The sequence below is a fragment of the Mercenaria mercenaria genome, chromosome 16 (genome assembly GCF_021730395.1).
Source record: "Mercenaria mercenaria strain notata chromosome 16, MADL_Memer_1, whole genome shotgun sequence".
Lineage (NCBI taxonomy): Eukaryota > Metazoa > Mollusca > Bivalvia > Venerida > Veneridae > Mercenaria > Mercenaria mercenaria.
The window spans coordinates 19298244-19586601 of NC_069376.1; the positions used below are offsets into that span (position 1 = coordinate 19298244).

The 288358-nt window shown below is 35.0% G+C and overlaps 11 protein-coding genes and 1 long non-coding RNA gene across 20 annotated transcripts; 6 read left to right on the forward strand and 6 right to left on the reverse strand.

Moving 5' to 3' along the window:
• Positions 1-12284: 12284 nt before the first annotated feature.
• LOC128549514 (uncharacterized) lies at positions 12285-115761 on the reverse strand. The gene is made up of 5 exons (XM_053526287.1): positions 115642-115761; positions 114081-114294; positions 113246-113375; positions 112811-112913; positions 12285-13147 (listed from the first exon to the last, which is right to left on the reverse strand). Exons 1-5 carry the CDS (start codon positions 115745-115747, stop codon positions 12750-12752), a joined length of 951 nt encoding a protein of 316 aa, XP_053382262.1. The 5' UTR covers positions 115748-115761; the 3' UTR covers positions 12285-12749.
• Positions 50407-53757, reverse strand: LOC123531806 (uncharacterized). The gene is made up of 4 exons (XR_008367769.1): positions 53444-53757; positions 53116-53191; positions 51720-51794; positions 50407-51308 (listed from the first exon to the last, which is right to left on the reverse strand). It is a non-coding gene; the product is annotated as an uncharacterized LOC123531806 (long non-coding RNA).
• LOC128549517 (uncharacterized) lies at positions 62683-67896 on the reverse strand. Its single transcript, XM_053526290.1, has 3 exons — positions 65105-67896; positions 64440-64569; positions 62683-64157 (listed from the first exon to the last, which is right to left on the reverse strand). The coding sequence occupies exons 1-3, from the start codon at positions 65107-65109 to the stop codon at positions 63909-63911; spliced, it is 384 nt and encodes a 127-aa protein (XP_053382265.1). The 5' UTR covers positions 65110-67896; the 3' UTR covers positions 62683-63908.
• On the forward strand, positions 76677-104416 carry LOC128549516 (F-box only protein 44-like). The gene is made up of 6 exons (XM_053526289.1): positions 76677-76834; positions 87733-88122; positions 88551-88658; positions 89819-89942; positions 95223-95355; positions 99255-104416. The coding sequence occupies exons 2-6, from the start codon at positions 87753-87755 to the stop codon at positions 99435-99437; spliced, it is 918 nt and encodes a 305-aa protein (XP_053382264.1). The 5' UTR covers positions 76677-76834; positions 87733-87752; the 3' UTR covers positions 99438-104416.
• Positions 115762-130667: 14906 nt separating the features above from the next.
• LOC128549259 (uncharacterized) lies at positions 130668-133298 on the forward strand. Its single transcript, XM_053525794.1, has 5 exons — positions 130668-130698; positions 131067-131167; positions 131928-132002; positions 132389-132470; positions 133018-133298. Exons 1-5 carry the CDS (start codon positions 130668-130670, stop codon positions 133296-133298), a joined length of 570 nt encoding a protein of 189 aa, XP_053381769.1.
• Positions 133299-133403: 105 nt separating this feature from the next.
• Positions 133404-150122, forward strand: LOC123541581 (neurogenic locus notch homolog protein 1-like). Its single transcript, XM_053525795.1, has 12 exons — positions 133404-133463; positions 134510-134615; positions 137824-138067; positions 138505-138700; positions 139123-139303; positions 144673-144945; positions 145421-145627; positions 146649-146777; positions 147413-147550; positions 148280-148350; positions 149608-149737; positions 149952-150122. Exons 1-12 carry the CDS (start codon positions 133404-133406, stop codon positions 150098-150100), a joined length of 1884 nt encoding a protein of 627 aa, XP_053381770.1. The 3' UTR covers positions 150101-150122.
• A 2192-nt stretch (positions 150123-152314) lies between these two features.
• LOC123540949 (phospholipase A and acyltransferase 2-like) lies at positions 152315-157263 on the reverse strand. Its single transcript, XM_045326283.2, has 5 exons — positions 157119-157263; positions 156760-156882; positions 154494-154713; positions 153818-153947; positions 152315-153535 (listed from the first exon to the last, which is right to left on the reverse strand). The coding sequence occupies exons 2-5, from the start codon at positions 156863-156865 to the stop codon at positions 153287-153289; spliced, it is 705 nt and encodes a 234-aa protein (XP_045182218.2). The 5' UTR covers positions 156866-156882; positions 157119-157263; the 3' UTR covers positions 152315-153286.
• A 2984-nt stretch (positions 157264-160247) lies between these two features.
• On the reverse strand, positions 160248-243983 carry LOC123540106 (DENN domain-containing protein 3-like). 7 transcript variants are annotated; one of them, XM_053526292.1, is made up of 31 exons: positions 243848-243983; positions 236772-236998; positions 235242-235379; positions 231157-231245; positions 230476-230490; positions 223458-223627; positions 219459-219583; positions 207758-207903; positions 205826-205934; positions 202988-203185; positions 198879-199019; positions 197624-197820; positions 196064-196174; positions 194562-194655; positions 191959-192095; positions 190851-190992; positions 188257-188393; positions 187447-187613; positions 186755-186865; positions 185812-185986; positions 185310-185440; positions 184102-184270; positions 180223-180419; positions 178673-178788; positions 177511-177656; positions 176849-176988; positions 175460-175578; positions 173358-173483; positions 170443-170561; positions 169614-169640; positions 160248-166173 (listed from the first exon to the last, which is right to left on the reverse strand). In XM_053526292.1, the coding sequence occupies exons 2-31, from the start codon at positions 236859-236861 to the stop codon at positions 166017-166019; spliced, it is 3939 nt and encodes a 1312-aa protein (XP_053382267.1). In that variant the 5' UTR covers positions 236862-236998; positions 243848-243983; the 3' UTR covers positions 160248-166016. The 7 variants fall into 7 exon arrangements, with proteins under 7 accessions (XP_053382267.1, XP_053382268.1, XP_053382269.1 ...); XM_053526293.1 differs by having other exon boundaries at positions 243908-243926; XM_053526294.1 differs by lacking the exons at positions 219459-219583; positions 243848-243983 and adding exons at positions 216036-216157; positions 243686-243827.
• On the reverse strand, positions 237115-243360 carry LOC123548432 (uncharacterized). The gene is made up of 5 exons (XM_045335697.2): positions 240572-243360; positions 240047-240105; positions 239224-239515; positions 238788-238935; positions 237115-237530 (listed from the first exon to the last, which is right to left on the reverse strand). The coding sequence occupies exons 1-5, from the start codon at positions 242609-242611 to the stop codon at positions 237499-237501; spliced, it is 2571 nt and encodes an 856-aa protein (XP_045191632.2). The 5' UTR covers positions 242612-243360; the 3' UTR covers positions 237115-237498.
• On the forward strand, positions 237495-238786 carry LOC123548434 (uncharacterized). The gene is made up of 3 exons (XM_045335699.2): positions 237495-237848; positions 238066-238279; positions 238470-238786. The coding sequence occupies exons 1-3, from the start codon at positions 237651-237653 to the stop codon at positions 238769-238771; spliced, it is 714 nt and encodes a 237-aa protein (XP_045191634.2). The 5' UTR covers positions 237495-237650; the 3' UTR covers positions 238772-238786.
• A 165-nt stretch (positions 243984-244148) lies between the features above and the next one.
• LOC123540917 (bystin-like) lies at positions 244149-273699 on the forward strand. Of its 2 annotated transcripts, none has more exons than XM_053526301.1 (10): positions 244149-244313; positions 255674-255759; positions 258997-259135; positions 259753-259885; positions 261505-261647; positions 262316-262413; positions 263607-263685; positions 265998-266063; positions 266481-266689; positions 273382-273699. In XM_053526301.1, the coding sequence occupies exons 1-10, from the start codon at positions 244182-244184 to the stop codon at positions 273614-273616; spliced, it is 1320 nt and encodes a 439-aa protein (XP_053382276.1). In that variant the 5' UTR covers positions 244149-244181; the 3' UTR covers positions 273617-273699. The 2 variants fall into 2 exon arrangements, with proteins under 2 accessions (XP_053382276.1, XP_053382277.1); XM_053526302.1 differs by having other exon boundaries at positions 259015-259135.
• A 3749-nt stretch (positions 273700-277448) lies between these two features.
• Positions 277449-283400, forward strand: LOC123541262 (uncharacterized). Of its 2 annotated transcripts, none has more exons than XM_053526299.1 (4): positions 277449-277572; positions 278695-279275; positions 279711-279832; positions 280370-283400. In XM_053526299.1, the coding sequence occupies exons 2-4, from the start codon at positions 278708-278710 to the stop codon at positions 281312-281314; spliced, it is 1635 nt and encodes a 544-aa protein (XP_053382274.1). In that variant the 5' UTR covers positions 277449-277572; positions 278695-278707; the 3' UTR covers positions 281315-283400. The 2 variants fall into 2 exon arrangements, with proteins under 2 accessions (XP_053382274.1, XP_053382275.1); XM_053526300.1 differs by having other exon boundaries at positions 277450-277572; positions 278698-279275.
• Positions 283401-288358: the final 4958 nt, after the last annotated feature.

Consider the following 288358-nt stretch of genomic DNA (forward strand, 5'->3'; position numbering starts at 1 on the left):
GAAAAAAAAAAAAAAAAAAAAAAACACTCAACCGCTTGAAAAGAGCAAGACTTTTTGACTTTCCGAAAGTATACGTATAATGTCTATTGTTTAATTTTGAAATCATTAATGCATTAAACGGAACGATTATTTAAAGTTTAATATCACGATATCCGGTTTACAACCAACTCGTTGTGACATCATCAATGGCGGTAAATATTCGTTCTCCGGGCACTTAACCCGCGGTCTAAAATAACAGACATATGAAATCCTTACTTTCTCCGATCTCAAAGCGCATAGGGGATGATTTTACGACAAAGACAGAAATGCCAACGTAACACGTTCTAAAGAATTGATTGATACAATTTCTGAAGTTTAATACGAACAAACATGCTATTTTTGGCATTCGAAATTTTATGCTATTTGTCGAAACAATCGTAAGGTGGGGGTATTTGGTTAACATCTAAAAGTCAGTTAAATACTCGCAAGCATAGACTGTTTCGATCTTCAAAAAAATGATAGACGACAAAGAATATACTAAATGTTATTTTGAAGAGAATTATTCACTGCTTTGATCTTCATATCCGTAAATTTTTTGTCAGTTTGTGACTTTCATTTTTGTAGTAAGTGTACAGTAATAGGAAAAGGTATTTTTGTCAAGTATAAGTTACAAATAATGAAACTTTCGTGAAATACTTAAGATTAAAATTTAAACCTAAAAAGCTGTTTCAGAGCTAAGAAAGTGTTGCGTATGTTTGGATACTTTACTAGCGAGATATTTGAAATACTAAAAGGTGTAGCTAGACTGTCCGTACCTATAGTCCAGTAATAAGTTATGATTCTGCGTTGATTTTTTTTCTTTTAGCTGTGAGAAAGAAAAGCAATTTCTTAGCTAGGAAAAGATAGGACTATAATATAAAAACTTTTAACAAAACATTTGATTTTGGTGCCAATTTTCTACTGACAGCATATTTCATTTTTACCGTAATTTAAGAATTATACCATAATGGCACTATTCCAAGAAAATTATTCATTTATGACTGGATCCAATTTAAAAGAAAGTCACAAAAAATATTCATAAAACTTTATTTTTTTCGTAACAGCGATGAGTTTTTTTAAAAAAAGATGGAGAATATTGAATTTTAACCGGGTCTGGCAAAAACGAATGACAATATGACAATAGCATCTTTAGGTATTACACTGACACTAATGTTAATTTGTTTTAATATTTTCATTTATCAATTCTTTTTCTAAATATTGATTTTCATTATCATGACATGCTTATATATAATCAGTTTGGACATTTACAACATGTATATGGCTAGCATTGAAATACATATTAGAAAATATAGAAAATTAATTTATATTTTTAAGTGCAAATGAATTTTACTTACACATCTTTGTTCCTCTTGAAAGGTAAGCAATGTGCTAGCCTCAGATCTAAGCTGCTGATGGCTTATGGAATGCGGGATCGTTGTTTTATAGTGTACTAAGATCCTGTCCGTTGGCGACATATTTCCTTGTATAGCAGCTGGTGCCTGTTCGTTTTTGTTGGTATACGCAACATTGTTTACAATCATTGCAACAAACGCAAATTTTAGGTTGCGAAAGGTGATTACTCATAAATGATGCGTGTCAGTGTATTTCAGACGACGGTACATTTTTTCAGATGTTCGGGTTTCTAAATGTATTTGATATTGAGTTGTAGATATATGTTCCAGTTTCATAAGAATCAAAATTCATTTAAAGTTCAGGACCTTTATTCATCAACGTTTAAACTATGAAACTGGGATTTACATTCAATAATGAAAAATTTGAATTTGCATTTTGTTTCCACCAAATCAGTGCTGATGAAATTTTGAAGAGCTGTTTGTCTGTCAGGATGCAAAGCAATGCAAATCAATGTACAGTCTCGGTACAGTTTGTGCTAATTCAACAATGATAGAGCTAAATGAAGTTTGAAGACTACGGGTCCTGTGAGAAGTCACGTCATGTGGCTCGCGTAAATATTAACCATTGGTATAATTCAAATTAAAGTAGGATACCATTTTTACAATTTCGCGAATATTCAATCTTGCGAACACACTAAAAATTTCAAAGTCGCGAAATTTTGACTCAGCGAAACTATATACTTTTACAGTATATTGAATCATTGAACTAATTATATATTTCACAGAATAAACTCAAGGTCATTATGTCTGCTAAATGATATTTCGTGAAAACCAATTTTGGATACATGAATTTAGCTAATCCTATTAAATTTTTGACTTTGTCTTTTGTCAATGCAAACATTTTATGACAGCTGATAGCTTATTTTTCAATTCTGACATATAAAACTTTATGTACGGGCCGATCACACGTGCTTAGAAGGAAATGAAAATTTCAAACGACCGAAAATGGACAAAACACATGGATGGTGTGACATCTGTAAAAAATATTTAGAGATTAAGTGATGTAAGGCGACACTGTACCAATATGCATTTCGTAATCTACATGCACACGCCATAATTTTAGTAGCACTTATGGTTTTAAAGATAAGAACTTTGTTTAGGATGTTTGTTTTATCTAAATGCACATGCAAGCATGTCAGTTTTCCACGTTGCAAATAGCTGAAAATATATTTTTAAACGTAATGGCTCTTACATCGGCTCGATCCTACAGCTGTATAAAAGGTTGCTTTAAACCCGGATGTGTCAACATTAACATCCCGGATGTGTCAACATTACTTTATGTTATTAGGACGTAGCGTCTGTATTTTCTCGCTTTTCCATATTTATGTGAACCCGGATCAATGCAAATACCATTCAAAAAATAAGTATTCACGTTAACATAATCATGCATATTTGTTGGCTGGGCTATCAAACTGTTTGATTTTAAAACCGTCTCTCTCTCTCTCTCTCTCTCATAGAAAATTTTTGTTGTCAGTTACATTTCTACTTTATCGTGCATTTGCCTCCCTCGCATGTATGAGCCTCTAAATTTGTTAAGTACTTGTCTAATGTTTTAAATATCTTGCCCTGATTCGACTACACTTATCTTGTCCTGATTCGACTGCACTTATCTTGCCCTGATTTGACTGCACTTATCTTGGCCTGATTCGACTGCATTGGCAAGTTACTTTATCATAAATGTCGAAAGAAGGCTCCGTGGCCGAGTTATTAAGGTCGCTGACTTAGAATCATTTGCCCCTCACAGATATGGGTTCGGGCCTCACTCAGGGCGTTGAATTCTTCATGTGATGAAGCCATCCAGCTGGCTTACGGAAGATCGGTGGTTCTACCGAGGTGTCCGCTCGAGATGAAATAATGCGCGGAGGGGCACCTGGGGTCTTCCTCCACCACCAAAGCTGGAAAGTCGCCATATGACCTATACTTGTGTCGGCGCGACATTAAACCCAACAAAAACACACAAAAAATGTAGAAAATGTGATCAATATCCATAACTTTCGAACGATTGTTTGTTGGACTGGTTGGGTTTAACAATCTCTGAATGTCAGTTAACCTATGTTCTGGATTCTGAAACATTCATGAGTTATTCTCCGAAAGTGACCGTCAAATGTTCCAATGACACAAAGGTTGAGACGGGTCCAATGATGGCATATTTCTGCATACGATAATCATAATGTTTTCATGAAAATTGTATGAACCTTCGCGAAAAAAACAACAATACTTTTCGCTAAGAATTGAATAAACTTTCGTGAATTTAGGAGAACGTTTTCATGAAAATATTATCTGGTTACGGAAGCCTCAAAGGGACTCCAGTTTTGAGAAAATGTTTACACATGTCGACAAAGTTAAAGCGATATAGCTAAATCTTTTTGGTATTCTCTCCTTAAATGTTAGAATTAATGTAAAAATACCCAAAGCATTTTGCCCTCAATTTTCCTGCAAAGACAGAAACATTGTACATTTCGAATACTTCTTTGTCGAAAACATTTTGTAAACTGTTTCTTGAAAAAAACCTTTTTGCGCAGTGCTTAAAAAGTACAGCAATTCACGTCTAAATATACTCGAAATCATGTTATTTTTTAAACTTCGTAACTTACGCATTTCGTATATTTTTAGCCAACATATCAATTCTCGAAATAATAAATGCAAGAAATTGTTACGCACGCACGCCTGTTGAAGAAATTATAGAGGGACAACGCAGTATAACGTCTGATTTGCAGAATGGGTAAAGTTAGTATTACATTGGTAAGAAAATCATTATTAATCTTCGACGTAAAGTATTAATTGTTTACTGAAAATAATATCATACTATGTAGTTGGTTGTCAGGTTAAACTAAGTATCTTTTTTAGACATCGATGAGGATACACTCCCTTACCGGAATTCGGATTCAGACTAAAAACGTTCGAGTAAATTCCACCACACTCCCTCAAGATTTTTTCCGGTATAGCATCATAGTCTTACTGTTAGTTTTGACTATTCTTTTTAAATTGAAGTGTTAGTCTAAACTAATTTTATCCTAGAATCATAACTAATATCATGTTTTTCAAGGTTGAGTTGTGGGGGGGGGGGGGGGGGGGGGGGGGGGTAGCAGGGTGGAGTGTGGTGGACTTCTCTAGTATCTGGTACCTTAAATAAAATATTCAATTTGCTGGTTTATCTTGATTATTTTAGTTTTTGTTTTAGTTTCAGCTACTTTTAGTGGCAGTTACTTTCAAGTGCTCCTTCTGTATGCTGCCAAATAAGGAGAGGTCGTTAGACGTTGTTGTCCAACACTATTTTAATCTTGGATACCAGAAATGGATGGACTGTTATTGTTCGTACAATATATAATAATTGATAAAACGAATAATGGAACGCTTAATCTGCGTAGACGAGATGAAAGCAGACTAGGAGATATTACTCGTGAGATTTTGCAGCTACATCGAAAAAAAAAAATATTCAGAAAACAGAGCTAATTAGCGAATGCTATTTTTAAAGTACGGAGTCAGGGTTCATCAAAGGACAATAAGGATTGCTCTTAGAGCCTTAGATCCTAGTAGGGTTAATAACAGAATAGCAAGACGATTAGGACGTAGAGTTTATGTAAACAACGGGCCAAACTTTATATTTCACGTTGACGGATATGATCAGTTAAAGCCATTTGGAATATCTATATAAGGAGCTACTGGCGGCTTTTCCAAAAACATTCTTTGGTTAAAGGCTGTATCATCAAACAAATCCTCACGTTTCGTGGCATTCTATTTACTGCAATATATTAGGAAACTTGGACGTGTACAAAGAATGGCCAGGGTTGATGCAGGAACTGAAAACTATACTTGAGAGAACCTTCAAATCACATTTAGGATGTTCCATACTGACAGCATTTAAGATATAACAGTGTTTCTGTAGTGAGATCGACGGAAAACCAAAGAATTGAAATTTTATGGAGTTTCTTTAAGAGAAATTTCACTTCTTACTGGAGAAACTTCTTTAAATAAATGATTGATTAAAACATATTCAATAACACTGACCAGCTGCATATTGAGTGTTTAGGACTTTGTTTTATGCCTCTCATTCAAAACCATCTTGACAGTTTCATGAAGTCCTAGAATATACACACAATTCGGTCGCAAAAGAGTACTGAATGTGTAACGGCAAACCCAACATATTTTATTACCAGCCTATGATGTTTGGTGGTACTGATTGTTCTTTTGAAATCAACTGTTCTGATGAAGATCTAGAATATCTCATGCAGGTGTACATAGAAAACCTTCCTAACATGGTTGCTCCGACGAAATGGTGCAGTTAAGTGAAATGTTAACGGGATTAACTGTGAACTTCTCTCAAGAACTGAGAACAGCAGAACAAGCAAGATTTGTCTATCAGAAAATTCTGTTACAGTTAGATATTTATAACCTTCTACGACACAATGACAATTTTGCTTAATCATTGAATATACTAATAATATTGTACATATCGCTTCACATCTTTCTTAATTTGACATTATATATATTGTTTCAGTTTAATTTTCATATAATGTGTTAACCTATATGCCTATGATATACATAAATGATAAATGTTAGACAATCATTTTGTGGTTTATTACTCGTATAAGCATTATAAGCATGCATAAATATTTATTCGAAGAAACAATATGGATTGTTGAAATAGATCAATAAATGAAAATTTTTACGGAAAAATGACATAGAATTTACGTAACACATCCCCGACCCCATTTCGCCCTTTACTATTTCCTTCCACTCCATCAATATTTAGCATGAATTACTATGTACTTGTTGGATGTTTGAAGCAATCCGTTTGAAATATTTTTCCATTACAGCTTCTTTTTGTTGTTAACAAATGCGTGGCTCTGGGGCTGTGTTTTTGATGCTCTGTGCTTCCGAGAAATCTACCCTTACCTATTATATTTTGTTATTTAGAATAGTGTGAAGACCGAACATTATCTTTCCCTTTTGTTTTTCATACTGACATGCTAACAACTAGAACCTAATACAAGAATATACTAAAACTGTATTGGTTCATTGTATACTCGTACATACAGTTGACCAGATAATTCGTTCTGAAAAAAAAAATGTTTTAAAATTGTAGTCAAAATGTAAGAATTGTACGGCAAAGGTTCATTGCAAGGCATATGCGCATGGAAGGGGTTATCCGCCAGTACATGCACCCTGCTATGTGGGAATTGCATCTTTGCTTATTTCATTTTTATTAATGAAACAGTGCTAACTTACAGGTGTAATTGTTTCTTTCAAGTATGCTACTTGTAAATAAGTACACTTATTACAATGGCACTGCATTACAGCTTATTCCATCTTTTATCAACGCTGCCGGTGAATCTGTTTATTGCTACTGCTGTTTTGCATTTGTAATAAAATGATGTCTTAAGGTATTAATGTTTTTGCATTTGTCATTGTTACTTTTAATAGTACATGATAGTTGAACTGTCGTTCAATTTTAATCATTTTACGTGCCGTTTTGTTGTAATTTCTATTGTAATTATGATTCTCAACTCAAGGTATGATGCAATCTTTGTCGATCCACTATTTAACCATATTAAGTCAGAGATTCTTACACATTACCTTTTTGTAATTTCTAATTGTAACACTGACAAATCAACAACAAAGGGTCATGACGGCACTTTGTCGCTCACCTGAATACCATACTTAAGGTCAAGGTGATCTTGATCATGACCTTTGACATCAGGGTCATCTACTGGTCAAAACCAACTTTCCTACAAAGTTTGAGAGTTGTAGGCCCAAGAGTTGCCAGTTACGGTTTTATGGTAATTAAGGTCACGGTGATATGATTTCATACTGTCTATTTACAGCTTTTTAATAAAATAAAGACTTTTTTTCGACTAAGCTTAACAAGATTTCATGCTGTCTATTTGCAGCTTTTAATGAAGTAAAGACATTTTTTTGAATAAGCTTAACAAGATTTCAATACTGTCTACTTACAGCTTTTTAATGAAGTAAAGACATTTTTTCCGACTGAGCCTAACAAGATTTCATACTATTTACAGCTTTTTAATGAAGTAAAGACATTTTTTCGACTAAGCTACATGTTAGCGTGATTTCATGCTGTCTACTTACAGATTTTTAATGACGTAAAGACATTTAATCGACTAAGCATAACAAGATTTCATGCTGCCTATTTTCAGATTTTTAATGAAGTAAAGACATGTCGGGTTATCTCCGTCTAACAACTTATTTTTTCACAATTAATATCCTCAAGAAGAAGCTCAAGTTAGTGTTAAAACATTGAGGCAATCATATAATGTGAAATATCTGATCATATTTGACTCTTTCACAGTGTCATGCTTGGTATTTCACTCAGCCATTAAAACATATGCAGATGTATTGTTTAAACAGGTCATTGAAGTTTGGAAGTCTTACATTTAAGCAGTGGGAGTCACGTGATATTTCTGTTACATCGACATAATCAACAACATTGTATAATATTGTCTAGCGTTAGGAATCCCCATGGGGATTCTAAATTACAGATACATATAATTATATGAAATATATATTTAAGCAACTTAGTCAGGCCTTCCATAGGCATTCGGCATATATTTTTTTCGGTCAATAAATGTGCTTTAAATGATTAAAAGCGTCCAAATTTGACGATTTCATCTGTCAGAAACGATCGTGATGTTGCGAATGCCAGACTAAACAGCCATTCAAAAGGTTCTACAAATAAAATACAACCACTTGCGTGTAAGTGGTAAAAGTACTTGTAATGTATTAAGACAATGCTTGCCTTGCACGTATTTAACGAATGTAATTTTAACTTGTTTCCAATCACGTTCACTTTCGTTTTTGCCGATCGCCGTTTCACTAGAGTAAATAGCTTTATGTGTTTGAACTAAAACAACAAAACATTCCGATTGTTAAAAAATAAAGCAAAATGAACAATATTAATGAACAATATTTAAAACAAAGCCAATTTACGTTCGCAAGGCACGTGTAAATCTTTTGTACATGTTAGATATTTGTCATATTATACACGGAACGATCGTTTCTGACTTTAACAATTGTCAAATTTTGTCAAATCCACTCTCAGAAATGAACGATGACATGTAAATGATGTACCCGGGAACTGAAGGGTATATTCAATGAGTGTTCATTTTGGCCATATTTTTTCTTGGTTGAATAATGACAGGGCCTGAAACGAATGGCGTTATGAAATGCAGCACCGCAAAATTGAATACCTTCATTTAACTAATACATGTATATAGTAAATGGGTGCTGGATTTATTTTTAAGTCCTGGAATGTCTATGGACGCTTTTTTATCAAATACAGCATCATTATTGACCAAAAATGTGCCGAATGCCTATGATGCCACCTAGTAAAAATCACCAAAAGGGCTCCACCTTCTATACATAAGCACGAACAAAGCGGCTCCCGCTTTCAATGCCGCAAAACCATCGCAAAATATCAACTTGTATGAATAGGAACAACAGTACTAAATAGTTAATCAAGTTGTACTTCCGAGCAAGTCAGATAATAGCGGAAAGAAAAAATTCTCATTTTTTTCCGCAGTTAAAGTAGCATTTTTATGTTTTTATTTCATTGTGGACCAATACTTGACATTTGTGTAGCATTTTTAATGAGATTTTTGTGCAATTCTAGATATGTAAACAAACCTTAATAATCATGTGTTCATATTCACATTTAAGCTGTTAGCCTAGAACATATTCCATGGTGTTGACCTGTCAGACAAGAAATCTCTCTTAGAAGATACATGACCCCTAAGAACATAAGGCTAGTAATTCTTTTTTTTAAAATGGGTCTGGCTATCTGTTACAGCTCTCAGAAGAGTGTTAATTTTATATAGAACATATAGCAAATTTATTTACAACAGTTACTAGTGGGAGGTACACCATATCTGCTTACAATAGAAAGTGAATAATGCAGCGATGTCAGGCTTCTATTCTGTTATTTACTAATCTTGGTGAACTCATTGTTTACTTTCTGATGTCTCTCAGTTCAGAAATTGTTGGCTTCTTCTTCTTTTGTAATATCCCTAGTCCTCTTAAGAAGAACAAATAATGCAAATTTTGTACAACATGGTTAAGATGAAGCAGAGCAATGTTCATACGTACGTAATCGACCTTTTACAACATACCTTTTCCATAAATTAGATTGAAGTATTTCTTTAGTTTGGTGCTCAAATTATTTTCAGTTGTGTTATACGGGGGAATTCAGAAATTTTTGTGATTGTTCATTTAGAAAACCATTCCCTCAAAATACTCTCAGCAGAAATGCACTTTTCAATCCAGGCTATCCATGACCTGAAGGCCACAGAGTAGTCTGCCCTTGGTATACTTTGCAGACGCTGATACACTGCGCTAACAAGGGCGCTTCTGGAATTGTAGCGATGCACAGCCAGCATTGTTTTTTCAGCAAAGAAAAGAGGGAAAATCACAGGGACGTTATTATCCGAATATTGTGGGGGCGGCAATTGCTTGACCTGCTGGTCCTGTAAATACTACCGTACAATATTGCTCTATGTACAGATGCATTGTCATGAATAAAGCAGACGCCCCGAGATCTTTCTGGTGCACCTGATATTTACTCAACAGGGCCTTTGGATTTGTACAATAGGGACATACATGACCATTTGATTTGCAGAAATTTGTGTAAAGAATCCGTTTTCATCTTTGAGTCCTCTTTGCGATAACTGATCGTTCTTGCACTTTCCAAAACCACTGTTTCTTGTTTATCAGCATTTTAGTTCGAAATAATATACCCGTGTATAATCCCCTGTGAGAAGTTCATTAAACTTCCTTTCATCTGTATTTTTATAGATTTTAGTAGTTTTTGTTGCATCATTGCACCCTTTGGAACTTTTGCTTTTTGGTCAGAAGTCCGAAAACCCACCTTGCACATACTTTAGAGGTTTCAAGCTTTATCAGGTTTTCGGCAATTATTAAGGCTGTGGAAAGATCCTTCGAAAGCATACAACGCAACCAAGCAACATAATAGCAGACTCGGTTTGACTCAGCCTGTTCATGAAATGGAATGTGAAACACCATTCACGCCCTCTAGCACCGGCTTTATCGGAACTCTATCATGGTAAAAATGAATGTATTCCATGATCTCAAAGGACATAAATATATAAATCCCTTCTTGTTGAAATGCCCTCTGATGAAACTATTTTGGAAACTGTTTATTTCGTAACTTCTGCTACAATGGCTGCTATAGCAGCGATGTTATGAGAGGATGCTTATGTAACATTTTACTATATTTTGTAATCCTTCCATATGGAAATGTTTTTCAAATTCAGCGTAGATATTTTCCTTTTATATATGGAGGAATTGCAAAATGTAATAAACTGTTAAATAGCGACTGTTTTGTGACATGTCGCATGTTTGGAGTTCAGTCATTTTACAATTGATATAGCTTGACACGTTATTATTAAAGTTTAAAACATTTTGTGAATTACGAAAAGCTATTTTTACACGCTTTTGATAATGGTAACCCTGCAGAATAGTTTTATCTGCTACATATTTATAGCATTTATTAAACTTCTCCAGCAAAATAACATATTGTGAAATACTCATCTCATATTAACTTGCTCGGGGTACATCCCCATCTACAGTCGTAATAAGGGGATGTTTACAAAAACATACTATTCTAAAATCCAACGCTATCGCTCTGAGTTATGTATAGATAGTACATAGACAGTATAGGTGGACTGATTGCGCGAAATAGACAACTTTAATGTGTAAATGAAAGTTATCCTGCCATATGTTTCGGAAATAAAAGGTGCATTATTCAAAACATAACATATGAGCGGAAAACCTCAGAGTCAATGTTTTTTTTCCACCTCAATCAAATTAAGCACTTAGAAATTTGTTCTCGGGGTGAGGGGAATGGGGATGAGGGGCTGGGGTTGGGGTGCGAGGTATTCCACTTATTCTGGACACTAGACAGATAAAAAATCATTTTCACAAGAATTATATTGGAAATAGGATATAGACTCAGTCTGGCTCTATTCACTAAAATTTAAATAAGAAGGGAAAATATATTGCTATATATATCATGGGAGCTAGTCTAGTATGCACTCAATGCCGCTTCAGAAAGGAGATTAGCAAGATTACCACAATTAAGGGCCAATCGAAACAGACGATAGCATTTCAGTCCCATTGGGTGTTAAAAATTATCTATTATTGAGTTTCACCTGTCCCATCGGACACAGTCAACAAGGAAAACATAGTGCCCAACGGTAAAAAAGACTGAACACCAAACACGCGTCCTGACTTAAACAATTCTATCTAATGTGCAGATACATGTATATTATAATTTATTTAACAACGTTAACTAGAATGAATAGTTAATACATCCCACAAATACCTTGTTTAACTACATCAATGGTGTCATATTAATACTAGAAGAAAGTATCCTTACATGTTTTGAACTAAATGTTTACCTAGTGTTGGTTTTCACACGACAGTCTCTACATATACCGTATATAACGGGTTATTTTTACTGCTGTAAAAGTTTATGGATTTGGAGTAAAAACACATAATTTTATTTCATAAGATTTTAAAATTTACAAAATCACAAGGTCCACTAGTTTACTTGACTTTATGCGGCGACTTTATACGATGCCAATATTTACGAATTTGATTTGGTCGTAAAAAATAGTACAAATTAGCAGCAGGTAAAAATACCCGTTATACGGTAGTTAAATGCATTTTACAGCAACCTAGTATATAGGTGCTTACATGAAATAAAATATATGCCCTTCTGTATTGGTTTAATTATATTGCTATCAATACTGTTATCAGTAACGCACATATAAAACAGGACAAAAAACGAGATTTTTTTTCATTTTATTGCAGCAAAAGTAGAAAATCATAAGAGATTCATATCAATATGAAAAGAGAAAAGATAAGCAGTGCTTTTATAAATCGTTCTGATGTAATAACGTTCAGAATTTAAAAAAAAATCGTTCACTGGTATAAATGAAATTGACCGTTCTCAATAATAATATTTGTGATGTTCATGTCTTCCAAAGAGAACTATTTAAGATGTACAGGTTGGTAACTTAGCTTTTAAACACATTACATGTTCACACTGGTTAAATCTAACTTTCATAAACTAATCTCCAAAAGGGAAACATTAAACACGTTCAGACTGGTTAAACCTGATTTTCCTTAACTTTTCGTACAGCCTTGTCTATCTTGCACACGTTTTGTATTTAGTGAAAAAGTCAAGTGAATTAACGTCCGGCTATAATGATAAGCAAGCGAAGTCGATAAAGCATACTTTCATTGGTTGATTCTTTTTTTTTTTTCTGTCGTTTTCTCTTTTTAATTATTTTGCAAGAGAAAGCCTGAAAATGAAGTGAAACCAGCTGCAGCTATGTCTTCTGCCTCATGGTTACTGATAACGACTTGGGCGGTATCTCCAGCCATCATTTTGACGACCGCGTGGTTGCTGGCTTGCGAACATAGTCCCGGAGCAGCTTTATCTGTGGTTGCACCAACATTTTCTATGTCGTTGATCTTCAGATAGACGGAAATCGGTTTTCCAGGGTTTCTGTGAGCGACAGAGAACGAAAGCCTATACAGTCCATCTAGTGGGGCGGTGAAAGTTCCAGTGTGATTGCTGTAGACTTTTCCTTCGTTCAGGTCAGCTGTAAATTTAATCGGTTGTCCTTCATCAAGAGATTTCAGGTCCTGGCGCAAACGGGAGCTAAATGCCATAGCTGTAACATTAATAAACGTTTTAAAGGTATACTAGACTCAAATTTCATATCTGAATATATGAATAATTACAAAATATTCGTAGTTTTTTAACATGATATTAAAAAGTTAATTTGTCAACAGTACTATGTTTTAGGTTTAAAATTGTACACAATACATGTATAGTTAAACAAAGGATAAATGTACCACTAAAAACTAGAAGTCTTAGAAGGCTTTTTTAAATCAGTCAACTGTTACTGCTTGATATTTTATGATGAAAGTAACTCTGTATACACAGCTAATTTATTCATTTGGTAAAGTTACATACATCTAGTTGTAGCTTACGATATTCCGTTTCTTTTTTATGTCGAACCTTTATCAAATCTGAATGATAACTTGAAACTACGAAGACGTATATTACAAATAATTCTGATGAAAATGCTATATTTCCCTTATCTCAGAAATTTCGCTTAGCTCTACTTTGTATTCGTCCACGAAAAAAGGATGCAATGTATGTTTATCATTAAACCATAATTTACAGCACCCGTTCTATGCACTGAACAAGTTAAACTTCTAAAATTGTCATGGATGCATAGTTAGGTTTACAATTAAAGAAAATTCGAAAGAAAATTCGAGAAACGGATGCCTTTTCTATAATGCATATATCAAATGTTAAGATAGAACATATACAGACACCAAAAACAGAATTTATTCAGAAACGTGCAATGCAAAAAATATATAAATAGCAGTCACTCAAGCTAGCCTGTGCGGACACAGAACGATCCTGCCAGAGCGACAGAGCGGGAGAAAGAACACACACACGCACGCACGCACGTACGCACGAACGCACGGACTTACTCACACACGCACGCACAGAGAGAGATAATTAGAGAGAGAGGATATATCGGCTCTTCTTGAATAGTGAACTTCTTCTTTAACTGATCGTGTACAGTGTATAGCACTTATACACGCGAAAACCTTTAACCTGAGAAGTAACAGTAACAGGGGTGCGTTTCATAAAGAATCCTTAAGTCTTAGGACTGGAATAAGATTGCACTTATGTGCGTTTCAAGGAATACTCGTATTTCTTGTACATAGGAATAGTCCTAACTTTAGTCTTAATTTCACACATAGTGCGCATTAAGATTTTTCTTGAAACGCAGTTTTCACCTAGCTTTGCACTTAGGAGTAAAAACAGACTTAAGATTCTTTATGAAACGCACCCCAGGTGTCTTAGTTGTTTGAAAGCACAATAATGTCTGAAACGGATTTCGATCCATGGACATCTTGAAGCGTGTTACCACTAGAACATCTGGCCGCCTATGCCTAAACACCAGGGAACGAGTTTCAAATGTTTCAAACCCTCACATGGGCAAGAGTGGTTTATGCCAAAAAATGCTATAAAAAGAAACTTTGGCGCGAGTACTAAAACTTAGAACACGGTACCTGTCAGATCAAAATGCATCCGTACAGGTAAATATAACTGGTGAGATTACAATATTAGTACTTCTACGGTTTTAGGCTTTTTAACTGTTGTTTAAGTTATTATATTTATCGTCCGAGCTTTTGCTATTTTTTTACTGATTAGTTAAAAAAAGTACATCATTTGTCTTTAAAACATAAGTACATATCACGATTGCCATAGAAGTAATTGTCAGTTTTAAAAACGGCTCTAAATCATATTTCTAAACAAAAGGGGTAAGTAATAGTATCAGATTTCTTGGTTAAGTTTTATGTTTAGGCAAGCGTTTCTCCTAATCTATCAAAGCTATTGCTTTGAAACTTGCAACACTTGTTCAGCATCAGAAGCTGACCCTTTAAGTCGCCATATGATCTATAATTGTGTCGGTGCGACGTTAAACCCAACAAAAAAAAACATTTACAGCAAGAAACATAACTCCATTCTGCTTTTTGCAAGATTTATGGCTCCTTTTGTACTTAGAAAATATCAGATTTCTTGGTTAAGTTTTATGTTTAGGTCAACTTTTCTCCTATAATATCAAAGCTATTGCTTTGAAACTTGCAACACTTGTTCACCATCATAAGCTGACCCTGTACATCAAGAAACATAACTCCATCCTGCTTTTTGTAAGAATTATTGCCCCTTTGAACTTAGAAAATCAGTTTTCTTGGATAGGTTTTATGTTTAGGTCAGCTTTCCTCCTAAACTTTCAAAGCTATTGCTTTGAAACTTGCAACATTTGTTCACCATCATAAGCTGACCATGTACATCAAGAAACATAACTCCATCCTGCTTTTTGCAAGATTTATGGCCCCTTTTGGACTTAGAAAATATCAGATTTCTCGGTTAAGTGTTACGCTTAGGTCAAATTTTTCTTTTAAACTATCAAAGCTATTGATTTGAAACTTGCAACACTTGTTCGCCATCATAAGTTGACCCTGTACATCAAGAAACATAACTCCATCCTGCTTTTTGCAATAATTATTAACCCTTTTGGACTTAGAAAATCAGTTTTCTTGGTGTGAGTATTATGTTTAAGTCAGCTTTTCTCATAAACTATCAAAGCTATTGCTTTAAAACTTGCAACAGTTTTTCACCATCATAAGCGGACGCTGTACTTCAATAAACATAACTCTATCCTGCTTTTTTCAAGAATGATGGCCCTTTTTAGACTTAGAAAATGGGTAGAACAATATTTCTATTATACAAAAAAAAAAAAACAGATGAGAGTCAGCACCCGCAAGGCGGTGCTCTTGTTGAATATAAGTATACAGTTACGCGAATAGGTATTTTTGCCAAGTTAAAGTTACAAATAATGCGGTTTTCTTGAAATAATTCAGATTTAATTCTCAGCCTAGAAAGTTGTTATTTAAAGCTAAATTAGTGTTGCAATTTTAAAGCGGTTCAGTATAACATTCTTACTTGAATAGATGTTAAATTATTGTTAATTTTATTGTTAGATGTGAAAAAGAAAGAAAAATACAAGTTATCAGCTATGACAAGACTATATAAAAACTTTCCTAACAATACACTTGTTGTTTTTTTGTTGTTGATTTTTTTTCTTTTTTTTGCTGAAAGTAGTTTTTATTTTCACACCACTGTAAGAACAATATAATAATGGTACTATTTGAAGTTTTATAGAAAATTTTATCATTTATTTGTGCAAATATATTCATTTTATAAAAACTATCTGCAATAAAGTGTTTTGCAATAAAGTGTCATTATTAAAAAAAAAACATTATTTATAAAATAAACAAAGGTGGAGAGCTATAGAATTTTAACTAGACCTGCAAAATCAAATAGAATGTTTTCCTTAGATAGGACACGGCATTGACTTTAATTTGTTGTAAATGTCTTTATATATTTTGCATTATTATTTATTATTTTTCTTTGTATGGCATGCCTATACATAATCATTTTGTATTTTTTATAATATGCATGTTAACATGGATCGAAAATGGTAAATGCCATCAACTTTAACAAACAGAAGTTACCTTTAACCACAATACCAATGTCGTCAGGAAGTGTACAAGGTGGAATGACTTCGATACCCGGTAACTTCACCAAGTACGCATCGTTTGACAAGCCCTGACCGAATGGCAGCTGCGTCAAGAAAAGACATAAATTGTAAACAAGTGTTTCAATTTGGTATCTTATGGGCATATTGAAGATGTGTGATGAAGAGATACATTGCTATTTACATAGTATTTTCCTCAGTCTAACAGTTACTACAGTCTTCGATGACGTTCAACGTAAAGTCGTTGTGCAATTAATACGTCATACTGGCTTTTCATAACGTTTTCATTAACTTTGTATTAGAAGCATTGCTACATATATAATTATATATGAAACAAATTTAATGGCAATTGAAAATATACTCAGTTTTTGTTTTGTGACTCACTAAGTATAGAAAGTTAAATTCTGTATTCTGATGACATTTACCTGTTTACATACTGCTTTACCGTACCTACACCATGTGGCAAAGTGTTCACAGTTCCATTTGAGGAGATTATAGTTATTCGTTCCAAGCATTGATTCCGCACGCTTCACTATTATCTCGCCTGGGAATGGGCTTAAATGAAGCAATAAGATTTGTATAAAATATTGTTAAAAACCCACCGGAAGAATTTTAAAGCCAAGTCACAGTCAGAGCGTTTAATGTAAGTGCATACGCTATGTTTGACATGTATTTCTTAACGAAATGATCAAAGTTTTAGGAAATAATTATTAATTCCAGAGATTAGACGTAGAAACTCCTTACACTGTGCGTCTTTAAGGAGACGGTGTTTCCAAAGCAATAGATGTTTTCAACTTGTGCACAGATTTTTCTGAAGCTGTACCTGTTATATTAACTGATGTGCTTACCTGGATTACGTAGAACACAACTTTTATACACTGACACGCAACCACTGTATTACTTTATAAATATCTCCAGTGTTTCATAGAATCACACAGACACCATAAGATTACAATTTTTAACATACTACTGAAACTATAATAGGACTAAATCATGAGTTATGTTGCTCGAAATAAAAAAAAAAGACATTGAGTCTAAATTTAAAAAAAAAGTGTATATATATAATATGTGCTTATATATGGTATTACGTCATCCCAGGGTCAGAGTCGCACTCATTGTTCACAACAATTGCCGATCCCTTCGCCACGACTGTTAACTTGTCCCTACGCACCTTGAAATCGTCAAATATCAACTTGCTGATTGTCTCACCACTGATGGTAATAACACCACTGCTAGACGCTATTACAGAACACAGTTCCATTTTAGATGATGGCGGGGCAAGATGAATCACATCGCCGTCACCTAATTGAAAAAATATATAGAATAAAACATTGACAACATTTTGGACAACTACAGCTTGTTACCTTGGTGTGAATAAAAATCATACATAATTTTCGTCCAGATCTTAATGATATTTTCTGCCGATAGAAACAGTCTGTAACAAATACATTTTAATTCAGTTTAATATCGTTTTAACATGATTTGGCTTAGTGTATTAATAATATATTTTCCAAGCTAGATCTGAGGATAAAGCAAAAACGCTCTAAAAGGCGGATATAAAACTCCTTCTTCAAAATATTTTAGTAGGAGCCACAACAAAATAGTTTAAAGTAAGAGTTTGGATTCAGTGTTATATTTTCTTGTCCTTTGGGATCATGGAGTCCATTCAAAAGATGTGTAATAGAGTTCCGCTGAAGCCGGTGCTAGGGAACATGAGAGGTGTTGCACACTTCATTATCTCTTATGAACAGCTCAAGCAAACCGAGCCTGCTATTATTTTGCTTGGTTGCGTTCTATGCTTCCAATGGATTTTTTACAGATCTTATTAACTATTACAACAGTAACTTTGAGTGCCGTGTGGCGGCTGTAAAAAGTATCTCCGTACTTGGATTCAGCGTTGCTATATTTTCTGGTCCTTTGGGATCATGGAGTCCGTTCAGTATTTCGCTTAAGCCGGTGCTAGGGGGCATGAGAGGTGTTGCACATTTCATTACCTCTCATGAACAGACTCAATCAAACCGAGTCTGCTATTATATTGCTTGGTTACGTTCTATGTTTCCAAATTATCTTTTTACAGATTTTATCATCTACTGAAGCAAAATACTTTAACAATTCGAAGTGACAATACAGTTCATAATTACAGTAGTCTTGCTTTATACCCTATGTTTTGTTCATTGAACCATTCAAATGTTGCATAAGTTTCCTTCTCAAAACATAGATAATCAGAGTAAAGAGAAGTTTTGCTGAGATAGTAAAGTGAGAAAACAGAAATTCAGTAACATGATGTTAAAAAATAAAAACAAAAGTGTATCTGGTAGGTAGCCAGACTATAATTACAAATATAAATCTCTTCGCATCCAAAACGAACTAGACAGTGTTGTACAGAAAGAATTATCATGCTAGGCACGACTTAGCCTGCCTTTGCGACCAGTGCAGATAAAGATCAGCCTGCACATCCGTGCAGTCTGATCATGATCTGCACTGTTCGACATTAGGTCAGTGTCTTTTGGTATTCACTCCCTTTAAAAGTAAATGGTACTGTCCAAATTGAAAGGTGGACAAGTTCATTACAGGAATTTAGCAGGGGAATGGGTAGTATGCTCAAACTAAATGGAATATAACAGCATAATTGATATACCGACATAGACCGCCCAATGAGCGAACATTCCTTTCATTCTTCGAAGTTGAATCAAATCTCCAAGCTTGATGTCACCAACACTTTTTGTCTCAAGGAAAATCATCATAAATATTGGTATGTTATCCTGAAAGCAATATCAATAAAAACTAAACACAATATTACATGTTTCTGCGCATGTGCAGAAGATATATGATTGCTGAGGTAATACTTTGATTTGTTGTCTGTAATGTTGCAGGCACTGTATCAATAAATAAGTGGTTTTTCGAGATAAATAAATGAATAGTTCTTATGTTGCAGTAAAAATGTGAGAATCCAACATTAACTAAAGAACGTACTTCATATATATTTTGTTTAACGTTATTGCCAGACCATCTTCGCATATAGTTTCCGGCGAAATGTTTGATATGCATCCGCTTTGCTGAATAACTTAATATGTGTTTCAAAATCATCGTTTCCTGAAGATTTCTTTCGTCTTACTGATAAACTATACTAATACCTATGTGATAAACTATACCTGGTCCAATACCAATGTGATGAAACGTCCTTTCATAGGACACAGACACATAACACATAGTTGAATTGACCTACTACAGAGAGAGATGGGTGGGGTGCGAGAGAGAGGGGGAAGAGAGAGAGGTGGGGGGGGGAAGAGAGAGAGAGAGGTGGGGGAAGAGAGAGAGACAGGGAAAGTGAGAGAGAGAGGGGAGAGAGAGCATACAAACAGACATGCAGGAAAAAACAGCGCAGTAGGGCACTGCCCAGAGATAGCCCGTGGCTAAAAATATTGTGGGCACCTAACCTCGCCAACAGTAAAAAGAGAAATGCAAGGGATCGATGGAGTAGGAGAAAAGAAATCCCTACAATAAACAACACAATATACGTAGCATTAAATATGCAACGGACACAAAACAAGTTGAAAACAGGGGCACCGCTTTGGAACGGTCAGTAACCTATATAATGGAAACTGGGGGGTGTAAACGCATTCAGGGCATGCAAACATCGCACTTACCCTATTTTCGAGATAGATAACACATAGTGTATATAAAATAAGTTTCCTCTGGGAAAGGCTCTAACATCAGTGAGCTATGAAATCAGTTGATCAGCACTGTTTTGCATAATTTAAACCACTGGCCGATCGGATATTTATTGTCGTTTATGTGTTTTACTTAATATCACCTCTAATATTTACATACACTATATATTTTGTGTGGAAAGAAAAAAGCGTTGATTTTCGTATAAACAATCAAGGAGCGTCCTTTCTGAGTGAGTGTACGTCATTTACAAAAAGAAAAAAAAACATGAAAAAAAGCGTTGTTTTTTTTTTTTCAAAAAATAAAGTTCAAAATTGGACACGAAGTTTTTTAAAAGAACAGTAAATTACAGTTATAACTTACTTTTCTCACAGTAAAGATCAAAATAAAGTCGACAACACTGGGATTTGAATATATTTTAAATGAAAAACAGGAACTGTATTTTCCTCGGAGGTTAAATAACAACTAAACGTTTAGGAGGTTCTTTTTGGTTGTTCTATTAAGATGTTGAATAAAATGATATCCTGACATCTATTTTTAGATTTTGTGGCACTTATGGAAAGAAAACCACTTATTTTTATAGCAAGATACTGTAAATAAAGATACTTTAAAAAATATGAATATAAGAATTGAATGGTATTGTTGTGAATTTATACGGGTACAAACCACATTAGGCCTTATTGGAAATCCTTCAAGACTCACTAGCGCGGTTCATGGATGTGCAAGACGACCATTCTTGGATGATTTGCAAGAAAGCCCAATGTAGTTTATACTCGTATACACGCACGAAAAGTAGGATTTAATCCTTAAACGACATTATTCATTTTTGTATCATGCCCAACATAGCTGTGGTCAATGTTGGTCCTTTATAAGGGATTTTAAAAAGAATTCTTACAGATTTTTTTCCTTTCATAGATATTTTTTTCAAATTCACATATATGATAGGAAAATTTGTGCTGAAAACAATAAACAAATAAAAACAATGGGTCACCAGGCTTGTTTTTTGTACAAAATTGTTTTGCACACACCCACTGTTGCTGAAACTGTTAGCGTTTTTTCAAGATTTTCATAATTTTCAAAATATGCATCAAGACAGCACAATAAGATTTATTCTTTTTAACAGATTTTAGTATATACTTATTTGATATCATAGTCATATTTGTAATACTATATCATTACAGTAATGGGTGCAAATGAAAAAAGAACTATTGTTTCATATTCACTTTTGTGAACTTTTTTTCAATGAAAATATTCATAGTAAAGAATATTTTTTGAATTTTGAAAAAAAAAATGTTTCATAGATGTTTTTCCTGTTTTCCTTGTGTATAGATAATTTTATGTGTATTTTAAAATTGGCAATAATGTATGGGTCACCAGGCTAAACTGTATGTTAAGACCGCTTGAACAAACACCTGTTCGGACGAAAAATGGAGCGAACCTGACCAAATTGTTTATATCTGCTAGAAGTTAAAAAAAAGGTTTTAAAAATTCTTACTCCTTTCTATAATTAAATATGATCTGAAAGGAGATATTGTCTTATCAGTACAAAGTTAATTATCTAACATTATATGAACAGCACTGTCTTTGTACTAAAATGCGTTGTCAAAACACAGCCACAAATGGCAAGTAGCATGGCAAGTAGCATGATACATGTCAGGCATGATACATGTCAGTACAACATAAGTCAGTATCAACATTTGATTACTGATAAAACGTGTTATTTTATTCAAGATTCCTCAGATTTAAGATTGTCTGTCACATGTTTCAACAAATGTTTACTTAAAGACACTGATTCTGGTATGCCTGGTATGTGGCCTATGGGAATGATAAGGTCTGCGTATTGGTGGTAATGGCCAATACACAAGCCTGGACCATTGATAGACTTGCTTCTGTTTATCATAATAAGCTACTGTATAGCTACTGTGCAGTACATAAATTACAGGTGACATTTCTCACCTTTATAGCAAATCGGTTCTCACCTTTATAACGAGTTTAGAAAGCTTGATTGAATTAGGGCTAAATAAACAAAGTGATAAGATACAACAGTGTTTTTATCATATTTTTAATAATCAAATTTTTTAACAATTACATTTCATCATTGCTGTTTTGTTTAATCAAAAATATAAAAAAAATGCATTCAGGCACATAGCTTTTAGAAATAATAAAGTATGTGTATTTTGAAAATTGATAACTCTTTATTGCTGGATTTTATTATACATAAAAGAAACGTTATTTAGACAATACAAGGGGAATTATGCATTTTTAATATATAAAATCCTTCTGTCCATATTCCATTTTATCTATTAAAAATGCAACTGAACGCTTCTTTAATTTCTAATAAAACCCAGCAATTATCTTCTTTTTTTTTGTTACTTTTGATGAAAAGATCATAACCATTGAATAAATAAAGGATATTACATGAGTGTCTTTTCATATTGAATTTATTAAACGAGTTGAATTCAATTCAATATGGAAAGTCACAAATGTAATATTCTTTTTATCACATGTTAGTGTTTCCTGTCGAAACATCAAAAATTCTACTTTCCTTTACTATATAAATTAGTAAATTTGCCCAACGTTTCCAATACTATAAACGACGTCGACGTCAAAGCTTTATTACACTAGTGTATTATCGTGTTTATTTAAAGGCTTTATTACACTCCCGCGACGTCAAACATGTGATAAACAAACTTTTAATTTCTTTTAAGTTTTAAATAATTATTTAAAGGTTAAGGAGTGAGATTTGCTTTGCTATTAGAGTTATAATTTAATTTTCCACCGACAGTGTCGGCTGCGCAGAAAGATGTGCATAGAAAAGTATAAGAATTCACTTTAAGGCCACGGTCGATCCGACTAAGAAAGAAATAGTGCTAATATTATGGCTAAACATTGCAGAAAAAAATGGCTTTAAATCATATTTCATTACAAAATCTAAACATGTTTGGAAATGTTCACACTTGATAATTTTAAACCATTGTGTGCTACATATCTGTATAACATGTCCTGCTACACGTTTGCTGTCGTAGAAGCATTGTGTTATTTTAAATAAAGTGTGATTTCCTGGCTTTCAACAATTGTGTTTTGGGTTAATAATACAATCAACTGCAATCCCAGTTACGAAGCAACACCTTTTAAACTTGTAATGCATGGCTCATGTCTTTCTCAATAATATTATCATTTGTGTACTACAAACACTGAATCACTTCAAAACCGCAACACTTTTTGACGTTCAGCCGAAATATATTGTGAATATTTGATTACAAAATAAATATAAACACGTTACGTATAACTTCTGATGTTTAATGTTGAAATCATCCATGAGTGAAAACGGAACGAATGATTAAGTTTTTATTTCACGATTTCCTGTCTGCAATCAATCCAGTGCGGCATAGGATATCAGCTGTGTTGAAAATCCGTTCTCCGAGCTAAACTTTCCATCCTAAAATCATTTTTGTTTGCTTAAAGGGAACAGATATGTTGAATGCCGACTTTTTTCAATCTCAAAGCACATAGGCGAAGATAGAAATTTCAAACTACCACGTTCTTAAGGATTAATTTGACACATTTCCTGAAGTTAAACATGGATCTACATGCTATTTTGGGTACTCAAAGTTTTATATTTATTTTCGAAACTGATATCGAAGTAACGTTAAGGAGAGCTATGTGCTTAAACACACGTAAAACAGTTTTTTTAAGCACGAGTATAGGCTGTTTCTAACTTCAATAAAAACAGACAACAAAGCACGAGTATAGGCTGTTTTGAACTTCAAACAAATAAGAAAGGCACGTAAGTGCAAGGGATCGATGGGGGAGGAGGATAAAAAAAATACAACAAACAAGACAATATATGTAACATCAAAACTGACAAAAAAAAAACAAGTTGAAAACGCGCCGCCTTGGAACGGTTAGTAACCTATAAAGGAGACTGGAGATGTAAACGCGTTCAGGATATAAAAACCTCAGACTAATAAAAGACAAAAAGCACGAGTATAGACTGGTTCGAACTTCAAACAAACCATAGACAACAAAGCACGAGTACAGGCTGTTTCGAACTTCAAACAAATAATAGACAACAAAGAATACAGTAGAGGAATATTCACTGATTTAATCAGCACATTTAGCAAATTATCAGCTAATTTTGTGTCATTTTGTGACTTTCATATTTCTAGCAAGCATTTAGTTAATATGCGAATAGGCATTTCGTCATAATGAAACTTTTGTTTAGTATGAGTTACAAATAATTCAACATTCTTACAATATTTAGATTTAAATCTAAGCCTAAAAAGTAGTTATTTAGAGCTACGTAAATTCTGCGCATTCTAGAGCGTTTCAGTTTATCTATGAGATGATTGGCTGTAATGAAGTTTCAGTGTATGTTTATGATTCGGTTTGGATACTTTATTCACGAATTATTTGAAATTCTTGTTAGAATGTCAATTATCATACTCAAGTTATAAGTAATGATTATACGATCATTTTGTTCTTTTTACAAAACTATAGTAACAAATCAAACCAAACACTCGATTTTTCGCCGAATTCTTTTTTATTTTTTACTTTTTTACCACACCGCAAGAACAATACTATGGTAGTTCTATTCAAGTTTCAAAATGTGAAGAAATAACGTCATGTATTTGCGCAAATCTATTCATTTTATTACCGGATCCGATTTTTAAAAAGTCACAAAAATCCATATCTTTCATCAAATTAGCGTTTATCTAAAAAAAAAAAGGCGGAGTGATTTTTTAATTTTAACTATCATGGCAAAATCAAAAGCTGTCCTTAGATATATCAAGTCACAGGCGTTAATTTACTTTGAATATCATTTTATATTTGTAATTATTATTTTCAATTTCTGATTTTCATTATTCATGACATGCTTAAATATAATCAATTTGTTTATTTTTTAACATGCCTGTGAAGTATCATAGAAATAAATGGTAGTAAATATAAATATACAATCGATGTTTTAAAGTACAAATGAGTTTTACTTACTCACCTTTATTTCCACTTGAACACTAAACAATGTGCTGGTCTAAGATTTCAGCTGGTGATGGCTTTGTGAAGCCACGATCGTTCTTTTATAGTATACTAAGATCCTGTACGTTAGCGACATGCGTCCTTGCATAGCAGGCAGCTGGTTCCTGTTCGTTTCACCAATAAAAAAAGAAAACAACAAACAAAAAAAACAATAAAAAACTAAAAAAATAAAACGCGCATGTGATCAGTTGCGACATTTTGTTGAATCAAATAAATACCAAAATATGTATATTCATTCCAACGATCTCAAATGTTAGGTTGCAAAAAGCGATTAGTCATAAAATAAGAGGATTTAGAAAATTTCGGTATGCAAAGAGACCAAAACATTACATGTTAATATCTGGTGTTCTAGTCGTAACTTTTGTAGGTATATGTACCAACTTCTTATAATAATTATTCATTTCTAAGTCAGGCTCCGTATTCATCAATGGTTAAAGTATGAAACTTACCGCTGATATTTTGCTGAGCTGGAGCCAGTTGTTCGAAGTTTGCTTAAACTAACATTATTTGAGATTATTGTTAACATGTCTGCATGAAATTAAACACGTGTAATAACAGAGAGAGAAGAAAAAAAAACATAACAAAACATCATATTAAATGTGAAACTTCAACAACAAGAACAAAAAATAGATAATAAAAGTGTGCTCAAAATTGTCATATGAATTAAGCACAACTAAAAAGATAAATAGAGAATAAGACGAAAGCAATGCCAGTAAGAACCAATCGAATGAAAATGTGTGAAAATATTTTTATAAAGGCAGATAACTTTTCATGGAACTTATAATGTCTGAGAACTCATGAATGGGAAGAATGCAAAATTTACACCAATGAATGAATTTATGGATGGTGGTGGTCAGAGAAATTATTACATTAATATTATAATACCAGATTTATTGAATGCAGAAAATCATGAAACGAAAAGCCATAAAAGCACACTTCCTCCCTGAGACTATCTTACCCCTATTGCTGAATTTCGTTGCTAAATTTTATATGGTACGACCACTGAGACGGACTACATATAGAGGTTCAAATCCCATGGTTAATGCTGTCATTATTTATTATTTAAAAAATACTACACTTTACAATACCCATGGAGCCTATAAAAGCAAATATGGAAAACATGTAAATTAGGTTTAGGGGACTATGAAAGATCAAAAGAATAAAAGAGAGACTGGTTACATGGTTACATGGTAACATGGTTTCATTTAAAAAAATACAGTTTAAGATGTTTTCAAATTGACTTCGAGTTTCACCATTTCTGATTTCGTAAGGGAGCTCATAACTGAGAATGACATATCATATAATGCTGTTTTTGATCTAGGAATTTTGAGGTGTTCATTTGTGACCGATCTAAGGCTCTAACATTATAATGATGTTTTATATAATAAATTCATGGATCTAACGCTTTCAAGTTTCAGATTTTTAAAAGTGGCTTTAAAACCGGATGTATGAACATATGTTTGTTACAGCGCCTTTTATCGTCTGCTTTTTCCATTAATAGTGCGAACCCGGATTTATGCAAATACCACATAAAAATTAGTAATCACGTTAACAGGATCCAACATATTTGTTGGCTGTGCTATCAAACTGTGTGGACTTTTGGCACCGTGAGTATTTTGTTCTTTTTATATGAAAACATATTATGTCTGTTACATATCTACTTCGTCTTGCGTCTTGCGTCTTGCATTGATTGCCTCCTTTGCATCTATGAGCCATGTAATTTGTTGACTATTTATCTCGTGGTTTAAATCTTGTCCTGGTGCATTTGCACTTGCAAGTTATTTTATCATAACGCCGAAAATGTGATCAATATCCATCACCCGAGGGAGATTTTCCGTCTGTTTGGACAGAGAGCCTCAGAAAACCAAGCTAACTGTGTGTAATACAGAATGTACAAATGCGTAAAGTACGCTAATTAATATTGTAAACTAATTTAATTTCGTTTGGATTTAATTCTATGGAATTAAACAACTATAAACCCTACTAAAATTAGTCCCTTACGAATATTAATGATTTCACTGTAACTGATACAAATGTCAGGTGTCAATGTATTTCGTCTCCACTGATAAGAGTAAGTGGTATATTAAAAAAAATTCCAGACAAAGATAAAATATTTCGTTTAATTTACAGAACGAAATTCTAATTTTGGAAACCAACTTATGACGTCTATGTTATATAAGACAAATTTATACAATGAACAGAGTAAAGCAACAATAGCAAAATTTACAAATGCAACAACGTACACTTTGATATTGAAACATTTAAATGTGCCAATCGCCTAGCAAAATTCTTGTAAGTCAGCAAATTTATCCGCATTTCTCTACTTTTACAAATTTCAAAGAATGTCAAGTGATAAATGTAATTTGGTGCAAGCGATTTGGATGCTATCATATGATAATTACTGGTTATCGAAACCAATTATACCACGCTTCTTAATATGGTATGATAGAGGTGATCATGGCCACTACAAAACTGCATGTACTTGTAATTACTGGTTATCGAAACCAATTATACCAAGCTTCTTAATATGGTATGATAGAGGTGATCATGGCCACTATAAAACTGCATGTACTTGTAATTACTGGTTATCGAAACCAATTATACCAAGCTTCTTAATATGGTATGATAGAGGTGATCATGGCCACTACAAAACTGCATGTACTTGTAATTACTGGTTATCGAAACCAATTATACCACGCTTCTTAATATGGTATGATAGAGGTGATCATGGCCACTATAAAACTGCATGTACTTGTAATTACTGGTTATCGAAACCAATTATACCACGCTTCTTAATATGGTATGATAGAGGTGATCATGGCCACTACAAAACTGCATGTACTTGTAATTACTGGTTATCGAAACCAATTATACCACGCTTCTTAATATGGTATGATAGAGGTGATCATGGCCACTATAAAACTGCATGTACTTGTAATTACTGGTTATCGAAACCAATTATACCAAGCTTCTTAATATGGTATGATAGAGGTGATCATGGCCACTATAAAACTGCATGTACTTGTAATTACTGGTTATCGAAACCAATTATACCAAGCTTCTTAATATGGTATGATAGAGGTGATCATGGCCACTACAAAACTGCATGTACTTGTAATTACTGGTTATCGAAACCAATTATACCAAGCTTCTTAATATGGTATGATAGAGGTGATCATGGCCACTACAAAACTGCATGTACTTGTAATTACTGGTTATCGAAACCAATTATACCAAGCTTCTTAATATGGTATGATAGAGGTGATCATGGCCACTATAAAACTGCATGTACTTGTAATTACTGGTTATCGAAACCAATTATACCACGCTTCTTAATATGGTATGATAGAGGTGATCATGGCCACTACAAAACTGCATGTACTTGTTCGGCTACAAAAATTTGGAATAGTTGTGGAAAGCATACGTTCTGTGCGCGTGGGAAATCAATGCAAGTTAAAATTTGTTACTCTTAATCATGTTAATATATAAATGATCCATTGGTATCATACCGATTCATAACATAACTACCAATAGCAATGACACATGACCAGTTTTGAAATAATTAACTACTTATAATCCATGGGGTAATTTTCTAAAAAGTGTGTTCAGGTTGCAATTTGTCAAAAACATGGCCATCAGAGATAAAATTAGAAAACTCTTTAAACCACATCTCCTTTGCAATTTTGTTTTCGTTTTTCAAACAATGTCACAGAAATATTGGAAGTATTAGGATTTAGGTAGGCAACTTACATGAAATCTAGCCACAGAGTACAATTGTGATGTAAATGTATAAAGTGCAGTACGTTATTACTTTATTATCAGTTATATGGTAATGTGTTTGCTAGATTCATTCACCTACACACTTGTAATTGTTTCACCTTTAGATAAGGACTAATGTCAAACACAATTAACCTTTCTTAATGTAGGATTTTCTATAGTATAAGTTTTGAAATAAAAGCGGATAATACTTTGGACTAAAGACATGCGAGGTATAAAATGTGAAATAGAATTAGGAGTTTGATTGTGTATTATTTATAAATGGATCTGACAATTTTTTATAGATAAGAGTTTCATGAAAAATAATATGAAACGTTGTAGTGTGCTTTCAATTTATCTATTATATTAAGATAAATGAATTTAATTTCAGTTTGTTTCGTCTTTGCTTTCGTCATTGGCTCCTTACTATATAGAACGCAAGGTAAAGTTTGTTTATAACTAATCCTCAACCTCGGACTTATTTTCCTTCGATGCCTAATGATCATTTTCTCATTTAGGTTTGATTCCTACATTTATCATATAGTTCAGATTTGTATGAAATAAGTTTAGCATGAACAAGTAGAAAGTCCTACTATTATGACAAAAGTTTCTGTCTTTACTTCTTCTTATATGGGATCAGGGTTGCTGCTGATTTTTGTTATTGTCGTTGTTGTTGTTTTTGTTTCTAAGTTTGTGTGATATTTGATACTGTTTACAATAAGAAGATCATTAAACATCCATACACCACACGGATGTATTTTGTTTAATGTCGCACAGACAAATGCGACTTTCCAGCTTTTGATGGTGGAGGAAGGACCCATGTGCCCCTCCGAGCATTATTTCAGAAAGGGGCGGAAATATACAAATGTATTTATACACAAGTGCGTTCTCATAACAGTGTTTACTATATTTATGGTCTATGCGTTTTCATAACTTTAATTACAGTGTTTTCTATATATGTATGGGTTTAAATTAATCTACAAGGCAATTAATTATTAGTTATTATCTGTAGCGGAGCAGTTGTGCCTATCGTGTACAGACGCCGTCGAGCCAAAGGACTGTGGTGAATTTACTAAATGCGGTATACATGAGGTAGTTAAATTTGCTTTTATCTTATATTCTTACATGCATTTATTACAATCATCCATTGAATGCAATCACGTAAGGTTGCAATGTACCGTTGGTAGTCGTGTGAGATTAAATGTAAAGAAAAGCACTATTTTATGAATTAAATATTTTGTACTAACAGCTAAATAGTTTTATAGGTGACCACCCGATCATTTCTTTGACGGGCAATGGAATGCGTATTTTACTTGTAAAAGATACCTTTGCCTTTCTGACATTTACAGCAGTTTGCCTGGATATTAGCAAGAAATGTGAGATATGGAACATTTGTAAGATGTTTTATATGATTCATAACGACATATTGTATTTCATATTATTCTTCTTATTATGCTTTGATATATTCCTCTACGCCCATAAAATAACATTAAAAATGGAAAAGGTAACTTTTAAAAATGGAAAAGGCAACTTTTTACCCGTTAGAAATAATTGTTGTTAAGGATGTAGGAACGAATTTTTCTAACGTTAAGAATTTTACATACTCTGTGAGCTTGAAGAACATTAGTTTCTAAGACAAAACGAGAGAAGAAAAAACACAGGTCACCGAACTCGTTTTAATTTTATAGGACATTTTCTTCACCCAATGTTTAATCATTGCTGACATTTTGTAAAATTGAAAAAAATGGTGGTACTTTATAAAACATATAATATCCCACTTAATGTTATAGAGATTTCAGATCTCACAGGTTAATATGAATACAAGGTGATGTTAGTATTATATAAGCATAAATGTCACTAATGAATCTCTTACATTTTTACACACAAGGACACACAAAAATGCTTCAAAATGAAAAGTAAGAAGGTTGGGGTCACCGTGCATCAAAGAAATATAATAAGAAAAATCTGTTAAAAACTGGTGATTTTTTAATATTTTTTGTTCTTCTTGTTTTAATTTATAATTTCTAGATAACATAAAGTGCTATCTTGAAAACTTTTATTTCAGTTATAGCTTATAATTATATGTATCAGTCAGGAAAATATAAAAACCAAACCTGATCTACTTTTAAAATTAATAGATTTTTGAAATTACCTACCCCTACCTCATTGTAAGTCTTACGCCTATTTTAGGCAAATGCCAGTTTAGCATTATTTTTTGGCAAAACTTTTGTTAGAAAGCAATATTCGAAGAAACATTTTTCATGGCGGATATCCTGAAAAACAAAACGTTCGTACATCCTTAAACCGAATATTATCTTATATGTCTGATTGAACAGATAAAGTACCATAGATTGTGTACAATAACGCTTCATGTCTTTGTGTTTGCAGAAATGTTATGTTGAAGCCTTCGTTAACTCGATTGGAAGCATTAGATATAATCTTGGCTGTCGGGATGTAATGGTATATATGTTTCCAGTTATTATTAAATTTCTTAAGATATGATAATTCTTGGATTTGCCCATCAGATTCTGTCCTTCATTTCGCATGATCTCCGAATTCAATTAATTAATTCCTAAATCTATGACATAAATGCGTATTCACTTTCTAAACATTATATTTGACCTTTAAAATCTAACACGCTCTTAACACTTATAACAATCATGAAATGATTTTATAAAAACAGCCTTCGTGATTTTGTCATGTATGAACTATTCATTGCTAGCCAATAGGGGGACACATGAAATGTTCCTATGATTAGATACTAACTATATTATGCATTGAAGTTCGTGATTTTGTCATGTATGAACTATTTATTGCTAGCCAATATGGGGGCACGTGAAATGATCCTATGATTAGATACTAACTATACGCATGTACAAAGTTTATGTCATACATAAAGACCTTTCTTATCGTTACCATTTCGTACTTCCGTGTTCACCATGCACTTTGTAGCCTTTATTATATAGTGTTAATGTAAACATGTGTACGTGTATGTCAATTGTAATTATACCTTACAGTACATCTATTGCGTTTTAACAAAATTTTGTCTTAAATCACCGCTTTTATACTGTATATACTTTTCAAGGTGTGCTCCGTGCTGTCTGAATATTGACATCATTTCTTAAAGTTCTATTCAAAATTAATACTAGTAGTGCCATGACGTTTAATTTTCTCCTTGCAATCTTCAGTAAAACACATTTTAGCGGATAATGTGTTATTTGCCGTAAATTGTAAGCAATGAAACTTCCCATATTAGTTCATATTTCATATTTTGTACCTAATGCACTGTCGTTTAATGTGTTTACATTCATTTGATAATTACAACGAACTGAATACAATTTTTCGTTCCGTATTGTCAGTTACTCAATTTCTTTCTATTAATGTACCACTTCGGTAACCTAGTGGTAGAGCACCCGCATCGAGTGCGGGAGGTCTTTGGTTCGAACCCGGCCGCGTCATACCAAAGACGTAAAAATGGTACTAGTAGCTTCCTCGCTTAGCGCTCAGCATTGAGGGGATAGTGCTAGGACAGGTCAGCCCGGTGTCAGTATAATGTGACTGGGGGAGGGGCATATCATGTCACGTGTCTACGGCGTGATATTCCAGTGAGGCAGCACTATAAAGTTGGGCATTGTGCTCACTGCAACAAGTACACACCGTCGTTTATATGACTGGAAAAAAAAATGTTGAAAAAGACGCTAAACACACACACGCACACGCACGCACGCACGTGCGCACGCGCACACAGACTATTAAAGTACGCCATCGTATTTCTATATAGTTCAATAATGTATCAATGATTTTTCCTTGTTACATCATTGGATCATTGGATATGCATTATGTGAACTGATATAAAAACCTTAGTACATCAGTTGATCTAAAGGTCTAGTAAGTTTTTGTTCAAGCCAAATACATGCGAGAAATGCTCTTCCGTCTATAAAAAAAAGTTTTGGCCTATTTTGCAGCAATGTAATTCGGGTATTCCACCACTATCAGGAAAGCGTTCTATAACCAATCTCCTCGTATGTAGTGAATGTTGTAGTGGGGATGTATGTAATAATGCCGGATGTGAAATCAAAGGTATGAATTCGCGATATAAATATCTAGATTCTACGATAGCCTGACCTATAATGGCTCTCAAATAATAGTTTAATAGTTTGTTTTTACAAAAGATAGATGTGTTTACTAAGTATATCTTTTAGGAGATAAACACATCTATAACTGAAGAATTTATTTGAAGAATTTATTACGTGTAATAACAGTATATGATTTTAACAATTTGAACACATGTTTGTCAGAACTGTACCTTCAAGAGATGAATAAGGCAAAATCAATATAAGAAATGATCTGCTGAATTGTGAATCACTCGACCCACGACTTATCTTAGCAGTTTTGCAATGCAATAATAAAGTTAAACTATTTATTTTGATTAGCCGCTTATTGTATTGAAATGACTTACATCTTTGCAATATTTTAGGCGTGTCTGGATGACGTTGACAATTGCAAGAAATATTAAAAATAACTGGACGGAAAAGGGATACATTTGATGTGGTAGAAAGTACGTATTTTTAAAATTAAAAAGAAGACGTACGTACCATTTCACGAAAAAGTTAGTTTTCAAACATGAATCTGACGCGAAAGAGTTATTTAAGTTTTACTTAGATAGAGAGAAAAGCTATGAACATTTCAAGCGTCAAAATTCATAAATAGGAGACAATGCTATTTCATAAGCTTCTGATTGCATTCATATGCAATGAATCAAAGCTCGATTAAAAGTAATCCAAAATTCTGTTAGTCGTATCTTTATTTCTTGAAAGATTCTTAACTATACAGGCATGTTACATTGCTGACTGATTCTAACATTATACTAATAATACTGACATTTGGAATACTAATTTCAGACAATGGATGTATAATACGTTGTTGCGATGGTGACCTGTGTAACGTCAATTGCTCGAATGCGACAACTCATCAAGTGCAAACCAAACCGTCATTAAATTCTCTGGTAACTGCATCCTCGTCATTACAGACTAGCACGCCACTGGTAATAATCCCCACGCATCAATCATCCTCAACGGTAGTGGTTGGTCAAACGACAGCTACACGCTCATCAACACATGCTAAAACAACTGTCAAACTATCATATACATCACCTCTGACGCCACCTCTGACCTCAACACGTAGACCAGTATTTACAACCGCACCAACACCACCAAGTGTACTAACTACCCAAAAGACAGACTTGTGTTTTTCAAATCCGTGTATTGGCGGGGCATGCGCAATGCGTAATGACACATATGTGTGTTTATGTTACCCAGGATTCAGTGGGCGGAATTGTGAGACATGTATGTACTCATTTAGATTGTTTTAGACGTGTACATGTTTTTTGTACAATTATTCTAATCTTTGTGAACTTTTTGGAAGTCAGATATATAGGAAGCAGACCTGGGGCTATTAAAAATGTAATTGCAATTAATTGCAATTAAATTACATTTCCCAGGTAATTGAATGTAATTTGTAATTGGGTCATTTATCAATTACATGTAATTGTAATTTAATTAATTACATAACAGTTCTAGGGTGTAATTGACACTTACATTTTAATTACTTTCCAATTACATGGCACATGCTGATCCAGTTTGTTGAACAAATAGTATATATAATTTGTTCAACAAACTGGATTATTATTTTTGTGTTTATTACCAGTGACACTTCACTTTAACATGCTAATATGCATTTCACAGCTGTGAAAAATAACAATAATAGAATATTATGGTAGGTTTTAACCCCTTGGACATAGCTCCTTTGTTCTGTTATTTGTTTCATTAGAACCAACTGGTAATCTTTGATGATGTTTGTCACTATGTTTTTGGAGAAAATGATCAAATTAGGATTTGAAATTGTTATTTGCATAATTATTATTTTGATTTTTACCGGAGCAAAAATTGAAATGCTTAGCATTTAGTTTAATCAATTTTTATCTGTGATAAAATTTGTTGTATTAAATGATATAGACAACATAGCATTTCACAGTTCTAACAAGATAACAATTTTAATTATTATTGTAGACATTATGAGTATTCTACAGTTTTAGTGACATAGTTATTCTAGGATGACTCATGAATGCTTTACAATTTATTTTCAATGTGGTCCTTTGGATAACTTGTAGTGTTAAGGATAAAAACTTAAAATATATGTTTAAAATGTAAATGATTAAATACTGAACTAGACTAGTTAAATTTGAAACATATTGCAGAACCATGATCCTATAAACTTCAGAGAAATTCAGACCTCAGAGAAATACCTGACTTTACATGCATCTTCTCTAACCGAATTCTGCTAGACGATGTATTAACTATTAATTAGGGCTGACTTTTAGCTCCTTTTGAATAATATTAAAGACAGAGTGATGTTCTCCCGCAAGCACAGATTTTACTTTGAGCTTAAATTCAATTTTGAAATAACTGAAATTATTTTACATGTGAATTATCATGTTTTGTGTAGTACAAAGTAAAGAACTTTGCTACAGTGTTCATGTAAGAAGCACCACATTTGGTATTTTAATTGAATGTAATTAATTCCAATTTCCAATGTAATTGTAATTTAATTAATTACATTGCTAAATTTCATGTAATGGTAATTGTAATTAAATTGGACATTTCTCAGTGTAATTGTAATTTAATTAATTACATTTTAAAGTAATTGAGCCCAGGTCTGATAGGAAGATCCATGGGAAGGATATATCGCAATAAAGCTTAATAATATCAGACTCGGTTTGATTGAGTCTGTTCTTGAGCGATAACGAAATACCAAGAACGCCGCCAAGCACGCCGTCAAGCAAGCCACCAAGCACGCCGCCAAGCACGCCGCCAAGCATTCCGCCAAGCACGCCGCCAAGCCTGCCACCAAGTACGCCGCCAAGCACGCCACCAAGCATGCCGCCAAGCACGCCTCCAAGCACAGGCTAAAACGGAATATTGTATTAAAGTAAAATTGATTGGACTCGATGAGCCCAAAATGACCAGAAATATACCACTCAAGAAATCTGTGCTAATGTTGGGTATTCGTTCTAATTTGCAGAAAATGTTCTTTGTTAAAGCAAGACAAGACATAACAAATACTAGTGTAAAGGGCAAGCCAAATAGTCATCAACTTCTTTCATCTAAAAATTGAGATGATAATTCAAAGTTGTTCTTGAATAAGCACTTTTGCATGAGTGTCCGTTTAGTTGTAAAAACAGCTCAGCGTAGTTGAGATATACATTTTCGCTGTAAACAAGGTTCTGGCAAACTGAATAAGTGCCGCTCTTTAAATAGTCTTTATTAAAGTTATTTTTACTTCAAATTCTCTGAGATTTGAAAAAATTACGTTGGTATGTTGGATTAGTTATAGAAATGTCTGCAGATCACCCGATATTATAACAATTATCGTGTAAATAATAAGTGTGGGACGATCATATTTATGAAATTCATTGATTTTTTACGAACAATTATGTTGGCAATATATTCAATATAACAAACTAACATGCTTAAATGTCATTATCACAGCTACAGTCCCTGCAAATCAAGAAACTTACGCGATTGCTTGTTCTTAGCATTTTTATACGAATATAAAATGGGGAGATTTGTGAGGGGCGTGGGGAGCGGACAGGAAATAAAATAATGCAATTTCATATGTCTTCGTCAAAAATACAATTGGCTTAGAATGGCCTTTTTAAGTATATACATGTATATATGATTATTATAGGTAAGATCAAGTTGCTGAAAAGTACATACAGTGAACAAGCTGTGCATCTTAAAAATTACTTTGTCCTTTGTTTGAAACACTGCATTGCTGAAGAATGACCGAAATATTTATGTCTGTTAGCCATTGGACAACGTGTTTAGTAATGTTCTTAAACGTTTTACAGATATATCAGCAACTACTGCTTCTACAACCACTGTTACAGATTACTGCACACCAAGCCCATGTTTTGCCGGAAACTGTTCATTGTATCTAACCCCATACCGTTGTACATGCAACTACGGGTATACAGGCCGAAATTGCTCCATAAGTAAATACGTTCGTCACTTTATAAGTACTATGCCTTTAGTTTTACTTCCTTTGTCACAGTTAAAATTGTCTATTTTGTTAAGTGCTGAAATATTTTTGCAGGTCTGTGTTTGTGGTACTTGCTTTTTCTTCGACCCGCATTGACACTCGGCATTTTCAGTGTTATTACGAATTCTTGTTAAGCCAATTTGATTGCGTCCCCTACGCGTTCATGCCTTTCCGTAAAAAAAAAACAGAGAACGCCAAAATCATAATATACTGAGACTTTTGCAAATGGTCATTGCATGTCTACAACCTTAATGTAATATAATCTAAAAAAAAAACGGCCATCTTTTACACTATCTGATATGGATTTTACGTTTAATTTGTACCTGTATATCAACTACAATTCATGAAAATTGTACTACATATAAGATACACTTTACAGAATATTTATCTCTCCTTTCTGATCAACTGAACTTTAAAGTTCATTTGAGCTTCACGTCCACTGTTGAAGTGAATTTTTTTCAACATGTTTATTTCCCCAAAGTTTAGCTTAGAATGTATATATGACACTGAAAACTGATGAAGTAAGCGAAAATAACTGTTACATAGAGAATAACAGGCTACTGTCTTTTGATATCAATGTTATTAACCGAATCCCTTCCGCCCATATCAGCCGAGACCTGATAACATTGATATCAAAAGACAGTAGCCTGTTATTCTATTTATCGTGAAACTCACACAAACTGCTTAGAACAGCATATGTCTTCATCTCTTAAGTATATCATACATTGTCAAGTGCATTGTAAACCTTTCCAAGAATCGATCCATGTAAACATTGTGATGTCATGATGAACGTTTCACAATGACGTTATTCAGTGCTATTGTCTGTGTGATCAAATTAGAGACAACCATATTCGAGGAAATTTGTTGAGATTACAGAATCTATTTAGAAAAAAAGTTGTGCAACATCGAGACTGGACTCTGTAATAAAATTCAATCTGGAATGATGTAAAAACTAGTCCGTCAATATGGGAGGGGCTTAATTTTGATATCAGGTCAATGACCTGATAAGAAAATAAAATATCAGGCAAGTGATATCAGACACTTTGCATAGTAGTTGCATGATAAATATTGATAACACGTCTATAAGAATGTTGATTTTCTCCATTTTTCCAAAAGCGTTGCAACGGTTTACTCTCTTCTGTACAATGTTTTTGGTGATTAATAAGGATACATTGCAAAAATCATATTTGAAGACGTTTTTACCACCGTTGACATTCACAGCAACAACTGTTTATGGAGTTTTGAAGGAGCTTAAAATGTGCCAACGAGTCGCTATTATTATTACGTTTTGTTATGTTACAGATATGAATTACTTTTCATTTCAGATTATATTGCTTTAATGTCCCAATCGACTACACAAGCTCATTCAGTATCAACATCTGCATCTACCGCTTCAACAACATCATCAACAAAAAGATCAACAACATCATCGACAAGAGCATCAAATTCAAGCACACAGACATCTACATCTCTGACATCAACAAACGGTGTAGACTATTGTTTATCAAACCCATGTATGGCTGGAAGATGCTCAGTGCTTAATAATTCATTTAAGTGTACATGCTATCCAGGGTATTTAGGGACGCAGTGTTCGCAAGGTATTGTATCAAATTGTCTTTTTACATGCTTTACTGATTTAAATAAATATAAAATAAGAATACACAACAAGTTTACGATGATAACACCAACTGAACAATGGACGTAAGGTATACTAAAGTCTTGAGCGTTAAAATTGTGTTTCAAGTAATCAACGATAAACGATGGCTGACGCTCGGAGCAGTGACAGAACATAATGACGAGCATTTGCCGTATCACGTACGGCTCATTTCTATTGGGATGAATGTATTTTTGTCATAATATTTCAATGAACACGTTAGAAAATCCTCACGATTCTCCATCCAAATTCGTCCTCGTTTTTCAATTCCTATGCATCTGAACTCTGAACTGTGGTAAATCAGACGATAAGCCACACAAAAGGCGTTAATTATTCGACAGTTAACCATCTGTTCATTTGTGGCTTGTAAAATATTTTGTTTTGTAATAGTTGTAGGGACCAGTTTCAGCAGAACTACAACTTATACAAAGAGATCATCTACATTGACTACTAAAGCAACCACGCAAGCCCAGACTACGGCAATTGTACGAGACCCATGTATGTCGAACCCATGTACGGCTGGGTTGTGTTCCATGTATTACACAACATTTCGTTGTGAGTGTTTTTACGGATATTGGGGAAGCCAATGTGAGAAAAGTACGTTACAGGAAAGTTGGTATAATTAACATAAACAGTTGCGACTATTTGAATAGCGATAAGTACGGGTGTAAATGGCTAATATATTAATTTTTGTAGAGATAAACGTTGGTAGTCGACTAATTCCTTGGCACTATGTTGGTTTTCTCATGGTGCGGCTCATTTATTGTAGAAACTTCATGTTATGTACTGTGACGAGACTACATTTGATGATTATGAATATGAAAATGTATTTAAATCATTCCCATAAGTTCGTTTCTGTTCGATAAAAAGTCAACGTATATCTGGATCCCGACTTGTATATAAAAAATTGCCTGTTAACATTTGTAGTGAGGTCGCTTTAATTCACTACTTACTAGTAGTTCTTTTTTATGATCCAAGTGTATTTAGATTATGTTACGGGGCCTCCGTGGCCGAGCGGTTACAGTCGCTGACTTCAAATTATAAAAGATTACTTGTCCCTCACCAGTGTGGATTTGAGCCTCACACGGGGTGTAGAATTCTTCTTGTGAGGACGCCATCCACCTGGGTTACGGAAAGTCAGTGATTCTACCCAGATACCCGCCCATGATGATATAATACCTTAAAAAGATACATTCAGTGGCCTCCATTAGTATACCGGTATACTTGATACAAATACACTTTGAACACGTTCCAATTGTATTTGACAGTTTCCAAACTGTCAAAATGCTTGATTTATCGAGAACTTATCAAAAAGTCACAAAAAGAACAAGTAAATGTTTCATAACTTTAATGATCATGAATATAATACAAGACACCTCCAGCAGGGAACAGGAAACCACAAATCTAAATATGTATAAGAAAACTGCTCTATCCGAAAACAGATAAAAGGCAGACTTTGATTAACTTCAATTCATTTTATATTAATATACAAATACAAAATATTGTCAGATTAAATCCAATATTCATTATGCTACACTGTCCTAAGCTAATATACACTTTAGCAAATACGATAATTTACGAAAGAAACCTTGTACCTGATCATTAAACGAACAAGTAAATACACTTGACCAAACTGTGAGTTTGTATTATTATCCGAATTCAGACAAGTCCATACAATATTGACTATCTAAAGTTGGACAGAATAAAAATTGTGTTTCGTTTTTGCTATCCAAATTCAGATAAGCAATTATGCAGTTCAAAAAACCTAGCATTGGCTTTGCTTTTTGAATTGAAATAACTATAAGTTTTGCATGTCATCAGGAATATATGAAATAGATCTTGTGTATGTATTATCGTTGTTATCCGAATTCGCCTAAGCCATAGCGTAAAACGATCTGGAGCCGAACAGTAGAGAAACTGTGCGTTGCGTTTGCTATCAAAATTCAGATAAACACCATTTGAGAGCAGGCAGTAGAAAAAACAGCATTGACTTTACTATCTGAATTATATAACTATGAACAGAGGAAATAAATAATGTGTGTCAATGTTGCTATCCGAATTCCGATAAGCCGTTACAAGCGGCCTATGTTGATATTGTATGAATCTATCTTAAATCAGATAAATAAAATGAGTGATTACATTGCACTCAAAATTCTAGACATTCTGAAATCTGATGAAAAGACGAGTATTGCTGTTTCTGTCAGAATTCAAACACTGTGTTAACCACTGTGTTATGTAATTATACATGTAAATGTCATTGAATAAAGAATAAAAATGTACAGGAAAGCCAATATAACGGGTAAAATTCTGATAAGTATCAGAAAACTGAATGTCCAAGGTAACTGATACTGTGTGAAATAGAATACAAGTCCTTTTGCATTTAACTTTCTGAAAACAGACAAAATACATAAAATTATTCGCGTTTCGAAATTACTTTTCTTGGTAGTCTATCCCAGTACTAGTTTGGTCTGAAGTTTATGCTAGTATATTTGGGCGCTCTTTGTCACGTGAATCTCGTGAAAAATTTCGGCGTATATAAGTGTGAACTGATATTGTTCTCACCACTCGAGGTTTATGATTGGCAGCAAACAGTCTGTAATTCAGTATGAACGATTCAGAAAACACAAACAAGGATTCGTTATGGGACCTGAATGACTTCTTCGATGAATAATTCTATGAATAGAAACATGAGAAGTGGGATTTTAGAGAAGATTCACAGAGTGAACTGCAGTATACGACAGGAAAGAGGAAGGTTGCTGGCGATTTCGATGACAACAGAAAGATCCAAAGAGCTGAAGAAAGAGTTAGGGTAGGCTCGAGAAGTTTTGAAAGAATCAGACACAGTCGTCTGTCAGTAGTTTTGGACCTGTGGACATCGCTGTAAGTCATTTGAATTTTATTTTCATAATGTTGAAATCGCCCCTTAGATTACCACAATGTATGCTTTACCATCGATGTTATATAAACACAAGTCCGTTAATCTGCACGTTAAATTCGTGAAAACATTTAGTACACATGTTTACAGTTTAGAGCAGAGATCATGCAATTTGTTATTAATCGTAAACAAATAAGCCTATGTTAATGCGGATTTATCACATACTCATGATACTGGACTAAAATAAGTATTTAGTCTTTTAATATAGAGTTTGTTGTGTTCATATAAGTTTAAAATGTTAACTTGAATGTTCTCTTAGTCTTTTCGAAGCTTTCGGTGCACAGGTGCAGCCAGAGCTCCAATGGCGGGATTACAAACCGGAACTAGATAGGCCTATATATATTTATAGCTTGTGATGGATAACAACCCATTAACTTATGTAAGTTCCACCGCTAAGCTTGATGCCACTAGTCACCGCTGGCTTGCTTCCTTGGCAAATTATGACTTCGTACCGAAATACAGACCTGGGTCGAAGAATACGGATGCCGACAGCCTATCTCGTATGAAAGAAAAGGAGAACCTTTCAACCATTCCCAGAGATGCTGTTAAAGCAGTTATCCAATCAGCCCTTACTGATGGTGCTTTAAGTGACTCCCTCTCTATGCCCGATGATGTAACTTCAAACGAACAGTCAGATTCGATTCCAGATGACTTATTGTACAGTTATAGTTTGTCGTCTAAAGATTGGAAAAAGGCCCAAAAACAGGACCAAGTGATTAGTACAATAATTGACCATCTTAACAATGGTACCAAACCGGCTAAGCCAGATGGACCAGTTCATACATATACAAGGGATTGGTTAAAACTAATCCTTAAAGATGGTGTACTATTTCGAAAATCACTTGTTAATGGACACGAAAGACTACAGTTAGTCTTGCCTACCAATCTGCGAATCGATATCTTTGAAGCTCTGCATAACGATTTGGGCCACCAGGGTAGAGACCGAACAACGTCACTATTTAACGAAAGATTTTACTTTCCAGGTCTAGATACATTTGTGGCGGAACAAGTTAGAAACTGTGGAAGGTGCATTAGAAGGAAAAGTCTTTCTTCTAAAGCTGAACTTGTCCCGATACAGTCTTCGGCACCAATGCAAGTCGTCTGTTTGTATTTCTTGTCCTTGGAGAGAAGCAAAGGAGGCTTTGAGGATATCCTGGTCATAACGGACCACTTCAGTCGTTATGCACAGGCATATCCTACCAGGAACCAAACAGCAAGGACAACAGCCAAGATTCTTTTTGAGAATTTCATACTGCATTATGGTTTTCCGGCGTCCATCCATAGCGACCAGGGTCCGGACTTCGAGTCTCGTCTGATTAAAGAACTATGCAACATCGCAGGCGTAAAAAAGACAAGAACCACGCCTTACCACGCAATGGGTAACGGACAGGTCGAGCGGTTTAATCAGACGTTACTAAAGATGCTGGGTACCCTAGAGGTGTATCAAAAGTCCGACTGGAGGGCGCATGTACCCACCCTTGTACATGCGTACAATGCAACCCATCATAAAAGTACGGGGTTTTCTCCGTATTTTCTAATGTTTGGGAGGCATCCTCGTTTAGTAGTTGATGCTTTTCTAGGGCTACCAGCTGATGATCTTTCAGCTGCATCACAAACTGAGTACGTGAATAAGCTGCGCGACCGTCTGAAGCTCGCATATGACAAGGCCCGCCAAACTGCGAGGACTGCAGGACTAGCCAATAAGTCGGTATATGACGAGAAGGCTCGAAATTCGGTCCTACATCCGGGAGATATTGTGCTTGTGCGCAATGTATCGATCAGAGGAAAACAGAAGTTAGCTGATCGTTGGGAGCAGCAACCATACGTAGTTGTGCGCAAGGTACACGATGACATTCCCGTGTACGAGGTCAGAAGGGAAGGAGCTCGGTATAAGAAATCTAGAATTCTACACCGAAACCTTCTCCTTCCCTTCATGTCCATTGCAGATGGCTACGATCCCGATGACCACCTTCCTTCTGGTAACACTTCCGATGATGTCGAAGACAACATTGAAACCTTATCTACAGCACCAACTACAGCACTTACTTCGGAAGAGAACAACAGTGCGTCTCCTTCCCACATACCAGTAGGAGATGGGCAGAAATATGTAATTCCTGCAAGAAGGACTCGGCGTGATGTAGTGAGATCGGAAATACCAGCGGAAACAGCTTCAACACCATCTAAGCGACCAAATAGGAAAAGACAGAAGCCTTATTGGATGAACAGAGGGGACTTTGTTACGTATTAATAAGAGGCAGCAGTATGACTGACGATTGTTATCTGTTTTAGTTGTAACTTTTAGTCAGTAATGTTTTATTTCTGTTGACTACATGTGTGTGTGCACAATGAGTATATTTCACTTTTGCATTAGTTAATGTTTAAAATGTGTAAGTATATGTATCTATATGTTCTTAGAACATATTACATTGTTATAAGTACAACCATAAGGTAGATACTTACCTTGGATAAATTGTGGATCATGAATAAGTACTTACCTGTAATTGTAAAATTTGCATCTGCAAATGATTGTTGTATTATATGATTGCTACTTACCTGTTGGACATTCAATGATATTTGAGCTCGATATCACTGATGTTTTTTGTTTTTTTCCAGCTACCACGTACACCAGTGACATGATACTGTGTACTGTATTTAGTTAGATGTGTTAATAGTACATATACTTACCTATATATAGTATAATTATACTTACCTTCGGTAATTAGTTAATTAGCACTCAAGTACTAGTAGTAACACAAGGCTTAGGTTATGTAGTAATTATACTTACCTTGTATACTTACCTTGATCTAGTTGACAAGTTTTAGGTATAGTAGTAATTATACTTACCTTGTATACTTACCTTGAGCTAGTTGACCTTCTTCTACCAGTATGTCTTATGTAGATTGCAGCTTAGGTCTCTGACACAAAAGCACGTCAATTTAGGGTACTGCAATGTACTTGTATATGCAAATACCTTAGTAGTGATATATCATGTGTAATCTTATTTGTTTTTATTTATCACATACTTGTACACTTAAGATTTTTTTTCTTTCAGCTCTGGGAGTTAAATGTCGGGGACGACATTTCTTAAAGCAGGGGGAGTATGTCATAGGGCATGACAGTGTTGTTCTGAAATTAATTGTTTTACATCTTCTTAAATAAAATATAAAGCATACTAAAATTGTTTTTGTTGTAATTAAATCGAGTACACCCCTTTTAAGATTCAGTGTAACAATTTCACCCAAATATTCTTTACTATAAATCCGTACATCTTTTCCATCCTATAACCCTATACTTGACATAATAAATTACCGTTATCCTTGTCTACCCCGGTCCCCAACCTGAATTGTACTAATCTTTAATCTATGTCTTTGTATTGCAATAATCGAGAGCAAGTGTAAATGCTTCACTGCACTTGCCTTCTTGATGTAAATGCATATATAGAGAGTTTACATAAGAATAATAAATATATTATCTAAGATAATTATTGCTTTGTTTCAGGTTAGTACTTTTACTTCATTAGTTACAGAGCTTATTTATAAGTGTATTAGTTTTTATGACTTTGATGTAAATTGTTCTGAAATTAGTATTTCATGTAATATTGTTAGGACATCAAGTGTACATGTATAATTGGAATTTCAATGTATTGTATAAATGTAAATGCTTCACGGCACTTGCCTTCTTGATGTAAATGCATATATAGAGAGTTTACATAAGAATAATAAATATATTATCTAAGATAATTATTGCTTTGTTTCAGTGATTGTTCTGGGAATAAATATTCGTAATCCCAGGTGTGTAGCATCCCAAGACGAACCCACATCTACCAGTAAACTATAAATATTTGGCAGAAGGGTTGAGCTAGCCTTCGGGCACGACAAGGAAAGCCCTTCGTCATATATCGTCATGTGTACGTGTGGTAACGTGGGTCGATTCGCTCGGCAAGCTAGAATCCACAGTAGCAAAGCCACTGACGAAAGTCAACATCATTGAGAAGATGGTAAGTATTGTTTTTATTCATATTATGCGGATGTTAAATACCAAGCGAATTTCTCCAAATCTAACTTTGTGTTTCCGTAGCAGAAAACTCAGTGAAAAGCAGACTGAAAATAGTATTTCACATTTTGGAATTAATGCCGATACAGATATCCTTTCTGTAATTCACTATGGATATGTTACTCTTTTTATCAAAAAAGGCCGCCGTCATTTGTTTTTAAAGAATAACAGGTCTGCTCTAGAAAATTTAGTGATTTTATTTTTCTGCTGTTAAAGATTTTGTCAAAAAGACATTAAAATGCGAGTCCTTTGTCGGTGGAGATTTATCTTAAAAGAAAAGTTTGATTCTAGATTTTAGTGTATTTTTATAATGTTAGTGAATTGTATGGACCGTTTTACTAGTGAGTACAATAAAAAGTTGCCTCTATACAATTCATGATTTAGGACCTCAGACACGGATGCTTTCGACGCTTGTTCCATTTCTTGGAAAATTGAAAACGATTGGTTAGTTCCGCCGGTATTTCTCATACACAAGTGTTTAAATTTCTTCTTGTTTTGTAAAGCTAGAGGTACATTGGTGGCTCCTTACCGGCCATCTACCCCCACCCCACTTGCGTTTTGCGCACTTTTTGTTTTCAAAAGGTTTTAATCATTGATTAACCAGAAACATATATATACATTGGTATTACAAGAACTCTATATTTGGTACAGTAAAGTTTAAAACTGTGGCAAGGATTTTTGACAGTTTGACAGTTAAAGTCTAGTTTGAGATCTCCCCCTTGTCAAGTACCGTGGGAAATTTAGATGATTTCATTTTAGCAGATGTAATACCAATTAAAATTTATGTATCATCCTTGCGTAAACAATGGTTGAAATACTATTGGTGTGTATATAGAGACATTATTGAACATTTATATTAAACGTGTCTGTTACAAATTATAAATTTGATTTAAAGAGACAGTAGATCTATGTGTGATTCTTACATTACATGCAATATTTACCCGCTGTTGATAATAGATTAATCCATTTGTACAGGTGTATCACTAGTAGCATGCAGTTTTTACAGTTACATAAACATCGTTATAAAGAGTGACAATTTAGTTTCACTTGTCTGTGTCTGTGATAGTGTATATCTAATTGAAATACTGACATTTGTTTGCAGATTTGTTTAGTACACACAGAAGATGAGAAACTGTTAAAAGATGAGCAGATATGATTTCACCGTAACTGTTTGCTTGTTGGAGGCAAAGAACATCTCTTGAATTTAAGAAGTTCCGTGACTGGTGTGAGAAAGTGACGTTACCTGGTTTGTCAATCACTGTGGCATTGTACTTGGTGTCGATAAGTGATAGCTGCTGCAGTAAGGCAAAGTTAAACATGGTTTTCTACTCTATTAATTGGTCATACGTTCTGTCAAATGTACAAAATCCTTGTAACGATGATTGTTTGAAACTGTTTAAATGACTGTAAAAGAATAACTGCCAGACCGGTGGTAAAGAATTCTAATATTATGAAACAGTTTATTGGACACTTCCTTTCTGAGAGCATTCCCTATCTGATTTAAAATTATATTGTAAGTTTATTTATTTATATATATATATTTTTTTTCATTTGCCGGAAATTTAAGAATTAATGAATCACTAAGGATTTCAAGATTTCATAATTTCATTGGTGGATATAGTTATTGAAAGTCAGACACTGTTGTTCTTAGGGACGGAAACCTATACCGGACATTCCTCCTGCTTTGTCGCTATCTAAGAAAGATATATACGAAAACCACTTATATCATTTTCTTCAGAATATATTTTTCGTTCAGACATTTTCAAGAAAAAGCTTAATAAACGTATGCTTTGCGAAGTGATTCAGACAGCCGCTTTCTTATTCTTCTGTTCATCTTTGTTTAAAACAAAAACTTCAGTTAGATGTTTGGACTTCATTCTTTTCGGTCGGGGGCTGATACTATGGTTGCTAACAGAAGTACTTGTGAGAGGTTCTGGCAGAGGCATGGCAGGTGGAAATGTATCATCAAAAGATGGCTATGTGAAAGACTCTTTGAAAGATCGTCTTTTTGTCTCTCATAATTAAGACTTATAAACATATCAGGTTGAGTTTATTGCGTGCATTTTATTTTTCTATATGTTACACTCATAAAAGGTGCTTGAGACTAATAACTTGAGGTTAAATAAATATGGTAATGTCACACTGGGTTTTATTTACATCGGAATACTGTAATTAGTGTTTTACATGTAACAGAATTATCTATATTGTGTAACTTACAGTTGCTGGTAGCGGAATGCTGCAATGTATGCATTACAAGCAGCTGAATGCTGTGTTATGTGCTCTTCTTACAGTGGTATGCTACGTTTGGTTATTTTCAAGAAGCGGAATGCTGCATTAGGTTATCTGCAAGCCGTGGAAGGCTGCGTTATGTGCTCTTCTTACAGTGGAATGCTCCGTTATGTGCTCTTACAGTGGTATGCTGCCTAAGGTTATTTTCAGATGCGGAATGCCGCGTTAGGTTATGTGCAAGCAGCAGATTGCTGCGTCTTGTGCTTTTCTTGCAGAGGAATACTGCGTTAGGTTATCGTCAGGCAGCAGATTGCTGAGTTATGTGTTCTTCTTGCAGTGGAATGCTGCGTTATGTGCTGTTCTTGCAGTGGAATGCTGCGTTATGTTATCTGGAAGCAGCGGATTACTGCGTTATGTGCTGTTTTTGCAGTGGAATGCTGTGTTTGTTTATCTGCAAGCAGCGGTATGCTGTGTTATGTGTTCTTCTTGCAGTGGAATACTCCGTTAGGCTATTTTCAAGCAGTGGAATGCTGCATTGTGTGTTCTTCTTGCAGTGGAATGCTGCGTTAGGTTATTTTCAAGCAGTTGAATGTTGCGTTATGTGTTCTTCTTGCAGCCGAATGCTGCGTTATGTTATTTTCAAGCAGTGGAATGCTGTGTTATGTGTTCTTCTTGCAGTGGAATACTCTGTTAGGTTATTTTCAAGCAGTGGAATGCTGCGTTATGTGTTCTTCTTGCAGGAATGCTGCGTTAGGTTATTTTAAGAAGTGGAATGCTGATTTATGTGCTCATTTCGCAGTGGAATACTGCGTTAAGTTATTTTCAAGTAGTGGAATGCTGCGCTATGTGTTCTTCTTGCAGTGGAATGCTGTGTTAGGTTATTTTCAAGCAGCGGAATGCTGCGCTATGTGTTCTTTTTTTAGTGGAATGCTGTGTTAGGTTATTTTCAAGCAGCGGAATGCTGCGTTATGTGTTCTTTTTTTAGTGGAATGCTGTGTTAGGCTATTTTTAAGCAGCGGAATGCTGCGTTAGGTGTTCTTCTTGCAGTGGAATGCTGTGTTATGTTTTTTTCAAGCAGCGGAATGCTGCGTTATGTGTTCTTCTTGCAGTGGAGTGCTGCGTTATGTTATTTTCAAGCAGTGGATTGCTGCGTTATGTTATATTCAAGCAGAGGAATGTTGCGTAATGTGTTCTTCTTGCAGCGAATGCTGCGTTAGATTATTTGCAAGCAGTGGAATGCTGCTTTATGTGCTCCTCCTGCAGTGGAATGCTGCGTTATGTTATCTGCAAGCAGCGGAATGCTGAGTTAGGTGGTCTACTTGCAGTGGAATTTCAAGAAGTGGTATGCTGATTTTTGTGCTCTTCCTGCAGTGAAATGCTGCGTTATGTTTATCTGCAAGCAGCGGAATGCTGTGATATGTTATGTTCAAGCAGTGGAATGCTGCGTTATGTGTTATTAATGCTGCGTTAGGTTATTTGCATGCAGCGGAATGCTGCGTTATGTTTTCTTGCAGTGGAAGGCTGCGTTAGGTTAACTGCAAGCAGTGGAATGCTGCGTTATGTTTTTTGTAAGCAGCGGAATGCTGCGTAATGTTGCTTTATGTGCTCTGCAAGCAGCGGAATGCTGCATTAAGTAATCTACAAGCAGCGGAATGCTGCGTTATGTGCTCTGCAAGAAGTGGAATGCTGCATTAAGTAATCTGCAAGCAGTGGAATGCTGCGTTATGTGCTCTGCAAGCAGCGGAATGCTGCGTTATGTGCTCTGCAAGCAGCGGAATGCTGCATTAAGTAATCTGCAAGCAGCGGAATGCTGCGTTATGTGCTCTGCAAGCAGCGGAATGCTGCATGATGTTTTCTTCAAGCAATGTATTCCTGCTGAAATGGGTTTGAGACGATTGGGCTTTGGTGATCTGATGGTCCTTCATAGAAGTGGGATATTAATGTAGAAGGTAACCACGGTAATTAAGTATCGTTAGTAAGTATTTCTTTTTTCCATTTTCCGTTTACTGCGTCAATAATTTTGATACAGAAGACTGTTAGCATTTTCTCTCTTTGTTATCTCGATATGCTGCCAATTATATACCTTATTCCTATTTTATTGTTTCTTTTTTGTCTTGTTGAAGGTAATTGAGATTAGAGAATAATTGATTTACTCACAGCTTTAGCGTGAGTAAATAAAATTATTCGCGTTTCGAAATTACTTTTCTTGGTAGTTTATCCCAGTACTAGTTTGGTCTGAAGTTTATGCTAGTATATTTGGGCGCTCTTTGTCACGTGAATCTCGTGAAATATTTCGGCGTATATAAGTGTGAACTGATATTGTTCTCACCACTCGAGGTTTATGATTGGCAGCAAACAGTCTGTACCCGCCCTCCCTCCCATGATGTATGTTGTGCTTGTATTTTAGTTATAGCTTGCTTCAACGAAACAAACTGACATGAAAATCGCTTGTCTAGAATATTAGTTTATTTTATTATAAAATAAATGTTGTTTATGGTTTATGTTTACTATTCTACGCAGGTTATGTTAAGTTTTGAACATATATAATGTGTGGTTGTTTTTTCTAAGTAAATCACTCCGACTGTTAGTTGTAAAGCTACAATTTTGGTTGTATCTGTTTGGTTCTGGTGATGTCTTTTCTAATAAAATCTTAAACACCAGATAAAATTAGAGATTTTATTAATTATTCACGCCTTACGCAAACTTGAAACATTTATCTTAACAATATGATTAAATTTACTTTTAGTCTCGTTTCAGTTCAAATTTACCCGGATACTAGATCGCTTGGAACCTTACGAAGAACCATGATTAAATCGATTGTTGAAATACGAATTTACTTCGCGAACAATTGTACACTTATATGCTGCCAATTATATACCTTATTCCTACTTTATTGTTTCTTTTTTGTCTTGTTGAAGGTAATTGAGATTAGAGAATAATTAATTTACTCACAGCTTTAGCGTGAGTAAATGTTGTTTGCATGTATTGCCATTAGTCATCATAGAAATAATTACAAATTGTGAAAGATTACAAGATTTTCAATATATTCCATCATGGTTATTTTTTTTGTCACTGTTTGCACATCTTACACAACTTGATATGGTTAGAATGTAATTATTGAATGTTTCTGACCTTACATTTTCGAGAAACGTTATCATTTCACATTATGAAAACAAATGTCCATATATTTGTAATATTCAAAGTAATACGAAAATAATCTACTTGAAAACACTATTCCAGTTAGGTAACGTGGTCACTTTTAAAGATCCAACCTGAAAGTAATAAAAACATTATATTAAATATGATTTTTTAAAAGAAAAGTAGTTAATTACAAAATACATACCTTAGCCCTTATATATATACATAAAGACAATTTATACGCTTGAGAATTCCTGGTTTCTTAATATATGACTGCATGATTTTCTACCACCTATCACACTTTCATTCTATAAATGCAAATATTTATTGTATAAATTGTGAAAGAAATTTTCGGAGCAGTTTATTGTTCAAAACCAGCTTTAAAATATTATTACAGAAGTATGAACGTTTTGAATAAAATGACTAAACACCATTTTTTAATCATTTATTATACACCTGAATAAAATTTGTGAATGTCAAGTTATTATTGGACAAAAGTGAATCAACAGAATCTGTAATATAAAGGAGGAAGACATTTTACTTACTTTTATTTATAATCCACAATGGTCTGTGTATATCCCTGTTAATAACAGTAAATGTTGACACATGAATGTAGTTTTCTGCAATTATGATTATAATACAATTAGAACAGAATACTCACACCAATATATTATTAAAAATACATGTATAGCTTCGTGTTCAATACAGGAAATATCCTTTGACTTTTGTATAAAATTCTGGAAGAAATTGGTTTTGAAGACAGCAGCTATATTTTTTGTACCATGTATGTTTCTTAGATCTTGTAATAGAAAAACTGGACTATACATTTAAATCTGAGATGAATAAATTCAGTTGAGTAATCATTTTTACAACTCTTGTATTACATGCTCCAGTAGTTTATTGACTCTTGTGTTATCGGCAACTGTATTGAACTGCACCAAATACATATGAAGCTGCCGCATGTGTATGTTTTAATCATATCGTATTTCTAAACAAAACACATATATCAAGATTTCAATATTATCAAACTACGCCATCTTTTTTTCTTCCATATTTCAGGAAGTATGCTTGATGTTTTCATTAGACGCCAAGTTCTTTACTAAAATATGTCTATTGTTTGAAAGGAATGTAAATTGAGATATTCTTCAATGAATTTCTGCGCAAACGAGAAAATAAAATACATCCATTTTATTCTAGTATTTTATAACACTCTATTCTAGAAGTATGTGAAAAATTTAGAAAGATGTTAGAAAACACCAAGAGTTTATGGTGAATTTTTGTTTCCAAAAAAAAGACATACTTCTTATCGGATGTTTGTCTTAGATTTTTAAAATGAATTTTGCAGATTGACAGAAACACTATGTTATACATATATTTCTTGTTTTTATTGTTTACATTTAAAAGATTTTTCTATAATCTCAGATTATTTGTACAATATAATATATTATATTGTGTTAACATTTCAGATAAGGCATAATAGATAACGCAACCAAATTTGAAAATATCAACAACCGCTCTTATAGTCTATGTAAACATAATATTGCCAAATTAATGCATACATTGATTTAACAGTACTTTGAATTAGATTAAAAACCATACACTGTAACTTTTACTATAGATGAAACACGATGTATATTTGATTTTATCACTTTATGTTAACTTCTAATAACAGTGATAAAATCGGTTTGTAAGTGTTGTATATAGCTAACAAGGCAATATTGTTTTCTCTGGTATGATCTTTACATACACCGTTAATATATCTAGTTAATTAGTAAATTTAGGCACTAGAATATTTTTTTGTAGATCCGAAAATAAATGAAGCTATGGTACAAAATATTTTAATTCATTTTTTCTCCATATTTTCTTTATTTCTTTATTTGAATTTGTTATACAAGTACAATTCTTATTTGCATCAAACGATCACTAGTTGTAATTTCTTACCTTTGTATTGCATAGTACACAAGGCCTCCATTACCAATGAATCTGAATCCAGTATGTGGGAACTAGCATGCGAACTCTGAAATTTAACAGTACACCTTTCACAAATCACAAAGTAACAAATACAGCGTCCTAGCACTGAATTTTTACTAAATAAAGGTACTAATTATTAGTCCCACTTTTTGAACAACAGAGCAGTACAAATAAATAATGAAAATTTAAATAACTAAGTGATACATACTTCATTTTAAAATATTTTACGGAAAACAAACTTTTCTTCTAAATTTACTAGAAAAAGTATCTAATTACATATACATGTAGGGATACAAACCTTCCGAAAAAATATCCATGCTCAGAAACGACCAGAACAAATAACGATTTTCTGTAATTCTGCATAAATAATGTCCGCTAAAACCGATGTATTTTATCCGAAATAGCTTTCCAATGCGTTTATTGTAGTTAGCACTTTCTTATCAATTCAATTTATATTGGCGCCCTAATTTACAAAATAAATTTCAGTTGATTTTCTTTTTTTTTTTTGTTTTTGTTTACATTTTGGGAACATAGGCTAGTGTCCGTTGGTTTGAAGTAATGATAAGAATCTTGTAAATAAACATCCTGGTTATTATCAGTGGAAGGACAAGGTTTAACACGAAAAATATTCGTTTCAGGATAGTGTTTCCGACTTGAGTCTAAATATTATGTGCTACGATTTCCCATGGTATAATGTTCATATCCGTGTGTAAATAAACATTCCGATGGATCGTCCTAAATCAACACTGACAGTGTAAAATGTATATAATCTATCATCATTTCGAATTGTATCCTTAATAAAAATGATTTCTTTTTAGGTACTTATTTCGTTTCATTATTTCTTGTATTATACCTGGCTAATCCTAATTGGATGTTTGATCCTTATAATATTTCTTTTACTGAAACAATTCAAATCAAGATAATAACTACCGGAACATATGATATCCAACTTTGGTATTTAAAGTGGAACTGCAACAAGTGTGCTGTAAATCATATATCACTGTATTGTCAAATAATATAAAGCAGAGCAAAATAAATTCTTTAAGTCATTAACTAGACACTAGACTGAAAATAAACAAAGATATTAAAACTTTAATTTTATAAACAATATTATGTAGTTGCACAGGAGTCAAAAGCCAGTCAGTTCTGGAGATATTCCCTAGGGAAATGATTGTAAGGTTTATCAGTCTTGTCTGAAATGCTCTGAAAAGACATAATCGGCATTTGATTACCCACAGTTAATGTGGAACATGTTTGAAGCCAAACTACCTCAAAGTGTTATGCAGCGAACAGTTTCATATATTTCCCAATCCATCAGGTATTGACAGTTCTGACCGAAGAGAGAAAAAGCTTTCCTTTCATGAGGAAAATTAATCATTCTGTTATTTTCGAACTGACATGAAAAACATGTACGTAAAAATCAGGTTTCGTAAGTAGAAATGGCCGATTTTGTATTGTTACTTGTATTGTTACTTGAATACAAGAGCCAGATGTTTGTTATAAGATTTTGTATTCAACTGATTATCTATGATGCTTTTTGAAAAGGGGATTCCCAAGAATTAGTAAATGTTGTGAAAAATGAATGAATGCTTGGGCATTGTTCCCAAGAGACAGACCTGTCCAAATTTCCTGAGATATCTAAAATCAACCATCAAAGCTCAAATTATTTTTTTTTCGGAAAAAAATCACTTATTTGAGCAAGGGGCAGTAAGTTTGAATATTCCAAAAATAACACTGATACCAGTACGAAAAAAAAAATCATAAAAAAAAAATCCAATATTGATACATGTCTGTTTAACTCTACTACCATTAACAGTGTTTTATTGTACAATTTATTTGACCTGTCAAAACATGGACCCGGCTTTCCTTATTTTCTGTTCGAGCCTATATAAGATTAACATGAAAGTCGGGAACATGTTTTGACAGGTCAATTAAATAGTACAATAGTACCGTAAAAGCATCATTTTTATTATTTAGAGGATGGGGACATTTTATTTTTTCAAAATGATGCGAAAATGCCCATATATCATTATACGTTAAATCACGCCAGAAAATGATTAAAACATTTACATTTTTGTCTCATAGCGACAAATTTTAATTTTTGGCTCATTTTATGCATGAGGGGTGGGCAAGTTTAGACTCTCACATACATACATCTTATCGTGCTATTGAAAACACTTGCATCTGGTTTAATTTGCGAATGATATATAGAAGTTAAAACCAGTAAAACTTGCTTAAATAGCAAAATCATAAGTGAAATATTTTGCGCGTTTGTATATAGTTTACAACCGCTTGTTTGATATTTTAAAATTTCTTGGGACTACAAACGCTAATTGACGTCACAGCAGCAAAACTGTTGTTTTTTTTTTTAAAAAAAATTCTACAACTTAGTAACGTAAAATATTCATTTTTATATTTTAAACCATCATAGCGCATATTTGGCATTTCGTCATTCAGGGGACGTTTAGAGTGTGTGGACCTCATAAAATATGCAAATAGGGAGATGGGACATTTCATTTTCGCAAAATGATGCGAACTGTCCTTATATCATTCCTAATGACGAAATATATTAATTTACGCTAGAAACCTATAAAACAGATTTACTTTACATTCTTTATCTCATAGAGACAAATTGTAAATTTTGGCTCATTTTGCGCGTGATGGTAGGCAAGTTTAGACGCTCTTATACAGACATTTTTTCATGCTATTGAAAACATATGTATCTCAGACTGGTTTAATTTGCAAAAAGATATACAAAAGTTCAGAAACTAGAAAAACTCTCAATTTTACTAATTGCAAAATCAAGTGGCAGGGTCCAGTTTGGTATTTGACCCGGGTACATATTTAGAATGAAACAGGTAGATATACTTTAAAGGCATTTATATTCAACTTGTTGTTAATGGTGTTTATAGAACTATGGATTCCTTCATACAAGTAATTCTTGTGTAAAATAAATATATGCTTGAATCCATTTTCCAAACGGCCGGGTCTAAAATCGTACACGAGGTAACGGAACTTAAACGGTATGGAAACTGTCATTCATTCGTCCATCCATCCATCCATCCAGATTTAGCTCAAATTTGTGAAAAAAAAAAACGGTTTTGAGGCACTTTATTTTTGTCTGTTTTGCATGATCGTATGTACACTCAACAAAATTCCTAATTGGTCAGTTTATATTTTATTACTATTTTGGTAATGATGCATGTATTCACACGAAATTTCACATACCGACATTTGAATAGGTACTGCAGCTAATTATTGATTTATTTTTGGCGACTCACAGCCAAAGTAACCGCATTAGGCGTTTTGACTGACATTGCATTTTTTGCACGTGCAGGGCATGCGCACCAACATGCACGTATTCGTTTACACTTTTGGCATTACTGACGAAAGTCCTACTAGAAAAACACATATCATGGTGAAATTGACACAAAAGCAACGCGATCGAGCTGTCGGAATATTGCTAGCCGGGACACATTTACGACACGTGTGTAATTATTTTTGCAATTTCAAAAGAATTTTGATACAATTTTTTTGTAGCTGTTACTTCGATGGTTATTTCCATTTTTAACCTTATTTCCGTTTACAAGAACCTTTAATCGTTGATTATCTATCATCCGCGCTCTTTTGGCAAAATTTAACCCAAGGACAATTCATTGAAATGACCGATTTTGTGTTTTGTTGTAAAATTCCTACAGCCTGGGCGCGTTGCCCTTGTGTCAATTTCACAATAAAATGTGTTTTTCTAGTAGGACTTTTGTCAGTAATGCCAAAAATGTTCACTAACAAGTGCATATTGGTGTGCATGCTCTGCACGTGCAAAATATGCAATATTGGTCAAAACGCCTAATGCGGTTATGCTGGCCGTGAGTCGGCCAAAAATAAATCAATAATCAGCTGCAGTATCTATTCAAATGTCGGTATGTGAAATTTCGTGTAAATACATGCCTTATTAACAAAACAGTAATATAATATAAACTGACCAATTAGGAATTTTGTTAAGTGTATAAAATAACCTGCAACAATTCTCTAGGCGCTTGAGAAATTAATCTTCTGCATTTTCTGCACAAGACAATAAGACTGCATATTTGAAATTCGCAGAAAATACAAGCCGCCATTATAATCCGGTTTGAAATTAATGAAACAATCGGTGAATACAGAACCGCAGAAATAGATCCCATCAGCGTGAGAAGACAGACACCACAAAAGTAAGGTACGCAGAAATCTAATACTACCACATTTTTTGAAAAAAAATATATACTGTATATTAAGCCCGCAGACGAAAGAACTTATACGATATACATCTGTTTTAGGTCTCAGTCATTTGTGAATAATACGGTACCGGTAGGGCAAGGTGCCCTGAACCGGTGTTTTACTCGTTTTCATCATCATCATCATAGAAACAACGGATTTATCACGCTTAAAATGTCACACGATGAAGTGCTAAGAATATACAATATGTTCGCTCAACACTTCCCTGGAATTTATCAAAAAAGAATTTATTATCACTTTTTCTCCGCGCTGGTATCAGCGCATATTTGTGGAATTTTCAAAAATACTCTCCCTGGCCCGGATATGTTCTACGAACAACAAAAAATCCATTTGAACATATTTGCCTTTAAAATACATAAACCAACATACGAAACTGGCCCCTGCCACTTAAGTGTGGGGTCATTTTTTGCCCTCAAATTTTATGTCATGAAACTGATATTTTAATTTTTCTCAGCAGTAATATAGTTAGCAGACTGAAGATGTTATTACTCACAGACTGATCAAAAAAAGCTTAGGGGACTTATGATTGCGCTTTTTTCGACCGTCATTTCGTTTTCAGGTCCGTCCGTCTTGTCCATATTTCATTCATCATAGGATTTCAATATTACTTGGCACAAATTACTCAATAATAAGACAATGTGTCATGTACATCTTTCAAACTCCTAACTTTAAATGGTCAAGATCACACTTGGCAGTCAAATGCTAACATGGCATGAACAGGATCGGTTTCGTGCCCGGTTGAGAGCTCTGCCGTCCATCAAAGGATAACAATATTACCATAATCAGACGACTTGTCATTTTAATTAAACAGAACCTATTTCATGTTCAATGTCACAGATGGAATTCAAAGGATTTTTGCTTTCAATAACTTTGTAATATCACTTGGTACAAATGTTTCCCATAGGGTGTAATGCAACACCCTTATCCCTAACTCAGAGGTCAAGGTCACAGTCATAAAACAAAAGTCATTGACCTGATATCAGAATTAAGCTCCTCCCATATTGACGGACTCATTTTTACATCAGTTTCTTTCCAGACTGAATTTTATTACAGAGTCCAGTTTCGATGTTGCACAACTTTTTTTTTCTAAACAGATTCTGTAATCTTAACAAATTTCCTTGAATATGGTTGTCTCTACTTTTATCACACAGACAATAGCACTGAATGACGTCATTGTGAAACGTTCATGATGACATCACAAAATTTACATGGATCGATTCTTGGAAAGGTTTACAATACACACAATACACTGTATGATATACTTATTCTTGATTTATGCCAAATTTAAGGCATTCACATTTTATTAAGTTTAAGATTCACTTCATTGAGATTTTTCTAGTTAGAAAAGTGTTTGTGTATATTATTATTCTCCGTTCCGTTAATTAAAATTCATGCATCAGTGTAAAGGAACATGTATCATAAGGCACAATTTTAGCCCTAAATTTCGAAGAAAATGAAAGTAAACATACTTCTCAACGATATGGATTATTTGAAAGAAAAAGGCTTAATCTTGCATTTTTTAAAGTAAAAATGTATTAGTTTTGCGTTAAAGTCATGATCCATTGTCTAGTTTCATGTCATCAACACAGATTTTGTACATTTTTAGATGTTTTCATGCACTTTATCAGCAAAGTACGACACGAGCGCAGGGGAGAACAATTTTAGTTTTTGGATATATGTTGAGGATTACAAAAACACGGAGAATGATACATGAAAGAAAATTGTTCTAAGGTGGGCTCGTAGTAAATTTTGAACAAATACGGTATTTTTTCCGAACATTTTTACTCTAAAAATAGCCATATAAAGGGACAAAACTCTTGCTTTACTTGAAGAGCTTGGTGTAATGGTACGTAAAACATCTTGTGACGTCATGCGTAAGTCATTTCTTTTGAAACTGGGTCGCGTGCGATCAAAAACTAGGTCAATAGGTCTAAAAATAGAAAAACATTGTGACCTCTCTAGAATCCATACTCTTCAATAGATCTTTATGAAAATTCGTCAGAATGTTCACTTTGATGATATCTAGTTCAAGTTCAAAACGAGGTCACGTGCCTTCAAAAACTAGGTCAGTGGATCAAATAATAGAAAAACCTTGTGACCTCTCTAGAGGCGATATTTTTCATGGGATCTGTATGAAAGCTGATCTGTATATCTATCTTGATGATATCTAGGTCAAATTCGAAACTGGGTCAACTGCGGTTAAAAACTAGGTCACTAGGTCTACGTCGTCCGTGTGTCCATGCGTAAACTTTTGCTTGTGTACAGTTTTGCACACCAGTCTTTAAACTGTCTTTCATTGACCATAAATGTGACCTACTGATCTACTTTCTAATATTTTAGCATCAGTTTGAAATATGTGGTTCAATATACTCAGGTGAGCGGTACTGGGTCATCATGATGTTTTCTTTCTTTGTTGCTTCATAATTGATTAACAAACAAAAGGAAGTTCTTATTTATATTTTGTATGCAATAAATCTGGAAAACTGTGCTAAATTAGAAAGGCAGCGCTTTTGAAATGCCATACCCTACCGCCTCTTTACACAGTACTTTGGCAGATGTCCTTGAAAGCTTGGTTAATTGGTAAAAAGTCACGAAAGTAAGAAGTATACTAATGGTCTAAAATAAGGATAACGTGTGATTTATTACTGATGCAATATGCTATCACAGAATGATGTCAGAGTAAAATAACAAAGTATGTAAAATCTCTTCATATAATTTTATACATTGTACATGTTGATAACTTGTTGCCTGTAGAAAACATTTCACATTCCAAATGTTTGGCCATTAGGCATTCCATTGGCCATCAAGATACAGACATCGCTAAGATAGTTTCAAATGATTGAAAAACGAAATGATCGGTGTTATAAAAATATATTTCGGGGCGTAACAGTTTAAACAAAAGTAAATGATATTATAAATAATCAGGTGGTGTCAGCAACAATTACACATTAGGCTTTTAATAAGTATTTAACTAGTTTACTTCCGAAAATTCTTCTGCATCTTTATATCAGGACATAAGATATTAAAATAATTTACAACATGCGATGCCTCAAGAGCCAATACGTGATTTAGAAGTTCCTTGTTCCGTTCAAGGGAAAACAATCATCTCAGTTGACTTTAAATGATCGAGAACAATCCATTAAATCTGGATTTCTTCTTTCGAAAAATTCGTGACCATTAACTGGAAGTAACGGCTTTTAAACACAATGCATCTCAAGTGCTGGTGTCATGTCCCTATTTCAAAAGTCCGTATGGACTAATTGTCTTTAACTATGACAAATAGTACATCAAGGAAGACAAGTGTGGTATTCTAAGAAGACGGCTTTTAAACACAATGCATCTCAAGTGCTGGTGTCCTATCCCTGTATCAAATGTCCGTATGGACTAATTGTCTGTAAGAATGACAAATAGTACAAGGAAGACAAGTGTGGTATTCTAAAAAGAAGAGATTTGAACAATTAAATATACTTAAAAATAAATTGAAATACTTGCGCTTTGGGATGGGAATAAACATTTTCGTTTTATCTTTTACACATCATTAATTACTGAAATCCTAAATAATAGATTAAAGAATTAATACAATCCCGGTGGGATTCAAAGTATGTCTCTAACAACAAGGCCAGGTATCCAGGTATCCAGTTAGAAAAGCCTTTCAGCATAAAACAAAGTTTTCAAAAAGCATGTATATATGAAACTTAATCTGATCTTAATTGATGATCATCAAATGAGTGAAACTGCTATATAAAAAGATAACTATATGAATTTTTCCCTAATTTTCATGAGTCAGTTCCTGAGTACAATAAAATTACAGAGTGACTTCTTGCGTACTTGAATAAAAAGAAGACAATGCAGTATGTATTTACAGCAAGTCATCTATTTTCAACCACTTGTTTTAAACGTGAATTGCATCAGGAAGTAAATGGTAACGTACATAAGTTTGCTCTTTTACACCACAAGCTGGGTCAAGTGTTTAAGTGATGTGTTTCAATCTCATATTGTTTATGTATGTTTGTTAGATAGTTCATAGTAAATTATTGAGTTACAATGTATAATAGACAGAAAACAAAATATATTTCGTACTTTGTTACTAATATTGTAAACCTTTTTTGTCTTATTTTTCATTTTATAAAACTACACAGCGCAAAGGGCTTGGATTGTTTAATTATGTCTCTTTTGAAAAGTTAAAATTGTTATGTAAGATCTTGCTCATACAAACTATTTTCCGACCCTATCTATCTCCCGATACTGACCAACCATTTACAGGGACGTAGACACTTCCGTGCGCGTCAAGCCCAAAAAGACACTGTTAGTAGAAAATAAAAGAAAATCGAGACAAATAAAAGGGAAAGAAACATTTGTTAGTGATTAAAAAAACAGGGATGAAGAACAAGGTTATGGTGAAGTGTGTTCAATGTTGCAAACAGCGGCATTAAACTACTCAAGGGTTGGAAGGTAGGGAATGTCAGGTGGAAGATTATTCCACAGGACTATAGTCCTGGGAAAAAGGAACATTCGAGGTTGTCAGTGGTGATAGAGATTACCCTGTAAGACAGCTAATGATAATGGCGTTATTGCCTTGTTAAGGGGATGAGATAATCTTCCAAGGGGAATGCAACCAGTTGATTTGAGATTTTATACATTAGAGAGAGTCGGGTGTAAAGGCGCCGGAGATTTTAGACTGTATAGAATGTCAGTGACAGTGGAGTTGCGGCCAAAGTCAGACATAGCCCAACGTGCTGCCCGTCTTCGGACCGCTTGTGTTTTGGTCTATTTTGGTTTGTGTGTATGGAGACAAGACTTCGGAACTATATTCCAGCTGTGGTCTGACGAGGGTCTGATATGCCATGCTGATATGCCATGGAGTTTGATTTGTCTTTTTTGTTGACCTATTTATATTGGCGTCCCACGACAGATCGTTTGAGATATCCACGACAAGGTATTCTGTTGAGGCGACATATTCTAGTAATGTATTATGCAGGTGGTATTATGGGGGAATAGGATATTTCCTTCTTTTGACGCAGATAACTTGACACTTGGAAGAATTGAATTCCATGTCCAAGTCCAGCTGCCACTTTTCTCATGACTCACTTTATCAAATGCTTTGCTGAAAATCTTATAGTATCAGGTCAACCTGCTGTTTGTTTTACACTGATTTGACAAGGTCATTTACAAGCATTTGAGGAGAAATAATGGATCCTTTTAAAAAACAATGCATAAAAAGTCAATCTGTTACCATGGTAACAAGTAATTAGATTTGTAACCATGACAAGTTCTAAACTTACAAAATAAGATAAAATAGATATAAAACAATAATCATTTCTTGATGTGTCTTTATTTTGGAAAATTGAGAAAATACATTTTTTACCTTACTTTTCAGCTGTTTTGAGTAAAGAAGAGTTATCTCCCTTTATATTGTTTTTCTTATTCAAGTATTATAATGGGTATTAAATGTCAAAATGAATTGTACACTGTATTAGCAATAAATGATCAGGTCAAGTTCTAATTTAAGTACAAAATAACTTCAGTATGGCACTTTTTAAGCATACCCCCTCATAAACCAAATATTCACACTCTTGGACGCATGTATATATAAATCAGTATTTTTTTTTCTAAAAATACTGACTTTATTAAGATATTTGACAACTAAATCAAGAAAATAGACATATTTTATAATCTAATGATGCATTCAAAAACAGAACTGGATCGGGTGCCCAAAACACCCCTTATCATATATGGTCCTTTAGTGATTTTTAAAAACTTTAAAGTATCTCTGACCCGAGTCTGGATCAGGTCTCGGATGATATGGGCGGAAGGGGATTGGTTCTCTCACTCGTTCCAGCCCATATCAACCTCGATCTGATAACATTGATGTTAAAAGACAGTAGCCTGTTATTCTTTGTCTTGTCAAGGTTCTGTTCATATCCATACCCTCGCTGTTTTGAACTACCATGTTATCGACAAACAACAATACTATAAAACAAATGTCGAACAGTTCTGTTAGTGTTTCTCAAATTGTACCAGAGTTTTAACTTTTGTATATGTATGGATTAAACTTATTTTCGACCTCCAATTTCGAAATGATGTTTACTTAGATAAACTACAATATACATTTGGAACTGTATAAAGGTCGGCGTTGGTATCTTTAAGTTTTCAAATCAACTTCACAATTATAATTTGGCAAGAAGCGAGGTCACATGGTACATCACTGAGACTGGGTTAAATGCTATTAATAGAACACAACATTGGTACATCAGTGTGCTGTCAGTTGATGGTGATGACATAGATAACATACCGAGAAGTCAGACCTTCCCTAAATTGTAGACCTTACTCCAAATTCATAGACTCTATGTTTACCTCTTTGCTTTTCTTCCCAAAAGGACCGGAAATGCAAATAAAACTGAGGTATGCATCTTCATTTTAGATTTAGATTGGAGTTGTTTGATGAACTTGTTACTCTTTCACTTATTCTGTCTGATCTTTGAAATGTTTCATCACATGATTGCACACCCAGGCTGATTTATAGGCGGAATTCCAAGTGCAAGTCTCAAAACTGTATTTCCTACGTCAGCCATGTTTTCAGCAAGTCTTTCGGGCGGAATGCCTTCAGCGCCAATAAAGTGTCCTACAGCTATATTTCCTTTAATACCAATGTCTTCAGGAAGTGACCCATGCGGAATGACTTCGATACCCGGCAACTGCACCAAGTACGCGTTGTTGGACAAGCCCTTACTGAATGGCACCTGTGTCAATAAATACAAATTGTATAATTGTATTTAAATTTCGCTGTAGATAGGTATATTTAAGTTGCATTGAGTTTTGTAATTTCTTCAGTCTGACTGCGTTATAGAATCTGTCAAATATTAAATGGGACGTGCAATTACGTCATATCTTGTTTTTAACTTATTTTGTATCGAAAGCATTGCAATCAATATATATGAAATTAATCTTATGCCAGTTAAGAATATGTGTCAGTATTTATTTTCCGACTCGTTAAGCATAAAAACACCAGCTTCAGCATTTACCTGTTTAGATACTGCTTTACCATACCTACACCATGTGGCAAAGTGTTCACAATTCCATTTCAAGGGATTGTAGTCATTCGTTCCAAGCTTTGATTCCGCGCGCTTAACCACGATTTGTCCTGGGTATGGGCTGAAATGAAGCAATAAGGATAATGTATAGATATGTGAGGGAATTCAACCAGGATTGTATAATGATAATGTGTTGTCCAAATTTTATGTATAAAGTCACCAGCAGTATAAATAAGTCATGCCAGTGCGATTAATGCAAATGTATAAACTGTGTTTGACAAGTATTTCTATACAAAATGATATAGTTCTAGGAAATGTTATATATTCCAAAGACTAGACCTAGAAACTTCTTACACCACGCACCATTCTTTCAAAAGTCGGCATTTCCAAAACACACACAAACATGTATATATTCGATTTGCGCAAAATATTCTAATGAAGCTGTGCCTTTTATATAAACAGGACATATACGCATGCTTGATGACGTAGAACACAATTTTTATAACTATACGTACGTACGTGAAACCTCTCCATTATCTTGTAAATAACGTGTGTGCAACCTCTCCGTTATCTTGTAAATAACTTTAAGTCAAAGTCAAAATCTTAAAATTATATATATATATATATATATAATATGTGCCTAAATATGTCATTACGTCATCTCAGAGTCGCACTCGTTGTTCACAACAATTGCCGAACCCGCCGCCACGTCTGTTTACTTGTCCCTACGGACCTTGATACTGCCAAACAGCGACATGTTAATTGTCTCATCACTGATGGTAGTGACACCACTGCTAGTAGCTATTGCAGAACACAGTTCCCTCGCTGCTGGTGTTTTTGATGGGGGTGGAGAAAGATGTATTACGTAGCCGTCACCTGATTGAAAAATATATAAAATATAAATAACGTTTTGGACATCTTCAACTTATTACATTGGCACAAATAGATGACATTTTACTGACTTCATTGGTATAAATAAAAGTTATACATAATTTTCATCTAGATTTAAAGGATAGTTTCTGCTGATAGGAGAAGTAGGCAAGAGGCTGCGAGTATAAAATTTATCTTTATTTAATGTAGTGCCATTCTATCATTAGGCTTAGTTTATCAATAATACATTATCAAGCTATATCTGGGATAAAGTATAAACCTTTTATGCTGATATAAGGCAACTAATTCTAGTTGGATAGAAGAATAAAATATCTTTAAATGATACGAGTTTTATATACTTTTACATTTGCAGTGTTTGGAAAGGTCAAAATTATCTATAGATATAAAAATGCATTCAAAATGAACTGTACGGTATTGTACACTTTCGAATGAATTTTCTATACATATAATCTACTGAACAGTCTTAATAATGGTGACAAGATTAAAATATGAACAACAAAAATGCCACACAGATTTGCTAGGGTTTTACCAAAATTGTCTCTTTTTAAGTTATCTTTATTGTTACGTGGAATGTCAAAATTGCTACCCTCATAGGCAACATCTCCAAAAATATAATCTAAATTATCAACTGGTATAAAATCTAAAGTCTTTTGTCCTAGCATTTGTATCGCCTGACAAATATAATAGCGTGTCCGGATTTTCTAATTTTACAGTTTCTTGATCAGATTGTATGCTTAAAATACCATTCTTCTCTAATTTATCATTATAAAAATATGAGCCCTCAGGTGAAACATAAGTGAAGTACATAATAACATCTTTAGCATTAAAAATGGAGGATAATTTAAAATATAATACCACACAATTGTCAAAGTTTTCATAGATGCGGTCAATAACATTTAGTTTATGCAACGCAGTGCTAATAAACACACTAATTCCTCCACTATTACGTAAAGATTCAGGATGGAATGGTCTAACATAATCATAATGTAAATAAGAATCTTTAAAATTATCAAATTCTCCCTTAAATCTACTCCATGTTTCACATAAAATAATAATGTCAAATGAAAACAAAAAGTTTTTAAGGTCACTATCATTTGAGTATTTGTTTAAACCGGCAATATTCCACGTTACAATGTTTATGCTTTGAGTTTGTCTGGGAACTATCATTTTGTATGCCTCGGCCTAATCCCTATTCAGCCGCACTAGTATCTGAATGCACTACGTCATATGTCGGCAAAGCGTTCACTGGTTGAGAAAAATCATATGGATGATCACGTGCTCCGAATATACTGACGTCATCTGAATTGCCCTGGAAATCTTCCAATCTCGGTGTGCGATCGCCAGCTGAGTTTACATGACCATGTGTTCCAACACGTGGTCGCCTTGTAAATTTACGTTTACCAATGTTCACAATATTCTGGGTGTCATCATCATATTTGTAGATAGTATCATTTATGAAAAGTTTATCGTAGCGAACCACAGCATAGTTTCCTTTTTGGCGTTCAGATAGCATACGTACGCCAAGTATTTTCCTGTGTCGTCTAACACGATCAGTAAAGTCCTGTTGAACAGAAACACCTGATGTTGATCTAAGCACAGAGCTTGCACGCCTCATAACGAGATCACAGTTTTTTAGTTTTGTAAAACACACAACAATGGTCGATACCTCCTCATCACGTGATTTAGACCTATAGACTCTATCAATATCAATCTGATCAGCTTGATCATCAAAGTTCAATGTATTACGCATAAAGTCACGTACCTTCTTATAAGTGATGGACCATTTCTCATCAACTTTACCAGAAATCCCATTAATTCTTAAGTTGCTGCGACGAGCATAACTTTCAAAGCGATCAAGTCTAGTTCATACTACGAACTTGTCGCTTGAGTTCAGCATTGTCTTTTTTTAATGTGTCATTATCCCGTTTCAAATCTTGCATTGTGCAGAACATAGAGTCAATTTTTGTATTAATCTGACTGATATCGGACACTACCCGATCATTTTGTTTATCAAGGTCTCTTTTCATATTTCTCAAAAAGTAAAAAATACTTGCATTATCTACAACATCCGAATCTAGGTTAAACTGGCCAGCTGAAGAACTACGCCTTTCACCGGGAGCCTGCGATTGGGGCTGAGAAAGAGTAAATGATGATATCGATCGCTGACGTGTAACAACTCCATCATTACCACCTTTATGGTTCGTAAGTCCAGCTGTGGCTCCACCTGAGGCACCATGGTCCCAAGGGCTAGGTTTCTGTTTGCCTGCCTCACGAGAATTATCAATTTTTTGAGGTCCCGGGTTACATTCCACATCTCCACTCAAAATCTACACAAGTGACAAGCACGTGACAATTCTCAAAATTAAACTGCACAATGTACAAGCACTTTTTGGCATACTTAGAATAGCCAAACGAAAAACAGTCTTATTAGGCTGCATAAAACATCCAATTTTAGCACGCAACTCATTTATGTCCACTTCCATTTTAATAATAAAAAGTTAAAATTATCCACGTGAAAAATAAGACGCCATCTTTATTCAAGGGACACAACTCAACTATAATGATGACCGGCGACAATTCTTTTCAAATTTCAGACAGATATACATAAAATATTCAAATATGACTGGTTCTAAGTGATGTCATGACATGTGATGCAACGGTTCTATTACTTTCTGGCTTTATAAAATTATGTCACTTTTTCTACTAATGATGTTGTTGTGATTATCATAGGAGCACCATCAATGATAAATGTCAGTTAAGCTTGATGAGCATTACAAAGTTCTAGCAGGACATGTTATTATGGTGCCATTACTGTCGATCTTCTTTTCATCCAGATCCATCAGTGAGCTGCATTTATTCAACAAAGCCGCGCATGCGCCTGCTGACCAAAACCATTTTCGGTTTAAAGCTTTTAATTGATGTATGTCAAGAGTTAACTTCCGTTAAGTCATCTAAGCAGCATTTATCAAATTAAATTTCCTCAAACTCAAACTAGTTTAAAATTCAAACTCGAATGATATGTATTAACCATTTAACGTTTAGACACGGTGGTGTGATCTAAATATTCAGAAGGGTCAATCAATAAAGGTAAAGGTGGCCTAGATATATGCATTTATGTGCATCTCTTCAAAACGAAGCATGTGTGAGTCTGAGGACTATGTATGGGAAAATATGTGGTGGTAAGATAAAACCAGAAATTAGCCATAATAAACTTAGAGGAAGGAAGCGTGCTTTTCACACTGGAATTTTTTCGAAGAAGGAAGATGCCGTTTTCCGATTGTTTAAACGGTATCACGTGATAAAAGGAACTCCCTGATTGGCTTTTACCGTAGTACATACATTAACATAATTTAGAATGGGACACATTCGCCAAAATGTACAACAACGACATAAATAATTTTATCGACATATACCTATAAAATACATAACTTTGATATTGATAATGTCTGACAAATCAGGTAGCTCGCCTTACGGCAATGTGTAGGCGAATATAGCAAATGTGTGCCAAATGGGGGCAAAGTGATGTAGCTGAAAAATTTTCCTCTCGCCTGGGCGCCGCCATTTTGGATGCCGCCATTTTGTTCTACTTCCGTCAAAGTCGGGAAAATTGTTTTTGTTTTTTTATTTTATATTTGAGTTACTATCTCTATGTTCATAAGGTGTCTTTATTTTTAAAAAAGTTATGTTATGGAAATAATTTCAAATTTGCTTTTATTTTACGAAGTGCGTGTCCCTAGAGGGCAGGTGCCCACAGGAAATGCTTTGTTGGCAGTGAATACAGAACTTCATTTGATTGCTGAATATTATCCATCACTCAAAATAATGCAAGAAAGTTTTCCAGTTGGTAGAAAAAAATGATTTTCGTTTACAAGGTTAAGCATTGGCCGGAAAATGGATAAAATGTCATAAATAAGCATATAAGCAATAAAAACGCCACAAACATGTAATGACGTCACCGTAACACCGGCTTTCCGTAAATTTTGCAACGTATGCTATTCGCTGTTACAGGTATAATGATACTAAATTTTTGTTTCTTTCCTTCAACTTTTCCTTAAGTGAAATGTTCTCGAAATTGTTTTAATCAGTGAATAGTTTCTTTGCCGTTTATGCTACGCTCGCTCAGAGGCTTTGCCTTTTTCATATTTTGACCAATTCATTTGACTATTTAAATAAAATAATTTGTTGTCTTTACATGTGTGTTGAAATACTGCCCTGAAAAATGTGACTGAAATTGAGGCATAAGTGTCGCTTAGTATTAACTTAAAAAAACAATGAATGATTTTTTTTTCAATTTTTCCGGGTCGCTTTTCAAATGTTCAACACAAATGACATCACTCATATGTCGTTTTGCAAATACATTTATTGTTTCATCTGCTGTTAAGATGTGGTAGTTTTTTGTATATTTTTAGAGAAAATTACTTATTACTAAATTTCTAATGTGCTCATGTCTTTAAATACTTGATAAGGAATACGTATACTACTTGACTAGGCTTTGAACGTGTTTTCTGATGTTGTATATATCCTTTTTTATTCCCCGACGAAGCCGGAGGGATATAGTTTTGGCGTTGTCCGTCCGGAGCTGCCATATCTAGGAACTGGTTGGGAATATTTAAATAAAACTTCAAATACATGTTTACCAGTATGATGTTATGCGGCCCGTCAAGTTTCAGCCAGATTGCCCAAGTTACACCAGAGTTATGGCCCTTAGAAGTTTCTAGTGTTAACTATATAGGGCACTATAAATATGGCAATTTCTGCTTCATAACTTTTGATATATTTGAGCTAGAACTATGAAACTTCAATTGAATTTAGATCAACATAATGTGGTTGTGCACACATAATTTCGCCCGGATTTCATTAGTAACTTTAGAGTTATTGCCCTTTAATTGTTAAAAAATCTACATATTTGTACATAACAAACTTATCATTTGGCGGAATTTCATTAAATTTCTTTTATTCTTTACCATGAACATTATCCGTATTTTAGATTTTTTTAAACCTTCCATGAATATTTATTAACATGCAAGTTGTACCATTATTCTGTTTCTTTTTTTGCTTTGCCTTGTACAAAAGCATTCAAAGTTAGTAATAACTAGAGCTATCACTAAAGGTGATGAATGTACCCCCCCCCCCCCGCATGTACTGACACAGTACATTGCAATTTGACGCACACAAGATTGCATAATTATGTGGACTGTATGTATATAGACTGTATGTATACAGTATAGTAACAAAAAACAAAGTCCCGTAACTATGCAGAATATTTATCTAAAAGAATGTAACATGCACCATGCACAACTAGGGTTGGTACTGATCACTTGTGTGAAGTTTCATTAAATTGTGTGCAAGGGTTTGGTAGATTAGGCACGCACAAGATTGCATATGCAGACTGTATGTAAATAGTATGTAAACAAGAAACAAAGTCCCATAACTCTGCAATTTTTGTTGCTGAAAGAACCTAACATGCCCCATGCACAACTACTGTTGTTACTGATCACTTATGTGAAGTTTCATTAAACTGTGTCAAGGGGATGAGGAGAGATGGTGCGCACAAGATTGTGTCTATGTATATAGTATAGTAACAAAAAACCAAAGTCCCATAACTCTGCAAATTTTTTTTTCTGAAAGAACCTAACATGCCCCATGCACAACTACTGTTGGTACTGATCACTTGTGTGATGTTTCATTAAATTGTGTCAAGGGGATGAGGAGAGATGGTGCGCACAAGATTGTGTCTATGTATATAGTATAGTAACAAAAAAACAAAGTCCCATAACTCTGCAAATTTTTTTTTCTAAAAGAACCTAACATGCCCCATGCACAACTACTGTTGGTACTGATCACTTGTGTGAAGTTTCATTAAATTGTGTCAAGGGGATGAAGAGAGATGGTGCGCACAAGATTGTGTCTATGTATATAGTATAGTAACAAAAAAACAAAGTCCCATAACTCTGCAAATTTTTTTCTAAAAGAACCTAACATGCCCCATGCACAACTACTGTTGGTACTGATCACTTGTGTGAAGTTTCATTAAATTCTGTCAAGGGGATAAGGAGAGATGGTGCGCACAAGATTGCGTCTACGGACAGACGGACGGACAGACGGCAAACAGACAGACAGACAGACAACCTGAAACCAGTATACCCCCCTTACAACTTTGTTGTCGGGGGGTACAATAATTGTGAACACTCGACAAACACCGAGCGTATATCAGTCACCGTACTTCTGTCAAAGTCTTCTGTAAATGACACTTCTAAAATTACTTTTTGGAAATAAATGAAAGTTGAAATGAATGTTCAGAGGCTGGTCATCTCCTAAAGTTGTTCAAATAAACCGATTCCGTGCTGAACTTTGGTTTTGGTTATCATGACAACATAAAAGAAAATCTTAAGAAAGGCGTATTACCAGAAACTGGTAGTCCGATTAAAAAATTTATAGATGACACTACTTCCATTTTTATTTTCAAACTACATTCGTTAAAATTAGTGGAAATTTTAAAACCTTCTTGTAAGAAACGGTCTGTGTGATTTTAATCTTGCACTTATGTTCCTTAAGGCACCCTATACTTAAATTGTTCAAATTATCAAATTTAACAAAATCATGGCTATCAGGTTGTCACATTTTTCTTTCTGTACTACTGGCCCAATGTTTAGCTGACCAGGGCACAACTTTCTCAAAACGAGCTATTGTCATAATTGTGATTAATCGCTATCTGTCCTCGGTCCAGCGTTTGTCCGATCAAATTCTGCAAACCTGAACTCTGAACCTAGATAATCAGGCAAAGCCTTGATTTTTTGATAATTATATCACGTGGCAGCTAAAGTTTAAGGTAAAACGCAGAAAGACAAATGCAGTGAATGTAATAAATCATATTTTACAATAAAGCCAATCAGAAGTAAGCAAAATAAATATTTTTGTTTAAATTTTTGATCATGAAAATTGTTTTCTTTGTAGAACTCATTCTTAATCTGAGGATTAAGTCGAAATATCTCCGGAAAACCATGGATACCCATATTTTGTATGTTTTCGATATGTTGTCTATAAGAAAGAAAAACATCTTCCAGCGAAAATATGTGCCTTACTTTCCTTACGTTTTTAGAATACATGTATCTTTCAAGGTTTTCATGATGGTGAATATTATTAGGTTATTCAACATTGTTCTGTACAATACGGAGATATATTTGGACGAGTACCCAGCTGAGAAAACCATATTGGACGAGCCGCTAGGCGAGTTCAATATGGTTTTCTCAGCTGGGTACGAGTCCAAATATATCTCGTATTGTACAGTAAAATGTTAAATAACCTTTTTATTCTATATCTATTTTATCTTTCTATAATAATAATAGTTTAAATTAAAAATGTTTCACTGAATATTGTATTCCTGTCTTTTCTAGTTTTTCCCAGCTTGGTATGAGTGCAAATATATATTATACCGAACAATGTTAGACCTTAAATAACCTTTTTATTCTATATTTATTTCACTTCATACGTAATATACGTAATTCATTGAATGTTGTTTTTTCTGCGTATCATCATTAAAAAAGTATATGGTGCAACCTCCCTACAACAGCCATTTGACGATTAAATTGGTGGTAATAATACTTTGCTGAGATATTATGCCCACAAATATTGTCAGCGAGTTTGGTGAAGATCGGATGAAAACTGTTCGACTTAAAAGAGCGGACAAGGCTAAATTCCCCGTTTTTCGAGTAATTCAAGGACTATAATCAAGGAGTAAATGCCACCAAAAACATTGTCAGCAAGTTTGGTGAAGATCCGACGAAAACTGAATTATAGAGCAGACATGTTTTGGATGCTGACCGCCCGTCCGTTGCCATTCATAATCTTCTCCATTTTGTTTCTTAACCGTTAAATAAAAACTGCTGAGGTAGCTATCAGTCAGGGCTGATACCAATTTCTAGGTTTCGTCCGGAATGGCTTCTTTAAGCGACTTTTCAAATATTCCAACATCTGATGATCCTTTTTACTGTATTTTTAAGTTTTTGATTATTAACGAACGTTTTAATATCTAAATCAGATAGCATTGTTATCCCTTGAATCGTTTTTGTGTGTTGTAGACAAAAAAAATCTCAAATTAAATCCAGATTTCAAGACGCATAATCAAACTCTGTACATATTAGAGCGCTTACTTCATCCGATTTACATTCGGAACATTTTCACGCGTTTCGGGCTTTATCGTATGTTTAACATGGGACTGTTGAACCGTCCAAATACAGAAAATACAGGATTTTTTGTACGCGCGTGCGTCCAAATACAGAAAATACAGGATTTTGGTACGCACGTGCATCCAAATACCGTAATATATTGTACGGTCACGTGTTGCAAATGAACGTTCGTGATTGGATAGATAAAATAGGTATAGAATAATAGCACTTTCCTAATAAAAAGTTATCAAAACTTTTATGTGTTCTATTTTTCCTATGTTATCCACGTCACACCGGTTAGTGTATGTAATTTATCCCGATCGAGATGATATACGCTTAGGAGAAATGCCTAGTCTGCTAAGATTGTTTTACCAAAATATAAAAGAGAACCTAATTACGCTTTTGTGTGTAACGTAATGGGCACGCATCACTGGCTAACGTGATACGCATTTCTTGTGACAATGTAATGACAAATCTATATCAATACTTTTATACGGCAATGTTTATTTAAGTAGCAAATTAAAGAACTTAAAGACCCACCACGACCTAGTGACCTACTTTTTTCGCCCATAAAAACTTTATGAAAATCATTCTTATAATACTGGTAAAATACAGCTTTTCAGGTGGACAATTTAGGCCCTACCTGAATAAATGTGTTTTCACAACTTTATCTGCAAACTTATTCAGTCAGTCTCTTTTTAGTATAGTTCTAAGAATATAGATAAATAACTGTCTCACATTGTAGGAACAAAATGTGATCGAAATTTAGCTAAAACACTGAATTATGTACATATTACTACATTAATTCAATACAATTTTAAGACATTAAACACATTGTCTTGGCCTAATATATCTCACTGTCAATTTGAGACTAAATTCTTGCATATCTCATATTTTTCGTGCAAATCATGTAAAGTAAAGGTAAAGTAAAGTTTCTTGTTTAAGGTTGAGAATTAGGCCTTGAGAAACAAAAATGAAACAACACCAAATCATAGAAAGAAAGAGTTGTTTAACATAAAAATTGAACAGCATGTAAAACATGTATATTACTTTACGAAACAAGTGTCAGTATACTGATATAAACATTGAATTCCAGAAAAGGACTGCCTAAAGGGGCCCCACTTCCGGACAGTCAAACGCCTTTAAAAACTCACCATTTTCAAACAACTGTTACACATGTTCGTTTTGATGCATTTGCAATAGCGTGCGAGTGGTGAAATTTCACATATCAAGATGGAACACAGTTTTCAGCAATTGTTTATCTTTATTTCTTTACAAACGATATTCATTTTCAAAGGGAGACAACTTTTTCTCGACGAATACTTAAAATATTCGGAAAAAGTTGTCTCCCTTTGAAAATGAATGCCATTTGTACTTAAAATATTCGGAAAAATTTGTCTCCCTTTGAAAACGAATACCATTTGTAAAGAAAAAAAGAAATAAAGATAAACAATTGCTGAAAACTGTGTTCCTCCTTGTTGTGCGAATTTTCACTACTCGCACGCCATTGCAAATGCATCGAAACGAACATGTGTAACAGTTCTTTGAAAATGGTGAGGATTTTTTTGGGCGTTTGACTGTCCGGAAGTGGGGCCCCTTTAGGCACTCCTTTTCCGGAATTCAATGGTTATATCAGTATACTGACACTTGTTTCGTAAAGTAATATACGTGTTTTGCATGCTGTTCAATTTTTATGTCAAACAACTCTTTCTTTCTATGATTTGGTGTTGTTTGATTTTCGTTTCTCAAGGCCTAATTCTCAACCTTAACGTGGGTAGTCGACGAAAGTCCCCACCTGGAATGGATGGAACAACTTATTTCCAGCCGAGCCCACGGCAGGTGTCATATTTACCTCCCCAGCATCCAGTCTAGGCCGATACTGCCGAAAACAGTACCGATTTAAGCATATCACCCAGCACTGAACACTAGTCGGGATATCAGCCGCGATCAGGAATCGAACCCGGACCGCTGGCGTTGTAGTCCAACCTGCTAACCACTGCTCCACTGACTCCCTTATGTATAATTACCATCATGGAAACACAAAAGAATACAGTTATTTTGTGGTGCCTCTTTAATAAATTTGCAGTTTTATCAAATAATTATGTTAAAAAAAAACCCTTATTAAATTCTATTATCGTCAAATTTTGACTAACTGACTAGACACACATTGCTGACCTCAGTATTTCCCAAATGTGCACGGATTTTTCATGCAATACGAAATGTCATGTCGTAATTGCTGACAAATATATTTACAGGTGTGTAGCAAGTTGGGCATTTTGTTATATTAATAGTATCCGATAAATTGTAGCACATATTGTCTTTTTCCTTCTTCTAATTATTTGTTTTTAATCATACATACATGTTACAAACGTTTTACATATCTGAAACCAATCTGGACTATGTTAAACAAAGAAGCATGTAGGTAAGTCAGTTATCATTCTCAGTATAAGTCTGCATGGTGTTTATGGACCTGTGAGGAGATTTGAAAACCTCACAGGTCTATAAACAGAATGCAGACCTATTCCTCGAACAATAACTATTACGTTTCAGTTATTTAGACAAGAAAGTATTATTTATTCTGGACCAGGTGTAAACCAGTAAGAAAGTCAAAAAATATATTTGTCAAGAATTTATTTTCATAGTTTGCTTCAGTTCTTGGATCTCATATTTGAATCCCAATTTTAAATTGGTCATTCATTTTTCCTTTCCTACCTTTAACACGGACATGGATAATACCCTAATAATCGCTGAAAATGTTGGAGTAAATATTTAAGTAGATACACATGTATGTAAATTAAAATAAAAACGTCCATAGAGAAAAGTTCTTGGAAATGTCTCGACCACATTTAAAGCAAATTGAAAACAGTGCAACGGCCTTTTAGCAAGCTGCATCTTTTAAAAAGCAATTATAACGTGTATAACATTGCATACTCAGACTCGTAGTGACATGCCTCGCTTAAAATTATACAGATCCTTCAGTCAGACTCACCATCATTATCTTCAAAAACAAAAAACAAGCAATGACTTTATCGTGGAATATTTAACTGAAACATTTCCAACTTGAAGTATAGGAAGGATTTCCTAAATAACACAAAAAAGATTAGTAGAAGGATTAGATAAAGATTGTCAAGCTCCGCCCAAGTAATAATCCGCCCAAGTAAATATTAGAAAGTATGTGATTATATGTACGCATGCGCGATGTCATAATAAATCAGAACTACACGATACTTGGATAGTTTCGTTTATAATTTTTGAGTATACGAATAACAAGACTATAAAGTCTAAGGTGTGAGTTCTAAATGTTTATGGGTGTAAGGAAATAAACGCCAGGTAAGTTCGACACGTTTTATTCACACATCTCGCTAAATGTGAGCGTATACAGATATCTTGTTTCGATTTAGATATTGGTTCAGACAAGAACGATGCGCAAGTACATCTAAATGCAGAGATGATATGAATTAAGGGTAATTCAAGTATGTTCAAAAATATAAAATCAGACACGAAACAAAATAAAAGGGCTTACAAAAATAGATATGGTAACAAAATCAAAATAAAATAGCTTGACTTTTCAAGGTCATTGTATTTACGGAATTTAAAGTAAAACAGAAGATTTCAGCACACTGAGTAAGTTCAAAGTTTTATGAATTTGATAAGGACATGCCAAATTGATATGTCGTTCGTCGGAACAACCGCATCAATAATTTCATTCCCGTGTAAAAATAATAAAATTCACCCGCCCGCACGTACATAAAAATCTCCGAAAAAAAAAACAGATTTTTTTCTGATAACGCGGTCCGGAATGATAACGACAAAACAGGTTTTATCGCTGTTTTAATGCGTCAAAGTGATATTGGTCGGAATTCTTGCGTCCATAATACATATAGCTGATGACCCAAACTAAAACAGTCAGGAATTATGGTGTTGTTCATCATTTGTTTTAAATCTAGAGTGTCTGTGCTAGTGCCACACATGGCCTTCGATAGGTGATGAAGTAGGCACGTTTTACGATTTTCAATACAGTGAAAAGAAAGAAGATCGACTTGTAAGACGTGCACGAGGATGCAATTAAAAATATTTGCATTAAACATAGAATTATTGTTCAGATATAAAGCTTTCAAACCATTTGTTATCAGTTGTTTAGTTCAGTGTGTTAGATCTAGAGCAAAAGCCGAGTGTTATCTTTAAAAAAAAGTTTGTTCACAGATCCTGACCGATCCATCACATTGTCTCTGCCCAAATCTTTTTGAAAGTAACTTCTTTAGTACAACAGTCAGATATTCTATCAAAATGCATTCAGTCAATTAAAAAATTGTTTAGCTTTTCAAATAAGTAGTGTAGGTATAAAAATAATTTCTAACAAAATATGTCCTATTGTAACCCCAATTTTCCCTGTATGTATAATTATTAATTGGCTGTGAATTGATTGATTGAAAGAAAGAAACAGAAAAACAGACCTTCCCAACTCAAAAATTTCTAGGTCAATCAAAGCACAACAAATAACACTTTTAAGGGTGGCCATATTTGGATTATTCTTTGTCCGTCTGTTATCATTTTAGACTGAAATTAACCTCTACCACAAAAACTTAAACTAGCCTGATTTGTTAAGAAATTATTCCAATGGGTTTCGAGCAATGTCGAAGCATTTGTATGCCCAACTCCGTTTGGTCCCACTGGTCAAGTGGTTTATTACTTTCTCTTTGGGTTGGAGTTTCACTAGGGGCACAAAGATGGTTATGTGTCGAAGCCATCTAACTGGGTTTCAGAAGATAAATATGTTATTCCACTCAGGTGCCCGTTTGGTCTTAAATATTCCTTATCCTCTGTCGTTAAATGGGCACGCCTTCAGATTAATGTAGAAAAATCAAAATTAAAAATTAGACACTCATCCCTTAGTAATTGTAAATACTAAATAAAAACAAAGTGATTCAGTGAGTTTTGGCAATAATTTATTTGCAAAACCATTCATGTAGTCTTTAAAACATATAGAAAAAGCTATCTACTATGTTAGTCACACTGTAAATGTTTAATTTCTGTGTTATTTCTAAAGAAATGTTAACGTCATGTAAAATCATAACTGCCTCCACAAGGTCCAAGCTGGGAAAAAATTTTTAAAAAAACCGCTCGTTCCATGTAAAATCTACCCGCCTCTGAAAAGATCAAAATTGAGAAAAATAAAATAAAATAAAAATTTCGCTCGCTCGCTCCCACTCTTTTTTTTAAAAAAAAATTTCCGAAGAACTATTTATCAATTTGGTATGGCCTAAATTAAACTAAATTCTTACATATAGTGAATGACAAATACTTTTAATGATGTTTATGCACGATAAGTATGTGTGTAAGTGGTATCGGAAGACACAAATAACAATTTGTTATCTATTTAGTTTATACGTTGTTTTATTGAAACTTGGTATCTGTGATTAAAAACTACGTCCCGATGTAATATCATGGCGCAAAATGTTGTTAACACTCTAGAGGCAATAGTTGCTTCCGGATCTTCACTAAACAGGTTAAATATAGATTTAAATTGACACCGGGTTATATAGAGAAATAAAAATGTCACATAGCGAAAAACAAAGAGAATCAAACTTTGTTTCCACGTTGGGAAAATTGTGTCTATAAGAGACATAGTTGATTATGTTTGTCTAAATCAAATTCAAGTAATGTTTGAAAGTTGGTAATTTGGAGCTAAAAGGTAGTGTAAGTAAGATCCAGCAAAGAAACAATAAAATACGTTGTGTCAGTTCGTATCTGTATTTTGAATCTCTTGATAGCATACATAACAATAACAGCATTAATTAAAATGACGTCGGAATTGACGTTGACGTCATAAATGCGGTAAGACGTAACGTGTTATTAACACTACAATACTTTAGAACGTATCTATCTCGCGGACATACTGGGGGCGCGAAATGTTAGATAATGCTAGTGTTATGTGTAAATTGTAAGTCTTTTCTAGGAAAATAATGATTTAAATGATTAAGTTAACAAATGTATAGTTATCACATGTAAACTAACAAATGCGAAAGTACACAATTTCAGATACTAGCATCATGTAAATATCAGTTAAAGTCACTATGATTATACGCGTCATTTCACAAGAATGTATTAAAACTAAAAAGAATAATCCATCGTCTAAATCAAATATATCAAAACATCGTATCAGTGTCATTTTTCACGAATGATGTATATCACATCTACAGTTCTGTAATTTCCAAAGGGTAGAGTTTTACTATTGGTCTATTAGTAGAACCATTGTCTGTTCTAATTTTCGCTGACCGAACCAGTCTATCTCTACCGGGTACGAGTTTTTCCATGACTGCCAACTTCCATTGTGCACGTGGAACTTCATCATGAACTTGTACAATGTCGCCTACCGCTATGGATTGTTTGTTCCGCGCTGATGTACGATGTTGCTCTTGGATAGCAGTAAGATATTCGTGTCTCCAGCATTTCCGGAAGTCGTTTATCAGGTTTATCTGGATCTTGGCTTGTTCATTAATGTAACGGTGTCCACCAAGGATTGAACTTGGGACTATTTCATCTTTAGGGTCGTGAAACGGTAATGTTGTAATGCATCTGCCATATAGAAGATGTGCTGGTGTGAGTGGTTCTGGATTCATAACGAGAGACGTATGTTAGAGGCCGGTCATTCATAACGGCTTGTATTTCGGTAACTACCGTCTGTAGCATTTCGAAGTTAACGTAAGAAAGACCAATAGTCTTCTTGAGTGCTATCTTTGTGAACCCGATTAATTTCTCCCACCAGCCGCCAAACCATGGAGCGTGCTTGGGTATGAACTTCCACGTGGATCCTTGACTGGTAAGGGCGTCTTGTACTTTCCGCGATTCGAACATACGTCTTATATGGTTAGAAGCAGCCATGAATGTTGAAGCGTTGTTGGAGATCATGACGTGTGGTAGAGATTTACGGCTGGTGAATCTCCTAAAAGCTTGAAGAAGGGATTCTTCAGATAAATCTCGGACAACTTCTAAGTGAACCGCTCGTGTGGATGCACATGTAAATAAACAGATATATGCATTCTCTTCAGTTTCATTCTTACTTCTGACGTACAGTGCGCCTGTGAAGTCGACACCTGTTACTGTGAACGGTACTGTATCTTGTACTCTACATCTGGGTAAGGGAGATGGATGATTGTCTTTACACATTGACGAATGGTTGGGATCCAGAACTTCTGGCGAACGTAAGTGATAGTAGAGTCAACGCCCGCATGTAGAACTCTGGCGGCAATCAAGAACAATCAAGCGGGTCATGAGAAGTCTTGATGGTAACAGGTAAGGAAATCTCGAACTCTCGGCCAGCGGCGCGTTGTGAATTCTACCTCCACAGCGGACTCCACGATCGGTGTCGATGAATAATCTTAGTTGCTTGACAAGTTGTGAGTGTGATTTACTGGATCTCATGTTGACGATTTCTTCCTGGTAAGTAATGGTTTGACAGTTTAAATGCTATGTTCTCTCTGCGTGTGTAAGTTCACTGTACAAGGGTTCGAGTCGTCTGCTAGAACGTCTGCAGTTATGTATAAACCTCATGACGTATGCTGTTGCAGGTAATAGCTTCTAGTATGTGCTGAATCTGTTGATAACAATAACTTGATGAATGCCGGGGATAAACGCTGGTTCCATACGTATAGTCGTGGGATTAGCACCGGAAGTGTCGTGCAAAGTTGTGAGTACCGAAGCTTCATTCATACTCCATGTAGGCCAATTTGAAGTGTCGTTGATCCACGGTGGTCCATTCAGCCAATTTTCGTTCTCTGCAAATTGCTTAGCTGTAATTCCTCGGGTAAGTAGATCAGCGGGGTTTGAGTGGTGGGGCAGTATTTCCACTTGCTGTTCTTAGTAAGTTATTTCACTTCATTAACTCTTTTTTGGACAAATCGTGGTAAGGATTTAGCTGTTTGCAACCAGTATAAAACTATTTGTTCATCTGTCCAGAGGTAAACATCTGTGTGCTGAAGTGTCTTCTGTATGTGGTTCGCTAACCGAGCACCAACTGTAGCTGCCATTAGTTCTAGTCGTTGTAACGTAAATTTCTTAAGTGGTGCTACAAGATTCTTCGACATAATAAGTGATGATTGTTGTCCCTTGCAGATGTATGCTGCAACTCCATATGAAGACTGGCTTGTGTCTACGAAAACATATAGGGTGAGAGGTAAAGTGTCTGCTGCTTTCTGGGATTTCTCGTCTGCGGCAGGGATTTCAAATTAACATCGTCTGTATTTGGTTGTGGATATGGTATTCAAGTCATTCACAAGGTTTTCCCATCTATGTTGTATGTCAGCTGGTAACTGAGTATCCCAGTCGAACTTCTCTTGCCAAATGTTTTGTAACATAATTTTAGCACGTAATGTAACCGGACTAAGCAGACCTAGTGGATCATACAATCTTGACGTTTATCGTAAAATTTCACGTTTCGTTGTAATGGCTCTGATTGGTATATGTGTTGGTTGAAACATCAGCATATCTGTTTCTGCATTCAATTGCGGTTAGGTTTCGTAGTCGTTGGCTGTTAGAATTCCATGAGCGGAGATAGAAGTTAGCAGACGACAGCAGAATGCGCGCATCCTAGAAGTAAGCAAGCGTCTGGTTCTCATCTTCAAAACTTGTCAGGATGTTGTCTATATACAAGTCTCGTTTCAAACTGTTACTGACCCATACATCACTGTGACTTTCTAGATGTTTCAAGAGTGTCGAATTTAGAATAAATGGGGAACATGTTGCGCCGAAAAGAATTGCCTTGAACCTGTATGTGATCAACGTACTGTCGGGATCTTTTGGATCGCCCAGCCATAAAAAGCTCGTGACATCTCTGTCTTCCTCTGCTAGTTGTATCTGGAGAAAGGCATTTTCTATGTCGGAAGATACGTCGTACTTGTGTAACCGGAAACGCATCAAGATGTGGGTAATGTCATTGAGCTCAGGTGGGGTCGATTTTAGACAATCATTAAGACTGGGCTGGCCATGTGACTGATGACAACTACAGTCGTATACTATGCGTATCGGTGTAGTAACAGAATCTTTCTTAACTCCGTGGTGCGGGATGTAGTGTACCTGATGTTGTGGTACGATAGTTTCATCAACCTTCTCAAGAAAACCTCTCGTCTCCTGATTTTTGATAATTTCTCCATATTTCTGTAAGATTTGTGGGTCTTGACGTAGACGCTTGATGATGTTTTCAGTACGTTTCCTCGTTATGTCATAATTAGTGGGTAAAGTCTTATGGTCATCTTTCCAAGGTAGTTTTGCTGTATAACGTCCATTGCTATAGGTTATTGAATCTCGCATGTAATCCTCTTGATAAGCAGATGTAGATTTATGTTCTTCATTTTCTGAAATTCCTAAAGACTCAAGCCTCCAAAATATCTCAAGATCACAGGGGTCTGTTGGTGACGTAAGAACGTTAAGCATGTGGTTTGTGGGTCTTCCTTGTGCGGAAACCGGAAGTTGCTGGTATGCGAATACGGGAAACAGACCTGACAGAAGATATCCAATTCTTGACTGTACCGCAGTTGGACCGTTCCCTCTGAACACTCTGTCCTGAACTATTTTCCAGTTATAATCTGCACCAATCAGCAACGATATCTCAAATTCTTTGTCATATGTAACCTGATGAGCAAATTTCAAATCGCGTAAATATGGTAGAAATGAAATGTTCTGATTCACATTGCGTAACGGAACAGCTATTTTTGGCACAATCAACACTTCTATCTCTATTTTTTCTTTATCGTCTGTAATAAGAGAGATAGTTCCCTCGGTTATGTTTCGAACTCGCTGGCTGGTATCACCGAAAGACGCTAAATGTACTACCTCACTTCCGGTTTCGGGGAAGATGTAACTTTTCTGCCAATATTTCAGTTATAAAAGAACGCTGAGCTCCCTCATCAAAAAGAATGTTTGTCTGTGTGGAAACAATGGAAAAACATACCTGGGCAACAGCTTTCTTGAGTAGTGTATCCGGTCTGGAATTATGCTTGAATCATGTTTGCGCTGACAGTGACGACATCTATTTGTGGAACAGCACGACGACACTTGATGTTTCCTTAAACAGTTAAAACACAGATGTTCTTTTTTCACTATAAAGTTCGCCTAATGGGAAACTGGTGTATTTAGTGCGGGTTTTAGTTTTTTGTTTTTTTATGCCCCCGAAGGGAGGCATATTAGTTTTCAACTGTCCGTCCGTCCGTTCGTTCGTTCGTCAAAACGCTAACTTTTTGCATGAAGGCACTTTACTCGCGAACCACTGCACCCAGGACATTTAAACTTCACATGCTGATAGTACTTATTGAGTACACGACCCCTACTGACTTTGAGGTCACCAGGTCAAAGGTCAAGGTCACCAGGTCAAAGGTCATGACGCTGCGGGGGCATTTGTCACCATTAGTGACAGCTCTTGTTTTCACTTGCAACGTAATACTTATCATGAGGTCTTCATTATGGAACCAACCGATAGAAAATGTGTGATATTAAAAAATAATAATAAGGGGCATCCTTGCATCTCAAACGTTACTTACCAGTTCTTGCAGATAGCGAAGTAATTATTTCATTTATGATTTAAAGATATCATAAAAGTTCTTTATTTGTGAGCAATTACATGTCAAGATAATAGTTTAATATTTCTTACACTATTACATATAATTATACATACAAGAGAGTCCTAGTAAAAGAACAAAGCAAGAATAAAATAAATTTTGTCAGATATTTTATAAGATAGAGCGACTACTACGATATATCAATGCCTCGACCCAGCAGTCTGCGCCTCGGATATTGGATTACAATGTGCAGATAACTCTGCATGTAACAAGGGGATGGGAAAATGGTCTATTACTTTCAAATAACATCCAACAGTGTGGTCTAACTGTAAATGGCATATACGCCTGGCATTTAGGGCGTAATTCATTGGAATAAATTCCAGTTTTTCATGAATACAAATTCCAATATGAGCGTTTAAATAAGTATACTTCAACTTATTAATATCAATCCCGTTAACGAATTGGCTTGGTAATATTCCCTTTCGGTTAAGGTTTTGGTTTTGGGCGGTTTCCTTGGAGGTTGGATAGCGGTTTCGGGTGGTTTGGCTGGAACTTTCGGTGCCAATGGTTGTAATATCCAGAAACAAGAAACATGTCGAGTAACAAATTTTTCCCCTTGTTTTACAGTTATTAATGGTCCCTTTTTGTTCACAATAACTCCAGGCTTGTAACTGAATGGCGTTGATAGTGCATTTTCTTTTGTTTCAGATGCACCGAATCAACAACTTTCATATGCACAGGTCATGCTTTCTTCCTCTTGTCAGCATACGGTTTATTCTTTCTGCGCAAATTTGCATCACATTTGCTCACGTATTTATCCGATCGCTTGGGTCAGAATTCCGGTAGCTTGGTTTGAGCATTCGTTCCGAAAATAAGGGTACTGGGCGGAAGTCCTGTACTCGTGTGTGGTACAGCCCTATAGTTCAAAAGAAACGTTTCCAGTTCTTTCTTCAAATTTCGTCTTTGAATGTGTGAAGCAAGAACAGTTTTTGTCAGTGTTTTCATAAATTTTCCTGCAATTCCGTTTGCTTCAGGATGTAATGGGGGTGTTTCGACTATGTTTAAATCTTATTTCTGCTGCGAAGTTTGCAAATTCCTGTTCTTGGAACGGTGGGCCATTATCGGAACGGGCTACTGAGGGTATTCCGAACATAGAGAATATATTTCTCAGTCTTGGAATGACAGTAGCTGCTGAAAATTGTGCAATATTTCTACAGACGGATATCTGCTATAGTCGTGAATCACGACCATAAGATACACATTTAAATTCTTTATAGAAAACTTCGTAGTTCTGCCACTGTCGTATGACAGGCTGCTATCTTGATAGGTGTGACCTTTTCAGGGTATGGAGATATTCCTTGATCAGAGAATATGTATCCATAGTATTTGATTTGATTCACTTTGAAGATACATTTCTTTTTATTCAGAGTTAAGTTTTTGTCTCTCAATCTCTGAAATAATGCTTCAAGGAACTGATCATGACTTTTTTCATCTTCTTCGTACAGAATAATGTCATCTGCGATGTTCATCACGTTTTGCAATCCATCTAACGCTTGTGTAATTTCATTCTGGAAAATTTCTGGCGCTGCTGACACATTTCTTCTATGTTAGCCTATAATTTATACATGTCACACACATTTTTTAACATAGGGCAATAATTTGTATAATTACGGTAGACAGCACAACTCTGATATCATACGCCAATTATTCAAGGCTCTAGATATTATTGATTCAGAGAAGAAGATTTTCAAAGTTTCTTATTTTAAGCCTATAGTAAGTACATGTCACAGAGGCGTAGCCATTTTTTTTTTTACCTTAATTTGATCAATTATTGTAGAGAGTCAAACCCTTATATCACATGCAAAACATCAAAGCTCTAGAGGAAAAGATAGCTGAAAACCTATTTTTAACCAAAACGACTCGTATGTTCAATGAACCGGAACCATTTGAACAATTCTTAAAGAGGGCTACGCAGAGATAATTTGTGTAAAGTTTCATCAAATCCATTCAGTATTTTTTTAAAGAAACTATTTATGAAAAATGACCACGCCCTCTGGCAGCCATGTTTTTGACGAATCAGAAAAAAATGAACAATATTTGTAGAAAGTTACACAAGGACAATTTGTGTGAAATTATTTTAAAATTGAGCTAACAGTTTTATACAGGAAGATTTTCTAAATTTCTACTATATACATTATAGGGAAAAGTGACCACGCCCCCGGCATTTGTGATGTCCTTTCATTTTGTTATTAGCTTCACTATTCGGAGAATAGGGGGGCTATACTACTCGCCCCGGCGTCGGCGTCGGCGTGACCCTTCTTGGTTAAAGTTTTTCGGCAACCTTTGTTTTTCTGTCATATCTTTGTTACTATTGCTTATAGCTTACTGTAACTTCACATAAATATTGTCCAGTATACAAACAAAAGTATATGTAGGGGCTGAGCCCATTATACCCAAGGTCAAGGTCACCAAGGTGTTATACTTATGTTATTTTTAAGGTTAAAGTTTTTCGGCATCCTTTGTTTTTCTGTCATATCTTTGTTACTATTGCTTATATCTTACTGTAAATTCACATAAACATTGTCCAGTATACAAACAAAGTATGTGTAGGGGCTGAACCCATTATACCCAAGGTCAAGGTCACCAAGGTGTTATACTTAGGTTATTTTTAAGGTTAAAGTTTTTCGGCAACCTTTGTTTTTCTGTCATATCTTTGTTACTATTGCTTATATCTTACTGTAACTTTACATAAACATTGTCCAGCATACAAACAAAGTATGTATAGGGACTGGGCCCATTATACCCAAGGTCAAGGTCACCAAAGTCTTATACTTACGTTATTTTTAAGGTTAAAGTTTTTCGGCAACCTATTTTTCTGTCATGTCTTTGTTACTTTTGCTTATATCATACTGTAAGTTCACATAAACAGTGTCCAGCATACAAACAAAGTATGTATAGGGGCTGGGCCCATTATACCCAAGGTCAAGGTCACCAAGGAGTTATACTTTGAATTATTTTCATGTAAAATTGTTTTTTGAAAGCTTCGTTTATAGACATATCTTTGGTACTTTAAAAGATAATGACTTGATATTAAAAATACTTGTTTATAATCATCTGCATGTGTGACTACATACCCCATAACTCTAATTGTGTTTTTGACAGAATTATGCTCTTTTTGTACTTAAACTTTTTTTGCAATCTTTGCTTCTGGATACTACTTTAATGCAATATAAGATAAAGACTTGAAACTTAAAATGTATCTTTATCATCATCATCTGCATGTGCATGTGTGGTAACAATTCCCATAACTCTGATTTGTATTTTTGACCGGATTATGCCCCTTTTATACTTAAATTATTTACAAACTTCGTTTTCTGGACATAACTTTGGTACTCTATAAGATAATGACTTGAAACTCAAAATATGTCTTTATCATCATCATCTGCATGTGTTGTAACAATCCTAATAACTCAAATTTGTGTATTTGATGGAATTATGTCCCTTTGTGTATCTTCCTTTTAAAGTAGAGGTCTCTTATTCAGACATATATTCATTTTACTGTCAAATCCCCGAATAGTGGAGCGCGCTGTCTTACGGACAGCTCTTGTTTTGTCATGTCTTTTGTCATAGTCTTAATTCTATGTGTTCTATATATATGTGTGTCTCTTTTTTTCTCAGGCAGAGTAAATCAGGTTGCTATGGGTCAGTCTTGGGGTCGAACGCCTCATGAATCAGGATCAGGGAAGACACAAGGACGTTCGAAAGCAGTGTATGGTGTAGATAATGAGTATTCTGTTGAAACATTTCCACCAATAGAAGTACCTGATGAAATTCTTTATGAAGTGTTAAAGTGGGTACCAGCTGAAGACATAGTAAAGTCATGTGTATATGTTTGTAAACAGTGGCGGGATGTCATTAACATACAGATGTTCTGGAAAGAAAAATGTATTCATGAACTTGGATACACAAATGAAATATTCCACTTCCTAGTGGATGAGGACTTTAAAAAGTTGTACTTTAAAAGACCATACCAAAATAACTTGATAAAGAACCCAGATGCTAGGGAAGGTAAGTATCATACCACAAATGTGTCATATGAATTGAAGTAATCATCAAAGTTTGAGGTCAACTAAATGATCTACTTCGTTACATTTCTGACTTCTATTGCAAGTGCTGTAGGGGGAGCTTATTTGATATCTAATATGCCTGAACGTTTAATATAGTTCTAATGTTCAAAACAACTTTAAAGTAAATATTAGTACATATCTATAGTTTCCTTTGTTTCTTTAGTCATTAGGCTTTATCTTGACTTACTTCAAGAATATTTTGTTATCTGAATTTAAAACAAGTATAAAGACAGAGAAAAGAAAAGGAAAAGATAAGTAGTATATTAAATGTATATTACCAATTTGGCATGTTTTCCAGTTTTTCTTATGGTATTACTACGTTTTTACGGGAAGAAATTTATGCAACTTTTATATTGTTTCCAAATTCAGGATTCAGTCACTGGAAAATCCATGATAATGGGGGTGATAAGTGGAGAGTAGACACAGCTGCTGGCTGCAATCCTATAGAAGACTATACTGGAAATAAACTGGCAAAAAGTACTTGAAAATCCTAGCGTAGGGTGTTAATAAAAACTTTTAAAATTTTCTAAATATCTTGATTAATTTTGAATGTATCATCAAAAAGATTATGTATGTTGTTTTTCTGATGTCGGTCGGGTAGTCGGTCCGTAGACCAATCGGTTTCCGGATGATAACTCAAGAACGCTTGTGCCTAGGGTCATGAAAGTTTATATGAAGGTTGGACATTGCAAGCAGATGACCCCCTATTGATTTTGAGATCAGAAGCTTAGAGTTCAAGATCACAGTGACCCAGAACAGTTAAACAGTTTCCGGACGATAACTTGATAACGGTTAGATCTAGGTTCACGAAACTTTAAAGGAAGGTTGACCATAACCTGCAGATGACTCCTATTGATTTTGAGATCAGTAAATTTAAGGTCGAGGTCACAGTGACCCAGAACAGTTAAATGGTTTTCGGATGATAACTTGAGAACGCTTGGGCCTAGGATCACGAAACTTGATAGGGAGGTTGAACATGACCAGCAGATGACCGCTTATGATTTTGAGGTCAGTAGGTCAAAGGTCAAGGTCATATTTACCCAGAACAGTAGAACTGTTTTTACCAAATAACTAGAGAATGCTTTGGTCTATGACCATATTTGATACAGAGGTCAGTTATGACTGGTAAATGACCCATAATTATTGATTTGAGGTCAGTACGTCAAACGTCCAGTGCACAGTGACCAAATAATTTCTTTTCCTTGTGCAGTTACTGAATACATCAAGGTGGGGGGATGGCATTTCGTGTTTCATTCTCCAAAAAATTACCAAACAAATTACACATTTTAAATTTTGACTTTACTTGTGAATGAACTGTTATAAAACAATTAGGATATCTTACTGAGCATAAAAGCAATATTTCCATGTAAAAAGGCAGAATTTCTAAAAAAAAGTTTTTTTTTAAGCCTTTATCCTGCTAAATTTCTAAAATGGATTAGTCCATCATTCAATTTGAGCAGTACCACTTGTTTATCAAAGGGGTGTTCACTGAAAATTTACAGATTGAATGGCGAACAGTACATACCATGATCAGCCTGCACGGATGTACATTTTTGGCCATAAAACATTATGTTTACATAGATATTATTTAGCACCTGTTCCTATGTTTAAATTAGAATTTCTACATGTTATTGTAGGAACTTTGTGCTGGGTAACATCATACGCAGAATGTAGTAAGTCCCAAACAATTGACCTGTTAGAAAAAGGTTGTAGTGAACATGTGCTAGATGATGTTAGGCCAGAAATACATGTATCAGAATGGTAAGTCTTTTTGCTAAATTATGTATAGCATATCTGAGGTAGAGATGTAGAATCCCATCAGTTGTATATGTCAGAAAGAGATGTCGGGTTTCCTTACACTGTGTTATAATATTTCATAAAGATGCTGTTAAAAATGATATCTAAAAGTAGTCATATCAGAAAATTGTAGATGTACTTAACAATGCAAGTATGTTGGACAAACTTTAGACATGTATAACAATGCGGTAGTACATAACCTTACATTCATTTGTATAATAGTTTACTCGAGTTTATTGTTATACCCTCCAGGTACAAAATATAGCAGGGCTATAATGGAGTCATGCATGTCTATCCTTCAGTCTGTTGTTCTGTGATTCCTTTTCGGAGATGTATTTCTGAAAGAATTTGACTGATTTTCAAATAACTATATATAAATGTTCACCATGATAGTACAGCGAAAATCAGGCAGGACCAAGGTCACTCCATCCAAGGTCAAGGTCACACTTGGAAGTTCAATGTTAAATAGCCTGATTTGGTACCAGCTCCATATCGTCTAATCTGCAGGAAGGATTTTTATAAAACTTGCATCAGGTGTTAATTTTATACAAGGTGATGTGCATATCACACAACCCAGACCACTAGGTCAAAGGGCTAATTCACTGCTTTAGGTCAAAGTTGAAATAGCTTGATTTCAGACTGACTAATTGATTTTCAGTAAACTGCGAAAGTGTTGTCAAAATGATGATACCATAGGAATCTTGCATGACCCAGGTCACTAGATCCAAGATCAAGGTCACAGAGGTTAGCAGTGTAATAACTTTGTGTCTGCCTTATACCTTATAAACTTCTGGAAGGAGTTTCATTAAGCAAGCATTAATTGACAATATGACTAAGATTTACAAGTAGGTCCAAATTCAAAGTCTCACTTGGAGCTCAAAGGTCTGATAGCTTTATTTCATGCCCACTCCATGTAAAAAGGAAAAAAGAAAGAAAATAGTTAATGAGTAACAAAGTAATGACAACTATGATATTAATGATAATACAGTCTCAACATGTATAATAACCTATATACCACTGGAAGGACTAGTTTCTGAAGATATGTAGAGTGCAAAAACCTTGTCATTAGGTCGAGACTAAGGAACATGATCACAACTTTACGTAACCTGTATCACATCAGCGTCTAGCGATATTGATCACCTGGGATAGCTCAAGTTATGATCTTGTGGTCATTTAGAGTTTTTGTGAGTTTCTTGAAGATTGTTCACATAATGATGTCCAAGATGTGTGATTAGTATTAAGATAGTGTCGAGCCTGCATGATCTGTTACATAGGTGTTGCGGTGCACAGGTCCTGCAGACAGTGTCAGACCAGCATTTTCTGTTATATAGGTCTTGCAGTGCACCATTCCTGTAGACAGGGTCAGGCCTGCATTATCTGATATATAGGTGTTGCATTGTATATTTTCTGCAGACAGTGTCAGCCCTGCATTCCCTGGTATAAAGGTGTTGCAGTGCACCTTTCCTAGAGATAATGTCAGGCTTGCATGATCTGTTATGTAGGTGCTGCAGTACTCATTTCCTTCAGATAGTGTTGGGCTTGCTCGATCTGTTATATAGGTCTTGCATTGCACCTTTGCTGCAGATAGTGTCAGGCCTGCATTGCCTGGTATATAGGTGTTGCAGTGCACCTTTCCTGCAGACAGTGTCAGGCCTGCATTACCTGGTATATAGGTGTTGCAGTGCACCCTCCCTGCAGACAGTGTCAGGCCTGCATTGCCTGGTATATAGGTGTTGCAGTGCACCTTTCATGCAGACAGTGTCAGGCCTGCATTATCTGTTATATAGGTCTTGTGGTGTTCCTTTCCTGCAGATAGTGTCAGGCAAGCATAATCTGTTATATAGGTCTTGCAGTGCACCTTTTCTGCAGATAGTGTCAGGCAAGCATAATCTGTTATATAGGTCTTGCAGTGCACCTTTCCTGCAGATAGTGTCAGGCAAGCATAATCTCTTATATAGGTCTTGCAGTGCACCTTTGCTGCAGACAGTGTCAGTCCAGCATGATCTGGTATACAGGTGTTGCAGTGTTCCTTTCCTGCAGACAGTGTCAGCCCTGCATTCCCTGGTATAAAGGTGTTGCAGTGCACCTTTCCTAGAGATAGTGTCAGGCTTGCATGATCTGTTAAGTAGGTGTTGCAGTACTGTTTTCCTTCAGATAGTGTTGGGCTTGCATGATCTGTTATATAGGTCTTGCATTACACCTCTCCTGCAGATAGTGTCAGGCAAGCATGATCTGTTATATAGGTCTTTCAGTGCACCTTTGCTGCAGATAGTGTCAGGCCTGCATTGCCTGCAATATAGGTGTTGCAGAGTTCCTTTCCTGCAGACAGTGTAAGCCCTGCATTCCCTGGTATAAAGGTGTTGCAGTGCCCCTTTCCTAGAGATAGTGTCAGGCCTGCATGATCTGTTATGTAGGTGTTGCAGTACTCTTTTCCTTCAGATAGTGTTGGGCTTGCTCAATCTGTTATATAGGTCTTGCATTGCACCTCTCCTGCAGATAGTGTCAGGCAAGCATGATCTGTTATATAGGTCTTTCAGTGCACCTTTGCTGCAGATAGTGTCAGGCCTGCATTGCCTGGTATATAGGTGTTGCAGTGCACCTTTCCTGCAGACAGTGTCAGGCCTGCATTACCTGGTATATAGGTGTTGCAGTGCACCTTCCCCGCAGACAGTGTCAGGCCTGCATTGCCTGGTATATAGGTGTTGCAGTGCACCTTTCATGCAGACAGTGTCAGGCCTGCATTATCTGTTATATAGGTCTTGTGGTGTTCCTTTCCTGCAGATAGTGTCAGGCAAGCATAATTTGTTATAGAGGTCTTGCAGTGCACCTTTCCTGCAGATAGTGTCAGGCAAGCATAATCTGTTATATAGGTCTTGCAGAGCACCTTTCCTGCAGAAAGTATCAGTCCAGCATGATCTGTTATATAGGTGTTGCAGTGCACCTTTCCTGCAGACAGTGTCAGGCCTGCATTGACTGGTATATAGGTGTTGCAGTGTTCCTTTCCTGCAGTCAGTGTCAGCCCTGCATTCCCTGGTATAAAGGTGTTGCAGTGCACATTTCTTGCAGATAGTATCAGGATTGCATGATCTGTTACATAGGTGTTGCAGTGTTCTTTTCTTTCAGATAGTGTTGTGCTTGCTGATCTGTTATATAGGTCTTGCATTGCATCTCTCCTGCAGATAGTGTCAGGCCAGCATGATCTGTTATATAGGTCTTGCAATGCAATGCACCTTTGCTGCAGATAGTGTCAGGCCTGCATTCCCTGTTATATAGGTGTTGCGGTGCACAGTTCCTGCAGGCAGTGTCCGGCCAGCATTATCTGTTATATAGGTCTTGCCTTGCATATTTTCTGAAAACAGTGTCGGAGCTGCATGATCTGTTACAAAATTGTATTTTTGCAGTGCATATTTTCTTCTGATAGTGTCAGGCCAGCATGATCTATTATAAAGGTATTGCAGTGAACATTTTCTTCAGATAATGCCGGGCCAGCTATATCTGTTGTGAAGATTTATTGATACAAATATTATAGATTAGGTCAAGCCAGTTGTATCTTAAATGTGTCAAGGGTCGTAGTTTTTAGGTATGTTTTTTAGCTCCACTATCCGGAGAATAGGGGTGCTGATCTACTCGCCCCGGCGTAGGCGTGAGCTTTCTTGGTTAAAGTTTTTCGGGAACCTTTTCTGTTTTCTTTGTTACTATTGCTTATATCTTACTGTAACTTCACATTAAGATTGTTCAGCATTCAAACAAAGTATGTGCAGGGCCTGGGCAACTTATACCCAATTCAAGGTCACCAAAGTGTTATACTTAGGTTATTTTTAATGTTAAAGTTTTTCGGCAACCTTTGTTTTTCTGTCATATCTTTGTTACTATTGCTTTTGTCTTACTGTATCTTCAAATAAACATTGTCCAGCATACAAACAAAGTATGTGCAGGAGCTGGGCCCATTATACCCAAGATCAAGGTCACCAAGCTGTTTTACTTGGAATTATTTTCATGTTAATTTTTTTTCGAAAGCTTCGTTTATACTTTATGTGCATGTAGTTTCTTGAACTGTTTTTTTTTTTCTGATATAATTTAATTCCATCAAAATAAAGAATGTCAGAACCCCTTCCATACTTGACCTTTAACCCCTCTGAGTAGTAGGGTCTTTTTTATATCTTGGTTTATCTTCCTTTTAAAGTAGAGGTCTCTGATTGAGACATAAATTCATTTTACTATCAAATCGACGAATAGAGGAGCGCGCTGTCTTACAGACAGCTCTTGTTATCCTCTATAGCGTGTGCCATGTAGTAAGTCTTTTCTAAACTAATACTTAACATGTGCTAAATTTCTTTCGTCTTGAAGGTTTTATTTATGTTTGTATCATCTGCTATGTAATTGAATCAAAGTTCTTTGATGATGTTGGTTATATGACGTAAAGTAATGAGAAACCAACTTTTCTATGAAGAGAGGCATTAAAAGTTTATCAAGTTAATATACATGTTGTAATTGTATCAAATTGTTCTTCATCATTTTAATCCCCTACAAAACGAAGTTTGGGGTATATAGGAGTGAGCTTGTCTGTCAGTCGGTCGGTTGGTGCGTCTGTTGATCGGTCTGTTGGTTTTCATGGTTTCCGGACAATAACTCATGAAAGGCTTGACAGATTTAAATACTTTTGGTACACGAATGTAACATTATAAAATACAGGTCAAGTTCGACTTTGAGGTCAGTAAATCAAAGGTCTAAGTAACAATGACCCGGAGCAGTTAAACGATTTCCGGATGATTACTTGAGAATGCTTGAGCCAAGGATAATAAATTTTGGTAAACAGGTGTGACATCATAAAATACAGGTCATGTTCGACTTTGAGGTTAGTAGGTCAAAGGGAAAGGTCACAATGATCCGGAATAGTTAAACGGTTTCCGGATGATAACTTGAGAACGCTTTGGCCTATGATCATGAAAGTAAGGCTGGTCATTACCAGCAGATGACACCTATTTATTTTGAGGTCAGTAGGTCAAAAGTCAATGTCACAGTGACCCGGAACATTTAAATCGTTTCCGAACGATTACTTGAGAACGCTTGGGCCTAGGATCACGAAACTTAATAAATAGGGAGATTGATCATGACCAGCAGATGACCCCTATTGATTTTGAGGTTCGACTTTGACATTTGCTTACTTCTTTGACAAGGCCATATTGTTGGCGTATAATTCGTCACTCCTGTGACAGCTCTACTTGTTCTTGTTCATTTCTTAAGGTATGCAGCTAGGCCTGATTGTGGCATTAAATACAGAATAACTGTTCAGTTGTTAAGAAATAAGGAAGCCAAAATTGCAGTGAAGGAGTGGACGTTTGAAGACACCAAACCTGCTGGCAGTGATTGGTTCAAGGTATGAATAGTTAAGACTCACCTGCTACAAAAAAAATTAACTACCCAGCTGAATTTAAATTGCTGACTGTTGTATTGTTAGACCTGCTTAGGAATTGACCATGCCTCAAGGGCTAGCTAATGCAGAGAACTTAAAGGTCCATTACTAAGGGAAAGTGAGTTGGCAATTTTTTTCATAGCCAGTGCATAGACTTCTGCAAGACACTAAATAATGAAGATTGGCAGGTCAAAATTTACAGAAGGTCTTTGGAACTCAAAGAAATGTATGTGTATTATGTTGAAATTTCAATGAATCGACAGAATGACCCCCCAGGTCTTTTTAACTTTCTTCATACTTCATAGAAAAATAATTGTACATATACTGCGATTAATTTCGAATTTCTACATACCAACTTTCATTTTCCAATAAAATGAAATAGTTTCTGTGCTTTTTAAAAGAAATTAAAATGTTCACTTTCCTTAGTATTGGACCTTTAAGTAAGATTTGTAATGAAGACATTGGGAGTCTCATTTCAGCGAGGCAAAAATGCTTCATGATAGTTTTAGCAAGGATATATACTGTCAAGCCTAGAAAATGCTCCTTTGAGGGACATTTATTATAAAAATGTAAGAACAAAGTTTCCAGAAATTTTTATGTCATAAGGTAATCATATTGACACTTCATGATTCTCCATTTAAGTTGTAATGAAAATGGGATATTTATCACTGACCATAATTAGGTCTGTACATCAAAGATTAAGGCCAAATGTAAAAGGCATATAGTGAATGAACTGCATGTCATTCCGTCAATCACACTTTCTCATGTACTCAAGTTCTACGGATCTCACATAATTAAAATGAAAATTGGTATATATATCATCAGTATGAAGTGGGCAAGTGCATGTTTTTTTGGACTTTAAATTCCAAGTATTATTTTTTGAGTGAGGCACTATTTTGGACTTACATTAGAACAACATCTTAACCTTGAATACTCGGCCTCTTTTATTTTCTATCCAATTTTGAATGAAACTTGAATATATCATCAACATGAAGTGGACATGTGTGTATTATCAGGATGTCCCATTTTTGGGCTTATCCCCCTTTTTGGACTTAACAATATTACAACCACATCAGTATGTTGTATACTTGTATTCTCCTGTAGTTTCATTCCAACTCAAATGAAACATGGTATACATCGACATTTGCATATGGTTATATAGTGCTTACATGTTCAATTATTTTTTCTCGAGTTATGCCCGTTTTTTTTTAATTAATCGAGTAATATATCAACTACATCTGTACCTTGTGTACTCAACTCCACCAACTATTTCAGTATAGTTCAGATGAAACTTGTTACATATCATTAACATGAATTAAAGATGTGCATATTGTTGAGATTTTGATATCTGTGTTATAGAATCACTGGACCTCAAATTCCGAACTTGTGTAAACGAAATTTTCCTGACATGAAATCTGCAGCATAGGCATGATACACATTCTAATTCATTTACAAATGGTACCAGCACTCTGTGATTTCAGTTAGCAGTGCATCTAAATTGTCCTGAACTTTGTGCAGTACAACTGTCAGACCCATTCGGGTCGCGTAATTACATTACAATCACGAATAAATAATAAACGGGTGAAATATTTACCACAATAAACAGACGAGATGTAAATCTATATTAGTACTTTTACTGCAGATACCCATTTTTGTGTATCATTTTGTAGAGAATACACAATTCGCTGATGTTTACATTTATCGGAGAAATTTAGCGGAAACAAGTGCCGTTTCCAAAACTACCGTAATGCAACAAAACTACCCTAAGTTTGTTCATATACTGTATCGTCTGCTCAATGTCGGACTGTAAATCATTTGTGCATTAATTATATAAATGCAGAATAATCTTATTTTAGCGGAATCCTAAGCGGATCTATCTTTTCTGGAGGCGTAAGAGCCATGACAGTTCTAAGTTTAGCGTAACGTTCTGATTGGTCAACCGTTTCCGCTATCGTTGCTGATTGGACGAGAGTGCATTTGAAAGTTTGATGGCGGGACAATTTCATTTGTATATTCCAACACCCGAGAGCTTATAAATACGAGCGCAGACGTCAGTCATCAGTTTTCCATCCGTCAGACACGGACACTAGGTTACGAGTTGTAGGTTAAAATCCGCCATCCGCCAACATCCGCCAAAGATTTTACATATCTGTATATGCAGTTAATCCGCCAGCTTATTTATTTACATTTGGTATGTGTTAACTCTGGTTATTAAATCCGCCAAAACGAGATGGCCACTAAAAACTTACGTTTCCTTAATACACATACGTACTTCCCCTATATTAAACATAATAACACTGTGGAACATTATTGGAAGCTCATACCAATGGTGACACTATATAATAAGTCTCATTGAATTAAAGCATTGTTGTATTTTAATTAGTTAATACAATATTAAAAGTATAGAAATAAACATCTGTCTTTATGTGAGTTTTAGGTAGTTTCGCATTCGGCCTGCATAAAAATCACTACCGTACCATCTCTATACTAAATAGCCCTACCATCCTGTAACTTAAGCATGGGCAATAGCAAATATAATAAAATTGTCCTGAAATAAGACCCGAAGACGGTTACATCTGGTTATTAGCCCCCTGCTTGTTTAAAACCAGTTTCAGGAATTGTAAGGTTGCTCTTTTCTCTCAGTCGGACATTCTGTCATTCTGTTCATCCACATTTTAAGTCTGGTCTATAATTCTGCCATATATCAAATGATTTTAGCTCAGATATATAGCTATCCTACTCAACCTCTGGCTCATTTTAGGGGCTTTCACAAGTAAAAATTGATAATGAATTGCTCGAAAGATCTTCGCTGAATTCGGTCTATAGCAGGGATGTACCTTTCTGAATTTAATTCCGATATTTAGTTTAACTCCACAGGGTAAAATAGATAAATCTTTAGACAACTTCTGATAAACCACTTGATGGATTTTCACCAGACTTGATCTTTAGCACCCTTGGTTTTACCTCTCACAAGTTCATTCAAATTATGCACTTTGGGGCTGTCACAGGCTGAAATAGAAAAACCTTTATATAACTATGAATGAACTGCATAATAGTCAGAAGCAAGGTCAGAAGCTCAAGGCTACTCAGGTGACTGACTTAGGTCCATCATTTTGGCCTCTTGTTTGGACTTAAATATTAAAACTTCATCTGTGACTTGTGTACTCAATTCATAATAAAATCTGTAAAAAGATTCTTTGGAAGCAAAGAATGCAACCAAAAAGAATAATATCAGACTCGGTTTGATTGAGTCTGTTCATGAGAGGTAATGAAATGTGCAACACCTCTCACCCCCTAGCATGAAGTAATTATCCAACAGCATTTTTAGGGATTGGGTGGGGGAGGGGTCATGTGTCATACAATGTTGACACCATTCTTGTTCATACTTATTTTTGGGCCATTACTGTAAGTATTAAGACATTTGAATGAAATAAGCACCCTGAGATGTGTGGCATGCAAAATAAGGTCCATACATTCAAGGTCACATGCAAGGACCAATTTTTTTTCATGTCCACGCAGTTTTAGGCTAGGTCATTTATGTTTTCATATAATACTAATTAATACTGATTTATTGATATTTGATACTGAACAGATTTATTCATGTTTTCGAAAAGCATTTTAAAATTATTTGGAGTGTTATCCTTTTAAAATGTAAAACACTTAAGTGTTCGGTGAAAAACACAACCCAGTCAAAAAAATAACTTTTTCAAGTGTTTCATTTCTAGGGAGGGTGTGATTATTTTATTTTCCCTGATTTGTTCCACTTACGAATAATTTGAAATCAGAATTAATTGTGCATTATATGATTACTGTTTTTCGTTCAAATTTATATTATATGCTTAATGGTACATTCAGTTTTACAGGCTGAACACACATTTTCCAACTATGAACCTGGTGTTCGCTTCATCAGGTACTATCATGAAGGAAAAGATATCAAGTTTTGGAGTGGCTGGTACGGGGCCAAGATGACGCTGTCTTCTGTAATACTCGACCTCAAACATACATCATCTAAAGCATCGTCAGAGGGATCAAGCAAGGCATCTTGAAGCATACACTGAGTCTAACTTCACCAAGACATTTTCTTAAAGACTGGTGCATAAATATAAGTAAACTAGATCTATTACCAAAAGTGATTCATATCCCTACCAAATGAATGTTTTAAATGGCTTTTAGCCTAGTTGGCCTTTAGTTGCAGTACAATAAATTCTTTTGTCATTCAAGTCAAAGATATTTTCTTGAATATAGAAAGGTAAGTACAAATAGGGAGAAAGTTGTTGTGCTGTATCCTTTCAAAAAAATTTCAAGGTATAGTTATGGTTCATCTACTTTCCCTTGTTGCGATATGTCAATGTATTCATATTATTAGAATCAATGTTATTTTCTTTAGTGTAAAAATGTTAGAAAAGACGTTTTTCTTGTGATGTACATTTACTCCTATTGCCATCTATTTGTGTATAAATGCTTCTGAGAATTTTAACTTATTGTGTTATATGTTAAAATGTTAAAGATAAAATGCAAAGAAATATAGAGATAATTCTAGAAGTATCAGAGATAGAAAAGTCGTTTCTATGAGGGATGGCAAAGAATAGCATTTTTGGTATGCCAATATTTGGTCAACCTTTCGAACAAACATTTGACTATTTGGTCATCAACTGATCAACAGAACAACTCAGTCTTATTTTTTTTCATAATTATGCTAATCAGCAACTTGCATAAAGTCTACATTTGTTTACACCAGAAATAGTTCAAATATTGACGAAATTTTTTCCTCACTTGTTCATCTTTTGTAATATAAGGAAAGTAAACAGTCATAGTCATAATTTGCCTTCTTTTAGATTAAGAGTTCTAATTCTTACAGGAATGTAGCCCTTATGTAAGTAAGGTTCACTCCACACAAATTACTTTGTAGTCGACTTCTTATTCGATGATCAGGTGAAATACTTCCAAGCGGCATAAGGCATGGGCATTATTTGACAATAGATTAACATGGTAGCATGAACAATATTTGCAATCAAATTGGGTATTTATAGACTATGGGAGAGACTAATGAGGGAAATATAAAACAATATTTGGTTTAAGTAAACTATCTGTCTGAATATTGAGTACAATTTAAATGTTAACCATACAAATACATTTACATTTTACGTTAAATATTTTTTACAGTCATATTGGTACGATGAGGCAATTTACATAAAAGAATTATACCCATTACATTTGACTTATTTTCTACACTTTTTCGCCTTATTTCCACAGTGATGTAACTACTTTTTGATAGTTTTAAGAATCAATGTTTAAAGATTTGAGTGATTTGACTTTACCCTATTTACAGCCTTGTTGAACCAAAATTTAGCCTGTTCAGATTAGTTCTACAATTATACAAATTCACCCTCATATAAAGGTCATAGAGACATACCTATCAACATTAAACTCTCAACTTAATTTTGCCAAAAATGGAATAACGTCAATATGTCAATAAGGTGATGACTGGCATTTTTCTTACTCATACTCAAATATATATTTGAAGATCTTCAAGTGTAATTTGAGTCATTAGATCCAGTGCAGATCAGAGTACTAATTACCAGCATTTAGTACCTATTATAAACATGACGATTTGTAACTGCTTTGTTTCAACTTGTTACCATTTAAGTTTTCTAAAGGCAAGCAGTTAGTGATATTAACTAAAAGGTACACTGTCATCACTAGCAGCATCCAATCTAGACAACCTAATATGCAGTAACACAGTGACATGACTTAACAATGTTGGAAGCCATTTTCGCATGAATTTTAATGAAAGCAGGTTTGGCAAAATATTAAATATTTTTATTCTTTCATTTAGCTTTTCTCATTTGTCTTCTTTAGAATATTAGAAGAATGGAATAGAATTCAAATATTTGTGTAATGAACAAGTATTCGAATAATCCTTGCCAACTCTAGTTCTTACACTGAACACTTTCTCTATTCGCAATCTATAATTGTGTCAAGTTCTTTAATGTTCTCTTTGTCAGTTATGAAGTTGAATGATGGGACAGGACACATTGATTCCAATATAGCCGCCAAGAATAGTTGGTTTGGAGGCATAAATATCTCATTATAACTCATTTCAGGGTTTTTACAAATGTCATGATGAATTTTACAGTACTATACAATATTTAAAATATCTTTGAGCGTTTTTAATGAAAAACAAATATTCCAACTGGTTGGTTTTAATGATAAACTGAGTTTCAGCTCGATGCTTCTCAGTTGTTAATATTTGTTTAATGAGCTGTGTAGGTATTTTGGTCATGTTACAACATTCAGTTACATGACTCATTCTCCTGGATGCCATACAAGTTCCTCGCAAGTAACTGATGGAAAATCATAGTTTGATTTAGCTTTAACTCCTTTATGAACTTCCTGGCTTACAAAAAAGGGTCATATTTGCAGATGGATAACCACTCAAAAATTTGTAATTTTCAAAATCGTGTATTACTTGTTCAGCTATGATGGGTAAAATATATTTATGTTGTCGCTAGATGTTTCATGAAGACTTATTTTACTACTATTATTTTACCATGTACCAGTATGTTATTTTCCTATATGAATGTTATTGTACTATGTACATTATTTAAGGGGACGCATACTTTGAAATTAGAAAAAAAGTGGGTGGGGTATTATAAAATTTACCTGCAAAAAAGTACACGGTTTTGGTAAATGAAATGAATACTGTTTCAACTGTTATAAGTACACAAAGGATTGCTCACTAAAATAAAAATGAGAAAAACTGAAACAAGAAAGTTATTGTTGAATTACATAAGACTTCTTGTGTACATTCAAAGTCAACAATTAAGACTTTTTGGTGCGAAAATAATAGTGCTTCACTTTGTCCAAACATTTATCAATGTCCTACAGATTCTAATTTAAAGAAAGAATGTGAAATAAGTTCACTGTCTTGCTTTTCATTTGGCATATGTGAGCTAAAACACATTATTTAGTTTGTTTACAAAGTAGTGCATAAGAAAAGATACGGTGGTCAAGGAATGCCACATTACAAAACTAAAAGAGTATATTCCCCTTAATACATTAAACATTTATCATTACAGAAGTCTAGTGGCTTACAATAAAGGCCTAGAAATGTTGCCATTATTAATTTTTAACTTGGTATTCATGAATTGCAATGCACTTAAATATCAAAATACATTCAACAAACTTTTGAAAATGTACTGTCTTAAAAATCCCTAAAATAAGGTATGAAATTTTGTTGAGAGGTCCAATCAATGTGTACATGTGCAAAAGCAACATTCTAATCGTGTTCACAAAAGTTACTAATACACAGCAGGAATGTCAATGATCAAAACTGGACGAATATACAGTTATCCTCATTTTAATGTCATTTATAATTTGTCCTTGAATTCTCCACCATACTTTTCATAACTCTGTTTGCACGAGTTGCACGAGAATGCTGTCATTCACGTAAAAAAATGGGGTCAAATAAGTTGTAAATGCAATATCATGTAAACGTAGTTAATGGATTATGCAGTTCAAGATAAACTTAATCTCATAACGTAACGATCATGTATAATGTTGTAACAACAACTTTACTTACACTAATTTAAGTAGCAGTCGGTTTATAAGTGACTTTATCGATTCATTTTGTGTTTTGTTATTGTTGTCAAAAGTATAACGGAAGTGCCTCACAACTGAAGCGGAAACCAGTTTGATGCGCAAAGTAGTCCACTGTAGGTAATATTTTTTGACAAATGTCCACAGAAATTAATAATTTTCTAATATTAAAGACGAATATCTGAATAGGATTCATTATTTGATAAGAAATTATAATCATCGACATGTTTTTTTTAAAAATCGTACACGTGCTGACACCTAAGTTGTCTCCCGTCGTTTATTAGAGTTACCTTTCGTCCGGCGCAGTAATACATTTGCAGTGAATCGCCGAGAAGTCGTGGGAAAATTAAAAACCATGTAAACAAACTAAAATTAACCAATTTCAAGATTAATTTCAAGTGATCGGCATTATGCATTTAACCCGCCTGACCTGTGTAGCATCTTAGATATCTGTTCTAAGGTATTCATTGTGTAGAATGTCATGTTATGCCCTTGCAATGCTAATCCCACTCTGATTTTTTGTTTACATTTTTTATCAATGAGAAATATGGCGTCCATCCCGAGATGAACTGACGTGGCGTTAAATTTTTACATGTTTAAGCAAACCTGGTGTGTTAGAAAGAAAATCTCATCCCTTCAACATTATTTGGAACACTGTTATTGTAAAAAACCTGTTTTTTCCTTATACAAAAGCTTAATATTTTGTGTTGAATGTACTTTCACAAACACCTCTGTTTTCCTATTACATTCATAGTACCACATCCTTATCCACAAAATACTGAATATTACAGGTGTCCATCAGTATTATATCAGTTTAGGAATATGTTTTTTATTTTCCCACCATTGATTTCTTGAATATGCACCCCTTCCGCATTGCTGTATGAACTGTGAATGTAGCAATATGCGTCCCCTTAACAATGTATGTTTTTGAAATGCAAGAGAACAAGCTTGATTAGACCTCTGAATGAACGACAGCTTACTCAAATAGCTCATTTTAGTGGTTCTACAATTTTAAGGTTATGGACTTTCATTCCATACTCACCTTAAGTCAGGATGTGTCTCAAAAAAGGGATAAGAATTCTGTATCAGAGTGTTTAATAATACTTTGTTTTTTGCTTAATGCTTTGCTTGAATCATATATCCTTAAGAAAAATAACTTCATGTAACTTTATAAGCATTGGGGGTACTATTTGTAAAAAAGGAATTAATTGAAGGAAGCTTAAGACACTGAACGGTACATTGAATTGAAATCTTGAAAAATAATGTTCTTAATAAAACCGATGAGTTTTATAAACAGCAGAAGAGGATTGCTTTTGATTGGCCAAGCTGTCATTACAAGTTCTCTGTTCAATTTGTATAGCTGTATAATTCTTAAAACTGTGATAATAGCTTTTATACTCAATAAAACTAAATTACTTTGTCTTTTCATTCTTTTCATCTTCTTGATACTCTAAAATCATTTAACATTGGAAATAGGAAGTCAAAATCTAGCCCATAATATAAATTTTATTATAAGTGATATTCCCGTGAGGCAGTTGTAGTCCGGCATTGTGCTCAATGCTACAAGCGGAAGCAGATCATTTGACGGTGTTCATTTGCCAGTTTTAACAATAACTTAGCGTGGCAAAGTGCCTGCTGTAGACATTACACAACTTTCAAGCAGCTTACAAAATGTCTTTATCATCTGTATAATAGACATCTCAAATTGCATAATATAGTTTCATTGATTTTATACATCACTCCGAAGAACCTAAAGGGGAATATGCAACGTTTTTTAATATAACGTATAAGAAAGAACTAAATAAAATATTAACATTGACGAAAAAAGTATCAAAATGGGACTACAAACAAAATAGTTATAGCCATTTGAATACAACCTATGTAATGAAACGGCAGCCATTTTGGGCACAGTGACATCATCATTTTTTCCTTATATGGGCATAACCATATTTGGTAAATTAGTGAATAACAATTAGAAAATCATATTTCATCGGCCATAATATAATATGAAACTTAGTGTGTGTGCGTGCGTGCGTGCGCGTGGGAGTGTGTGTGCCACTTTCCATATATGTGTATGTTGAAATTTTAAAATCTTGTTACCAAATGCTTGTCTAGTTCTCTGTATATGACTTGGTGCGAAAGATCTTACACTCGGGCTTCTGTATTTCAGATTCTGTTGAGTGATTTGGAGCCGTTGTGGTCGGCTTGGTATTAGGTCACTGAATTTATTCAGCTATCTCACAGTCACGTTTTATTCGGCAATATAAGTCGCTTTGAAACTACTGAGTATGCTCTTTCGTTAGTTGTAGTTTGTTAAACAATTCATGTACCATGTATAAACGATGCATACGAGTGCATTTTAATTTGTCGGAAAACAATATCAGCATATGTTGAGGTATGAATACGGAGACAGGCAGACCAATGTCATATATCTTAGACATGATGATATATAAGGAGAATGACACCCAAAATTCACATATCATTATTATCTTTAGCATGTTTCATGTAAACGACTATGTTCGTATTATTATTTACAATCACGACTTCTTAAACTTTACAACTATTTAATTACACGAAAACTGGTGTATTTGTTTAATTTCTATAAGACTTGAACAAGACTGAAATATTGTTATGTAGCATTTTATTTACGGTTGTCTTACCGGACTTAGCTAGTAGTTCTCTCATGTACTGACTATTGATTATGACTTTTATGAATACCGGAACTCAGTACATAGTAACAGAAGCACGATAAGATGGTACAAAATATTGATATCTCTGAATTAGACAAGGTACTGCAAGGTCTGTTTACAAAACGTGTCGTCCACATGGTCCTAGGTCGCTCACCTGAGTAACATCTGGAGTAATCTCGCTGAAAGTGTGACTGAAGAAAGTGTTTTTTCCTGTATTTTTAAAGGAAGAAACAGAGAGGAATCATTCCGGCTACTGCACCCTTAACCGTTAACACATTGATCTTAAAAGCAGCAGGGATTATCTACTCCATTTGGCCAATCATTTCACCAAGTTTGAAGGGTGTAGGTTAAAGGCCAGCCCCTACAAATTTTGAGGGTGGATGGCAGCATATGGTTTGGAGCCAAACCTTTGACAAAAAACAAACAAACTGATTTATCTCGGAAAAACAGTAGATAAAGGTGGGGGGCTAATTTGGAAGGTACGAGACAATTTAGATGATCTGAATTAAAATCGTAATGTACTTGTTTTCCCACGGAATTTCACCCATTTTACCATGAACGCATGAATGAAACATAATCAAATGTATTTCTTTACATTGTAGTAAATTAAATTACAAATAGTGATCTTGTTTTCCATACTTGCTACATGAATTATGCATATAAATTAATGACTAAATATTTAAATCAAATTTTTAAGTGGTTCTTTATAATAATAGTTTGATTTTGAGATAATTATGATGAATCAAAGATTTTTAAAAGAACAACAGTATTTTCTTTGGATGAATTAATGAAAAACGTGTCTGTCGATTGTTAAGCATAACTATAGGAGAGATCGCCGTGACGTCACGCATTAACACCTGTTTATCTGGTGGTTGGCAAAACAAATGTTTTCACATCGTTTATGTATGGGATCGGAATTTTTAATTTTTAATAACTTTTTCGCTCATTTATGGATTTTAAAAATTCAAAAAGTTTTGAAATGCTTATGATTTTCATACTTTCTCATTTAAATATCTTTTTAAAATGAATAACCATTTTAAATGACATATGATTTTAATAGCGGCGTAGCGATGCTCCAAACTTTTAGAAAAAACACTGTAAGTTAAGCATTCATAATAAATCAATTTTATTTCGAAATGATAATTAAAAGTAATCAATAAATTGCTTGTTTTATATCCTTTCCATTGATCAAAAACTTATTGATATCATTTGTGTTTTAAGAAAGTTTAAGCCGTTAGAAAAACATCACTGTTTACAAAAAAACATGGACGCTCGGCGTCTGCCCACCCGATATTTGTCTTATCAGTTCTAAAAATAGAAAATACAAGGGATTTGTATACAAACACGATCTCTCCTATTGCCTAGCATGTAAATGTTGTTGGGGTTAATTGGTATAGAAAGTGTGAAAAAGAGTATAAGAGGTCATTGTCAAAATAGAGTAGCTCTACTATGTAGTGTAATTGTTGAAGCAAGTTGTTATAATGCTTTTATAAGAATATTGTAGAGAGTTATATACATGTATCTGACGAAAATTGTGATGAATATTTAAATACATGTACATTGAAGTTATAAACAGAAATATCTACATGTAGCTTGGATACATGATTATTATAAGGCATAGTTTCTTAACTAAATTTTAAGTCTGTTTCAGAACAAAGTTCTGACTATATTTATATACATGTACAATGAGTTTATATAGAGAACTACATACATTAATATACATATAAGTTAAAATTACATAGGATATTTTATAACATGTATAAAACAATATTATTCTATTATAAATATGTGAACATGTATCCGAGATGCACATCTATACAAATGTTTAATAGGATTGCTTCAAAACAAAAATCTGACACAGTTGTGATCTTGTATATCCACTCATGTAGATTGATTTTTCATAGAAAGAAGTATTGCTGTAGATCACCATATACATAGTGATATACATGTAATGGTTATATAATCATTTTGAGCATGTTTAAATGTTACCTTGTATAATTTTCAGTTTTCTACAGATCAGACACATTTTACATAAATAAATTATTTTATGCAATTTTATAAATGCTATTTGAAGCAATCATGCAATATTTCTTGTATAAACATGCCAACAGCATCTCATTAATAACCATCAACAGCAGGGATTAATCAACATCATCAACATCATCATCAACAATAACAAAACCATCTTCACCATCATCGTCACCACCATCATCATTATCATGATCAATTGTCTTATAACCACATATTTTATATTGTATAATTATATCGATTTGTTGTAAGTTTTGATAATTATGATTCACATGTCACTTTCACATTAAGGAGTTTTTTTATGTTTACCACTCAGTGGGTTGGTGACTTGAGGGTTTGCCTCCAGGTTTCAAGGTCAGCTGGCTTTTCTTTGTCCTGTTCTAGATCAAACAAGTAAGCAAGTTTCACAGTTTCATCTTCCAAGGTTTTTATATATACACTTCCATTAAATGCCATTGATCCATCAACAATGATTTCAGGACCATTCTTCATCTGTCTAGAAACATAGGCTATATCACTTCTTGTCTTTGTAAGGTTATCATTCAGATATATTTTTTACTTTGTTGTTTTTCAATGTCTTTCTGCACAAAAATTCTCTTTTGACCCTGAAGGAAGTAAATTTCACTTTTATGTCTCTTCTTGCAGAGGATTTCTTCTTGCCTAATCTGTGAGAATTATCAGTATCTAAGATCTATGGTTGTTAAAGATATTTTGCAAGTTTGTATCAAAATCAAATCATGAATGAAGTCTAATTATGGCTTCAAAATTCAAAATAGCAAATTTTGGCCTTTTAAGGGGCAATAGCTCTGGAACTTATGGTGGAATCTAGTCAGTTTGAGAAAGAAACCGAGATATTATATCTCTACAAGTCGTGTGCAAGTTTTATTAAAATCAATTGCAAAATGTCGTCTCTATCCTGTTCTCAAGCTAAAAAAGCAAATTTTGGCCCTTTAAGGGGCCATAACTATGGAATCCTAGATGGTATCTGGCCAGTTTTCGAAAGAAACCGAGATATTATGCCAATACAGGTTGTGAGCAAGTTTGACTATAATCAATTGCAAAATGTGGTCTCTATTTTGTTCACAAGCCATAATAGCAAATATTTCCCCTTTAAGGGGTCATAACTATGAAACCCTTGATGGGATTTGGCCAGTTTTCGAAAGGATCCGTGATATTGTACCGTTACAAGTTCTATGTAAGTTTGATTAGAATCAATTGCAAAATGTGGTCTCTATCGTGTTCACATGTGTCACTATGTGACAGGTGAGCTAAAAAGACACACAAAAAACAAACAAAAAATAACAAAAAATTTATAGATTTAGAAATGTTTGTTGCAACATTGCACCCTTTGAAATTTTTGCTCTTTGGTCAAAAACTCGAAAACCCACCTTACACATACCTAAGAGTTTTCAAGTTTTGTCAGGTTTTCAGCAATTATTAAGGCTGTGGAAAGATCCTTCGAAAGCATAGAACGCAACCAAGCAACATAATAGCAGACTCGGTTTGACTGAGCCTGTTCATGAAATGTAATAGAATATGCAGCACCATTAACGCCCTCTAGCACCGGCTTAATCGGAATTCTATCATGGTAAAAATGAATGTATTCCATGATCTAAAAGGACCAGAAAATATAACACCGATGGGTCCAAGTCCCTTCCGGATGAAATACACTATGATGGAACTATTTTTGAAACTGTATATTTCGTAACTTCTGCTACAATGACTGCTATAGCAGCGATGTTATGAGAGAATGCTTATGTAACACATAACTATATTTTATAATCCTTCCATATGGAAATGTTTTCCAAATTCAGCGTAAGCATTTTCCTTTTGTATATGGAGGAATTGAAAAATATAATAAACTGTTTAAAAGCGACTGTTTTGTGATATGCTGCTTTAGAGTTCAGTCATTTTACAATTGATATAGCTTGTCACGTTATTATTACAGTTTAAAACATTTTGTGAATTACAAAAAGCTATTTTTACACGTTTTGATAACGGTAACCTTGCAGAATAGTTTTATATGCTACACATTTATAGCATTCATTAAACTCCTCCAGCAAAATAACATATTGTGAAATATTTATCTCACAATACATCTACAGTTGTAATAAGGGGATGTTTACAAAAACATACTATTCTAAAATCCAACGCTATCGCTCTGAGTTATGTATAGATAGTACATAGACAGTATAGATGGACTGACTGCGCGAAACAGACAACTTTAATCCGTAAACGAAAGTTATCCTGCCATACGTTTCGGAAATCAAAGGTGCATTATTCGAAACGTAACATGAACGGAAAACCTCTAAAGTCAATGTTTTTTCCACTTCGATCAAATTGAGCAGTCAGAAATTTCTTCTCGGGTGAGGGAATGGGAGTGAGGGGTGGGGTTGGGGTGCGAGGTATTCCACTTATTCTGGACACTAGGCAGATAAAAAAATTCAGTTTTACAAGAATTATATTGGAAATAGGATATAGACTGGCTCTATTCACTAAAATTTAAATAAGAAGGAAAAGTACATTTGTATATTGCAATATATCATAGGAGCTAGTCTAGTATGCACGCAATGCCGCTTCAGAAAGGAGATTAGCAAGATTACCACAATTAAGGGCCAATCGAAACAGACCAGAGCATTTCAGTCCCATTGGGTGTTAAGAACTATCTATTATTGAGTCCTCCACCTGTCCCATCGGACACAGTCAACAAGGAAATCATAGTGCCCAATGGTAAAAAAGGCTGAACACCAAACACGCGTCGTTCCCTAACTTAAGCAATTCTATCTAATGTGCAGATATATTATAATTTATTTAACAACGTTAACTAGAATGGATAGTTGCTACATTCCACAAATACCTTGTTGAACTACATCAATGGTGTCATATTGATACTAGAAGAAAGTATCCTTACATGTTTTGAAACTGAATGTTTACATAGTGCTGGTTTTCACACGACAGTCTCTATATACCGTATAACGGGTTATTTTTACTGGTGTAAAAATCTACGGATTTGGAGTAAAACACATGATTTTATTTTATATGATTTTAAAATTTACGAAATCACATGGTCTACCAGTTTACTTGACTTTATGCGGCGAATTTATACGAGGCCAATATTTACGAATCTGATTTGGTCGTAAAAAGAAGTAAAAATTAGCAGCAGTGAAAAATACCCGTTATAAAGGTAATTAAATGCATTCTACAGCGACCTAGTATTTAGGTGCTTACATGATTAAAATATATGCCCTTCTGTATTGGTTGAATTATATTGCTATCAATACCGTTATCAGTGACGCACATATAAAATAGGACAAAAGCAGGGTTTTATTCATTTTATTGCAGCAAAAGTAGAAAATTAAAAGAGATTCATATCAATATAAAAAGAGAAAAGATAAGCAGTGCTATAATAAATCGTTCTGATATAACGACATTCAGAATTTAAAAAAAAAAATCGTTTACAGGTATAAATGACATTGACCGGTCTAAATAATAAAATTTGTGATGTTAATGTCTTCCAAAGAGAAACATTTAAGATGAATAGGTTGGTAACTGTATAACACTTAGCTTTTAAGCAAATTACACGTTCACACTGGTTAAATCTAACTTTCATAAACTAATCTCCCAAAGAGAAACACTGGTTAAACCTGATAAACTTTTCATACAGCCTTGTCTATCTTACACACTTTTTGTATTTTTTGAAACAGTCAAGTAAATTAACGTCCGGCTATAATAATAAGCAAGCGAAATCGATAAAGCATGCTTTCATTGGTTGATTCTTTCTGTCGTTTTCTCTATTTAATTGTTTTGCAAGAGAAAGCCTGAAAATGAAGTGAAACCACTGCAGCGATGTCTTCTGCCTCATGGTTACTGATAACGATTTGGGGCGGTATCTCCAGCCATCTTTTTGACGACCGCGTGGTTGCTGGCTTGCGAACATAGTCCGGAGCAGCTTTACCCTGTGGTGGCACCAACATTTTCTATGTCGTTGATCTTCAGAGGGGACGGAAATCGGTTTTCCAGGGTTCTGTGAGCGACAGAGAACGAAAGCCTATACAGTCCATTAGTGGGTCGGTGAAAGTTCCAGTGTGATTGCTGTAACTTTTCCTTCGTTCAGGTCCGCTGGTAAATTTAATGGGTTTGTCCTTCATCAAGAGATTTCAGGCCCTGGCGCAAACGGGAGCTAAATGCCATGCTGTAACTTTAATAAACTTTTTAAAGGTATACCAGACTCAAATTTCATATCTAAATATATGAACAATTACAAAATATTCGTAGTTATTTTTAACATGATATTAACAAGTTAATTTGCCTTAACAGTACTATGCTTTAGGTTTAAAATTGTACAAAATACATGTATAGTTAATCAAAGGATAAACGTACTACTAAAAACTAGAAGTCTTAGAAGGCTTTTCTTAACAGTCAACTGTTACTGCTTGATATTTTATGATGAAAGTAACTCTATACGCACAATTAATTAATTCATTTTGTAAAGTTACATACATCTGATGAGGATTTTCCACATTTAAAGCTAATATGTATCACGATTTGATGCTATCTAGTCAGTGTGAGTGGTTTTAAAGAAGTTTCAATATATGTTTACGATTCAGTTTGGATACTTTACTCGCGGGATATTTGAAATACAAAAGAATGTCCGTACTTATGGTCATGTTATAAGTAAATATTCTATGATATATTTTTTCTCTGTTAGATGTGAGAAAGAAAGAAAAAACAAATTGTCAACTATGACAATACTATATAAAAACTTTCCTAACAACACGTTTTTTATGTCATTTATTTGTGCAAATTTATTCATGTTATAAAAACTATCCGCACAAAGTATTTATCGTTATTAAAAAACAACATTATTCATACAAAACAAATGTGGAGACCTATACAATTTTAACTAGACCTGAAAAATGAAATAAAACGTTTTCCTTAGATAGGACACGACATTGAATTTAATTTGTTGTTAATATCTTTATATATTTTCCATTATTATTTATTATTTTTCTTTGAATGACATGCCTATACATAACCATTTTGTAATTTTTGTAATATGCATGTTAACCAGAATGCCATCAACTTTAACAAATAGAAATTACCTTTAACAACAATGTCGTCAGGAAGTGTCCAAGGTGGAATGACTTCGATACCCGGTGACTTCACCAAGTACGCGACGTTTGACAAGCCCTGACCGAATGGCAGCTGTGTCAAGAAAAGATATAAATTGTAAACAAGTGTTTCAAGTTGGTATCTTATGGGCATATTGAAGATGTTTGATGAAGAGATACATTGCTATTTACATAGTATTTTCCTCAGTCTAACAGTTACTGCGGTCTTCGATGACGTTCAACGTAAAGTCGTTGTGCAATTACGTCATACTGGTTTTTCATAACGTTTTCATTAAACTTTGTATTAGAAGCATTGCTATATATAATGAAAAAAATTTTTAATGGCAATTGAAAATATACCCCAGTTTTTTTTTTTGTGACTCACTAAGTAAAAGAATTAAAATTTGTATTCTGATGACTTTTTACCTGTTTACATACTGCTTTACCATACCTACACCATGTGGCAAAGTGTTCACAGTTCCATGTGAGGAGATTATAGTCATTCGTTCCAAGCTTTGATTCCGCACGCTTCACTATTATCTCGCCTGGGAATGGGCTTAAATGAAGCAATAAGATTTGTATAAAATATTGTTAAAAACTCACCGTCAGAACTTTAAAGCCAAATCAGTGCAATCTTAGTCACGAACAGACGCTAAACGCCAAGTCAGTGCAACAAATCTTAGTCACGAACAGACGTTAAAGGCCAAGTCATTGCAGCCAACCATAGTCAGGAACAGACGCTAAAGGCCAAGTCAGTGCAACCAATCTTAGTCACGAACGGACATTAAAGGCCAAGTCAAAGCGAATTATGTAAGTGCATACGCTATGTTTGACAAATATTTCTTTACGAAATGATAGAAGTTTTAGGAAATAATTACTTATTCCAGAGACTAGACCTAGAAACTCCTTACACTGCATCTTTAAGGAGACGGTGTTTCCAAAGCAATAGACATTTTCAATTTGTACACAGATTTTTCTGAAGCTGCACCTTTATATTAACTGATGCGCTTACCTGGATGACGTAGAACACAACTTTTATAATTGCATGTACGTACACAGACACGCAACCTCTGTATTATTTTATAAATATCTCCAGAGTCTCATAGAATCACACAGACACCATAAGATTACAATTATTAAGATACTATTGAAACTATAATAGGACTAAATCATGAGTTATGTTGCTCGAGAAAAAGAGATATTTAGTCTAAATTTAAAAAAAAAGTGTATATGTATAATATGTGCTTATATATATTATTACGTCATCCCTGGGTCAGAGTCGCACTCGTTGTTCACAACAATTGCCGATCCCTTCGCCACGACTGTTAACTTGTCCCTACGCACCTTGATACTGCCAAAAAGCCACATGTCAATTTCTTCTCCGCTGATGGTAGTAACACCACTGCTAGACGCTATGACAGAACACAGTTCCATTTTAGATGGTGGCGGAGCAAGATGAATGACATCGCCGTCACCTAATTGAAAAAATATATAGAACAAGCATTGACAACATTTTAGACATCTACAGCTTGTTACCTTGGTGTGAATAAAAATCATACATAATTTTCATCCGGATCTTAATGATATTTTCTGCCGATAGAAACAGTCTGTAACAAATACATTTTAATTCAGTTTAATATCATTTTAACATGATTTGACTTAGTTTATTAATAATATATTTTCCAACCTAGATCTGAGGATAAAGCAAAAACGCTCTAAAAGGCGGATATAAAACTCCTTCTTCAAAATATTTTAGTAGGAGCGCCAACAAAATAGTTTTAAGTAAGAGTTTGGATTCAGTGTTATAATTTCTTGTCCTTTGGGATCATGGAATCCATTCAAAAATGTGTAATAGAGTTCCGCTTAAGCCGGTGCTAGGGAGCATGAGAGGTGTTGCACATTTCATTACCTCTTATGAACAGACTTAATCAAACCGAAAAACCTGCAACTATTTTTCTTGGTCGCATTTTATGCTTACAATGGTTTTTTTTATTCGGATCTTATTACTACTATTACAACAGTAATCTTTGAGTGCCGTGTGTTAAAAGGTATCCCCGTACTTGGATTTAGCGTTGCTATATCTTCTGGTCCTTTGGGATCATGGAGTCCGTTCAATAGATGTGTAATAGAGTTTCGCTTAAGCTAGAGCTAGGGAGCATGAGAGGTGTTGCACATTTCATTACCTCTCATGAACAGACTTAATCAAACCGAGTCTGCTGTTATATTGCTTGGTTACGTTCTATGTTTCCAAATTATCTTTTTACAGATTTTATCATCTACTGAAGCAAAATACTTTAACAATTCGAAGTGACAGTACAGTTCGTAATTACAGTAGTCTTGTTTAAGACCCTATGTTTTGTTCGTTGAACCATTCAAATATTGCATATGTTTCCTTCTCAAAACATAGATAATCAGAGCAAAGAGAAGTTTTGCTGAGATAGTAAAGTGAGAAAACAGAAATTCATGATGTTAAAAAATAAAAACAAAAGGGTATCTGGTAGGTAGCCAGACTATAATTACAAATATAAATCTCTTCGCATCAAAAACGAACTAGACAGTGTTGTACAGAAAGTATTATCATGCTAGGCACGACTTAGTCTGCCTTTGCGACCAGTGCAGATCAAGATCAGCCCGCACATCCGTGCAGTCTGATCATGATCTGCCCCTGTTTGACATTAGGTCAGTGTTTTTTTGTATTCACTCCCTTTAACAGTAAATGGTACTGTCCAAATTGAAAGGTGGACAAGTTCATTACAGGAATTTAGCAGGGTAAGGGGTAGTAAGCTCAAACTAAATGGAATATAACAGCATAATTGATATACCGACATAGACCGCCCAATGAGCGAACAATCCTTTCATTCTTCGAAGTTGAATCAAATCTCCAAGCTTGATGTCACCAACACTTTTCGTCTCAAGGAAAATCATCATTAATATTGGTATGTTATCCTGAAAGCAATAACAATAAAAACTAAGCACAATATTACATGTTTCTGCGCATGTGGGAGAAAATTTTATGATTGCTGAGGAAATACTTTGATTTTCTGTCTGTAATGTTGCAGGCGCTGTATCAATAAATAAGTGGTTTTTCGAGATAAATAAATGAATAGTTCTTATGTTGCAGTAAAAATGTGAGAATCCAACATTAACTAAAGAACATACTTCATATATATTTTGTTTAACGTTACTGCCAGATCACCTTCGCATATAGTTTCCGGCGAAATGTTTTAAACGGTTAACATTGAAATGAGTTTGATATGCATCCAGTTTGCTGAATAACTTAATAATTGAGCCGCGCCATGGGAAAACCAACATAGTGGGTGTGCGACCAGCATGGATCCAGACCAGCCTGCGCATCCGCGCAGTCTGGTCAGGCTCCATGCTGTTCGCTTTTAAAGCCTATTGGAATTGGAGAAACTGTTAGCGAACAGCATGGATCTTGACCAGACTGCGCGGATGCGCAGGCTGGTCTGGATCCATGCTGGTCGCACACCCACTATGTTGGTTTTCCCATGGCACGGCTCATATGTGTTTCAAAATCATCGTTTCCTGAAGATTTCTTTCGTCTTACTTATAAACTATACCAATACCTATGTGATAAAACGTCCTTTCATAGGACACATACACATAACACATACAATGTAATTGAATTGACCTACTTCAAAGTTAGAGAGAGAGAGAGAGAGAGAGAGAGACATGCAGGAAACACAGTAGGGGCACTGCCCAGAGATAGCCCGTGCCTAAAAATATTGTGGGCACCTAACCACGCTATCAGTAATTAGAGAAATGCAAGAGATCGATGGAGTAGGAGAAAAGAAATCCCTACAACAAATAAGACAACATACGTAACATTAAATATGCAATGGACAAAAAAAAACAGGTTGAAAACAGGGGCACCGCTTTGGAACGGTCAGTAACCTATATAATGGAAACTGGGGGTGTAAACGCATTCAGGGCATGCAAACATCGCACTTACCCTATTTTCGAGATAGATAACACATAGTGTATATAAAATAAGTTTCCTCTGGGAAAGGCTCTAACATCAGTGACAAAATATCAGATTTATATCAAGCGATACAAATAAACATAAATAGGGTCTACATTGTATCTAAGGTATATTTGCACCAATGTAATCAAGTCATGTACAATAATCATAAGAGCTTTTGCTGCGTTATTATGAATTTGGAAAGAAGAATAGCATTTTATCTTTAAAATACATCTAAATGAAATATAAGTATTTGGCAGTTTTAAGCTAGCGTCAAACATACATATCTTTCATAAGTGCAACTTTATTGTTCATTTGCTATATAACATGCACTAATAAGCAATATAAAGTTCTTTTCAAATAGCTATGAAATCAGTTGATCAGCACTGTTTTGCATAATTTAAACCACTGGCCGATCGGATATTTATTGTCGTTTATGTGTTTTACTTATTATCACCTCTAGTATTTACATACACTATATGTTTTGTGTGGAAAGAAAAAAGCGTTGATTTTCGTATAAACAATCAAGGACCGTCCTTTCTGAGTGATTGTGCGTCATTTACAAAAAGAAAAAAAACCATAAAAAAGCGTTTTTATTTTTTCAAAGAATAAAGTTCAAAATTGGACACGAAATTTTTAAAAGAACAGTAAATTACAGTTATAACTTACTTTTCTCACAATAAAGATAAAAAAAATCGACAACACTGGGATTTAAATATATTTTAAATGAAAACCAGGAACTGTATTTTCCTCGGAGGGTGAATAACAACTAAAAGTTTAGGAGTTTTTTTTTGGTTGCTCTATTAAGAAAGTTGAAAAAAATGATATCCTGACATCTATTTTAGATTTTGTGGCACCATGGAAAGAAAAAACCCCTTATTTTTATAGCAAGGTACTGTAAATAAAGATACTTTAAAAAATATAAATATAAGAAATTTAATGATATTGTTGTGGAATTTATACGGGTACAAACCACATTAGGCCTTATTGGAAATCCTTCAAGACTCACTAGCGCGGTTCATGGGTGTGCAAGACGACCATTCTTGGATGATTTACAAGAAAGCCCAATGTAGTTTATACTCGTATACACGCACGAAAAGTAGCATTTAATCCTTAAACGACATAATTCATTTTTGTATCATGCCCAACATAGCTTTGGTCAATATTGGTCCTTTATAAGGGATTTTAAAGAGAGTTCTACAGAAATTTTTTTCCCTTTTATAGATTTTTTTTCAAATTCACATATATGAAAGGAAATTTGTGCTGAAAACAATAAACAAAAGGGTCACCAGGCTTGTTTTTGTGAAAAATTGTTTTGCAAACACCCACTGTTGCTGAAACTGCTAGCGTTTTTTCAAGATTTTCATAACTTTCAAAATATGCATCAAGACAGCACAATAAGATTTATTCTTTTTTACAGATTTTAGTATATACTTATTTGATACCATAGTCATATTTGTAATACTATATCATTACAATAATGGGTGAAAATGAAAAAAATAATTATTGTTTCATATTCACTTTTGTGAACTTTGTTTTAATGAAAAATATTCATAGTAAAGAATATTTTTTGAATTTTGAAAAAAAAAAAACTGTTTCATATAGATGTTCTTCCTGTTTTCCTTGTGTATAGATAATTTTATGTGAACTTCAAAATGGACAAAAATGTATGGGTCACCAGGCTAAAATGTATGTTAAGACCGCTTGAACAAACACCTGTTCGGACGAAAAATGGAGCGAACCTGACCAAATTGTTTATATCTGCTAGAAGTTAAAAAAAGTTTTAAAAATTCTTACTCCTTTCTATAACTGAATATGATCTGAAAGGAGATATTGTCTTATCAATACAAAGTTAATTATCTAACATTATATGAACAGTACTGTCTTTGTACTAAAATGCGCTGTCAAAACACAGCCACAAATGGCAAGTAGCATGATACATGTCAGCATGATACATGTCAGTACAACATAAACCAGTATCAACATTTGATTACTGATAAAACGTATTAAAACATGTTATTTTATTCACGATTCCTCATATTTAAGATTGTCTGTCACATGTTTCAACAAATGTTTACTTAACTTCAATTTTCCACTGATAGTGTCGGCTGCGCAGAAAGATGTGCATAGAAAAGTATAAGAATTCACTTTAAGGCCACGGTCGATCCGACTAAGAATGAAATAGTGCTAATATTATGGCTAAACATTGCAGAAAAATGGCTTTAAATCATATTTCATTACAAAATCTAAACATGTTTGGAGGTGTTCACACTTGATAATTTTAAACCATTTTGTGATAGATAACATTCTGTATAACATGTCCTGCTACACGTTTGCTGTCGTAGAAGCATTGTGTTATTTTAAATAAAGTGTGATTTCCTGGCTTTCAACAACTGTGTTTTGGGTTAATAATACAATCAACTGCAGTCCCAGTTACGAAGCAACACCTTTTGAACTTGTAATGCATGGCTCATGTCTTTCTCAGTAATATTATCATTTGTGTACTACAAACACTGAATCACTTCAAAACCGCAACACTTACTGACATTCAGCCGAAATATATTGTGAATATTTGATTACAAAATAAATATAAACGCGTTACGTATAACTTCTGATGTTTAATGTTATAATCATCCATGCGTGAAAACGGAACGAATAATTTAGTTTTTATTTCACGATTATTCAAAGTTTTAGATTTATTTTCGAAACTGATATCGAAGCAACGTTAAAGAGAGCTATGTGCTTAAACACACGGAAAACAGTTTTTTTTAAGCACGGGTATAGGCTGTTTCTAACTTAAATAAAAACAGACAACAAAGCACGAGTATAGGCTGTTTTGAACTTCAAACAAATAAGAAAGGCACGTAAATACAAGGGATCGATGGGGAAGGAGGATAAAAAACTACAACAATCAAGACAATATATGTAACATCAAAACTGACAAAAAAAAAACAAGTTGAAAACGCGCTGCCTTGGAACGGTCAGTAACCTATATAAAGGAAACTGGAGGTGTAAACGCGTTCAGGACATAAAAACCTCACACTTATAATAGACAAAAAGCACGAGTATAGACTGGTTCGAACTTCAAACAAACCATAGACAACAAAGCACGAGTACAGGCTGTTTCGAACTTCAAACAAATAATAGACAACAAAGAATACAGTAGAGGAATATTCACTGATTTAATCAGCACATTTAGCAAATTATCAGCTAATTTTGTGTCATTTTGTGACTTTCATATTTCTAGCAAGCATTTAGTTGATATGCGAATAGGCATTTCGTCATAATGAAACTTTTGTTTAGTATGAGTTACAAATAATTCAACATTCTTACAATATTTAGATTTAAATCTAAACCTAAAAAGTAGTTATTTAGAGCTACGTAAGTTCTGCGCATTCTGGAGAGTTTCAGTGTATCTATGAGATGATTGGCTGTAATGAAGTTTCAATGTATGTTTATGATTCGGTTTGGATACTTTATTCACGAATTATTTGAAATTCTTGTTAGAAGGTCAATTATTATACTCAAGTTATAAATAATGATTCTACGATCATTTTGTTCCTTTTACAAACTATAGTAACAAATCTAACGAAACACTCGATTTTTCGCCGAATTCTTTTTTATTTTTACTTTTTTACCACACCGTAAGAACAATACCATGGTAGTTCTATTCAAGTTTCAAAATGTGGAGAAAATAACGCCATGTATTGGCGCAAATCTCCATTTTATTACCTGATCCGATTTTTAAAAAGTCACAAAAATCCATATTTTCATCCAATTAGCGTTTATCTAAAAAAAAAAAAGGTGGAGAAAGTTTTTAATTTTAACTATCGTGGCAAAATCAAAAGCTATCCTTAGATATATCAAGTCACAGGAGTAAATTTACTTTATTTATTTTCAATTTCTGATATTCATTTTTCATGATATGCTTAAATATAATCAATTCGTTTATTTTTTAACATGCCTGTGAAGTATCATAGAAATAAATGGTAGTAAATATAAATATATAATCGATGTTTTAAAGTACAAATGAGTTTTACTTACTCACCTTTATTTCCACCTGAACACAATGTGCTGGTCTAAGATTTCAGCTGGTGACGGCTTTGTGAAGCCACGATCGTTCTTTTATAGTATACTAAGATCCTGTACGTTGGCAACTTACGTCCTTAAATAGCAGCTTGTTCCTGTTCGCTTCACTAATAAAAAAGAAAACAATAAAAAAAAAACGCGCATGTGATCAGTTGCGACATTTTGTTTTTATATGCCAAACCATGTGTATTCATTCCAACGAACTCAAATGTTAGGTTGCAAAAGGCGATTAGTCATAAAATAAGAGGATTTAGAAAATTTCGGTATGCAAAGAGACGAAAACATTACATGTTAATATCTGGTGTTCTAGTCGTATCAACTGTTGGTATATGTACCAATTTCTTGTAAATAACTATTCATTTCAAAGTCAGGCTCCGTATTCACCAATGTTAAAAGTATGAAACTTAGATTTACACTAGATAATGACATTCTGTACAGCTGATATTTTGCTGAGCTGGAGCCAGTTGTTCGAAGTTTTAACAATTGGTTAAACTAACGTTTGAGATTATTGTTAATATGTCTGCATGAAATTAAACACGTGTAATAACAGAGATAGAAGAAAGAAAACATAACAACACATCATATTAAATGTGAAACTTCAACAACAACAACAACAACAAAAGACAATAAAAAAATGTGCTCATAATTGTCATACGAATTAAACACAACTAAAAACATAATAGAGAATAAGACGAAAGCAATGCCAGTCGAATGAAAATGTGTGAAAATAGTTTTATAAAGTCAGATATAATGATAACTTTTCATGGAACTTACAATGTCTGAGAACTCATGAATGGGAAGAATGTAAAATTTACACCAATGAATGAATTTATGGATGGTAGTGGTCAGGGAAAATTGAATACACAAAATCAAGAAACGAAAAGCCATAAAGGCACACTTCCTCCCTGAGCCTATCTTACTCCTATTGCTAAATTCCGGTGCTAAAGCCTTATATGGTACGACCAGACGGGCTGCATATAGAGGTTCAAATCCCATGTTTAATGCTGTCATTATTTATAATCATTTATATCTAAATCTAAACTAAACTTGGATAACTTCGGGTCCTGGGAGGGGTCCAGTCATATACACGAATCTGTTATTACGATAGCGTCCAAGAAAAAGTCACTAAGCCATAGGGAGAGTCTTAATGGTTCAAAATGGTGTCCTTGCATAAGGATTATAACATTTATAAGACTCGGTTTAATATTGAATTCATGAGAGGAAATGGTATTTTTAACAACTCTTACATGTACGCCATCTTTGCACCGGCGTTACCGAAACTCTGTTATGTTTCATAATCTTCCATCAGCACTTTTATCTAACCTTGTCTGTTATTTATTTCGTTGGTTGCATTCTATGCTACCAAAGGTTTATTTAACTACCAGAACAGTGGCCGCATAAAAAACACCCGGTGCAGGCACTCAGCGTTAACATACATTTTTTGTTGTTTTTTGTTTCAAATTACAACATATATATTAAATCTTACATGATGAAGTGACATATATTCTCGTACACATCTTAAGTTAGTTAAAAGCAATGATTGAATATATATTTTAGTGTATGGTATTATGGTATCGTAAATTCGAGGTCAATTTGACTGATTGAAAGTATTACCATTTAGAATTTCAGTCGGTACTCTTAGTGAATGATTTCACTGACAAAGATTTTAAATTTAAATACGATTGATGTTGGAAAACTGACTTATGTTCGTAGAAAATACCCACTAAACAATAGCTCATTAGTTAATGAGTCAAAAGATTAAATTTTGATACATGTATCTGTAATTTTGGTTGTGTCGTACTAAATACTATCTTTTAGTTGTAAACTATTTAAACGTTAGCGTAGCCTCTTTGAAATCAATGTTCAGAGTAGTCACAGCTGGAGCCGCACATCACATCGTAAGGTAGGCTAGTGGAAGGTTGCTTCAAATATCCATCAACAAGTAAATTCTAATTATATGTAATGAAATATATTAAAAATAGGGATGGGTTAAAAAGGGGTTGCATTAGTAAAAGGTAGGAGGAGAGCAAAAATTGGATTGAAGGTTGAAACATTATCACATTACAAGACAATATACATAATATATAAAACAAAACGGACAAAAATCAAACTGAAACTAGAGGCATCGTCTTAATACGGAAAGTAACCTTTGTAAGGGAAGTTGGAGGGGGACGACGGGAGCATGTTTTTAAACGTGTTTGGGGTATGCCAACTTCAGATTTGCTCTATTGTCAACTAGTTAGGCAAGACAGTGTAAATACAGTAACTTTCGGTTTTCCGCCAGGTAACAAACTGAAAACATATTTTATTTTGATCTAACTTTCTTTTACATCGGCGCCAATTGGTTTGATTTTGCAGCTGTATAGGGTAAAGTTAAGGAAAATAGGTCAGACCTATTAAATTATCCGAGGAGGTTGGTGTATAGCCAACCGTTAAAATGATCTGTGATACTCCGTTTTTTTCTATCTACTTTAAACGCCGCAAATTTTCGAATTGTAACAAACACTGAATGTATGCAGTAATGATATGAGAAAGAACATTAAAATTCTATTTCTATTCTATAGCATTACTATAAATATTGTGATGTTTTATGTAATAAAATATTTTGGTATTGATATTGGTATATAATTCATGGATCTAATGCTTTTAAGTTTCAGTTTGTTTAAAGCTGGCTTTAAAACCGGATGTATCAACATTACTTTGTTATGACAGGACGTCACCTGCTTTTCCCATTTATGTGAACCCGGATTTATGCAAATACCACATAAAAATAAGTAATCACGTTAACAGGATCCAGCATATTTGTTGGCTGAGCTATCAAACTGAGTGGGCTTTTAGAACCTTGCGTGTTTTGTTCTTTTTGTATAGGGAAACATGTTTTTTTGCGGTCTGTTACATATTATTATTATTATTCTTATTATTATTATATACCACATTTATATAGCACTCTTTTCATAAAAAAAAATACGTTCAAAAGTGCTTTACATAAAAGTATCTATATAATGTTCAATAAAAATGGTTATTGAACTATTATAGAATGAATTTAAAATTACATTACGGTAATAAGATACATAGCGTTTTGAATTAAAGGTAAGCAGATCAAAACATGAAACAAAATACAATAGCGTAAAAATTAATTGACCTATCAGAGACACAGGTTAGAGCAGATTAGAACAGAAGATATCTTACATTTTGAACAGACAGAATTAACCAGTATGATGCCTGTGAAATGCATCGCAGCATGCACACCGTCCCGTATGATTGGGTCAGTGCCCACCTAAACGGTCCGGAGAACATCCACGATACATCCCACAGAAACACCACTGTCTATATTATTCTGTCACACTAGAGTTCTTGATTAGAGGTATTGATTGGCCGGCAAAGTATCTACATTATTCTACCAGGTAATTAGTGAGATTAGTTCCATAAGAATTGTATGAAATAATGCGTCTTTAGCGCTTTTTTGGAACTTTGTCTCTTATGCCAGATGGGAGGGCATTCCATAACCTCGCAGCTGCTGTCTGAAATCTCCTGTCACCAAATCGCACTGTCCGACATTTGGGCACTACTAGTTTTATTATTATTCTGCGATCTTAAATTTCTGGATGGCGTATATATTTCTAAGCTGGTGATTGATCTTCGAGTGCCTTATATGTATGTGTTAGAATTTTTTATTCTACCCTACACTGCACAGGAAGCCAATGGAGTTCACGCAGCACAGGTGTTATATGTCGTATCTGGATGTTCTGGTTACGATTCTAGCTGCCGTATTTTTTGACATATTGTAGTTTGTTTATTGACTGTTTTGGAATCCCATATAAAGAGATACAATAATCCAAACGTGATGTAACAAGAGAGTTAATTAGAGATTTGGTTGCGTTTGCGGTAAAAACAAAGACAAATATCAAACAGGGAATGCCACGCACCAAAAACGCAGCTCCCCCCCAACCCCACAAAACGAAACCCACAGCACGCAGACGCGTGCACCACACACGCACACACACACACACACACACACACACACACACACACACACACACACACACAGTCAACACAATAGGACAAAACGAACAAACAAAGGAACACACACACACACACACACAAAGCAAACACATCAGGACAAAACGAAAAAACAAAGGAACACAGTGGGACACCGCCTTGGAACGGCCAGTGGCAAAAACACCACCGGGGAGCCCAAACCGGCCTATGGTGCGCACCCAACCTCACTAACCGTTATATATTGTCTGATGTGACTAATTTGCCGTTAAGTAGATTTTATATATATATAAAATATATATATATCTTCTTCATCTTGTATTGCCTCCCTCGCATCTATAAGCTTTGAATATTTGTCTCGTGTTTTAGGTATCTTGCTCTGCTGCATTTGCACTTGCAAATTATTTTATCAAAATGTCGAAAACGTGATAAATATCCATCACATGGACAGAGATCCTCACAAAACCAAGCTAACTGTGTGTAATACAAATGCGTTAAATATGCTAATTAATAAGATAAAATCATTTAATTTCGTTGGAATTTTATTTCATGAAATTAAGCAACCATAAAACCCACTAAAATTAGTCCCTTACGATTACTAATGATTTCACAGTAATTGATACAAATGCCAGGTGTCAATGTATTTCGTCTCCACTGATAAGAGTAGGTGGTACATTAAAAAAATCAAGACAAAGATAAAATATTTCGTTTAATTTACAGAACGAAATTCTAATTTCAGAAACCAACTTATGACGTGTATGTTATATAAGACAAATTTATACAATAAACAGAGTAAAGCAACAATAGCAAAATTTACAAATGCAACAACGTACACTTTGATATTGAAACATTTAAATGGGCCAATCGCCTAGCAAAATTCTTGTAAGTCAGCAAATTTATCCGCATTTCTCGACTTTTAAATTTTTTCAAATTTCAAAGAATGTCAAGTGATAATGTAATTTGGTGCAAGCGATTAGAATGTTATCATATGATAAAACCAATATTATACCACGCTTCTGAATATGGTATGATGGAGGCGATCATGGGCATTACAAAACTGATGTACTTGTTTCGGCTACAAAAAATTTGGAATAGTTTGTGGAAATATACGTTCTGTGCACGTGGGCAATCAATGCAAGTTACAAAATCAGTTACTCTTCATCATGTTAAAATAATGAATGATCCCATTTGGTATCATACCGATTCATAACATAACTATCGATAGCAATGACACATTAACTACTTATAATCCATGGGGTAATTTTCTAAAAAGTGTGTTCAGGTTACAATTTGTCAAAAAGCCATCAGAGATAAAATTTGAAAACTCTTTAAACCACATCTCCTTTGCAATTTTGTTTTCGTTTTCAAACAATTCATCAGAAATATTGGAGAGTATTGGGATTTAGTTTGTCAACTTACATGAAATCAAGCCAATAGAGAACAATTGCCTATGTAAATGGATAATGGCAGTAATATTATTACTTTTTATTATCAGTTTATATGGTATGTCTGGTTTTGCTAGATTCATTCACCTACACACTTGTAATTATTTTCACCTTTCAAAGTGGACATAGATAAGACTAATATCAAACACAATAACCTTTGCATAATGTAAGGCTTTTATATAGTAAATTATGAAAATAAAAGCGGATAATACATTGACTAAAGACATGCGAGGTAACAAAAGGTGAAATAGAATTAGGAGGTTTGGATTGTGTATTATTTATAAATGATCTGACAATTTTTATATAGATAAGAGTTTCATGAAAAATAATATGAAACGTTGTAGTGTGGCTTTCAATTTATCTATATATTAAGATAATGATTTTAATTTCAGTTTAGTTTCGTCCTTGCTTTCCGTCATTGCTCCTTACTATATATAACGCAAGTAAAGTTGGTTTATAACTAATCCTCAACCTCGACTTATTTTCCTTCGAGCCTAATGACAATTTTCCATTAGTTTAATTCCTACATTTATCAATAGAACAGATTTGTATGAAATAAGGTTCAGCATGAACAATAGAAAGTCCTACTATTATGACAAAAAGTTCTGTCTTTTACTTCTTCTTATATGGGATCAGGGTTGCACTGATTTTTTGTTATTGTCGTTGTTATGTTGTTTTTTGTTTCCTAAGTTTGTGTGATATTTGATACTGGTTATTACAATAAGAATTTCATTAAACATCCATACACCACACGGATGTGTTTTGTTTAATGTCGCACAGACAAATGCGACTTACCAGCTTTTGATGGTGGAGTCTTGAATGGCCCCCACCGAGCATTATTTTAGGCAGGAACGGAAATATTTTTATACACAAGTGCGTTCTCAAAACAGTGTTTGCAATATTTATGGTCTATGCGTTTTCATAACTTTAATTACAGTGTTTTCTATATATGCATGGGTTCAAATTAATCTACAAAGCAAATAATTATTAGGTCATTATTCTGTAGCGGAGCAGTTGGTGGCCTATCGTGTACAGACGCCGTCGAGCCAAAGGACTTGTGGGGAATTTACTAAATGTGGTATACAATGAGTTTTTAAATTTGCTTTTATTCCCTTAATTCTTTACATTCTTTTAATGACAATCATCATTGAATGCAATCACGTAAGTTGGTGTACCGTTGTAGTCGTGTGAGATTAAATGTAAAGAACAGCACTATTTTTATGAATTAAATATTTTGTACTAACAGCAAATAGTTTTTATAGGTGACCACCCGATCATTTCTTTGACGGCAATGGAATGCGTATTTTTACTTGTAAAAGAGACCTTTGCCTTTCTGACATTTACACAGTTGCCTGATATTAGCAAAGAAAATGTGAGATATGAAACATTTGTAAGATTTTTTATATGATTCATAACGACATATTATATTTCACATTATTATACTTATTATTGCTTGATATATTCCACTACGCCATAAATAACATTTAAAATGGAAAAAGGTAACTTTTTAAAAATGAGAAAAGGAACTTTTTACCCTTAGTAATAATGTTGTTGAGGGTGTAGGAACGCATTTTTCTAACGTTAAGAATTACATACTCTGTGAGCTTGAAGAACATTAGAATCTAAGACAAACGAGAGAAGAAAAAACACAGGTCACTAATTCGTTTTAATTTTATAGGACATTTCCTTCGCCAATGTTTTAAATAATTTTCTGACATTTTGAAATTGAAAAAAAAAGGTGGTACTTTAATAAAACATATAATATCCAACTAATGTTAAGAGATTTCAGATCATCACAGGTTATATATGAATTACAAGGTGATGTTAGTATTATATAAGCAAAAATGTCACTAATGAATCTCTTTCATTTTTACATGTTGACTTAAATACCCCACCCATTAAATATTTTAATGGAAAAAACGTATTTAGATCTACAAAAAAATCTGACGTTAAGGTTTTCAAAATATTTTGCAGCTTTAATGACACACAAAAAATGCTTCAAAATGGAAAGTAAAAAGGCTGGGGTCACCGTGCATCAAAGAAATATAATAAGAAAAACACTGTTAAAAACTGGTGTTTTTTTAATATTTTTTGTTCTTCTTGGTTTAATTTATAATTTCTAGGTAATATAAAGTGATATCTTGAAAACTGTTATTTCAGTTATAGCTTATATTTACATGTATCAGTCAGGAAAATATAAAAACCAAACCTGATCTACTTTAATAGATATTTGAAATTACCTACCCCTACCCCATTGTAAATCTTACGCCTATTTTAGGCAAATGCCAGCCGAAAATAAGGATGATTATTTTTCTGCAAAAAGTAGAATCATTTGGGTTAAATGGCATATTATTAGCTATATTTTAATTATTTAGCATTAAGTTTTGGCAAAACTTTTGTTAGAAAGCAATATTCAAAGAAACATTTTTCATGGCGGATATCCTGAAAAAAAAAAACAACAACAGAAAAACGCTCGTGCATCCTTGAACCGAATATTATCTTATATGGCTGATTGAACAGATAAAGTACCATAGATTGTGTACAATAACGGTTCATGTCTTTGTGTTTAGCAGAAATGTATATGTTGAAGCCTTCGTTAACTCGATTGGAAGTATTAGATTATAATCTTGCTGTCGTGATGTAATGGTATATATGATTCCAGTATTATTAAATTTCTTAAGATATGATAATTCTTGGATTTGCCATCATATTTGTCCCTTCATTTCGCAATGATCTCCGAATTCAATTAATTAATTCCTAAATCTATGACATAAATGCGTATTCACTTTCCCTAAACATTATATTTTTGACCTCTAACACGCTCTTACACTTATGAACAATCATGAAATGATTTTATAAAACAGCCTTCGTGATTTTGTCATGTAATGAACTAATTCATTGCTAGCCAAAGGGGGACACATGAATGTTCCTATGATTAATACATAACTTATATTCTGCAGAAGTTCGTGGATTTTGTCATGTATGAACTATTTATTGCTAGCGCAATATGGGGCACGTGAAATGATCCTATGATTAGTTACTAACTATACGCATGTACAAAGTTTGTCCATACAAAAAGACCTTTCTTTCGTACATTTTCGTACTTCCGTTTTCACCATGCACTTTGTAGGCCTTTATTATATAGTGTCAATTAAACAAGTGTACAGTATGTCAATTGGTAATTATACATTACAGACATCATTGCGTTTAACAAAATTTTGTCCTTAAATCACCGCTTTTATACTGTAAATACATTTCAAGGTGTGCGCTCGTGCTTCTGAATATGACACCATTTCTTAAAGTTCTATTCAAAATTAATACTATAGTGGCCATACGTTTAATTTTTCCTCCTTGCAACCTTCAGAAAACACATTTTAGTGGATAATGTTTAATTTGCCGTAAATTGTAAGCAATGAAAATCCCATATTAGTTCATAATTCATATTGTTGTACCTAATGCACTGTCGTTTAATGTGTTTACATCTTTGAATAATTACAACGAACCGAATACAATTTTTCGGTTCCGTATTGTCAGTTACTCAATTTCTTCTATAAATGTGCCATTTCGGTAACCTAGTGGTATGAGCGCCCGCCTCGATTGCGGAGGTCTTTGGTTCGAACTCCGGCCGGTCATACCAAAGACTTAAAAATGGTACGAGTAGCTCCTCGCTTATCGCTCAGCATTAGGGATAGTGCTAGGACAGGTCAGCCCGTTTCAGTATAATGTGACTGGGGGGAGGGGCTTATCATTTCACGTGTCTACGGCGTGCTATTCCAGTGAGACAGCACTATAAAGTTGGGCATTGTGCTCACTGCAACAAGTACACACCGTCGTTTATATGACTGAAAAAAAAATGTTGAAAAAGACGCTAAACACACACACACACACGCACGCGCACGCACGCACGCACGCACGCACGCGCGCACGCGCACACGCGCACACGGACTATTAAAGTACGCCATCGTATTTCTATATAGTTCAATAATGTATCAATGATTTTTCCTTGTTACATCATTGGATCATTGGATATGCATTATGTGAACTGATATACAAACCTTTAAATATAAAAATACATCAGTTGATTCTAAAGGTCTAGTAGTTTTTTGTTCAAGCCAAATACATGCGCGAAAATGCCCTTCCGTCCTATAATAAAAAGTTTTGGCCTGTTTTGCACAATGTATTTCGGGTATTCCACCACTATTCAGAAAGCGTTCTAAAAACAATCTCCTCGTCATGTAGTGAATGTTGGTAGTGGGGATGTAAGTAATAATGCGGATGTGGAATCAAAGGTATGAATTCGCGATATAAATATCTAGATTCTACGATAGACTGACCTATGGCTCTCAAACGCTACAAGTTCTCTGTTGGTAAATTTCTTTTTAATTTTGTTCTTTCTGTTCTGTACTAGTATCTACAATATTGTCAAAATTTCAAGTTGCCCCCGTACGGCCATTTTTAAAGAGATGGTTAAGGCAGATCGCTTACGACAAAAACGTCCGCGCACCCTTCACAGAAAGATCTAACTTACTGTAAGTATCAAAAATGATGCACATCCGCCAGAAAAAAGAAAGATGATAAACAAATAATTATGTAGGATAACAACCGTTGATTTGTGTCACGCTGTGATATGTTACATTGTAGTAAAAGAAAAATTAAAAGAACCACCCATTGCTGATAAATCAAAAAAAAACTTTTTTTTCTTATAAGTAAATTTTACACATATCTTGTATTGTAGGGTATGTAAGCCATAGATCAAGAGGACCACTTTGTGCCAGCTGTCAGTCACAGCAGTACGATGATGATTGCAATAAGATAAAACAATGTGGAAGAGACGAGGTACCTTATATCATAAGATCTGTTCTGCGATTGAACACTATACATTATGTCCTTATCTGTTATGTGACTACACCATACATAATATCATTACTGTTCTGCGATTATAAACCATACAATATATTATTACCTGCTCTGCGATTATACATCATCATTACCAGCAACCAAACATTACCTGCTCTGCAATTGTAAACTATACATTATATCATTACCTGTTCTGCGATTATAAACCAAACATTACATCATTCTCTGTTTTGAGATTATAAACCATACATGATGTCATTACCTTTTCTGCGATTACATACCTGCATCCGTAAGAATGTACTTTGGCGTTTGTTGCTTTGGCGTTTGTTGTGTAAACGCCAATTAATAGAAAACATGTGCTTAAGTTACGACAAAGTATTTATTTCATTTTATCATAGTACCCTTTGGTATGCTGTTACTAGCATAAAATGCAATGTATCAGGATTAAGGAAATAGACCCGTAATGAAAATCGGCAATTTCCGTGCGTTTTCGTATTCTCCTGTTATTTCAGCATTATACGGTCGTAAATGTAACTCATACGGGCAATGATTTCCGTACCAACCGGAATATGCCGAAGTTACACACGGAGAGAACGTTATCGAACGGAAACTACCAGTTATCATTACAGGTCCACTACCTTAGGTATGAACTCGATGCTTCCGCTGCTTTTGTGACGGTTTTGAAATCAACAATTTCGACAATTTTGTTCATAAAAATCATGTTTAAATGATATTTCAGATATGCTCGCTGCGGCAAATGCTAAATCCCGCCACTCATGAGATACGCTTTCAAACACAGTGCGAGGAGCGAAAAGTAAAATGTTCCCTTTTCCTTACTTTATGTTATTCAAGATAATCTTTTCTTTAACAGTTTGTTTTTACAAAAGATAAATGTGTTTGCTAAGTACTGGATATCTTTTAGGAAATAAAATCACATCTATTAAGGAAGAATTTATTTGAAGAATTTTTAACGTGTAAATAACAGTAATGATTTTACAATTAGAACACATGTTGGCAGAAACTGTACCTTCAGAGATAATAAGGCAAAATCAATATAGAAAAGATCTGCTGAATGGATGAATCACTCGACCCACGATTTATCTAAGCAGTTTTGTTTGCAATGCAATAATACAGTTAAACTATTTATTTTGATTAGTCGCTTATAGTATTGAAATGTCTTACATCTTTGCAATATTTTAGGCGTGTTTGGATGACGTCGAACAATTGCAAGAAATATTAAAACTAACTGGACGAAAAAGGGATACATTTGATGTGGTAGAAAGTACGTATTTTTTTAAATTTAAAAGAAGACGTACGTACCGTTTTATTTCAAACATGCAATCTGATGCGAAAGAGTTATTCAGGTTTTACTTAGATAGAGAGAAAAATTATGAACATTCCAAGCGTCAAAATTCATAAATACTACGTAGGGCCGCAATGTTATTGTTAGGATAAGATAGCAAGGTTACAGTCATGTCCTTTTGCTCAAATGTTCGAATCTTCCAGTTGTGTACGATAGTACTGCAAGTAGGAGATAATGTCATTCCATAAGCTTCTGATTACAATCATATGCAAAGTGAAAAATACCTGAATCAAAGCTCGATTAAAAGTAACATCCGAAATTCTGTTAGTCGTTATCTTTAGTCTTATGATTGATCAATTCAGTAGCTATGTTTCAAATGTTATTTTTTAGTTGAAACGATTTACTTCTTGAAAGATTCTTAACTATACAGGCATTTTACATTGCTGAGGATTCTAACATTATACTAATAATACTCTAATGCATTTCCTTATCAATCGGAAACTGACATTTGGAATACTAATTTCAGACAATGGATGTATAATACGTTGTTGTGATGGTGACCTGTGCAACGTCAATTGCTCGAATGTGACAACACATCAAGTACAAACCAAACCGTCATTAAATCCTCTGGTAACTGCATCCACGTCATTACAGACTAGCACGCCACTGGTAATAATCCCTACGCATCAGTCATCCTCAACGGTACTTGTTGGTCAAACAACAGCTACACGCTCATCAACACATGCCAAAACAACTGTCAAACATCACATACACACCTCTGACGCCAACTCTGACATCAACACGTAGCCATATGTTACGAACCGCACGCAACACCACTCAGGTGAACTAATACCCAAAAGACAGACTTGTGTTTTTTCAAATCCGTGTATTGCGGAGCATGCGCAATGCGTAATGACACATTATGTGTTTATGTGGTACCCAGGATTTTCAGTGGGTGGAATTGTGAGACATGTATGTACTCATTTGGATTGTTTTAGAAGTGTACATGTTTTTGCACAAGTATTTTAATCTTTGTGAAATTTTTGTAAGTCAGATATATAGGAAGATCCATGGGAAGCATATATCGCAATAAAGCTTAATAATATTATACTCGGTTTGATTGAGTCTGTTCTTGAGCGATAACGAAAGACCAATCACGCCGCCAAGCACGCCGCCAAGCACGCCGCCAAGCACAAGCTAAAACGGAATATTGTATTAAAGTAAAATTGATTGGAGTCCATGAGGCCAAAATGACCAGAAATATACCACTCAAGAAATCTGTGCTAATGTTGGATATTCGTTCTAATTTGCAGAAATGTTCTTTGTTACAAGCAGAGACAAGACATAACAAATACTAGTGTAAAGGGCAAGCCACATAGGCATCAACTTCCTTTCATCTAAAAATTGAGATGAATAATTCAAGATTTTCTTGAATAAGCACTTTTGCATGGGTGACCCCGCTAGTGTAAAGACAGCTCAGCAAAGTTGAGATATACATTTTCGCTGTAAACAAGGTTCTGAAAAACCGAATAAGTGTCACTCTATAAATAGTCTTTATGTAATTAAAGTTCTTATTTCAAACGTTAATAAAAACATTTTCCGAGATTTGAAAAATTACAATGGTATTTTGGATTAGTTATAGAAATGTCTGCAGATCACCCGGTATTATAACAACAATCGTGTAAATAACAAGTGTGGGACGATCATATTTATGAGATTCATTGTTTTTTTAAGAACAATTATGTTGGCAATATATTCAATATAACAAACAATATTGGACAACGTGTTTAGTATTGTTCTTAAATTATTTTACAGATATATCATCAACAACTACTCCGACAACAACTGATAAAGATTACTGCATACCAAACCGATGTTTTGCTGGAAACTGTTCATTATACCTAAACACATACCGTTGTACATGCAACTACGGGTATACAGGCCGAAATTGCTCCATAAGTAAATACGTCTGTCACTTTATAAATACTATGCCTTTAATTTTACTTCTGTTGTCACAGTTAAAATTGAAGCAATTCTACACATTATTTGTGGACTACACTAAGGCCTTTGATTATGTCGTAAGGGAATATTTATGGTACAAATTAATACCATTAGGTTTAAGAGGTAAAAATTTTAGACATAGTTCAATCTATTTATACATCAGTAAAATCTAGAGTAAAACATTGTAATAAGTCAAGTGAAGAATATAGTTTGCATGCTAGGTGTCAGACAATGGAGTTTTATCTCTCTTTTTATTTTCCATGTTCATAACGACTAATGGTATAGATGTTCGTACGTTTAAGATATTTTTTTATTGCTTTATGCAGATGATATAGTGGTATTTGCTAATTCAGCAGAAGAGTTACCAAATAATATTAAACTATTACATAATTATTGTTGAGACTTGGAAACTTACAAAGTAAATGTTGATAAGACAAAAGAAAAGATTTTTATGCAAGGTGTAATTATTTTCTAAAATACGGAGTTTTTAAATGAAGGCCAGCCTATAGAAAATGTTAACAAATTTGTTATTTGGGGATTACATTTTACCTCTGGTGGTTCACTTAGCACAGCGCAAAAATACGCTTCTGGTCAAGCACAAAAGCTATATTTAAGTTGAATAAATATGTACATAAATTTACCTACAAACCGCCAAAACACCAGTTGGACCTATATTGATAAGCTTGTATCACCCATATTGTATTATTGTAGTAGAGTATGAGTTATAGTTAACGATCCGACAGTTGAAAGACTACACATGCAATTTTTGTAAGAAACTTTTTATTGCGTTTAAAAGTGTACACAAATGATTTTATATATGGGGAATAGGTCTGTCTCTTTCAGAACAGTTTCTCTATGGTATACTAATAATGTTATAAAATACTGGTTAAAAATACTACAACCTCGTCACAATATATGTCTATAGACATAAACTTGTTATAGGAATGATCTTGAACAAACAATGTACGTAAATTGGTGTTCTTTAATTAAAGATTATTGTGTTCTTTAGATTTTGTTGATGCTTGGATATTTCAAGTTGGGCAAATTCAATCTGTTCTTGTTGTTTAATTAAACAACACTAAGTGACCATTTTATTCAAAATTGGAATCAAGACTAAATAATTCAAGTAGAGCTTTATTGTACAGACACTTTCGGCCGTTTAGATTTCAACAAGGGGGGGTGCGTAATCTAGTTTTTCATACTAATAAATTTTGCCAGCCAAATCGCGTTTACGAGTTTCCTCTCATAGGGTTACAGAATTGAGGCAGGAGAAGATGGGTTTAGAACCAGTTAGTATTCCTGGAAATGGGATAGAAATGTATTGTATGTCAAACACTTGAAGACGAGTATCACTTTGTATTAGAGTGTCCAAATATTTAAGGACTTAAGAAAACAATTCATACCAAAAAGATACTGGCACAGACCGAAGAAGTTTATTCAATTGATTCGTAAACTTTTAAATTCCAGAAAATCAAAATATAGGTACGAAATTTAGGAAAATTTAACATAATGCATTTGAAATCAGAAAAACAATTTTGTAGGGACATTAACATTTTCAAAACATTTTGCTTCCATCTTCGTAGAACTTTTAAATTCAAAATCAAAATATATAAAAATTTAGGAAAATTCAATACATAATGCATTTGAAATTCAGAAAACAATTGTGTAAGGACATTTTTCAAAACATTTTGCTTTCTCATCTTCATTTTAAATATTTAGGAACGACTTTTGTTTACCCATCGATTGTGTGCAAATTAAAAAACAACTCTAACGCTTTCTGGTTTTCGGTAAGAGCTACCAAAAGAAAAAAATATATATATTAAAATAGATAAATAAAAAAAACCTTGAATTTTTGTACTATCTCGTCGAATGAAAACTCATTCATACCTTGTCTTTTGTCTCCTTTCGTTAAAGTTAACTGTTTTAGTTTTGTTCTGTTTTTAGCACATAACATCTTTGGTTATTATATTATATGTGTTACATAATTAATTTATGTATATGTAAAATTGTTGAGTGTAATTTTCTTCTAATCTTTATAATTATATATTGATATGTGCCACATGTAATATTCTGTAAGATTGGTGTAATATGTGTTTGTTTATTGTTTTTCTTGTATCAAAAGTTAAATGTACTATAATATACCGATAACAATATCTAAATTTTGCACTCTTTACCTGTCGGTATTTTTGATAATGTCAGAAATAATCTAAGAGTATCGTTTTTTTTTTTATTTTTTCACACTGAAGGTCAGTAAAACAAAACACTTTTGGAGTAGTTCGCCACGAGTCCCAAATTGTTTAACACTTTACTAAATGTTTTTGGTTTTTTTTTGTTGTTGTTTTTTTGCCATTTATTTTCAGTATAAAGCGTTTAGAGGACAGATTTTTTTTTTCTCATAGCTGTTACTGACCTTTCACCGGAACAGAATTTTTTTTTTTAAATTCCAATTAAATTTTTTATTTTCGCGTAGTGTGATGTTCACCACTGTTTGCTATAATCTTGTATTATGTAAATATATGTCATTCATGGGTTTTGTAGCCTATATGAAAGTAATAAAGTCATCTATCTATCTATCTATCTATCTATCTATTTTGTTAAGTGCTGAAATATTTTTGCAGGTCTGTGTTTGTGGTACTTGCTTTTTCTTCGACCCGCAATTTCCGTGATATTACGAATTCTTGTTAAACCAATTGGATTGCTTCCCCTGCGCGCTCATGGCTTTCCGTAAAAATCAGAGAACGCCAAAATCGTAATATACTGAGATTTTTTTTCGAATGGTCATTACATGTCTACAACTTTAAAATAATATAATCTAAAAAACGGCCATCGTTTACACTATCTGATATGGATTTTTGTACATGTATATCAACTACAATTCATGATAATTGTACTACGTAGAAGATACTCTTTACTGAATATTTATCTCTCCTTTCTGATCAACTGAACTTTAAAGTTCATTTAAGCTTCTCGTCCACTGTAGAAGTGAATTTTTTTAGCATGTTTATTTCCCCCAGGTATATATGACACTGAAAACTGATGAAGTGAGCGAAAATAACTGTTACATATTGATAACACGTCTATAAGAATGTTGATTTTCTCCAATTTCCAAAAGCGTTGCAACGGTTTACTCTCTTCTGTACAATGTGTCAATGTTTTTGGTTATTAATTAGGATACCTTGCAAAAATCATATTTGAAGACGTTTTTACCACCGTTGACATTCACAGCAACAACTGTTTATGGAGTTTTGAAGGAGCTTAAAATGTGTCAACGAGTCGCTATTATTATTACGTTTTGTTATGTTACAGATTATTTTTTTACTTTTCATTTCAGATTATATTGCTTTAATGCCCCAATCGACTACACAATCTCATTCAGTATCAGCATCTGCATCTACTGCTACAACAACATCATCAACAAAAAGATCAACATCATCAACAAGAGCATCGACTTCAAGCATACAGACATCTACATCTCTGACAACAACAAACGGAGGAGACCATTGTTTATCTAACCCATGTATGGCTGGAAGATGCTCAGTGCTTAATAATTCATTTAAGTGTACATGCTATCCAGGGTATTCAGGGACGCAGTGTTCGCAAGGTATTGTATCAAATTGTCCTTTTACATGCTTTACTGATTCAAATAAATATAGAATAAGAATACACAACAATTTTACAATGATAACACCAATTGAACAATGAACGTAAGGTATACTCAAGTGATGTCTTGATCGTTAAAGTTGTGTTTCAAGTAATCAACAATAAACAATGGCTGACGCTCGGAGCAGTGACAGAACATAATGACGTCAATTATGACGTACGGTTCATTTCAATGAACATGTTAGAAAATCCTCGGTTCTCCATTCAAATTTGTCATCGTTTTTCAATTCCTGTGCATCTGAATTCTGAACCATGGTAAATCAGACGATAAACCACACAAAGGCGTTAATTATCCGACAGTTGTAAACCATCTGTTCATTTGTGGCTTGTAAAATATTTTGTTTTGTAATAGTTGTAGCGGCCAGTTTCAGCAGTTCTACAACTTATACCAAGGATCATCTACATTGACTACTAAAGCAGCACGCAAGCCCAGACAACGGCAATTGTACGAGACCCATGTATGTCGAACCCATGTAGGCTGGGTTGTGTTCCATGTATTACACAACATATCGTTTGTGAGTGTTTTTACGGATATTGGGGAAGCCAATGTGAGAAAGTACGTTACAGGAAATTGGTATAATTAACATAAACAGTTGCGACTATTTAAATAGCGATAAGTACGGTTGTAAATGGCTAATAGATTAATTTTTGTAGAGATAAACGTTGGCAGCCGACGAATTCCTTGCCTAGAAAAGAACTCGCACTAACGCTGCAGAAATGTGTCAAATACTATTTGAGCCGCGCCATGAGAAAACCAACATAGTGAATTTTCGACCAGTATGGATCCTGACCAGACTGCGCGGACTGCGCGGATGCACAGGCTGGTCTGGATCCATGCTGGTCGCAAAGGCACTATGTTGGTTTTCTCATGGTGCGGCTCATTTATTGTAGAAACTTTATGTTATGTACTGTGACGAGACTACATTTGATAATTATGAATATGAAAATGTATTTAAATCATTCCCATAAGTTCGTTTCTGGTCAACAAAAAGCCAACGTATATCTGGATCCCGACTTGTATACTGCTCCTACAACCACTGTTACAGATTTCTGCACACCAAGCCCATGTTTTGCCGGAAACTGTTCATTATACCTAAACACATACCGTTGTACATGCAACTACGGGTATACAGGCCGAAATTGCTCCATAAGTAAATACGTCTGTCACTTTATAAGTACTATGCCTTTAATTTTACTTCTGTTGTCACAGTTAAAATTGTCTATTTTGTTAATTGCTGAAATATTTTGGCAGGGCTGTGTTTGCGGTACTTGCTTTTTCTTCGACCCGCATCGACACTCGGCAATTGCCGTGTTATTACGAATTCTAGTTAAGGTGAAGAAGGTGTAATTCAGCGACGTCTGCCGGAACGCCAAACGTTACGCTTCGCAACGTCGCGTCATTACGTTCTATTAAGAAACAAAATGGTGCCGAACAATGCGGGAGGGCGATACACCGGACGTTTTTTGTTGCATTTTTTTTTTTTTTTTTCGTTTTTTTTTTTTTTTTTTTGTTTTTTGTTTTCATTCTCGGCTGGATAATCTTGGTGGTTAAAGGTGCCAAATAAAGACGAATAAAACAAAATAAATCTTTAAAAAAGACTACACATTTTGAATTATACTACTAAACATTACAATAGCCGTGCAAAATTCGTTAGAAGTCAAAACATGCGTAGAAAAACGAATTTTTCTTTATTATTTTCTTTGGCTGATATGGGTGGGGTTTTTTTATCCTACTTTCGTATTTATCGCTTTTCCGTAATCGGGGATCACGAGATTTTAAAATTCATTCAAATGAATATTCTGTTTTAAGACACACCACTTGCACAAAATAACTGTATTTTTTTGCATTTCCTTGATGGTAATAATATTGATTTACATGAAAAATATGAGATATACAAGATTTTTAGTTTCAAACTGACATGGCCAGTTTTTCAACTCTAGCACTAACAAAGGCTTAAACCAGTATTAGTTAAGCCATCGCTCAACCTTGTTTTCTAACGGACTTTTACTAATACTCGGCGGGTATATTTGCGATGTATTAGCTAAGCCTTGGTCACACACTATGAACATGTAGATACAGTCACCGGACCGTATATATAAAACGTGTTACTTTGGTGATTTACTACTTTCGCAAAAGAAATTCTCATAGAAATCATAGAAAAATACAAAGACACATTAAAACAGAAAAGCACTAGAGCCCGTCTAATGAATAAAAAAAATTGCTGGGAAAAGGTGAATTTACTTCAAAGTAAGACTACAAGCATTCCTATGTTTGCTCATTGTCATATGGCCGGTTTTTCAACTATTAAGTAATGACTTAAGCTCTGACTTAAGCCGTGTCAGGTATATTTACAACGATTTAGTCAGCACGTGAATAACGGGGCTCGACAAAAGTTAAACTTTCAATTGGATTTTTCTACTTTGAGCGGTGTCAGCAATGGCTTATCTTTCTATTGTTATTTTAAACCTGGGGCTTAGGTGGTTTAAGAAAAGATGAAGGCGGAATATTTAGACATGGAATTAAATTTCCAGTATGAAGTTAAAGCAGAAATGTTGAGGAGGGAGGGAATGATACGGGACTGAGCAAACCCTTCCGTTATGTACGACGATTTGGACTTTTGGACAGATTTTTTCTCAGTGAAGCTAGTATTATATATGTTTTACTTTATATAGAAGAAAACCTTAAACCAACGGCCGCGACGGCGATGCCGATGCCGACGCTGAGGCGAGTGCAAAAGCTCTATTTTTTATTCGAAAAGTCGAGCTAAAAATGTAACACATTCAACTCTTCCATTTTAACTTTACTAAATTTGCTACGTGTGTACACGTTTCAAAATATACGTGCAAGCATAAGTATATAAGTGCATGTAATTAATTATAAATACATGTAACGCACAAATATGTAGGTGAACATATATATAAAAGTTCATGGATACGCACGTCTGTATATATACGTCTCCTTACAATGACGTGTGGATTTTGAAATTCATGCATTTGCAAGTGTAATTTGAGTACCTATACTATTGATTTAAATTTACAAATGCATTCCTAATTACAAGTGCATATAACACGTGTTTTGTACATGAAAGGTGGAACATTTAGGAATAATGAAAACAATAAGACAATGAGCAAACATAGGAATGCTTGTAGTCTTACCTTGAAATAAATTCACCTTTTTTCCCAGCAATTTTTTTCATTCATTAGACGAGCGCTAGTGCTTTTGTGTTTTAATGTGTCTTTGTATTTTCTATGAGAAGTAGTAAATCACCAAAGTAACACGTTTTATCTATGAAAACGTACAGCGAAACGGTCCGATGACTGTTTCTACATCTTCATAGTGTGTGACCAAGGCTTAGCTAATACATCGCAAAAATACCCGCCGAGTATTAGTAAAAATCCGTTAGAAAACAAGGTTGAGCGATGGCTTAACTAATACTGGTTTGAGCCTTTCTTAGTGCTAGACTTGAAAAACTGGCCATTATTGTTTTCATTATTCCTAAATGTTCCACCTTTCATGTATAAAAAACGTGCGATATGCACTTGTAATTAGGAATGCATTTGCAAATTTAAATTAATAGTATAGGTACTCAAACTGCACTTGCAAATGCATGAATTTCAAAATTCACACGTCATTGAACGGAGACGTATATATGTAGACGTGCGTATCCACATACATATATGTTCAACTACATATTTTGCGTTACATGTAATTATAATTAATTACATGCGCTTATATATTTATGCTTGCACGTATATTTTGAAACATGTATAAACGTAGCGAATTTAGTAAAGTTAAAATTGAAGTGTTGAATCTGTTTCACATTTAGTTCGACTTTTCGAATAAAAAATAGAGCTTTTGCAGTCGCCCCATCGCCAGCGTCGGCATCGGCGTCGCCGTTGGTTTAAGTTTTTTTTTATAAAGTAAAACATCTCTAATAGAATCTACTAGCTATACTGAGACGAAATCTATCCAAAGGTCCAAACCGTCGTACATAACGAAAGGGTTTGCTCAGTCCCGTATCATTCCCTCCCTCCTAAACATTTCTGCTTTAACTTCATGCTTGAAATTTAAATCCATGTCTAAATATTCCGCCTTCATCTTTTCTTAAACCACCTATGCCCCAGGTTTAAAATAACAATAGAAAGATATGTCATTGCTGACACCGCTCAAAGTAGAAAAATCCAATCGAAGGTTTAATTTTTGTCGAGCCCTATTATTCACGTGCTGACTTAAGCGTTGTAAATATATCCGACAGGGCTTAAGTCGGAGCTCAAGTCTTTACTTAATAGTTGAAAAACTGGCCAACAGTGTCATATATAAGGTCTATATTCTTAATACTATGCTGAAAAAAAGATTGACTGAATACATTTGCGTATAAAGTTTTGAAAACACATTTATTTCGGAAGGGCCTAAATCCCTAAAACATACTTAAATGTCTTTTCTATACGATAATGGGTACAGGCTTGAGAATTATTGAAGGCATGTCAAAATTCATATACATTTTGAAGACTGCTAATGTGTATAAATTTTATGTATCAATCAGACATTTAATATCATTGCTGTATAATATACAGCCACAGCAGTTATCAAACGCATTGTCATAATAAAAATGAAAAATTATGAAAAACTTTAAAATTTTAGGGTTTGTGTTTTGTTTCGTATTGTATGTAGAAATGATTTACCGACAATTTAACTGTTATTGTTTCCGAACTTCCTAACGGTATCAACTTGCTCAACATTTATTACTGACAACATCTCTGTAGCAGGTTTGTTTAGATGCAGTAGTTCCAAAGGATAAATTATAGCAAAAGCAAGTAAATTGGCGGTCGCTCAGTCCCGAATATGTTACAACTTTACATGCTGCATATTATTCCTACATGGTTTCTTGTCTCTATCATTTTTTAAAATAGATGTAACAAAAATCTTGGTGCACTTAATGAGATACATGCAGCACAATTTTATGTATATTTTCGACTACGTCAAGGGCCATAACACCGGTCTGACTGTGTGAGATCAAATTAAAACATTATATACTCAAATGGAAATACGGATAACAATCCTGTGAGGTTTGATTACTCTGGGTCAGTACTTTCTTAGATATGTCCGACACTATTTCGGACTGACGGAAGGACGGGCGAGGGGAAGACTAATTTCCCCGACCAAACATAACTTGGTTGGGTGCGCACCATAAACCGGTTTAAGCTCCCCAGTGGTGTTTTTGCCACTGACCGTTCCAAGGCGGTGCCCCACTGTGTTCCTTTGTTCGTTCGTTTTGTCCTTGTGTGTTGACTTTGAATGCGCGCGTGTGTGTGTGCTTATTGTTCGTCTTGTCCTTATGTGTTGGCTTTGAGTGTGTGTGTGTGTTGTTGTTCTGAGTGTGTGTGTGTGTGGTGCACGCGTTTGCGTGCTGGGGGTTCGTTTTGGGGAGGCTGCGCTTTTGGTGCGTGGCATTCCCTGTTTGATATTTTTCTCTGTTATTTTTATTTGCTCATTTTACAGTAAAATAAATTTATAAGATAATATTAGTTTTTAAAAAAAAATTCTATGGACCAGTTTTTGCACACTACTTAGTCATTCCGCACGAAAGTAATAATCTCATAGAAAGATTTTGGCATGATTTTTGCATAAAATAAGCATTCTTTCAGCGAATAGCGGGAGTATGTATTTGAAAATTACATCACCGTGTAGGTTTCGACTGGCAAATTATATAAAATGAAAAAAAAAACTTTTTAAATAAAATGAATGCCCCGAGACTAATTTAATCGCCAGGAAGACGGCAACGTCACAACTATTTCCGACTAGGCTTAAAGGTGAAGTTTCGACGTCATTTGCGTAAAAAGTGTGCATTTGATGTTTTCAGTAATTGTACATCTGGTGAAGATCAACTTTTGCTGTTATCTACGTATGTTATCTAGGATGTAAATTGTTTTTGAAAATCCCGCTCAGTACACCTTCTTCACCACCTTAAGCCAATTGGATTGCGTCCACTACGCGTTCATGGCTTTCCATAAAAAGCAGAGAACGCCAAAATCATAATATACTGAGATTTTTTCGAGTGGTCAATACCATGTCTACAACCTTAACCTTAACTTTACTGAATATTTATCTTTCCTTTCTGATCAACTGAACTTTAAAGTTCATTTAAGCTTCTCGCCAACTGTTGAAGTAAATTTTTTCAGCATGTTTATTTCCCCCGGGTTTAGCTTAGAATGTCTATATGACACTGAAAACTGATGAAGTGAGCGAATATAACTGTTACATTTTGATAACACGTCTATAAGAATGTTGATTTTCTCCATTTTTCTAAAAACATTGCAGCTGTATAATCTCTTCTGTACAATGGTTTTGGTTATATATAAGGATACCTTGCAGAAATCATATTTGAAGACGTTTTTTCCACCGTTGACATTCACAGCAACAACTGTTTATGAAGTTTTGAAGGAGCTTAAAATGTGTCAACGAATCGCTATTATTATTACGTTTTGTTATGTTACAGAATTTTTTTACTTTTCATTTCAGATTATATTGCTTTAATGCCCCAATCGACTAAACAATCTCATTCAGTATCAGCATCTGCATCTACTGCTACAACAACATCATCAACAAAAAGATCAACAACATCATCAACAAGAGCATCGACTTCAAGCACACAGACATCTACATCTCTGACAACAACAAACGGTGTAGACCATTGTTTATCAAACCCATGTATGGCTGGAAGATGCTCAGTGCTTAATAATTCATTTAAGTGTACATGCTATCCAGGGTATTCAGGGACGCAGTGTTCGCAAGGTATTGTATCAAATTGTCTTTTCACATGCTTTACTGATTCAAATAAATATAGAATAAGAATACACAACAATTTTACAATGATAACACCAATTGAACAATGAACGTAAGGTATACTCAAGTGATGTCTTGATCGTTAAAGTTGTGTTTCAAGTTATCAACAATAAACAATGGCTGACGCTCGGAGCAGTGACAGAACATAATGACGTCAATTATGACGCCCGTATGCCGTATGATGTACGGTTCATTTCTGTTGGGATGAATGTATTTTTGTCATAATGTTTCAATGAACATGTTAGAAAATCCTCACGATTTTCCTCGGTTCTCAATTCAAATTCGTCATCGTTTTTTAATTCCTGTGCATCTGAACTCTGAACCATGGTAAATCAGACGATAAACCACACAAAGGCGTTAATTATTCGACACTTGTAAACCATCTGTTCATTTGTGGCTTGTAAAATATTTTGTTTTGTAATAGTTGTAGCGGCCAGTTTCAGCAGTTCTACAACTTATACCAAGAGATCATCTACATTGACTACTAAAGCAAGCACGCAAGCCCAGACAACGGCAATTGTACGAGACCCATGTATGTCGAACCCATGTATGGCTGGGTTGTGTTCCATGTATTACACAACATATCGTTGTGAGTGTTTTTACGGATATTGGGGAAGCCAATGTGAGAAAAGTACGTTACAGGAAAATTGGTATAATTAACATAAACAGTTGCGACTATTTAAATAGCGATAAGTACGGGTGTAAATGGCTAATAGATTAATTTTTGTAGAGATAAATGTTGGTAGTCGACGAATTCCTTGCCTAGAAAAGAACTCGCACTAACGCTGCAGAAATATGTCAAATACTATTTGAGCCGCGCCATGAGAAAACCAACATAGTGAATTTTCGACCAGTATGGATCCTGACCAGACTGCGCGGACTGCGCGGATGCGCAGGCTGGTCTGGATCCATGCTGGTCGCAAAGGCACTATGTTGGTTTTCTCATGGTGAGGCTCATTTATTGTAGAAACTTCATGTTATGTTCTATGACGAGACTACATTTGATAATTATGAATATGAAAATGTATTTAAATCATTCCCATAAGTTCGTTTCTGGTCAACAAAAAGCCAACGTATATCTGGATCCCGACTTGTATATTCAAAATTGCTTGTTAAAATTTGTAGTGAGGTCGCTTTAATTATCTGCTTACTAGTAGTTCTTTTTTATGATCCAAGCGTTTCAAGTGTATCTATTGAAATTCCTCTAATATTTAGATTATGTTACGGGACCTCCGTGGCCGAGCGGTTACAGTCGCTGACTTCAAATTATAAAATAGTAACTTGTCCCTCACCAATGTGGAGTTGAGCCTCACTCGGGGTGTAGAATTCTTCTTGTGAGGACGCCATCCACCTGGGTTACGGAAGGTCGGTGATTCTATCCAAATACCCGCCCATGATGATATAATACCTAGATAGGCACCTACTAGGGTCTTCCTTCACCATCAAAGCTGGAAAGTCGCCATATAATCTATCTGTGTCGGTGTTAAACCCAGCAAAAATTAGAATGATTTAACATTATATATCATTTAAAGTACTTGTAATGGTTTACTATCGGTCATTCTAATAAAAATATATAGAATGCAGCAAGCAGTAAAATGTTAAAAAGACAGTATTTTACAAATAAATGTACGACATAAATGCCAAACTTTAAGGATGGGCTGCTGTTGACACTGATGTGTGCTCTTTACAACCTTGTGTCCATGGAATTTGCACTGAACTCAACCAAACGGCGTTTCATTGCAACTGTGAGAAGGGCTACACAGGGAAGACATGCAATGACAGTAAATTTTCTATCTATTTTGTATACAGTTTTAAATCTTCTGCGTTGTATTTTAATTCCTTTGATGTTATTTTTTGTTATATTTTCGCTTTATAGTTCTAATATGTTTGTCTCTGTTAAAACACTCTTACGCTATTGTGACGTCACGTTAACGGGCGGTGACGTTAATGTTTTTATTGCGACCAAGAAAGAGCGCTACTATGTTTTATCTACTGTTTTAGATTATGGGAATATAAGAATCGAAATAATTTATACCAAAACCGTATTGTAACACTATTTATGCACTCGGGCGCCCTCGTGAAATTATTATGCCCTATGTATAACCACCCATCGTGCATAAATAAGTGTTAAAACACTCTTTTGCTATAAATTATTTCTTATATATTCCCGACAAAGGTTTTAAGGGTACCAAGAAGATTTTCCTTATTACAACACGAGCAATACCTCTGAGCTGAAGATTTCAGTTATATATTTGACTGTTTCTTTTTTTTCAAGTGTCGGAAGTAGTGCCCGAAACGTGAGCCTCATACTCCTGTTGCTACAGTGCTCGAAGTTTTAACAAATCATTCTGTCAGCTTAATATAAAGAATACTGTATATAATCAATTAAAAAATCTTTCTATACTTTCCTCCTCAGGTTTAACATTAACTACAGCAGCATATGTTGACATATGTGATTTAAATCCTTGTGGTAAAGGCAACTGCACGAGAATCGACAATCAAACATTTAAATGCTCGTGTCCGCTGGGATATACAGGAAGAACATGCAGTATTAGTAAGTGTGTTTTGTATTATATTAAACGAATTACGTGATAGTGACTTGGACTTTTTTGTGTAGAATGGTGTCGGGGAGGAATGACAGATTCCAAAGATGTTGCAGATTTGGTTTTAATACTATTGATACATGGAATGTATATTGAGTTCTTTGTTTTCTCTGTTATATGCATGATATAACAAAATTTATAAGAAAATCCTTTTAAAATATTGAACGCAACCAAAAAAATATAAAAAGCACACTTTGCCGGAGTCAACTTATTAGAGGTAATAAAATAGCAACAGTATTAACGATCTTCACATCGGCTTAAATCGGATTCAATTATAAAGATACATTCAGTGGCCTCCATTAGTATACCGGTATACTTGATACAAATACACTTTGGCTGCACAAGATAATCAGGCAGTATTATTACTAAATGAATGTATTTTAATCCAGAGTAATGATATATTTTTAAACATAACAATCAAATGATTAGATGGATATATATATTCACCGAAGTTTTCCCTCTTTGTGTTTATTCAATTTATACAAACATTACGAGTAGCTTTTTCTTCTCCCAGTGATTCGACAGAATTGGATATCTTTTTCACATTGTCCTTCGTTACTATTATCATTAATACCGATCACATAAGAAGGGCAAAGGACCTGGAACATTATTAGAATAAATATAAATATGTTCCGCATTAAAGGTAAAAGTTACTATGTAACTCTGCCGGTCTTCTTCAGAACAAGACTGCCCTTCTCTAAAGATTGGTGACCATGTAGTTCGAGGCCCTGATTGGAAGTGGGGAGCACAGGTATTTGGGATATAAAAAATTCAAACCCAATTAAAGTGATTTAATTACTGATGAAAAATGAAAGACTTTAGCACATAAAAATGCACAAACTTTTATTTCGCAGCATTCACACTGAACATATTGAGTCTTGTGATAACAGATATGTTGATAGCACATTATAACAGAATGAACTTTTTAACACTAAGAGTAACATAAGACTGCAGGAGCTTACAGGAAAACTACAAACCCAATATATAGTTTTTTTCAAAACTGGTGCTGAGTTTTGATTCTGTAGTGCTGTTTAAGGTATTAGATCACTAATAGAGAACCTCCTTTTTGAAGAGTATTCAATTCCTACCATAAACCTACTTTTACTGCAATTCTTAGGGGGGCGTAGGTTCAAGCCCTACTGGGACCAAAATTTTTTTTCCTTATTTTCCTTTTTTACTAGTAAGTTTTTACTTCTTTCAAGGCTTACTATTGATGTTTTGTACAAAAATGGAAAAAAGATGAATCTTATAAGCAATTTCTTGGTGTTCAAAGAGAATTTACTACTTAAACAGAAGGGGTAGAGTTACAAACCTTTAAAAATATTGAGTTACGCACGGTGAAAGTTCTTATTTTGCTTTCACTCTTAGATTATATATTGTGGAAGAAATTTAGGTAGGTTTTACGTCTTCCCTAAGATTATTTTTGAATGGAGTAAGCAAATTCAAAACAGAAACACAGCATTCGACCTTATTTTTTCAATGTTGAAGTATGAATTCTGTCTCATTAAATCCGTTTACTTGAGGCACCATAGAAAAAATGATATTGACATTTTTATATTGTGTTTTATAATTGTTTACCAATAGTTTGATGTTTCTTCTATTGAAATTAATGGTATAATGAGTTCTCTGCAAACGTTCTGGATAGTGGCTACCACTTTGAAATTTGTCTCTACTTGAGCTTGAGGAGATACCATAAGTTATTCATTTTTTTTTAAAACGGCACGATAAAAGTTGTTTAAAATTTGCAAAATAGTGCAATACACGATTACCTTTCAGAATATACCAAGCGAAGGTCATTTTGTAAACATTACTATTAGTGACCTAATACCTTAAACGGTTTGATATCAAAGTAAAGAATGGTCTGCTATGTGTTTTTATTATAAAGCAGTTATTATTTATATTAACGCTTTGCACTGAGAACAAATACAGTTGCCTTCGCAAATAGATTATTATATTTAGTTTGGAACAGACGTAGGGGTATTATCTAGATAACTTATGTTTTCTGCAGGGTATTTCAAGAATTGGTACAGTAGTTTCAGTACCACGGAAAGGGTGGGCTATGGTATCATGGGCTGAAAAGGAAGCAAATTACTACAGAAACGGAGCTGAAAATGCGTGTGATGTTTGGCTTTATAATGGTACAATATTGTGGTCTATATGATAACATAAGATTTCATTATATCTAAAATGAAAGTAATTTATATAGTTTGTAATATATGTTGATTAAGCATGTATTTTTTTTTTTCATTACTCTCAACAAATACATTTCCCTGTTTGGATCATTTTTAATAAAAAGTGAGAAAAACCGGCTACAGCCAATGTTTTCATAGCTCACGCTTCTTTTTTCAACAGCTACTACCGCCTCATCACTGGTGACTACAAATTCAAGTTGTGACGACCATAAGAAACTGTGTCAGGCTCACTGTAGTCCATACGGTTATATGATGGATGCAGATGTTTGTGATTTCTGTCTTTGTAACCATGCTAATCATGGGGTATGAAATAAACGAATAATTCATTGTATTTTCAGTGTATGTCATATCTTAGTTGATGTATTAATTGCAGGATTATAAGAGGAAGCTTTAGTTTTCTCCGAACGACGCAACTAAAGTGACGCAAAATGGCATGTTACAGCAGCTATTCCTTAAAATAAGCCAAGTCTGTATCGGGAATGTCAATTTCCTGAAGGTAAACCTTGTCAATGAAAAAAAAATGCTACACGCCCGCCCGCTTAGCTCAGTAGGTGGAGCGTTTGTCTACGGATCGCGGGGTCGCGAGTTCGATCCTCGGGCGGGGCGTATGTTCTCCATGACTATTTGATAAACGACATTGTGTCTGAAATCATTAGTCCTTCACCTCTGATTCATGTGGGGAAGTTGGCAGTTACCTTGCGGAGAACAGGTTTGTACTGGTACAGAATCCAGGAACACTGGTTAGGTTAACTGCCCGCCGTTATATGACTGAAATACTGTCTCAGTGATGAACACTTCGATTTACATACACACTGCTATCGCGATCGATTCAGTGTGATAAGTTTGTTTCCTTTGAACGTAGCTTTTCCTTATCGCTTTTAACTAGAAAATGCTTTCTTTTCTATTTGAATTGGACTCATTAAGTACCACCGATTATAATGATACTTTGCTTTCATATAACTCATGCACTTTCAAAGAATTATGCTAAACTTAAACTACAATCAAGAGACTGACACATTTACAGTTTTACATTGAATTTCTAAATTTCAGAAAAAGGATGTTTAAAAAATACGTGCCCATTACGTTGTAGGTGTTTTGGCACCACATTCAGGCGGGTAAATGAAGCTATATGGCAATAAACACATTTTGACGTATTTATACAATGTTTAATCTTTAAAATAGGAGTACAGCAACATTTTCAAAGGAGTTTTTGAAGACTAAATTTCTCTTAATTGTTACGTTGTGGAGGGAAATCCTCGCGAACATAATATATCATAAATCTCCAAAAATCAACCGATAAAGCATACACATTATAAGCTTGTACCCTATAGTACCGATTTTTATCAACTTTCTGCAGAGACTGATTGAGTAATGTTCAAAATTTGAAATACCAAAGGGTTTTGTTTGCCTTTATGAAGTAGTACCATTGTTAAATGTGCACAAGCGCAAGTACAACACATCTAAAACAGCCTGGTTCAGCAGAATGCTTCTACATTTGGAATGAATGTCTGAAAATTTTTGCTTATCCCAGTGTGCAACATGCAACTGAATTTCAATGGTCGACCGTTGTTGAATGATGAATGTCATAACCAGTGGTATGAAAATCTCTGCAAAGAAACTATTCGGTAAGGCTTTTTATGTCTACGCATCGGAATGCATTGACAAGTAGTTTTAACGTCACTAAATAAAAGAAATGCACGATGTATGTCGTGTATTGACATACCTACCGTTAACATTCATGAACTGTATTCGAAAGAACAAAACTATAAAATATGTCGTTTTTTGACATATCTGCCGTTAACTTAAATGAACTGTATGCGAAAGATGAAAACATGTTTGTTTGTTTGTTTGGTTTTTGGTATAAAACCTCGTGTTTTCAACAGTATTTCTGTTATGCAACGGCGGGCATCTAACCTAACCAGTGTTCCTGGATTCTGTACTAGTACAAACCTGATCTCCGCAAGTAACTTCCCCACATGAATAAGAGGTTGAGGTCGAATGATTTCAGACACAGTGTATTTTATCAAATCGTCACGGAGAACATACGCCTCGCCCAGAGCTAGAGCTCACGATCCCGAGATCCGTAGATCTGTGTTCTCCCTATTGAGCTAAGCGGGCGGACTCTATGAAAGTAAAATTTTATTGACATATCCGCCGTTAACTTAAATGAACTGTCTGCGAAAGAATAAAACTACGAAAATTGTCGTTGATTGACATATCTGCCGTTAACTTAAATGAACTGTATGCGAAAGGACAAAGCCATGAAAATATTTTAATGGTTTTTGTGTTTATTTTCGATATATATAACAACAGCTATGGTTACATAACTTTTTGACGTCCTGGGAGTGAAATAAATAAAGGCGGTATTTCACTTGTGTAATAACACTTGGTGTCGTTTTGTATAGGAGACGTTGGTCGAATTGACTTTTTAATACATGTAGGTAAGGAAAGAAGCAATCTGTGTCTTTCAACGTAAAATCTATTGAACAAGTTTAAGAAAGTTGTTAAAATAATCAACAGAGCTTCGCATTTTATTCTTTTATTCAACTCGTTTAACAAACTGAATATAAAAAGACACTCTTGCAGAATCTTCTGTATAGAAATCGCCCTCCACAATGTGTTTTTAAGACTGGTCTTTATTCTACACATGCTTGCTGGGCTGATTTCAAAACTTGAAGAAGACTAAAATGTAAAAATCTATATCTGATGTCATATAACAATACATTTATTGATTTGCTTATTTGTCAATAGTCAAAACTATTAAAATTTCATTAGTGTTAAATATTAAAAATAGAAGCACTTGTTTTAACAATTATTACACCCAATGTCATATATTGATTTTGAGCTTTCTATTTCGTTCTTATGTGTTTTGTCTTGTCAAGGTTCTGTTCATAACCATACCCTCGCTGTTTTGAACTACCATGTTATCGACAAACAACAATACTATAAAACAAATGTCGAACAGTTCTGTTCGTGTTTCTCAAATTGTACCAGAGTTTTAACTTTTGTATATGTATGGATTAAACTTATTTTCGACCTCCAATTTCGAAATGATGTTTACTTAGATAAACTACAATATACATTTGGAACTCTATAAAGGTCGGCGTTAGAATCATTAAGTTTTCAAATCCACTTCACAATTATAATTTGGCAAGAAGCGAGGTCACATGGTACATCACTAAGACTGGGTTAAATGCTATTAATAGAACACAGCATTGGTAAATCAGTGTGCTATCAGTTATTGACAAATATAGCCACAGGATGACATGGATAACATACTGAGGATTTCAGGCTAGAAAAGTCAGACCTTCCCCAAATTGTAGACCTTACTCCACATTCACAGACTCAATGTTTACCTCTTTGCTTCTCTTCCCAAAAGGACCGGGAATGCAAATAAAAATGAAGTATGCATCTTCATTTTAGATTTAGATCGAATATGTTTGATGAACTTGTTACTCATTCACTTCTTCCATGTCTGATCTTTGAAATGTTTCATCACATGATTGCACACCCAGGCTGATTTATAGGCGGAATTCCAAGTGCAAGTCTCAAAACTGCATTTCCTACGTCAGCCATGTTTTCAGCAAATCTTTCAGGCGGAATGCCTTCAGCGCCAATAAGGTGTCCTACAGCTATATTTCCTTTAATACCAATGTCTTCAGGAAGTGACCCATGCGGAATGACTTCGATACCAGGCAACTGCACCAAATACGCGTTGTTGGACAAGCCCTTACTGAATGGCACCTGTGCCAATAAATACAAATTGTATAATTGTATTTAAATTTCGCTGTAGATAGGTATATTTAAGTTGCATTGAGTTTTGTAATTTCTTCAGTCTGACTGCGTTATAGAATCTGTCAAATATTAAATGGGACGTGCAATTACGTCATATCTTGTTTTTAACTTATTTTGTATCGAAAGCATTGCAATCAATATATATGAAATTAATCTTATGCCAGTTAAGAATATGTGTCAGTATTTATTTTCCGATTCGTTAAGCATAAAAACACCAGCTTCAGCATTTACCTGTTTAGATACTGCTTTACCATACCTACACCATGTGGCAAAGTGTTCACAATTCCATTTCAAGGGATTGTAGTCATTCGTTCCAAGCTTTGATTCGGCGCGCTTAACCACGGTTTGTCCTGGGTATGGGCTGAAATGAAGCAATAAGGATAATGTATTGATATGTGAGGTAATTCAACCAGGATTGTATAATGATAAAGTGTTGTCAAATTTTATGTAAAAAGTCACCAGCAACATAAAAATAGTCATGCCAGTGCGATTAATGCAAATGTATAAACTGTGTTTGACAAGTATTTCTTTACAAAATGATATAGTTCTAGGAAATGTTATATATTCCAAAGACTAGACCTAGAAACTCCTTACACCACGCACTATTCTTTCAAAAGTCGGCGTTTCCAAAACACACACAAACATGTATATATTCGATTTGCGCAAAATATTCTAATGAAGCTGTGCCTTTTATATAAACATGGCAGGTAAAAATGTTTGATTACGTAGAACACAAATTTCACAATTATACGTATGTACGTGCAACCTCTACATTATCTTGTAAATAACTTTGAATTCAAAATTACAGTATGACTAAATCTAGATTCATGTAGCCCGAAAAAAAAATGATACAAAGTCAAAATCTTAAAAAGGTATACATTTAATATGTGCTTAAATATGTTATTACGTCATCTCAGAGTCGCACTCGTTGTTCACAACAATTGCCGATCCCGCCGCCACGACTGTTAACTTGTCCCTCCGCACTTTGATACTGCCAAAAAGCGACATGTTAATTGCTTCTCCGCTGATAGTAGTGACACCACTGCTAGTAGCTATTGCAGAACACAGTTCACTCGCTGCTGGTGTTTTTGATGGGGGTGGAGAAAGATGAATTACGTAGCCGTCACCTGATTGAAAAATATATAAAATAAAGATACAACTTACTATACTGCTATAAATAAAAGTCATACATTCTTTTCATCTGGATTTAAAGGACATTTTCTGCCGATAGGAGCAGCTGCAAGAAGCTGCGAGTATAAAATTTATCTTTATTCAATATAGTGCCATTCTATCATTAGTCTTAGTTTGTCAATAATACATTATCAAGCTATATCAGGGATAAAGTATAAACCTTTTAAAGCTGATATAGGGCAACTAATTCTAATAAAATATCTTTAAATCATACGAGTTTTATATACTTTAACATTTGCAGTGTTTGAAAAGGTCAAAATTATCTATAGATATAAAAAAAAAATACATTCAAAATGAACTGTACGGTTTTGTACAGAAAGTAGCAATCATTACAATTCGAACGAATTTTCTAGACAGTCAATTTGAAAACTCCGCAAATTTGCATTGATTATACCAGTGCTGGAACCAATTATTAAAACTACAGTTTTGAGAAATGCCAGGAAAGTGTACTGCATATACTTAGCACTTTATCATTTGACATTTTCAGTCTGCCGATTCCTATGTTTTATATGATAAAACGAGAAAAACCTCCGGTTTTGGGATATTAAGTTTTAAGGCAAAAATGGCCCAAAATGCACACCTTGCACGACCTATCCTGTATTATCTGGAAGGTAATGGCCTGAAACATATGTATATTTTTAAAACCTGTAACAAGACGAACATAATGGTGGTAAGAAAAGAAAAGTGTCAATAACTGTTTTTCACAAATTTTAGCTGAATCTAGACGGATGTACGACTGTTTCCGTCTCGTCCGACTTCCGTTACCTCAGGTAACATGTCTACACAGAGCACGAGCATCCATTCACTTTACTTAACAATCAGTCGTTCGCAGCAATTGCAATTCTTATTCCATCATAAATTACAGTTGAAAATAAAGGCCTTTAAAATACGTCTACTTTATTTTAAAACAAGAGCTGTCTCCATAGGATGACACATGCCCCCGATGGCACTTTGAATGAATATATAGATATGGCCGATGTTAGAGTTTAGGACCTTTGACCTACGGAACTGGGTCTTGCGTGCGACACATCGTCTTACTGTGTCACACATTCATGCGTAGGTATTTTAAAATCCATGTATGAATGACAAAGATATGGACCGGACACACCTATCAATGCACTATCATGAAAAATGACCTTTAACGTCTAAGTGTGACCTTGACCTTTGAGCTACGGACCTGGGTCTTGCGTGCGACACGTCGTCTTACTGTGGTACACATTCATGCCAAGTTATTTGAAAATCCATCCATCGATGACAAAGATATGGACCGGACACGCCCATCAATGCACTATCTTTTAATGTCTAAGTGAGACCTTGACCTTTGAGCTACGGACCTGGGTCTTGCGCGCGACACGTCGTCTTACTGTGGTACACATTCATGCCAAGTTATTTGAAAATCCATCCATTGATGACAAAGATATGGACCGGACACGGCCATCAATGCACTATCCTTTAACGTCTAAGTGTGACCTTGACCTTTGAGCTACGGACCTGGGTCTTGCGTGCGACACGTCGTCTTACTGTGGTACACATTCACGCCAAGTTATTTGAAAATCCATCCATCGATGACAAAGATATGGACCGGACACGCCCATCAATGCACTATCCTTTAATGTCTAAGTGTGACCTTGACCTTTGAGCTACGGACCTGGGTCTTGCGCGCGACACGTCGTCTTACTGTGGTACACATTCATGCCAAGTTATTTGAAAATCCATCCATCGATGACAAAGATATGGACCGGACACGAAAATTGCGGACAGACTGACAGACCGACAGACAGACTGACAGACCGACAGACCGACAGACGGTTCAAAAACTATATGCCTCCCTTCGGGGGCATAAAAAAACGTACCCAGGCCACAATGCGAACCTTGCCGTTGCCACTTTACTGCCTAGTCATTGTCATATATTATAATAAATGAAAAATACGTCTGCTCTTGGTTAGCCCGAACTACATGAACTATAAGCATAATTTACTTACCAACATACACAGCCCAATGAGCGTACAGTCCTCCCATTCTGGAAAGTTCAATCAAATCTCCTAGCTTGATGTCTTCAACACTTTTTACTTCAAGGAAAATCATCATCAACAATGGTGTATATCCTGAAAACAAAATCAATGAAAACAGATTCTGAAGAAGATATCTGACTGCAGACGATAAAATGTATTGTATTGTCTATAAGGTTGCAGCCGCTGTATCAAATGAAACACAATTTTTCCTAAATAAACTTGAGAATCTAAGACTACCAGTCAATTTTAGAATGTTTTTTATTGTATTATTGTCAGATTATCTTCGTATTTAGTTTAGATAACTTATGTATTCAAAATGCATATTTTACGTGATAAACTTTATCCAATATAAGTGCTCCGAGTGTGAGTGTATCTACCTATTCGCAGCCGCAGCGGAAAATATAATATATACTAGTGTTATGACAGAAACTGAAAGTACTTCCTTGAAAGTTGTTTTTTTGCGGAAGATTTCCAACGTAACCTTCACAAGATATTTTCGAAAATCAGTAAGAATTTTCTGAATTTGAAGAGTCATTTACATTTTCTATTTCCCGAATTCCTGTCTGGGGTCTAAACAACAGTTATCCCGACTTGGAATAAGATTACATTTTTTTCGCTCGTGAAATTGCGGTTATACTGTCAGGGCATGGGCTTTAACAATCATAACATTGCAAAAATTGTGGTCACATTTTGTCTACCTCGAAAGCAGTTCGGAGTTATTTGCCTCAATATCATTTGTTAAGGTCCTATATCTACACCGTTTATTTATGTTTGCTGCGTAAACTATATATCATATACATAAATCCATAAAACGGAAAGTGGAAGCAGATTCTTGGTGATGTTTACCACTACAGAACATGAAAGTATGTGGTGTATTGTGAAAAAGAACAAAATAATTTGAGCGTATAAATATACTGAAAACGAAACATAAAGCGAGTTTCCTTGGCGGCTATAGAATTCGAACTTTTGATACTGTGTCACCGTGCAAAAGGTCAAGGCAATGATTTTAACAGAAATGGTAGAAATATCAGAATATGTTTCCTGGAACTCGGAAGTAGGTCACTGATCCGACTCAAAAGTCGTAAGTCGTGGTTCAATTCCATAAAAGATCTGGTGGAAAGATTTAAGATTGAAGTCATAAATACGGACAATAAGTCAATCAAAACAGTTGTAAATGAAAACAGTAAGCAAAACGTGTTAAACCACATCGAACACCTTCGAAACTCCAAGGATAAATACTAAACTTCTTTGCTAAAACATACGACACGTTTCAGTTACAACTATATCTCACAATAGGATTAACTAAGTCAGTAACAAAGAATTTAACTGCGCTAAGGATATCCAGTCATAAATTACAAATAGAAAGAGGTAGATATACGAGGCCCAAAACGCCAAGGTCTGAAAGGCTTGGCTCAGTCTGTAATACAGTTGAAGACAAAATGCATTTTTTACTGGAATGAAGGAGAGTTAATTACAAGAGAGCAGTTATTTGATACTTTAAATCTCACTCATACAATCTAACAATATTCGCAATCCTGGTGATAAAGAAAGGACAGAAACAAGAGGTGTCTCCATAGGATGACACATGCCCCCGATGGCACTTTGAATGAATAGTTATTGCCGATGTTAGAGTTTAGGACCTTTGACCTACGGAGCTTGGTCTTGCGCGCGACACGTCGTCTAACTGTGTCACACATTCATGCGTAGTTTTTTTTTTAAAATCCATGCATGAATGACAAAGATATGGACCGGACACGCCCATCAATGCACTATCATGAAAAATGACCTTTAACGCCTAAGTCTGACCTTCCCCGTTGAGATACGGACCTGGGTCTTGCGTGCGACACGTCGTCTTACTGTAGTACATATTCATGCCAAGTTATTTGAAAATCCATCCTGGATAAAGTTGACGACGCACAATGAACACCTTTACGCTAAGTGTATTTGACCTTTGAGCACGGACCAGTCTTGCCGCGACACATCTCTTACTGTGGTACACATTCATGCCATTATTGAAAATCTCACGTACAAGATATGACGACCGCATCAATGCACTACCTTTAACTCTAGTGTGACCTTGCTTGAGCTACGGACCTGGGTCTTGCGCGCGACACGTCGTCTTACTGTGGTACACATTCATGCCAAGTTAATTGAAAATCCATCCATCGATGACAAAGATATGGACCGGACACGCCCATCAATGCACTATCCTTTAATGTCTAAGTGTGACCTTGACCTTTGAGCTACGGACCTGGGTCTTGCGCGCGACACGTCGTCTTACTGTGATACACATTCATGCCAAGTTATTTGAAAATCCATCCATCGATGACAAAGATATGGACCGGACACGAAAATTGCGGACAGACCGACAGACTGACAGACCGACAGACGGTTCAAAAACTATATGCCTCCCTTCGGGGGCATAAAAATATGTCCATGAATATGATTTAGATACTTGTGGTATATTATTAATTGTATTGATAACTGCTCAAGTTTTTTTTTATTTCATTTTCTTTCTTTATTCTTGAAAGTACTCGTTAATCATATTATGTTAATGGTATGCTGTTTGCTTAGTATATGCCCTGGAAAACACTGTTTTATGTATCACTTTAGTTCCAATAAACAATTTGTATATGTATTTGTAACATCATGATTCAACACCCAAGAAGCTCACAAGTTTAAACTAGACTTAAGGGTTTTGCTCTTTATGTCTAAAAGTATATTTTTTGTTTTCAATTAGAAAATATTATAGACCCACCATAGAATAACTGTATTGGTGGTAATTTTACATGATGTGTTGTTTGTTGATATTATGAAGATATGGTGGGGGGAGGGTAGGTAAACGGGTTGTTGTGGGTCTTTAAGTAAGCCATGTAAATAGCAAATAGTTAAAAAAATATATTAGGTTTTGCTGGAGAGTAGCAGATATTTCGACTGTCGTCTCGGTTGACATAGTTCTTGAGCTCACAATTCCTTCTAACACACGCACAAACGCATGCAATATTTATATAATGTTTCAACCATTATACGTTTATATCCAAATATTTCTTGTGCATTCACAGTTTGCATCGATTAGACCTGGATTTAATTAGCTAAAGTTTTCACATCTCTAACAAGAAATGCTCTCGACAGACCCTTAATAAAGTTAAGCAAGTATCTACTTAGCTTGTATGTATCGCCATCACATGTGTGTTAAACAGCATCCAAGAAATAATCCATGACTTTGCTAAGCTAAAAAAGGAAGATGTACATAACTTTTGGCCATAGTCGACACTGCTGCTGTCCAAGAAACACCTCCTACCTAAGCCATATGTAATATAGAATACAACTTTACTTTGTAGTGTATATGTAATGTGTATCTTCATTTTACAAGTTCAAAATTACCACAGCTCTCTGGAAATGTTATTCAAGTTAAAATACTGACTACTAGGATTATCTAAAATTCAACAGAAACAAAGAAACTTTGGTAGTTTATTCATCAGAATCATTCGGTATATATGTATTTATGATATGTTGCTTTTGTTGTTCGTCAACGACATGGTAGAACTATAAGCTGCAAAGATATCAATTAATATCAACAAGTCCGACATAACTTCTAAAGTAATGTATCAAAATGTGGAAGTTTGCCTCACATAATATCAATAATGTTACAACACAATCCGGTTTGAATATTATTTAAAGCACAATTGCCTGACTGTACATTATAAAAGCAGTTAAATAAAAAAATAAAAAAAACAATCAACAAACATCTAATAATAAATGCGAACATTTTTCTTCCAACAACAGACGTGGATATTGTAAAATTGTTAATATTCTCATGGGGAACTAATTACGTGGATTTCTTTAATTGAGGTAATTTAAGAAAATAAATCCAAGTACACAAGTAATATTCCCATTCACCTAAATTTAAAATATGAAATCTACGATTTACATCCCCATGAAATACCCGATTTGGACAAAAAAACGAAATTTCAGGCCCACGAATTTATATTATTTTATAGTATACATAATACACAAATCCACCATTCTAACGCCTCCTTGATATATTTTGCAATATTTTTCATAATTCTTACAGTAGATACATGAAACATCACAGGTTTTGGAATAATACACCTATAACTTTTCGCAACGTAAATAGTCTAATCTTAATAATATTTAACACAATATCTTTTTTAAAGATCAGTAGAAAGAATTTATTTCACAAAATGCTTCTCTTTTCCTGTTGTGTCGGTTATATCATGTAGTAATTGTTAACTGCATGCAAGTTGCTTTGTTTGTTTCAGCGATTATAGACATTTTTTTTGATGGTACATGTTATATTGTTGTTGCTTTCTTTCTTTAATTTCATAAGGCCACATTTGAAATAAGATTTATTTGTTTGCATATTTCCTAACGTGTTAACGATATTGATTATTATAATTATTATTACTTCTATCCAGTTTTAAGCAGTCAGACGAATACTGATTTATAAAGGTGCATAGGCTTAGATAATCGTTTAGTTTTATGCTCTCTGCCTAATTTCAACCTCTAGCGGCAGGTATAAAGTCAGAGATGTCAAGCCATTTTGTAAAGGAAAACTTTATAACATAAACTACAACATTCATCAATGAATACGCTGTAAAATTGTGTTTTTTTAAATTGCATGTTGATTATTAAAATAGTCAGGGGCCTCCGTGGTTAAAGTCGCGGACTTCAAATCAGTTGCCTCTTATGGATGTGGGGTAGATCCTCGCTTGGGACGTAGAACAACCATCCAGCTAGCTTACAGATCTATGGCCACCGGGGAAGAATTAATGCCCGGAAAGGCACATGTGTCTTTCTCCACATTGTTAGCTCATAGTAATCAATTGTTAGCTCATAGTAAATCAGTTAAGAATAAAGGTACATTGATATGCGGAGTCTTGAAATACCTCGAACTAGTTTCGTTGTAAAAAGTGTCCAAAAAAAAAGAAGTCATAACCTTAGGACCAATGTATTGTAACGGACACATATGAAACTGAAAAAAAGTATAAGATAAATAAAGCACTTCGTGGTTGTTAATTATCAGATATTATTAAAACTAGCAACACCATACCCATACTAGATATAAGCAGGAAAGAAATCTTCAACTCATTTTAAAATAGAAACAAATAGAACAACTATTTCTACAAAACGTGAAAGTTAGAAAACAGTCGATTTGATATGTAAATATAAAACGCATAATAAGCTAATTTCATAAATTTACAACTAACAGTAAAAATCCCTTTAACTACAGATAAGAGCCGTATGTTTAAAGGTTTGCCAATGACACATGAGCAACATTTTATGCCACCTTCTTTTTTCACATACTTTGTTAGAGGTATATTTAAACAAATTCTTATTACATAGTGTTAGATCCTGTTTAAAGTATGTAAACTATCACAACAGCCTTGTTTTAAGTGTCGTGTGGTGGCTGTAAAAAGGCTCCCCGTAAATGGATTCAGTGCTGTTATATTTTCTGGTCCTTTGGCACCATGAAGTCCATTCATTATCTCTGTAACAGAATTCCGCTTAAGCTGGTGCTAGGGGGCATGATGGGTGTTGCATGTCAATTACCTTTCATCAAACCGAATCTACTATTATTTTGCTTGGTTGCTTTCTGTGTTTCCAATGGACCTTCGTACAGATTCTATTATTCTTTTTACATTTTACATACCTCCATCTACTTAACAAGAGCTGTCACAGAAGACAGCGCGCTCGACTATTTCGATGCTGGATAGAGAAACTGGGCACATCTGAGGAAACTGGAGCTGTCACTGGAGTAACTCCAATGGTGGATGAAGATATTGCACAATAGCCTGAGTCAAAAATATTAAGTAATAAGAGAGGTAATGATAAAGTGTATCAAACACTAGATAAGTATATTCTAAACAAAAAGGGGGCATAATTCATTAAATATTGTCGCAAAAGTTATGCACCTTGTGTCATATGATGTGGGTGACGATGTGGAACAACTACTTTCAAGTTTGAATTAAATATGCATTTCATAATAACTGAGATATAGTGAAAATGCATCCAAATTATCTTTTAATTCTAAGTAAAAGGGGGGGGGCTTAATTCATGAAAAACATGTGCCAGAGTTATGCACCTTGTGTCATATGATGTGGGTGATGATGATGAACAATTATTTTAATTTTGAATCAGATCCATTCAGGAATAACAGAGATAGAGTAAATGTGCATCAAAACTTTAACCTGAAATTCTAAGAAAAAAGGGGGAACAATTCATGAAAAATTTGTGCCAGAGTTATGAGCCTTGTGCAATATGATGTGGCTGATGATGTTGAACAACTATTTTAAGTTTTAATCAAATCAAATCAGTAATAACAGAGAAAGAGTGAAAGTGCATCAAAACTTTAACCTGAAATTTTAAGTAAAAAGGGAAACCAATTCATGAAAAATTTGTGCCAGAGTTATGCACCTTGTGTCATATGATGTCGGTGATGATGTTGAACAACTATTTTAAGTTTGAATCAAATCAATTCAGTAATAACAGAGATAGAGTGAAAGCGCATCAAAACTTTAACCTGAAATTCTAAGTAAAAAGGGGGAATAATTCATGAAAAAATTGTGCCAGAGTTATGCACCTTGTGTCATGTGATGTGGGTGATGATGTTGAACAACTATTTTAAGTTTGAATCAGATCCATTCAGTAATAACAGAGATAGAGTAAACGTGCATCAAAACTTTAACCTGAAATTCTAAGAAAAAAGGGGGAACAATTCATGAAAAATTTGTGCCAGAGTTATGCACCTTGTGCAATATGATGTGGGTGATGATGTTGAACAACTATTTTAAGTTTGAATCAAATCCATTTAGTAATAACAGAGTTAGAGTGAAAGTGCATCAAAACTTTAACCTGAAAATCTTAGTGAAAAGGGGGGATAAATCATGAAATATTGGTACCAGAGTAATGGCCTATAGTAAGATGATGTGGGTGATGATGAGGAATAACTATTTTAAGTTTGAATCAAATCTATCAAGTAATTACAGAGATAAGTAGAAAAAAGAGAGTGTAAAAAAAACAAGAAAGGGACGCGGAAAGATGCCGACGCCGGGTCGAGTAGGATAGCTCTCCTTATACTTCGTATAGTCGAGCTAAACAAATGTGTATTTCTACCGCTTTAAATACAGTTTCTAGTGTTACATTTGATAGGTATGATCATAATTCAACAATATGTACAAAAAGGCAAGTTCCGTAATTGCCTGTAAACAACCAATGCGGGCAACAGGGATGGATAACATTAAATTTTACATTGTAACGGATTTTAGCCCAATATATCTGTTAACATAAAGCTTTGACAAAAAGTACACACGTTCTTATATTTAGACCATTCCGCAGGCAAAGTATGTTAAAATAACTCTAATTTGGTTGTAAGCCTGGATAGAAAATTTCTACAATGATTTCGAAAATTATCCATTACTAGAACAAAACCTGATCATGCTGATAGACCACCTTTAACTTGATGACCCTTTTGCTTTATCAAATCAAGTATGTGAGTTTCAGTTTGAAGGATTTGAGCTAGTCGTGCTGTGAAATCGGCAGCCAAATCACACATGACGGTTTAAATAAATCCCACTCTGAGGAAGTTATTCGGGATTACCTAATGTAAGTTGTAAGAAAACTGTAATATCTCACATTTTTACTTAAGCTTACCACTGAAGAAAAAGTTCACAACGCGGTATGTGCAGAATAAAATTAAAACTATATAGCTTACACAATTGCAAACTTAACGAGAGTTGTCTGATGACAGTGCGCTTGACTTTTCGAATTAAAGTTTTGCCAGTAAAAACTTTATAAAACTTTAACCAAAATGTAAGTTAAAAAGGGACATAATTCAGTCAAAATTAAAATCAGAGTTATGGAAATTGTTTCTCCTGGTGTAGACTTTGATATTAAATAAATATTTAAGTTTTAAGTCAAACACTTTGATAGTAACAGAGATATTTGACTTTATAAAAAACTTTCAGAAAAAAAATAAGTTAAAAGGGCATAGCTCAAAATTCAAATCAGAGTCATGGGGATTGTTTCTCCTGATGTAGACTTTGATAGTAAATAACTATTTTAAGTTTCAAGTTAATAGCTTTGATAGTAACAGTGAGAGATGTTCGACTTTATCAAAAACTTTAACGGCGACGGCATTGCCAACGCCGGGGCGAGTGCAATAGCTCTACTTTTTCTTTGAAATCTATCTTCAATAAGTATGATAAGTATTACTTTAGATAAAAAACATATACATTGTGCTAAAGGTGTAATTATTAAAGCATATCAAACAGTATGAGTATTTTCGCAAAAATATACACTGACCATTTAAATTTGAATTTATTTATTTATTTTGTTGAGTTTAACGTCTCCGGCTTTGATGATGGAGGAAGATCCCAGGTGCCCCTTCGTGCATTATTTCGTCACGAGCGGGCTTAAATTTGAAACCAACTTTATATTTCAGTTTATATCCTTAATAATTTATTTTATCCTCTTAGTGATGAGTTGAGGAAACCATCCAACTGGCTTATGGAAGGTCGGTGGTTATACCCAGGTGCACACTCGTGATGAAATGAAGTCACCATATGTCCTATAATTGTGTCGGTGCAATGTTAAACCCAACAAATAGTCACGAACTGCACATAAGGTCGTTTAACTCCACAGGCATTGAATGGAGACTTCTGAATAAAATCAAGTGTTACTTACAACATAAAATCTAAAAACAAGGAAACAAGAAAACTAAAATCGAATTTAGATACTATAAAGGCACAGTATGGAATATTTCGACGAACATCAAATACGGGTGGAATATGTGTTAGGTAATGCATTTATTAACTAAGAAGTGACCTTTAGAGACGGGTTAAATGACCGAAGAAAGCGATATTTCAGCAATCTTGTCTCCAACACAAATTTCCCTGAGATTGTGCGCTATGGATTTTCATAGGTATGTTTTTGTTACTGTTCCTAAAATAACTGTCCACCTCTATTTTACAATGTTTCCATCCTACTCTCTCAGAATAACGTTATGACCACTGCCAAACGCCGTTACGCGCCGTTTTGACTTTAGTACCACGAAACATTTTTTATCATAATATTAAATGCAATAAGAAATTTACTCGATTAACGCAAGACCTTAGTTTGAGAACCTGCATATCCGACGACAGAATCTGGACAATCATGTATATCGCAACAATGCTAAGATGTCACTTTCAATTTAAACTAATTATTCATTTTTTATGCGCAGTCCTGCTTGAGCGGTTCTTTTCTCGCTCATACACAATTTTTTCCAAAGTGTGTTCGTCGGATGAGTCTAATAATCTTTCCGCCGTAGCATTCCATATACAAACACGTCCATCCATGCTGCCCCCTCCTGAGATCATATACCTGAAACAATAATAATATATGCTGCAGACTTGTATTATAAAACATGCTTACATGCACATAACAGAACAGAACGTGAGAGACTTTACATCAAACAAAACGTGCAAATCAGTATGTAAAAATAATGACTGTAAAATATGTTTATGTGCGGACAGTTAAAAAACTGACACTAAACATTCGAAAAAAAAAACTACACCTGATCTCAAAAATAAGCTGAGAGAAGTTGTTAATGAGCGTATTTTGCCTAAATCAACCAGTTAGCCTTAACATGTAAACATGACCATAAAACTGAAACGACTCGTGCCGAATTAGAGAAAAATAATTATCCTTATAACTTCTAACGTTGGAACCGCTGACATATACCCACTACTGCATAATCTTGTGATTTCTATTCTGTTAGCCACATGGCGGTTCGTGTAATACTTAGAACAGTGGTGGAGGAGAATTTATATTGTGCCTTGATAACACGCCATGTATTTGGACATGTTTGTGGCGATATTTATAATGTGAATATACGTGATATGCGTGATCCATGTGTTGAAAATTTAGAAAGTGATAGCTGAAAGCCGGGTAGGAGAATCAGATGATGAAGGTTATATAAGAAAAGACACAAGTCTTGCGCTTTTGTACGGTCAATTGTGTTTTTAAAAAAAGCGTTAGCAAATCAGTTGTGTGTAAAAAGGTCAATGTGACAAAATAACTGTGTATATCTTCACAAAGCATGTCTTGTGTTTTACAAAGCAAACAAAAACACAACTGAATGCCTTGTTATACGAATGTACATAAATTTACGATTCATTCAGCATTTAATATGCCATAGCCACATTCTAAATATTCAGAATAGGGACAGAGCCACGTGTCACAATCTAGTCATAATTTGCACCTCAGTGACATAACCTTCCATAAACTCACAAAGCAATTCGTACATTTAAGTCTAAATCACGCGCCATTTTTAAACAAACGTGATATAAGATTACCTGTAACGAGTTATTACTTATAATCGCCAATAACACCAAAAAGGTATCAAACAATGTGGTTAATTACCAAACCTCATTTCATTGTAATGTGAAAATTAACCATTGTCTCAGTAAGGGGAATGCCTCCAGATTAACATAATACTATCAGCATGGATTAAACAAAGAACATCAAATTGACATTTATGACTACGATACAGTATACAGCAAAATGTCTTCTATGTCCAGTTGCGAGCTTTTCCTTTCATTTTACAGAGTAAGTATTTTTTTAATATAAACGCGCAATATGAATGCCCAGTGCATAATTAGAACTCACTTCACTGTTACTTTTATTTACAATGACAAAAGTGAAAGTAGCATTCAAATTTCGGGAGAAATAAACCCATACATCTGGAGGCATATCCCTTTTAGGTGTGGAGTAGAAATTTTGAAAAAGGGGCTTTCACTACATTAAAAACAGTTTACATCTTGACCCTAATACAGGAAGTAATAGGACAGGGGTGGTTGTATTTTGAATCTGAAACGCTTTAAAAACCAATGCTTAATTACTTAAATACGAATATCACGTTATTCAAAATAAATTATTAAAGTTCGAAGCATTGCTCCACATCTGATTCACGACACATGGAATTTTCACGACAATAGAAACTACCCGGAGTACTGATCAAACCAATGATCTATCATAATGATAAACAAGAGGGCCAAGATGGCCCTAGGTCGCTCACCTGAGAAACGCACTATAACAGTGTAAACATGTTTGACCTAGGGAGTTCATGGAAACAAATATTCTGGCCAATTTTCATAAGAATTGGACCAAAAATGTGGTCTCTTGAGTTTAAACAAGTATTTGATTTGATATGACCTAATGACCCATATTCAAATTTGACTTAGATTTCATCAAGGCAATCATTCTGACCAAATTTTATGAAGATCAACTGAAAAAATACAGCCTTTATCGCATACACAAGGTTTTTCTTTGATTTGATCTAGTGGCCTAGTTTTTGACCCCAGATGACCCATCATCTAACTTGACCTAGATTTCATCAATGCAATCATTCTGACCAAATTTCATGAAGGTCAATTGAAATATACAGCCTCTATCACATACACAAGGTTTTTCTTTGATTTGACCTAGTGACCTAGTTTTTGACCCCAGATGACCAATATTCCAACCTGCCCTAGATTTTATCAAGGCAATCATTCTGACCAAAATTCATGAAGATCAATTGAAAAAAAAAACAGCCTCTATCGCATACACAAGGTTTTTCTTTGATTTGACCTAGTTTTTGACCCCAGATGACCCATTTTCGAACTCGGCCTAGATTTCATCAAGGTTATCATTCTGACCAAATTTCATGAAGATCAGTTGAAAAATACAGCTTCTATCGCATACACAAGCTAAATGTTGACAGACAACAGACGACAAACAGACAGACGGCAGACAGACGCCGGACATCGAGTGATCAGAAAAACTCACATGAGCATTGCTCAGGTGAGCTAAAATGATTCCAGTTCTTGCCAATGGATACCTGAATCGATTTCAGCTAAGCTACGTTTCAATGAATAGTACAAACTTTAACAAGACAGCGGTATAATCACTTAGAGATGTACTTTTACTCAACTTGCTTTAATTTTTTTATCAATTTGACAATCAGTAAATCATCAGAAAAAGCATATTTAATGCTCAGTCGAACATTTTGTAAGCAAGTTTTACACCAACAAAGTTCTGAAGTTTGAAAAAACTAAAATATATTCGTCTTTTGTTTGTATATGGGTAAGCGCCATTTGTAACAGTGAACCAGTACAGTACCGGCGGGCAGTTACCTTACCAGAGATTTCTCTACCAGCACTAACCTGTTATCAGCATGTACTTACTCCACATGAATCTGAGGTGGAAGACAAATGATTTCAGACACAATGTCTTTTTTTTACCAAATCGTCACGGTGAAAATATGCCTTGCCTGTGGATCGGACTCACGACTAGCGATCCGTAGATATGCGTTCTCAATATTGAGCTAAGAGGGCGTGCATTAAAGCATTATACCTTCTGCAGATTGAAAAATCTATAACAATCTCTATCTTTTGTTTCTGATGAGGGTGGGTAAGCGCCAATTGTAGCAGTGTACCAGTTAGCAACCTTACGAGTTGATTCTGTACCAGTACTAACTTGTTTTCAGGAAGTATCTGCCAAATTTTCCATCCGAGTCTGAGATGGAAGAATGATTTTAGGCACAATGTCTTTTTTACCACATTGCCTCGAAGAACACATGCCTCTCGCCACAGATGGAACACGCGACTCCGCGATCCGAATATCGTGTTGCTTTGTGTTAAGACACGAATATTAAAAAATAAGCATTCCTCCGTTTCAATAAAAATAAATAATATAGAGAACTATTAGGTATAAAACTGCATTTTGAGTTGAAAGCGTTTCAGTATATGTTGAGAGAAATAGGTTATCATTGTTTTTACCTTACATACGAATATCCAACATGTGCCCTGTTTATAATGTACATTCATTTAAAGGTCTGTTAACAGATACCGTAACTCTTAACACAAGAAAGTTTTCAGTTTAAGTAAGTATTTGAACTTTCAGATTGTATATTACGTACTCTTGTTCACTGGCATCCTGCAACATTAATATGAAAATCTTTGTGTGAATTCATCTTGAGTAAAATCTTAGTTCTACATTTCACTGTCCTTGAGGTATGATTATGTACCTATGTTTTTACATTTTTTCTCTATTTTATACAACATGTACATAAACACTCCCAGAGAATGACTTGGAATATTACGAACCAGAAACAGACACAAAATTATATTATTTACTTCATGGCTACGGAACATATTGCAAGAAAATGCCATTTAACATTTAGCGTTTTATACTTTCAATATAAAATGTATATGAGCCGTGCCATGACAAAACCAACATAGTGGGTTTGCGACCAGCATGGATCCAGGCCCGCCTGCACATCCGCGCAGTCTGGTCAGGATCCATGCTGTTCGCTTTCAAAGCCTATTGCAATTAGAGAAACTGTTAGCAAATAGCATGGATCCTGACCAGACTGCGCGGATGCGCAGGCTGGTCTGGATCCATGCTGGCCGACGACCCACTATGTTGGTTTTCCCATGGCACGGCTCAATATTATACCTTTTTTGTCATAAGGTGACAGAATATAATCAAGAACTGCTTTAACAGTAAAAATGATACTGATTAAATGATGATGATCAAAACTGTAGTAATTAAATGAAAGTGACATATATGTACATATGATAACCATTCTTTTTCAAGAGGCATTACCTATCTCTAATATCACACAATACTCTAACAGCATCGTCATGACCCTGCAACTCTTTCCAAAGTCTTCTGTTATTTATATCGTATATGTAGATCATGCCGTCTTTGGTCCCTGTCCAGATCTGAAAGAAATGGCATTGTGTCAAGTTTGCATCTGAAAAGCGATAATAAATAAAAAGGGCATATTCCACAATACACATTTTTTGACAATTAGGAGCCTGTGGTTTCTTTCACGAAAGTTTATTCACAAGTTATCTTTTAAAACGCTTTATTCATAGGCTGTTTTTAACATCTACAGGTGTAACCACAAATGTTTTACATAATCAAACTTTTTGCGAATAGACGAACGATTAAAGGATTTTGGTCCAAATCTTTCCACTTTAGTTTCAAATTCACTAGCTTCGTAAATTATGCCACTGAACCAAATTGCCTTGACTGATATTTCTTAAATAGTACTAAACGACTGAAATGTTAAATGCTTATCATATAAGTTCGTAATCTTATAAACCATTATCAAATGATGTAAACATTTCAAACTAGAAATTGCTTTTGTAAAAAAGTGCATGTCTCCCCCAATGCAAAGTCCTATAGGCAAGAAGTCAATAGGGGTCAGGAGCGAAAGTCAAAGAGACACTTATGGTTGGCTGCAATAGGGATCATCTACCCGGCATGTCAAGTCAACCCGATAAGTTTCAACTCTCTTGGCCTAGTGGTTCTCAAGTCACTGTTCTGGCTCCTGTGACCTTGACCTTTGATAAAGTGACCCCAAAATAAATAGGGGTCATCTACTCTGCATGTCCAATCATCCTATTAAGTTTCAACATTCTAGGTCAAGTGGTTCTCAAGTTATTTTCCGGAAATGATTTTACATGACCAGGCCCCTGTGACCTTGACCTTTAATAGACTGACCCAAAAATCAATAGGGGTCATCTACTCTGCATGTTCAATCATCCTATGAAGTTTCAACATTCTTGGTCAAGTGGTTCTCAAGTTATTGATCGGAAATTGTTTTCCATGTTCTGGCTCCTGTGACCTTGACCTTTAACAGAGTGACCCCAAAATCGATAGGGGTCATCTACTCTGCCTGTTCAATCATCCTATGAAGATAAACTCAGTACAAAAGTTAAAAAAGGTTACTTCCCTTTGGCTCTAAGCCAATCAGAATGAGATATAGTGAAAATACATCAAAATTAACCTTAAATTCTAAATAAAAGGGGACATAATTCAAGAAAAATTGATGTCAGAGTTATGCACCTTGTGTCACATGATGTGGGTGATGAGGTGGAACATCTATTTTAAGTTTGAATAAAATCCATTCAGTAGTAACTGAGATATAGTGAATATACATCAAAATTAACCTTAAACTCTAAGTAAAAAGGGGCATAATTCATGAAAAATTGATGTCAGAGTTATGCACCTTGTGTCACATAATGTGAGTGATGAGGTGGAACATCTATTTTAAGTTTAAATCAAATCCATTTTGTAATAATGGAGTAATAATGGTGGACGGATAGCTCAGTGGTTTGCACACTGGCCTTCCAATCCTGAGGTCGGGGGTTCGATCCCCGGCAGCTACTCGGGAATTTTCAGAAATGCTTTTCAGTGTTTTCCACCCAACTAGAGGTGTACTGGTCAGGAACTCAGGCAATCCTTGTGTGTATCAGTGCTATACACTGGGCACGTTAAAGAACCAGGCTGTCTATTCGCAACGAGCTAGGCTAAGTTAGCCGGACAAGCCTGTATCTGATTTCTGATCTCTCTGTTGTGGGGGCTTTGTCTCACTCTGTCCCTCTGGTCAGATCGCTCTGTGTCTGTACTAGTAGAGGATGAATTATGCGCCCTGTGTGACTGCATTTGAACTATGTAAAGCGCCTTTGAACGTGAAATTGATCATGAAAAGGGCGCTATATAAATCTGGTATAATAATAATAGCTGAGATATAGTGAAAATACATCAAAATCAACCTTAAATTTAAAGTAAAAGGGGACATAATTCATAAAAAAAATTGATGTCAGAGTTAAGCACCTTATGTCACATGATGTGGGTGATGAGGTGGAACAACTATTTTAAATTTGAATCAAATCCATATAGTAATAACTGAGACATAGTGAAATTACAACAAAATTAACCTTAAATTCTAAGTAAAAGGGGACATAATTCATGAAAACTTGGTGTCAGAGTTGTGTCACATGATGTGGGTGATAAGGTGGAACATCTATTTTAAGTCTGAATCAAATCCATTTAGTAATAACTGAGATAATAGATTTCGCGACGCGACCCGAAATCAACTTATACACACTTTGGAGCCACCTTTGGAACCACTTTTAAGTAACGTCCTATGATAAAGTCCGAGAATATCCTATTGTTTGCGCATGCGCAATCCTTTTTGGCGCAAATCGCCATTTTGTAAATTACCTTCCCTTTGCAAGGAGTTGTCCCCCTTGTCCGCCATCTTGAAAATCAGGCGATCGTCTAGGTAGGTCGGTGTCGATGTAACATTACCCCGTATGGATTATCCTATGTAATCCGTACCCCACCCACTTGTTTTTTATAGGTGAAGGGTCCAAATTCTTCAACCTGTTATGGGGACCGGAAGTCCAAACGGGTGTGGTTCTACATGACCAATCATCCTATGAAGTTTCAACATTCTGGATCAAGCGGTTCTCTAGTTATTGATCGGAAATTGTTTTCAATGTTCAGGCCCCTGTGACCTTGACCTTTGACGGAGTGACCCAAAAAACAATAGGGGTCGTCTACTCCAGCAGCCCTACAACCCTATAAAGTTTAAAGGTTCTAGATCAAATGGTTCTCCAGTTATTGATCGGAAATGAAGTGTGACGTACGGACGGACAGGGCAAAAACAATAAGTCTCCCACAGTGGGAGGGGGGTGGGGGGGGAGACATAATTATCATTATACCCTGCCATCGACTTCTTCCATACTACTGATGCCTTTACATTTGTCTATGGTTATCATGTGTTTCAACTCTCCAGTTGAGATGTCCAAAATATATATCTTCCCTCCCCTTCTTGTGCCTGTCCATACCTATAGATAAGAAAAGCTTCATGTCATTCAGTTTAATAATATAGTCTCATAGGCTTTCTAGCCCGACTAAATACAAATGATAGGAGCGGAGATACTAGATGTGTCATAGAAAAGAAGTGACAAAGATCCAAAGAACCGCATCCCAACAGAACAAAATAAAGACAGAACCGCCCCTAAAGAAAAAAGAAATAGTAATAGTGTTGATATACATGCTAAGTAGAACATAAATTAGGACAAACAAAATAAAAATGGAACGTAAACTGGACACAATGTAAGAATGGTTCCCTGCGAAAATCACCACAAAGAAACTAATTTTGCACAATCTAGAATCAAACTGCCATTATATACAAGCATAATTATATAGCGTATGTTTCTAAATGCAGCTCCCCGCTGGATCCTCTCGTCCTGTAACAGTAAACACACATGCGTCACCGCCGCTGTTCAAGCAGAAAACTAAATGTGTTTGTTGTCGACAGGCATTCATTCCTCTCAAACCCGTTTAAGTTTCGCTTTATAGGGTCAAAATTAACTTTTAAATTACGTATTGTTATGGACCATATTCATATATATAGAAAGGTATAATTATCAACAGCATGCGACCTCCTTATTTACACGTTTACTCTTCTGTTAAAACACCCCATGGACATGACGTTCACGGGAGATTTATGCTAGAATGTCCTTTTCAAGGGGGTGTTTTAACAAGTGTGTGTAAACGTGTGTTAACACGGAGATAAGATGCTGTTAACACACTTTTTAGATATATGCGTTCCATGACTAAAAGGTAAAACGTTACTATTCTGAATACTTAAAACAAATGAAATGAAATGAATGCTTGTCCATATATATTTATTTAATTTAACTTTTACATGATTATGCTAGAATATCGTTAATGAATGTTTGTTTCGATAAAATCTGCAAATAAGTCTCTGGGCATTGCGGTATATTAATCCAAACATTCACAGGCACCAACCAATTCCTTAAGTGAGTTACAAGATACGCGATATGTAAACTATAGAAAACATCATGCAAAGAAAAACCTAATGAAACACATATGCAACAATACATCAACGATTCAAACTGAATGTAATACACAGATGTGATACAATTATTTCCTGATCTACTAAGTCCGATGCTTAATATCCATCTTCCAAATTTAGTTGAAAGAAGAGCTCCGCCCAATGGGGCATAATACGCCAGTTTATGTGCAGAATGGGACAGAGCAGTAATATTGGCAATAAGCTACTTTAAAGTTGTCTGTACTTATGTATGGTGGGGAAGGATTGACTGGAAGAAACTGAACTCAGCTGATAGTTAAACAAATAAAATAGGGCTATCTCTATGACCTTGACCTGTGAACCACTGACCCAGTCAATAGGGATCTTCCTCAAGTAGTCATTGTGTAAAGTCTGAAAGACGTAAGGAAATGAAAACCTACAGACATATAGTCAGGCTACTGTGACCCTGATCTTGGAGTCTCTGTTCAGTCTCCATGTCACTGTGACCTTGATCTTTGACCTAATGACTCATAAAAAAGAGAGATCTTTCTCAACCAGTGCTCAGTTATGTAGTTTGCTGTAGCTATTATACTTTCTGACAGACAGAAAGGCGGACGGAAACGCCTTTCCATTATCAAAATGGTCATAATGATATAAATGTTTTAAATGACAATTATCTGACAACAACCTACCATGTTCACCCATATTGTATAACTGGCTGCGACGGTAAATCAGTTCAACACACACTGCTAGCTAGCAATACAGTAATTACTGTTCGAAATGATAACCTTTATACAAAGATATAAAAAATAAATCCTGTCCATTTCCGGAAACTGTGAAACTTTCTATTCCTAATACAGTTTCCTTTTCTTTCACTTGCAGAATGTTAAGTACAGATCCTTCAAAACATGAACATTTGCTAAATTAAAGATCACTATACTTTTCCAACTGCCTGAAGTCTTTTTTTACATTTAAACGTACCTCTCCGTTTCCAGACACTGTGAAACTGTCTATTGCTACAACAGTTTCATTTTCTTTCACTTTCAGGGTATTCAGTACAGATCCTTCTAAATCACAAATCACTATACTTTCCCAACTGCCTGAAAAGATAATACTTGCTCCACTTAAAATCTGATTAATAAACTTGGCAGGCTTTCATCAATACTTTACTATACACATCCTAACATGCATCAGTTATTTATGCCATGGGATATATGAAATATAGACAGACTACTAGTATATGGCCTTTCATTACCTCTCAAGAACACCTATAACTTAAAATCAAATCAAATCATGAAGCTACTACTGAATTACACTAGTGTTATTTCACAGGTAATTATGCATGTTCAGATCAAAATTTCCTCTACAATACAGAATTTCGTACAAACACCATTTTTTAAACATCTTCAAAATATTAAGAAAATTCAGACAATCAAACCCAGGCGAAAATGATGGTCAGATGACCATGAACTACCATGGACTACTATCATGGAGTTTATGGCCATACAACAATGGAAAACCATGGTCGACAATGTTTTGTTAAATGGTACCACAGCTTTTAGCAGTCGTCAAATACTGTTAACCATGCACTGACTACTGTTTTCATGGTACTTGATGGCTTACCATGAAAAAGCATGGTAGACCATCAAAAACCTTGGTGGCCGTGGTCAACCATGGTCGTTAGTTTGCCTTGGAATGTTTTTCATTGTTTTTGATAACTGATCATGATAAAACATGGAAGACCATCAAAAACCGTGGTGACCGCGTTATCCATGGTCCATATTTCACCTGGGAAAGATAGGGTCAAGCACATGATTTTCTAATAGACTGTTATTCATAATGGGCGTTTACGGAAAAATAATCACATTTTCCAGTAGATTTTAATGAAACTTCTCAAAGTTTTAAAGTTACACGCCTAAATGAAATACACGCTTTTGAAATATGGCTATGTACATGATTAATGTAATTTCAAGCTGAATTAATTTCTTTCTTTTTCTTTTTTTTTTGGTTGGATTTAACGTCGCACCGACACATGATAGGTCATATTGCGACTTTCCAGCTTTAACTGAATTAATTACCTTATTTAGACCTGTTCATATATTTGATCTTTTTTATGAACTAACGCAAATGTTACTATTTATTAGTGGTTAGGTTTACCCTTCCGTATGCCGGATCCGGGCCAAATTCTATTATTTACTGATAAATGAAGTTAGGCTATCACTTCCAGTTTTTCAAAGTCTTCTTAATATATATATATTCAAGTCAAAAGCAAAGAATCATTTAACCCTAATAAATCTACTTCAGACTGTTTTGTGTATGCTAGACAGCTAATATAAAGTTCCTTGATGCTGAATGACAATTTTGTCTCACCACAAATGAGTCTGTCCTTGTAGACCTTCAAAGATCGCAAACTTGGCAAGCTTTTCAATATTATTTTCTCTTTTGCGCGACTCAGTTTCTGTGCATTCCATTTTATTATAGTTCCATCAAGACTAGCAGTATAAACAAATCTGTAATGAAGAAATCATATGCTGAAAGTCAAATAACCAAACAAATAATCAAAGCCTTTAAGGGTTTGTCACCTGATTTTTCATGGTTCAGAGTTCAGATGCGGAGGAACAGAAACCCAAGAGTGTAAATCCGAGTTGTTAAATATCTAAGCATCTAACGATAAACCACAAGAAGACCTTGTTTTCATTTTTAAATGTTCATTGAATTTTTTTGATAAAAATCATGCTTCATTTATCTGAGTCTCTTGAGCCGGTCATAATGTGGCAATCTTACCTCAATATGCTCTATTACCGATCTGCACGTCAACCTTTGTTTATTGCAGAGCTCGACCCTTTTCTTTGTTTAACTCACAATTGTATCGAGCCGTGTTAGAATTTAGTTACATTGCACGCACCCTAATCTTACCAGGTAAATCAACTATAAAGCTGTTTTGAGTCTTTATTTCAAATAGTTCTAGCCATGCTTTAGTTCCATCAAAATATGAAGGACTTATAATTCACCCTATCTCAGCTGAAAGTCACCTATTATTATCGTGCAAAACAATATCCACAACCAGATCTGTATGTTCAAGCAGTGTCTTCGTGCATGTGAGAGTGCGCGCATCTAAGATGTATATGCCAAAAGCACCAGCCCAAACATGGTTGTCATCTACAGCTGTTAGACAAGCCTGATGAAAAAATAAGGTCATTTCATTAATGTGCTTCAATCACTAAGACATAAAACAAGAGGGCCATCAAGACCATAGATCGCTCACTTGATTTCAGAGCGAAAACAGTCTACAAAGTGTGCAACTTTGGAAGAGGACCACAATATGCTCCAGGTGTTGAAAGTTCCAGAGGTTTAGTAAACATAATTAAAAAAATAATGTGAAAGATGACAAACAGTTCAAACAATACATGCTTCTTAGGTCTTAAAAATTTAGTCGAAAAATACATATAGACAATTGGAGCAGACTGAGTGTGTTTTGGAAGGCCTCTTTACAATAAGATGTTTAAAGATATTTTACAATAAGTTGTTTAAAGATATTTCTATATTAATAGCCATAGTAGCCCCTTAAAGGGGTCGAGTGTCCCATTTGCCCATTTTGGGGAGAGGACCTTACAATGAGACCATTACTTTTGAGAATATTCATCAAGCCTTTCATGAGACGTTGTTTAAAGGTATTTCCACTTTAGCTCTAGTGGCTCCTATGGCTGGCAAAGCACCCCCATTTAAATTAGATTTTCATAGAATCTTACAATGATGCTAAAGGCCATATTTGATAAAGATCAAACTAGCCGTTCATCGAGAAAAAGTTGTTTACAGGTATTCTATTTCAAGCTGCAGTGGGTCCTAAAAAGGCCAAAATGCCCCCATTTGCACAAAATTGGGAATGGACCGTATAATGATCATACAGAAGAATATTCCTGCGGCCAATAATCGGTAGTAGTCAGATTTTCTATACAGAAATAAGAAGGGCATGCACACATTTTACTTAATAACAAAAATACTAAAAGTGAGAATCCTTAGGTAAAAAAAAATATTCATGCTCAACATCACACATATTTCTAAAACAATTTTTATCTTTACAATGACTTATTAAACCTGCCATGTGGGGCTATCCGAACAATGCAAAGAGTTTGAAAAGAAATTGTCTGATTGATACAAGCCGCAATAAACTGCCTGCTTTAAAACACAACTTACCACACATCGTTTTAGTTCGACTATTATTTCACTTTCCAGCGTCCATGTTACAGCATTAAAAACCTTGATCCTGCCATCACTTAAACCACACCAGAGGCGAGGTGAAATATGCTCATCTAAAAGAAAACACAACAAAAAATCTATATGAAGCCGCTTTGGAGGCAGAGAATATTACATCATTCACTTATTATTCATGTTTTCTAAACTCCTAAAACCTGCATCTCCTAGTACATGTATCAAGTTTTGTTCCCTATGGGTCATCCACTGACTAAAGGGAACCATCCACCGTAGACTGACAGCTAATATGTTCTTTACTGGGGGAAAGCCATTTTCAGTCTACAAGTTAGGTAACCTTGACTTTTGACCTGAACATTAATTTGTCTTTTGTATTGGCTTTAGCGCTAGTTTTCAGAAGTAATTCAGACATTTAACCTGTCCAGCATTCCTGGATTCTGTACCAGTACAAACCTGTCATCCACAGCCAACTTCCCCACATGAATCAGAAGTGGACAAATGATTTCAGATGCAATGTCGTTTATCAAATCGTCACAGAGAATAAACACCTCGATCAGAGATCAAACTCACAAACCACGGGCTCACAAATCTGCGTTTTTCCCTACGGAGCTATGCTAGCAGATTAAAGGATCCTCTACTGGTCACAGGTAATCACCCAATGAAGTTATATGACAGCGAGCCAAAGTGTTCTTTAGTTACTGCAATGAAACCTTTTTTAAGTCTCAAGGTAACTATGACTTAATCTTCGGCCTACTAACCTACAAACAAGAGGTCATTTTCTGACTACAAGCAAGTATTCTATGAAGATTGACCATTGTGAGACCAACCTTTTTTCTAGTTATTTACCAGAAACAAGATGATCTGCTGACCGGCTGACTGTAGACAATGAATATAACAATATATCCGCTCTTCTTGAAAGGTGGCGTAATAAAATAGGAATAGTAACAAACCTGACAAGAACTAACCAAATATGTATCTACATTATTTGCTTGTATCCATGTGTGTTTATTACGTATAAAGTAAACATAAAGGTTAGATAACCAGATGCACAAGTACAATGGTTATTTTATTGGGTTTCAAGTCACAACAATACAAAGAAGGTCAGGGGTCTCCGTGGCTGAGTGGTTAATGTCCCTGACTTCAAATCACTTGCCCCACGACGATATGGGTTCAATAGAAAAAGTGGAAACTCCACAGGTCACTCAACATGACAAAAATGAAAATGTTGCAGGCTCGGTTTGATTGAGCCCGTTCATGGACGGCAGTGGAAATGCATGCTACCGTCAGCCTCACTCAGGATGTTTAATTCTTCAAACCAACGTTGAAGGGGCATCTGATATTTTACCATCCAACCAAAGTGACCTAATTATTTGAGCTAAAACAATTCAAGATATTGAAATAATGATAAAACATAATCAACAGGAAGATTCTTCGGAAGCATGCAATCATGCAAAATAACAACTGACTCCATTTGAATGACTGAGTTTGTACATAAGAGGTAACGACTCATGTTGCCTAGCAGCGGGAAAACCTACCTCCTCCAGTATAAAGTAGTGTATGCACAGTCTTACTCTCCCTCTCTCCAATGTTCACATCTATTTTCCTTTGCAATGTGTCTTGCGTATCATGAGGCAGGAGGTGTTTTCCTTCCCTATATAGACAATAGAAGTGACTCAGTTTCTCTGCAGCAGCTTCCGTGTTCTGACTGTGTGTAGTGCAATTTTCCTGCCCGCTGTATAAAATAAAAAAATTATCATTTCCCTTTTACTGCTATAAACTGAAATGTTGTGTTCCTATCTAAAACAAACAAGAGGACCATGATGGTCCTGAATCGCTCACCTCTTCCCACATGACCCAGTTTTAGGTATGACGTCGTTTTTCTATTATTTGACATAGTGACCTAGTTTTTGAGCTCATGTGACCCAGTTTTTAACTTGACCTAGATATTATCAAGATAAAAATTCTGACCAATTTTCATGAAGATCCATCGAAAAATATAGTCTCTAGAGAGGTCACAAGGTTTTTTCTATTATTTGACCTATTGACCTAGTTTTCGAAGGTACGTGACCCTGTTTTGAACTTTACCTAGATAACATCAAGGTGAACACTCTCACTAATTTTCATGAAGATCTCATGAAAAATATGGCCTCTAGAGAGGTCACAAAGTTTTTCTATTTTTATACCTACTGGCCTAGTTTTTGACCGCACGTGACCCAGTTTCGAAACTGACCTAGATATTATCAAGATGAACATTCAGACCAACTTTCATACAGATCCCATGAAAAGTATGGCCTCTAGAGAGGTCACAAGGTTTTTTTATTATTTGACCTACTGACCTAGTTTTTTAAGGTACGTGACCCAGTTTCAAACCTGACCTAGATATCATCAAGGTGAACATTCTGACCAATTTTTATGAAGATCCATTGAAAAACATGGCCTCCAGAGAGGTCACAAGGTTTTTCTATTTTTAGACCTACTGACCTAGTTTTTGACCGCACATGACCCTGTTTCGAACCTGACCTAGATATCATCAAGATGAACATTCAGACCAATTTTCATACAGATCTCATGAAAAATATGGCCTTTAGAAAGGTCACAAGGTTTTTCTATTATTTGACCTACTGACTTAGTTTTTGATGGCACGTGACCCACTTTCGAATTTGACCTAGATATCATCAAGATGAACATTCAGACCAACTTTCATATAGGTCCCATGAAATATATGGCCTCTAGAGAGGTCACAAGGTTTTTCTATTTTTAGACCTACTGGCCTAGTTTTTGACCGCACGTGACCCAGTTTTGAAAACTACCTAGATATCATCAAGATGAACATTCAGACCAAATTTCATACAGATCTCATGAAAAATATGGCCTTTAGAGAGGTCACAAGGATTTTCTATTATTTGACCTACTGACCTTGTTTTTGATGGCACGTGACCCAGTTCGAACTTGACCTAGATATCAAGGTGAACGTTCTGACCGATTTTCATGAAGATCTTGTGAAATATATGGCCTCTAGAGAGGTCACAAGGTTTTTCTATTTTTAGACCAACTGACCTAGTTTTTGAAGGCACGTGACCCAGTTTCGAACTTGACCTAGATATCATCAAGTTGAACATTCTGACCAATTTTCATGAAGATCTTGTGAAATATATGGCCTCTAGAGAGGTCACAAGGTTTTTCTATTTCTAGACCTACTGACCTAGTTTTTGACGGCACGTGACCCACTTTCAAACTTGACCTAGATATCATCAAGATGAACATTTTGACCAATTTTCATAAAGATCCTTTGAAAAATGTGACCTCTAGAGTGGTCACAAGCAAAAGTTTACGGACGCACGGACGCACACACGCACGGACGGACGACGGACACCGCGCGATCACAAAAGCTCACCTTGTCACTTTGTGACAGGTGAGCTAAAAACATTTTGAGGAGCCTACAAACTTTACATTCAAAATTCTTCAGCCCTTAGTCTTTCTTGTAACACATTTACTGAAAGTAACTTAAAATAACTACACTTTTTTAAATGTATTGAATATCTTAGCAAATATTTTGCCTTGTAAGAATACATTTACATGTTCTGTATGTCTTCATGCAATCATTCTTTCTCTATAATGTAGACCAATAAATGTTTTGTGAGAAAAAATACAATAATTAAACCTGTCAGTAAACACCTTCACCATTACTACAAAACCCTAAATGTGCACCCAGTTCAATTAATTTATGTAAATGACAAATCGAAGGCTTAGTGCCAAACTGGTCTATCTTCATATAGAAATAGAAGCAGATAGATTAGTTTTGCTCAAAACCCTCGAAGTGTGTACAATTTATTTATGACACAGTAATATTGAAACAAGAGCACCGCCTTGCGGGTGCTGACGCTCATCTGATTTTTTTTGTATAATAGAAATATTGTCCTAACATGATTTTCTAAGTCTAAAAAGGGCCATCACTCTTGCAAAAAGCAGGATAGAGTTATGTTTCTTGATGTACAGTGTCCACTTATGATGGTGAAAAACTGTTGCAAGTTTTAAAGCAATAGCTTTGATAGTTTATGAGAAAAGTTGACTTAAACATAATATTCAACCAAGAAAATGATTTTTCTAAGTCCAAAAGGGGCAATAATTATTGCAAAAAGCAGGATGGAGTTATGTTGCTTGCTGTACAGGGTCAGCTTATGATGGTGAACAAGAGTTGCAAGTTTTAAAGCAACAGCTTTGATAGTTTAAGAGAAAAAGTTGACCTAAACAAAAATCTTAACCAAGAAATCTGATATTTTCTAAGTCCAAAAGGGGCCATAAATCTTGCAAAAAGCAGGATGGAGTTATGTTTCTTGCTGTACAGGGTCAGCTTATGATGGTGAACAAGTGTTGCAAGTTTTAAAGGAATAGCTTTGATAGTTTAGGATAAAAGCTGACCTAAACATAAAACTTAACCAAGAAAACTGATTTTCTAAGTCCAAAAGGGGCAATAATTCTTGCAAAAAGCAAGATGGAGTTATGTTTCTTGATGTACAGGGTCTGCTTATGATGGTGAACAAGTATTCCAAGTTTCAAAGCAAAAGCTTTGATAGTTTAGGAGAAAAGTTGACCTAAACATAAAACTTAACCAAGAAATCTGATATTTTCTAAGTACAAAAGGGGCCAAAATCTTGCAAAAAGCAAGATGGAGTTATGTTTCTTGCTATACAGGGTCAGCTTATGATGGTGAACAAGTATTCCAAGTTTCAAAGCAATAGCTTTGATAGTTTAGGAGAAAAGCTGACCTAAACATAAAACTTTACCAGGCAACGCCGACGCAGACGCCGACGCCGACGCCGACGCCGACAACCGCTCAAGTGATGACAATAACTCATCATTTTTTTTCAAAAAATCAGATGAGCTAAAAAGACACTCAACAGCAGCACAATGTTTCATACTAGTAAGCAGTTAAAGACCTGCTACATGTATATTATTCCTGTTCTAGTGAGTTTCAAGCTTACGTTCTCAAAAGGTAGCTTTTGAATTTATTTCCTTTCCTTTTTTCATGATTTACCTCCTTTATGTCTGAGCATATAAAATGTACTAAATGTAACTAAGAGAACAAAGGGAGCGGTGGTCTAGTCGTTAAGGTGGGTTCGAGCCCCACTGCGGTCACAACTAGGACTTCTCATATGACACGAGTACTGGTTTCGCCAGGAAGCAGACTTGAGAGGGGTTCCAATAAGCTTGAAGCATTTATCACAATCGAGCTAAACTCAGATCCATCAGCTAAAAAGGAAGAAAAGGCTGTAAGTCTTATGTGGAGCTTTGTTCACAGATATAGTGCATAACGAAGGCTGAAAGGAAAACTATTGTAACTCCTCTCTTAATGCAAGTGACGACAGTTTTCCGTTTAACCCTCTACATAAACGTACATTGTACTTCTAAACTACCTTGCAATTATGGCATCAATTAGCAATGTGTTCTGTATAGCGTGCTGAACCATCATCACATCTTTCATTGCTTCTGCAACAACCTTCCCTGCCCACATCTCTCTGATCACCATATACCACCAGTTACGTTCTTCCTTCAAAAAAGCTGTGAAAGGACTGGTTCCTTTTCCTAAGACAAAGATCGAATGACATCTATTTTTCAAACTCTGATAACTGAGAAAACTTTTAAAATTAGTGGGTATGAACTTTTGTGGTTTTGGCCAATGGGGCTATTTTACAGGTTTGATGGGGATTTTAGTTGATTTTACTTGTTTATTGATTAAAGTCTGATTTTACTACAAAATACACAAAAATTCGTTTCAAACGCATATAACTGATTTTATAGTTTACATTTCATACATAGATACTGATTATTTTAACTTATTTTTAAAGAAATATTGAGAAAATTATCGCTTCTTATGTATGATTATTTTAACAATGCAAGGAGTCTGTTTCTTGCATTTCTGACTAAAACTCATGCTGAAGATATGAAAAATGGCACTATTAGTTTTCTCACTTTGCGACCAGCATTAAAATTGTACTTCTGGAACTGATCAACTCATCTTTCAGTGCAATGTGACTCGAACCCACATCTGTGTGGGGCAAGTGATTTGAAATCAGCGGCCTTAACCACTCAGCTACAGAGACCCCCTCCAAACACTTGTATCTCACTACAAAATTCCAGGTAGGTAGGTGGTTAGTTAGAATATTATTTAACTTGGCACTCACTCTGTTCGTATCATGATTGTGTAAATTTATTTGTTAACTGCATACGTGTATAATGAAAATCTCATTCATTTATTTGAGTTCAATGTCTTTTTAAACATTTTTTTCAGTCATATAAATAATAATGTTTACTTGTAGCAGAAAGCACAATGCCCAACTTTATAGTGCTGCCTCCCATCTAGTCACATTATAATGACACCGGGTTGACTAGTCCTAGCACTATCTTTTTAATGCTGAGCGCCAAGCGAGGAAGCTACTAGTACCATTTTCCAAGTCTTGGGAATGAGGCAAAATGGCACTGGTATCTTCCTCACTTGACGCTTAGCATTATTTAAGAAGACAGTGCTAGGACTCGTCAACCCGATGTGATTATAATGGGATCAAAACCATGACCTCTTGCAATTAAACCGGGCGCTCTACCATCGAGTTTCAAATAAACATACCTTTCCTGTGAATCTTGAGAGTTTGAACCCTACTGAACAAGCTGCTGTATTCTGACTGCTCTAGATCCCTGATTTCTCTAAGCTTCACTATTTCTTTGTACTGATTTGAAACGTCACTCAGAAAAAATAACCTAAATGCAAGTGCAGTTCAAACATGAGATAATACATCTATAGCTGCAGCAATCAACATTAGTTACTAGATTATCAGTAACAGCATAGTTCAATATTGCAACAAAATATTTAATGTTAAATCACATTAACTTAAAAAACTTTTTCAAAGCAACTAAAAAAATGCAAAACATTTTGTCAAATCAGTTGCTCTTGGTATCACTTTTCGCATTCTACTACAGTCATTGTTTACTAAATATTGTAAAAAAAAAAAAATTACACTTTAAAGAATTAAGATGATGTTGGATCCCAATTTTAACCCAGAAAGTGGCAAAATTCATCAAGACCTCAAGCAAAATCATATACAGTTTTGTGTCTATTCCACTAAAAGCACCTTTTATCAGTAAGTCCTATCCTTCCAAGACCAAAGTCTGTTTTAATCAGCGTCGAGACCTTCAGTATTGTCTCCTCTTCCAACAGTATATTTTCACCCAGCTTGACTTGGCTGCACTGAATCTGATTGTCCTCCCAGCAACAAGCAAATATCTGGAACGTCATCTGCTCAATCACTGTCAACGTGTAAGAAATAAAGTTATCATAATATTGAATTTCCTCTTTTTAAAAAGCATTAGGATTTTCGATTCTCTAATAACAGCTTTGGTCAAATGTAGAGCTGTCTGCAAGACAGCCAATGCTCGCCAATTTGAATTAGGAATATTACCCTAAATGTTAAAATATCTAAAGAGTTTCCATCCAGTACCTGCATTAGTTGTGGCTTCATAAATGGACTTTTCAAAAACTTTCACAATAACATAGTAAGCATTAATTAAATAGATTTCCCAGCAACAGTTTTGTAAAACAGTTTTGTAAAACTGTTGAAACATCTTTTTTCAACATTATGGTTTACACCATATTGTTACAATGGTAGAAACATATTTTTGGCCATAAAACTTACACAATTAAAAGATAATTTTAACCACTTCCACCCTCAGAGTATATCAGAATGACAAAGCTAATATATGGAGCCCAACTGCACCAAAAACCTGTTACATGTTAAGATCAGTCTCAACTATATTAACATTTACTCTGCTAAATTCCTAAAATTGACTGTTCTATCATTCACTTTGGGAACAAACTCTTCTCTCTCATGTATACAGAAAATATACTGACTGAATAGCGATCAGTGCAGATCATAATCAGCCTACACAGTTATGCAGGCTGATCTTGGTCTGCACTAGTAGTAAAGGCAGAATCACTTGCCGCCAGCAGTTAAACATGTTTGGTGTCATTACAAAGGTTAAACATTCTAAGTTCCTTTAATTTAAAATTAATCTTACCAGATGTAGAAGTCATCTTTTCTTGTGTCAGAGCTTCAAACAATAACTGAATTGTCCTGTAGTCATTTGACATTTGCTTCAGTGAGACAATCTCCTCAAACTTTATATAGTCTGGAAAGAAATAATAAAATGAGCTAAACCATAAGAAAACCAACATAATGCATTTGCAACCAGCATGGATCAAGACCAGCATGTGCATATGTGCAGTCCGTCAGGATAACTGTTTCTCTAAGTGCACTAGGCTTCGAAAGCGAACAGCACGGATACACAGGCTAGTCTGGATCCTCTGCTGGTTGCATATGCACTATTTAATGGTCATACCATGGTGCGGATCAAATTACTTTAAACATTACAATAAAAATTTGAGTGAAACAATTTGAGAAAAGCTTTTTGTTCATATTCAATGTTCACATTTTAAACTTTACCCTGACAGAAATATACTGGGATGATTTACATAGGCTGCCCAGAGTAGACCTTACAATTCTCAATGCATTTAAGTGTCCTTCGGAGTACTGAAGTGTACTCTAGACTAAATCAATGTTGTGCAATATATGTAGCATAGTGTTCTGTATTCCACTCTAGTGTCACAGTCTTATCATCTAAACTAAATCAAACTTCAAAATGACAAAATCACTCAAAGCATTTTTTTCGAGCTAACAGTTATAATTTTTTTAAGTGGAAAAGAAGTATACTTAAGTCAGAATCAGGAATTTCTACAGGATCCATTCTGATTCTTTGACGTTCTCCCTCACGACCTTTGGTGTCTTCTATACAATCAAGTATAACTTCATGTCCTCTAAGGTTCTTAAATTTTGTATTCTCTTCTTCTGTAAGTCTGTTATACAGGTCAGAAAGAACCCTGAAAAATATTGTCTTTATTTAAATAAAATCATGCAGTCATCAGGTTTAAAATACCTGTATCAATATAGACTTAAGTCTTTAAGACTGAAAATGTTAGAGGAAGTCACATGAAAAGACATTCTATTTTGTGCAGTTACACATCTAAATTATCTATACCCGAAGTTTCACAGAAATACCATACAGCAGGTATCTTCTAATGGCCAATCAAATTGAGTTTGTCACTGAATACAAGTATCTAAGCAATGAGGGAAAGTAATAATTAATATTCAATTTAAAGAAAAAGAACATTGTATCAAATGCAAAGTAAATTAAAAAAGCTGTTATTTGACATCCAAGAGAGAAAAGACTTTTGAGAAAAGTGGTAAGGTTTGGGGCTTTTTTACTACAGATTTCTCAACAAAATTGATCCTTGCCAATTTACAACTTCGCAAAGGATGCTTTTATTTACTGATAGTAACAACAGGTGATTACAGAGCTGATTTACCGAACCAACTGGGCATAAACTTTTTATAATTATCATAAAGAAAGATCATATCTACAACTTACAACTAATTATATAATATATATTGCATACTTCTTCAGAAAATATGTTGTTAGTAACACTTCATTTCTGGGACACCAAATAATCAATTTCAACATACTTAGCAGGTAAAATTCTGATGTTAGTGATGGATAGATCAATAAAATCTTGCATGGCTGCCATGTTATCGTTGTCAGCACAGTAGAACAATGCCCGTAGATACTGTAGTGACGTGTTATCATCATAGTCATCAGAATGCTTAAAATAAAAAGGTGATCTGTATTGCATACAGTAATTTTAATTGACTGAAATAAACAACTTATGTTAGTATCTTAAAATGCATGTATAGTAGGTATGTAAACATCTTTTGTCTGTATTAAAGAACAACTTGCATTAACAGACCACCAAAGACGATAACAAGAGCTCTTTAAACACAAATTGTCCCCTTTATGCATTCAGTAATTGCACAAGGAACAGAAATTGTTACTTAACCTACCTATTAAGTTTTGTGATCCTAGGCCTAAGCACTCTTGAGTTATCATCCAAACATGTTTAAACTGTCCCTGGTCAGTGTGACTTTGACCTTTGACCTCAAAATCAACAGAGGTCAGCTGCTGGATATAGTCGACCTCTCTATTAAGTATTGTGATTTTAGGCTAAAGTGTTCTCAAGTTATTATCTGGAAACGGTTTCACTATTCTGAATTACTGTGTCCTTGACTATTGGCTTACTGACCTCAAAATCAATAGAAGTCATCTGCTGGTTATGACAACTTTCAAGATTCTAGGCCTAAGCATTCTAGAGTTATCATCCGGAAACCAAAAAACTATAACTCTAACATTTTCAGTCTTAAAGACTCAATGTGACCTTGACCTTTGACCTACTGATCTCAAAATGTACAGGAGTCTTCTGCAGGTCATGACCAACCTCCCTCATGATCCTGGGCCCAAGTGTTCTTGATTAGTCCTCTGGAAACTGTGTAACTGTTCCTTGTCACTGTGACCTTGACCTTTGACCTACTGATCTCAACATCAATAGGGGTCATCTGCTGGTCAAGATCAACCATCCTATCAATGTTCATGATCCTCTGCCAAAGCGTTCTTGAGTTATCATCTTGAAACCGTTAAACTGTTCCTTGTCACTGTGACCTTAACCTTTGGCCTACTGACCTAAAAAATCAATAGCGGTCATCTGCTCGTAATGACCAACCTCCAAATCAAGTTTATGATCCTAGGTCCAAGCGTTCTGTAGTTATCATACGGAAACTGTTTAACTGTTCCTTGTCACTTTTACCTTGACCTTTGATCTATTGATCTCAAAATCATTAGGGGTCATCTGCTGGTTATGACTAACCATCCTATCAAATTTTATGATCTTATGCCCAAGTTTTCTTGAGTTATCTTCCGGAAACAGATTGGTCTACACACTGACTGACCCTATAAGCCGGCTGACTGACCAACTGACCGACATCGTCCTACACAACAATATGCCCTCCTTTTTCAAAGAGGGGGCATCCAAAACAATCATTGTTTTGTTGTCTGAAACTTTTACTACTACTGTGTAAGCATTTTTTTGGTGTTTGTGCATGAGTATGTAATATGCATGTGTATGAACATGGTGTTTATGCATGTCTTTGAACATGGTGTCTATGCATGTGCATGATCGTGGTGTTTTAAAATATGCATGTGTATGAACGTGGTGTTTAGGCATGTGTATCAATATGGTGTTTATGCATGTGTATTAATGTTGTGTTTATGCATGTGTATTAATGTTGTTTGTTTGTTTGTTTTGGGTTTAACGCCGTTTTTCAACAGTATTTCAGTCATGTAACGGTGGGCAGTTAACCTAACCAGTATTCCTGGATTCTGAACCAGTACAAACCTGTTCTCCGCAAGTAACTGCCAACTTCCCCACATGAATAATCAGAGGTGGAGGACTAATGATTTCAGACACAGTATTAATGTTGTGCTTATGCATGTGTATAAATGTTGTGTTTATGCATGTGTATAAATGTTGTGTTTAGGCATGTGTATGAATGTGGTGTTTAGGCATGTGTTTGATTGTGGTGTTTAGGCATGTGTATCAATATGGTGTTTATGCATGTGTATAAATGTTGTGTTTATGCATGTGTATTAATGTTGTGCTTATGCATGTGTATAGATGTTGTGTTTATGCATGTGTATAAATGTTGTGCTTATGCATGTGTATAAATCTTGTGTTTATGCATGTTTATAAATGTTGTGTTTATGCATGTGTATAAACATTGTGTTTAGGCATGTGTATCAATATTGTGTTTATGCATGTGCATAAATGTTGTGTTTTATGCGTGTGTATAAATGTTGTGTTTATGCATGTGTAGAAATGTTGTGTTTATGCATGTGTATAAACGTTGTGTTTAGACATGTGTATCAATATGGTGTTTATGCATGTGTATAAATGTTGTGTTTATGCATGTGTATTAATGTTGTGCTTATGCATGTGTATAAATGTTGTGTTTATGCATGTGTAAAAACGTTGTGTTTAGGCATGTGTATGAACTTCTCGGTTAAACCAATAAAAATGCTAGATATTGGAACCATTGATCCCTGAATTTATCTTCACCTGCCATGTTTAACTGCACCTTACCTTCAATGTTAAACAAACACTATAACAGTAAGCATTATAATGATCTAAACCTGCATGAAATAAGATAAAACAACTTTCCAATACACTTACTTCCATTGCCTTTGTGATCTGCAGTATAGTATTCTTCACGTGAATCTTTAAGTCTGTGATATCCTTCAGACAGAGAACTGTGGTTCCCCTTTTATCAGATGGAACAATCTGCGACAACGTGTACCTTCTTGGCCTATTTGAACTGTAGATTTGAAAGAAGAAGTTTGAAAATTGTCAAACAAGAATAGTCCATTTTTCCAAAGCAGACTTAAATGGTAACACATGCCACAAAATATGACAGTTTAACTTTTTATAGCTTTTAGAGCCATTGGTGCCACAAGCTTTTTTCTAGCAAAAGAAAAAGAAGGCCTACATTTTTTCTGAAAATAGCTATCCATCCATTCTTAGTCTAACTATTTACAAGTCCTTAGTAATCTACTGAAAATTATGGTGATCCACCTTTTCTGTTATATGACAGGAAGACAAACAAATCGGTAGGAAAAAAAAGCAATGAAATATGATGCATTTTCTTCATATGGGGCAGAATTCATTTTTCAATTGCCTGTAATTTTTGAGTTTCTGCTTGATACATTTTTTGTAATATTTTCAATTATTCTGATGATCTGAAAAACAGATGAGGGGCAAAACCAGAGGTCTCCCTAGGGTATTATAACACACACACACACACACACACAAAATGCATGAAAGAATATGGTAACATATAAGCTAATATAATAAGTTACCATAAAATCCGTGTTAAAAGCCATTTCCATTAGTCTAATAAGAAAATGGTCACACATGATAAGTGAAAAAAAAGTCATACTGACTTGAAGGTGGAGCCAAAACCATGTACTGACATTCAGCAGTGAAGTAACATTTTGATGTCAAAACAAGGTGATGTTTTACCCATCCTTAGACCAAAACATTGGAAAATATACCAGCCATTGCATATGTTTGTATTTTCCTAAAATAACGACTTCCCTAGAAGACAGTCACTATATATCAATGTTTGCCATAGTATTTATATGCAAACATTAAGTATATTTGCTGTTGATCAGTATGGAACCCAAGGGCATTTCCGATATGAATCAAGATATAAAAGCATTGGGAAGGCAATGTCTACCTCTTCTGATACAACAACTGGAGACATGTATATACATGTACTTACTACGCAGAACTGTTCAACGAAGATCTTAAACTCGAATGACCAAATCCCCTACTTTTCATCTCAAGGTCTGACCAATAGTCTGTTTTTTCCTTCATACGTTCCTCAAGAAATACTTTGAACATGTCTGTCAGAAACACCTTTACACAGACAGAAATGAAACAAAAAAGCATGAATAATTATATAAAAGGTACCTGAAAATAAAATACTAACCATCAGATTTATACATCACTGGTTCCAACATAGGCACTCCTGACTTTACACTTCTATGTAATCAAACTCACACATTTTCATCCTATTCTATTTTATATCATATGAAACTAGCTTAATAAAGCATGTTTTTTCTTTACAAACACTTTTCAAATTGGCAAACACTTTTCAAAGGTGTACTCCACATTTAGTAATGACTTATTAATAATTGGACCATATTTTTTTTGATGGGTTAAAGGTAGTTCTGCATATTCAAATTGAAAAGTTTTCTACATGTAGAATTTGATAAAACTGATTTTTCAAAATACTTAGGATATAAATTCACCAAATAAAAATGGAAGGGTCATGCTTTTTTTTTTTGTTTTGTTTTGGGTTTAACCCCGTTTTTCAACAGTATTTCAGTCATGTAACAGCGGGCAGTTAACCTAACCAGTGTTCCTGGATTCTGTACCAGTACAAACCCGTTCTCCGCAAGTAACTGCCAACTTCCCCACATGAAGCAGAGGTAGAGGACTAATGATTTCAGACACAATGTCGTTTATCAAATAGTCACGGAGAACATACGCCCAGCCCAAGGATCGAACTCACGACCCTCTGATCCGTAGACCGACGCTCTACCTACTGAGCTAAGCGGGCGGGTGGAAGGGCCGGGTGCTTGATTGTTTGCTAGACTGATTTGATCGAAAAAAACTGGATCCCATGCAATGTTTCTATAATGGGATCCATGGGAAAATCACAGCTTTCAGAACTTTTTTCGTGAACAGAACTTTTTCTACAATGTAGATTTTAATGAAACTTATCATAGTTGTAAATAAACATAAATTTTGGCCTATATGTTGGTGAAATAAAAGGTATAGGTCCATGTGCTTATTTTTAGATATCTGACAATGATTAAAGTGACTTTGAAGCCTTTAGCTACATTGGCGAATGGCAGAGGAGGCCCTGCTAATTGCAACAAGAGTGCCAGAATGTCACAATATACGCCCGTCACAGCAAATTTCTTTACTCTAGCACCTGTATTTGCAAATGGAATTTTAATTTTGTGGTTGTTTAGTAATCATTGTAAGTCTTTTGTTTTTCTAAGTCCACAAAAAAACTCCTAACTAGGTAAAGATACCTTAAAATACACCTAAAATTTGAAAGTAACATCTTTGTTGTACCACAGAAAAGTGGTCTTGTTTTTTCCCTACGGTCAATTATAAAAAAGTTACGATATAAGTTATTTATAGTAACAACTAAGGGAAGGTAATCTTTAAAAAAAAAAAAAAAAAAACAATCCAAAAAAAAATTGTAAGTCCACACAAAAATCTTTACCAGGTAGAGACTGGTCAAAATACACCTCATAATTGGATGTAGCATGCATGTTGTACTACAGAAAAGTGGTCTCGATTTTTCCCTACGACTAGTAATGAAAAAGTTACAATATAAGCTATTTATAGTAACAACAAAGGGAAGTAATTCTAAAAAGGGAACTGCGCATGACACTTCGTCTCATGATGGTGTATAATTGTGCTAAGTTACATCAAAATCCCTCAATGCATGAAGAAGAAATGCTTCGGACAAAGTCATTCTTGTATCTGACCTTTGGCCTCTAAGTGTGACCTTGACCTTAGACCTAGGGACCTGGTTCTTGCGCATGACACTCCGTCTCGTGGTGGTGAACATTTGTGCCAAATTATATCAAAATCCCTCTACGCATGAAGAAGAAGTGCTCCGGACAAGGTTTTCATTTTTGTATCCTTTGACCTCTAAGTGTGACCTTGACCTTAGACCTAGGGACCTGGTTCTTGCGCATGACACTCCGCCTCGTGGTGGTGAACATTTGTGCCAAGTTATATCAAAATCCCTCTATGCATGAAGAAGATATGCTCCGGACAAAGTTTTCTTTCTTGTGTCCTTTGACCTCTAAGTGTGACCTTGACCTTAGACCTAGGGACCTGGTTCTTGCGCATGACACTCCGTCTCATGATGATGAACAACTGTGCCAACTTTCATCAAAATCCCTCCATGCATGAAGAAGATATGCTCCGGACAAAGTCATTCTTGAATTTGACCTTTGACCTCTAAGTGTGACCTTGACCTTAGACATAGGGACCTGGTTCTTGCGCATGACACTCCGTCTCATGATGGTGAACAACTGTGCCAAGTTTCATCAAAATCCCTCCATGCATGTAGAAGATATGCTCCGGACAAAGGCTGTGAAGGCCGCCCGCCCACCCGCCCGCCAGGGGCGTTCCCATAATACGTCCCGTTTTTCAAACGGGCGTATAAAAACCTGTTATAAATGGGGTGAAAATGTCACACTTTCTTTAATTTATACGGAACCGGGGCATACTCTTCTAGGGTGAGGCAATTACTGAAGTTGATGATGAGGAATTAGAAACAATTAAACTTACACGCTGGTAGAAGTCTCTGTCTGTTGCATGTTCTTTCAGAAACTTCCACTTGTCAAAATGATTGTGATCAAATCGAAGCTTGTAAACAACATCTCTGCAAATAGAGAATTGGAAATTACAAGTTTGACAGATTTCTCTTCATACGCCATTTTTAACCTTTACCCTGCTAAATTTCTAAAATGGACTGGTCCATTATTCCATTTGGGCAATACCATTTACTATTTAAAGGGGTGTTTGCTGAAAAATTACTGATTGAATAGCGAACTTTGAAGACCATGATCATGACCATGCAGGCTGATCTTTGTTTGCACTGGTTGCATAGGCAGAAACTTATGCCACCAGTAGGCTAAAGGTTAAGAAAAAAGTCACACTTAAATTGCTCTTCTTATTACAACAGACTAAATTTGTCATTTGGGAATTGAACCACTAGCCCTCAAAATATGCACATCAAAAAAAAAGGTATCATTTACCAATCACTTAAGACAATTTGTCACAGAGGAAGTTTGAACTGGGTGGGAAATTGCGCAACAAAATTCAATAATGAAACCTTAACACCAGTAGCCTGATATGCAATGTAACAATAATCATTCTTTATGCTTCTGACAGAACAAGCTTCATTTTAATATATTTTTTTGTCCACCAAACTGAAAGCTTAAATGTCCTTGAGCAATCCAGATATCTTTTCTACTTTTACAAAAAGTTTTACAAATACTTGTCTGAAGTCTTTTTTACCTATCTTTATGCTTAGTTTCAATGCAATATATCAACCCAAATACAGTTATTGAGAAGACAATGTTTTTTCTATTTTTAGTAATGGTGACCTTAACTAAATTAAATCCTATGCAAATGCAGCTTTTCCTATTTTAGTAAAGTGACCCTGACCATGCTGAATTCATATGCAGTCCCAACCGTGGTCCTACTGTAAGCCATCTATAATATGCCAAGATTCTTTAAGTACCTCAATCAAACCTAAAGTTACTGAGTGGATAAGATGATATGTCACCCATCCATCCACCTGCCAGTCTAACGATTTAACTAACATAAATAACCAGGTTTTCATTTTGAAAACCTGTTTCAAAGTTTAACAATGCACACAACCAATAATGATTGCTCAGAAAAGAATATACTTTACAACTTCAGTGAAGCAGAATTTAAAGCAGTACATTGTTTAGGTATTACTGAGTTATTTATAAATTGGTAGGCAGCTTATCATTTTAACAGAAACATTAAACATAAACTGCAACCATAATTTTACCACTTAAATAACTACTGTCAAATCATTAATATTCGTGGGGGACTAATTTTCGTGGATTTTGTGGTTGAGTCAATCCAAGAAATTTAATCCCAACAAACAAGTAAAATCCCCATTCTCTTTATATTCAAAATTTGTAATCCACGAATTCATTTCCCCACGAAATTGCAATTTTCACCAAAACCACGAAATTTCATGTCCACGAAATTAAATGAGTTCACAGTATTAGTTTTGTTGGAAAGATCCTCACCTAAATAAGTTGACCATGAGTTCTAGACAGGTATCTGTAATGTACTTATTCTGGGCAAGGACTTTTTTCTTTCTGTCTTCTCTCATCTGCTCTATGTTGTAGCTAAATGGTCTGAAATCAAAAGATTATACTAGAGCTGCTTTTGAGAAAAGCTCATGTCTTCCACAACTGCCTAATCATCTGAATAGTAGTATATGCGTCAACAATGCACCCAAGACCTCAACTGCCTAATCATCTAAATAGTAGTATATATGTCATTTATGCACCATCTGAATAATAGCAGATTTGGCTAGTTATCGAATTTGCCTGAGGACTTATTGGCAAACACATTTTGTTCAAGTTTGGTGAAGATCAGATGAGAAATGTTCGACTTAAGAGTGCAAAAAACAAGATTTGTGACAAATGGACTGACACACACACAGACAGACATACTGACAGGAGTAAATCAATAAAACTAAAAATATGTAAGAGTTATCAATGGGTCAGCAAGTATTACAGTCTTTTTAATACTAGTGTTAGGAATCAGAAAAAAATTCACGTTGATTAATCAGATAAAAATAAACTGACTGCTACTTTTTTTCATTTTTGTTACCTTTTATTATAAGTCATTTTAAATGCACACCAATCAGCTTAATTTTGTATTGTAATCTAATTGTAATCTAAGACATCAGGATGCATCACAATGAAATAATGAAAAGGACCATTAAAATAATTAATTGTATTTTAATCTTTATAATCTAAAATAAACATGTTTCTACACGTCTTTTCAATTTTTATTTTTTTTGATTTAACGTCGCACAGACACACATGATAGGTCATATGGCGATCCAGATTTAATGGTGGAGGAAGACCCCAGGGTAGAACCACCGACCTTCTGTAAGCCAGCTGGATGGCTTCCTCACATGAAAAATTCAACGCCCCAAGTGAGGCTCGAACCTACATCGATGAGAGGCAAGTGATTTGAAGTCAGCGACCTTAACCACTCAGCAACGGAGGCCCCCTTTTCAATTTTTAATGATTTGCTTGCCACCCTCTTCTGTCAAACTTTGAATTGAAACCATGATTACCATAGCAGAAATGACATAACTTAGAAAATAAGTGCTCACACTAATAAGTTTGTTCAGACATAAGAAAGCTACGGTCTGTTTTTTAATATCACTGCAATCTGATTTGCATTGAAGCAATGCTGAAACAGGCTAAAATGGTAAACAAGGATGTCATCACAGCTTGGACAAACAAATTGTTTTAATTAACAGACACTGAAATTACTTGTTCATGATTTGAGCCGTGCCATGAGAAAATCAACATAGTGGGTCTGCGACCAGCACGGATCCAGACCAGCCTGCGCATCCGAGCAGTCTGGTCAGGATCCATGCTGTTCGCTTTTAAAGCCTATTGGAATTGGAGAGACTGTTAGCGAACAGCACGGATCCTGACCAGACTGCGCGAATGCGCAGGCTGGTCTGGATCCATGCTGGTCGCAAAGCCACAATGTTGCTTTTCTCATGGCATGGCTCATTTGTTGATTTCATGATAAATAAGCACATCACAGGGAAATACCTGATAGTGTCAAGAAGATCAAATTGCAGCTTCAGATGAGACCATTTGTTTTTAAATACTGTTGCCATTTCGGAGGGTAGGTTTGGTACAGAAGATGTAGGTGGGTATCCGTTCTGCTTTACGTGTGTAGCTTGACAATCTTGTTCCGGAATAAATACTGTGCCTTCATCAATATCTACCAAAATAAGACCTTCCACCTAAAATATACAAAAAACAGTCTACAAAATATTTTCTAAAAACTTACCACACAAAAATAATAATTAACCTAACCAGTATTCCTGTACCAGTAGAAACCTGTTCTCTGCAAGTAACTGCCACATTTTTTACATGAATCAGAGGTAGAGGATGAATGATTTCAGACACAATGTCTTTTATCAAGTTGTCACAGAGAACAGACACCTTGCTCAGGAATTGAACTCACAGCCCTGCAACCCGTAGATCTGCACTCTCCAAACTGAACTATGCCGGGCAGGCTCAAAATAAATAAACCACTGATTATTTGAGGTCAAAAGAGTATTATTAGGCAAAATGTTTAATTTGACCAAAATGCGTATCAGAGATATGGGACTTGATGCTATCACCTAGTTTTATAACCCTGAGGACACAATTCAATATCTGCATTAGTTTTGGAGACAGTAATTTGAGGTTGGTAACTGACCTAGAAAAAAAGACAAAAATATGTTTCAAAGTTATATGCCTTTAAATGATAGCTATATGTACTTGCATGCAAAACTTTAAGGTGTGATGCTGTCACCAACTCCAGAGTGAGTAGAATAGCTCTGACTATTCTTCAAACAGCCGAACTAAAAATCACTTGCCCCTCATCAACCTGAACGAGGGTTTGAGCCTTTCTTTGGCTGTAGAATTCTTCATGTGAGGAAGCCATCTAGCTGACTTACAGAAGGTTCGTGGTTCTACCCAGGTGCCTTCTCATGATGAAAAAATGCCCATGAAAAGCTAGAAAATTGTCATATGACCTATAATTGTACCAGTATGATTTTAAACCCAACAAAAAAAATCATGCTTACATAATTTTACACAGTCAAACTTCATTTGCTTGTAAATTTAAACAACACCCTTCACTCAAACATATCGGCAGGTCCCAGCAAAATCCTTGTATAATGTATATTGTTTGACGACTTGACCTACCAATAATTAACTTGAACCAATTCTGTTGGTCCCGTGTTCAAGTTAATGAAGTTCGACTGTAAATGTAACTTAAGTACTAGTGTACGATGTATTTTAATGGAGTTACCTGTTCAACTTCCTCTTTATGTCTAGAATGTACTCCATACATAAAGGTGCCAGGAGATTCTAAATACCCTAATGCTGAGGACGGGAGAATCGTTGAGTAGGTAAATCTCCACTTGAATGGTAGGACTAGGTTCATCACAGACTGAAATAATGAATACATGCAGCCATCATCACACTCGGAAATTCACGTGCAAATATGTAATTTCCGAATTCTACTTCGGCACTCTTCCACCATTACTGTAGCTACTTTTCATACCAGCCGGGATATGCCAATATCGCATAGTATGGGGAAAACGTAATGAAACAGAAATTACCAATTACAATTTTGGGTCCACTACCTTAATGATTGATTTTTCAAACTGCTTGTAATATTAGGTTTCTTATCCAGGAAATAAAAAATCCTTGCTCATTAGTCTATGTAACAAGATAAACTTGACACCATTTTCAAACCTATATATAAAAACCCTAGGTCAACAAAACAAGAGATCACAGAGTGATCTTGACGCCCACCAATGTGCCATTTTTGAGTGTTCCAAATTTCAAGACTTCTTGACTAGCTCAAGGTCAAATTTCATTTCTGTACACAACACTGTGCATGTGGTCCAAATTCAAAAGCTGTAGCTTGAGAAATGTGAAAGTAGGTCACTAGGTCAATGTCAAGGTCAAAGTTTGTTTCGATACACAATCCTATGCAAGTGGTCTAAATTTGAAGCCTGTAGCTACAGAGATGTGAAAGTAGGTCACTAGGTCAATCTTAAGGTCAAAGTTCATTTCGGTACACAAAACTATGCAAGTGGTCCAAATTTGAAGGCTGTAGCTTGAGCAATGTAAAAGTAGGTCACTAGGTCAAAATCGAGGTCAAACTAGAGATGCTTTTGAGAAAAGCGCATGTCTCCCACAACTGCCCCTATGAAAAATGTTAGTTTCTCTAGATGTTTTAGACGAATGGATCCAATTAGATGGTCTGGATGAGTGGATCCAATCAGTAATTCAAGGGCCATAAATCAAAAGTGCCTGGGCGGATTTGGCTAGTTATCGAACTTGGGTAAGGTCTTATGGCCAAACACATTTTGTTCAAGTTTGGTGAAGATCGGAGAAATGTTCGACTTAGAGAGCGGACAAGAGTAAACAGACAGATTTTTTCGGTAATTCAAGGGCCGTAACTCTAAAATGCCTGGACCGATTTGGCTAGTTATCGAACCTGGCCGAGGTCTCATGGTCAAACATATTTTGTTCAAGTTTGGTGAAGATCGGATGAGAAATGTTCGACTTAGAGTGCGGACAAGAGTAAAAAGGCCGATTTTTCGATAATTCAAGGGCCGTAACTCCAAAATTCCTGGACCGATTTGGCTAGTTATCGAACTTGGCCGAGGTCTCATGGTCAAACACATTTTGTTCAAGTTTGGTGAAGATCGGATGAGAAATGTTTGATTTAGAGTGCGGACATGAGTAAAAAGGCCAATTTTTCGATAATTCAAGGGCCGTAACTCCAAAATGCCTTGACCAATTTGGCTAGTTATCGAACTTGGCTGGGGTCTAATGGTCAAACACATTTTGTTCAAGTTTGGTGAAGATCAGATGAGAAATGTTTGATTAAGAGTGCGGACATGAGTAAAAACGCCAATTTTTCGACAATTCAAGGGCCGTAACTCCAAAATGCCGATCGGATGAGAAATGTTCGACTTAGAGTGCGGAAAAGAGTAAAAAGGCCGATTTTTCGATAATTCAAAGGCCGTAACTCCAAAATTCCTGGACCGATTTGGCTAAGTATCGAACCTGGCCGAGGTCTCATGGTCAAACACATTTTGTTTACGTTTGGTGAAGATTGGATGAGAAATATTCGAATTAGAGTGCGGACAAGAGTAAAAAGATCGATTTTTGGTAATTCAAGGGCCATAACTCCAAGAAGCCTGGAACGATTTGACTAGTTATCGAACTTGGCCGAGGTCTTATGGTCAAACACATTTTGTTCAAGTTTGGTAAAAATCGGATGAGAAATGTTTGACTTAAGAGTGTGGACAAGCTTTGTGACAGACACACACACAGACACACGGACACACAGACAGACTCGAGTAAATCAATACGTCTCCCACACCACTGTGTGGTGGGAGACATAATTTTATTTCGGAATATAAAACTATGCATGTGGTCCAAATTTGAAGCCTGTACCTTCAAAAATGTGAAAGTACGTCACTAGGTCAATGTAAAGGTCAAAGTTCATTTCGGTACACAAAACTAAGCATGTGGTCCAAATTTGAAGGCTATAGCTTGAGAAATGTAAAAGTAGGTCACTAGGTCAAAATCAAGGCCAAATTTTATTTCGGAATACAAAACTATGCATGTGGTCCAAATTTGAAGCCTGTACCTTAAAAATGTGAAAGTAGGTCACTAGGTCAATGTCAAGGTCAAAGTTCATTTCGGTACACAAAACTATGCAAAAGGTCCAAATTTGAAGGCTGTAGCTTGAGAAATGTAAAAGTAGGTCACTAGGTCAAAATCAAGGTCAAATTTTATTTTGAAACACGGAACTATGCATATGGTCCAAATTTGATGCCTGTACCTTCAAAAATGTGAAAGTAGGTCACTAGGTCGATGTGAAGGTCAAAGTTGTTTTCGGTACAAAAAACTATGCAGGCGGTCCAAATTTGAAGGCTGTAGCTTGAGAAATGTGAAAGTAGGTCACTAGGTCAAAATCAATGTCAAATTTCATTTTGAAACACGGAACTATGCATATGGTCCAAATTTGATGCCTGTACCTTCAAAAATGTGAAAGTAGGTCACTAGGTCAAAATCAAGGTCAAAGTTTTTTCCAGTGCACAAAACTATGCATGTGGTCCAAATTTGAAGGCTGTAGCTACAGAAATGTGAAAGTAGGTCACTAGGTCAAAATCAAGGTCAACTCATGTCAAGGTTCATCTTGCCACTCAAAATTATACAAGTGGTCCAAATTTGAAGGCTGTAGCTACAGAATGTAAAAGTAAGTCACTAGGTCAAAATCAAGGTCAACTCATGTCAAGGTTCATCTTGCCACTCAAAAATATACATGTGGTCCAAATTTGAATGTTGTAGTTATTGACAAGAACATTTTAAAAGCTTTTCCCTATATAAGTCTATATGAACCATGTGACCCCCCAGGGCGTGGCCATTTTTGACCCTAGGGGGATAATTTGAACAAACTTGGTAAAGAACCACTAGATGATGCTACGTTACAAGTATCAAAGCCTTAGGCTTTGTGGTTTGGACAGGAAGATTTTCAAAGTTTTTCCTTATATAAGTCTATGTAAACCATATGACCCCCAGGGCGGGGCCATAGTTGACCCTAGGGGTATAATTTGAACAATCTTAGTTGAAGACCACCAGATGATGTCACATACAAAATATCAAAGCCCTAGGCCCTGTGGTTTTGGACAAGAGGTTATTCAAAGTTTTTCCCTATATAAGTCTATACAAACCATGTGACCCCCAGGGCGGGGCCATATTTGACCCCGAGAGAAATAATTTGAATCATCTTGGTAGAGAACCACTAGATGATGCTTCAAACCAAATATCAAAGCCCTAGGCTCTGTGGTTTTGGACAAGAAGGTTTTCAAAGTTTTTCCCTATATAAATCTATGTAAAATATAGAAATAAACAAAGGGCCATAACTCACTCATAAATTGTTGAACCAGTCTGATTTTCAGGGGGACACAACCAGGGTACCTATACATCATTCTGACAAAGTTTGGTCAAAATCCCCCTATTAGTTTCTGAGGAGATGCGATAACGAGAAATTGTTAACGGACGGACGGACGGATGGACGGAATGACGGACGGACGGACCACGAACGCAGAGTGATTTTAAAAATAAATTGTGATACAGGTGTACAATTATGTTTACCTTAACAGATTTTGTTACACAAGTAAACCCTTGCAGATTGACAAAATGGGTGACCATATATAACAGAAATAATTCAGCAATAGTTCAGTGACTTGTTTAAAATTCCTGCAAAATCGGAATGAAAGTGTCCCATAATATTCAAATATAAAATAAGTGAAACAAAGATCCAAATGTACTGAGGCTATTTATATATCTTTTCAACCTTCACACTGAAAAGATGAAATGAAAACTTACCTCCATAATTAGTGTAAGAAGAGCATAATTTGATGACAGGAATACTATTCTCTCCTCCACTAGCACACAGGAGAGTATTCTCAGGAACTCTTCAGCATTGAAACACAGAAAAGTCAAATGCAGCTGAAGATCTATCACAGGTTTATCAGGATGGGTGGGGGGCATCAATGTCACATTTAAGTTGTACAATCTGAAATTCTAGAGACAAAACAATGTTGTTAGCAATGAGGTTTTTTTTTTCTGTTTGTTTCTGCATATAAATCATATTGTGCAATCATAAATACCCTAGTGAAAATGGACATCTGGAATACCACTGGAACATCAACTGGAATTCCATCTCAGTTCCACTGGTATTTTTCAACGGAATAGTGTTGGTATTCCACTGGAATAGCGATTATTTTCCAGTGGAATTCAATTGGAATACCAGTGGAATCCCACCAAAATACCGTTGAAAAATACCAGTGGAATTCCACCAGCATACCAGTGGAATACCACCAGAATACCACTGGAATTCCACCAGAATACCTGTGGAATTCCACCAGATACCAGTGGAATTCCACCAGAATACCAGTGGAATTCCACTTAGAATACCAGTGGTATACCATCAAGATTCCAGTGGAATTCCACTTAAAATACCAGGGGTATACCATCAAGATTCCAGTTGAATTCCATCAAGTTTCCAGTGGAATTCCATTTGAAATACTAGTGGTATACCATCAAGATTCCAGTAGAATTCCATCAGGTTTCCAGTCGAATTCCACTTAAAATGCCAGTGGTATACCATCAAGACTCCAGAAGAATCCCATCAAGTTTCCAGTGGAATTCCATCTGAATACAAGCAGAATATCATCTCAATACCAGTGAAATGCTGATGACTCCCACCCCTAAAGGCAGTGGAAATCCTTTTTGTTCTAGTTAAAGTACATCCACAACTCTCACCTGGAAGAATTCTAATGGAAAATAAATGGTATTTCAATGAAAAAAAATGGTACTTTAATGATATCTAATGAAAATCAATGGTAAATCAATGAATATAAATAGTACTAATGATATCTAATGAAATTCAATGGTAAAAAATGCACTGCATGGACAGCATTTTTCCCACTGCAGCTGGCGGGCATTCAAGGGACACTGGACAGATGACGATTCTGACAGATGGCCCTTTCTGTCAGTGGATATTCATTTATCATGTGACTTAAATCCTTGCGTTAGGTAAATATATATCTTGCAATGTTGCTTTTAATTGGATGTTGGTGTCATCATCATGTGTAAAATAGGAGATGTGCAAGTTTACATCATGATAAAGACTCGTGCTAGTTTTTATCAATTTATATCAAATACATTATGAGCCAGGTGAGTCACTAGGTGAAAATGTACATTTTGTCACTATTTTAGGGGCCATAGCTCTAGAAATAGGTGATGGCCACGAAACGTAGGAGGTGCCCGGAAGTTCATATCATGTTATAGACTCATGCAAGGTTTCATTAATCTATATGAAATTCTTTTTGAGGTAGATGCATCATCACAAGATGAAAATGTGCATTTTTCACTATTTCAGGGGCCATAACTCTGGAATTTGGGAGTGAGGTGCATTGCCAGCTGGAAAATAGAAATAGGAGGTGCACAAGGTCATATCATAATAATTTAGACATCAATTTATATCAAATACTTTTTTAGCTTGGTGCGTCACAAGGTGAAAATTTGCTTTTTTGACTATTTCAGGGGCCATAACTCTAGAAATAGGGAGCAGAGACAGACGAAAAATAGGAGGTGCACACGTTCATATCATGTTAAAGACTTATGCAATATTTCATCAATTTTTATTAAATACTTTTTGAGCTAGGCGCGTCACATTTTTTTTTCCTACACACATACACACAAACGGATGGACGTACAGATGCATGGACGACACTAGACTAAAATTATATGCCCCCACCACTCATAGTGGGGGCACAAAAACACATATCTTGACAAAGTAAGAAGCATGGAAATCAAGAACTGATCAAAATATTTACATGTATAAGAATAAAAGTCATGAAAACCAATGACAAAAATATGACTGCATCTGACTAGAATTATATGAATAAAAGAAACAGAAAAAACATCACATTTTATAATTGATTTAAACTTCTTTTGTTTTCAACATATATAAGGCACTTACTGTAGCTGATACCATGCTATTCACATAAATCTGGTCCAGAATTTCAAACTGTATAAAAACCATCATTTTTCCGCCAAAACTGGTGCTATATTTTATTCACAAATCATGAAATTCAGTTAAGTGGAATTCACTCGTACTGGTATTCCAAATTCAAATTCCAGTGGAATTCCACCTGTACTGGTATTTCAAATTCAAATTCCAGTGGAGTTCCACCTCTACTGGTATTTCAAATTCCAGTTCCAGTGGTATATTTGGTAATTCCACTGGTATTACAGTAACATAGCAGATTCCAGTGGAATTTATGTAGCATTCCACTGGAATTCCATTGATTTTTTCACTAGGGTATTCATAGGGGACTTATTATCATAGATTTTGTGGCTGCTTCAATTTGCAATGTTAAATCCAAACAAACAAATAAAATTCCAATTCATATTATCTTTCATTAAAATTCATGTTGTTTTGTCTTTAAGTACAAATTTTCATACATACAAAATTTAATAATTTTATTGTTGTTCAATGCAAATTATTACAAATTATGAATGTTCTCTCAGAAAACTACCAAAAAATATTACTTTGAAGAAAAAAATCTGTATGTTCTCTATAAATACTACAGCTCGAGCCCAAGCTCCTCTAAGTTAAATAGCATGATTCTGGATAAATGAAAGAAAACATCATACCACAGCTAGATTTCCAGCAGGGGGCACAGGGGTATGCGTAATTACATTAGCATATTCCTTGAGAAATGTTGTCATCTCTTCAGGGTCCTTTTCAATATATGATAACATACTGAAATATAGCCATAAGGCATTGTTAGAACAAATAGGTATTTAATTAAATGCATTCTTCTATGGCATCGTTTATATATCTTAAACAATGTTATGTTCAAATTTATAATGTACCAAGCAATTTCAAAAATCCTTCAATGCATTAACCAGAATTTTTAACTCCCATGAGTCACTGAGAATGAAATCCCACTAGGTCCTGGGGATGGAATTTCACTTACTGCAACTAAAAGTAAAAGGATTCTTGTTAAGCATGCCAGTGTTCTCTCAACAGTACATGAAAGTGCCCACCTGGAATGAAAAGAACACCTTATTTCCAGTGGAGACCATTGCAGGTGTCATATTTACCTCCCCAGCATCAAGTCTAAAACGATACTGCTGTTAACAGTACCAATTTCAGCAAATGACACATCAATGAACACTTAAGTTTGGATATCAGCTTTGACCGAGAATCAAACCTGGATTGCTGTCATTGTAGTCCAATCTGCTGACCACATACAACACTGACTCTCTTAAAGAGAATTCCTATAGTTTTTTTCCTTTCATAGAATTTTTTCAAATTGACATATATGATAAGAAAATTTGTGCTGAAAACAATGAACAAATAAAAACAATGGGTCACCAGGCTTGTTTTTGTGAAAAATTGTGTTGAACACACCCACTGTTGCTAAAACTGCCAGTGATTTTTCAACATTCTCATAATTTTCTACTTTTTATAAATACCAACCAAAATATACATCAAGACAACACAATAAGGTTTATTCTTTTTACAGATTTTATTATCTACTTATTTGATATCATAGTCATATTTGTTATACTATATCCTTACAATAATGGGTACAAATGAAAAAGAAAATTGTTTCATATTCACTTTTGTGAACTTTTTTCAATGAAAAATACCCATACTGAAGAATATTTTTTTAAATTTTGAAAAAACTGTTTCATAGAATTTTTTCCTATTTTTCTTGTGTATAGATAATTGTATTGCGAGCATAAAAATGGCTAAACATGTATGGGTCACCAGGCTAAATTTTATGTTAAGACCGCTAGAATACAACACCTGTTCGGACGGAAGATGGTGCCAACCTGGCAAAACTGATTACATGTATGTCTGCTAGAAGTTAAAAAAAAGTTTTAAAAATTCTTAATTCTCTCTATAATTGAATACTTAATAATCTGAAAGGTGATATCGTCTTATCAGTACTAAGTCAATTGTCTTACATTATATGAACAAGTGTCTTTGTACTAAAATGCGATATGAAAACACAACCACAAAAATGGCAAGATACCTGTCAGGCATGATACTTGTCAATACAACATAAACCAGTATCAACATTTGATTACTGATAAAACTTATCAAAAATGTTATTTCATTCAAGATTCCTCATATTTAAGATTGTCTGTCACATGTTTCAACAAATGTTGACTTCACTTCAGTTTTCCATTGAAAGTGTCGGCTGCGCAGAAAATTGCGCATAACAAACTATAGGAATAAATTTTATTATTATTCCCTTTAATGGACATTTATTTTCTCACCATTCGGTTTACTATTACTTTCATATTTTTTATGGCAAAAACTGTGCACTCGAAAAGTAAATTCAAATGTAGTAGTCCATGACCAGTGTGAGATACACAATGTTGGAATTAAGACTGTCTCACATGGGTGCTCTGTTTGGAATTATACTGACTGTCTCAAAGGTGAGAAAAAAGACACCAGCACTGATTTTTCCAAGAAGAAGACTCACTTGAAGGTAAATTCAAACAAGCTTCAAGCTTTCATTACAATTCAGCATAAAATAAAACATTATTCCCTAATAGAAACCTTACCTAGATAGACATTCTTTCATTGTAGTATAATATGGAAACTTTGATATGATTACAAAACACTGTGGAATATAACACCTCATTTTGTCGTCATCTGAATGCTCTTGTTCCGCAAGGTCAAGGTTGATGTACGCATTGCCCTGATCATCCTAAAATAGAACCCACAGATTGTAACTTTAATATTAAACATTATAAGGCTCCTTTTAAGCCAGTTCATTCTTGGTAATACATAACCAGTCTATATTCAGAGCACGTTTATTGGGTTAGTAAGTCAAAAATATATAAATAAATCTGTGAAAATTTATTTCTAATGTCATGTAATAAAACACTAAGTCTTACTGAATGGTTTTATTGGTTTGCAGTTCAATGGTTAAAACTATTGACTCTCCGTGCTCGGAACCTCCAGCAATAGTTTTAACTATTAACCAGCCATTCTAAAATTGTACGCTACATGGACCGGCAATATATATGAGGAGTTATGTAATAATAAAATGATATAAAATGCTTAATGCAGGTAACATGAAAATTAAAGTAACATGCATTGTCCTGAAAACATGGGTGTAAGACTTATAACCATTAAATGTAAAATAATAGAAGTTAGAATATGGATAATAACAATACTATTTTGTAAGCAGAGGTATGTGTTAAGACTTAACAACTGATTTTATACATTGTTCCACTTTTTTAAGGTAGCAGACTCATTATCAAAATCGACAGTTTCCCTAAGGTTGCAATTTCTCAATAAGTAATTCAACGTTCTTTGGATGTAAATATAGCTCAACGCGCACATGGCTTTCCACAAGAAATGGAAAATGGGGAAATCACATAAAGACAATACACATTATTGGCACCAATTGTCATCATGGTCCATTACCTTAACCCTTACCCTGCTAAATTTCTATAATGAACTTGTCCATCTTTCAATTTGGACAGGTATAACCATTAACTGTTAGAATGGGTGCTTACCAAAAAAGATACTGACTGAATAGCAAACAGTGCAGATCATGATCAGACTGCACAGATGTGCAGGCTGATCATGATCTACACTGGTCGCAAAGGCAGAATCAATCGTATCCAGCATGGTAAGGGTTAATGCAATATTTACAATGTCAAAACACCCATCTATTCAGAGTTCAGCTGAGATTTGAGGTCAATCTCAAAATGCAAGCATCTGATTGGTTGTCTTTAAGGCCCTGAATGTGCTTTTCAGGCTATCATAGCAAAAGGTGGAACAAACAGTAAAAGATAGACTCCATTCACTAGATATCCAATATAAAAGAAAAACAGAAATAATCAAAGCCTTAATTGAGATGTCTGATGGTTGCCGGGTTTTTTGTAGATTTATTTTCTGTTTAAATGCCAGTCTATGAATATACATGAATGAGAAACAAATACAAATACAATGTGCCTCATATCTAAGATGAACTTTGCCTGACCTAGCTCGTGATGTAACCATGGGCTGGAATATCTTATCATTGATAGATCTTATATAACCTAAATGGTCAGTGTGTGTGGATACAGGTTGAATAAGAACTGCTTGTTCATTGATAATTCATCCGCGCATTGTTCACGAATGAGACTATTTTGTGTAGCACAAGAACATCCTTTGGATGCGATTCATAATAAAATAAAGATGCTATATGATTGTCAAAAGTACACTTGTATCTTTGGTAGCGGAATAAACCCACAACCAAAAATATATTTTAGACTTGTATAGATTTATCTGTCTTGAAACTTTATTCTTTCATGTAAATTAGTTTTGTCATTATGAATAAAAATGACAATATTCTGCTTAGATTCAGTACAATCAAGTTATAAAAAGATTGCAAAATTCAAAACTTAATGTCTAACCTAAATTCCAGTCAAACAAAAATAACAAATCTGTGATTATGAATATTAATTAATGTTATACAGATCATATTAAGTTTGATAGTTACGCACCTTCGCATATTTTTTTTCTACACTGTCAACTTAATTTTCAACTAAAAATAGTGTTAAAAAAGTTAGAAAATGAAAACGATATGGATGCGAGCTTGATTTTTTTTTTTTTTGCTAGAAAATATTTTAAAAAATTTGAACATCTTGTAAACCACCTGTGTAAAATCTCTTGGAATGGGAGTCTAAAAGAAAATAAACAAGAGGGCCCTGAAGGCCCTGTATCACTCACCTGAAGAAAGTAGGTCAGTACGTCACATTCATGGTCACTGAAGTCAGTTTAAAGATCAGTGTGCAAGACTGTACATGTCATCAAAATTATAAGGCTGTATCTTAAAAAACAAAAAAGTAGGTCAGTAGGTCACATTCCACATGACACAGATTCAAACTGACCAAGGTTAACATTTGGACCAAGTTTCATTAAGATACAGTCATAAATGTGGCCTCTAGAGTGTTAACAAGCTTTTCCTTTGATTTGACCTTGTGACCTACTTTTTGACCCCACCTGACCCAGATTTGAACCTGATCTGAAGATCATCAAGATATCATTCTGACCAAGTTTCATTAAGGTAAGGTCATAAATGTAGCCTCTGGAGTGTTAACAAGCTTTTCCTTTGATCTGACCTGGTGACCTAGTTTCTGACTCCACTTGACCTAGATTTAAACTTGACCTAAAGATCATCAAGATAAACATTCTGATTAAATTTCATAGAGATATTATCATAAATGTGGCCTCTTAAGAAAGTTAACAAGCTATACATTTGATTTGATCTGGTGACCTAGTTTTTGAACCCACCTGACCCAGATTCAAACCTGACCTAAAGATCATCAAGATTAACATTCTGACTAAGTTTCATTATGGTATGGTCATAAATGTGGCCTCTAGAGTGTTAACAAGCCTTACCTTTGATTTAACCTGGTGACCTGGTTTCTCACTAAACTTGACCTAGATTTGAACTTGACCTAAAGATCACCAAGATTAACATTCTGACCAAGTTTCATGAAGATACATCATGAATGTGGCTTCTAGAATGTTAACAAACCTTTCCTTTGATTTGACCTGGTGACCTAGTTTTTGACCCTTCCTAACCTAGATTCAAATTTGACCAAAAGATCATCAAGATTAACATTCTGACAAAGTTTCAAGAAGACATAGTCATAAATGTGGCCTCTAGAGTGTTAACAAGATTTACCTTTGATTTGACCTGGTGACCTAGTTTTTGACCCCAGATGACCCAATATCAAATTCGTCCAAGATTTTATTGAGAGTAACATTCAAGTTTCATTAAGATTGGGCCAAAATTGTGACCTCTAGATTGTTAACAGTCAAATTGTTGACGATGGACGACACCCGTCTCTAGATTTGCCATGGTAATAAGGCTTTTGCCATGGAATTCCATGGAGTTCCATGGCAGTTAGCATGGAAATCCGTGGAATATTGAAATTTTCCATGGACATTGAATGGAACAGTAAGTTTGCCATGGATTTCCATGGATTACAGCTGAAATACTGATCAATTTCCATGGAAACAGGAGCTTTTGCCATGGAAAGTTGGACTTTGTAACATTTTTGGATGGAAAATAGCATAGACAATAACTTAGAAAATGTCTGTGATGGAAATTGATGGGAACTGTGCACTTAGAATTTTTGGGAGGTATTTCTTGTGAACATAGAATATTTTAATGGATTAGTATGTGTTATGACCAATAACTACAACTAACTTAATTAGATAGGTAAAACAACTGATGGAATTACAATAAAACCTGTCTTAAGAAGCCAGCCAAGGCAGTAGCAAAAGAAGTGGTTGCTTATGGCAGATGGCTGCTTCATGCAGGTAATTTATAGCATGAATGACCATTTTGGGAAATGAGACACTGGCTGCCTAAGACAGGTTGGCTGCTTAATAGAGGTGGCTGCTAAAGCTGGTTTTACTGTAAAACATTTATTGTAATGCAACTTGTCATATAAACTAACCTTGCAGGTAGATTCATTTTAACTAATTTTTAAAAATTAATTGAAATATCATGACTTTTTCTCCTAGAATAACACCAAAAAGAACAGCACTAACAATAGTTACATATATAATATTACAATTCTTTACACCAAAATTCATTAAAAGTTACCCTGCCAAGAGATTCTTAATTAATCAAGTAATAAATTATTCGGTTCTTTTAATCTTCTGTAGTGTACTTGTTGCTTGTCTCACAACAGGAGATTATCCCAGACTGCATGATAAGATCTTGTCTGCTTTATATTTAGAAACTCATAACAAGAGATCAACCAATGAAAATAAAGTCTGTGAACTACTTCTGGGGGCTGTAAATGTACCTCAAAAAGTAATCCTGAACTTTTTTCTGTTTAATATCAGGGTAAACTTAAAAAATAATGAGTATGTAAATGGAATAAAATCAACCTGTGGTACAAAAATGTTTTTAACATCCTAGATGTATCCTCCAATAGCTGACTGTAAATGACACATTTGCCCAAGAATATCAAAATTTCAAATCTACACAGGAAGTTCTTTGTTTGAGAGCAGGATGGAGTTATTTTACTGTGTTTACATGCAGCTTGGAAGTTAACAATTACTAAAAGAATACACCAGGTGAGTTCATAAAATTTATTCATGATTTTCCAACAGCAATGTAGAATACCTATAGCAATGTAACAAAACTAGTAAATGGATTCAAACAGGAAGCAGGTGGCTTAGCTTTCATTGTGTTATGCAACAAATGATTTTGCTTCATATATATTTTTGTTCATTTATTTAAAAGTTTTTGTTTTGCAAAGTTTTATTAAGCAGCTGCAGTTTCTAGTTTATCATGCTTTTAATTTACATTTACTAAAAGGAAAACTGGACACTTTTTAAATGAAATTATTCAGTGGGGTCAATAAAATTTAAGCCAGTATAGTTATCTCCACAGATGGCACTGCTGTATTACAGTGTAAACAATGCTACCAGTCAGCTGACCACTGTTTACTAAGTAAATTCAGAGAATTATAATATGTGTTTTTAACCTGTTATTAAACTGGTTTATTGATGTTGAACACATTTATGTTAAGGTAATGAAAATTATGTTTTTAGTAGAAAGAAATGTTTATGGATTATTTACTTGTTATTAATCAATGATTTTGCACTTTATTGAAAGTGTTCAACATTTTTTCGAAAATTTAGCAATAATACACATATAAAGCAGCTATTTGTTATTTAGGTACTATTTCTTTTGAATTCTGATATATTCAACTTCCTAGTTGTTTTCAATACTAATATGATTTTTAAATTTACAAAAAAAAAGATAGAATCTTTCAGTGAAGTCGATGTCTGGTCCCTTGGCACCAACATTAAATTATTAAGGAGCCTACTTATGAAAATCTATGTCTAACATTTAATATAAACTGGAATGTACATGTAAATGAAAATTGGTTATAATGTACAGATGTATGTGTTCATTTAAGAGGAGTCTTACAGAATACTATTACATAATTATATATTTAAGATGTTCAGGGAGATAATTTTAGAAAAAGATATTTTTGTTAATGTAATATCAAACCTTCCATGAAATTAAATAAAATAAAAAGTTGACATTACTTAAATTGTATTACAAAATTTGTATGTTTTAAATGTGTGCCAAAATTCAAAAACAAATTTTTTATATAATCTTATCCAAGGGTAAAGTTAGAAATTTTGTTAAATGTGCAGATATTTATGCTGATTAATATGTAACCCTCAATTTGCCACATCTGTAAAAAGCTGCTGATAAGATTTTTTTTGGCCCAATTATTCATCATGTTGTATAGTTTTAATTTCAGGTCATTGACATACCTAATAAATAATAAACCAACATTTTTTATGGACATCTAGGTTTTAAACTATATCTGTTTTTCAGGAGTATATAAACAGCATACATGAATGAATGAATGGAGATAATTCAGTTTAGTGACCCAATGTATTGTGTTCAAAGGAGACTCCATCCAACAATTCAAAGACATGTAAGTAGTTACTTAGTACTATAAATTTATAAATGTACACACTACCATTGTTCTATGTTTGATAGAAAGTGGGCAACTGACAATTTTCCCCGAACACGACTGAATGGATCAACTTTATAATTTCCAGCAGAACCCACGACAGGTTTTATAATTATCTCCCTTACATCAAGTCCAGACCAATATTTTAAGTAATGATTAAAAAAGTACCAAATTAAGTTATCACTCGGTAGTCAACACACATTGGTGTTAGTGTAGAATTTCAATAAGGTCACCATTTATACAAAAATAGTAATGCATAAGTTGAACCTATTGATCACTACCCCAAAACAGTTAATATCGTCTGCATGCCTTTTTTTATGGAACCTTATTCTACCTACATTTGAAATCAAATTGAAAAATATATTTTCTTGAAAATATAATAAGTAATGTTATTACTTGCTTAAATCTGCAGTATTAATTGCCTGTATGATAAAGAAGCACTTCTTTGAATACCATTTAATTTTGAAATTATGAAGTAAGGTCAAAACTAATGAAGAAACTGCTTTTATGGTTTAACTGGTTTAATATCTCTTGGTTTATTATTTCTACAGGTTAATGCAGCGAGGCAGCTGATGGCAAATGATGGCTTTGTGGTAGTTAATGAAACTACATGGTATTTTAAACTGATGGTGGCCAACAATGACAGAAATTTTCTCAACCAATAGTTACATTCAGTTGAAAATGATGGCATACCTTATACCGACTATACTGCATTATGATAAACAGTGGAAAACATTGATATACTACAATGACAGTGGAACTGAATAGAAACTGGTGACATTTTAGCTCCATATTATATGTACTATTTTCTGTTGCCTAGTGAAAAAATGTCAAAATTCATAAGCAGTTTTGTTATACTACAGACTATTATGAAATTATGAATTAAGATATGACATAATGGTTTCTGATTTTCCTTTCAGTCCAGTTATGTCACCAATAAGTTTCCTTGGTATTTCCACGGATTTCCACAGTTATTTACCATGGCATGCCGTCCGAATACTCCACGGATTGCCATGGAATTTCGCTGGTTTCCACGGTCATCTGTGGTGTACTATGGAAAGCCGTGGATTTCCATGGAAAGCCATGGATTTCCACGGAACTCTGTGGCATTCCATTGAAATCCATCAAACTCCACGGATTTTTTTCCGTATTTTTGTTTCATAAAAAAATGATGTAAATTGGTAGTCCGAATACTCCATGGAATATTTTCCTTGGATTTCCATAGAATTCCATGGCAAATCTAGAGACGGGCTGAGACAACTGACTGACGGATGACGACGGACAACGGGCACAGGGCGATCACAAAAGCTCACCTTAAGATTAGCATTCTGACCAAGTTTCATGAAGATATATCATAAATGTTGCTTCTAGAATGTTAACAAGCTTTTCCTTTGATTTGACATGGTAACCTAGTTTTTGACTCCACCTAACCTAGATTCAAACTTGACCTAAAGATCATCAAGATTAATATTCTGACAAAATTTCATAGAGACATAGTCATAAATGTGGCCTGTAGAGTGTTAACAAGCTTTTCCTTTGATTTGACCTGGTGACCTAGTTTTTGACCCAAGATGGCCCAATATCTGACTCGTGCAAGATTTTATTGAGAGTAACATTCTGACCAAGTTTCATTAAGAATGGGCCAAAATTGTGACCTCTAGAGTGTTAACAATCAAATTGTCACGACGGACAACGGACAGACAGACAACGATGGACGACAGACACAGGGCAATCACAAAAGCTCACCTTTGAGCACTTCGTGCTCTGGTGAGCTAAAAACTGAAAATATCACTTTTATTTCACTGATAAATTTCAGTATTTTACTGAAAAGCATAAAATAAAAATATAAAATTAGCCATTATAACTTTCAAATGTTAGTGAAGCAAGCATATAATTATACTGTTAATATTACCGTAAAAGGCTTTATCTAGTAGTGATTTCATGAAGTTTGGAAACACAGGTGCTTGAGGACATGCAGAATTATATTATAAATTAGTGGCTTTATTCAAGAATAATTAGCAAAGTCAAAATAACTGCATATATTACACAATTTACAAATTGACTATACAATAGACATGAAATATGTAACAGACATAAAAAGAGATAGAATATTAGCTTTCTAGACATAAAATACACAATACTTCAAAGTCTTGGACCTGCCAATTTTAGTAAGGTTTAAAAAGCATATCTGTTAATAACCCATCTTCACAAAAACAAGGTGTATACTCGCAAAAACAAGGTGTATACTCGAAAAGAAATCAAAACTAAGAATTAACATAAAAAGTTGTTCACACAGAAGACTGTTAAATTTATTAGTCACCTTTGTTACAACAGCAGCCAGGTTAAATGTCAGACATGAAGCAAACTTTTGTCCGTGCAGGTTAGTGAGTACAAAGGCATGGGTATAAGGAGGCGGTTTTGTCCGGAAAATTTTAAAACCATCTGTAATTATAGTAAAAGTAGTAACAGTAAGCTTCTGTCAAGAACATTTCATCATACGCAGAGTCAGTTTTGTTTTCTGGTATTTTAATCACAAAAGTTTGAGACAGTCTCATTCGGTAGCAATACATATAACTTAGCAAGTGACAAAATAAACAATGGAAAATTAAAGCTAACCATCAGAAACTAACATTAACAATGGAAAACTAGAGATGCTTTTGAGAAAAGCGCATGTCTCCCACAACTGCCCCTATGAAAAATGTCTAGAGTCTCTAGATGGTTTAGACGAGTGGATCCAATTAGATGGTCTGGACGAGTGGATCCAATCAGTAATTCAAGAGCCATAATTCAAAAGTGCCTGGGCAGATTTGGCTAGTTGTCGAACTTGGCTGAGGGCTTATGGTCAAACACATTTTGTTCAAGATTGGTGAAGATCGGATGAGAAAATTGTTCGACTTTAGAGTGCTGACAAGAGTAAAAAGGCCGACTTTTGGGTAATTCAAGGGCCATAACTCCAAAATGCCTGGATCGATTTGGCTAGTTATCGAACTTAGCCGAGGTCTCATAGTCAAACATATTTTGTTTAAGTTTGGTGAAAATCAGATGAGAAATGTTCGACTTAAAGAGTGCGGACAAGCTTTGTGACAGACAGACAGACAGACACACACACACACAGACTGGAGTAAATCAATATGTCTCCCACACCACTATGTGGTGGGAGACATAACAAAAGCTAACAATTGGAAACTTAAGCTAACAATGGGAAACTTAAGCTAACAGAGGGAAGTTAAAGTTAACAATGGGAAACTAAGGTTAAAAGTTGAAAACTTAAGCTAACAATGGGAAATTAAAGCTAGCAATGGGAAACTTGAGCTAACCATGGGAAATGAAATTAAAGTTAAGCATGGGACACTAAAGCTAACCATAGGAAACTAAAGCTAACAATTGGAAACTCGAGTTAACAATGAAAAACTTAAGTTAACAATGGGAAATTACAAAACATTGGGAAATTAAGGTTAAAAGTAGGAAACTAAAGCTAACAATGGGAAATTAAAGCTAACAATGGGAAACTTAAGCTAACAAGCTAATTTTAAGTACATGTCAATGTTTAAAAATACTTTTTCATTATATCAGTCAGTCTAGTCATTTCTCGTACAACTGAAAGTTTTTTATCTTTTAGTTCTGATTTTCTATTGTTATTAATGTATTATTTGTGTTTCTATTAATAGTATAAACATGGCTGTGCAAGATATTCCATCCACACCTACAATTCATCTTGCATATCATAATTTTCAAATATTAGAAGAAAATAATAAAGTACAACATATACTTTTCTTTCAAGTATTTCAGTTATGTAATGGCAGTTAATCTAACCAGTGTTCCTGGATTCTATACCAGTACAAACCTGTTCTCAACAAGTAATAGCCAACTTCCCCTTATGAATCAGAGGTGCAGGATGAATGAATTCAGACACAATGTCTTTCATCAAATCATCATGGAGATCATACGCCCCACCCGGGAATCGAACTCACTACCCCGTGATCCGTAGACCAATGTTCTCCCTATTGAGCTTAGCAGGGGAGCTGTTTTGAGCTCTATTTCATTATTATAGTAGTGTATCAAATTGCATCATCATTTGTTCATAAATTGCAGCAGGTAAGTCATCTTATACCCTGTGATGTAAGACAAGCTTTCACAGCACCAGCAAAAACATGGGCATGCAAGAAGGCTTTATAATATAGGGAAGGCATATATACTAAAGAGCTGTAACACAGCAAAATAAAAGCACAACTAGAGATGCTTTTGAGAAAGGCGCATGTTTCCCACAACTGCCCAATGAAAAATGACTAGTTTCTCTGGATGGTCTAGACGAATCGATCCAATCAGTAATTCAAGGGCCATAATTCGAAAGATCCTAAGCGGATTTGGCTAGTTATCGAACTTGGCCGAGGTCTTATAGTCAAACACATTTTGTTCAAGTTTGGTGAAGATCCGATGAGAAATGTTCGACTTAGAATGCGGACAAGCTTTGTGACAGTGCTGCCCAACGAAAAATGACTAGTTTCTCTGGATGGTCTAGATGAATGGATCCATTTTTGGTAATTCAAGGGCCATAGTTCCGAAGTGCCTAGGTCAATTTGGCTAGTTATTGAACTTGGCTGAGCACTTATTGTCAGACACATTTAGATGAAGTTTGGTGAAGATTGGATGAGAAATGTTCGACTTAGAGTGCGGACAAGCTTTGTGACAGACAGACAGACACACAGGCACACACACACACACACACACACACGCACACACACACAGACTGGAGTAAATCAATATGTCTCCCACACCACTGTGTGGTGGGAGACTTAATAATGGTATAATTAATCTAATCTATCTGAGTAGGAAAAAAAGAGCTAAAATACATGAAGAGTGGAAGAAGAAGATATTCTGCACTGTGTCCGTGTATATATACCATGCTACAAGTGGCCTAAGATATAAAAGGTTTGTTAGTTAAAGCTTGGATACATGAAGTAACATCCCTTCAACAACAGCCATTTTTATTTTTAAGAAAACAACATTTAACCAAATTTGAAGAAGAATTTAAATCAGAAAACATCAATCCTAACTAGCTGTCTTAGCAGCCACCTAAAGCAACCACCCTTTTGCCTTAGCCTCACCTGTATTAACCTACCTTTTGCCTTAGCAGCCACTGTATCAGCCACCCATTTGTCTTAGCAGTTACCTGTATTAACCATCCACTTGCCTTAGCAGTCACCTTTATTAACCACTCTCTTGCCTTAGCAGCCCTATGCATTACCAACCCACTTGCCTTAGCAGTCATCTATATTACCAACCCACTTGCCTTAGCAGTCACATGTATTAACCAACCACTTGTCTTAGCAGTCACCTGTATTAACCAACCACTTGTCTTAGCAGTCACCTGTATTAACCGCCCTCTTGCCTTAGGAGCCCCATGTATTACCAACCCACTTGCCTTAGCAGTCACCTATATTACCAACACACTTGCCTTAGCAGTCACCTGTATTAACCAACCACTGGCTTTTTACTTTAGTCTGAAATCTCATACTGGCCCTCATATTGGCCCTTATTTCTCATATTGGCTTTGTTTTTGTTTTTATACAGGCCTTTATTATCTCACTGAAGCTCAACTGAGTATGGTATGTCTCAGTCTGTTTCATATGATATAACTATACAATATATCTCATACTGCATCTACATGTAATACTACATCTAATACTGCATCATTGAATAATAATGACTGTTATGAAGGGATGCACTCTAGATTTAAAGTCACCTTTTCAACAGAAAAGGGTCTGTAGAAAGTGAGACAAGTTGTGTAAGACCGACGTCCTGATATATCAGTCAGTACAAAGAAGTGAGTTGTACTCTCTGGCTTACGCTCATGTATCTTTAGACCATCTGCAAAGTTGAAATATAGACAGCATGCTATGACACATATCCAACAGTAAAGCTTTTCAAAAACAACACACACAGAAGGTATAATAAAAATAAACTGAAAATTCACATGCTTAATACCAAATTCATGCAAAGTTAAAAGAATAAGGTCATGTGCATAAGTGCTTGTTATTGTTTATAAGACTTTTCAAACTGTTTAAGTTCTCAAAGTTTACCATCAAACAAGAGAGCCATCATGGTCCTTGATTGCTCACAAGATTCCATAGCTCAAACAGGAACAGAAAACACATAATTATGGAAACTAGCCCCACTTACTAACAACCATCATAAAGTTTGTGTTTATAACAGTTTCTTAACCTTTAGCCTGCTGGCCTCAAGTGATTCTGCCTGTGTGACCTGAGTGCAGACCATGATAAGCCAGCAAGGATGGTCTGCACTGTTCGCTCAGTCAGTAAATTTTCAGTTAACACCCCTTCAAAAAAAAAACTGGTATTGCCCAAATTGAATGATTGACCAGTCCATTTAAGAAATTCAGCAGGCTAAGGGTTAATTTAGCATCACCTGAGGAAGGAATTGTATCTACTAATTTTGAAATCAGACCAACTTTTATAATACTTTTGTAAAATAAACACTTTTAATTTATTAATGGGTAAAAAAAAACCTTGGCAGAAGTGTCTTTTCAGTCAGACTACAATGCAGGTTCACAGAGAACCTGTGAAAAATTCAAGGACTTTTCAAGTACTTTCTTTTTACATTTTTGAAGGACCATTTTTTCTTGAAACCACATGCTGTTATTTTAGTCCAAACAGCTAGCCCATACACATTTAACCCTTTGTCATGTATTTGCAGAATATATTTTAAATATTTGTTTTCTCAGAAACTATATTCCAAGTGACTGCAAAGTATTTGCGTCAGACTTTTGCAAACAGTCTGCAAAACGTATCACACTGAAGCAAAGGGTTTGCAAATAAACACTTAGATAAATTACAGACGGCAAAGGTTTTGCAAACAAATACTTTATTAAATTAGCAGACAGCAAAGCATCTGCAAACAAACACTTAGCTCATTTAGTTAGCAAAGGTATTGCAAATAAACACTTTGTACACAAATGAAAGAGCAAAGCATTTGCAAATAGTTAACATAGATGAATTTGCTTTCCTGGTAGACTCTAGGTACAGGAAGTAATCAACCATTCTGTTTTCTGATTGGTCTATATTCAAATGGCAAGATTTTTGAAAATATTGTGAGGAAATGTTTACACATCAGTTAGTAGAAATATTTTGGTGATGCAAACTCGTGTTAAAGGCACTCGCTACAGTTTTTTCAGACAGGTCGATATTTACCCCAACACCGTGCCAATTTGGTTTCGATGTAGCTCACTGCAGACTTGGTGCGGTCTTCTGCGCATGCCCGGAAGTGATTATCTAATGTCGCGTACGGCAAATTATTGTATGTTCGCATGCATTTAATGTACAAAATGTTTAATATACTGACTAAATGTTAGGGTAAGTATCACCATGATTACAAAATATATACATTTAAAGTACTTTCAGTTCAAATTGCTTCAATCCGACATATACTGGAGTCTGTTATTTATACCAGCGTTCAAACTCTGCATTGAGTCACAGCTGTTTCTAATCCTGTACCGTACCCGTACCGTACATTCGTAAACTACAGGTTTTGTTAAAAAAAAGGGCGGAAACTTTCATCGTTCTATGCCATCAAAATGCTTCAGAAACACCTTAAAATCCGCTTATTAAGAAATCTGCCGTTTGATAATTTTATATATATATTTCTAAGTCATTTGCTCAAACACTGAAAGAGTATTTCGTACCAACCTGCGTTGTATAAATGCCCGCCACACTCCACCTCGTTGTAATTTGATTTAAGCGAAATCTAATATGGTGACCTATCAATTTTCTTTTTGTTTTAGATTAGGTAGACATAACCAAAGGTATGTGCAGAGTTTGATTAAATTCTATTATGTGAAACTCGATAAAATAGCAGAAGTACCAATTTAAAACTGACAAAAATATGCAAAAATAGCCCTTGGGTCTGCTGAACAAGTATTCCTTTCTTTATAAAATCATGTTCTTTTGATTTCTCTGAGCATGTTTCAAATAGATATATTGTTTTCCGTTATAAAAATGCTTAGATAATCAAATTTATGCTGATTATTGTACTTTACTGAAAGATATTTTAGGATTACAGAAATTTTGAAAAATGTTTAAAATAGCACCATATCTAGGGGCAAATTAAATCGAAAAAAGGTGGTGACCTTGTATTTTTATTTCATTTTTCAATATATCTTAACATGATCTTTTAATAAAAATCTTTTCATCAAAATCTATTATTGAGAAAAAAAATACGAAACTGAGCGTCTTTAAACAGATTATTATATTCTAATTATTTTTTCTGGATATAAACTTTGTTGAATAAGGATAATGCAATACCATGTTGTTAAGCAATAAGACTTCCAAGAACCAGAGAATATTGCAGCATGTGGAAAGGTAATGATAATCAATGATAGTTATATAAAACATTTTTTACTGAAGCAATTTTTGTTGAAACTAATACATTAGTACATGCTTTTAGTTATTGTTACTGAATGATCACTACAATGATTGACTTTTAATAGTTATTTAAACTGCAAATGGTTTTGTGAATTTACATCTGTTTTTCAGATATTAAACAAAGTCCTTTTCTTTGAACCTCAGAAATTCATTTTTTTGCTATTTGTTATGTATTTGCGAATACTTTGCATATTATTTGCATGCAAGTTGCAAATACTTTGCTATCACTTTGCGATTTATTTGCCGAAGTTTCAGCTGCGAATTGTAAATTGTTTGCGAAGTATTTGCATTCTGTGTGCGTAGTGTATATTTGCGAAAGCTTTGCAGAATAGTTGCACGTTTCGTTCCATTTCTACTCGTCTGTGGAATATATTCAGCAATCATGTGCTGCAACTGTTCTGCAAAGGTTATGGCAAATATTTGGCAAAGATAAAAAGTATATTCTGCAAAGGCCCTGTTTTTGCATGGGAGGGACTAAAAGTTTGCGGCAAAAATTTGGTACATTTAATATATTGACTAAGGACTAAAATTATAAATTAGGGCCATAATTAAAAATTGTTTGTTTGCAGTAACGTAACCCAAAGCTTTTTGTGTGGGTAGGTACGTGGGAATTTTTATTTGCAAAGAATCATATAGGGAAGAAAAAAAAATCATTTGACTGGCCAGAAAAAAAAAGGTAAGTTGCAGCAATTTTCATAGGTTGGTCAATTTTCCGCTAACAAATGTTCTTTTTTAATGATAGCCTTTATCTGAAATTGTTACAGCTGACATTACGATAAATTTATGCAGTCACACACCACTACTTATGACTGCTACTAGATCCTATTATACCAGATACCATATTTAGATCAAATTATCTTCAATTTTACTAAATCTTTTTCAAATTTATTCTTTCCACAAAGCAAGCTGCTAACAAAGGCTCTTCAAGAAGATTTGATTGAAATTCAGGCATTTTTAAAAACATTTAAGTACATGTACTTTTACTGGTCATTTTTATGACCCTAGGTATGTTCAAGGAATTTTCAAGGACTAGCATAAAATTAAAGGACTTTTCAAGGACTGTTCGAATCCTGGAACTGCAGTCATGCAATTGCTGATGACCTTTTGTTCTTAACTGTACCAGTTTCGACATGTTTTAACGTAAAGACAATTAGGTATATCAGAAATGTATTACATCAGTCAAGTGATATAATTAATTTCAAATCTACCTGCAATTCAAATTTTAAAAAGAGTCAACTAGAGGTTATTTTATTACATTTGATTATGAATGAACAGCACTTCCCAATTTATTAATTCTTACCAACCTGGGAAACAGAATGTTGATATTGAGTTTATGACCTCATCACTGATTGGAAGTTCTGGGACGATGTTGACAGTGTTCCCTCCCAGTCGAGGACGTTTAATGGTCATTGACATGCTACGGGCCAACAACATCTTTGGACTAACAGATATACTTCTTGTTGTTTTCTTTGGACTGAAAGTGAAAACTATAGGTCAGCATTTGTACTATGTAGCAATATACTGTCAAATCATTAATACTTGTGGGGGGCTGATTTTTTGTGGACTTTACGACTGAGTCAACACATTAAATTTAACAATAACCTACGAACCCAGTAAAATTCCCATTTTATGTTCAAACGTCAAAATCCACGAAATTGTTGTTTCGGTCAAGAAATTATAAAATTTTGTGTCCACATAATTAGATGATTTCACAGTATATAATACAGTTAATGAACTGTTTGCAGGTCAATAGCCAAAACTATTGCCTAAGGTAATAATTTTGATTATTGAGCTTTGATATTAAAGATGTTTCACAATGTCATGCAGAAATGAGAAACAAGAGGACCATGATGGTCCTGAATCGCTCACCTATCCCTAAATGACCCAGTGTTCAACTGAGTATGACGTCGTTATTTCTATTATTTGACATAGTGACCTAGTTTTTGAGCACATGTGACCTAGATATCATCAAGATAAAAATTCTGACCAATTTTCATGAAGATCCATTGAAAAATATGGCCTCTAGAGAGGTCACAAGGTTTTTCTATTATTTGACCTAATGACCTAGTTTTTGAAGGCACGTGACCCACTTTTAAACTTGACCTAGATATCATCAAGGTGAACATTCTCACCAATTTTCATGAAGATCTCGTGAAAAATATTGCCTCTAGAGAGGTCACAAGGTTTTTCTATTTTTCGACCTACTGACCAAGTTTTTGACCGCACATGACCCAGTTACGAACCTGACCTAGATATCATCAAGCTGAACATTCTCACCAATTTTCATGAAGATCCATTGAGAAATATGGCCTCTAGAGAGGTCACAAGGTTTTTTTCTATTTTTAGACCTACTGACCTAGTTTTTGACCCCACGTGACCCAGTTTCGAACTTGACCTAGATATCATCAAGATGAACAGTCTGACCAATATTCATGAAGATCTCATGAAAAATATGGCCTCTAGAGAGGTCACAAGGTTTTTCTATTTTTAGATCTACTGACCTAGTTTTTAAACCCACGTGACCCAGTTTCGAACTTGACCTAGATATCTTCAAGGTAAACATTCTGACCAATTTTCATGAAGATCCATTGAAAAATATCGCCTCTAGAGAGGTCACAAGGTTTTCCTATTTTTAGACCTACTGACCTAGTTTTTGACCGTACGTGACCCAGTTTCGAACTTGACCTAGATATCATCAAGGTGAACATTCTGACCAATTTTCATGAAAATCCATTGAGAAATATGGCCTCTAGAGTGGTCACAAGGTTTTTCTATTTTTAGATCTACTGACCTAGTTTTTGACCCCACATGACCCAGTTTCGAACTTGACCTAGATATCATCAAGGTGAACATTCTGACCAATATTCATGAAGATCTCATGAAAAATATGGCCTCTAGAGAGGTCACAAGGTTTTTTCTTTTTAGATCTACTGACCTAGTTTTTAACCCCACGTGACCCAGTTTCGAACTTGACCTAGATATCATCAAGATGAACATTCTGACCAATTTTCATGAAGATCTATTGAGAAATATGGTCTCTAGAGAGATCACAAGGTTTTTCTATTTTTAGACCTAATGACCTAGTTTTTGACTCTACGTGACCCCGTTTCGAACTTGACCTAGATATCATCAAGATAAACATTCTGACCAATATTCATGAAGATCTCATGAAAAATATGGCCTCTAGAGAGGTCACAAGGTTTTTCTATTTTTAGACCTACTGACCTAGTTTTTGACCCCACGTGACCCAGTTTCGAACTTGACCTAGATATCATCAAGGTGAACATTCTGACCAATTTTCATGAAGATCTTTTGAAATATATGGCCTCTAGAGAGGTCACAAGGTTTTTCTATTTTTAGACCTACTGACCTAGTTTTTGATGGCACGTGACCCAGTTTCGAACTTGACCTAGATATCATCAAGATGAACATTCTGACCAACTTTCATAAAGATCCCATGAAAAATGTGACCTCTAGAGTGGTCACAAGCAAAAGTTTACGGACGCACGGACGCACGACGGACGACGGACACCGCGCGATCACAAAAGCTCACCTTGTCACTTTGTGACAGGTGAGCTAAAAAGGGTATAAAACTATTAAAAGGAAAGTGTTTAAACATAAGCATTATTAAAGAGCTATTGTTAAATGACTGGTATTATATTACAATTTAACCATTCATTTTTTCCTTGTCTGAAGCATAGCATTATTGTTAATAACTATCTTACTTGGACTTATCATAGACTCCCTGTTTTAAAATCTCAAACTTTAAAGAATTAAATCAATAGTATTAAATCAATATAATATTTTCATTACATATATGCATTTAAAAACTCCATGAAGTTTCAATGGTTACCTGAAACGTCTATTATTTTTCCAAACTGATGTTCAAATTCTTATCGCATGTGGACGTCATTTGTGACGTCAGTTTCATGTATGCCGTCACATTAAAAGTTGAAGATTTTTAACAATAATATTTTCAATTTCTCTCAGACTTGATAACAAAGTTGAATCATTTATATTATCATCTGAGATAGCGACTCGTCCAAACACCAATAAATAAAAAAATCCTTAGAACATTATTTATTCTATTTGCATTCATTTTCTTCTAAAGTTATATACTTAGTTAGCAAAGCTTCATTACATGGCCACAATTGTGGGGACAGGTTATGATATGAAGAAAAAGAGAACTACTAAAAATAGAATTCAAAATATATAAGTGATATTACTTCCCTTTTCTCTATCCTAATTGATTTATTTTATTTTGTTGGGTTTAACGTCGCACCGACACAGTTATAGGTAATATGGCGACTTTCCAGCTTTGGAGGTGGAGGAAGACCCCAGGTGCCCCTCCGTGCATTATTTCATCACAAGTGGGCACCTGGGTAGAACCATCGACTTTCAGTAAGCCAACTGGATGGCTTCCTCACATGAAGGATTTAACACCCCGAGTGAGGCTCGAACCCACATCCGTGAGAGCTGATTTATGAAAATAACTTTTAATGCAAGGAAGAGTTTATTTATAAGTCAATCTTAGTCTGTCTAGTCTCCAAACAAGTACTGGTTATTTGATAAAGCACCTTAGTAAGTTTGTTCTGGAGTAAATATCACCACACAAACATGCAATATATTTGCTCTGCAAAATTTAATGCCAATCATGCATTATCAACACATAAAACATGGTACAGTCATAATTAAAGCCTTTAATAATGTGCTATGTATAAATATTAAATACATTTCAAAGCAACTTGTTCACAATTTTTTGTATTACTAAAGTCAGCAGCTAGTGTTGAGATATTGCAATGCAGTATAGCAAGAAAAACAATTAAGTCAGTACATGAATTTCTTGAGATCTTCAATATTTTTCTCTTTCCAAACATGCAACTATAAGTTAGTATCATTTCCTGTCTGCACACACACATGTGCCTCTTACCTGCCCTGAGCCACTGGGCAGTCCTTAAGGTATGAACCGTGTAGACTAAATTACTTTCCATTGCAATTGTGAACAAGAGGCTGCCTGTTAGTAATCTATCAGTCAGTGTACTGTATGGAACTTAGTAGGTAAGAATTATTACTGATTAACAGAATAACTATGAAATAATTAGTGGTAGTCAGTTTTATCAGATAAAGACAGTATGGATCAGGTGGCTTGTTAAAACCACTACCCACACCCCCCCCCCCCAACCCCACACACCCCTACCCCTGCATCTTTTCTCTATATATAAACTTTGCCTGAAAATATAAATACTAATATAGAATATTATAGACATTTAGAGTATGTTATGTTCTATTTAAAACCCTTCCGCCATTTTATTATATAAGACAGTTACTTTAGGATTAAAACGTATCTATTTTAGAACTAAGTTTTACTTTAACACACCCTTGCAACCCAACTTAACAGTCTGTTTTCTTAAATAACAGACCTGAAACATTAAACCTGACTGAATAAAACCTATTCATAGATCTTCAAAAGTTACACAAAAAAAAACATTTTTGATTTGATTTCATTCACTAACATTACTGCTCCTTCCCACCCCAACCCCCTCCACACCCACTAAAAAGTTGAAATAGAAGGAAATCCAACTACTGTCAAACATGTATATAAGTGCTCATCTCTACTAAGCAGCCACCTGTATTAAGCAGCCACATTTGCTATTACTCATTCCTCGTAAAACCTTCAGGGAAAATTTACCTGTTTTAAGCAACAACCTGTCTTTAAAGGGCACTTTTGCAACTTCCCTTTACTGACTGCTTAAGACAGGTTTTTCTGTGTGTGTATATATATAAAACAACTGAAACCTGAAAAATCACATGACTAAACAGTCTTTCCTCATGATCCGATGTATTTAACTTTATTAAACTATATATATATTCAAAATTAAATGGAAATGCATTAACAACCCATTGTTAAAACACTTCTGATTTTGTCATCACATTAGACATTTAATCTGTATTTTACAGCTATAATACAGTCGTGTTTTAAAGGTATTAATATTTTAAACCTAATGCATAGTACTGTAAATATATATGAACATGTTACATTTATGTTTAAATACACTATAATATGTAGAAATTGATGTAATTTGAATTTTTATCACAACCAAGGACTATGGTACTATAAATATCTAATCTATCTGATGTAAACACTTCCTTGTGTGTGTTTTTCACTGTTTACTGTTCTTTTTCTTGTTAATTTCATAATGTCACACTGACACAATTATAGGTCATATGGCATCTTTTCAGACATCGACGGTAGGGAAAGACCCCAGGGGCCCCTTCAACATGCATTATTTCAGGCACGGGCAGGCACCTGACACCCAGTTAACAACAACAAGCACTCCGCAGACTAGCCAGAAGGCTAATCTTCACATGTAGAGCTGAGGGGCAACTGATTTGAAGACAGTGACCTTAAACTCTCTGCCGCAGTGATCATCTCTCTGTATTCTAGACTACTTGTCCTCTACTTTATACATTTTTATACCTTAAGGTTATCAGATATATTATGCAAACTTATACATTCTCATTCACATCATATGCAAAATAAAACCAGATCTTCAACAAGAGTTTTGCTACAAAAAAAAATGCAAGACAACTCTGGTCATGTGATTTTTTTACAATGAAATATCTCAGAGATAAAATGGATGACAGAAAATAAAATTGAATATTATTTTATAAGTTCATCACTACATGTATATCTCTTACACTGAGTAGTAATTGTCTAGACAGCAGTATTCATTCACATTCAAAGCTATATGGAAGGGCAGTGCATTATGCTAACTGCCAAATGCTGAATAACAAATATGTAATGCTAAATACCACTTACTTAATGCTATGTAAAAATGCTATTTACCATATACTTAATACTAAATGCCAAATGCTTTATTAAATGTCAAATGGCTAATGCTTACTGCCAAATGATACATGCTAATAATCTAATTCTTTAACTTTATGAGTTAATGACCAGACTAATCTCTTATACTAATGAATGTAACTTGTAAATACAATTGTATTTCAAAACATGTAGTGTTCTACCAGTTTGAATTGAAGCAATATCGTGTGGTATCAGTGATAGGAAAATGAAACCAAATATATGAGCCACGTCATGGGAAAACCAACATAGAGGCTTTGCGACCAGCATGGATTCAGACCAGCCTGCGCATCCACGCAGTCTGGTCAGGATCCATGCTGTTCGCTAACGGTTTCTCTAATTCCAATAGGCTTTGAAAGCGAACAGCATGGATCCTGACCAGACTACACGGATGGGCAGGCTGGTCTGGATCCATGCTGGTTGCAAAGCCACTATGTTGGTTTTCTCATGGCGTGGCTCATATTTACTTTAAAACTTTCAAAAAAGCTTTTAACAGAAAGAAAGTTAATATGTAACAAAGGCCATGAATGACTTTTAAAGGATGCATTCTTCTGCTGATATATACATGTAGTTCGTTCTTTATTTGAATAAGCACGTAGCAATAAGCATTTGGCATATATTGCTTCACATTTCGCAATTTACAGTTAGAATTAATCACTTGACAATTACCATTAGTTGACAGTCAATACCTGATATTAAGTATGGCAAATAGCATTTTGCACTAACTTACTGGCATTTAGCATTTGGCAATTAGCATGGCGAACCCGGACCTTCCATTACAGAGGATAAATTATTATCTGTTTATGGACAAGGGATACTATTTGTCAACATTGTTTGGTGTATAGTGCGACACAGTCATAAAAGTAGGACAAGGCCACCTAATATATGTAAATATTTATTTAATCTGAAGTGTTAAATTCTCAGTGATTAGATACCGAGAGTTCAAAATGTATGAGATAAATTTTATCAAAAATTTAATTTTCCACATGCTTTGGATAAGGCGTAAAAAAATTGTTTGTTTTCGGTATCCCGACCTAGCCTAAATTTTTAGCCCGACCCTAATGTTTTTATGGCTTTGGATAAAATTGTTTTCAACGATGTTCTAAAGGCATAACCCCCTTACTTGTATTAAAATTTTGACAAAAATAAATTCTGAAAAGTCTCCCTTAAAAAAAATCCCCCCAAAAAAATGTCCAACCTACGTACCCTAATTTTTTTAGCATATAACAAAGAATTTTTTTTTTTAGGCCTTAAGGAAAAATAGAAACATCAGTTTTATATCAAAGTACCAATTTCAAATATTTTCAGATATATGAATTACCCGACACAAATGAAGGTATTACGTATATGAATTCACTCACGTCATCCATTTTAGCTCTTTTGTTAGTACAAGATAAACTATGAAACCAGGCCCCTTAATATAACAATATGTAAAAAGAGAGGAAAATATGTGTCACCTTGATTCAGTGTTCCTGATAAATCAATAACAAATCTCTTCTGTTAGTTTAAAAAGTGAAAACAAGCTTCTAAATACAATGAAACACCACTTATAGAGCACTAATGGCCAAGCACTCAGACTCACACCAGAATTCATGAGGTTCCTGGCGGTTCTCTCTACATCTTTTATTTTTATATTGCTCAAAATCCTGGATAAACTGAGCACTTTTCTCATCCTTTTGTGCCCTTGAGTGAGCAGTGTTTTACTGTAATTGAATTAAATGTAAAATTCTACTTACTAGTATTAATAATATTAATAGCATTAAAATGACTTTGGCATTCCTTGCACAAACTACACATTTTTATTAAAAAATCTAATGTATGACAAAGCTTTCTCACAGATCCTCAGACTATAAGAATTTTTTGCTCCTTGCACATGGCATGCAGATCAAAATATCTGGCTTGAGGGTTTCATAGTAACAGGCTGTGCCAAGTTGAATCCAGAACAGTTATTTGACAGTCTGATAACTCATATTCGCACTGACAACCAGATTTTTTTTCTTGCAAACCAGATTTAACAAAATCCCTAAAAAAAAAACGTTAAAATTTAAGAAAGTGAAAATTGCTGGACAGTAAAGCAAATGCCTACAACCACTTAAAAAATGATAAAGATTGGATATAAATCACACTTAAGTACATACTGAAATGATTTCTTTGACCCCAGGCTGAAATCGCTCATCATTCTTTCCCTAGCTTTTACCATCTCCTCAGCTTGATGCTCAAACGTCTCCTGAAAAATATTCATAAATACATGTATAAAGCCTCTTGCAATTAGAGAAACAAATAGCATGGATCCTGACCAGACTGCGCAGATGCACAGGGTGGTCTGGATCTATGCTAGTTGCAAATGCACTATGTTGGTTTTCTCATGGTGCGCCTCAAAATTCATAAGTACATGTATATACAGTCAAACTTCGTTCGCTCGAACTTGATGGGACCAGCAAAGTTTGTTCCAGTTATCAGTAGTTCGAATCATTGAACAACATACATTATGTACAAATTCTGTCGGGACCTGACGATGAGTTCGAACAAAGAGCTGTGTTATCCGAGTTATTCGGACAGTAATAAATAATTTCAGCTTTAAATTAAACTTCTTTTAGATATTCTATGAAGAATGTTAAAACTTCATTTTAATCAATCTCCTGTTTGTCAATCCAGGAAGAAAAAAATCTTGACTTTTTGTGAATGCACAGGGTTTAAACTTAGATACTGTGATATTTAATTTCGTGGGCACACAATTTTGCGGTTTGGGTCAAATTTGCTATTTCATGGGGATACCAATTTGTGGATTTTGACCTTTGAACATGAACTGAGTGTGAATTTTACTGGTTTGTTTCAAGGGATTAAATTTTATCGATTGACTCAACCACAAAATCCATGAAAATTACACCCCCTATGAAAAAATTTATGATTTCACAGTGTTCTCTTAATTAAGAACATGTCACCTTAGGTCTAAAAAAATATTCTTTGTTTCTGGTAACATGCTAAAAAAAATTAGGGTAGATAGGTCATGTAGGTCAGATTTTTTTTGTTTTTTTTTTTTATTAAGTGAGACTTTTCGAAAATTATTTTTATGTCAAAAAATGAATACAAATAAGGGGGTTATGCCTTTAGAGCATTAGTAAGTTGATTTCTATCATCACTGACATTGTTTAAAGCATAAAAAGTGAAGTTTTGTTCAAAAGTTGAAAAAAAAATTCTCCAAGGTCATAAAAACATTTAGAGTTGGGCCAAAAATTTAAGGTAGGTCGGGATACCGCAAACATTTTTTTTTTACACCTTTATAATCTTCATCAATTTCCAGTCTCCTTGTCTCTAGTTTGTTTCCTTGAGAAAAATCTGTCAAATTCTTTTGCAGGGACACATGATGACAAATGTAATGGTTTAAATTATTAAAGATTCTGTGATGTCAGTAATACTGTAAAATCATTTAATTCTGTGGGCATGAAATTTCGTGGTTCTAGTCAAAACTGCATTATCGTTGGGATATGAATTTGTGGATTTCAACTTTTGAACGTAAATTGAATGAGAATTTCACTTGTTTGTTGGGATAAAATTTTGCGGATCAACAAAATCCACGAAAATTAGTCCCCCACGAATATTAATGATTTCACAGTACTCATGAGGGGAACTTAATTTTGTAGACATTTTGGTATTAAATGTCAGTCTGTAAAAAAACAACAGATCAACAAACACATAAAATTCTCATGTACACCTTAAATGTTTTGAAATTCCCAAATTCATGTTGGAAAAGAATTACAGAAATTCTCAATTACGTACTTTATCTTTAAATTTTAATTCCATTAATCAAATAGTTGTTTTGGCCGAAATCATGAAATTTAAGGCAAACAATATTTAATGATTACACAGGACAGCAAACTTTCAGGATATCATATATTATGTTTTTAAAATGTTAACTGGCCAAAATTTTACACATTTCTTTACTAGGAAAAACTGAATTTTGGTCTTCAAATTAGAAAGATCAAAGAATTCTTCAAATTCAACACATTCCTGCTACCTGAATCTCTTAAAGACCTAGTGAATGATGTGTACTTGAGCAATTAAGAGACATTATTCTTTAAGAAATATTCATTACAGCCTAGGTTACACTGTAAGTAACTTTCAACCACATATTTTAAAAGATGATGAGCCAATCAGGCTGAAGGTAGCTCAATGTTGTGATTACCTCCCTTGATCAAATTTTAGTTGTCACAGGCCACCAATCTCACTAAAGTACATATCCTATTATGCTACGCTTAGGATCTGAAAACGTGCTATTGATAGCCTCTTTCTGACGACCCTTCCGCTAGCCAGTCAAAAGGCTTACTTACAACATTTTGTAAGAATAAAAAATCTAGATTTAGCCTGGGTTTTTCATATTTATACTTCTTGTGCAGAAAGTGTCAGATAGCCAGTTAGCTCAGTCGGTAGGGCACTTGTAAGAAAGGGGTCCCGGGTTCAAGCCCGGACTGACTGCAAGTTTTTCTTACTCTTTGATGTTCGAACAAGTCGTCTGATTGGTTCAAATAAAAACAGATTTGCGAAAATAAAAATAGCAATATTGGAAATCCAAAATATACCGAAGACGAATGTGAATGGGTCATTCTCAGATCTTCGTTTAGAAGATCAAGTACTTTAGTCAGATTGCATATAGATCGTATTTTTAGTCTTAAAATAAACTACTCTATGTCAACAAGAGCTGTCGGATGACAGCGCGCTCGACTATTCGAAGAATTGATTGAAGAATGGGGTCAAAATATTTCTACAGATATTCAGACAAAAGAAAAAAATACATTAGACAAACAATGTTCCCATATTTGTGGATTTTGATAAGTCTTGCACTAAATGGCAATGTGTGAACCAATTTCAAAGTCCAAAAAGGGCCATTATTCAGCCAAAATAGTTGTCAGAGTTATGTACACTTCCCTACAGATGGAAATCATGATGATAAACAAGTGTTCAAAGTTTAAAAGCCATATGTCAAATAGTTTTGACAAAACGTGGACTTGTATGAAATCAGAACCAATTTCCAAGTCCAAAAAGGGCAGTAATTAAGCCAAAATATATGACAGAGTTATGTACTCTTTCCTACAGATAGAGACTATTATACTGAATAAGTGATAAAAGTTTCAAAGCCATATGTCAAACACTTTACACAAAATATAAACTGGTACGAAAAACTTAACCAAGATTTCGAAGTCAAAAGGGGCCATAATTCAGCCAAAATCCTTGATGAAGTTATGTACTCTTGCCTATAACTGGACATGGTGATGGTAAACAGGTGTTGAAAGTTTCAAAGCTTTATCTTCAAAGACTTTGTCAAAATATGAACTGGTACGAAAAACTTAACCCAGATTTCTAAGTCAAAAAGGGCCATAATTCAGCCAAAATCCTTGATGGAGTAATGTGCTCTTGCCTATAACTGGACATGGCTATGGTAAACAAGTGTTGAAAGTTTCAAAGCTTTATCTCAAAAGACTTTGTCAAAATATGAACTGGTACGAAAATTTCTAAGTCGAAAGGGGCCATAATTCAGCCAAAATCCTTGACGGAGTTATGTACTCTTGCCTATAACTGGACATGGTGATGATAAACAAGTGTTGAAAGTTTCAAAGCTTTATCTCAAAAGACTTTGTCAAAATATGAACTGGTACGAAAAACTTAACCATGATTTCTAAGTCAAAAGGGGCCATAATTCAGCCAAAATCCCTGATGGAGTTATGTACTCTTGCCTATAACTGGCCATGGTGATGGTAAACAAGTGTTGAAAGTTTCAAAGCTTTATCTCAAAAGACTTTGTCAAAATGTGGACTGGTACGAAAAACTTAACCAAGGTGTGACGCCGACGCCGACGCCGTGGTGAGTAGGATAGCTCTACTTATTCTTCGAATAGTCGAGCTAAAAAGAGAAAACAGGTTAAGTATGGTATTCATATGTGATGAAATTTTACATTAATTCAATCTCTATTTTATGAATTTCAAAATATCATGACTGTGTCGCTATTCAAATATATAACTTTTGTCTAGAAATTCAGCCTGCTGGCCACCAGTGATTTTGCCTTTGCGACAAGTGCAGACCAAGATCAGCCTGCACATCCAAGATCAGCCTGCAGAGAAGTCAGTAAATTTTCAGTGAACGCCCCTTCAAAATATATATGGTACTGCCCAAATTGAATGATGGACCAGTACATTTTAGAAATTCAGCAGGGTAAAGGTTAGGTACTTACTCGTGTATTGTTTGGTGGGTAACTGTCTACTCTGTGAGCAAAAGGGTGGAAATTCACCATATCTGTACCACTGATTGCCGACAACACCTGGGCTTCATACTTCAGCTCAAACAGGGCATTATACACACTGACATCTCCCTGAAAATAGTCTAACTCTTTCTGTAGGACAATCTCTTAACATAATTTTAAAGCATAATACATAATTAATCCTTATCATGCTGGAAATGATTGATTCTGCCTTTGCGACCAGAGTAGATCACGATCAGCCTGCAAATCAATGCAGTCTGATCAAGATCTTCACTTTTCACCATTCAGTCAGTATGGTTTTTGGTAAGCACCCCTTGTAACAGTTAATGGTACTGTCCAAATTGAAAGTTGGACAAGTCCATTATAGAAATTTAGTAGGGTAAGGGTTAAGAAAAATAGTTTTGCTGGATTTTCAGACAGCCAACCAATAATGAAAATCAGTAATTTTAGTTTGATTATCGTAAGCTATACGGGCACTCTTTATCTCTAACAGAAAATTGCTTTTCCATTTGGAAAACGCCAAAATAGCACACAGAGAATAAGGAATTTAACGGTCCACATTATACATTGCAATTATGGATCCACTACCTAAGGACATGTCAACAAAGTATAATTTATCTCATATATTTCAACTTTCAGCTTTAAAGGTGAAGGAAAACCAAAGTTTACCTCTAGATTTTACCTAATGCAAAAGCAGGCACCTTGTTTAAACCACCAACATTCAATATTATAATTATCCTGTCACTCTAACTCCATTAAGGGACATCCTAAAGTGATCTCAACCTCTTGATAACAGAAAAGCCTTTAAAGTCCCTTTTTGTTTGCAATACATCTAGACTTGCAGCTAGACTGTTAATAAAATAAAATTCAAATTTTGAAAGCTAGTTTAACCTGGAGATTTTCTCAGAGAAACAGTTTTTAAGATTTGATATAGACCATGTAGACTGGCTTCATTCATAATAGAATCAAAAATATATCTGATAAATGTATCATAATCTAGGCGCTATAGACTAATATGGTCATTCCTTCATTATTCCAGTCAGGTTTCTATGACTACACACACAATCTGAACTGAAGAATTAACAAGCATATGCATTCAATGAATTTCATATAAGAGATAAAAGATGGTCTATGAACAATTCTAATATGCTTGTCTCTGTTAAAACACTCTTACCCTAGAATGATGTTATAAATGTTAATGTGTGGTGACGTCACAGTTTTTGTTGCGACCAAGAAAGAGCACTTCTATATTTCAATTATTGTTTTAGATTAACGGCAAATTAGAATCAAAATTATTTAGAGAAAAACTGCGTTTTAACACTATTTATGAACTCAAGAGGTTATACGTTGTACAAATTATTTCACTTGGACTGCGCCCAACGTATAACTGCCCACCATGCATTAAAACATGTTAAAACACTCTTTTGCTACAAATTATTTCTTAAATGATGAATCACAGTCAACAATTAAGTCAACAATTACTGGCCTCAAACTCATACTTACAGCATCAACAGGTATTAATCCTACATTGTCATCAACCCCAACCAGCAGGACAACATCAGCCAATGCGTTTGGCACCACAAACTTGTTCATTGTGTTAACAACACCAGTTTGCAAACACAAAATTTGAAGTCTCCTTGTCAATCATCAAATGTTACATCTAGTCAGGTTTGTCACAAACTTGCACACAATCTTAGAAGCCTTTTGATGTGATATCTGATCCTGTTCAACTGAAATTATTTAAGCCATTAAGTTGACAGAAAACAAGTCTATTTTCAGGAGATGTTACTTTTAGTTTCAAGTGCGATTTTAAAAGGTATTTAACTAAATAAATTCAAGGTTAAACAGGTCTAGGATTTCATGATTTTTATGGACTGTCCATAAATACACACACTATCCACAAATTTACAGACTGCTCATGTCCGTAAATTTGTAGATATACGCACGATTTACACGGGTTTTTGACAATTACTTCAATAAAAGGCATTTCCGCAAAATGTCCGACAGTGAAGAAACACCGAAAGAGGTAAACTTTTAACATGAAATTTATATCTTATACATATGATAGTTATGAAAACATATTTCAAGGTAAAAATAAAGTATGTATACTGTATCATATGCCTAATGGTGGAAAAAAAGTCCAAAATGGCATTAAAATTACCAAAATCATACTGATGTAAACACACACAGCTCCTGTTCGGCCATATTGGTTTCTACTGCAGACTGGTTCTTATTCACGCTGATCTGCGTCGATTGCAGCATCTGTAATATCAAAGTACTTGAAGTATCAAAGTGCATTTACTTAAATGTTTCTATTGTCCTAAGTACACATTATCATAGTTTTATGTTAACACGAACCAATATATAACTAAGTTATACTGTATGTGTATAATAAATTTTAAATTGGCTTTACAGGTTTTTTTTGTAGACCCATGCAAACCAAAAAGGCAAACTAGTCATGCCAAGGGCCAGGATCTCGATCTACCACGAAGAAAAGGGTCCGTGAAAGTGGAATATATAAGCAACGCCAGAAAAAGGTTGCAGTGCCTTTCAGCAAGAAAATTCGGATTTTTTAAGAAGGTGATGAATTTATTTTCCATTAATACACATGTTTAAATGTACCAATTCAATTAAATTCAATATTTATATATCATTCTCTGTAAACATATTAGGTCCTAACATTATAAATATAAGCTATGTAGATCTTTTGACCAACATATGTTATGAATGTATCATCCTTACAACATGAACACCACATATATAACATGCCTCCTTATTAATTTATACTTTATTACAGGCTTATGAATTAAACACGATGACGGGGAAATACGTAAAGGCCCAAGTCGGGGAAGAATACTGGTGTCCGAAAAAGAAAAGCTTGAACGTTGATGAATGTACGTTTAACTTAGGAAGTGATAACAATGATGCTATCCCTGCAGCTCATGGTTCCGGCGCTCCTGCTACTTCTACTGCTGCTGCTACTTCTTCTTGTACTGCTAGTGCTAACCAAGGTAAGCTTATGTTAACAATTTCATATCCAGCTCCGCTATAACAATAATAATTAAGAACTATCCTAATTACTCGGGCGTCTGCATGTATCTCGAATGGTCATTTCTTGTTCATTTCATATACTGTTGTTCTGATGTCAATTTAATACATGTATAATTTTATAAACAAATAACACAGTATTTCATTTTGCAGATAATCCGGCTCTTAGTCCTCAGCACTTTCAAGTTTTTGAGGTTACATCTAACACCGTCGGAATACAGTGCAATTTAGCAGATAGTGTGGCAAATTTGGTTACGGCAAATTCTCCGGAACAATGCCGGTATTGTGGCGGGATGTTCCAGAATGACAGCAAGCATACACAGGACTTGTGGGTGGGATGCGACAAAGACCAGTGTGATTATTGGGTTCATGCGTTTTGTTTACTTGGAAAATCCAATAAGATAACCGCTAAATTTGTCAAGAATTTACCATTTAAGTGTCCTTTCCATAAATAAAAATATTATATCTTACATTCCCTTTGTCTTCCCGATACATCCTCCAAGCATTGAATAACTTCCTTGTAGAACGTAATGATAACTTTCTGAGTTCCTCTTTTTTCACGCTTCCATTGTTCTGACAGGGTGTCATACTCTTCTACACCACCACAGTCAATTATTGACTGAAACATTTAATATAATTATTATAAAAAAAATAGTCATAATTGTACTCATTAATCTTACCATGAAATTCTGAAAATAGCTGCATGCCTCTATTTCATTATGCGGTTGTTTAACAAGCACTGTAGCAAAATTTTCGTAGTATGGCGAATTTCAAGCTTTGAAGGTGAACGAAGACAAACCTATTCGCCCATTTACTTATTATGGCAAACACGAAATACTACTAGAACGATATGACCATCGAATCTCCGCATGATAACTGTTTGAATGAAAAGTTTTACATAACAAACCTCTAATACTCCGTCGATCATTTGCTGCAGCTCTTTCTTAGTTTTGTTCTCAATGTTGAAGTATTTTTCCCGCTCATTACAACTGATAAATACCCTTTCCAGTTTCTTTGAATTTGGGTACTGGGCATAATACTTGCTTTTATTATCTTTGCACTTCTCCTCAAACCCAAACAGTTCATTATCAAGTTTTAATTTGTCGTCAACAGCCGTGAGAGTAACAGACGCAGAGAAATAATTATTTTCTCGTAATTTTCTCTGCCAATACTCTATTTCTTTGTCATTTTGTAGTTTTCTAAAAAAATAATTTTATTAAGCTCGTTATGTCTCCTGTAAATAAATATAACTTTGCATATACTACTAATATGAATCTAAATTCGAGATGGAAAAATTAAACAGTATTTTCATATTATTGTAATAATTTCAAACAAAGTTGAACGAAAAAATGTACTTTTAAAATTGGATATCAATATGTTTTGTCCTTTAATTATTATAAAAATTATATTTAAAACTGGACATCTAATAATTTCACTTATTTCTAATAAAAACCAAGGCTTGAACATTTGGTCCATACTTTCGCGTATTATTCAGATTTTGTTCAGACATCCGTGTATTGTTCTGACTTTGTTCAGACTTTCTTGTGATGTTCAGACTTTGTTCAGAATTTCGTTTATTGTTCAGACTTTCTTGTAATGTTCAGACCTTGTTCAGACTTTCGTGTAATGTTCAGACTTTGTTCAGACTTTCTTGTAATGTTCAGACTTTGTTCAGACTTTCGTGTAATGTTCCGACTTTCGTTTAATATACATACTGTATGTAATATTACCTATGGTAGGACTGTCTTTGTGCATCCTCTGTAAAACCGCTGAATATATTTCCTTTCATCTATATAATTAAATAATGATTCAATACATGTTCTTTGACAATACATAATTATTCAAAATGATTTAGGTTTTAAATTTCACTGATTTTAAAAAGTATTTATTTATCTCTACAAGAAAATTTAAAATTCGCTTTTAATGAAGTATTTTTCTTTAGCAATGTACGCATTTTCCAGAAGATATGACAATCTGTGTGCTTCTGACAGAAGTAGTATAAGGAGAAAATGTCAATCGGACTGCCATAAAAATATTTTTGAAGTTGAAATGTATTTCAGCCGCGCCACGATAAAACATAGTGCGTTTCACTGTGACAAGCATTCATCCAGACCAGCCTGCGCATCCGCACAGTGTTCATTGTAAATAATTATTAAATTGTTATTTGAAACGAAAATTATTTTCACATTACTTTTGATAACAATTTATATTTATTTTTTGTAATATATTTGATTTCTGCAAGCAATTAGAATTACCTTTTCCATTTCGCCTAAGTTGCGGCAAACGCGGAGCCATCTTTCCTCAGTAGGAACTCCAGGTGGCATCCAGGATTTAACTGCTTTGTTTACACTTTCTAGTATAAAATCTCCACCTTCACCACAGTTTTCATTTCCAGACTGGGATAGAGCCATGTTTGATTTCAAATAATGGGAAAGTTCATCTGGCGCATGTTTCATTATTATATCAAATCTATAATTCAGTTCCATGTAGCCTGTCATATTTAGGCCGTAATAGAGAGAAGACAGTTTATGCCATGCACAGTAAAACACATCAAAGTTCCCTCTTCGGACACCAGTCCTATACAGATCCAATCCAAACACATAAGTGAAAACAGCCTTAAACATGAATTTATAATTGGCTCCAACTGGTGTTGAATTGACCCATTCATATAAACCTTCTACACATGGCTGCATATTTTGGGCAACGGTGTGTATTACATAAGGTTTTAACAATTCTTTTGCAGTACCATATAGAAAAATCTGTAATATTTGCCACGCTTTATGGTGGTCAGTACAGGACTGACAGGCGGACAAAGCTTTCAATGAACGCCATCCAAGCATAATTGCTAACTTTTTGAGCGCAACATCCCAAAGTAATTTAAAAATGGCTTTAGTCAAATTTATTTCTATATGACCTAAGCCAGGTATCAACAAAATATTTTTATATTTTCTACAATGATACATGTTTTCAAAAGGGTGGATATCGCCATGTTGAATAAACGCACTTTCACTTTTAAAGATCTCATGACAAACAGGACATACAAAAGTGCGTTCGATAAGACGAGAACATAGATTAAAAGGCAATCCGTCGCAACCGACGATTATCCACTCCTTCTTAGAACTGGCTATAATGGAGTCAAGTACTATCTGTAATGAATCAAAAGAACATGGATTGACCATTACAGGGTCTAACAAAATAACGTCTGTAGAACCTTTAACTAAAGAAGGTACAGAATCGTATCTGTTGTCTGTCGGCTTATCACAAGAAAATTGTGGCAAATTGTCTTTAAAAACAACCCGTCTTTGTTTAACTTCGGGTTCTTTTACATCACCATATAAATCTGACAAAACTACCGGAAAAAGACGTTGTATAAAATTATTTCTCCTGAGCCTGAAAAGACTATTCATTTCGTCATTATGTGCCTCAGGTTTTTGTACATCAACGTTTTTAAGCCAAATATAAGGAGAGAGAACCGGATTTTGTTGTAAGTTTGTAAACGAAGGGGGTACTAATGACACCAAGGTTGTAATGACACTAACCAAGGCTTTTGAATTGTATTTAACGTTCCAATTACGAGCGAGAATTTGATTGTTATCAAAAAAATATATACAATCATTTTCAGACTCAGTATAACGTTTACATGTTTTAGTGGCACAGTTAGACAAAAAATTCATAACATAACTGTAGCTGCCGGCTGGAGAGTACATTGAACGCATTTCTACTAAAGATCTACTCCCAGACAAGTAATGGCAAACCAAGTTTAAACAGAAGTTAAAAATTCCAATATACGTATAACTGGATAAAAACACTAAGTGTTCGTAAACATTCAAAATCTTTAGATCCCTTCTGTTAATTGAAGTGGAAGAAATGTTTTGCAAGAAAGACCTCACCACAGGATCTATTTTAGTAAGGTATCTGTCTGTATCAAAATCGGGTAATGTACCACTTTCAATATCACTGTCAATGTTATTGAGCCTGTTTTTGAAAACACAGCCTAAAGCACTTGATACAGATGAAAGTTTGTCAGTGTCCATGTCACCAATGCTTATTTGGCTTACAAACTCATTAAACGTAAGCCTAGGCTCTTCAACTGACGCAGTGTGGCTTTCCCATTTATGGATGCCTTCCTCATAGCAACCATTGCACAAGTAATTGCAATGAGAACTCATGTAATTTTCATTACGAAAAAAAATTATTATATCTTTTTTATACTTCTTTGAATTTTTAATGTTCACCGCCGTACTTGAAGATGAATCCTCGTGAAAAATACACCCACATCTCTTTGGTGGCGGCATTTTTCAAATGGACCTACATAGAGAAGATAATACGATATTTTCATGAAGGAAAATAACATTTACCCGTTGCAAAAAAGAGAACATCGCAAAGTGAAATTGTGATGCTTAAGATTTTGAGCAGTTTTAAATACTTTCTTTTGCGAATTCATAACGTAAAAGTCGAAATAAAATTATCATTTGATACACGAGACCCAGCTTTATATCAGTATACCATTTATTTTCCTTACAATGATTGAGAAAATAGTTTTTTTTATAAATTAAATACGAATTCATTTTTACATATACATGTATAAAGAATTACAAGTTACAAGCTTCCCAGCAACGCGGAACAACAGCGAAATGTACCAGTCTGTATTTTTCCAAAATGGCCGCTTATGACTCGGAAGTGTTGGTTTTTGTATGAAAATATGGTAAATAAATGAAAATACCGTTGTTGACACAATATTATATGTTACAACACATTATTTAAAGATTTACCTCAGCTTTTCAGATGCTCTGCGCTTGAAAATAACTAACGTTGAGACTTCAAACTTGCACACAATGTCTGTAAACGTGCGACGAAACAATTTACAAGTTTTCACTTTGCGGTTTTTCGTTTTCTGGCGATAGTCACATGATTTTCACGCTCAGTGCATTTTATCTGTATATTTACAGATATTTGATATCTGTAAATTTGCAGATACTCGTAAATTTACGGACATGAGCTGTCTGTAAATTTGTGGATAGTGTGTGTATTTATGGACAGTCCATAAAAATCATGAAATCCTAGACCTGTTAAATGATTAAATTACACCATTATCCACCTAAATGAAGTAGCAATATTATCTAGAACATTTTGTTTCCCACCTGGATTGTCACTTATCAAAAATAGTTATGCATAGTCATAATAAATTCTATTGTTCAGTTTCCTAGCATGATTGTGCATAAATTTAAACAGTCAGTAGGCCTATTTTTTTATAATATAAAGTCACCTGTATTCTTTTAAAGTTTTGATTTGAAGAAATCAAATTTTGAATTAGATGAAGCATATGTTTTGGTACTGACACTCAGTAATAATCTAGACAGTATACACACCAAATCTGGTAAGGTATTAACATGTTCCGTATTGAACAGTCACCAGGAAAAATCACTTATAAATTAATATTAATAATAAGCAGGCATCCACCAAGCTAGACAAGCTTCGACTACCACCAAGCCAAAAAAAAATCCAAGAATATGAACGTTTAAAATCTTTACACATGTGATAAATTTCCTGTTAATGTTCTCTTGATCACCATAATTAAAGATGACACCCACTTCTTGACCTTGTTCGATATGGAAGATAAATTTAATGACACGGCAATTCTACTTTCGTTTTCGGTTTCCGACTGAGGGATCAGTAATTAACTATATAAAGGTAATTCCATTAACTGCAATTATTCTACTATTGTTCTAACAGATTTCTAAAAGTATAATTACTTCTGTTTTCTGTGTGTAAATATTGGATTTATTAAGGAAAGGGTAAGATAAAAATTCAAAAATAATAATTACTCCCCCCAGTAAGGCTATTTCCGTTTCCGCCACGAGAAAAATGGGAAAAGTGAAGAAAACAAAAAATTCAAGACCAGGAGTTCTTCCTCTTGCGGAACAGGTCCTAGACGATAGCACTGTCAAACCAACGAATCGGACCAAAATTAGAAAAAGGGAAGAGAAAGATGATGAGGTTAAAAGAAAGCAATATTTCCTAATTTTCATAAGTTTTCGCGATGTAATTAGATTTTCAAACTCTGTCAAAAACACGTGTTACTCAATGTGTTTGTTTTTACTGCCTTACTTTCACTGCCATTTTGCATTTCGTAGATGCATACTTTTTAAAAAATTTCAGGTCAGAGGTAAATGCTGTTAGGGACGGAAGTGTCTTACCGGCACGACCATCCTGACGATTATTGTTCTTATTCGCATGACAGTTGTGCCGATTCATATTCTTATCCACACCACAGGTGTTTCGATAGTGTTTCCATTTTTTGGCATCGGGTATATCTTAGTTAAAAATACTAGCTGTTAAAGCATCATGATTAATTGAATAATTCATCAGGTGCAAATAAATCAAAAGAATGCAAAGAACACATATTCTTGCATAATTAATAACAGTTAGTTAGGATACCTTTATGCCATTATTTTACTTTTCATATTATGTTTTAATTAAATAAATCGTATGTGAGTGATTCAACATAATGCGGGTAGGTGCATGCTAAAATTGTACTTTATGGAGATCTGATAAGGCCTAAATTAAAATTATGTTTGTTTGACCTTTACCGACCCAGTATTTTTACAGTGGGTAGGTAGGTAGGTAAATAATTTTATTATATTTTAGTTTTTTTAAATGTTTGTTGTCTCAGTAATAAAGTCTATTATTAATACCTATTGCTTCTAGATAATCTCTGCAGATGCTCTGTTAAATGTATGCTTGTAATATATAAACCCTTAGCCTTTGCACACACAATATGGGCACAGACTTAATTAGCACATAAGGCAAACTTCATCAAAGTTTTGAGTATCTTTCATGTCTATACTTTTTCTTTATATATATATATATATGTCAAAAGTCTTTTCATGATTGTTTTTACTACATCTGCGCTTAAATGTACAAAAAAATATAGCGTGAAAATACGCGATATTTGGCATCTCAACACACTATTGAATTACAGCTTTAAATATTTTCAACAAGTGTTTGATGCTTGATTCAATAGATAATAACTTTTTATGAGTTTTAGAAGGTTTTTACAATGGAAATTGCAGTATGCAAGCAAACATGATGATTTTTCAGCTTCAAGCTACTTGCACGTATTGGTCATATGTTACTAAAAACAGAAACAATATTGGGTTTCCCAACATCAGACATTTATTACGCCATTGTCCTGGCAAAAGAAGTATAAGATTTTTATAGCTCTTCGTCCTGGCATAACAAAATTAAAATATTAAAACTATCAAGCCTGTAATATTTCAACACATTTCCGTTCTTGTCAAATTCTTGAAATTCGAAAACTTAGATTTTCTCAATTCAAACAAATGCATTTCAAAATGATCTCTGATTTAAGACATTTTGAAATCAACAATTAAGTCAGTTTATAATATATTTTCCCAGATAATTAAATTAGCGGTAACTGCAATCTACGTTTTCGTCAGGAAAACCTGCCGTACAAATCAGGGATGTAAAAAAAATTTCACACCTCGCCTGTCTATTGCCGTAATACTCTCAGTATTATGTACAAGCATATTTCAAATATAACACATAGTAGACAAGTAATATTCTGATGTACACTACGTTTCCTTTGTAAGCAATCATATTTGTTCTTCTTAAATTTCCTTTTCACAGCAGACATTTTTCTTTCACTGTATTTTTGTAATCTCCACCACCTAGTTGCTCTTCATAATAACTGCATCGATAGTATTAATAATCACAGTCTAGCCCCTACCGTATTTTCCGAAAGTGTTAGGACTTGTTATTTTCACTTTCTAAAGACTTATTTCCCGAAAAATGATTATCTTTTAAAGTGTCCCAAAAATATGGACACAATATTCATAATCCACCCAGTGTTGAAAGCGAAATAAAAAGCGTAAACGATTACCGGTAATTATTCTGTTGATAAACTTAGTCATTGTCCTTGTTTTCATCATCAATTAACACCCCACTCAAAGAGCTAAAAGAAGTGTGTCGGTATCTTGGCATCGGAAGTGGAGATCAAAGCGGTATAGTTGCCCGAGATTGTCATGGAATTACGTCATGTTTTCGCGCCATGTGAGACATCACTGTTTGATCGTACCGCCTCTGTTCTTTAAATTAATCAATAAAACAGTTTCTTCTCTAATTTGTTAAAACAAATTCAATTTGTTAAAGAGAATTCAATATCTTGTACAGTGCTCCAGCTAGGATTAAAAAAGGGCAGGGTGCTGGCACTGAAAAGGGCACTTTGGGGTGGTGGTCGGTCTGGGACCGTGCTCCCCCTGGAAAAAATATAACTGGTCCATGCATACAGTGCATTTTAACATACTTTAGGCATGGAATTTGGCATAATTTAGGCATGTTTTTTGGCACACTTTAGGTATGGTCTTTTAATAGGCTATGTCTGTCATCTCTAATGCACCTATTTATTAACTAAAAATTCTGCTGTTTGTATTTTACTTGGCATTGATTTTCAACTTGTAACATTTCTTTGTAACTGCATACTGAATAACAATATCTATGTGTTTAGGCCTATTTTACTTGTTACAATTTCAGTACACATCTTCTCCATGTAGGCTACTTGATATTTATAAATTTATACCTGTAACATATTATATACAGAAAATAAAGTTTAAACTTCCACTTAAATAAATGAAATCGGGCAAAGTTTTAAACTTACAACAGTCTAAAAGCAAGTTTAGCACTTGTAATAGACATATTCCGGGTATCCAAAATTTTATATCCGGAGATGGTTACACTTTTTTCTAAAAGTCCTCGAATGTCCAGTTTAAACAATATTTTTGAAAAAATATTATGATGCAAAGACAGTTTAACAGCATTTCACAGTATCTGACATTAAAGTGTACCCTGTCATTACATCTTAGTAAACTAATTTCAAAGAAATCTTCATGAAAAATCGACAATTTCACATAGCAGACGACAACTTACTTTCGATTTCAAAAACTTGTAAAACGATAAAATCAAAATATTTTCCTATTTAAATTTGATTGTGATCGATTTTTATTAATTACATATAAATGTCTGTTGTCTGGACTTAAGTTTCAGTTGTGTATAAAGGGGTATTTACGACTATATTACCGAAAACGAAAGTACACTTTGACAGGTGGCGCGAAATGATAATGATTTCAGACTGGTTTGCAAACTGTTTTAACACTAAGGTTCAATGATTTTAATGCTAGTGGAGCAGTCTAAAATATCATGGTCTGCCTCGGGCACGATTACAGCAGGTAATTGTTTAATTGTTTGCTAATAATGTCAATGCCCCAAGGCGTGTATCACTCGATAAAAAGGGGGCAGTAAAGCAGTGTATTATAATCACTGAGGCAAAAAAGGGAAGTTTGGCTAAAAAAAAAAGAAATGAATGGTTGTAAACGGGCAGGGTGCCTGGCGGGGCAACAGGGCGGAACGAATTTCGGAACGGGCGATGCGCCCTGCTGTAAATAGCTAGCTGGAGCACTGTTGTATAAACTGACAGGTAAATGTGTCAAACGATAATTGTGGATTATCCTATCTCAGTGAGCTATTTTGCCGCACTATCATAAATCTGTTTGCCAAAAATCGTTTTACGCCATGTATTTAAATTGCTGACGCTTTCATCATTTAAGATTTTTTTATTCTGTTTTTTTTTTTTGTACTTTCTGGTCAAAAGTCTGAACTTTATGTCCGTAGAATGTATCATCTATTTACTCTTAGAAAGAGATAAGTAATTAAGATTGCACCGTTTGAAATTTTACAAAGAACTAAATTTAAATTTGACCGTTTTTATAGAATTTTGCCTACATTCCTGTCGATATCTTATTAAAATCGTTATATAATTCAAACTATATTACTTCTTAAGCGGTGCTAAAAATATTGAAGCGGTAATAACAAAAAATGAATACACTACGCGCGTTTTTTTGTGTCTGTGTAAACAAAAGTAACGTCGAGTGATGTAAATTAGATATAACGATAGGTCGCACGTGCTCGTGGAATGGAAAATTACCGGCATGACGGTTTGGTATCTTTACGTTTCGCGGGTAAATTAGGTACTTGATTTGTAAAATTATGTCCTTTTGTCAGATTGCTTGCTGGTTACAAGAGGTTTGATTGTCGTCTGCATCCTATGGCCTTAGGCAACGCTATCGGCATAGTTGACACGTGTTCGGATACACAAGATAATAAACAATCCGCTTTATCGATTTTCTGCTAGCTGACCGCGGGTTACTTTCTCACTTGCCATAATTATTTATGTATTTGTTAAATGAAATAATCGCCAGTTTCAAGCACCAAAATAAGTTTTTCCCCTCTGATAAGAAAATAAAAATTATTTTTTACTCTGGAATGCAATAAAATTATTTGAGTCGGGGCAATTTTATCGGGTCGGTAGGTAAAGGTCAAACAAACTTAATTTTATTTTAAGCCTAAGGCTTTAAAAAAATTGTTCCCGGTAGCATGCTAAAAAAAAATAGGGTAGGTAGGTCCGATTTGAATACAGGCTGACTCGGACCATGGCTGATTCGGACCAAATTTACTTAGCTTATTCGCCCCAAATTTTTTAAGCTTTCCCACGGCTTCCATTAAGATTCAATTTCATGGAGTCAGGACTGCCTGACATTCAGATTTTGGAGTCCCTGTTAAATTTTCTTGGAGTCCTAGTATTACTTTGTACGCTGACCCTTAATATCATCATCATTATCATCATCATCAGTCACTGACTGTGATAGTGTCTTCAACATTGTAAAGTTGTTTCCTCATCTGATGGGCTTCTACTGCATCTTTATGTTCTTTTGTGTCATTATGCTTGGTCAAGGTTGAGTGTTGAAGATTTCCTAAAAACAGAAAGAAATTTCTATTTATAATACCAGATAAATGGACAAAAAACATCATTGAAATTAATTAACAGCAAGGTAATGAATGTTACTAAAATATATATAACAATTAGATCTATAACCACTTGCAAAAATTTCACAAATATGAAATATTAAACCGACTGTTATTGTGGGCGCCAACAAATACTTTTCTTGGTCTTCCAAAAAGCACAGTAAAGTATATGTAAAAAAAAAAAACAACAACAAAAATACGAACCTGCACCATCTTTAGCAAAGATATTACTATTCTTGGCCGCACGACAGTAAGTGCAGTACATTTTTTTTGAGTCTGATTTAAACTCCAATCAAGGAAATTCACATAACCATTTTTAGCTCGACTATTCGAAGAATAGTCTAGCTATTCTACTCACCCTGGCGTCGGCGTCGGCGTCGGCGTCGGCGTCACACCTTGGTTAAGTTTTTGCATGCAAGTACATACAGCCATCAATTAAAGGCATATAGCTTTGAAACTTATTTTTTCTTTTTCTAGGTCAATTACCAACCTCTCTGGGTCAAGTCCCATAACTCTGACATGTATTTTGAGCAAATTATGCCCCCTTTTGGACTTAGAAAATTTTGGTTAAAGTTTTACATGCAAGTTACTATCTCCAAAACTAATGCAGATATTGATTTGAAACTTCACATGTGTCTTCGGGGTTATAAAACTAGTTGATAGCAGCAAGTCCCATAACTCTGACCTTCATTTTGGCCAAATTATGCCCCCTTTTGGACTTAGAAAATTCTGGTTAAAGTTTTGCGTGCAAGTACATACAGCTATTTCTAAAAGGCATATAGATTTGAAACTTATTTTTTCTTTTTCTAGATTAATTACCAACCTAATTGGGTCAAGTCCCATAACTCTGACATGTATTTTGAGCAAGTTATGCCCCCTTTTGGACTTAGAAAATTTTGGTTGAAGTTTTACATGCAAGTTACTATCTCCAAAACTAAACGCAGATATTGATTTGAAACTTCACATGTGTCTTCGGGGTTATAAAACTAGTTGATAGCAGCAAGTCCCATAACTCTGACCTTCATTTTGGCCAAATTATGCCCCCTTTTGGACTTAGCAAATTCTGGTTAAAAGTTTTGCGTGTAAGTACATACAGCTGTTACTAAAAGGCATATAGATTTGAAACTTATTTTTTCTTTTTTTTAGATCAATTACTAACCTCACTGGATCAAGTCCCATAACTCTTACATGTATTTTGAGCAAATTATTCCCCTTTTTGGACTTAGAAAATCCTGGTTAAAATTTTGCGTGCAAGTACATACAGCAATTACAAAAAAGCATATAGATTTGAAACTTTTTTTTTTTCTAGATCAATAACCAACCTCACTGGGTCAAGTCCCATAACTCTAGCATGTATTTTGGGCAAATTATGCCCCCTTTTGGACTTTGAAAATTCTGGTTAAAGTTTTACATGCGAGTTTCTATCTCCAAAACTAATGCAGATATTGAATTGAAACTTCACATGTGCCTTCGGGGTTATAAAACTAGTTGATAGCAGCAAGTCCCATAACTGATATACATTTTGGTCAAATTATGCCTCGTTTTGAACTTAAAATTCTTTTGATATTTAACCTTTTTGGGTAATATTTTCCTGCTTCTGGGACAATATTTCGAATAGTCGAGCTTGGCTGTCTTACGGACAGCTCTTGTTCATTGAAGTTTCGTTGTTTCGTAACAGATTTGCATTCAGAACTAGGTTTTGATTTTTTTGCAACAGACTCGGTGCATTCAGACTCGTTATTACCTTTGCTTTTATTCTTGTCTGGCGTATTTACGCCGAAATCAAAGAGAGTACGTTGTGCCATAACAACTGAAAAACAGCGTATGATGCTAAATTTCCTTTTCCCTTCCGTTCATCAACTTCTATTTACTCACCAATTTGCAAACAAATAATTTACAAACAAATCTTTTTTTGTGCTGAAATTGCCGATATAATTTCGACAATTAGTTGTATTGTCTTCCGACTTTGGAGCAAAAAACTTACCAATTTAATCCGAGCCGATTGCATGTAATATGTTTAATTATCGGCAATTAGTACCTTCTCAAACATGTCAAGGTTTACATTCATAGACGGTGTCTTTATCAAACCTGATGCTTTCACACACTTCAAACATGACATCTAAAGAAATGCCGACAGCCTTCACGAGGCTGTCAATCATCAAAAGTTAACCGCGACGATTAGTTACGAGGCGGAGCTAATAACATCATTCTCACGCTTCAAGCATGACATCTAAAGAAACGCCGACAGTCTGTACAAGGCTATCAATCATCGGGGCGGAGCTAATGAAATCTTTCTCGGGGAATCGTAGCTACTGAAAAAAATTGAAGGTACTTCACGATGTATTGATTTTGTCGTCCTTTGAAAATATTGGAAGTCCTTTGTACGCCACTAACTTTGTGTATTGGCGTACTGATCACAATTTTCAGCATATTTTACGCCGGGACGCCGCTTAACGGAAGCCCTGCAGGTAGTTTCCGGAGATAAACATTGTTCATCGCATAGGAATAATTTGCTGCAAATGTCGTCTAGCTTTCTAAGGGAGGTAAATAGGGTAATTCATAGTCAGGCACGTGAATTGGTTGGGTTCCCGAGGTGAACAGAATTAGGAGACTTACTATATACGAAGAATTAACCTGGTCATCGTGATTTAGAATCCAGCTTATTTGGTATCATTTTAAAGCTTAAACGTTTATCTAATCATTAATAAATGGAAGCAATAAAATAAATCTTGTAGATAAAATCGATATAAAATATTTCGGGTCGGGTCAATTTTCATGGATCGGTCGGCAAAGGCATTCAACAGTCAAAATTTTAATTTAGAATATGTGTGACAATCACTCTACATTTTAAAAGATTACAACCTTTTAAAATAATTATCGTTCAATTGACCGTTTTCAGCCACCTCTTCCATAAAGGATAGGCCTACATGTAGCTTCACCGCCTACGTGCTAAAAACGAGATTTTCGACTATTGTTCCTAATATTAAATTATCATAAAACTGTTACTGATTGCATAATTCTGTCAGTTCATAATCAGTGTCATCAAAATAGCTGACTGTAACTTAATCAGGGTCATCAAAAGATCATGGGGCGCGTTCAATATGAGTGTTGATCGAAGCTGGCTTAATTAACACGTGTCCCGCTCGAGGGCATGAAACTGATATATATTGGTTAATTAGGCATAAACAGTGTGACACGGGGGACTGTTTATTGTGTTTTATTAACGTAAAATTCAACAATTTATAGACCAAAAAAGCTAGTTTTTGAGGGGTTTATTTTTGTTTTCTGTATTTTTATTTTTCCGGGACATTTCAACACTGTCCGGGACACCGGGAAGAGTATGTCATTTCCGGGAAGATCCGGGACGTATCACATGTATGGTTTAATGGATGTGACAAGCAGAAAATAAAAACAGCGTCAGTTAAGTTATGGCAGCCAGAACTAAACTACTTGCTGCTATTTTTGTGTTACATCCTGTCTTGCGGTATTTGATTTTTTGAGAACAACAATGTGCAGCATTACCTATAGGAAACAAATTTGACCTACTTTGAACAGAGCTCCAGATAAGATGCGTATTTGCGTAAATACGTTTTGAAATTTACAAAAAATGCATTTAAAATTAAACCTACGCGTACTGATACGCATTGAAAAAACGGGATACGTATTTTACTCGATTTAAGTGCGTAATCCAATTTTATCGTAAATCAAGCACATCCTTTTTGTAATCGAGTACAACAAACAAAATGGTGTCTCATAAAACCCCTAATGACCTCCAGTCAGCTCTTAATGCCATGTCAGAGTATTGCATCTCATGGGGGCTAAAGGTTAACACCGCAAAGACTAAAGTTGTCATATTTTGGAAAAATAAGAGAGGTATGCGTAATGCGCCAGTATTTCAATTTGAGTGTAATATTTTAGAAATTGTTGACCATTTCTCATACTTAGGTATTCAATTTTCATTCAATGGCAAGTTCGGTAGAACTAAGGCTCATTTAGTTGATCAAGCACGCAAAGCTATGTTTGCTGTTATTAGTAAATCCAGGAAATTGTTTTTACCTATTGATTTACAATTGCACCTTTTCGATACCATGGTTACTCCTATTATCTTGTACGGCTCAGAGGTATGGGGGATTGAAAATTTAGATATTGTTGATAAATTTCAGTTGAAATATTTAAAACTTATTTTAAATTTGAAGCAAAGTACCCCTAATAACATGTTGTATGGTGATCTTGGTATTTTACCACTTTCAAGTCGTATTAAATGTAGAGTGTTAACTTTTTGGAGTAAGGTAATAAGCTCCAAGGAAGATAAAATTTGTAATATTTTGTACAGAACTTGTCTCTCACCGTCTCAGAGGCAAAACAAGAAATTTAACTGGTTATGTTATGTCAAAGATAGTTTAGATTCGCTTGGTATATCTAATTTTTGGTTTGATCAGAAGATTCACTCTTTTAACTCCTTCAAAAATCTTGTTAACACTAGAATTAAAGATCAGTTTATACAAAACTGGAACTATTCAGTTAATAACTCAAGCAAATGTTTAAATTATAGAATGTATAAACACGAATTTGTATTTGAAAAATAATTCAAGCTTTTACCTTTTGACCTTAGCATTTCACTTTGTAAATTCAGATGCATGAATCATTTGTTGCCAATAGAGAAAGGTAGATTTGAAAACATTGCAAGAGAACAAAGAACTTGTCATTTGTGTAACAGTAACATTTTAGGAGATGAATTTCATTATCTTTTTGATTGCAAATATTTCAGTGTTGATAGGAAAAAATATATAGATGAATTTTATTATAAATATCCAAATACTGTCAAATTTTCTAACCTTATGAACAATGACAATAAGAATACTTTGTTAAAACTGGCTGTTTTCTGTAAGAAAATTATGTCTACTTTCAGATAAATAGTTCTCATCCTCCACATTATCAGTTACTTCTGCAATAATTTGTCATGTTTTACATGCTGTTCTGATTTTGTTACTATAACTGTTATTGTTATAATTGTTGTCAGATGCCCTTATGGGCCTTGACTTGATTAATAAACTAAACTAAACTAAACATAAAGCAAACGCAAACGATATCGTAAAATAATGCCATTTTCTTCTTCAAGTATATTAGTGTGTGACAAGAGATGACTCGGACAATGCCTATCGCTAAGCACGTGATCTATGATATATAATGGGTAACTGTTGAAAAAGCCGAAGCACATACATGTTGGTGTTTCTGAAAAAAACATTGACAGTCAAAGTATCACTGGCTGTTGATATATCGCAGTGGTCAGTAACTGAAATTAAGATGTAGTGTAAGATGTAATGTATGCAGTAAACTAAATGTTAAAACTATTTGAATGAAGGCTCAAAAATATTCAGGAAAACAGCATTGGTTGACAAAGGCACTTCAGCGGAGCACATGAATATCAGAAAATTATACAAACAGTTATTATTATTACCCTTTTAAATGATTTCGAATTCTGAAAAACCATTTAGAATTCTAAAATACCCTTTTGAAAAAACATCTAGGAGTAAAATACCCTTTAACATAAAATCTTATCTGGAGCTCTGTTTGAAAGCTGATTACGCTTCAGTCACCTTATTTTGGGTAAAGTAGGGCAGTTATTCTAAAATGCCCTTGTCGATCATTTGACAAAATAAAATAGGTAATAAATTGTGTGTTGTCCAAATATTTGACAAAATTACCCTGCCAATGTCTTAAGGTTCTTGTCAAGTCTTTTGAAACCACCCCTCAGGTGAATTAAGATATAATAATTTCCCAAGTGTGGTTTATCATAAAATAACCACTGTTTTGAGTTCTTATGCGTAAGAATATACCATGAAGGCCATAGGCCTGAGTGATATATTGTTCCGCATAAGAATGAAAAACTCAGGTTATTCTACAATAAATCACACTTGGGAATTTGTTATTTCGAGTCTAACACAACATACGAGTATCAACTGTGTTAGAAAAAAATGGTAACTACTTTTTACGACCGTGCTATGCACCTGGATCAGATGACGTCATTGCACATGCATGGGTTATTGCAGAATAACCCGAGATAGATTTTGCTCTTCGTGTATGTAGGTTATTTGTTAGTCATGCTAGAATTTTTGTTTTTGATTTTTTACGCCACATATACCTTGGTTTATCATATACAATATACCCAACTATTCATAATAAGTAGAAGAAACTTTCAAGACAGGTTATATTTTATTGAACAGCACATTTTGTCCTATATCACATGTACATTGACTGTTCATGTTCTGTGAGGAATAAAGCATTCTCCTGTATGATGTGAAACAATATCACTATAACCGTACACTCAGTATTGTTTATACATACAAACATGTATATATGTGTGCATAGATTTTGTCTTAGACTGCTACAAATAACTGACATATAATTATTTCAAACTATTTGATAAATTATGTAGATTTCAGTAATAAATTCTTCAAATTGTGTTTTTACCATTCTAGTTTGTTGATGATAAATTGTCGAGGAGGATTTTGGAACAGGCAAGAATACAGCAGGAAGAACTAGAGGAGGAACATGGAACAACAAGGTATGGGAACACTTTAATCAACCTGTGTATTCCAAAATCTACAGAGGCAATTGTTGTGTAGAAAGATTTTCATCCTTACATATCAGAAGCTGATTTTTGGCCACATGCATAAAGGGATATTTTCACCTGCTGTGGCAGAAAACAGGGCTTTTCACTTGGCATTTGGGAAGAGGTCCTGGCCTTTAAAATTGGGAAATTACACAAGATGGCTGCCTATTTTAGAAAAAAAAAGTAATTTAGTTGAAAAAAAAATTGGTTGTGTATAACATTATTTTCAAACAATATTTTCAACTAAATAATTTAACACATTATTAGCTCACCTGTCACAAAGTGACAAGGTGAGCTATTTTGATCGCTTGATGTCCGTCGTGCATAGTGCGTCGTCGGTCAACAATTTCTAAAAAAATCTTCTTCTTGAAAACCACTCGGCAGAATTACACCAAACTTCACAGGAATGATCCTTGACCTACTGACCTACTTTCTTGTTTTTTTTAGCTCACCTGTCACAAAGTGACAAGGTGAGCTTTTGTGATCGCGCGGTGTCCGTCGTCCGTCGTCCGTCCGTGCGTCCGTGCGTCCGTGCGTCCGTAAACTTTTGCTTGTGACCACTCTAGAGGTCACATTTTTCATGGGATCTTTATGAAAATTGGTCAGAATGTTCATCTTGATGATATCTAGGTCAAGTTCGAAACTGGGTCACGTGCCATCAAAAACTAGGTCAGTAGGTCTAAAAATAGAAAAACCTTGTGACCTCTCTAGAGGCCATATATTTCACAAGATCTTCATGAAAATTGCTCAGAATGTTCACCTTGATGATATCTAGGTCAAGTTCGAAACTGGGTCACGTGGGGTCAAAAACAAGGTCAGTAGGTCTAAAAATAGAAAAACCTTGTGACCTCTCTAGAGGCCATATTTTTCATGAGATCTTCATGAGTATTGGTCAGAATGTTTATCTTGATGATATCTAGGTCAAGTTCGAAACTGGGTCACGTAGGGTCAAAAACTAGTCATTAGGTCTAAAAATAGAAAAACCTTGTGACCTCTCTAGAGGCCATATTTCTCAATGCATCTTCATGAAAATTGGTCAGAATGTTCATCTTGATGATATCTAGGTCAAGTTCGAAACTGGGTCACGTGGGGTTAAAAACTAGGTCAGTAGGTCTAAAAATAGAAAAACCTTGTGACCTCTCTAGAGGCCATATTTTTTCATGAGATCTTCATGAATATTGGTCAGAATGTTTATCTTGATGATATCTAGGTCAAGTTCGAAACTGGGTCACGTAGGGTCAAAAACTAGGTCATTAGGTCTAAAAATAGAAAAACCTTGTGACCTCTCTAGAGGCCATATTTCTCAATGCATCTTCATGAAAATTGGTGAGAATGTTCAGCTTGATGATATCTAGGTCAAGTTCGAAACTGGGTCACGTGGGTTAAAAACTAGGTCAGTAGATCTAAAAATAGAAAAACCTTGTGACCTCTCTAGAGGCCATATTTTTCATGAGATCTTCATGAATATTGGTCAGAATGTTCACCTTGATGATATCTAGGTCAAGTTCGAAACGGGTCATGTGGGATCAAAAACTAGGTCAGTAGATCTAAAAATAGAAAAACCTTGTGACCTCTCTAGTGGCCATATTTCTCAATGGATCTTCATGAAAATTGATCAGAATGTTCATCTTGATGATATCTAGGTCAAGTTCGAAACTGGGTCATGTGCGGTCAAAAACTAGTCAGTAGGTCTAAAAATAGGAAAACCTTGTGACCTCTCTAGAGGCGATATTTTTCAATGGATCTTCATGAAAATTGGTCAGAATGTTTACCTTGAATATATCTAGGTCAAGTTCGAAACTGGGTCACGTGGGGTTAAAAACTAGGTCAGTAGATCTAAAAATAGAAAAACCTTGTGACCTCTCTAGAGGCCATATTTTTCATGAGATCTTCATGAATATTGGTCAGAATGTTCATCTTGATGATATCTAGGTCAGATTCGAAACTGGGTCACGTGGGGTCAAAAACTAGGTCAGTAGGTCTAAAAATAGAAAAAACCTTGTGACCTCTCTAGAGGCCATATTTCTCAATGGATCTTCATGAAAATTGGTGAGAATGTTCAGCTTGATGATATCTAGGTCAGGTTCATAACTGGGTCATGTGCGGTCAAAACTAGGTCAGTAGGTCGAAAAATAGAAAAACCTTGTGACCTCTCTAGAAGCCATATTTTTCACGAGATCTTCATGAAAATTGGTGAGAATGTTCACCTTGATGATATCTAGGTCAAGTTTAAAAGTGGGTCACGTGCCTTCAAAAACTAGGTCATTAGGTCAAATAATAGAAGAACCTTGTGACCTCTCTAGAGGCCATATTTTTCAATGGATCTTCATGAAAATTGGTCAGAATTTTTTATCTTGATGATATCTAGGTCACATGTGCTCAAAAGCTAGGTCAGTATGTCAAATAATAGAAATAACGATGTCATACTCAGTTGAACACTGGGTCATGTGGAGATAGGTGAGCGATTCAGGACCATCATGGTCCTCTTGTTTTAAGATACAGCCTTGAAATTTTGATAACATACACAGTTTGGCACACAAATCGTAAAACTGAATTTCATTGACCATGAATGTGACCCACTGACTTTCTTAATATTTTATCATCAGTTTGACATTTGACACTCAGGTGAGCGATTCAGGGTCATCATGACCCTCATGTTTTTGAGATATTTACAAGTGTATTTTACAGTTCCATGTCTAATTTGTTTATCAACAGATTTACTACCATAAGCACATTATGTTCTTCACACTGCAGTGAAACATTGTTTTTGCTTTGGTTCAGGACAGGCTTTTTTCCTCTCAATTTTGTTCAAATGGTTCTGCCTCTTGGCGCCTTTTAGGGGCTGCTAGAGCTAAAATCAGAAAAAACTTTTGAACAATTTCTTCTTGTGAATTGCTTAATGGATCTTCATCACCTTTAATCTGTAGCAGTACCGATATTATAAAGTCTTTTTCCAAATTTATTCCAGTGGAGAGAATCAGCTTCTTTATTTAAAGGGCTGCTAGAGCTAAAAATAGAAATACCTTTAAAGGTCTTACCGACAGCTTGATGGATCAGCCTGTAACTTAGTCTGTAGCATCATTATAAGGTCCTACCCCAAACATGGTCAAAAGGGGTACCTGGCCCCTGCTAGTCAAATAAAATCTATATAGGTTATTGAATCATTTTATTATATTCTATGAAAATTAGTACGTACACACATTCCAGTGGCAATGCGAGGAAAAAGCCCCGACAAGTACAACTGGGTGTGGTTAGATCAAAGGGGGTGGAGTCAGAAGAGGAGGAATCTGAGGAGGAGGAGGAGCATGAGGAATTTTATGAGCAGATTGTAAGTTTGTTTACATTTAGGGAAGATCTGTGGTTTGACAGAAGGGCCTCCTGTGGCCCAGTGGTTAAGGCTGTCCACTCAAGCACTCCCACCTCACTACTTTGAGTGAGTGGTTTTCAGACATCTTGTATTCAGAAGCCACACTATGGGCCTCTGTGGCCGAGTGGTTAAAGTTCCTGACTTCTAATTACTTGTTCTTCACTGCTGTTTGTTCGAAACCTCACTTGAGATGTAGAATTTTTTTAATTGAGGAAGCCATCCAGCTGGCTTACAAAAGGTTGATGCTTCCACCCAGGTGCCTTCTGATGGAAATTTGGAAAAAGTTTCCATAATATGACCAAAATTGTGTTGATGAAGATCTAAACCAAGCAAAAAATAAAAACCAACCAGAAGCCACTGAGCTGACTAGCAGAAACACAATGACACAATGATGTGTTTGAAATAATGCACAAATGAATGTTAAGAATTCTACATTTCAACACTCTCACTTCTCCATATACATGTAACTAGTAGAAAATTTGATCATGGTCGACGTTTGAAATTATTTCAAGTTTCCAGGGAACTAACTCTGACTAGAATTACAATGATATAAAGTACTGTTGCTGTATGTATAACAGGAAGTTGCTGAGGAAGATGAAGAAGCATTGACAAAGTTTATGTCCCACAATCCTCCAGCTAGACGTACACTGGCAGACATCATACAGGAAAAACTGACAGAGAAAAAAACAGAAATACAAAGTCAAATGACAGGTAGATACATGTATCTCAGATATTGAGGATATTCCTATGTTTCATTGTAAGGCCAAAATATCTTTCAGATAGTGAGCACCAGATGCATTAATATTTTAAAGGTATACTATGTCTAGATTTCATATTTGAAAACATGAACAGTTACTATTGATTTATATAATATTTACATAAATAGTTTATGTAACATAAGATTGGCAAGTTTATGTGTGTAAACAACACAAATGAAGAACTGGACATTGCTTCTAAGGCTTATGAATAACCAATAACGAACTGGAAGCTGATCCAGTGCCATTCCAATATGGCTGGTTGATGAGCTGCCAACTGATTAAGTGCTCTCCTGTCTGATAACTTGCATTAGGACCGGAGGTAAACACGTCTTACCCACTGGAAGCTGTTTTAGGGCCATTCCAGTTTGACTGGTTGTTGAGCTGCCGACTGATTGCCCTCCTGTCTGATTAATTGCATTAAAAGATAAATGTTTATGTAAACAAGACAAAGTTGTCAGATAATTCAAAATGGCTGAACTTTTAAAAAAGTATTACACTATGATATGAACCAATATTTCACCTTTTATATACACTTTTTAGCTCACCTGTCACAAAGTAACAAGGTGAGCTTTTGTGATCGCGCGGTGTCCGTCGTCCGTCCGTGCGTCAGTCCGTAAACTTTTGCTTGTGACCACTCTAGAGGTCACATTTTTCATGGGATCTTTATGAAGTTGGTCAGAATGTACACCTTGATGATATCTAGGTCAAGTTCGAAACTGGGTCACGTGCCGATAAAAACTAGGTCAGTAGGTCTAAAAATAGAAAAACCTTGTGACCTCTCTAGAAGCCATATATTTCACAAGATCTTCATGAAAATTGGTCTGAATGTTGACCTTGATGATATCTAGGTCATGTTCGAAAGTGGGTCACGTGCCGTCAAAAACTAGGTCAGTAGGTCAAATAATAGAAAAACCTTGTGACCTCTCTAGAGGCCATATTTTTCATGGGATCTGTATGAAAGTTGGTCTGAATGTTCATCTTGATGATATCTAGGTCAAGTTTGAAACTGGGTCAACTGCAGTCAAAAACTAGGTCAGTATGTCTAAAATTAGAAAAATCTTTTGACCTCTCTAGAGGCCATATTTTTCAATGGATCTTCATGAAAATTGATCTGAATGTTCACCTTGATGATATCTAGGTCAGTTTCGAAACTGGGTCACGTGCAGTCAAAAACTAGGCCAGTAGGTATAAAAATAGAAAAACCTTGTGACCTCTCTCGAGGCCATATTTTTCATGAGATCTTCATGAAAATTAGTGAGAATGTTCACCTTGATGATATCTAGGTAAAGTTCAAAACAGGGTCACGTACCTTTGAAAACTAGGTCAATAGGTCAAATAATAGAAAAACCTTGTGACCTCTCTAGAGACCATATTTTTCAATTGATCTTCATGAAAATTGGTCAGAATATTTATCTTGATAATATCTAGGTCAAGTTCAGAACTGGGTCACATGAGCTCAAAAACTAGGTCACTATGTCATATAATAGAAAAAACGATGTCATACTCGAAACTGGGTCATGTGGGAAGAGGTGAGCGATTCAGGACCATCATGGTCCTCTTGTTTTGTTTCAGATAATGCAAGTGTTCAGTTAGATCAGCTAGACGAGAGATTAGTCAACATGTACAAAAGCATACGACAGATACTGCAAAAATACCGCAGCGGAAAGTTACCGAAAGCTTTCAAGGTTATACCATCCCTCAGAAACTGGGAACAGGTGCGTTGTTTGTTTACTAATGTTTTAAAGTGAGCTTCTCGCTGTTTTCGTAGACCGTATTTTTTCAGACTGTGCAGTCATGAAAATGTTTGAGATTTCATTTCTGCTATGAAAAAAAAAGTTACGGAAATTTTTTAATAAAAAGCCAACTAGTTAATATGATTTTAAATGTTTGATATTTTCATTTATTTGATAAGTTAGCAGTCGTCTTACATACTTTACAGCCCATACAAGTGATTTATATATGAACACAAAACTCAAAAAACTCAGTGGATCATATGGTTACTAGCATAGGAATATGCTACGTCTGGTTTTTAAAAAAATGATTTTAAACAAGAAGAATCCTGTTTGGTCAGATATTTCTTACAGTGATAGGAATTTTGTTCTATACATTATCCTGCACAATTTGGTAGAGAACAAGACTGTGAATGGAGAGCTAGGAGGCTCAATTCCAGGGCAAAGCCAATGTTCCTGGTAGCTATAGTCAATTATATGTTTTCCACCTTTGATTCATGCGGGGAAGTTGCGAGTCGTCAGTTCTGGTACAGCATCTAATAACTATGGTTAGGTTAACTAGACTGTTGCATATCTGTAATACCATTGAAAAACAGTGCAACACTCTATTTTAAAACCAATATAGTGCTGTTATGTTTAGCTTTCTGTTACAGATACTATATTTAACAGAGCCCGAGACGTGGTCTGCAGCTGCCATGTACCAGGCAACCAGAATATTCACTTCAAATCTTAATGCCAAAATGGCTCAAAGGTAAAGTTTGATAAATCTCGGGTAAAAATAATAATCTTCGTAGTAAAAGTGTGTACACAAAGGTAAAGTTTGATAAATCTCAGGTAAAGAGATAATCCCCGTAGTAAAAGTGTGTACGCAGCGGTAAAGTTTGATAAATCTCTGGTAAAGAGATAATCCTCGTAGTAAAAGTGTGTACGCAGCAATAAAGTTTGATAAATCTCAGGTAAAGAGATAATCCTCGTAGTAAAAGTGTGTACGCAAAGGTAAAGTTTGATGAATCTCTGGTAAAGAGATAATCCTCGTAGTAAAAGTGTGTACGCAGCGGTAAAGTTTGATGAATCTTGGGTAAAGAGATAATCCTCATAGTAAAAGTGTGTACGCAGCGGTAAAGTTTGATAAATCTCTGGTAAAGAGATAATCCACTTAGTAAAAGTGTGTATGCAGCGGTAAAGTTTGATAAATCTCAGGTAAAGAGATAATCCTCGTAGTAAAAGTGTGTACGCAGCGGTAAAGTTTGATAAATCTCTGGTAAAGAGATAATCCTCATAGTCAAAGTGTGTACACAAAGGTAAAGTTTGATAAAACTCAGGTAAAGAGATAATCCTCGTAGAAAAAAGTGTGTACGCAAATGTAAAGTTTGATAAATCACAGGTAAAGAGATAATCCTCGCAGTAAAAGTGTGTACGCAAAGGTAAAGTTCGATAAATCTCTGGTAAAGAGATAATCCTCATAGTAAAAGTGTGTACGCTCACCAAGTCATTATAAGCTTGTGATCCCGGGCTCGGGCAAGTCTTGTCGATCAAAACGCTGAAGGAAATATATGAAAATTGCGATACAAACACTCCTAGATCTAAGTTGCAATGAAAAATGGGCTATATATATATCTGGTTTCTAATTTATCAGCTGTTTGAAGTCCAAACAATGTTGAAAGACATTTTGCAACTTTTCAGTCAAAGGTTATGCTACTTTCTCATAGTTGCAGTGAAATTTTTCAACAGGATTGTTCATTTTTATCAAGTTTGGCATAGAATGTGTATATGACACTGAAAAATCATAAAGTGAGTGAAAATAACCATAACATGTTGATAAAGAAAGGCCAAAGGGTTGTTGATATTCCCCATTATTTCAAAGTGTTACAAACAATATATTCCTTTCTTATTTTATTAGGCAATTTATTAGGATATCTTTATCGATATCTCTTTGTCTTTCAGATTTTTTAACCTGGTACTGTTACCAAGAATTCGAGATGATATTTCTGAATACAAGCGGCTGAATTTTCATTTGTACCAGGTATTTCTTTCATTAGTTATTTTCTGCATTCTGTGAGCATGGGTGTCTTTGTATCAATTTATTCTGATTCTACACAGTATTAATATGCCAAACTTCTGTTTCAAGTGTAGCAAACAAAGAGGTTATGATATTTATCCCCCTTAGGGTAATGTTTGTTTAGTTTAGCGCCATTTTACAACAATAAAACTGATTATGCAGTGGCAATCAGTTGGCCTAACCAGGATCCTGGATTTAGTTTGTTTGTGACCTTTGGGTTTATTATTTTTTGGGTTTTTTTCAACAGTATTTCAATAATATAACAGTGGCCAGTTTACCTAACCAGTGTTCCTGAATTATGTACCAGTATTGACCTGTTTTTCCCCAAGTAACTTTTAAGTTCTCGGCATGGGTTTGAGGGCGAATGGTTACAGACACAATGTCTTTTATCAGTCGTCACCGAGAAAGATATGCCTTGCTAGGGAATCGAACTCATGGCCCTGCAATTCGTAGATCTGTGCTCCCCCTATTTTGAGCGAAGGAAATGGAATCCTGGATTTTGTACCTATACTAACTTCTTTCCAACAAGTGACACAAAACTTCTCCTTATGAATCATTATCAATGATTGGGATGACAAGTGTCTTCTATTTTATTGTCAAAGATAATACACCACCAACTTGATTTCTCTATGTTATAAATGGACCCCATTTTGGTAATGTTCTCTTATATTCAAACAGCCTGTCTATTCTGTCTGTCATTTTTAGCTCGACTATTCAAAGAATAAGTAGAGCTGTCCTCCTCACCACGGCATCGGCGTCACACCTTGGTTAAGTTCTTGGTACCAGTCCATATTTTGACAAAGTCTTTTGAGATAAAGCTTTGAAACTTTCAACACTTGTGTACCATAACCATTTTTAGTTTTAGGCAAGAGTACATTACTCCATCAAGGATTTTGGCTGAGTTATGGCCCCTTTTAACTTAGAAATCTTGGTTAAGTTTTTCGTACCAGTTCTGTTTTGTGCAAAGTGTTTGACATATGACTTTGAAACTTTTATCACTTGTTTATTATAACAGTCTCTATATCTAGGTAAGAGTACATAACTCTGTCAAATATTTTGGCTGAATTATGGCCCTTTTTTGACTTGGAAATTGGTACAATTTTTGTACAAGTCGATGTTTTGTCAAAACTATTTGACATGTGGCTTTGAAAGTTTGAACATTTGTTTATCATCATAATTTTTATCTGTAGGCAAGAGTACATAACTCTGTCAAGGATTTTGGCTGAATTATGGCCCTTTTTGGGCTTGGAAATTTGTTCAGTTTTCGTACAAGTCCATGTTTTGTCAAAACCATTTGATATGTGGCTTTGAAATTTTGAACACTTGCTTATTATCATGATTTCCATCTGTAGGCAAAAGATACATAACTCTGTCATGTATTTTGGCTGAATAATGGCCCTTTTGGGACTTGGAAATTGGTTCAGTTTTCATACAAGTGAATGTTTTGTCAAAACTATTTGACATGTGGTTTTGAAACTTTTAGCACTTGTTTATCATTATGATTCCCATCTGCAGGCAAGAGTACATAACTCTGTCAACTATTTTGGCTAAATTATGGCCCTTTTTGGACTTGGAAATCAGTTTTTCATAACAGTTCATAATTTTGCCTAACCTGTTTGTCATATGGCTTTGAAACTTTGGCTACTTGTTTACCATCATAGTCTACATACCTGGGAGGGGCCTCCGTGGCTGAGTGGTTAAGGTCGCTGACTTCAGATCACTTGCCCCTCATCAATGTGGGTTCGAGCCTCACTAGAAATTAGTTAAATTTTGCATACCATTCGATATTTTGTCTTTTAACTGTTTGCTACATTGCTTTGAAAATTTGAACACTTGCTTAATACCATCATGGTCACACATTGCCATATATTGCAAGACTTATCCAAATCCACAAATGCAGGTACATTGTTTGTCTTATCATTCTATTCTTTTTCTTTTGTCTGAAAATCTCTGGTAATATTTTGACCCTATATTTCTATCGGTGCTTTAAATAGTCAAGCGCGCTGTCAGCAGACAGCTCTTGTTGTTTACTGTTGTATGTTGTGCAACAAACAAATCTCTGCAGGTAAGAAGTTCAGGGAAACCAATGTTTTTACCCACTACTTTATGACTGGAAGCCAAGAGAAAATGCATTTAACATAGTATAAAAACAAAAAAAAAGAAAGATAAAACAGTTGTCATATTTCATCAGAGTTTGATAATATTTTCGGTTTAAGAAACGTAGCTACTTTTTATCGTCCGTTATAAAATGCTGTATTATTATTCAATTATTTCAGGCACTGAAAAAAGCTTTGTTCAAACCAGCGGCCTTCTTTAAAGGAATTTTACTACCACTTTGTGAGGTAAGTTTTATGCCACATTGACATCACTGCCATACCAAGGCTTAAGAAAGGTTGGTGGTTTTGCCCACAGCAGGTGCTTGCCATCAGGTTTGAGGATTTCAAATTTTAAGGACAAAATTATTTTATCTCTTTGTGGAAATTAATGTCCATGTTGATTAGTCGTCCATGAATGTATTTTATTTCATTTTATCGAAGGTTTTAGGCAAGAGAAAAATGGAAAGTTTGTAAACTTTTCTGTGCTTGCTTACAGCTTGCATTACAGGGATACGAATGCACACAGTAGCCTGCTTTAAAATAAATTTCTTAGATACATTTTGTAATTGATATAAACCATGACAAAGGAAGAAACTATTACAGTGTTTTCAAAGCTTAAAACAGTCTTTTCACTAACTTCCGATTTCTACATTGTTATTTCAGGCGGGAAACTGTACATTACGAGAGGCTGTGATTATATCAAGTATTCTTGTAAAGAATTCTATACCCATGTTACACTCGGCGGCAGCCATGTTGAAAATTGCCGAAATGGACTATAATGGTGCAAACAGTATATTTATACGTGCATTGTGTGATAAGAAATATGCATTGCCATACAGAGTGGTGGATGCTTTGGTGTTCCATTTTGTGAGGTAAGGCTGATATATGAAATACTACTGTTTGAATTGCATATTTTGTGACAGCTAGTTTTAGCTCACCAGAGCCAGGTTCATGGTAAGCTTTTGTGACCGCTCAATCGTCAGTCGTGTGTCGTCCGTCTGTCAACATTTTCTAAAAAAAATCTTCTTGAAAACCACTGGGCAGAATTACACCAATCTTCACAGGAATGATCCTTGGGTGGTCCCCTTTCAAATTGTTCAAATGATTGAATTCATGCAAAAGAAAAAAAACTTTAAAAATCTTCACAAGCTTTTCCTATGATTTGACCTACTGACCTAGTTTTTGACCCCATATGACCCAATTTCGAACTTGACCTAGAGATCACCAAGACTAACATTCTGACCAAGTTTCATAAAGATTGGACAAAAATGTGGTCTCTAGAGTGTTCACAAGGCAAATATTGACGGACGCCGGACAATGACCGGTCACAATAGCTCACCTTGAGCACTTTGTGCTCTAGTGAGCTAATAAACTATTTCATGTTATAATTGCTTATCACACGTTTGACAACACGAGAGTGAAATAAAGCCATTACATAAAACTGATAATACACTAGTGTAATAAAGCATTGATGTCAACGTCGTTTAAAGTATAAGAGACGTTGGTCAAATAAACTTGTTTATAACAATTAAAAAAAGTAATATTTTTGATCTTCCAACTGCAAAAGCTAACATGTGATAAAAAAGAATATTACATGAAAGTCACATTGAATTTATTCAAATTGTTTCATAAAACTGATAAAATGCTCGGCAGAGCCTCATATTTTATTAATTTATTAAACTCATTGTACCCCCCCCCCCCCCCCCCCCCCCCCCCCCCCCCCCCCCCGACAACAAAGTTGTAAGGGGGGGTATACTGGTTTCAGGTTGTCTGTCTGTCCGTCCGTCTGTCCGTAGACACAATCTTGTGCGCTCCATCTCTCCTCAACCCCTTGACACAATTTAATGAAACTTCACACAAGTGATCAGTAACAACAGTAGTTGTGCATGGGGCATGTTAGGTTCTTTCAGAAAAAAAAAGTTGCAGAGTTACGGGACTTTGTTTTTTGTTACTATACTATATACATAGACACAATCTTGTGCGCTCCATCTCTCCTCATCCCCTTGACACAATTTAATGAAACTTCACACAAGTGATCAGTAACAACAGTAGTTGTGCATGGGGCATGTTAGGTTCTTTCAGAAAAAAAATTTGCAGAGTTACGGGACTTTGTTTTTTGTTACTATACTATATACATAGACACAATCTTGTGCGCACCATCTCTTCTTATCCCCTTGACACAATTTAATGAAACTTCACACAAGTGATCAGTAACAACAGTAGTTGTGCATGGGGCATGTTAGGTTCTTTCAACAACAAAAATTGCAGTGTTATGGGACTTTGTTTCTTGTTAACATACTATGTACATACAGTCTGCATATACAATCTTGTGCGCGCCTAATCTTCCGAACCCTTGCACATAATTTAATGAAACTTCACACAAGTGATCAGTGCCAACCCTAGTTGTGCATGGTGCATGTTACGTTCTTTTAGATAAATATTCTGCATAGTTATGGGACATTGTTTTTTGTTACTATACTGTATACATACAGTCCACATAATTATGCAATCTTGTGTGTGTCAAATTGCAATGTACTGTGTCAGTGCATGATGGGGGTACATTCATCACCTTTAGTGATAGCTTTAGTTTAATAAGTTCAGTATGAAGAAGTCACTTTATATCCTCTATATAAGTATATAACTAAAATAAGTCTGTATCTCTTAGATATAAAGAATAGGTTTCTTTATGAAACTAAGTCAAAATGTTTGTCTTGATGATCTCTAGGTCAGGTTCGAAACTGGGTCATGTGGGGCTAGAACTAGGTCAGTAGGTCAGATCAAAGGAAAAGCTTGTGAACACTTTAGAGACCACATTTGTGACTCAGTCTTTATGAAACATGGTCAGAATGTTAGTCTTGATGATCTCTAGGTCAAGTTTGAAACTGGGTCATGTGGGGTCAAAAACTAGGTCACCTGGTCAAATCAAAGGAAAAGCTTGTGAACACTTTAGAGGTCACATTTGTGACTCAATCTTTATGAAACTGGGTCAGAATATTTGTCTTTATCATTTATAGGTCAAGTATGAATCTGGGTCATGTGGGGTCAAAAACTAGGTCACTAGGCCAGATCAAAGGAAATTCTTTTCAACACTCTAGAGACCACAATTTAAGTTTGAAACTCATGGGAATTAGTCAGAATGTTTGTTTTGATAATCTATAGGTCAAGTTTGAATCTGGGTCATATGGGGTCAAAAACTAGGTCACCAGTCAAATCAAAGGAAAAGCTTGTGAACACTCTAGAGGCCACAGTTATAACCAAATCTTTACAAAATTTAGTCAGAATGTTTGTCTTGATGATCTTTAGGTCAAGTTCAACTCTTGGTCATGCGAGGTCAAAAACTAGGTCAGTAGGCCAAATCAACTCTGGTGAGCAATGTATAGGGCCATCATGGCCCTCTTGTTAGCTCACCTGTCACAAAGTGACAAGGTGAGCTTTTGTGATCGCGCAGCGTCCGTCGTCCGTCGTCTGTCCGTCAGTCCGTTCGTGCGTGCGTGCGTAAACTTTTGCTTGTGACCACTCTAGAGGTCACATTTTTCATGGGATCTTTATGAAAATTGGTCAGAATGTTCCCCTTGATGATATCTAGGTCTAGTTCGAAACTGGGTCACGTGCGGTCAAAAACTAGGTCAGTAGGTCTAAAAATAGAAAAACCTTGTGACCTCTCTAGAGGCCATATATTTCACAAGATCTTATGAAAATTGGTCAGAATGTTCACCTTGATGATATCTAGGTCAAGTTCGAAACTGGGTCACGTGGCATCAAAAACTAGGTCAGTAGGTCAAATAATAGAAAAACCTTGTGACCTCTCTAGAGGCCATATTTTTCATGGGATCTGTATGAAAGTTGGTCTGAATGTTCACCTTGATGATATCTTGGTCAAGTTCGAAACTGGGTCACGTGCGGTCAAAAACTAGGTCAGTATGTCTAAAAATAGAAAAACCTTGTGACCTCTCTAGAGGCCATACTTGTGAATGGATCTTCATAAAAATTAGTCAGAATGTTCACCTTGATGATATCTAGGTCAAGTTCGAAACTGGGTCACGTGCGGTCAAAAACTAGGTCAGTAGGTCTAAAAATAGAAAAACCTTATGACCTCTCTAGAGGCCATATATTTCATGAGATCTTCATGAAAATTGGTCAGAATGTTCATCATGATGATATCTAGATCAAGTTCGAAAGTGGGTCACGTGCCATCAAAAACTTGGTCAGTAGGTCAAATAATAGAAAAACCTTGTGACCTCTCTAGAGGCCATATTTTTCATGGGATCTGTATGAAAGTTGGTCTGAATGTTCATCTTGATGATATCTAGGTCAAGTTCGAAAGTGGGTCACGTGCCATCAAAAACTAGGTCAGTAGGTCAAATAATAGAAAAACCTTGTGACCTCTCTAGAGGCCATATTTTTCATGGGATCTGTATGAAAGTTGGTCTGAATGTTCATCTTGATGATATCTAGATCAAGTTCGGAACAGGATCATGTGCGGTCAAAAACTAGGTCAGTAGGTCTAAAAATAGAAATACCTTGTGACCTCTCTAGAGGCCATACTTGTGAATGGATCTCCATAAAAATTGGTCAGAATGTTCATCTTGATGATATCTAGGTCAAGTTTGAAACTGGGTCACGTGCCTTCAAAAATTAGGTCAGTAGGTCAAATAATGAAAAAATGTTGTGACCTCTCTAGAGGCCATATTTTTCATGGGATCTGTATGAAAATTGGTCTGAATGTTTATCTTGATGATATATAGGTCAAGTTTGAAACTGGGTCAACTGCGTTCAAAAACTAGGTCAGTAGGTCTTAAAATAGAAAAACCTTGTGACCTCTCTAGAGGCCATACCCTTGAATGGATCTTCATGAAAATTGGTCAGAATGTTCAGCTTGATGATATCTAGGTCAAGTTTGAAACTGGGTCACGTGCCATCAAAAACTAGGTCAGTAGGTCAAATAATAAAAAAACCTTGTGACCTCTCTAGAGGCCATACTTTTCATGGGATCTGTATGAAAGTTGGTCTGAATGTTCATCTTGATGATATCTAGGTCAGGTTTGAAACTGGGTCAACTGCGGTCAAAAACTAGGTCAGTAGGTCTAAAATTAGAAAAATCTTTTGACCTCTCTAGAGGCCATATTTTTCAATGGATCTTCATGAAAATTGATCTGAATGTTCACCTTGATGATATCTAGGTCAGTTTCGAAACTGGGTCTCGTTGGGTCAATAACTAGGCCAGTAGGTATAAAAATAGAAAAACCTTGTGACCTCTCTAGAGGCCATATATTTCATGAGATCTTCATGAAAATTAGTGAGAATGTTCACCTTGATGATATCTAGGTAAAGTTCAAAACAGGGTCACGTACCTTCGAAAACTAGGTCAATAGGTCAAATAATAGAAAAACCTTGTGACCTCTCTACAGACCATATTTTTCAATAGATCTTCATGAAAATTGGGCAGAATTTTTATCTTGATAATATCTAGGTCAAGTTCAAAACTGGGTCACATGAGCTCAAAAACTAGGTCACTATGTCAAATAATAGAAAAAACGACGTCATACTCAAAACTGGGTCATGTGGGAACAGGTGAGCGATTCAGGACCATCATGGTCCTCTTGTTTTTTGAAATAACGCTTGGAGAGAAACCCTAGAAAACTGTTTATATGCCAGCATGTAACCAATGAAACACTGTGAATTCTATGGATGAATTCTTATCTTGAATTAAGTGCATATAAGCAATGTCACATAATTATGGTTGACCTGTAACAGTACAGAACAGTAGAAGATTCCATTCTGTAGAAGCATTATAATTGCTTATTTTGTCAATATTTGTCTACCTGAACAACGAGTTAAGCTTGTACAACCTGATTCCAAGATAAAAATCTGAGTTTGTAGACCAGTCTCAGAACACAGCCTTGCCATTGGTCAGTTTCAGCTTTGCACTCCAGAACAACCAATCAGGTTCTTTGTTTCAACTCCAGAACAACCAATCAGATTCTTTGTTTTGAGACAAACTTGCTTTTGTAACCTTGTACACAGATCTGTCAGAATTTATTTTTAGCTCACCTGTCACATAGTGACAAGGTGAGCTTTTGTGATCATCCGTCGTCAGTCCGTGCGTCCGTCCGTCAACAATTTCTTGTCTGCACGATAGTGGTTTCATTTATGATTTTATTTTAACCAAACTTGCACACAACTTGTATCACCATAAGATCACGGTTCCTTTCTTGAACTGACCAGATCCCATAATGAGTTCCAGAGTTATGGCCCCTGAAAGGGCCAAAATTAGCAATTTTGACCTTGTCTGCACAATAACTGCTTTATTTATGATTTGAATTTTATCAAACTGGCACACAACTTGTATCACCATAAGATCTTGGTTCGTTTCTTGATTTGGCCAGATTCCATTATGGGTTCCAGAGTTATGGCCCCAGAAAGGGCCAGAATTAGCTATTTTGACCTTGCCTGCGCAATAGCAGCTTCATTTATGATTTGAATTTAGTCAAACTTGCACAAAACTTGCGTCACCATAAGATCTCGGTTCCTTTCTTGAACTGGCCAGATCCCATAATGGGTTCCAGAGTTATGGCCCCTGAAAGGATCAAAATTAGCTATTTTGACCTTGTCTGCACAATAGCAGCTTCATTTATGATTTGATTTTAACTAAACTTGCACACAACTTGTATCACCACAAGATCTTGCTTTTTTTCTTCCACTGGCTAGATTCCGTCTTGGGTTCCAGAGTTATGGCCCCTTAAAGGTCCAAAATTGGCTATTTTGGCTTTTGCAGCCATATAGAGACTTTATTTATGGTTTTATTTGATACAAACTTCCAAAATATCTTTAACAACAATAAATCTTGGATTCCATGACAAATCAGATCCAGTCATTTGTTCCAGAGTTATTTTATAACTGATATTACCTCCCCTGATTGTAATCAAAATGGATTTATATCAGTAAGTACTTACAGGACTTATTTGAAATTTCATTATTGTTATTAGTTGGACTGAGACAATCAGGGTAGATAACTATGGACTGATTTTATGTCAAATTACCTCCCTTTATTTTAAGTTAAAATTGTTATATCTCCATAACTAATGAAGATACTGATCTGAAATTTCATTTATGTCAACAGATTTATTTGGCAGATCCTTCTTTTGTCCACTTACAATATTTATTTTTTTTAATTACTTCCCTTTTACGTTACTATAAATAGCTTATTTTAGTAACTTTTTTATTATTGACCGTAGGGAAAACACAAGACCAGTTTTCTGTGGTACAACATGGATGGTATCTCCAATTTTTAGGTGTATTTTAACATATCTATACCTTGTAAGATTTTTTTTCTTTTTGTTGTTCCTGTCCTTTGGACTTAGATATTTTTTCTGAGGACCTTCTTGTCCTCAAATGCAATGATAACAGGTGAGCGATATAGGGCCATCATGGCCCTCTTGTTGGATTTGGCTGTTTCATTACTTGGCAGTCTGTATTCTGCTGAAGAACAGCAAAAGTTGTTTTAAAAACCGACATGATTTTGTACGAGTAGGATTTTTTGATCATAGTCTTTTAACTGTTACAGGTTTACAACAGACAAGCGAGAGCTGCCGGTGTTATGGCACCAGAGTTTGTTGACATTTGTACAGAGATACAAAGAAGATATATCCAGTGAACAGAAAGAAGCAATGATGGAATTGTTACGTGTACATTCACATGAACTGATAACTGCAGAGGTGCGTCGCGAGCTCGCTCATTCAAAATGTCGCGATTTGGAAGTTGGGGAGGGTGCAGGGACAAGAATGTATATGGGGGATTGATCTTTTACTTGTTTTTCTGTTTTGAAGAGTACTTGTTGATTGTCTGTTACGCATGTATTAAGTGAATAAATGATATCTTTGCAGTTTGTATTTGTCATTTCACTTGGCATTATGATGTAACTTGGCTTCATAAAACTGTACCATTATTATCAGGTCTTCTGCCAGATTATAAGGGAACTGTCGGCCTTTTCAAGTAACAGCTAAGGGTAAAAATTGAAAATACAAACTTATGACCAGCTGCTTAGGAGCAATTAGATGGATCTTCATCAAACCTGGTCTGTAACAATGCAAAAACATCTTCTCTTAAGTTTGTTTAAATGGAGACTCTTGGCCCATCTGGGGCAACTGCAGCTAAATAATAGAAACAACTTTTAAAGAACTGAAGTGCTTTATGGATCTTCAACAGGTTGCTCTGTCATTAAATTTCTGCAAATGTGAGCACTCCAGCTCTTTAGGGGAAACTACTGCTGAAAATGGAAGTATCATTAAATGACTTTTTCCGACGTATCTTCATTAAATTTGGTCTGTACCATCCTGGTGAGATCAACTATCGAATTTATTCAAATGGGGGCATTTGGTGCCTTTCAGGAGCCACTAGAGCTGAAAATAGAGAAAACTAAACAACTTCTTCTCATTAACAGGTTGATGGATCTTCATCAAAGTTGTTCTGTAGCATGACTATAAGGCCCTGTCCCAAATGTGTTGAAATGGGGGCACTTGGCCCCTTTAGGGACTGCTAGATACCTTTAAATCTTTTCCATCGAACTTGGTCTGTAGCATCATTATAAGGACCTCTCCCAATTTTGTTCAAATGGGGGGCACTGGGCCCCATTAAGGGTCCGCTGGAGCAAAAATTAGAAAAAAAATTAAACGACTTCTCCTCATGAACTGCTTGAAGGATTTTCATCAAACATAGGCTGTAATATCATTATAAGGTCCTCTCCCAGATTTTATAATAACGGGCACTTGGCCCAATTTAGGGGCCGCTAGAGCCAAAATTAGAAATACTTCTAACAACTCATGAACCAGTGGAAGAATCTTCAAAGTTGGTCTATAGCGTTGTTATAAAGACCTCTCCATTTTGTTCATATGGGGGTCACTTGGCTCTTTTTTAGTGGCCTCTTAAACTAAAAATAGAAATAAAAAAAGCCTGTCAAAGATTTTACTCATGAACCACGAAATGGATCTTCATCATATTTGATCTACTGCATCATTATAAGGTCCTCTCCCAAACTTGTTTAGATGAGGGCACTTGGCCTCTTATTATGGGCCGCTTCAGCCAAAATTAGAAAAATACCTTAAAATGACCTCTCCTGAACTGTCGGAAGGATCTTCAAAGTTGGTTTGTGGCTTTATTTTAAGGACCTCTCCCAATTCTGTTCAGATGGGGTCACTTGGCCCCACTATACCTAAAGATAATTGCCTCCAAATGACCTGGAAATTCTTTGAACTTAGCCTGTAGCATCATTATAAGGTCCTCTCACAAATTTATACTAATAGGGACAGTCGGTCTTTTTTTTTAGGGGCCGCTAGAACTAAAAATAGAAATGCCTTCATAAGACTTCTTCTCTGATGAAATGCTTAGTATTTAGGATCACTTTAAGTTCCTCTCTCAAATTCAGGGGTTGCTAGGGCTACAAGTAAAAATACCTGAATCATGGATCTTCATCAAACCTGGTCTGTAGCATTGATACAAGGTTCTCTCATAAATGTGTTCAGATTGGAGTGTTTTGCCCCTTAAAGGTTCAGAGAGTTGAGGTCCTCTTTGGGTGACTGTTTCCATTCATGATTCAGTATTTGTTCAAAATAGTAAATTTCTGGTGAGCGACTTTGGGCCACTAGGCCCTCTTGTTCAGAATTATTTCAGTAAATCTGAAGTAACACGTATTCATGGATTCTGTCGCAGTTTGTTCTCCTCAAGTACTGGACAGCTTCCCCACAGGACGAATGACTTCAAACAAATTGTCTACTCTCAGGCTTCGCCAGCTGAGCTCATCGGGCGGGATACATATGAGCCGCGCCATGAGAAAACCAACATAGTGGGTTTGCAACCAGCATGGATCCAGACTAGCCTGCGCATCCGCGCAGTCTGGTCAGGATCCATGTTGTTTGCTAATTGTTTCAGTCATTGCAATAGGCTTTGAAAGCGAACAGCATGGATCCTGACCAGACTGCGCGGATGCGCAGGCTGGTCTGTATCCATGCTGGTCGCAAACCCACTACTAGTATGTTGGTTTTCTCATGGCACGGCTCATATAATGGACGAAGCTGATGGCCTACTGAACCAACCATTTGTTACTTTGGTAATATCTTTAAAAAAAGTACTGAAAGTACTTATTCAGTATAATACTAGTACAGTTTCATCGAACTAATCCGTTTTTAAAGTCGCAAAATACACTAAAATGTCTAGAATCTATTGATAGGTAAGTGTTATTTATTCATTTCCTTGTAAAATTAAGTCATTAATGGTTTCACTCGTTTCCTGAAAATACAGTTTTGATGTGTATTTTGTGACGTCTTAATAAAATGATTTTGATTTTTAAAAATGAATAAATTATATCTTAACGTAATTTGTTAAGTTTTACATTTGATATGATGGTCTAAATACTGTTACTTATATAAGTAGTACTAGTATCTTAATTTGGGACTCTGGATCCGGCTTGAGTGGATTTTGCAAGGTCGGATCCCAAGAGGCGCGCAAGCGCGAAAAGTGATCGGCCCTGCCAAAATACAAGATCTAGCTACTGCTGTAATGACACCTTTAATATACACCTCCGCTTACTTGTTTGTTGTTTTGTCATCGAACGAAATCTTTGTATATATATAAATTTATTTATAGTCGCCACCGGTAACCCATATGGGCGACTCCAGAAGACTGTGTACAATGTTAGTAGGAGGATAGTGCAAGATACAGAAGACACTCTAGAAGCTTCCCTGGTTCTTTGGCTTGCCAGGTGTAAAGCATCCATACACGGGACTCATATCCTAATGTTAGAAATTTTAGTTGGAGGAGCGGAGGCTCGAACTCACAACCCCTGTTTCGTAGTCCGACAGTGTTTACCACCGGACCGCTTAATGTTTATCGAGAACTTAACGTAGTTTTTGTGTGCGCTATTTATAGAAATGTGTCATGTCATGCATATTAAATGAAAGAAATCCGGAAATATACAATTCAAAATGTACAGTACAGATTTTTTTCTGCCAATTCGTATTTGCTTATAAAATACAAGCCGTATTACTGGCGGAATTTATACATGTATAGGTATATAATAAAATCATTTATCAAATGTAGCATAAAGACTTAAGGTTCTGCAGCCGAATGGTAGCATGCAGTGAAGGTAAAGCGCTAAAAACACGAAAACTTCGTGCATTAAACTACCAAAATACTTACAATAGAAACAACTAACGTATAAAATAAGTGAAGGAGAACATTTAAGTTATCTGCAGTTGAATGCCGTTCAAAGTGTTAATTTGAATCTATGTTGTTTTTCTTTGAATGTGGTCGGTTTAATAGAACCGTATCTTTGTAGAATAAGACGAGATTCTACTTCTTTGTTCAAAATTTGCAAAAAATATCGTCATTTTACTTATACAGTAAAACGAAAACACTTCTCAAAATTGTGGGTTCATCAATGTAAACACATTTGGCTTTAAATCTAATAGCAATAAGAATGTAGTATTCGCGTAAGGATTGTATTTTTAAATAACGAAAAAGTAGTGCGTAATCAAACGGGTAGATATAGTATTGTTGAAATAAATACAAAACGGACTTGGTGAAAGAAATTTGATAGTATAAAACAATGCAAATCATTCTACCGCTTCGTTGAGATCTGTAAGACAGTAAATCTAACGCTTCTGAAGGCTTATCTTTAAATAAAAGTAAAAGACATTTACTATAAGACCTCAGTTTAAATTGTTTTACGTTTCGAGGGAAAAATTTGAATTGATTAATTCCCGTAAGTTTTCTTTGTTTTGTTCTTTATAGATCTTTATATTATTATTATATGTGTGTATCTGTCTTCAAAACAATATTTTTACTGCTTTTTTTCCCTGTTATTGAGCTTCGAGTTGTTTTTAATAGAGATAATCTGTATTTTTTTTATTTATAAAGCCGATTTGATTAGGAAAAAACGTACTTTGTATTCACTTATTACGTCATTCTTTCTGGTTTTAAACTATTATTATATTTAATTATAATTAAAGATACCAGAAAGCTTACAACATACAAAATTCCTTTTAATTCTATCTTTAAATTGTTCACACCTAAACTACACAAGAATGATGTCAAAATTGTATGACACATGCTATATGCTAGCCCCTGAAAATGCTCGATAGTATAAAAAAAAACGAGTCATAATGAAGAAAAAATGGTCATGAAAGTCCCGGTAGTATACGCATGTCCACTTCATGTTGATGACGTGTACCAAGGCACACAACGTTCTTATGTAGTTTAAATTTTTAAAAGTCTAAAATTGCCATTTCTCCAAAAACAATCATTTAATATGAAAATCCGAATAATATGCGCATATCCACTGTTCATAAATGACGAATGTGTAGTTCAAACGCTATATACTTTCCGGTGGCATAAAACATATTTTTAAACTAACATTCTTTTCACCTTACTTTTTAGTAGTATTTCATATAGTTTTCAGCTTAAGTTGTTTATTGAGATAATATCTATATGAAATGTTATTTGTAGTACATTAAAAGATGTGCTAAAATGTTATATATTAGTAATTCCAGCATTTACTTGAATTGATATTCTTACGTTCCGGTTTTCTTACTGACTAACCGACCATTCCCGAACCAGGAAATTAGTGCGGTTCGGCTAATAAAACAATGTCACGCTTTTTAAACATTTAAGGTACAAAAACTGCAAAAACGGTCAGTCTACTAATCTTCTATAAGTTTTAACCAGAGCATAACTAACTACAAAAGGAACGTACACGTATCTGTTGCTTGGTCGCAATAAATATTTAGTCTAAACTTTTTCCCGTCTCAAACCCGTATGACAAGGTTCTGATTGAAACATATACATGTATATGGGTTTTCTAACTTATACCAAATGTGTATTTCAGCAGTGATTTAAAAATGGGGACGTCAAACACGAAATTCACAGTCGGCGAAGACTGCTACCCAAGGTATATCTTTATGAAAAATCAAGTAAATGATCTCTTGAAACGAGATAGAAAATTATGGGAGAAGCTAGGAGATCTTTCCAGATCAGACTCTCTTATAAACAACGAAGGGGACGACACAATTATTGTTCATGTGTTCCAGTCCAGCTTTAAACAAGTGATAGACGAACAGGACATTTTGATATGTAAGGGCAGTTGCAAACGAACGAAAGCAGAATTAAATGACGAATACTTGGAAAGCCGGATAGAAAAACACAGGCACTATTCCCTGCCTAGAACGGCATATATACTCCTACAACAAACCATCGGTCAAACCGAATTCACCAGAAGGATTGCAGTAGCGCAGAACAAAGCTGACAGAGATGCTCTTTCAAAAAGGTTGAAAAGAAAAGATTTTACTGTTTGTTTAAAGGAATCTATAAGTGAGGAAATTTGTAAACTTCTTGAGCGAAATGTGTTTCACAGGTTGAAAAAACGATGTGAATACATTAGTTCTCGTTTGAAAGATGCTGCCTTAGGTGGTGAGTTTTATTGTTTCATTTAAAATTATTTTCACACTATTTGATGCAACTTGCCACTTTCTGAACCCAACCGGTTTTTATATGTTTTTTTTTTGTTAACTAAAAGATTCCATTTAAATACTTGTTTTGTTGGGTCTAAGGTCATACCGACACAATTATAGGTAATGCGGATACTTCCTACCTTTTGATGGGAGAGGATGGCCCCTGGTGCCCCTCCAAGCATTATGACATTCACGGAAGGGCACCTGGCTGGAAACAGCCCCGCTAGATGCCTGCTTCACATTTCCCTTTTATTAAGAAATTGCACGAGACCACTGAAACAATTACTTAATGAATCAAACGGCTACTAGTAAGTTAAACTCTACCTATATTAATTCATTCCATGACTAGGAAGAAACCAAACCTTGCAAACTATTTTTATTTCATTGCATCCAGACTATGAAAAGCCAGCGGAGCGCCTTGTGTATGACATGGTTGGCTTATACAACAGAAGTCACGTGCCAGAACACGAACGACCAGAGCTGGCATTACAGGAAAAGAACAAAATAAGCGCCAAAGTATGTATAATGTGAAAGAGAGAAATTCCGATTACAACAAAATCGTTATTTTACCTTTTATTGACATTTATAATTAAGATATAAAGAAAATAGTATTTTTACACAGTAATATATATGCTTAATTTTCATAACATGATTTTGCTAATCAGTTTTGGAAAGTCGCCATAGAATCTTTAATTTACTTTTCTCAGCTTCACTGATTTTTACCATAGAACCGCCATAGAATCTATAATATGCCTTTCTCACCTTCACTGATTTTTACCATAGAACCGCCATAGAATCTTTAATATGCCTTTCTCACCTTCACTGATTTTTACCATAGAACCACCATAGAATCTATAATATGCCTTTCTCAACTTTACTGATTTTTGCCATGAAATACATCAAATAAATCACGTCTTTTTACAATTAGATACTTCATTGGATATCCATTTTTACTTCATTTCTGAAAAGAGAGTTGTCTTGTTTACGAGCTGTCTCCTAGTGCAACTGTAATTATTCTGTGCATATACTGTACATACACATTTTTACTTTTAGTTACTTCAAGACTTCAGAAAAGTCAGTAAGAAGATAAGCTGGTGTGGCTATTACGATAGCACCTTATATGTGTTTGTGGATGAAGGAACACCGTCGATGATACTTTGTGAGGACATTGAAGAAGTGTTAAGAAAACATAAAATAAGTAAATACAAGGTCGAGTCATCACTAATCAAACCGTTTGCGTCATGCCCATCAGGTTCAAAAGCCGAAATTTATCCAGACAAAAACGACAAACAAACAAAATGTTTTGGCACAGTGGCAGGATATGTACGCTCTGATACTCAGAAACATTTGTACGCATTGATTCCAAGACATCTAAGCGTACAAAGTGATGATGGAAAAGTTTATATTTCAAAGGGTAAATGTTCTTTAACAGGTGAAACTATGGTACACAAAAGCAAGAACATTGCACCGAAGGGAGAACAAAGGTCACAAGCCGAAGAAACAATGGGAAGGATCCTTGACGTTGCAGCGGCTAGTATTGACAGAAATCAAGAAAAGAAATGCGATTTTAGCTATAAAACGGAAGACAATGACCCAGTGCCAGGTAAACTATGTGAGTATAAGCCATACCAGCTTCAAGGTCTTTTTGTCCATACATGGGGTGCATCATCTACACCTGGTTTAGGTAGAGTTGCTATTCCCGAGCTGAAGTCTGTACATGTGCCTCGGGATGATGGTAGTTATATAGCAGTTGCTGACAGAGATGTGGAAAGTGATGATAACTCCCTTGCCACGACAACAACACCATTTTGCAAAGAGGGTGACAGCGGATCAATGGTGTTGACACATGATCCGGATACAAATGGCAAAAAGGTCCAGTTGATATCGATGGTTATTGGGAAAAATCTGGGCCAAGATCGTCTGTATACAACGGTGAAGTTGAAAGACGGGCTTGCCCAGATTGAAACAGAAATTGGAGAAAAAGTATCATTGTGTTGACAGTAAAATAGTTAGAAACAGTGAATATTATTAAAAAGAACTTGTCAAAGCAGGGGCTAGATGAAATGTTGAGTATATGTGACAGATATTCGAAACGGTGGCGCTTTTGTTATAATGCCAGCAAGTGTGCAGTTATTGTCTTTAATGAAAATACTAATTCTGTTACGGCTAGACGTGTGATGCTCGGAAGTGAACAAATTCCAGAAGCTGAAGACTATACTCATCTCGGTCTTATATGCGACAAATTCATTTCAACAAAAACATCTATTAACCAGGCATGTGTGAAGATTAGAGGATTCTACTTAAGTGTTTCAAATGATGGAGTTAATACACTATCCGTAAACCCTATCAAAATGTACAAATCTTTTCACTTTAAGAACCATATATAATTCAGTCGTCCTACCAAAGGCTCTATATGGATGCGAACTGTGGAATACGTATTCAGTAACTGACATGTTATCTTTGGAGAGAGCTCACAGATTTTGTGTGAAATCAATGCAACGACTTAGACCAAATACTAATTCTGAATTTTGCTTAAGTGCCATAAACTTGAACCCTATTGAGACTATTGTTGATTATAAAAAGCTCCAGTTTCTCGGTCTACTGTGCAATCTCCCGAGCAGGTATTTAGCTAAACAGATTTTCATGCAAAGACTGATAAGATTTGTACATTTTGATACACAAAGACACGGTTTCATCCCAGAGGCATACAGACTTCTCCAAAAGTATGGCTTAGGGAGTTTCCTGGAAGAATATATGAGATCATCTTGTTTCCCTTCTAAATACTCTTGGAAAACTATTTTGAAAAATGCTGTATTGAGATTTGAAACTGCTAAACGAGTCACGCATATCCAGGACAGTATTTCTGATATTACTTGGTTGATAATGTTTGAACGCCCGTGTATGTTGTGGTTGATTGCTAAAAGGAATCCTAAGTTATTGTTTATGTGTACCTTTCTTATGGACTTAATTGGAAAATACTTCTCTAGATCGTTTCCTCAGAAATGTCACAAGTGTGGATATCTAACAGAAGACCTCACAGTACATTTAATTTGCTACTGTGTAAAGAACTTGGAACTCTGGGATACTGTCATAACGCAACACGGTGTCGCAAAATTTGCACAAACATTTTCATTGCGTCCTAAGGAACAATGCTGGTTTTATATCAAAATGTCCGCTGAATCAGACGGGTACAGCTTAAAGTATTATAATGCTGCCAAACTCCTGTTACGTATGATGAAATAGACATTTAAATTTGATAAATTATTTTATACATGGTTGCTTAAGGAACTGTATTAACGATTGCTTTATTGTGGGAACGACTGTTCATCGCGTATCAAAGGTCGTATAATTTAGTATACTTACAATGCTAGTCCTCCATATGAACAAAAAAAAAACATTTTAAGAACATGCAGTAAAGTATAATTATGTAAAAGACTTTTCCATATTCTTACTTTTTCGTTTCGAGTGAAGATTTTGGTAAAAGTCTTAGTTCATTGTTGTTGTTTTATTTCCTTTTTTCTCAGTGTAAACAGTATAAAATTACATCTCTCGGTCAATCAAATTTTGACTTGACTTTCGGTTTCGTTCCAAGTCTCAGATAGATTGGCTAGTGAATAATTACTGTATGTATTGCTGTGAATACTTGTAAGTAATATTGTATCAGTTTTTGTAAGTAATATTGTATCATATAGAGTATCAAATTACTGTATCGACTCTAGTATGTAAAGGCAGGTGTGATAGGATACCTCTAATGTATTCTTACGCTAGATGTGTCTGACATGATCTTAGTTTACTTGTCTTCTGAAACAAAAATCATATGTAAGTATAATGTCAAAAATATAACTTTAACTCGACATTTTTTACATACGTGTTAGGTCACTTTACATACGTGTTAGGTCACTTGGTCATTAATGGTATTTTAAACATCTTATTGTGATGTAGCATTCTATAATAGTATTAATGGTGATTGTCATATCATGTCTTAATGTATTTGTTGTTCTGTGTCTGTACATATATGATCATATTTGTTTCATATACATATGTTGTGCTCTTCAGTATTGGAGGAATTAAAAGTTATCTATCACCATTTTGTGAAAAAATGAGATTTTTACATCATTTTGTTTGTCTCGCCGAGCTCTATCGTTCTGGAGCAAGAAGACGTAGCATTTGACGTCATAGAGAAAGATCCTGCATAATACCTTGCTCCATGTCCTCTGTTTGAATGTAACAGTAACGATTAAAGTACTCTATCTCCAGGACTTAGAGCACTGTAATGTTTAAAATTATTCTGACCAATCATACACATAAACTAACATCATGTGATCATCATTAGACTTTGTAAAGGAGTGCTCTACCTCCATTTAACTTAATCCAGAATTGCTCTAACTCCATTTTTACCAGTAGAATGCACAGTTACATGCATGTGATCACAACAAAATATGGCGGATAGGCATAGTTGTAGCATGTTTGAAATATACTTAAAATGCCTATCTACAGAACTTGCATAGGCTAGCCATAGGTGAGATTGCTTATACAGGTTATTGTATCATTTTATAACTTATACAAACACATACTATTGTCAATTAAGCTGTAGGCAAGAAAATACATGTAAGATTTGCAACAGACTTTATTGATGTGTACTTCGGATAAAAAATATTTTCGTCATTCTGAAGCTGTATCTTAAGAAATACCACTGAATATAACAACAGTATTTGCAAACATGTTTCCAAGAAGCAAATTTGTGATAGTAAGTAATTGTCTATTATGAGCAGTAGACATAAAACCAAAAACAGAACATATTTTACTTTACAAAGTTACAGTAAGGCGCTAACTAATTTTCTTGTTGATCACTTTTTTAACTATGCACATTTTGCTGTATTCGTAAGACAACAAAAACTAGCATACTTCCAGACGCAAAAATCCTATCGTTAAACTTGCAACCCTTGACAACAGAGAAAATCGAAAATTAAATACTTAAAAAACAACGACAAATATCAAACAAGGAATGCAATGCTGAAATTCAACTCACTAAAGGAAAGTTCGTACATGAAGAAACTGTAAGAAATATAAAATACGATTGCGTTTGTGAGAGAGAATAGATATATATGTTTCTTAGAATTTTAAGTAGTCAGTTATTACAAATGGTTAGTGTGAATCAAAATCAATGCCACAGAACTATTAAAGTATCACATGATGTAACTGTACCAATTACTTGACATAAATGTTCCCCATAATGAGATAACATGTCATGCGCAAGACCTAGACCCCTACCTATAAGGTCAAAAATAAAATCTGGAAATTAGATCCCTTGGAAGCATCGAGAACAAGGCAGACAGTGAAAATTGCAGACTTGGTTTGATTGAGTCTGTTCATGTGCAGTAATGGAAAATGCAACACTGCCCACGTTCCTAGCACCGGCTTAAGCAGTATTCAATCTTCAAATCTAAATGAGTTGAAATCAATGATCCCGAAGGACCAGAAAATATAACAACACTGAGATGAAGTCACACTTAGAAGATAAAGGTTAACATGGTCTGTTTCTTGTCCGGTCCATAACTCTGCCATCGATGAAGTAATTTTAAAAATACTTAATGTTCCCTATAATGAGATGACATGCACACGACTCAAACCCCTAGCTCTAAGGTCAAGGTCACACTTAGTAGTCAAATGTTAACAAAGTCAGTTTCTTGTCTGGTCCATAACTAAGCCATTTATCAAGGGATTTGAAAATAATTTGACACAAATGTTAACCATATTGAGAAAATATGTCGCGCTTATAACCCGGCTCTCTCAGGTCAAGGTCAAGGTCACAAAATTATTCATACCTAAACTATTCTGGCATATTTTGCGCAGACAACTGTAGCATTCTTGAGCACGCATTGAGGGCATTTATCACTAATAGTGACTTCTTGTTTTATCGCATGTGCAATCTGACTAAAGTAATCTCCTATAACGCTACGCATAGGATCTGAGAACGACCTATTCATAGCCTCGTTCTGACGACCCTTTCGCTAGCCATTTAGAGCCTAACTTACAACATCTTGCAAATCTACATGTAGCCTTGACTTTTGATATTTACAAGTCTTATGTCGTAATGTATCAGATAGCCGGCTAGCTCAGTCGGTAGGCCACTTGATTCGTAAGTGAGGGCTCCTGGGTTCGAGCCCTGGAATGACTGCACATTTTTCTTACTCTTTGACATTCGAACAAATCCTCTGATTGGATAAAATAAAAATAGCATTACTGGAAATCCAAAACATACAAAAGACGAATGTGAATGGGTCGTTCTCAGATCTTAGTTAGAAGATCAAGTACTTTAGTCAGATTGATCACATGTGAAAAATTGAGGATAAATAAGAAGGAAGAGTTATGAGCAAAATTCAGCAAACCTATAGCAAACTCGGTTAGATTGAGTCTGTTCATGACAGGTAATGAAAATTTGCAACACCCCTCACGCCTCCTATCACCAGTTAAATCTATTATTAGTAGAACTAAATATGCCATACTGATTTATCGGAGCATTGTTCCATGGACTAATGCTCTACTGGTGAGTATAAAAGTATAAAATAGACGCACATTTCCTTTACGTAACACTTTTAACATATAAAAATCAACTGTTATAATTATAAAACTCTAATAGAACACACTTATTTCCGAGTGATTTTGAGATTTGATGACATATTAAAAAGGTTGCGAGATCGGTCAGCGGAGATTTCCATGAAAGACATTCTTAATGCAACGCTTGCTATCTGTAGCTTGCGGAATTATCATTCGTTAAAAATCGCTTTCTGACAGTAATTTGCAGAATTATCTTTCGTCAAACATTGCTTTCAATTACTTCGAGAATTATCACTCGTAAAACATCGCTTTAAATCAATTACTTTTGCTTGCTGTCATTTACTCGCGGAACTATCATTCGTAAAACATCGCGTGCTGCCAGCAACTAGCTAAATCATTATACATTTTGCATAGCTTGATATCAGTTACTGATGGAATTATCGTTCGTCATGTATCACTTGCCATCTTTTATTCGTCATCCATCGCTTTCTATCAGTATCTTGCGTAATTATCATCTGTCAGTTAGAATCTACTTGCGACATTACCATTCATCAAACATCGCTTATTAAGCCTTGCTGTCAGTTTTTTTACGGAGAAACACAACTTAACCAACAGAATATGGCTAAACTTCAATTTGAAGGAAAGATCATTTTTATCCAAAATCTGGAGGTCAGTCCCTTTAAAGTCCGGAACTATACCCGGGGCAATGTATTAGGTGACAGGAAAACATTAATCTATCCAGTGCCCAGATTCTGTACCAGTACCAAGAAACAGTCAACTTCTCTACATAAGACAAATCACTTCAGATATATAACATTGTTTCAATTTCCAAGTTTCCAAGTTTTTAATCCGGCATATTCTCAGTTTGCATACATATATGTATAATAAGAGACAACACGTGTTATAAAGAAAATATAACATATTTTCATGCAAAAAATGAGGGCAACAATAGGAACAGAGACAACTTTAAGTATGTGATAGGAGGTTTTATGCAACCCAAATTTCATCATCATTATCTGTCGTCATCCATCATTTTCATTAGCATTTATCATTATTACTATTCAACATCCATCCAATCATCATTAATTATCATTATCAGCGGTAACAGCTACAACAGCAGCATTATCCTAATTATCATTCTTCATCAGCAGCACATATCGTTTAGTCCTCATCATCATCACCTTTCACTCACTATTCGTGATCGTCACTTTTATTCATCGTCAACCGAATCACCATTCATCAGCTTCTTTATTACAATCATTAACATCAATCATCGCTATAAGTCTGATCACCATTTACCATCATTCTTATCCATTGTTTTCTTTCATCGTCATCATCATTTTCAGCTTTCTCATTCATATGATAAAAACCTCTGTTGACTTGTGGGTCATGGAATATGATCTCAAACTCAGAGGCAGACAATCTGTCTGCCAGTGGGCCATGGAATATGATCTGATATTAAGAGGCAGAAAGTCTGTCTGTCTGTGAATATCGGACCATAGTTCTTCTATGGCTCACTAGTCAACGAATGCATATTTCACCAAATCGTGACTGTAATGCGGGAACTTACAGTGCGATGAAAACAAAATTATTTCTTGCAAATGAAAAATTATGTCTTGCCAAAGAGCCGTCTTCTAAATGATATGTTCTATATAAAGACATTACTCATCTATAGTCATTATCATAATGAACTGACAGTTATGACTCGGCGATATATGACCATTTTGTGTCGATTTGCCGTAAAACCACACTCACTGACGGTTATGAATATCATGCTGGTCTAATAACAGTTCTCAAGTCCGAATTATTTCGTAGTTTATGGTCAGTAATCGACGTAATTTGCTAAAATATACAATTGATATCTAGAATTGATATCTAGGTCATGGAACATGGGACCACTACAGACGTCTTTAATATACACAAAACTGGTCTAAATAATGATATAGCCAGTTTATGAAGCTAAATAATGGCTCAACAAAATAATGCCTTCGACAAAGTTATTACAAAAAAGAATATTTACAGTTCTTCCGTCTAAATGTTGATGCAAACGGGCCTAGAGTAACTTGCAGTTTCAAAGATTGTTATTTTTCAAATGTTAACCTTTACCATGCTTGACACGATTGGTTCTGCCTTTGAGATCAGTTTAGATCATGATCAGCCTGCACATCCGGTAAGGGTGATCCCATATGATCAAGCATTTACATAATTTACGACAGAGCTATATGAAGCCCAAACCGATTATTCGCAATAGTTATTGTTATGTACAATCAGCATATTGTATCTTTCCACATGGAAGAATGTTACACTTTAATGATTTTATGTGACTGAAACTACATTTTTGTACCATGTCATCGTTTCATACTTTGCTCCTTGAAACCCTCTAAATCCATTATCATTCACATTTCATATTGTAAGAAATATTAGTAAATATGTTAGATGTTGTTATCTGCGTTTGTGTCATGTATTGGATTATCAAATTTAATT

Excerpts from the sequence above, each read along its gene's own strand:
- LOC128549517 (XM_053526290.1), bottom strand. Across the intron at positions 64,158-64,439 it reads GTAAAGCAGTATCTAAACAG|GTGCCATTCAGTAAGGGCTT; the intron begins GTAAATGCTGAA and ends TTATTGACACAG.
- LOC128549516 (XM_053526289.1), top strand. The coding sequence starts at position 87,753 with ATGGGTCAGTCTTGGGGTCGAACGCCTCATGAATCAGGATCAGGGAAG. Across the intron at positions 88,659-89,818 it reads TGGAAATAAACTGGCAAAAA|GAACTTTGTGCTGGGTAACA; the intron begins GTACTTGAAAAT and ends ATGTTATTGTAG. Across the intron at positions 95,356-99,254 it reads CTGGCAGTGATTGGTTCAAG|GCTGAACACACATTTTCCAA; the intron begins GTATGAATAGTT and ends TCAGTTTTACAG.
- LOC128549514 (XM_053526287.1), bottom strand. The coding sequence starts at position 115,747 with ATGATGATTTTCCTTGAGACGAAAAGTGTTGGTGACATCAAGCTTGGA. Across the intron at positions 112,914-113,245 it reads GTAAAGCAGTATGTAAACAG|CTGCCATTCGGTCAGGGCTT; the intron begins GTAAAAAGTCAT and ends TTCTTGACACAG. Across the intron at positions 13,148-112,810 it reads TGACGACATTGTTGTTAAAG|CTATGGCATTTAGCTCCCGT; the intron begins GTAATTTCTATT and ends TTAATGTTACAG.
- LOC128549259 (XM_053525794.1), top strand. The coding sequence starts at position 130,668 with ATGGCTCTCAAACGCTACAAGTTCTCTGTTG. Across the intron at positions 130,699-131,066 it reads ACGCTACAAGTTCTCTGTTG|GGTATGTAAGCCATAGATCA; the intron begins GTAAATTTCTTT and ends CTTGTATTGTAG. Across the intron at positions 132,003-132,388 it reads CACAGTGCGAGGAGCGAAAA|GCGTGTTTGGATGACGTCGA; the intron begins GTAAAATGTTCC and ends GCAATATTTTAG.
- LOC123541581 (XM_053525795.1), top strand. The coding sequence starts at position 133,404 with ATGACACATTATGTGTTTATGTGGTACCCAGGATTTTCAGTGGGTGGA. Across the intron at positions 134,616-137,823 it reads AATACCATTAGGTTTAAGAG|ATTATATTGCTTTAATGCCC; the intron begins GTAAAAATTTTA and ends TTTTCATTTCAG. Across the intron at positions 139,304-144,672 it reads AGGCCGAAATTGCTCCATAA|ATTATATTGCTTTAATGCCC; the intron begins GTAAATACGTCT and ends TTTTCATTTCAG.
- LOC123540949 (XM_045326283.2), bottom strand. The coding sequence starts at position 156,865 with ATGATGATTTTCCTTGAAGTAAAAAGTGTTGAAGACATCAAGCTAGGA. Across the intron at positions 154,714-156,759 it reads TCATTGGGCTGTGTATGTTG|GTGACGGCTACGTAATTCAT; the intron begins GTAAGTAAATTA and ends TTTTTCAATCAG. Across the intron at positions 153,536-153,817 it reads GTAAAGCAGTATCTAAACAG|GTGCCATTCAGTAAGGGCTT; the intron begins GTAAATGCTGAA and ends TTATTGGCACAG.
- LOC123540106 (XM_053526292.1), bottom strand. The coding sequence starts at position 236,861 with ATGAACAAGTTTGTGGTGCCAAACGCATTGGCTGATGTTGTCCTGCTG. Across the intron at positions 235,380-236,771 it reads GATTAATACCTGTTGATGCT|GGAGATGTCAGTGTGTATAA; the intron begins GTAAGTATGAGT and ends GACTATTTTCAG. Across the intron at positions 186,866-187,446 it reads AATTCCTGATTCTGACTTAA|ACTATATAAAGTTTGAGGAG; the intron begins GTATACTTCTTT and ends ATTTCTTTCCAG.
- LOC123548434 (XM_045335699.2), top strand. The coding sequence starts at position 237,651 with ATGTGTATAATAAATTTTAAATTGGCTTTACAGGTTTTTTTTGTAGAC. Across the intron at positions 237,849-238,065 it reads AATTCGGATTTTTTAAGAAG|GCTTATGAATTAAACACGAT; the intron begins GTGATGAATTTA and ends ACTTTATTACAG. Across the intron at positions 238,280-238,469 it reads TACTGCTAGTGCTAACCAAG|ATAATCCGGCTCTTAGTCCT; the intron begins GTAAGCTTATGT and ends TTCATTTTGCAG.
- LOC123548432 (XM_045335697.2), bottom strand. The coding sequence starts at position 242,611 with ATGCCGCCACCAAAGAGATGTGGGTGTATTTTTCACGAGGATTCATCT. Across the intron at positions 240,106-240,571 it reads ACTTAGGCGAAATGGAAAAG|ATGAAAGGAAATATATTCAG; the intron begins GTAATTCTAATT and ends TTAATTATATAG. Across the intron at positions 238,936-239,223 it reads TGATCGACGGAGTATTAGAG|TCAATAATTGACTGTGGTGG; the intron begins GTTTGTTATGTA and ends TAAATGTTTCAG.
- LOC123540917 (XM_053526301.1), top strand. The coding sequence starts at position 244,182 with ATGGGAAAAGTGAAGAAAACAAAAAATTCAAGACCAGGAGTTCTTCCT. Across the intron at positions 259,886-261,504 it reads AATACAAAGTCAAATGACAG|ATAATGCAAGTGTTCAGTTA; the intron begins GTAGATACATGT and ends GTTTTGTTTCAG. Across the intron at positions 263,686-265,997 it reads TGAATTTTCATTTGTACCAG|GCACTGAAAAAAGCTTTGTT; the intron begins GTATTTCTTTCA and ends CAATTATTTCAG.
- LOC123541262 (XM_053526299.1), top strand. The coding sequence starts at position 278,708 with ATGGGGACGTCAAACACGAAATTCACAGTCGGCGAAGACTGCTACCCA. Across the intron at positions 279,276-279,710 it reads GAAAGATGCTGCCTTAGGTG|ACTATGAAAAGCCAGCGGAG; the intron begins GTGAGTTTTATT and ends CATTGCATCCAG. Across the intron at positions 279,833-280,369 it reads AGAACAAAATAAGCGCCAAA|TTACTTCAAGACTTCAGAAA; the intron begins GTATGTATAATG and ends TTTTACTTTTAG.